Genomic DNA, 288,358 nt, shown 5'->3' on the forward strand with positions numbered 1-288,358 from the left:
GGTTACAGTACAGAACGTACCTGATAATAAATGGCTACTGTCACTCTAAATTGCAAATACAAAGTGTTCACTGCTTGATCTTGAAAGTCCCATTTGTCACGTCAGATGTCTCGAGCTGTAGGTGTCATTTCATCTTCTAAAACATACAGTTTTTAGTTTAGTAGTTTCCATGATAACATTACAATTCAATAAGAAGTGCAAATCTACCTCCCCCTCTTGGTGTTAAATGCTTTCACTATGGAGTAGGGTTGGGTTAAGCTGCAATGTGAGATGATTCAAGCTGTCCTAAATTTCTGCTAATGAAGTTTGGGATCCTCTGTCCCATTTTTCTATTTTAGTGTGGATTCTCATTCATCACAGCTTACTTTTCTTTGCACATAACTACACAGTAGGAGGAATATGCAGATCTTAAAGCTTGTCCCTTGATGCTCAACCTTGGAAAGAACCAACAACTTGAAATAATCATGGAAGGGAAAGGGCAGAGATGTCTTGGAAGGACATACAGACAATTTAGAGATTAAAAGGAACTAAGGAGATCAGAAGATTAGCCCTAAGCATGCAGAAGGGCTACCTGCTATCAACATATCCCATGTCTGGAACAAGTAATTCATTTTAAAAACTCTTCTAATACGAGAGAATGTTTAACAGCGGCTCAAATGAGTGAGGTTTTGCAGAAGGCAGACTGTAAGTGGTTACTTAGAATATCTGAAATGATTAAGGTCTGGTGTGCAGCTGTACTCTGACCGCAGTCAGATAGGTGTTAGAACTGCTTTTGCACCTACATGTTTAGCAAAGGACCATAGCAATACGATGTTAAATAATACAGAAGACTTGGTCGATAACAGATGCCAGAAAACATGAAGCAAATTGGAGGTGACAGAGCATTCAGAGTATTCTTACTACATTGTCAAATATCTTACAGGATGTCAGGGTATCCTAAGTTACTTTCAGTATAACACTCAAAATTGGTGTTTTAATAGGTGAAATTAAGCTTAAGTACTCAAAATTCTCCCTTGCAAATGTAATCTAATGCATGAGCTCTCATGCAAACAGAGTGCATATGTTAATTCAGACTTGTAAATGCAGCCTGCTCAGGGAATAACTTGAAGAAAGAGACCTGAACATGTTCCCTTTAAAAACAATAAAATATTTCTACATCTCAAGAAAGAGAAGAAAATATGCTTTTTAGTAAAGAATATGAGCAAAAAAAAACCACCACCATTTGAATGACTAATAATTTCAGTCTAAATTATAGCATAAAACAAACGCTCACTTGCCATCTATTAAAAGAATAAACATTTTTGTTCTGGAGTTAATCAGACCTTTAATTGCTGGGTCCAAGCTGACAAATTCTCCCCAGTCAGGGTGAATTAGTGTGATCTGGATATAAACTATATGTTATAAATTAAAATTCATGGTCTGAATGGAGATGCTTGGCAAATGATACGTGGGCTTTGTAACTTTACCTATCTGATCAGGTTTGGGGAGGGAGAATGACATCTGACTGTCTTGTCAGCAGCCATAAAGCTGGATACTAATCATTAAATTCAGAAATATCACTTGAATTATCACTGATAATATTTTTCTTACTGCATGACTTGCTAGAAATGGCTGTTGGTTAAAACTATGTATTGTCATACAATTTCAAGTTACCCTTTTAACGAAAGAATTACATTAAATCAATGTCAAGGTTTACACAGCTCCCAAAGGAATTCTATTTCCAGTCTAATTTCCACAGTCTAAGTGAAATTAATGTTGTAGTCCCAGTTTATTATTAGGTCATTTCTAGCACCTCCATCCACTGTAAGTAATACACCACACAAACTTCTGATGAGTTAAAGGTGCTGGATTTAAACTGGAAATGATCAGCAGCTGAGAGAAGTGTAGGATCAGAGACTGTAAAATAAACCCTATGAAAACATCTATTAAAATCCTCTTGTGATGTATTAAAAAAGGAGAGGAGCTGAAAAAAATAAGAAGGAAAAAACCCTTCTGTGGAATATTACAGCTGCAGGACTGAGCAGCAGTACCAGAAGTGCAATCCAGGAAGGGTGGGCCCTCACACATCATGTTTGAAGTACCATACTCTCCTTTGATCTCAAAGACACACACACCCTAATACAAACAAACAAAAACCATCAGACCTAAGACTGTGAAGGGAGGATCTGGGATCCCTGTTTATGCCAGACCACTCTTACCAATGGCATTTACCATTCTTCCATTAAGTGCTTCCAAACCTGTGCCTGGTGCTGCTCACCTGCTCCTGAAGGGGAAATTGAATATTAAAACATGGCACAACTGTCCATCCTGTGAAAAGACAAGTTTTTTTAGCTGCATTTTTCATATAAACATGGTTCCTTTTCAATTTCAACGTACTAAATATCCATATTAACAGCAGGAGACAACCAATCGATTATACATGGTGAGTGGTGAGAACAACTGCACAGTAACCAGTGAATAAAAAGAGAACAAAATAAAACCTACTTGTGCTGTATTATCTTTCAGTTGCAGCAGTTAACCTGTATTTTAGACATAACTGATATTCCCATTACTTATGCAATATTTTTTCCTCACCTCACATACTGTGTTTTTAACTACGCCATTAAAAGGAAAACCAAAGCATCCAAACACCAACCTTGGGTAGACTTTCACAGACAGAATTGTTGTGCTATAAGCTCCTTAAGCACAAAATTATTCTCAAAAAGGAAAAAAAAACCAAAAACAACAGAACTCACGTGTTTGCGTTTTGTCCTCACAAGAGACCAGTTAACTGTTCCTCCAGATCTCACGCTGTCTTCTTTAGCTACATGCAGAGCAGTTCTCGGGTTGCTTCCCTTGTGTCTCAACCATGATTACCTCTGCAGATTCAAGACAGAGCCAGGTCTTGCAGTTTTAGCCTCTCATAAAGCAATGACAATAAGCACCAACCACAAAACACTTACTTAGCAGCACACAGTTTCAAACAAAATATATCTTAAAAACAATAAACCAGTCAACACACTTGCCTTTCCTTCTGTACAACATACCTACCGCTCCAGTGCTGGTGAAAGGAAGGCCCAGCTTCTTCCAGCCTCTTTTGCTAAGTCTTGCTCTGTGTCAAATAATTTCCTTTGCCAGTCCCTGCAAACATCATCCTCCCCTCATTTCTAGTTCCCAGCCCGACAAGCCAGCTGTATCCCCTGGAACTGGAGCCATCATCTAATTACCACCTCGTGGGTTTAGTCACATACAGCTGACACAGGGAACCATTGAATTGCCTTTTATTCCTTCATCAGCTAGCTCCCTATTATGAAACATCCACACAGGATTCATATAGGATCCCTATATTGAAACATCCATACAGGAAAGCAATATAAAGTAGCGTAACCCATTCTATCATATCTTCCTCTCACCAACGTGGGTGCACACAGTGATCAGAAAATTATTACAACTCTATTCTTCAGCCATTACTCAACATTGGCTACAGTGGCAAACAAACAAACAAACAAACAAAAAACAAAAAAACCACAAAACAAACAAACAAAAAAAAACCACACCAACTAATAAATTTCTAGAAAAAAAGATTTTAATAAGTAATAAAACGAACAGGTTGTGTGAGGTGATTCATGAAAGAAGACTTCAGTCTCCAGTTTTTGTTGTACCAAGCATAATGCAAAATAAAGATCAATGTGATGAAAGAAGATCTATCACACGTAAGCCAATCTTCTGTACACTACTAAGCCACACTAAAAAGCCTTTTAATCCCTTCTATCTGATGGTGCCTGCTGTTTCTAACCCCACAGTGTTATTTCATCCAGACTGACAGCAAAATCTTTCCACAGCCAAACCTCATCACCTCATTTTCATGTCTCCTCAGTCTGTACATTAGCTGATAGAGCTGCCCAAGTCCTGCATGTCATTTCTGAACTCAGCAGCAATGAAATCAAGCAGGTATACACAAATCCTTTCAGGAGGAGATGTGCAAAGAACTTAAGAAATACCCGCCCCCACCTAGTAAACTTTTCATCCCGAACAATGCAGATACATCTGCTGGGCCTTTAAGGCATATTGTAGCAGTTCCTCAGTGCTACTCAAATTACCAGACACAAGCAAATCACTCTTCAAGGCTCCCACCTACAGCAAGACTATGCGTTTATGGTCAAATAATGGCCTGCAAATTGCATAAAAGTAACAGAAGGAAATAACTTTTCACTCGAGTGTCACTACATGAGGGGTGGAAGAAGACTGGTTAGTTATAGATACACAGAAAACAAGTGTAAGTGGTTCCTGCCCCTTCTCCCCCCCACCATCCCTAAGAGCACAGAGAGATTTCTTTTCTTGTTCTTAAACCACGTGTAGCTGGTTCTCACAATGCATTTCAGAATCGTCTTCATCCCACTACCCACTCAGGTGCACCAAAAATAGCCAAGGGCTTATTCCAGCAACTAGTGATAACACTGAAAAAGACATAAGGGTGAGTCAAGTCAAATGCATGAGGCCAGGCTCTTTAGTGGTGCCCAGCAATAGGACAAGGGACAATGATGAAATTACAATAAATACCACTCTTGCCCCTTGCTAATACCAAGGCTGGTAAGCAGTACATCAGTCTTTTGGGCAGATTAAAGAAGCTCAAGGAATATTTGCTTTATATTCAAGTGGTTACTAACAGCTCTGGTGGCCCTTTCAGCTGCTAGGAGTTGTCAAGGGTTAAGGCCTCGCTTTGTTTCTGATGTGGGCAGTTGGGATGGAGGCTGTGGAAGAACAGCAGCAGAAACTGTCCAAACCCTGGATGTCTCTTTTGTCCTGGGGGAATGACACAAACCATATGGAGACTCATGGCACCAGCATCTAAAAATGGAGAAGATTATTAGGTCATTTAACACCTCTTCTAGCCAGGCGTGAAACCTGAAGTTTCTAAAATGAAATACTCAAACCCTCATTAAAAGTAGTCACTACTCATTAAAAGGAACTTGATTAATATTCTTATGAAAGGCATTCCTCATGCTACATCATTTCTCACTGCTTCAATTAAGGACATATCTGGAAATATTTTGCAACACAATTCAGCTGGCTTCTGCTACCCGCTGATTTTTATTTGACAGAGTATTCTGAAATCACTCCTATTTATAGCTTTGAAAACGAGCTGCTGGCAGCAAACCAAAATTGTTTAGGCCCAAATTGTGACCTTCCGTTAAACTGCTATAATCTGATTTAGGGAAACAGAATCTCCCTCGTGCTGTTACTGTGAGGAGATGTGGGTGGAGAACTGCCCGTTTACAACACACCCAGAGCTGCATATCTGCCCTTCCATCCATCCTGGCTCTACAGCAAGGGCTCCCCTCCACCCCACAAAGAAGCATGCATCCTGTTAACCCTACCTCCCCCAGAACTGTGTTTCTCCTGCTCAGTGCATGCAGAGAAGGCCAAAAGCTCCTCTAGGCAGTGGGTGAGGAAGTGTACTTAATTGTACTTGTCTGGAGAGCTTAAAGAGTACGCAATTAGGTGGGCTCTGCTCGTGCCACGGTGGATTTGGCCTGCAGGTCTAATTCCATCAACAGCAATGTCACTCCTACCATAGTATTGAGTGTAGCAGGACTTTAAATAAACATTAGCTGGGACAAATAGATTCGGCTGTGTGCTGCCTGCTACATGCATGTAACCAACAGCGTGGAGTTATGAGGCCGAGTTGGAAAGTCTGAATGAAAGGAGCAAAAGAGCATTATTATTATGCAGCTGCAACAAGATGCGTAACAAATGTAAAGTGTGGCTTCAACATGGACTCATTCCTTTGGGTTATTATGATGGACGCGTTGCATGACAGCAGGGAGCCTCATGTGTGCGACATCAGTAATCTCATCACCATCATATACCAAATGATACATCCCCATGGAAGCTAAGCCCATCTTCCTAAAACTCACTCCAGCATAATTAGTAGTTTTCACTTCATTATTTAATGGCATTTACTCGTCTGCCCCGGACTCCCTGAGCCCAGTATCGTCCCATTAACACAGCAGTGAAGCTCTCAATGCCTCCGGAGTGGAAATATGCAGAGAAAGTGCTCCTTTCCAGGGCTTCCCGTGCACAAAGTTGGCATCAGGAAGGTTACATCTCCCCACGCTCCATACTAAGCAATGGCACGAACAGAGACAAAACACACCAAATTCATTTCCGATGGTTAAAAACAAAACATTTTCAAGCCTCGTTTCACTCTGCAAGCAACAAAGGGAAAATATTTACACGCAAACAAAAGCGTAACGATGTTTATACCACCGGTTACAGCAAGCACAACGTAACACCTTAAAGTAAACGAAAGCAAGGTGAGCCCAAACCCGCTGTCCCCCCGCTCCCCCAACACCTGTGAGCCGCAGCCCGAGCTCCGCCGCGGCACGGCGCTGCTGGCCCCTCCGCCGGGGAGGAGCGGGAGGCGGCGGGGGGGAGGGCAGCGTTTAAACGGAGGGCGGTGACACCTCACAAAAGATTGCGATAGGCTCCGGAGAGGTTACGGCGAAGGCAACGGAGCTGGGAGGGGGGGGGGTGGCCTCGGTCAGAGCCGTGCAGCGTCTGGCTGGCAGAGCTGCCACGGCCGCGTCTTCCTAATAGTTTGTCTGAGAGCCCGAGAAGGGAATCGCACAGAACCTCTTTTTTTATTTTTTTAAGCTTTATTTTTTTTCCTTCCCCGGGACTTGGCGATCGGCGGCGGAACATGGCAGGAGGAGCTCGGGGCCGGCCGGGATGCAGCATCCGCGGTTGGAGCGCGGAGCCCCCGCCCTTGTTTGCGGGCAGAGCCTAAGTTGGAGCGGCGGCGGCGGCGGCGCGGCGGGGGCCGGCCGGGGCGGGGCGGCGGCGCCGAGCGGGGCCCAGCACGGCGGGCATGAAGCGGCGACGGGCGGCAGCGTGAATGACCGAGGCAGGAAGGAGTGAAGCAGCGGCAGAAGGAAGGGGAGCGGATCCCGCCCTCCCTCCCCCAGCGCTCGGATCCGGTGGCTCTTTGAATTTTTTTATTTTTATTTTGCGGGTTGCTTTTTATTTTTCCTCCCTCTTTTTTTTTCTTTTTTTCCCCCTCTTTTTTTTTTTTTTCCAACCCCCCTCCCACGGTCCCTTCTCTTTCTTTCTCCCCTCCCGGCCCGGCCGGGCCACACCCTCCGCAGCGCTTCCTGCGAGCCGGCGGCGCGGGGCCGCGGCGGGTGCGCCGGGGGCGGCACATGGTGCGCAGCCGCCGCCCCTCCGGCCCCTACGAGCAGCGCCCGGGCAGCGGGAGGGCGGCCCCCAGGGCTGCGGCCCCGCGATAGCTCCGCTCCTCCGGGCTGTATTCCGTCTCCCGAAGGGAACTTTGCGCAGGATCCCGCAGCCGGAGGAAGGGAGGGAAGTGCAAAGAGGAGGGGGGGAAAATAGAATTAATAATAATAATAATAATAAAAAAAATCGATAAGCCGCACGATGCCGGAGCGCGGCCCGGGGGGCTCCCGGTGAGCGAAGAGCCGCCGCTGGACAGCCGTAAAGCGGAGCCTGGAGTCGGAGCGGTGCGGGAGCCCCGGCGGAGCTCGCCCCCCCCCGCAGCACGGCAGCCCCGGCGCCCAGAGCCTTTTCTTGCCTCCCGGCGATTAATGGAATGATGTTGCGGAAAAGGCAGAGCGATCCTGCCGGGCTCAGTCGGGACTGCTCGGGCGGCGGCAGAGGCGGCGGCAGTGGGGTAACGAGCGGCATGCGAGGCCCCCCCCGGCGCTATGGCTAGCGGCGGCTCTGGCAAGTCCAGCAGCGAGGTGTCCGGCGGCGGCATCCCCAGCGGCAGCTCCCTGCAGAGGAAGAAGCTCATCTCTATCTGCGACCATTGCAAGATCAAGATGCAACTGGTGGCCGATCTGCTTCTGCTGTCGAGCGAGACCAGGCCGGTGAACACCGAGAGCTTGTCTGTCTTCGGCGAGTCTTTCGAGAAGTGCAGGGACACGATTATCGCCAGGACCAAAGGACTTTCCATCCTGACCCACGACGTCCAGAGCCAGCTCAATATGGGACGCTTCGGGGAGGTGGGGGAAAGCCTGATGGAGATGGGGGAGCTGGTGGTCTCCCTGACCGAGTGCTCTGCCCACGCCGCTTACCTGGCAGCAGTGGAGACTCCGGGGGCCCAGCCTGCCATGCCCGGCTTGGTGGATCGCTACAAGGTGACGCGATGTCGGCACGAGGTGGAGCACGGCTGCGGGGTCTTGAAGACCACCCCCTTGGCAGATATGAGCCCTCAGCTCCTGCTGGAGGTTTCCCAGAACATGTCCAAGAACTTGAAATTCCTGACAGACGCCTGCGTGCTGGCCAGTGAGAAATCCAAGGATAAGTTTGCTAAGGAGCAGTTCAAACTCAGTGTCAAATGTATGAGCACCAGCGCCTCTGCCCTCCTGGCGTGTGTCAAGGAGGTCAAGACTTCACCCAGCGAGCTGACCAGGAACCGCTGCGTCTTGTTCAGTGGACCTTTGGTGCAGTCTGTCTATGCTCTGGTGGGCTTTGCCACTGAGCCCCAGTTTTTGGGTAAAGCTGCCACCATCAATCCGGAGGGCAAAGCTGTGCAAACTGCTATCCTAGGAGGAGCCATGAGCGTGGTTTCTGCTTGTGTGCTCCTGACCCAATGCCTCAGGGATATAGCCCAACACCCCGAAAGTAGCACCAAAATGAGCGATTACAGGGAAAGGTTGAGGAACTCGGCTTGCGCCGTCTCCGATGGTTGCAACCTGTTATCTCAGGCACTAAGAGAAAGATCTTCACCCAGGACTTTACCGCCAGTGAACTCCAATTCTGTGAATTAACCCCCCCCCCACACACCTTCTGTTTAGATCTCAGTCGTTGCTAAAGGAAAATAATATCCCACCTCCTCACCCCTGTTTTGTATACCAAAGAATTTGCTTGGATGAGCCCAATCCTTTGATTTCACGTGGTGAATGAAGCAGAACAGCATATTCAAATCATACGTACTAACTAAAGGCAGCCAGTTTTGGGCTTCTTTTCATTTTACTTTAAAATTGATCAAGTACCTGCAGATAAATGTTCCTTTATCCAACCAGATCTTCACACAAAGCGGTAAAAGCGACTGCTTCGAAGTTTTATATCTGGGGAGGTGGGGGGTATCTGAACTGAAAAAAAGAGGAAAAAAAAAAAGGAAAAACAACAAAAAAATAGCTTTAATCGCGCTGGGTGCGGTTTTTAAAGTATGTCTTGTCTTGTCTTCCGAAACTTCCCTTCTAAATTTCACTGTTTGATTGTGCAGGAAAAAGGTTACCTCATTTGAAACCTGAAAAGAAGAAAACGGCACCACGTAGATGATGGATGTAGCTACTGTTTGGTTTGGGTTTGTTCTGTATGACTTCTTTTATTAGTTTCGCATCAAGCGTTAGGTTAGAAGTGCCATTGGGTGTGTAGGAGCGGAAGGACTGGAGGTTGTGATTATGTTTTCCATGTGTTGATTTCCAAAACTGGGGGAAAAGCTACTGTGAGTGTTTAAACAAACAAACAAATTACACTATAACAGAAGTGATTTTTAATTTTTGTTTTTTTTTTCCAATGTCAGTTTTTATCTTGCATGTACTGGAGTATTTATTTCATCTATTAAAACGTTATGTTTCTCAGATGTCTTTTTTTTCCTGTGAATCTCTTAATAGTTGAATAATTGAACAACGAGGCCTGTTTGCGTTCTGTGTCATTTTCCCCAGGGAATGGGTGGTACAAATGTAACTTGTTCTAGACAGCAGCATACAGGCTTCAATTCAACTCTTTTATTTTCCTAACTGCTGTCCGGCCTCCTCAGGACGGATGTCTGAGATAGAGATACTTTGTCATTGTATTTGCAGAGCACCAGGCAGTGCTGTGTGCATTGGGATTAGTCTATCTGCAGGGCACTGGTGGTTGCTGCGGAGTGACATAGGCTGGCTTTGTCTTTATCAGCATTCTGTGTTATCTTGGAGACGATTGTGTGTTTTAACTTCTGCAGATGTTGTTGGGCCACGTGTATGAAACTTGTGAGTTTTCATGAAGGACTTATTGGGATGTGAATAAACCTACCTGCTGGATAGCCCTGCTTATTCAGTGTAGGAGCGTGATGGTTTGGGCTGGGCACTGATGGCTCAGAGGTTGGTGCTGGAGCTGTTCAGTGCAGGTTTCTGTCAAGTATGTGACATTTGGTGCTGCAGATACCATGAAAAGTTACCTGATGTTCAGGTCTAGTCCAACTCCAGTTGGATTCTTTGGGAACTGTGAGCAGGCCTAAGAGAACACTGCAATTAGTCAGTATAACTGCAATGGCCTTTTCAGCCTGATATTTCAGCTTGTGCCATCTGTTGCCCTCTATACGTTCCCTGAAAAGTAAATACAAAAAGCAGGTCTTTGGGTGTGTAGGCCTCATCTGTCTGCCCAGCTCCATTGCATAACTGGGTTTTTTCCTTACAGGTCTGCAAATTGAACAGTGTTGAAACGTATTAGAAAATGTACCTTAAAACTGTTGTTACTGTGGTTTAAACTTGTTCTGTACTGCTGCTGTCCTGTTTGTTTCCTTAAAGAAGCAGATCTTTGGTTGTGGATATAGAACAGTCAGTGAAAGGTCTTTCTGTAATAGCATTTGTATTTGTCTTGTCCTGTATGTGGCGCTTAATTTCAAACATGAGTAAAACCTGTAGTGGACAGATACCTCCTGTCAGAGTAGATGCACCCTAAGCTTATATATCCATATCTTCAGGGTCAGACAAAACAGTTTTCCTTCAGTATAGTGGACCACAGTGCTGGGCCTTGTTTATTTTGAAATGAAGCTTTCTGACTTCAATGAATCACACTTATCTTGGTGGAGAATCCATCCAACCAATGTTCCCATGAGGTGTGACTTTCACAACTGCACTCTCTGCTGCAGCCTAACTCCATCACTGTGTGCAGCAGAGACATGGATGCAGCGGAGTGAGAAAGTTCTCTCACGTACATATGTGTCTGACTACGTATACATGCACATACAGATGGACACATACTGTTCTAACCTTGACTTAGATAATCCTGTTTGCTGGAATATCCAGCGGAGGAGCCCTCCCCAGGTATTTCCTCAGAGAGTCTCGTGTGTGTGCATGCGTGTTTTCCCATCTGGATGGCAGGAACAGCTGTAGGGCTCCCGGGGGACTCAGAGGAAGCCAAGGCCATCTACAGGGAGGTCCTGTGCCTCCTAAGTGTTTGCGGCTGTCTGCTCAGCTATCCTTTGTATCTCCCTCCCTTCCAGCATGTCTGCGTGGAGGCCGAGATAGTGTCCCAGCCTGCCCTTCCTTTTTTTTCTGCAGTTACGCTGAGGGGAAGGAGGAAAAAGGGGCTGCAGCAAACATAATGCTTTCAGGATGTGTTATCTTGTGTGGCTGCAGAAGGGAGGTGAGGAACCGGCTCCACCCTTCCTCTGCATAGATCTGAGATGGGACAGAAGTTCGTGTAGGACCTGTGGGGACGGAGCTAGAGGCCTGCAGGGCCTACGGCTGGGGCAGGGCCTGCTCCATGCACATACCCTTCATCCTGGTCTAGCCTGGTGCTTTCACGTTACTGTGCCTTGCATTTGGGGCTGCTTCCAGATATACCAAGGGATTCTGAAGGGCAGCTCTGCAACATGTCTGACAAGAAAGAAAACGCAAAACAAAACAACAAAATGTCCTACTGGTTCTTTATTGTCTTTCTGCTTAACCATTTTTGGCACCGCTGAACTAATTAGATTCTTTTTGATTCATTGTTACATTATTAATGAGGTTGTGTGGATCACAGCACAGCTTCTTTATCATCTCTGCCAATGAAAGGCAATATATTATTAATGATCATAGTGCCAATTTGCGTTGTTGTGATATTTTAAGTGGTTTAGTACAATTTCTGTTTGTAAGAAGGGTACTGCAAATCCTACCCTGCTCTACCCCAACTTTGGAGTGTATTTTGAAGTACGTATGTATATAAATATGTGTATAACTTCCTCATTTCTTTCCAGAGTAGAACTCCCACTGATGACAGAGGTAGCCGTGCACTGCTCTGGCCTCAGCTCAAGGCAAAATCGGTGCTACGCCTTTTTAACACAGCCAAGATCAAAAAAGGGCTTTTGATAGGAAAGCAAACAACAGTTTTGGTGTATTCTGAGTGAATGGTTAACAGGAAAAAAAGCTTTCATAAAGATGTGGATTGCAATAATTGCTTTGGAGTGTAATTCTATAGAATATTAATTCTGATTTCAGTGGGGATATTCATACTTTACTTTGTATTTTCTGGGACAGAAAAAAAATACACGATGGACTTCTTTTCTCAGGGTGCAATTTCAGGCCACATAGACTCACTGGTGATCACTTGGCCTCATACTTGAGGTCTTTGTTGCCCAGATGCTTACACTGTTTAGGTAGGCAGGTAGCGTCACTAGTTCAACATAGGATTAGACAAGCATTGGATTCTGACTTAGAACCTCGGTGATTCAGGCTGCCTATCTCACATACATCACAGATCTCTTCTAATGGTGTATTTAATAAAAGGGTTAACATATTTCTAAACACATTATGCAATGCATGTTGGTAGCCAAAAATAACACGATCCACACCAAAAGAGAATTAAGCTCATTTCTTAAATGTGAGAATTTTTAACAGGGTAGAAGTTGCTGCTTTTTGTGTTGCATGTGAATGTGATGCTACCTTTTGGTTGCTTCTTCATCTTAATGAAGTTTTTGTGTTGCTTTAATGCAGAAGCTGAATAGCAGAATTTGACATCCGAGGGATGTGTTTTCTGATTCTAAAGTTACAAGCTCCGTGAGACAACCAGTCAACTAGCAGCAAAGTGCTATTGAAAAGCAAGGACGCTATTTAAGGGAACTTGCAAATGTAAATCCTTGTTATTTTTCAAAACTAAGAGGGGAAAAGAAAAAAAAAAAAGACCATGGGTCAGATAATTCCCTTCACTTTTTACCACAGGAAATGATCAAAGTAGCAGAAAATCTGCTCTTTTTGGCCAAACTTCTGTCAGAGACAGAAGGGGTCGAGCCAACACATGGTGTATGCAGCCTTGCAGCAAGAGGGAATGTGGCTGATGGGAAAGGAGGTGGAACCAGAGAAAGTCTGTAGGGTAATATCTCCTATGAAACCCACAGGAATTTTCCTGTTCTAGATACAACAGAGGTTGATCCAATAAAGCAGATCTCAAACAAGGGGTTCTTTTTTTTTCCAGGATGGTTGTGAATGAAGACATGGGGCTAGCAGCGTTTGAGATGCTGTGTCAAACAGCTGTATTGCTGTAGGGAACAGTGGGTCTCCAGGGCTGATGTGAGAAGTACAGGCAAAAGCGTGTACCTGCCAGAACTGTTTGGTGCTGAATTAAGGTTGCTTTCTTGTTCTTCGTTGTTTTTTTTTTCCCCCCCTTTCCCTCCTTACCCCCCTCCCCATCAGGCTCTTTGTGTAGACTTTGCAGCAGAAGCAGATGGTAGGGAGCAGAACATTTTACTCCAATTCTTTGTTCTTGCTAGCCGTGTAAAGTGCCAGATGGGCAATGACAAAGATAGAAATTCTCTTCCTGGAGCCCAGGAGAGCTACAGGAAGAGCAGAGCTCCAATTCTGCCCTATCTTCACAGGATCAGTACAACACGGTTTTCTGGGGCCTGCTGGTGTCACTTGTGGGCTCTCTGCCAAGACACAGAAAATCCAAGCAGCAGCTTGAAAGTGGCATCCAGGCCATTAAAGTATTTTGTGCAATGCACCAAAACACCACCAGGCTTAACTCATTCACAAGCGGGGCAAAAAAGTGTACAGGCTAGGTATGAAATGGAAGGCCAGTTCCTTCCTGGGAATAACTTGGGAAATTAAACGTGGAGAGGTGTTTATTTACGTGGAAATTATGAATTATCAAAATTTTATGTAAAGAGTTATTCAAAGGTATATTTAATTGACATAATTGATAGTATTATGAGCCATTTTCTTAATGAAGAAGGATGTCCATGGACATGAGGGATCTCCATGACTCAGTGAAGTCTGCGTAATTACTTATTAGTATTTTCCGCTATGCTGATACAATAGGGGTCCTCTTGTATTGCAAAGTGAGGAACAATGTACTGATTTTAATGAATCTGAATCTTTTCTTAGGGCTGGTTTTATTATGCTGCAGTTGTTTGAACTGCAGGGTTTTGTTTGTTTTTGTTTGTTCTTTTAAACCACACAGTATATGGCATTATACGCAGACAGAGTCAAAAGCTGCATTTCAAGATTAATGCAGAGATTCCTGGGGTCCTTTGTCAGCTTGCCAGGCTCTTGTTCCCATTCTGACTTAATTTTTTTCAATAATTTCCTTTTATGTTAATAAAGGCTTCTTGTGGCTGTAAGAGTTGAAGTTGTCTGACTCCATAGACGGCCCGGTTCTTATGTAGATGCTATTTAGATTATTTAGAAATCCTGCTGGCTGCCAGATGGAGCTCTTTTGGTTTTTATGTTAAATAGTTAGGAAGCTAAATAGCTTGATTTTTCTCTTCTCCCTCCCTTTGTCCTTCCCTTCCTCCCCCAACAACAACAACAAAATTATAAGTACTTCCAAAGTAATAACTAGCAACCTGCTTAACATTACTTTTAAAATCAAATTAGCTTAGGATGAATTACTGCAGATATCTCCAAGCAGTTTTTGGTGGGTTTGACTTACTTTGTAGTATTTTAAATGCCAGTTTTCTTTTGAGTTTGTTTGAGCAGCAGGGCTCTACTGAAGCCTAAGGACAGAGAATCCCGAAAAGCGCAGAATGCGGCTCTGAATGCTGCGGTAGTATTTCTTATAGGTTCTGAACTTCAGATGGAAACCCCGAGACAGACTACAGTCATGTTAGGATTTCTGGAAATAACTTGAGGGGTGTGGTTCAGTGGTATGCTGGGCTGCTGTGAGCAGCTTGGAGCCCTGAATTTGTTCAGTCAGCCTTTGGTGTGAGCGGCTGTGGGAGCTCTTGTGTCTCTCACCTCTTTGCTCTGAACCTTTCCATGAGGCAGTGAGGAGGAGGAGAGGCTTGACGTCGAGCGTCACCATTGCCACAGATTGCTTTGAGGCTCTCAGTGAATTGTACCATTACCGCTGGGAGCACTTAGGGGTATGAGACTGAACTCATAACAGGGTAGTTTAGAGCTGCTTTTATTCCTCAGCCCTTTAGGATGCTTCACTCTCCAGTCTATTCAGTCAGTTGAGTTTGTCAGGTCTTGGAGCACAGGGCTGGTCTGGTTGGTCTTTGCCTGGACTTCAGGAGCTGTGTCACTTCCTTTGGATGAAACTCAGGTGCACCACTAGGAGTGCTTGAAAAAGCAGTGCCTGTTGTGCACCGCGACTGCGGCACTGATGCATGGAGGGACCTTCTTTCACTTGGTCTATACAAATTGCTCCTCCATCTCTCTCAGAAAGTGCCTAGGAAACACTGGGGGTCAACATTCTGTTGATTATACTTGTGTTGTCATTAACTGCTGGACAGGGTCAAAACAGTAATTTTGGCCTCCAGAGTTACATTTTTAAAGCACAGAGTGAAAAACAGTGCAGTTTTCTGGTCACTTTTTTCAGTATGTATTGCTTCAGTCTGGTTCACATTAAATATAGGAAGTCTCCTGAGTTGGAAGGCATGCTGCTCAGGTGTGCTTTGGCCCCTGTTTGCATTCTAAATGGGCGCCCTATAGGAAAAAAAGTAAAGAAAAGCCAGGGAGGTCTGTATGTGCAGTGTGACAAATTATTATAGGCCCTCTGGCCCTTCTGGATTGCCACGCAGTTAATGTGATGGTCTTATTTAAATGCTTCAAATTTAATCTGTGTTTAAAAATTTACTCTCTGTTTAAAAATTTACTATGGAATCAATCCGTTCTGGCAATGTTAGATCCATAATTCAAAAACTTTTCCCCCTTTTATTACCTTGAAGTAGCCATTAGTCGGAAACTTTTCAATCTCTGGTTCTGGCTTAAAAAAATAAATAGGAAATTGAACCTTATATTTCAGTTTAGATGTTTTTGAAAGTTTCAAGTCAATTGGTTGGCCTGTTGTTGAATTATGGGACATGGAAAAATAGTGGGTGTATTCTTTCTCATGTTGAAGTAAGCTATTGTTTCTCATCTCATAATTAAAAGCTTGCTTCTTGAGAAGCTGAGATTGGTCCTTGGCACTGCGAGAATCTATGAGCAAATGTAGCTGCTTAAAATGCTCTTAGTACTGAGTTTAGGCAGTAACTCATTCAGAAACCATCGTCTTGTCCTGTGACTGTCATAATAGAGAAGATTGTCTCAACAGCCTGTAAGTGGAGTTGGTAGCGTTGGAGCAGCTGAGGTGAGTGGCAGAAGCTGCAGAGATACATCTTTGGAAGTTCAGATAGTGCTGCTGGTGAAGGCTCTGCACGGTGTAGGGCTCACAAAGAGTTGCAGTGAAATTCAAGTCTGAAAATCGTTACGAGAGAAAGAGAGTTGTCTCAAAGTGAGGGCTGTACCTCCTGCTTAAAACAAGGGGGGAAAAGCCCAACTTAAAATATTTGGTCAGGACTGTAAGGGTATATAAAGGCTGAACTCCCAGTGAATGTAATGGGACTTCTAGGCCTGGATGTTTTGTGGGTCTGGTTGGTTGTGATGAAGCGTGACTGCATACCTTTGTAAAATTAATCATAGAATGTTTTGGTAGAGTTTTAGTTGCACTCTCTAAAGTTAGAAGTTTTCAGTTGAAATAGGACAGTGCGCTGTCATTCTGTTCCTACCATCTTGACCTCCCAGTGGGGGTTACCAGCTCTTGTGATCCCTGCATACGCCCTAGCTGGAGGACAGCCAGGGGCCCGGCTCTACCTCATTTGCTCTTATGGTTGCCAGATGCCAGCATCTCGCATCTTTCCTTCCCATCAGAATCACAGATTTCACCTCCCTCCCTCCACCCTCTGCTCCTGGTACAACACCCAGATGTGGAACAGAGATCCCTTTGTGCTGTGTGCATGCTATCCTCATACAGGCCGTGTACTTAAAGATAGTTTGTGCCAATTGAGGTTCAGCTCGCATTACAAATATACCTGCTCTTGCTATTTCTATATGCAACTTCCAGCTACCTCAATACCACATCCATCCTTTCAAAATACATCTTGAAGAGCTGTCTGTAATCCATATTCCTGGGAACTGCGTTTCGCACACAGTTTGTCAGAGAGCTTTGACCCTATTCAGAAGAAAGGGAATTCTGACCTCAGGTATTTATGGGGTGTTCTTTAGTTGGGGTGGTGCTGAGTTAGCTGGAAAATGTGAGATGTAGGTTAGTGGCTAGCAAAGTTCTTGCAGCTCAACAGAGTAGCACCTTGGCTTCGCGTGGTGTTTCCTGGCTCTCTTTGAATTAACTCTGCTGTTCTGTTAATGTTGTGCATTCAGTTAATCGGCAGCGTGAGTTCAGTGAGAGAGAGGCAGCATCTGGATTTGCACTGCACTGTAAAACCTATTTATTGCTGAATCTTTTATGAGTGGGCCTTGAGCCTCCCTTTAAAATCTTGCACATTAATGGTGAATTTTACCTCAAGCTTAGCTTGTGTTACCACAGATTTCTAATCTTTGATTCTAAATTGCCCCAATTTTTTTTTTTTTCTCCAACAAACAAAACCCTGCTTGGTGGATTTGTCCAGTTCTCTCCCTATCTGCCTCATATGGACAGTTTCCATATAATAATGTGAAAATCACTTCCCGAGAAAAACTATTTTCATCCCACATTTCAAAGTCACATTCTGTGGCTAAAAACACACTCCTCATTTGGGTAGACCAGAGGAAAAGTCATTTTAGACTAAAGCTTTTTTGTCTTGGTACATAGGTAAAATGGCAAATGTTCTTTGGTTCTCTTTCATGATGGCTTGTACTGTACTACATACAAATCCCTATTTCCATCAGTATTGCTATTTTGGACACTTGAGCTGATTACAGCCTCAGCGCTTTGCAGTCTCTTGCATTTGAAAAAATAAATTGTTGAATGATTCTGTTGGCATTGCATCCTATATTAATTTCAGTTTTAAGACAAGAAAGCTCAAATCAGAATTGTGTGCCAATTCTTTATGAGGTCCCTCTCATTTGGCTGAGGAACTGCTTTAATTACATCTTGTTTTCTGTGCTTTGTCACTGTAAAGGAGAAAACACATTGCACTCGCAAGGGGATGAAATAATGTACTCACATCTTTGAAGCTTTTGCTGTGTTGTTTTCCCTTTTCCTTTGAGTCTCCCTGGGATGAGAAATGCGCTCCACAAATGTAGAATGGTGCTCAGAAGGTGATGTAAAACAGCCTTTAAAAGTTCCGAATTCTATCTGATAGAAACACGATAAAAAAATCAACAACTGCATTGGCCACAATTCCACGTGTTTGGTTTTGGTTTTTGTTACATTAACCTGATATTACTGTTAGATATTTCCTCTCCTATAGATGATTTTATAAGATGGAGTAGTCTCACCGTACGTAAGGTGTAGTTTGGGATCCTTCTTAGGGCTGTGATCTGTGAGGCGTTGCATTTTCTTCCCTGCGAAGCTGTAATTTGCTGGAGTTCCTATGAATCGCTGATATCCAGGGAATATCAGTCCTGGCCATGGAATAAAGCACAAATAATGTTTAGTGCACATCTGCAGGAAAATCCTTTAAGTTGTACAACTCTCAATAGCTGTCTGAGCTTGTTCCCCTTCCCTTCTCTGTTTTGCTTTCAGAAGCAGACTGGAAAACAATATCCCTTTTGTTCATTAGATGCTGTGTAGTTAATTTATTGCACTTTGAAATACCTCTTTTTTTTTGCACTGACAGTTGATTTGCATTGACATCCTACGGTTTTATTTCAGAAAACCCCTCAGCTGAAGTGCTTTGGTTGTATCGACTGCATATGAATTCTGCCTCAGAACTAAAGAGAACTAAAGAATCCCGGCTAATGACTGAGTGAAATGATACTGAGTTCATTTCTAAGCAGAAAAGCCAAAGCTCTGCCTAAGTTGGTTTGATGACAAATTCAACCTAGTAATTTTAGAGGCTTTTTGTATTTGTAGTAGCATGTCTGAGGATTCTTGCAAAGCCTCAAGCACAGTTTTTAAACTGTTTATCACTATTCTAGAGAGCACGGAGTTGTCTCCTCCAGACCAGATAACAGGGAATTAAAGCCTTCTAGAGCGTACTTAGGAAGAAAGATGCCGATCAGATGTAGTTTGCAGGGCGAGTTCTACTTCTGCCTGCAGGAAGGAAACTGGGACGTGCAGGTTTAGCATGTTGCACTCAGGGCGTTTGTTGTAATGTTACTTTAGAACCTCCGTACTTCTGACTGTGATATCTGAGATTCTTCAAAGAAATCCACCTTACGTTTCTATACGTTACCATTCACATTTATTTTTGTGGGTGATTTCACCGATTTATCTGTTTTTCTGTTTCTCCTCAAATGCTTCTAGTGCTTTTTTTTTTTTTTTTTTTTGCCATCTGAAGACTGTGGCTTGACTTCTCTACGAGACGGTATTTCTTGCCTTCAAAGAGCAGCAGGTGCTGTTGGGAAGACAGTTAATCACAAAGCAGGGGCAATGGATAGGCAGCAAATTACGCAGCAAAATATGCTTAAATAGTAGCTACTTATGGAATGACAGAATTAGCAGCCAAATGAGAACTGCTTAGAGGCAGGAACCTACACAGGGGTATATTTGAGGGTAAGATTAATCCTTTTCATTGTGCCTTGTCAGCGATTCGGAGTCTCTGCATGTTAAGACTAAGGAATCCTGTAGATATTTGTTTGGTCAAAAAGTGTAAGTCATTTCTCAAGGAAGGAGAAGGCCCTTCTAGAGTTAGCTTGGATTTAGATGATGCAGAGGGAGATGCAGCTCTCAGGCCATAAGGGGATTTGCAGAGCAGTGTACTGTGTGTCTTAAGTACCTGTTAAGGGCCATGTCTAGCTCATACAGCAAACCTATTCCTTCAGCAGAATGAAACCTTTTTTTTTTTTTTTACCCCTAGGCTCTTACATATCATCACCTTTCCATATATAAAGGGCTGTGGGCGTTCTAGAATCAGAGATAAAAATAATGCATTTCTTTCCCATGCTGCCTTGGTTCTGAGCATGGTGCTGTGTAATGCTGTCTACTTTGCTTTTATCTTGCATCATCAGACTAGGAGCTATTCCTCACCTCTGTTATTTCTATTTCTCCTATAATGCTTCCAAAAATCTCTCTTACTGAGTTACAAGACCAGCTGGAACTGCAGCATCACTCCATTTTAAGCTCTGAATTGTGTTAGCCATTACATTGGTTCCACATGCTGCTTGGGTGGAGACATCAGCTGAAATTCCCAGCACAGTCAGTCAGGCCAGGAATTGCTGTGCTGTGTAAGCGGTGGTGACTTTCTAATTCTTGATTACATTATGCTAGAAAAGAGGATTGTTCCCAGAGCAATTTACCAAGAGAGGAAAAATGGAAATAGAGTTCAAGGATGACCTTCCACCTCAGTGATCTATTTGGCTGGCGTGTGCTATTGCTCAGCTTCTCTGTCATGGGTTTCGCAGTAGTCCAGTGCTTTGTCATCGCTACTAAGTGGAAAACTCCTGAGCTCACTAAACAGTTTGTGGGGCTCGGGTAATGGGATGGATTTGGGAATGCAACTGCAGAACAAAGTATTCTTGAACATTACCTGGAAGAAACCGTGAGCAGGCATTGAGTGTGTTGAGTCTGAAATCTCGTTCAACCTAAGCCTGACATCCTGAGATAGATGGAGAAAAGGAGGGAAGAAAAAGGGAATTACTTTGCAGCAGTCCGGCATGGGAGCAGGAAAAGTGTTGTTGAGATTGTGTCCAAGGGAGGCAGTGCTGTAATCCTGTTTCGTTTTCGTACACAGAACTTGAAAAGATTTTTCCTAGAAATGTGTAATGGGACTGTCAGAAAACAGACCACTCCCCTTCCCAGTAGTTTCCTGTTGAAGTCATTTAAGGCCTCTCTCAGCTTTCATCTGTGTAGGCACTGAGAACTTGTGGGCCAAGTTTTTTTCTTTCTTTTTTTTTTTTTTCCTTAACGGAATACAAGCAAAAATGAAGAAGTGTTTAAAAAAAAAGCCACAAAAACATTAGGGAAGAAAACAGAGTTTTTCGGCAAGTGAATCTGGCTCAGCACTTCATCAGTTTCTCGTTTCCTTTCTGTTCCTGTCAGTCCCAGTGAAGTGGATGTAGGTGTTATTCTTGTTTCAGGTATTGCTGAAAGCACGTATGTGAGCTGCCCAAAGGGGCGGGAAGAGAAGTTGTTCCTTACTTCACTTCTGGGACTGCCCGTTCAGGGCTTTACTCAGGAGGTGACTTGGAAAGGCTCACGAATTCCAGTTACTGTGCACTCAGACCTGATGATCACAGAAGACTGAACATATAAAATCTGCTCTGCAGGCAACAGCCCCAGCTCAGTAGCTGTTTAAAAAAGAAAAAAAAAATCCCTTTGTAGAGCTGGCAGATAGCCTGCATTCACAGAGATGGGAATTTTTGTTGGTATATATGCCATGTTGAACACAAACGATGAAGGCGATGTGCTTCTAAAAGAAGCCATTACTGTCCTGAATAAATGGATGCTACTCAGCATGCATTTTGCTGTTGGATGGAATTCAAGCCTCCCATTCTGAAACGGATAGCTTTTTTGGATTGCGTTCACTTGTCTCTCAGACAAATCTGTGGAGTAGATTTGTTCCTCAGATGAATGATGCGCGACTCATCTGGTTTCTTTCAAACCAAACTGCCTGGCAAAGGAATGATAAATGCTTTTCTTTTTTTTTCCTCTTTCTCCTTCTGTCTAGAAGACCGTGCTGCACTGCAAAAGACAAACTTAATTCTCAAGGCAGATGAACTACTACATTCGGAGGTGTTACATGTTTGTAATGGTAGGGCAGTGCTGTAGGCACCTCATCAGACTGACGTACGCTGTGATAATACCGAGCCTCAGTCACGTTCCACAGATCAGCCCTTCTGTAGGGCTTTAATTGGAAGCTGTCCTTGAAGCCTCAGAGAAACCCTCTCAATAGGGAGTGATTTTTCCTGTTTTCTTTTGCCATTATTCTTTGGGGATCGTGATGTATATCACATACAAGTCTCTCAGCCTTGAAGCATGAAGAGCTTATAGGAGTTTGCAGGCGATTATGAATTACATATGCATTTCAGAAAAGCAAATGCTGGTCTTTAAGTAGACCTCCAGCATGCTTGAATGCAATCCACTGTATTTACATCACATTTAAAGTATGTATTTGCATTTGCTATGAAACTGTGCATACCTATGTGTAATTTTATGCAGTTTCCTTGATCCAGTGGATAGGGAAGCTTGGTGAGATGAGTATGTCCTACAGAAAAAAAAACTTCACAACTGCTTTGAATTAAATTTCCCATCAGAACCCTGGAGCAAACTTTGGGCTGATGAACAAACTGACGTACTCGGAGAATATTCAACTTTGCTCTGAGCATCTAATCCCTAACACTGCAATGCCTGCAGGCTCTGAGCATTACCTGGCCCCATCACGTCTCTGTGTTCCAGCTGCCCCTGTGCTGAGACCACATGCTTGAAGCCAGGCAGCCGAGATGTCCTGCAGCCTTTGAGACAGAGCCTGATGTGGGGTGATGCAAGGAGACCCGGCACTATTAGACAATCTGTCTGCACTGGCAACCTGGGCAGGAGAAGTTGGATCCAGAACCTGCTTCTGGGAGTGGCCATCTCAGGCACATTTTAACTGCGTGTCCAGTACTACAGCTATGTGCCTGTTTGTGTTGAAGGATTAGCCAGCATTTAAGGCTTTAGGATCCAGAACACTGCCTGTTTGCTAAGGTATTTTCATTGTCTGGTTATTCGCATGCATCTTGTTGCTCAACTACAGTGTGGACAAAAGATCTTGTCATACAGAAAACAAGATTTGAACTGCATCCAAAGAGCATGGAGTCGGTGCAGCTGTGTGATGGGGAGTAGCTGGAACGTGCTTTCAAAGACTTGAAACTATTAAGCACATATTCAAGGAAATGACATCTGAAATGCTTTTATTTCTGGTAGTAACTGATGATTTTCTCCAAGTACAGCTTTGATTACTAATATAACCTCTTGTATCAGAATTCTAAGACTAGCAGACCCTAATTTCATGAGTTGCAGATGGTAATGAGAGATACTCCATCTGCTTTATTGTGATACGTACATACACCAGTATATGTTAATAATAAGGCAGCCTCTCATTCTGAATGCCTTCTGCTAAAATCACTGTGCTGTTTGGCCTGCTATGTAAAGGATGACACGAGTGACTGGCACTGATGTAATGACCTGTCACCATACAGTCTTAAGGCAGAATCATTTTGATACAGAATCCCTTTCTATATGTGTCAGCCCCTCTAAGACTCAACAGCACCCAGGAACAGGCTGAGTATCCACAGCATGTAATGTACAGAGGAAGCAAAAACTTATGGAAGCAGCATAAGCCTTCCTTCCGATCAACAAAAGAGAATTGCTGGCAGAAGGTGATAACGGTGTTAGTGGTTGTTTGAATTAGGGAAGGATTGGATGTGTTCGGTGAGGGGGGTTTTGTTTGTTTAGGTTTTCCCTCCTGGGAGTAGTTTAGTATTTCAAGCACGTTTGGGAACTCTTTTTTTTTCCCCCAGTAGGCTAAGATGTGAGCTGGATATCCTGTATGGACTTAATAGAATAAGCCTTAACAGTGCTTCAGAGCAAGGAGTTTCATATCCTATAATACCAGTTTTGTTTCTGAATGCCTGTATGGGCTCAGTATTGTTCACTGACTTTCCTTTCAGCTTAAAATACACACGAAGATGCCTGTTTCAGCCTGATGGGGCTGACAAAATACTAAAAATAGACAAAACCATAGAATAAAATGCAGCTGAAGCCAGTTCTGTGCGGGGAGTCCCTCTGTGTGCTATATCCAAAGGAACAGCTGGAATCCGCTACTGACAACTCTCCTATAAGTGTGGGGTTTTTTTCTGTCTGACTGTATGCTTCATTGTGTGCCCTGTCCAGCAAAATGGAGAGCTGAGGCTTTTCCCTTTTTCATTCTCTGACTGCAGAAAGGTTATTTACGGCAGCATTGTCTGAATCATTTTGTCACTAGCTGGTTCAAAAGCGTAAGCTCTGTTTAAAACTTGCTCCAAGAACAGCACCCACAAAGGGACTTACTTACATAAATCACCATTCAGAGATGGTGAAACATAAAAACACATCGCTGTGAAAGGAAAGGCTAAGATCCCCAAAATAATTGGCAAGGGCAATGGAAATTATTGAAAGAATGGATGGGAGCAGCTACAATTGTTGCCAAAATCATTATGGTCATCAAGCTGAAGAATGAGCCTGGCAGCAGCCTTAAGGCCAGATGGCCAAATAACACAACTTATCAGTAATCCATCCATTTGTCTGATTAGAATCTCACCCACCCACCAACTCAGGTAGGGACTAGAGAAGGGCTCCTGAGATGAGAGCCACCGAGTTCCTGCAGGTCTCAGAAAGAACCAGCCATGGACAAGGCCACAGGTTTGATGCAGCCCTGTGCACAAATGCTGCATCAAGATGTTAAAACAGATTGGTTTTGAACACTGCAGATCCTGTACTCCATGTGGCTGGGCTGAAATGCTGTCAGTATGGCCACGTGTGTGTCAGCAATTAAGGAGCCTCTGAGAGTTTATGTACAGACTCATGTAGCTCACCTTGCAACATAACTTTTCCCAGCAGAACATGCCTGCTGTAATATGGAAGGGAGTTTCGCACTACATACGCTAAGCACTCTTATCTCTCAAGTGGTCTGAAAAACTTAACTAGATTAAACTAAAAGGAATAAGGCCTATTCTTGTCTCTAGATTGAATTTTGCCATAATATTGTTATCCTCTTCACAACACATCAGTCCTCTTCAAGAGGCAACTTCCTCCAAAGAACATCAGCTTATTTTTTTAGAGCAAGCTATCTAACATCTAGCTCACCTAGCAAGGTAGAACCCATAAACATTGGCAGCAAACCCCACCATCTTTATATGTAGCCTTCTCTTTAATGTTAGTATCTCACTATTACCTCTTATTCTCACTGACAAACATCCTGATAAGCAATGGCAAAGACTTGGCGCAGTAACAATAAACACAGAAACTGTCCTGGATGTCCTTTAGTAAGACGTCAGCACTATGAAGTGAGGTATGTGTCAGCAGTGTTAGCAAAATAAATGTGCCAGGGACTGGTTCTCCTTTCCTCTTATGTTTAAGTAAACCTTGAAAAGACAAACAAAGCTCCCCTTCGGAATGGAACTGAAATGCAATACAGAATGATTCACACCAAATAAATAAATGCTTTTCAGTTGCAATCATTCCCTATTGAGTTGAAGTGGTATAATGCTGTTTCAATCTCATCACTTCCAGAAAGCATGAACAAACAAAAGAGGTGATTTTAACACTAGGAGGAAGAAATGGCAGCTCATGCAGAGCATCCAGCCAAAGTATCACAAATAATTTTATGATGACAAAGCTGAAATCTACGCCAGTTTACAACTTCCTCTACAATTAATTTCATTTCTCTACTTCATTCCCCCCAAAAATGACCCTGAATAATAACTCCCATGCATTTCATCTATTTGCAGTTTCCATGCGATTTGCCACCTAATAACTCAACACTGGTAAGGTTATTCCAGTTTCATCTGATTTCCATCAGGACTCCCACCCACCTTCATGGGAGCATTCAACTCTTACTCCTGTCTGCAACACCAATCCACCTTAAAGAGTATCTGTGAACACATACAACCAAATTCTTAGTGGTCATTTTAGCACAGATGCCTGTGTAGGAATGCTGCCCACCTAATGCCAACACATAACTGCTGTCTGACAATCTGACAGCTACGTAGCAACACTAAATAGTCATTCATCTACTTAGCCGAGAGCAAAAACTGAAGCAATAGGAACATACAACATATGAATCAGCATTTGTTAGCAGAATGTTCACGTTGTGATGTACAGAAATCCTACTGACTGCAAATATTCTTGACTTTGATCATGCTTAAATCTGCTAAGGTCATATATTAAGAAGAGAGCTATTGGATAGCAACAGATGCTCGCTACTGGTCCATGGCAAGATTTCAAATGGTATACATTCTAAGTATGTACTTTCAGTAAGTTTTGAGATAAGAAATCATACCGATGGTAGAAAAATGTCCTTAGGTGACACCAAGAATGAAGGAGATTCGCTTTTGACAGGCCAAAGGCTGATGGCCATTCTTGCCCTTGCAGGTGCGCTCTCACAAGGCTGGGAAAGTCTTTATTTTTGGGGGTTTCCATGGTAATGTTGGCAGTCCTAAATGGAAACAAAAATATTTAAAAGGATATGTTAAAAAAAATGGGATTCAAACATGACTGAGGTTTGTGTTTTTCTAAGGGTAGAAAGCAGAAATATTGTTGTACATGGGTTTTAAAATTCCATCTAAATTAAATCCAAAGTGAAATTCAGGCACATTGTTACAAACTGTTGTGGGTTTGGCATCATAAAAAACACTTTACCAAAAGCCTTTCAAGGGTCAGCAAGCACAGACTGACTCTTTTCATGCTTTGTTTCCTGAAATAGGTGGCTGTTTTCTATAACCTGAATTTCCATACAATCAAAACAATCATTGCAGTAAAATCGGCTGCTGCCAAAAATACGTAACACAAAATTCTAAGCAGGTTTCATATAATTTAGCAGTAGACTTTAAATGTTTTGAAGGCTTAACATCAGGTTGGAGAGCCCATGTGTGTCCTCTGGTGCCTTCAGGAAAGGAGGGCACTGGCCCTGCAATGCAGTATCTGCCGTCACAAGTCTCAAATAATTATATCATCATACAATGGCTTGGGTTGGAAGGGACCTTAAAGATCACCCAGCACCAGTCCCCTCCCATGGGCTGGTTGCATCCACTAATCAGGCTGCCTAGGGCCCATCTAACCTGTCCTTGAGCACCTCCAGGGATGGAGAACCCACAGCTCTCTGGGCAGCTGTGCCAGGGCCTCACCAAACCTGAACACAGATGGGGCCTCACGAGGGCAGATCAGATGGGGACAATCCCCTCCCTGCCCCACTGCTACCTCCCTTTTTAGATAAAGAGTTCTGGAAGCCCCTGATGCTGTAACCAAGTACCAGGCACCAGCCCGATTTGTTTCATGCTGAGGTGGACTGGGGACCTGGTGGCAGTGCTATTTATACACTGGCATTGGAAAACAGCACTTGAAAGTGCCTCTGTTATAAGGTCCTGCTTGAAAATAATCCTGGATCTGTGAAAACTTCCAAAAATTGCCTTCCTCGGGATAGAAGCCGGATATATATTTGTTGAATCAGGCTCTTAATTAGGTTGGATACAAAAGGTTTTTCCCCCCACGGTACTTCCTGGTCAGCAGCAGTGCCTCCTGTTTTCCTCTAACCCTGATGTGACATTCTGTGGGTATTATTTACTTTCACAGACACACCATAGCAATCAACAACTGATCCCCTTTCTTCCCCCCACCCCCACCCTTCTAATTTATTAATTGTATTTTTCAGGCCACATTTCTTCCCATTTACTCGGGATGCTCTTTTCATTAAAACAAGTTCTCCAGCTGCCCCCAATCGTTTGCCCTTCCTGTCCATTCTTAGGCATGCCAGAACTGTTAGTGCACAACAGGAAACCAATAGCTTGTGCTATCGGGAGACATTTCCTTCACAGCACAAAACGTCTGAATAATAATTTCAAGCAAGGCATCACCCATTTCCTGTAAAAGGAGGGAAGTTTGCCTATCCTAGTCCCTCAGAGCTCTTTGTTTCCATCCCTTCATGACGTAATGCTTTCTGCACAGGGAAGATGGATCGTTTTCCCTTAGCAGCACTAAATTCAATATCCCGTGTAAAGATTTGATACCAGTCTTCAGCAAAGAAACACACAACGCATAAAAATAATAAAAAAGATGTGCTATAGTTTATACTTGTGACAGCTCTTTTAAAGAAATAAATCAACTTTTTGGTGCCTGGAAATGAGCTGAAATGAAAGCAGGAATGCTAAAGACAGCTTGTTTTATTAAATGTTTTAATGCAGTATTAGCACTGCAGGTGTCAACTACTGCACGCCCTCCAGCAGATGTGACAGCCCACCTGCATCAGACTGCCCCAATTTGAATTGTCTACTATAAGGCTCTGGATTTTACAGGAATACTGTGGATAAACTGTCTCAGGCACTGAGTCAGTACATCAATTACGCACATGCTTAACTTCATTGTTGGAGTTGGGAGGGACACTTAAAGGCCATCTGGGCCAACTGCCCTACACTGAACAGGGACACCTAGAGCTGATCAGGTGCTCAAGGCTCCGTCTAGCCTGACCTGCAGTGTCTGGTGCCTATATGGCAAATAACATAAAAAACACTTAAATAAATGCTGAAGTGACTTTGTTAGGCATTATGCTACATCAAAGCCTTAATATAATGGCACTGCTTTTGAAATTGTTAAAAAGGGATGTGAGTTTTTTATCACCTGCTGCAGCAATCCAGAAAGCTTAAGAGGAAAATTTGTCAGAGTTTAAGTACCTTAAAATAGCTATTGTCACAATTGTTATTGTAATGCAGCCTTAATTACATTATTTGTCCTCACACAAGCATAATAAATGTCTCTCTCCATTATTCCAAAGACAGTAAAACTTTCATTACATTTGTTTTTTCTGGGTGTTTGTCATGTGAAATGTTCAACCCAATACAAAGTCCTACATCTCTCTCAGTCTAATTCCCTCGCTTCAGTCAAGAGGCTGAGAATTTGTCATTTTCTTCCCTCCTCCTTCAACACACATCATGTGCACTCCCCTGTGTCTGCCTCCACAGCTGGGAAGCCACAGGTAGAAGGCACCTTCCTTCACACAGGCTCCAGATACATCTGTGTGAGCTCAATAAACCATTTCAGCACCTTCCTCCTAGGAAAAGAGCACCAGCTTTGCATTTCAGTTTCTCTTGCTTGAAAAGCAGGAAGGTGTTTCCTTGCTGCAGGCAAGCAGGACCTTTGCATTTCATGGCTTTCAGAGCAATTTGTCACTTTGGGAACAAAACAACAGGGAGTACTTACACTGGGAAGGTTTTATTCACTCCTATAACCTTCAATCATCACTTTCCTCCTTAGTGCCTGTAAGATGTGGGACATCACCACTCTGTTTGTTTCACAGGCCCTGTATGGCTATTGATCCACTTCACTTGGGGCTGAGGGCAATGCTTCCCCCCCTCTCTGTATCTTTCACGGATCACAAAACTACTTTCTAAAGAAAAATAATAATAAAAGTCTGCAAAATATAATTTCTTTTCTTTTTCTAATTTTATGACCTTAAATTGGGCCATCTTGTTGAAAACCTTCTTTGAAGGTGACTCTCTAAAGCTATTTACTGCTATTTGGGTGTGACTAGGTTACATCAAATTAACAAGATCCCAGTGTCAATAGCTCATTCAGTGGTTAGTAAGGTGAACCAGTTCTGGCCAGCTGTCCACAAAGCAGAATACCAGGTGAGCTGGGGGGTGCTCTGAAGAAAACTGCGAACATCTGATGCCCAAAGAACCCAGCTATGAGGAGGGTGAACATTCTGAATACATCCACTTGTGCCTAATGGCAGGAAAAGCTAATGGTAGCGTTACCCTTTTGGCTGTTTCCAGCGTGCAAGCCAATATCTACAAAGTGCTTTGGAAAGGTCTGTGGGGTAACACTATGGACTGAAAAGAATTGATATCTAAGTCCTCTTCTTCCCATTATTAACCTCTAATACTGTGTATACTTCAGCAAACTTCACTAAACGGATTACAGAAGTCTGTCCATCTGTCACAACACACAAGTAAATAACACTTAGGCTGAACTCTCTTCTTGTTCAACAGAGGTTTTGAAAAATTAAGAGACTCGATGAAGGTCAGACTGGAATCAGTGAGAAGGAGGCGGCTGGCAAAGCAGTCTGACAGTCATTACAGAGGCTGTAACTGAGTGCTAGCTCCTGTAATAGAACACACAGTGCCAGGGTGCAGATGGCATTTGCTTTCTCTACTATTCATACCCAGATTGGCAGAGAAGGTCGGGTGTCCTCTGCAGCAGCAGTGATGACATAGCTAATGGGGAAGGGGGGGGGACATGGTACAGACGCTGCCCTAACAGAACAATGTCAGTAGTCAGGAATGATCAGATGTCCCCACTAAGCTCACAGAGCTCCCACTAAAGGAGCTAACAGCTGACATTTTTAACACTGGAATTTTCAGACAAGTCAGATCATAATTTGATCAGAATTATGACATAAACAGCGTATCATATGTAACTCCTGCCTTAGAGTCCTGCTAGGCAAGAAAGCAGCCTCAGAAATGAGATACCTGTATAATCTATGTCCCTTAAGTAGGTCAAATTCCTCTAACACCTTTCATGCCAGCATTTATTCTGCATTGGTGCTCAGGCTCTCATTATGTTTGACATTTTATCTCCGTTATTGAATTGTCTTTTCCTTGTTTTGCTCATTCACAGTGTATACTGGCCAGCCTACAAAAACATAATTTGAGTGTTTTAAATGAGGCTGATATATTTTGACTGCGTCCTTGCTGACACAGAGGACTGTAATGCAGCCAGATGTTCATTGTTACTATATTAAATAAAGTAAAATTCCCTTGTGATATACTATATACTAACAAATGATGTAATGAAGCTCAGGCCATGTGAAAACTCTGTCATGATACCACCCAGCATCCCCATGAGCAGCCAAGAGGCCAAATCACTTGTCTGAGCAGCACCGTTAACACGTCACCCTTACAACCCAGAGCTGTAATTGCTTTAACCTGACATGCTGCTCATTTTCTGTCCTGCATGCTCCGGTATGTGTACACATTTCCTTCCTCTCTGCTGGAGAGAAGGTGTACAAAACAAAGCCAGTTTAACACATTTATCTGCTGCCTTCTTTCCCCCATATGCACCAGGGTGGCAAAAGGTACAATGCAAATGGAACTGGGAACAGTGTGTGGCCTATGAGACCCCACTGCTCCTGGGAAGCAGAAGGGTAGGTAAGAGCAGGCACTACTTTTACCAAGGGAATTTTCAAGCAAGAGAAACCTAATTGAAAATAGGAAACCAGGTTTAATCCTTCAGAATGCACTGATGATGCCCAGTTCAAAGGAAAACTCGGATACATGGGGTGCCTTCCAGCCAGTCACACGCTGTGTGGCGACATGGAGATAGAATCACGTCACCTACATAAGCCATTGGTGGTGGAAATTGCGCACTGCAATACAGCTCTAGATGAATTTGTGGAAGGTTTACACAAAAACTGGCCTTTCGTGAGTTTACGCTTACATCAAATTTGAAACATTTTTCTCTTGCCCTTTTCAGAGCCCATATAACGTAGCAGTTAACAGAAGGTTCATGCTGTCTGGAAATGGTGAAGAACAGGACTGAGGGCACCACAGTGACACAGCTGTACTATGTGCTGAGATAACTCACTTGGAGCCAGAACAGGTATCTCCACTAAGCAATGCAGACATACCCTGAGCACTGAGATGAGCAGAAGCTGTGATTCCACAAACACCAGTCCCACGCATGAGTCGTGTGGTTAAGGATTTCAGACAAGGAATAAACTCCAGCCTTGCTCTGAGGCAGTTTTGTCTAGGTGCTACGTGTTCTCTCCTAGAGGGTTCATTGCAAAAACATCAGTGGCCTTTCACTAGCAAGGAAGGGGAGGAGGAAGAGCACCATATGGCATTTCCCCAGTGGGTGCATACTACATGCCTTTCCCATGTTTACAGTTCTTGGCCATGGTCTGAGCCCAACGTCAGGCTAACCTTGAACCTTGCAAACTAAATACAATCCTGAGAGTGCAGCTGGAACAGGTGGGAGAGGCAGATAAAGAGCTCAGTTTCCAGAAACAAAAGAAAAAGAATTTCCCCCAAATCTGTGCTGTTAGATCTATCCTTGCTGCTCTGACAACATTTCATTCTGGAAATGGTTGTGGAGCATTTTTACCACCACATGTTGTGACTATTTTCATCACCCAAATAGCATGGTAGGATTCCCACACCTTAAGGACACAGACTGCTGACTCACCTGTCCTTGCTTCTGGCCACAGGGAACTGTGCTGCAGAAAAGCCATAATACAGAACTGCTCCTGCTCCAGAGTCTGCCTGGAGATGATAAATAACATTCCATTCCTGTGCCCTGGGTGGTGTCTGCTGCCAGCTCCCACAGAGCCATGCCTGTTCCTGAGCCCCATGGTGGAGCTGATGACCCAATTGCAGCACCTGGGGAACACTGTGTTAAAATTCCCACGGGCAGGTGTGACTGTGGAGCTGCAGGCTGTGATCCAGAATCCAAGCCTTCATGGAGCTGTTTTATTTCTGCAAGATAATTAGTGGTATAAATGAATTGGCAAAAACCATTTTTTTTTTTGCATGAAAGTCCAATAGAAAACATCTTTAATTGTTCTCGTGGCCTCTGAGACTGTCTAATAATGAAATACGTGTTCTATGTAACCTCTATTTTTTAATTCCCTTAATTTTTGAACAAACAGAACTCTCCTCCCCATTCCCTCTGGAAGACTGATAGTATGTTATGAAGTATTTTGGCAGAAGACACCGCTTATTGTATTTATTGGCGACATAATAATACGTTTAAGTAAAAGGGGAAAAATGAAAGCTGTTAGAAAGAGGTCAAATTCCAGCCATTTCTTGGGAGTAAGGTTCAGTTTTGAAGTCGTTTTTCAAAAGAGGTTTTCCATTTGCAAAATCTAATGAGGTTAATTTGAGACTGAAGGAGCTAATCATCAGTTTGGTATTCTGGACACCACAGATTTATCGCTTCCCTCAGTGTGATAATATCATTTGTCATCTTTCTTCTGCTACCCCATCAACAGAATCATTTCTACTTCAGACAGTGGCTCTGACTTCCATGCTCCTGAAAGCCTGTGCTGTTCCATTGTCTTAACTCTGGAGAAAGCATTTCTGGGAGGATCACTGCCCTGATGTGAGCAGCTCTGGGTCTCAGCTGTTAGTGTAGGAGCACTGAGTGACCTTCTGCTGCTCACAGCCATGGGATTTTATTGTTCAGTTCTCCGGTATCGCTTATAGAATAATCCCCAGGAGGTGCTGAGTTTGAGTATTTCCAAAATTTGCAGGCTTCACACTGTGGCTTTGAATATATATAAATTCTACAAGGCAGGAAAGGGGAAAATAATGACTTGCCTTTCGCCTCTGTCACAGAATTATATTGCCATGTAAGAGCTGCTCACTGCTGTACTTGCAAGAGGCTCTTGGTTTCCTCTTATTTCCTGCTGTGCACCTCCCAAGCTCCTCTCCTGCCCTTCACAGCCAAAGCCCATTGTCAGAGCTTCCATGGAGTGAGAGCTGAGAGGGGCCGCAGCCCCATCGCAGATGTTTATTATTTGATTAATTAACTGTAGCTTGGCGTTAATCACTTGCACATTCAGACAGCGGAATCATACAGGAAGAGGACGATATAAAGGAAAATACCCACAGTGATGATTTCCATTTCAATGGGAGGAAAAAAAGAGGGAAAATTTCAGTCTGAAACCAGTGTGCTTTGTCCATGACTCAAACCTGCCAGTAATGCTGGTTTCCATCTTGCCACTGAAAGCCAACACGTACACAGTCATTAATCATGGTGAATACCCACCATGAGCAGTCCTCCTGCCCCCAGTGTATGTTCCTTATCACGAAGATCCTCCATGACACAGTTTTCCCCTTTCCCTATTCCTGTTTCTGCCCACCTCACAGAGCACTCATGAACCAGCCAGCATCCCCTTCCTCCCACCTCTTTTCAGATGCACCTACAGAAGGATCTGCTTTGTTCTTGGGTATTTTGCTGTCTGGGCCACAGAGTGTTGAGCTGCTGCTGCTTAAACTGTGAGAAAATAGCTAATGTAGTACAATGGCTATCTCCACCCTACAGCCTGTGGTTTTCCAAAACCACAATACATGACAACACGGCACCCAACTTCCCTACTCTTATACACATAAACATATATCTTTGTTTGCATTACAGTATATTCACAATTAAATGGACAGTGAACAAATCTACTAAAGACAAGTTTTATGCAGAAGATGTTGGTATAGGCCCCTTTGGACGCAGCCTGCAGAACTCCAGGAACTCTGAGAGGAAAAGCATCAGAAAAGATCTCCGTTACACGGTTAACTGCACTTATGAAACTCCCTGACCAAGTAGCTCTGCACATTGGCTTGAAACTACAGCTGCAAGCTGTACAAAGGAAATGACGACAGGATATAAAGGACTGGGGAATATTCAGTATTTACTAAACAAAGATCTTCATTTGAGCGTGTGTCCAGTCATACCAAAAGTATTTGACAGAAACAGCTCCCTGAGCTTGGACAGGTCACAGAGTCATTGCTGTTATTCTGCTGTGCACATGCAAAAAAATTCACTTTGCATTAATATACTTGCGATAGAAGATTCTTTTTTTCCCCCTTTTGAAAATTGCCATTTTAAGCTAGAAAGGCAAGCCAAAGGGCACTGGCAAATACGGGAACAAGACCTGAATCCCTGAAAACTCCACAGTCATTCTGAGACATACATTTCACACCTTAGCTTTTTAAAGGAACTCTCTTGAGAAAAAACACTTTCAGGCTCAGGCCAAAACTCAGGTTAGAATCACACCAACTTGCTGGAAGGGATTTTACAACTTCATCTGACTTCTGGGGTAACCAGAGAGTAGATTGGGTAATCTTTAATGTTACCAGATCAGAGCTGTTCCTATAACACATTACATTACAGCCTTTTCTTGGGATTTGAAGAAAAGGGCTGTTGTAAAACAATATTATTTATGAACTGTGTTGTGGTGTATGCCAGACGACAGTGTACCAGCAGTACATCTCCAACCAGGCAGCACAAAGACTGGGGCTGCAAGGACAGGCTGCCACCTCTGAGGAGCCTTCAGTCTGAAGAATCAATAGAGGCAAAGGGCCAGAGATGGGTAAAAGTGATTCAATGACTTACCCAGCTTCAGAGCTAAAGTAGACTCCTCTGAAAGGGGGAGTGGTGGCTCCAGGCTGACAATGGACTTGTTTCTGTTTGCAGTTTCTCCTGCTCTCATTTTACAAGGGACTTCTGTCATCATGGCATTCTCTGAACTTTCCCATCCTTGATTTTTGCTCAGATGTGTCTCCACTTCTTTCTTCAGCTGCTGTTTGGAACAAACTGACAAACAAACATTTGCTGCTGGATCGGTGTAAAAAGAATTTGCTCGATTCCAAACCACGAACTAAAGAGACAAAAGAAAATAGTAGTGAGTCACATTTTATGTACATTTTCAATACCTTTTAAATGCAACCAGTCCTACTTTCACCTTCATAGGTCAACTGATATGAAACTCTGGAACAGATCTGTTCTCGTGCAGGTAAAGCTCAGTCCCTCTCTAAGGCCCCAGTGTGCTCCATTTTTCTTGTACCCCTGTGCATAACATTGAGCCCAGAGCAGCTGCGAGCTACAAGGACACAGATGAGGAAGTTGTGTTATTTGTGCCTTTCAGGATTGCTAATTTTCTCGAGTTGACAGCCAAAGATTACGGGAAAATTTGTTGTAAGAGAATCTTGTTTTTCTTTTTTCAAGTAGCACCCATGCACAAGTAGCAACACAAATAGCTGCACAGCACCCAGTTAGCTGTACAGGGACCCCAATCATTATTTGGATGTTAGCTTTGTATTTTATGATCTCATCTTTCCTTGTAAGTGTGGAAATATCAGAGTTTCACTCAGCCCTACCAGTTAGTTCCAAAGTCAGGGGAAATGAAATACAGTATTGAACAACACAACAACATGTCAGGAAAAACATAAATGGAATGGCTTTGTGGTGTCAGCTTGTGAAGAACTGAGATGAAATATTTTTTTCCATGTGCTGAATGAGCCCAGACAAAATCTGTCTCGATGCTGGGCTCACTGTAACCTGCTTGTATCATTTTTGAGACATGAGAAATCTGCTTTATGGCAGGTACTCAACCATGCTATACACTCTGAAAAACACTCCCTTTTCTAAGAATAACAATTTTCACAGTTAGATAAGATAGAGCTGAAGATATTTGCAGGAGTCTTTTGGTACAGCCAAGCACATTGGCTGTGACTTTAGTCACTAGAAACCTTCCTTAAGCTCTGACTCTTCTTGAATCAGAACTCAATGAATAAACCCCAATAAAAGGGGAATTCATAAAACGGAGTGCTCGTTCCAGGTGACATCATATGTTGGAGAATGAGTTCTGGGTGATTGCGGGTTACTGGAAGTCTATGCTGGGTGGATCTAAATGTGATTTTTTTTTTCTTTCAGGCTGAGGATGCCTCCAGCTTCCACTGAGTTGATTTCAGGTGCATACATATTACTTAAGGCTTAGCATTTTAGCTCACAGAAACGTCGGGCCATTACTTTTAGTTAAAACAAACAAGACCCTCTGAAGACTTTATGGTATTCCAAGGAGAACTCTCATCTATGAGTAAAAGGAATTTTTTCCCATCTCTGACCTACCCATGTTCCCTTGAACTTCATTCACTATCAAACCACTCTCAAACGGGAAAGGGCATTTTCTGCAAACATTACACACATTAACACCCCTAAAAATGCTTATTCCACGGTTACATTCCAAGCACTAGCAGGACACTTTATTCACTGCAGTAACTGAGAGCACTGCCTGTTCTCACTGTATCTCCCAGGCCACAATCATGGGTGTCAGATGTGTTTTTGCTAACGGGACTGTGGAACTGGTGAGAAGAGAGCTTTCCCACCCTTCCCTTCTCCCAAGCATCCGTCAAGCCACAGTTTCAGAGTGGCCACACCCTGCTTGTTATTGTTGAAGTCCAATATTAAAGGTGGGTGCTTTTTATATTTTCCTTAGCCTTTCACCTTTATTTAAAGTAGAGTGCATTCAAGGGACATCTGTGTTACTGGCAATAACATCACGTGAGGGAGCTTTCTATAAATACCACCACTATTAAATAAACTGCTGGAGCACGGCATTCACTAGCATGATGAGTTCAGAGTTGTAGTATTTATTCTTGCCAGGACTGACTGTTAGGGAAGCATCCTTTTATTTTCATTTTGGAACAGCACTTCTAAAGTGCAAATGAAACTGAAAGGCGAGATTCTGAAGATGCTCTGCCAAACTTCCTAGGCGACACTGGCAGGATGGCCAACATCCAGAGGCAGTCAGTAACACCTGATGAGTTCACAGAAGTGTCATGATGGTTAAAACATTCATGTGAATAAAGTGCGTTAAGTTTCTCTGGCCGAATGAGTCACTACAATACAGAGATTATTTCGATTTGAGATGTTTGGCATGTGAAGGAGTAAGGTAAATACTAGATCGTGTTCTTCTGTTTTCACAACTGAAGAAATGTGAACTCCATAAAATGGAGTCCAGACTTGCAAAGAGCTACAGAAAATCCATCCAAGTATACATTTATAGCAGCTTTCTTTGAATAACGTAGACATACCCCAAATCAGTTCTAAATTGTCTTGGTCAGGGTTGGCCTAGGTCTAGTCAAAACTGTGATTTACTGAGGAAATTTGGTAAATTATCTTCCCAGGCTCCTCACTCTAAACTGTTATTCTTAAAAAAGATCTCTACGTAAACCCAGCTTGAATGCTCTGAAGAAATGACTACAGTGAAGACAATATAATTTAACCAAACAACATAATAAAAATGAGGTTTGTCTGGGAGAAACAGACACAAGAAAAAAGAGTATAAGATGATGTAGGAAGTGATAATAGACGTGATTTCACCAAGAGGGCCCAGAAGCAGCAAAGAGATTATGGAAGAAAACCTACAGAGTTGATTAGGATAATATATTGTTTTCCTATTCCAAAATATCCTGTGGAATTTAATAGACATGTTGAAAGAAATAAAGAGGTGGTTTGTTTTGTTCATGACATGAGGGAGTTTAAAGAGAGGTACATGAGCCACAGGTTGGCCAATATTAAGCACACAGGTTTCCCAAGTGTAATGCTTACAATCCAAATGATGTTTTCATGTAATGTTAGAAGTTCCTATCATTAATGACATTCCTTTAAGGGATAAACTGATTCATCTGAGAGGCATGAGTGTTTTGTCAAGAGATTTGTACAGACGCTGGAAACGCATATAACTCAGAGATGTCTGTTCAAAAAGGGGACCCATTATTCTTAGTCTATACTACAGAAGGAAAGCTATGTGACTTCTGAAGAACACATGGAATAAGGATATCTTTGTCTTATTGTCTTGAGCCTTTCAAATTAGGTCCAAAATACTCACCACTTTTCTCACTTGATTATTTGGAAAACCCATAACACATCTCTTAGAAAAAAATTACTTTAAAAAGCATAAGGAAGAGGAATCAGGAGTGAACAGAGAACAAAACAGGAAATCTTGTCACCATATAAATCCTCTACTAACCCACATCCTAAGTGATGCGTGCAGTTCTGGTGCCATCATCTTAAGATCTGGCAAATGATCTGAGAAAGGTAACAAGGATGATTAAAGGTTCAGAAGAGCTTTCATACAAAAAAAATCATTAGCTGGGCTTGGAATCTTTATGCTGGATAAAGAGAGGAAGGCTGCAAAATCCTTAATGACATAAAGGGCTTAGACAAAGTCTACTGCTTCTTTCAACACAAGAACCAGGCACGAACAAATGAAGATACAGAGAGCCAGGTTCAAAGAAGAAGGGTAGATTTTCTGCATGCAACAGGTAATAGTGAAACTCAAGAGTGGCTAAAATGGATGCAAGAAATTTATGCATGTTTGGGACAAGTATGAATAAGGAAGGATATGGAAAAGAGATCCTCAGAGGCTGCTATACAGACAAATCTCAACAAATTCAGGAAATTCCATAAACTTGGAACACGGGAGAGTACATGAAAGAAATATCATATATTCTTACTATTCTTACTCTTCCCTGACACTTCTGGTTTATTCCAACAGGTCTGGCATTGGACACATTGATGTTCAGTGTTAGAGCTCCTGAAGCAGTAATATTCTCAACACTCCTAGATTTTCTCTAGTCACTTCAACTCTTCCTGCAATTTATCACCAACTCCACTGGCCATGATCTATAGTTTCTGCCATTCTTGACATCCTTCTACCTGATGAGGCTCAAACAAAGAATCCTGAACTGATGGGAATTCTGCCTATTGGTGAATACACACTCCTCCTTACCTTCCATCAGCATCCTTTCTTTTTGGCATAGTCAGTCTTTGGTCATCCTCAGTACCACGTCTGTCTTAATGCTGGCCCAGAACACTGGATGGCGAATCTGTACAATCACAGAAATGCAGTATTAGCACAAATTCATTTGTCAGTAGATTCCAAATCAAGAATGGAGATCATAGTTGTAGGACATTTTGTAGGACTGATTGACTGTGCTCTTGTATCTCTGTTGAGATGCAGCATTAAAAATACTGAGTGCTGAAAAACAATAATGCTGGAGGAATACAATTGCCAAGTAAAATAAAGCAGAATTAAACGTAAACTTCCACCATAGAGCTCCCATGTGTAGGTATATGAGCCTTAAGAGAGGAGTAGGCAGGGTAGGCCTAACAGAGATTTGTTTTCTTTGGCCAGTAAACACTGAATCATTTTTTAGCTTGGCTCTTGTTTGAGATATCACAATCTATATTGACTACCCCTTTGGTTCCCCCCTCTTTTAAGTCTTTTGAGTTTCTTTAATATATGACAAGGTCTTTTAAATCGTTATCAGTGGGTTTTTTTTGTTGTTTTTTGTTATTCAGAAGGTAAAGTACTGTGCGATATATTAAAGGAAAGCTAAATATTTCTGGTGACAACTCAACACCTACAGAGTCCAAACCCACTCCCTGCTAACACTGGTTATCCTATTCCCCCCTCCCTTAAGCCACACGGATTTTTGATTACAGTATAACCGCAGACTTGCATAATAAATCAGTCACTGCAGTAACACAGCAGTAATGACACATCCAGAAGTGTAACTTGTGGCACTCAGCCACCAACCAGGGGTCTGTGGGGAGCTGCGGTACCCAGGGGAGGTAGGGCTGCAGCAGGCCCCACATCTTCAGCAGCTTCATGGCACTGAGGACAGTGAAGCTTGTACTCTGTGTTTTAAGTTAAGCTGTCAGCTTGTGAACTGATGTGACTGCAAAAACGCACTCAACAGAATGACTGTTCAGGAGCAAACTTTTATGATTTAGCTCAGGTTGCGCTTAAGCTCTGGCTGGGACAGACTCTTGCAAGGTGCTGGGCTGTGGGGGATCCTGGTCCCCTTGCCCTCTCCAGAGATTCATTTTAGAATCATAAAACCATTAAAGCTTGAAAAGACCACAAAGATTATTTAGTCCAACTGTCAGCCCACCCCAACCATGCCCAATGACTATGTCCCTCAGTACCACATCTCCATGGTTCTTGAATACCTTCAAGGACCACCATTTGGGCAGCCTGTGTCAATGCTTCACCAACATGCTGGTCTCCTGAGGGGCTTTGCTGAGATAAGTCTTCATGGACATCTATGAAAAGAAGGTACTGATCATTGACAATTTGCCTTCCAAATGGCAATTACCTTTTGATTCAATTGAGCCCCTGCCCTACGTAAGCATGACTTAGCTGGAAGGTCATTAATTCAGAGCCACTCTGTCATTTTTCCAAATTTCTAAATAAATGTCAATACACCCATACAAAAGCACTCACTTGTGTAATATCATTGCCAGGCTCCATATGGTATTCCAATGACTGGTCTGGATTCATAGGCTCCTACCTTATAGCTTCACACCTACCACACCTATAAAAAGCAGAGTTACAACATCACTATAACCAAGAATGTCATATAAGCGCACTGATTAACTCAGACAAAGCACTGGGGATGTCTAAAACACAACCAAACCATTGTATTTCATCTAAAGCTACATGTTTGTTAAAATGGCAACTGCTGAAATGCCCCAGATGTGTCATTGCTGAATAGGATGATGCTATTGGACTATGGCATTAAAAGATGCCACATTTCTTGAGACACATCATTAAGAGGTAAAGCTTTAGTAAATCATATCGTATGGAAAGGAATATGAGAGTGCAGAACACTTTAAAAGGAATAAGAAACAACAACAAAACCCAGCATTGCAGCTTTAGGACCAATCCACTGTGTTACACATTTTACATTTGGAGAACTGTCAGGATTTAACAAATGCACAGCAGACACCAAGATGTGCAAGAGTTAAAAGAGCAATTCAAACCTCTTCAACTATATTTAGTGTGCGTAAAACTTGCTACGGTTCATGGACCTGTTTCTTCCATCAGTTTAGTCTGTATTTCTTTCAAAGAGCAACTCCCTTTTCATACTTTTAATAACGCTGGTTTTCTGCTAACTGAACTTTCATTGAAACAGAGCAGTCTCTAAAAACTAGACTGGCATAGACACTTATTTGGATTAAAATATGCATTTTCCCACTTCGCTTCTTTACACACAGGCTTCTCTTGATTCATTTTTTATTCCTCCCTTACTTGGCTCTGTCTGTAATTTCATTTACTTTTTTCCCCTCCTTCCTTTTTTGTTTGCCATCTCTCTGGAACATAATGAAAACATGCAGCATTAACGCAGACTTGGAAATAGCATAACAGGATTGCTCATCCCAAATATAAACACATTCCTTTTTCTGCAGTTATCTGACACCTTCCTAAAAAAACCAACAAGTGTACACATGGAAACAGAGAGCGGCTGTCACTGTGGTCCAGTAGTTTCATTGTAAGCTGTAATGTCTGGTAACTTTACTGCAGAATTAACTTTCTATGCCTATACAGAATGTTTACTTATGTGTTTATTAACGTGCACAAAAACACAAATATTTCTAAATTAAATGTTAATCGAATATAGCTGCTGCTACAATCCCATGCCAACAAAAATTGTTGCTAAAAGAAGCTGACATGCTCATAGCATGGGCTTCTTTAACACAATATACAAGTGACTACAACAAGCTCTTCAGAGCGAGTATATCCCGGGGATAGGAATTAACATCTTAAAATCACTGTTTGGAAAGATGACCGCCCAGCTTGCATTCACAGAGCACTGTATTAGGAAGAGCATTTTAATAGCATTTTGAGTGTTTGTTACTTAAAGTGAAAAGAAGAGCGAGAACAAAATATTAAGTTATATGTATACTTTATGTATACTGGATAAAAATAATAATGACAAAGTTTATTAAAATCCAAGTATAATTTTTCTACAGTAGTCACATATCTGAATTCAAGCGAGGATGCTCCATCTCTTCCTCACAAAACTGATTCCATACAGGAAAGACAGATGCCGTAAAAGGCATCAAGTGAGTGCTGTTGACAGGGAGGTAGGCTGGAATACCAGACAGGAGAACTTTGGCTTCAACAGCCATTTCAGATCACTATAGCTGCAAACACACAGACTATAAAAAGGAAAAGCACACCAGTGACAATATTATGCTCTGGGCAAGTTTCCTTAACCTATTTTTACCAGGTTTGAACTTGATGATAAGAGTTCCAAAAGAGCATTTCATTAACCATGTGCATCTACCACTGCTATTGGAGATTCTCAGATGGCACCTATCAACAGAATATAAAGCTCATTTACTTTTTGGCTCACAATAATTTAAAAAGCAGCAAACTGGCTTTGCTGATGTTATACAGCTATTTCTGCACTCTTTTGGACAAAACCCAAAGTCCCAACATGCTTACACGCAAATACTATCTCATCTCATCTTGGAACTACTGAAAAACATTCTTTCAAATAAAAGCACTCAGTGCTCAGATATCTATTGAAAATGATCCAACCACCTTCTGAAGAATGACAAAATATTAATGATAGTCTGTGATCCAAACAATGATTACTGAGCAGCAGCAGTGTGTGTTCTTGCTACACCTACCATGAGAAAAAGCAAAACCACAATCCCATAACTACAGCGACTGTTTTTAATCCCATCTAAATCCAACTCTTGCAGAAGAAGAGTGGGGTTTTTTGAACCATGTCAGAGATGAGTAGGGAGGAAATGAAATAGCCACTCTGGCTCATTCACTGAACTTGCTATGGGAATGGACGAGAGTTACCTTTTCTTAAACAAGGTGATCCCTCACAGATTCTGGCATCTAGTGGCTCATCTGCAAGCAGCCAAGTCAAACACCTGTATGCCAGACAAAACCAGCTGTCTGTGTGGCTCTGCCAACTCATCTGCTCAATATACCTCCTACTAGTGGGCTATGATCTTTCAGTAAATACACAGTTCAAATAGAAGCAGTTTGTTTTTCTTTTTTTTCTCCTGTTCTCTAATCTTATTTAGGACCTCAGTTTTCAAAGAAGCCATTGATAAACTACAATGATACCACTACCTGTATTACCACCACCAACTGGGCATCAGCTCAGTTTAGTTGGCTAACATAGAGATAAGTGACATGCACATAAAATGAGTGTGCATTATAGTGCTGTTGTCTTCTCAGTGTTATTCTTAAGTCCATTTTCTAAAATGAACTTTTCCCAGCTAAGAAGAAGAAATACGTGTATTCATCGCTCACACCAGTGAAAAACCCCAGCAAAGTCCTCAAGAAACAAACTTAGATGAAGGCCTCCTTTACTCAGCCTACCCACCATTTGTTCTAAACACTGCTAACACTTCTGTTCCCCTCATTGCCTAAGGACCTGCCTTCTCCTTAACTCCCAGGTCATTTTACCCATCTGCTCGGGGAAATATGCCAATATTTATCTGGATGAAGGAGAAAAAATATTAAACCTTTCTGTAAGAGTTTTCATCTCTCTTCTCTCTCATTCTTTTCCTGAGCATGGCAGTTTTTGAGGAGGAGAGGTTAAATTTCTACCAGAAGAACATGGATCAATTTGTGTGCACTCACCTTTGAAATACTCCTATCAGCTTTGCTCCTTGTTTGCTGGGCGCAGGGAAGCTTCTCCCTGCAGTGAACTCTTTGTTCCCTCTGTTCAAACAGATATCTGTCTATTTTCAAACTGGTAAAGCTTAACTAGAGCTACGCAGGATGGATCTGACCAGGGAAGCTAACACAAACCAGCAGGACACTTTTGGGGTTGTGTACATTCCCTTTATATGATGTCACTCTTACTTCTGACTAGGGGGAAGTGCATTTATACGATTTACTTTTCTAAAATACACAAGCAAAGTACAGAAAGTATTTGAAAGTTGTTAAATTCAGTATATTTCAACATGATTTATGGCGCAAAATAAATTAAAGGAGGTGAGGTAGATTTTGATCCTCAGTCCTTTCACAGCTAGGAAATGTTTTCTGCAATGTTTATGGCTATCCATAAACTGCAGTGTAAGTATGAAACTCTACCTTTAATGTTTAAAAAGCCATTGCCAGAAAGACTTTGGAAGCACATTGGTGTATTATTCAGTTCTGCGGTACGTTTGTAAGCATGCAGATTTCATTGGGTTTGAGTGTAAGCTCTGGAAGACAGCACTTTTCTTTGGATGAGATATGGTCTGGAATAGTAAGCACATTATCAAGAGTTAGCATAGTCAGCTCTCCTAATGATATGGATTCACATCTTCCATTGTTCCTATAAACTCCTATAAAGAAATGACTGGGTTACTCCGAAAGAAGAATTTATCCATTATTTTGAAGTCTTATGTATGTTATTTCATCATTACATCTTAGCAGAGGATGGGATGCATGTCCTGAGGCTGGCTGTTGTGATTTGGAATGATTAAGAGGAACTGGATCTTTCCAGAGGAAGAGCAGGAAGGACATGACAATTGCTGGTGCAGTTTGTCTTCAGGAATCACTCATGGCAAAGTGAGCAAGGTTTTCCTGGGAAGAGAAGTATCAAGAAGAGTGTGGAGAACTGAGGCTCTTATCCACAGAGCTAGAGTTTCAGCTTGCTTGTTTTGATTGTTATCATCTTCCTCTTAAAGCACTAATCTGGATAGGTTCTCTGTTTCTTCCTCTGGCTTCTCTTCTTTCGAGGTATCCCCTGATACACAGGAGCAGCTCAGGTTCTGGCAGAGAGGATGCTGAACGGCTATTTACAACCAACTGTGCTCAGACTAAATAGCACCAAACTCATATTCAATCAGGCTGTAAATGCTGTTTTGGCAGCTGCTGCATAAGTGGATAAACAGTATATCAATGAAGAAGGGCAGGAGTCATCCCAGTGTGAGCTGGGCCCCTCCCTTACTAAAACGTATGCTGACTTACGTATTCCTTTTATTGATACATTGCCCTGGATGCAGAACTCCTTCCTTCCCTTTCCCTTTCCCTTTCCTTTTCCTTTTCTTTTTCTTTCTTTTTCACTTTGTCATCATTGTTTATAGTTACAAATGTTTGGAATCAAAATATACTAATGCATTTTACAGGAAACTACATTTTTGTTAGTACTGCAATATTTGCTTAAGACTGGATTGGTCCCATTCTACTTAAGCAGGCAGAATTCTTAAGAGAACACTGGGGAAGTTCTGTTTCCTTTAACTACAAACAAAACAGAAAGGCAAGAAAAGAAAACATTAAAAAACCCTAATATGAACTCAACTTAAAAGCAAAACTAAAGCCTTGATTTCAAATCTGTTCCATAATCAAAAATATGGGATGGAATATCTTTGAATAGAAGATACGTCTGTATTAAAGCAATGTTTGACTGCTGCTGTCAGAGTGGCAGGATGTCCAGAAGTGTATCTGCACCGAGATCAGAGTTCACCCCCATTTTAACTACTGATTTGTGTGAGGGAACGTGAAGAATTTAATCCAGCCTGCAAATTATTCCGTTTCCCTTCATTCTTTTCTCTGTGTCGGATACAGTTCTTTGGTGGGTGTTTGTTTTTGCAGCCATAGTGATGAGATATATTTGTTGGCTGCAGTCTAAATAGTTCCCAACAGTTATCTACTGGCATCGACTTTTAATTAAGCAAACCCAGACGTTTTGCCTGCTTTACACCCAAAGGAGGAGAATTTGGAGACTACAGTCCCAGAGCAGCTCTTATGTTATTCTTCTAAATCAGAGCTGTAATTCACCATTTTGAATACCACAAAAAGTCAAGATGGGTACTCACACTAACCCAGAACTGGATCCATTCAAAACTTTCATATTATTTTCAACTGAGGGGAAAAAAAAACCAAAAACAACAGATGACCTCATTTAAATCATAAATATTCTTCAGAGCAACATCCTTTATAACAATAAATCACACATTTTTTTTCCTCACAGCACTGCTCTGCTCCTGTTCTACTTGGGATGAAAAACCATCAGTGTTTGATTTTACAAACTGCTGACAAAACCCACTTGATTTTATGACAATATAGGAATCAGACACATACTGGGCATTGATACGTATCTGGCTGCTGTGCACTGAAAAGCATGAGGATGTGTGTACAAATATGCTTTGGCTAGTTGATTTTGCTGACCTTGTCCTTTAGCAATGATTTTGACAGATCTGTGTGGCTCATGGCTTTGTGGAATAGCTTAACCCCAGTGACCAGCTTGGAGACTCCAGCTGTGACTTTTTGGGGGGCTTCTGAATGATAGAAGGACAGTAACACTGCAAGCTGCTGAAGTTAAAATCCATCAAAGCCCTCAGCCACTGCAGCTCACAGGAAACGGATCTCTCTAGCAGCTCAATCTGTTATAGTAAGCTGTGGCTCTTTGGATGGAGCACCGCCCAGCCAGGCACCCCTCCCACCATCCTGATAGCATCTAGCAGACTGAGAGCTGGAAGCAAGAACTTCCTTAGGCATGCCGGCATGAATTGGCAGAGCTTGGGATTCAGGACACGTACCCACACGAGCTGTCCTTATTCTCAGGGCTGGAATAGCCCCATTGATTCAGTGCATCCAAAGTAATTGGATTATGAAACAAAAGCAAGTTCTTTGCTTGTGCTTTCTCTCCACAGCTTCCTATGGATACGGGGTACTTTTAGTTCTATTTTCAAAAAGAGGAGGCTCTACTGCAACAGGATTTGTTCAAGCAGTTAGCAGTTCTGGGAAGCTGTGCATTGGGAAGGGCTGGGTGTGCGGGTACAAAATTCTGGGTCTGGGGGGGCCAGAGGTTGTTAATGTTGTTTCAAGTAACTCTGGGCAAATTCCCAGGCACTCTGACCTCCAGCACTGACACAGAACAAGCACTTGGTTTGCTAACACTCGCTTGCCACCCTCAAGAGCCACTCTAAGCCTCTATGGGAAGTAGCAGAGCGCCATGGACTGGATTTTTTCAGTCAAATCACAAAATGAGGTTTGCTGTTGAAAGGGAATTAAGGTACAATCCTGCTGACATAAAGCAGAATCAGTGGAAAAGTTTTTGTCTCAGGCACAGATTGAATCCAGTCTGAGGACAGGGACGATTTCAGGGGCTTCACTCTGTTCCCCAGATTGACTGCATTACAACACATTCACTTTCCATCCTGCGGGACCCATTGTCACAGTGACTGTAAGGAGCCTTTTGTGAGGGGCAGAGCTTCACAATGCCGCACTGTAGGGGCAATTTGTTTCCCTTTCACTAATTAAGATGTATAGGACATGTAGTGCTAGTCACTGCCTTTTCCCTATTCTGCTGGAAGAGATGGCACTGCTGTTCTCAGTGCAAGCAGGAGCAGGGCCGGTGTTCAGAGCAGCCCACGTCCTGCAGGATGGGTGTTGCTAGTGAGTATCATTGTTTGAAAGTAAAAATAGTTTCTAAACAGAATGCTGTGGGAGGATAGAAGCTGAGTTAAAAGTTGGGCAGAGGCCAGCCTGGCTTTCACGGAGTAATTGCTAATTGTGTAAGCTCTGCCCAACGCTCTGTTTACCAAGGATGTTTTGCCCATTTTAGCTGAGGTGGGGCTCGTTTCCTTAACAGACACAGAACAGCGCTGCAGTCTGCTCTGTATCCTGCTTCCACAGAGCATGCTCAGATCCTGAGGCATTCACAAAAAGTAAAAGTAACCCCCCCATCTCCCTACTCTACAGTGGGCTCAGATAAAAGGATCAGGATGCCCTTCATGTTGAGCGTTTACCTTCCGTTATAGTGTATTTCAGACACATTCAAGGCCAAGGTCAGTGCAACGCTTGCCCCAGTTAATCCTCCCTGTCGGATTCAGCTTCAGTGCAGCACTGCCCGTGTTCCAGTTTGATCAGCAGCGCATGTGAGCAGGACATGAAACCGAACCTGTGTTCCCTGTGACTGTTGTTGGGTTGCTCCCGCTCTCGATTACGAATGGCAGCAATAACACACGTGGTGTGTGTTGATATCAGCAAATCTCTGTCCTGTCTGCAGGAAGATGAAAGCTGACATTTATTTACTGGGAAAAAAAAAGGCACTGTGGGCTGCAAGCTGTACAGTGTGCATTAATACACTCATGTAAGTGATTTAAATCTCGTAACAGCACTGGATGGGAAACCACAGACTTTTCCTTTGTCTGCTAATTAGCATTTCTCTCCTTCATTAATAAAATCAACCCAAGACTGAATCAAAGTTTTTTCAGAAAACCTAAAGCTTAAGGCATGTGTTAAGGGATTGAAAGAACAGTTTAAACTCCACAGAACTCTTTGCCAAGAATTCAGAACCAACAGCCAGAGAACTTCTGCAAATCACTGCCAGATCAGAGGATTAGAATTTTACTATGATTATTCCTGTGCCACATTACACAGCATTAGATTAGCTCCCAGTTAGTTAGCTCCCACTTCTGATTTGCTATCGTGTAATAAGCCACATTCTTAGAAGTCTTTTTGGACGGTTTGAGGTATTTGTGCAGTCCCAGGCTAAATCAGAATGCTTGAACTGGTGTTTTAACCCAGCACACGTAACTGGATAGGCACTGGATGGCCCATATGGAACAGTGTAGCTATATTACACATAGTGGCACTGGAGTTAATTACATCTGCACCAGCAGTCTTAACTCTGCATTCCTCAGCCTTTGCCAAGTTACATCTAGAACATGGAAAACCTTGTATGACTGTGTTTGTTTAATGGGAGTGTGATCCACATACCTCACCCTTAAAAACAAGGAGAAAAGGAACGAGGACATCGGTCTGCCACTTTTAACAATGACACTGCAATTGAGGAGGCCATCACTACCAAATAAAGCACTTGCTTGTACCCTGTCCCAAATCTGAGTTATAGCCCCAGGGACCTCAAGACCTCACAATTATACTTCCTTTGCCTCTTGTCTTCAGCTTGTTAGCACACCCATCTGACTGAAGCAGACTGACGCTGATTATGTACCACGTCCCACAAAGAGACAGAGTGGACCTGAGTGGAAGGATGTGTGATGTGTTATGGAACAAGAATTCTGTGCAGAAAAACCTTTAAGCAGTGATGTCCCTCCGAGTTTGTGCTCAGTGAACCAGTCCTTGAGAATGCATTGAATTTTGAAAGGTTTCATGGACAGTGAGGATGACAAGTTTATTACCAGATTCTTAGGCCCACTGCTTCTGGATCATGTTGGAATACCAAGAATATCCGTATTAGCTCCACAATATGATTCTGTGTTGAAGTCCCTGAAACATTTCAGTTACTTCAAATGTATTATGCCTTTGTTGCTAACACATAATGTGAACATATCTGGAAACTCCAGACTGTGCAGTATCTCTGCTTAATCTGCTGGCCATCCATCAGTCCTGGATGGATGCAGACAAGACTCAAATTCCTCCTGCAACCAAACTTCCAGATGGAAAAAGATGACGCAGAGAGGGAAATCAGACCAGCCAGACCCTGGCTCAGAGATTGCTTGCAATCCCCGTGCACTCCCTTGTCAGGAAGGATGTGGGCACACTCTTTCCCCATTTCCTATACCAGACTTCTGGTCCTGTGATATGGAAAGTGGTGATAGGAAAGCCAGATCTGCTTACCTTGTGTCTTGAAGAACTGCATGCTGAGTAGACGTTTGACTCCAAGCTCTTGTAGCCAGACAGACCACTAAACCCTTGTAGCATCTCCACGAGGATGGGTGGAAAGAAAACTTGTGGCAGTGGGACTGGGCAAGTGTGTTGATGCAGCAAACTGGCTAATGATTCAGGCCTCCCTTCTCAGCCACTGATGAATGCTGTCTTGATAGCACCTCTTGTCCCAGTCTCAAGTCATGGCTGCATTTACATCCCAGACATCACGGGGTCTGCTCCTTTGGCAGCTGGCTAAAAGGAGGAGGAGAAAAAGATAAACAAAATGAGAAATTAAGCTCACATACTGCTCTCTGCTTTCTCTTTCTGTTCAACTTTAACTCCTCAGAACTGTAAGTAGTAACAGTGAGGTGAATATAAGTAAATTGCAAAGGGATTATTTCTGAGTTTCACTTTTCAATAGCAAGAACAAGTCACAAAATAGCCCTGTAAAGTAAAACAGGGGCAGCTTAGAGTAGAGTATCACTGAGCAAACACTCTCTGGCTCTTATGCCACTTTTGTTCAGCTGCTTCTCCCCAAAACTGCAAACATCTGAAATGCATAGAGGTGGCCAAGAGGAGCTGTTGCTCTTTAACCATTTCTGGAAGTGAATGACAGCTGAAATAAATAGTAAGAATAGTAATAATGAAATAGATGTTGCCCTAAAATCTAAGCAAATCAGTGCCTGCCCTAGAGAACCACAGCACATAAGTGCCATCCCATGCAGCCTGTCTTTCCCATCTGTCTCTACCTACGGCAATCATAAGGCATCCAACCAATAGTATTTCCAGTGAGCCATTTTCAGATAAGTCACATTAATGCATAGTGTATAATGTTACATAAGGCCTTATTTACAAGCAGACTGTGCCCTTTAAAATAATTGAAGGAGCACAGCTTCCCAGAAAAGAGAGTAATGCCTTTTGCATGCTAACAATTTTTTTATTGTTGTTTTTTTTTCTTCCCTTTTGGACACAGCCTCGCCTTTATCTCAGGAAATCCTTCCAGATGCCAGAAATTCATCTATTTCAGAGAAGTAGAAAGCAAAGCTGACTCCTAGAACCTTACTGAAATCAAAATATATATAAAGAGAAGATTGCTTTTCAGTAGAATTCTGGGGGAAATTCTGTTCTTGGCTGTAACCACATAATATATCAGCATGAAGTAAAAGTATATTATGAGATGCTGAAGGTCTTTACTTTTCTAATATTACTTCTGCTACCTGTGGCTTATACAGAATAAGCCCAGTAAACATTGCTATCCATCTTATTCTTAAAGCTTATGTTTTCTAAAATTATGTTCCATAATCAAACAAAACAATAGTATAATATAAAAGCATTAGTTTTAATGAAAGCCAGTTCTGTATCAGTCTTTGGCTCAATTTGCTCTTCACAGACCCCTGCAATAAAAGGATTAACTATTGCAAATCCTCCTGGTACTTTACATTTAATCACAAGCAATTTATGGTAATATATTCCACATGTCTGATACCACTGGGAAAAAAAGTTGCAAATAAAGCTTGCTGATGCCTCCAGGAAGAAAGCTGCTCATTCTATTCTAATATTTGATGCAGACTCCAGCAACACAATGTATAGCATTGGCTCTGTATCTCCAAATGCTGGGAGCCGTTGTTTGATGCTCATACAGAGCCAATATGAGTGTTGGGCACTGGATGGGCTGAGTATCTGTCACATGAATCCTGGATGACTTATAAATATAAAAAAATTGAAAAAGAAACTGTGCTGATGTTTCAATGCAACTATAGAAGAGCATCAGTATTAATGTTCTTTCTTTTCATAATTGAATGATGTCTCAGAGTGAGAAAGTATTTTTGAATACAGCATACATTCTCCCTTCTTGATATTACACCCCCTCACAGATGGTTTTTAAATCAGCCAGATTTTAGAAAAGCAAAATCTTCTTTTTAAACCAAGCTACTGCAATAGAAGTTTGACTCTGGAACGCTCTCACCAAAGATGGGCTGATAGATGCTTTGTAGGAACTTGATGGCACTGAGATACTCACTGATTAGCTCTCTCTCGATCCCGGATGAAGCTGGGGCACCTGGCTCTCCCTCAATTTACAGTTCAGAATCAACCAGGAAACCTGGAACACTCAACTTTTAATTTGGGAAAGGGAAACACAGTTTGGCAAGCTTGCAAGGCTGCTGACCCTGCTCTGCTGGAACCACGCAAATCATTCTGCTCTGCACCGCATCCTGAGCTACTCAGTCAGTCCTTGCATGAGTCCTTTGAATCTGATCTGTGTGAACAGGAACCTACAGAGCAGAGCCACAGGGTCTTCTGATCATTCCATGCCCAGCCGCAGGTGTAGGAGCTGGGCAGAGCTATGATATGATTTTATCTGTTTATTTTGCTCACCTGTGGAAGCGTATCATGGAAGTGAGGGTAGCATTTTGGTAGCTTTCATGCTCTGTTAAGCTAATGAGCATTCACTAAGAAGTAGTGCACAGCCATGAGAATGTGTGCCAAGCAGCTGCCTCAACAGCTTCCAGTTTGTGTCAGCAGGCAAAAACAGTAAAGTCAGTTTTTAGACTGCGGATAGAGGACAGGTTGGCATTTATATTTAGATATTAATTAAGCTGATAAATTAATGGCTATTTTTCCCATGTTCATAATTTTCAGTTTCAAGGTTGGCTTTTTTTTCCCCCTCCTCCTTCTCAATTTTCTTACCACAGCTCTTCCCTGAAGGCTGCAAACCTAATTATGAGAGGAGTAAAAGAGCTAATTATTTTCCCAGTAACATCATGTCATCACTCACGATGTTAATATCGTTAAGTAATGGTTAGGTGTCTTCGATTTCTGCCTTTTTAAACATGCATTCTGGCTTGATGGGTCCAGCAGCATCAAGCAGCAACAGAATCTAGGCACAAAGCACGCTCTTAACCTTGAAACTGGTCACTTCCATTATCTATATGTTACAAAAGTTTGCTATGTGGGATGTTAGGGACCAAACTGGCAAAACTCAAACAAACTCTTCTTTATGAATATCTGATTGAACAATCAATACGTTTCTTATTGAAACTAACTCAAAACCACAATGAGGAGAGCTTTAAAGGAGAGAAGTGCTTGTGCCACTGGGTAACAAAACATGAATTCTGAAAGATTAAAAAGGTAGGTTTACTTTTAGGGTTTTTCTTTGGTTAAACAGAAGAACATAGACAGTTTTGGGGACCATTTGTTTTCCACAGCAACCCTCATTAACATAGGTTTCTTACAATACAATTTTTCTAAAGAGATCTGCCAAGTAAAATCCAACCTCACCTGAGCTGGACAGCTTTGGCTGCCTGTGGTGTCATTTGGGACGATCTATTGTTTTCCCCATTTCAGGATGTTCACTTCAGATGTTCCCTTTTCTTCATGTTTCTGCTGTCTGTCACCCAGAAAGGTCTGGCCAGGGAAAAAAAAAAAAGGCAGAATGGTAATAAATATAAAGCATTGCTAGGGAATGGCTGTCAATTGTGAATTCAAGGCTATAGCAGAAGACAACTGCAAGATTTCAGATGAATGGTTTTAAGGAAAACAGATCAGATATCCTGAAGTATTTCAATTCATAGCCACAGACAGAAGGAAATAAAATGTGAGTTAGAACTGCTCACACCAGCTCTGTTCTGAGACAAACAGATCACACACCCATCTCTTTGTGATTTATTTGGCCTTGGAAACCAGAGGCATTGTTATTTGTCTGACTGGGAAATGCTACATTTAATGGAGCTGAATGAAGTGCATAGAATTAGAAGCTGTCCACGCAATTGGATTAAGTGTCACTTTATCTGATTTTTAAAAATAGAATTCCAGTTATTTTTGATGCTGGGGAAAGTTCTCAGACATGCAAATCAGTAGAATGTATGCCATAATAACAAGCAAATATAACATAAGGAAATTCTTCCCAGATACACAGCTCTGTCTATTGCTTTTGCCAGATTTAAGCTTCACTTCCTGGTATATACCAGAGTTTTAGATGTTCAAATGATCGTGTGGTGATCGTTTCAGTAATTTTAACTGTAACAGCAGCTCCTGTATTCTCTGAACTCTGAAACATCTGAGAGAAATCACGTGTGCACACGTACCATTCTGTCATATGAACAACAACCTCTGAACACATTACAGGAAAATGTTATTCCAAATACAGCTTTAAAAACAGCTTCTGTGCAGACAGATTGATTTCTACCTACTGGTATTTCGTTCTCCTCTGTCTCTACATTAATATCCTTTGCACTATAGAACGTGAGGGAAAAATGGAAGGATGAGCGTGAGAATGAATTAGAAGTGTTGGAAACCTGACACAATGTCCTCACAGTGTTAATCTTTCCAAAGACAAAACTTCAAAACACTTAAGTCCGGGAATTTAGGGGTGGTTTGGTGTGTCCCTTCCTGAATGCATGGCTGGGTGGGAAACTCAGAAATCTTTCTGCAGAGACTTCCTGCTAAAGAGAAAGTGCACAGCTAATCTGGTTTGCAGAAACAGATGTAGCTGTTGTTTTACTACCAGAAAACACTAAAGAAGAGGTTTGGATTAATTCTAAGAATAAAAGACAAAAATAGAATTGAAAAACTGCCAGTATGTCAGCATATGTTATATCCACAAGTAATGAAGGCACAATAGAAACAGACCAGAAGAGCAAAACAATTTATTCTCAGCCTTTATGCCTACACAATCTAGTTTTTTAGGGTTTCACTTCAGATTACATTTATTCTGACCCACAGATTATAAATATCCTCCACACACTTGGCTTTACATCAGCCAAAGGACCAGTCATTGGTAGAGACTACAACATCCCCATCACAGTGTGTAGCAAATGAGGTACAAACTTAAAGTGAAGATTCTTGTTTAGTTTTCTCCAAGAACTGTCTAGCTCACACATGCCAATTCAATTCAGTACCCTGGGATTTTCTTCAAAATCATGTTATTTCTTCAAGCCAAAGTGCTAATGCAGATAACTGTCTTCTCAGACCCCTCTGTTCTCAGACACTATATGATCCCTTAATAGTAATTTCCAGATATTTGATTCCCATTCCAAAATCTGTACTAATTTGTCTCTTCCTCTCCACAAGGATCACTCACACAGCTGGCACCTCCAACCTCCCCTGTGTCCCTTTTCCTGGGCAGTAGGAAGCCCCAGGAATGGAGGGCCTTGCTTGACAGGTCTCTTGTTATAACTTTATAGACCTTGCCAACCCTTTTAAGGGGCTTCCATCAAGGGTTCCACATCAAGGAATGAGTAGTTGCTGATAATTTTTCAACCTAAACTATAATTCACTTGATTTTTTTCTTTATTATGGTTGTTCAGCTTTTTTAAATCTCCATACTTAAAGTATGACGAAAGATTTAAGGTAAGCAGTTATTTCTTCAAATTGCTGTATTCAGTCTGTGCTTTCACATTTCCAAATGAATTAACAGCTACTGTAAGCTCATGGCACAATAACCTCAGAAACCAAGTATTTTTGTTACAAAAGCAGAAAAGGCATCAAAGTTTCTTCCATAGTATTCTTCCATAATGCTCCAAGTCCTGTCCTGATGGAATTTTACCTCCCAATCCATTCTCTCCCTATTTATTGAGATTATCATCAAGAATGCAGAAACTCTACTTAAAAATCGATTTAACATAACATATGAATCCAGGGTAAGTGGACACAAAGATACATGACTGAACTGATCAGAACACACAGAAATTGCATGAACTACCTCAGTTCTGCTTTTTGAAGGCTTGAAAAAAACGTTTGTTCTATACACTTGTACCAAAAAAAAGCTTGAAAGTTACTCATGTTTGCTTCTTATTTGGCTAGGATAACTTCATTGCATGAAGTCAATACAATCTAAGACTCTAGATGCTTTCACAAACCACAATGTCACATTTAAATCAATACACTCAATAGAGAATGTGTAATGCATTGATGCACGTTGCCACAATTTCTAAGAATCATTGACTGCGATGAATGAGTTTTCATTTTTGAGGGAGAAAAAGCTGGAGGGGTGTAGGATTAATAAACAGCCTCGCTTTTTTATTCTAAAGATGATGTTACCACATCAGACTGATCTGAAATACGAAACAAAAATCTTCCACATACCGCAGCTCTTTCTCATTACCCATCTTGGCAATCTCCACAAAGCCAAATCTTGTACAAACCAATGTAGGAATGCAACTGCACATGCTTCACTAGCTTACAGTGCATCTCAAAGACAAAGTAAGCATATGCACAGCCGGAGAAGGTTTATCTACAGTGGAGCTCCTGCCATGAGCTGCCCTGGTATTAACCATGATGGGAAATGTTTGCACGCAACCACTGCCACACATAACACCCAGCTGAAGACAGCAGCACACTGAATACCTGCACTGCTCACTGCTCAGCAGAACTTGCTTTACTTTTTGGTCATGCAACAAACAACTAAATCCACTGCAGATGGCTTTCTCCTCTTTTGTTTTTGTTTTCCTTAGAGTTTATTATATACCACATTCTCTTCGTAGCAATATTGAAGAAGTTATTGTTAACATAATTTAACCACTCTCCTCAGTAAAAATGAACCTAATTAGGGTGAAATGGTATTTTATTCACTGAGAAAGCAGGCATCTATTCTAAATCCTTTTCAGTGAGTAAAGCATGATGACACATTTGGCATTAATTACTTAAGTACTACAACACTTATTTGCGGAACTTACTGGCACTAAAAAATAACATCCCTTCTCCCACCCTGCACATCTCTAGGAATAATCAGCATAACCTGCAGCACAAATTAATTTCCAAGGGCCAGGATGCTTCAAAATATACACTGTTATAAAAACATCATTTTCTCTTCACATTGAAAAAACTCATTCCATCTCACTGCCTCCTCTTCCTTCCTGAAATTGCCTTGTTCTCCAGTGTATCCACAAGGCTGCTGGAATTATCATTTACTTTGCCTGACACTCATCATATTTCATCTCCTCTTTGAATCTCACTCACAAGTTTCATCTTCCCTTCCCAAATTTCCCTTCACGTCCATGAAACCTCCAGTGGCCATTTCATCTTTAGACCTTGGTGCTGTTCAGGCAGTTGAGGTAAATGATGTACCTCAGCACTTTTTACAGAAAATATAGAAAAATACTATTTAGGACAATTATTCAGGATACTGCTGAAGATTAGGACAACACAGGAAGACATGAGAATAACATTTGGAAAAGCATATTAAGACCACTGCAAGATTCCATCTGTTACCAACAAGCTGCTTCTAGCCACAAGCAAGAGAACACTATGGTTAATAGATGATAACAAACACAGCTCTAATGCTGAGGTGTTGTTTTTTTCATTCCTGTGCTTTTAGTTGCCTGTTTTCCATTTTTTGCACCACTGACAACATATAGATGTAGAAATACTGGTTACAGAAGAAAAGCTCTGTACAGTTCCAGATGCCACCTAGCCATCCTATGCTGAAATGCATATCTTAAACCACCAAGTGATTACAAACTATACTGAAAGAAAACTGTCCTTGAAATAACTGCTCTCACAAGTTTGCTTCTTTTTCCCAGCCTGCAAGTAATTCAAAGAATGAAGGTGGTACTGCACAGATATTGTTAACTTCAAGTATTATGCTTGATCCAAAAAATAAATGCAAAATTTATCAAAATGATTCAATAATCATTGCAATAATTGCCAACAAAATCAGCAAAGCTCATGCTTTCACGTGCCTTTTCAGGGCTAGTGTGTATTACCCAGCACACCCAAAAGCCTAAGTGAATCCTCGTGGATTCAGCACAGACACTGCTTTTGCAATACGCTACTTCTCTTTTCTGCTATGTTGGTCTCAGATGCAAGGAAGGCTGAAGCTCCAGCTGGAAGTTTTCCAGCTGTAGGAGTGGAGCTGGTGCTACAAAGGCAGTAATGCTGAGCTGGTCCTCTATTCTGCCCAACCCATCTGAAAACAGAAAATGGATGAACGCAGAGGGAACACTCACTGGAGATTCATAGCTGTGATCCCCAAAGTTCTGGATTTTCAATACATGCAACACTTCCTCTCTATTTCCAATTTGATAATTTTGTGCAACGAAATCTATTTCCCACTCTGAAATGTTACACGTCATAGAAATTCAACATGCGTGATCAAAATAGATATGGTAGCTGCTAAACCTGTCTCTGTTTCTCTACCTTTAAAGCACAAAGAGCTGCCTTCTGACTGACATTCCTCTCAATAAATTTGAACATAATTTGAATTAAGCACAGCAAGGCTTAATTAATTTACAGCAATTTCTATAAGCAAATTATTATTAGATTTACTGCTATTTAAGTGAGAAATATATCAAAATGTAGTTCTTCTTTACAACTTTATGAAGACAAACATGGCTTGTTGGTTTGTGTTGGTTTTTTTTTTTTTTTTTCTTTTCTTTTTTTTTTTTTTTTTCTTTTAATAAGCTATTTAAAAAACCCCCAACATTTCATAGCCTTTACTAGGATTACCAGTTCACGAGCTGGATATAGAGCAACAGACTAATACATGAGACAAGTGACTGGTTCCTGTGCCAGGATATGTGAAACAATGAGAACAGTGAATCTTAGTAGTAAATCAAGCATGCTAAGCTGGCTTGCAAATATAAACCATTTACAGGAGCCACATAAATTATTAAAGCAACAGCGGCATTCCCCATCTTTCCAAGTTTAACTACAAGTGTGCAGGATTCCTAACAGCACAACATGACTTGCAAAAACATTTAAAAACTTACAGATGCTGCCAGGCTTCCATAATACTTTCCTGCTGATGGGAACAGAATCATCCCTCCTGATTTTAACAGACCGAGGCTCATTACTTTGATCAGTTCATGCCGGAGGTTTGCAGTCACCAGGGCTATTCCTAGCAACTTCTTTTTCAGGACCAAGTTTGGCGTTTCCTAAGTACACACAGAAAGAAGAATCAGATACATTCTGTGTTGCAGTCTTTCAATCTTTTTTTCCTTGGCAAGACTCGGAAAATATTTTTGGGGAAGAAAATCAGGCTTTAAAAACACAATTATAAGTCGGATTAGGTTGTGTATTAAAAATAGTATAAAAAATAACTTAATCAAACCTAGAACTTGCAAAATATTGTACCTAAATTGCACATTTCATTGCTTCTGGTCACTTTTAGATTTCACAATAGTTATGATGCAGACAGGAGATGACACATGTAGAAATAATGCTATAGATGCCAAAATGGGACGCACTTACAAAATGTATGTGAAGAACCATAGCTTTTTCAATGCACCTTTCAGTACAGATTAAGGCACTCCCTAAATATTATTATGGTCTAAACCTTAGACATGGTATAACAAGTACAAGAAGAGAATAAAGAAGGAGCTGTTACAGAACACAATGGATAAAATAACACAGAGTATTTATCACTCCCAGTAAGTACCTGGAAGAACTCCTATCAGCAAAAATACACATACAGGGTAGAGGCTCATCCGAGGTGCCTATCAAGTCTCTAGGAACTAAGAACTCTTGATAGGTTTTATGTGATACAGAATTAGGAAAAGGAAAGTAAATGAATGAAGAGAACACTTCAGAGGTAGTGAAAAAAAATAAAATGACATTTCAGAGTAACAGAACAGTAGAAGAAAAGGGAAAGGGAAGAAAAGGAATGATTATTCTAAAGCTTCCTTTTCTGTCGTGATAACACTATTGCATTCCTTATCAACCAGAACCACATGGTCAGATTTGACTCCTTCTTCATGCAAAACTGAAAGAATCAGAAGAATGCCACTTATTCCTCTCAGCTCACCACCACTGCTCAGATCCAGCTGGCCTCCCAAGGCCACAGCACCTTTCTCCTTCTGTAGTTTATTTGCTGTTTTCCAAAGCTGTATCAAACAGAAGAGGACAAGACCAACACTTAGGATTTCTTTGTTGACTTTAACAGTTCTTTGATGTTTCTTGTTTTGTCTGTTCACTAATATTTTAACATAAAAGCCTGCAGTTTTGTCCTAATTGCACATGTGTACACTTAAACCCTGGAATTTGCATTCCTGAGTGACCATTTGTATTCAGAAATACTTTATCTCAGTAATTCACACCAAGATGAAAGAACAAATTTTCTCAGGGGCCACACTGAAGTGAATCTTAGTTTCTTATATCCAACAGAACAGAAGAGCAAGACAATGGTGTTTTCAGGGCTCTCTTTATTAACAAGGGCCCTCCTTCCACTCTCCTTGAGGAAGGTGTCCAGTTTTCTATGAGAATACATACACCATATACCACAGCACAAAGTTCTTTTCCTGCTGACAGATACCTTGCCTCCTTCCCAGGGAGCCCCAGCTCTTACTGATATTCTATCTCCATTTTTCCCAGGTGTAAATCTTGGAGAAAAACAGCCAATTCTGTATTATTGTGTTGCACTGAAAAAACAGAGGACACTTATTAACACTTAGAAGTTATTTCAGTGAGAAAACTATTCCTCCTTAGAAGAGGCATTCAAAGAATGAGTGATCTAGCTTTCATTTTGGAGTAGCAAATGCATTACACATTGTGACAACCATTTTAGCAACTGTGTAGCTCATCTATTACATTGCTTATGTGTTGTTTTCATCCCTATACATACATATTATCTCTCCCACAGCTCAAAGAGGCACTAATTTACTGACCAATAGCAACTGAGCAACACCAAAATGTTCAGTCTCTCTAATGAGAACAGTTGCCAGAGTCTTCAGACATATGAAATACTTTCTGTAGGCTGTGATGTCTGACATAAATACAATGTCAAAGCAAGGTCATCCAAATCAAAACCAGAAATAGAGGAATGGTGGCAAAAAAATGTTAAAAACAATTACAATGCACATGTTCTTTTCCCCTTAGGACAAAAAGATTCTCATTGTGTTCCTTTTTGTTATGCCAGAAATATTTAACTGATTCATGATTCGTGGTGTAAATACATAGGTCAGTTTCTGTTCCTGTTTTTTAATAGTTCATTTAATGTAACATATAGACTCATTTGAACCAAGGCAGAAGTATTCTGATCACCAGTGTTTCTTCATCTCTAAACCTGGACTACAATAAACTCATGTGAGAGTTGTGGGATGCAGTTTCTGGAAAATACGTTTAGGAAAGTTTCAGGATGGACAGACATGAACCCCTGGTGTTGTTTATAAATGTCATTGCTTCACTTTGAGAGACTAAAGCAGATATTTCCACTAAAGAAAACTAAGGGAACAGACTGTCTTCTGCCTTTATGTCATCACCAGAGGGAAGTGAAATCTGAAAGGAGACAAGTAAAATTGAGGCAGTGCTTGATGCACAGAGGTGATCCACTGTAGAAGATAAAGATCATGGTGCTCACAGTGCTAAACAGGGAAGCAGAGGCAGCCCTTAGTGCTATCTATATTCAACCCTAAAGTGGGAAGAGACAGAAACAGCTGGGTTCACAAGAGGTCACACAAAAATGTCGCTTCTCAGTTTCAATAGCAGTAGGTTCGCAGTGGCAGGACTGCATGCTTGGACAATCCCCAAAGTCAAAGTCAGCTGAAGTTATGGAGTTTGGAGCTTCTTTTTTTTCTTTTTCCTTTTCTTTTTCCTATGGAGTTACTTTTTAGATGGGAAAAAAAAAAAAAAAAAAAAAAAAAAAAAAAAAAAAAGAAGAAGAAGAAAAAAGAAGCCAAACAAAAAGCAAATCTCAAGCATGGGTACTCATGGAAACCAAAGTTTAAACAGATCAGTAAACAAGAGAGACAATGACCCGATTTCCACCCTTTATAAACAGGGCCACACCTCACCACAATGATTTTGTGTCAGTAACTGGGGGTGATGACAGAACTTCAGTTCAGTAAGTGCTGTGCACTCAATACATTGGAAGTAGGGTGGAACATCACTTAACAAAATTCTCTTCAAGCAGATCTGTAGTAAACAGTACTTAAAAGCAGCCAGCTGGGAGCTTATCATGCATATTAAGGCTGCAAATTAAATACAAACCTTCCACAGAATCACAGGGGTTGGAAGGGAACTCAATATTGAGTCCAAGTCCCAGCCTGGCCAATGGCATGGCCACTCTCATTGTTCTGCTCATGTTACCTTGGACTAAAAGTTCATAACAAGAAAAATGGGAACTATTAAATTGCCTGAGGTAGACATGCCTAATGCATGGCTGTGTGTATAAACATAAGAAGGAACACAGCTTTGTTAAGGGTGTTTCTGCAGGGGCTGATAAACAGTAGTCACTGATGGAAGTATTCTTGCTCCTCCAGAATTAATATGGAATTCTTTGCAAAATAATTATTGTTCCTGGAAGGCAGACTTTAATACTTCTATATTCTATAATTTACTACTCCTGAGAATACAACATTTTTTCATCCTGATGAAACAGCTCAATTGGAAGAGAGAAAACATTCATTTTTACAACAATTTCTCAACAGGACATGCTCTGAAAAGGTCTAAATTGAAGACATAATAGAATAAATCTACCACAGAGATGTGGATAACAATCCAAACTTTAACTGGCAAGTGTTTGACTGTGTTGGGCACATTTCTCTCTCTCCTGTAGGATCTTTTGGTTATAAAGCACCATAGCAGTTAAGGACTTTTTCAGCCAGCTCTGATATTGGGAAAGTTTCCATATCAGCATACTTGTTGCCAGTAAAACACATAAACATGTACCCCTTTTTTGTTGGAAGTTAACCAAGAAGTCTGCTTAATACACAACTACATTTCATTAATTACAAATTAGGAAATATAGGAAAACTTAGTGTGGAAATTCACAGCCAGAATGGGAGACAGCAGAACACACATCTGGCAGAACAACAGTCCTTCAATCTTTGCACATAAACTACTTAATGCTTTTTGTGCTTTGAATGGATGAGTGTTTGGGGAATAGATGAGAATAAGGAACTGGAGTTACATTAATAACAAACTGATTAATCATCTTAACAGCCAAAAAACTCATAAGAACAAGTAGAAGTGATATCTATGCTCTGATTTTTAGCATGGGCCAGAATAATGCTGGTGTGAAGTAACAAAATGAAAGGAGACATTGCCCTGACAAACATATTTTACTCCCGTATAGTACTATTTATTCTGTATCATTAATCAACTTAGACACCTTCTTGAGTTTCAAAAGAAAAAAAAAAAAAGGCAGCAAAACAAGATAAAACAGAGATATTCTCCCAAGGCTGAAAAGGACGGGATTACAAATATTCTCATCCAACCTACACATGATTAAACATTCCTTGAATGTTTGTCAGTATGAGCAGAATTTCAGAAATTGCCCAACAGCTGTAATGCAAATAAAAAATCATGTTTTCCATCCTGAAACAAGGAGGTACATGTGTTGCAAGAGCTCACAGACCTACTTATTGTTCTGTCTATTCTTCTAAATATAGATGGCTGGCCTTGTTCTCATACTTATTTAACGTTCATGTCTATGCATTCCTTGTTCTTGCTATCAGATTTGACTAACCCATTTTAATTTGTATTATTGACAAATACCAATGCATGCACATATCAAAGTACTTATAAAATGCTCTGTCCCACATTACTGACAGTTTTGAGGCAATTAAAAGTTGAAACAGTTCATACTTCTATGTAAACTCATGGTCTAGATAGGTGTTTTTTAGGCCTTCTCAACCATTAATTTCTCTTCCACGAAGGGAAAGAGGAGAGGAGATTTTATTGCACTGAAACAATCTAAGAAGGACTCAAAGGGAAAAAAAAGGGGAAAGTATGTTTTCAATAATTAACACATGCCCTTAAGTCTGGTCAGTTGGTACACTGGCATAAGTTAACAAAGAAAACACGAAACGATTCCACTTAATAAAGCTAATAATTGTTAGGAGCAAATGTAGTTTCTATCTGATGAAAAAGAAATTGACCAAAGTTGAATAGACCTGTAAGCTTCCCTGTAAAAGAGATATTTTACTTACTTACATACATGTGTAAGGAAACCTCCTTTTGTTTCTTCTCACAGAATGCTATTCAATGAGAAATGAAACCATTTTCGGTGACAAGGGTGGTGGTGCATCATCATACAAACAGATGCATGAAGAAATTTCTGTGAATGATTATATTTTGAGTACATATACTTCGGCAATATTTGCATACAGATCTAAGTAAGTAAGTACATACAGAGTGATCCACAGGACAGCACATAAGGCTCAGTCTATGGAAGCTAAAAACCTTCCAAAACTATGGGAGCTGGCTGTGCAGACTAAATATTAGCTACATGCTAAGAAACAGAGCACATGTTCTTAATAACATGGCTCAGTATAGGACACAGCTCTATAATTATGCTTTTTATTGAATATTGATTTAAAAGAGGCCTAGTTTTGAAACACATGAACAAACAAAAAATAGAAGCAAAAAGAAGATAAGCTCTTTAAACACTGAGATAAGCAAGGTAAAGTGTTTAGATTAAAATATTTTGGGGGCAACCTGATCAGAGAATGATATCCCTGCCCATGTCAGTAGGGTTGAAGTAGATCACCATAAAAGGTCCCTTCCAATCCAAACCATTCTCTGATTCTAGGATTTTGCTACTTTGAACTAAACTTTGACAGGCCCATATTTCTATTAGCATACCAGGATACCAAACTCCAATCAGAACCACCTGTCTGTGAAAAGCATGAAAGTAAGTTTGAGTGCTAAGCAGAAACTACTGGTAACATAGGAAATTAATTACACCTTTCTCCACCTTGTTGGCTTTTCATATTTGGCTGGATTGAAGAAAGTTCCTTATTCCATCTGAGCAGCTTCCAAACGAAGAACAGCAAAACCTCACTTACCAGAGCTGACCACAGAGTGGTGCTATGGGAACGAATATGGATTTATTTGTTCCTTGATGGCTCTGGGATATGCTGAAAAGCTTTTGTGATGAGAAGAAAACAAACAGAAAAAAGGAAAATGAAAGAAGAAGAAGAAAAAAATTAATTAAAAAAAGAAACAAAGAAAAGTCAACCTGCTTTCATGCACACTGATGGCAGAACTGGCAGCACGGCTTCTTATGAAAAATATGTTTTGTCTTGAGCTTTTTAAATTGACCAGCTTTGAAATTAGCTGATGACAGTAAGATGCAAGAACAGCATTTAGAGGACAAAGTGTCCTCAGCAAGGATCTGCACCATCACTGAAAATCATTGTGGTTAAGCTGTCTGAAAATTAAACCCGTACTATATTCACATAGAAGCACAGAATCATAGAATATCCCAGGTTGGAAGGGACCCATTAAGATCATAGAGTACAACCCCTGGTTCCACAAAGGATCACTCCAAATCAGACCACACAAAACCGAAGTTCATTCAATGCATTCACCACATTCACCAGTGCTATAGCATTGGCTGTGTGCTTGCGTTAACCTAATGCACCTGCTCGACCAGTACAGACTGCAGAAGACCATGTGGTTATAAATAAAGCTTGCTGTGAGACTGCATGCCAGCCTTATCACTCATTCACCAAAAAAATTAAGGGAATCAAAGTGTGTATACATACGAGTATACGGTAATGCTTCCTGGTTTGTGGCGCTGGCCTACAATGCCAGAGGCAGACGTCAGTGGGACTGCAGCAGAGGTAGAACCTTCTCACCAACATCCCATTCCACATAGTTGCTGTGGGACAGACAGCAGCAGAGGGGCAGTGTGATGATATGGAGATATTGCATCTGACATGGAAGTGTGTATGGAGCAAAGGGGTGGCACCGAATTCCTCCATGCAGAACTAATTGCAACCACTGACCTTCACTGATGCTTGCTGACTGTTTGTAGAGCCCAGCCCAGTGTCGTGAGCGCAGTGAGGTGGTGCATTTCAGCACTGGTGTCATTGACAGCGGGTCACCTCCACTGGGGCAGATTTGTTACAAGCAGAGCATCCAGGTTTATTGCTGGTGAAAATGCATAGCCAATGGTGGTACCTATGTGAAAAAGCAATGCTTTGTAGCTGAGAATTTTCTCTATCAAACAATGTTATTGTGCTCTTTGTATCTGTTGTAGTTTCTAGGGAAATATATAGGAAACACTGCTTTCATTGCAACCCACGTTTATGATTTCCAGTTCATCTCCGCTCACTTTAGCTCTAATTACAATTCTTGTGCCCCGCCTCCTCCTTACGTTCTCTCCGCTGATTGGCTGCCTCTGCCTTCCATCACGCAACTGCTGGAGTGGTTGCCATGGCGATAGAGGACGCAGTGCGGCCTAGCTGCGCCCACCATGTCTGGCTACCGGCCTGGGGTGCTCATGGGCAACTGGAAGGAGGACGCGTGCCTGGAGGAGGTGGGTGAGCAGCGAGGCCTCCACTCCAACCTCTGGCCCCCGGGAGCCTCTCCTGCTATTTCCCCTTGCGGTGCTTCCTCCAGTTGTGTTCAAAGCCGATGTTGCAGCACTGGGTAATGCTTTGCTCGCTCTTCTCAAGCAGGAACGCCTGAGGGACTTCATACAGAAAAGAGATCGAGGAGAACTTCTATCGCAGAAAATCAACAGATTTAACGATAATCTTTTAAAGAAGGTAATTTTTGAAGGTTTTGTCAGTCCTCTGTGATCCTGCATGGAACAACACAGCTGTTTGTTAGCACTCGTAACACACAGAATGCTACACATTAGCATTTGATATCTAAAGTACTCCTGATGCCAAATTCAGATAATTCAGTATAAAACCCGGTGTGTTTTGGCTTAGGTGAAACTGTCGGTGTCTACGGATGGATTTGTTTGCTTTGGAGACACGGTGATGCTCCTGAGCCCCAGCAAGGAGCCCTCAACGCGGCATGAAGTTGAGATGTGTGGTGAGATGACACTGGCGCTGAACCTGGAGGAAGTGTCCATATATTCACCTGTGTCACTACACGCACCCTGTGCAGTGAGCGCCATCACCACCACGGGCGCTGTAGGACGGAATACGTTCTGTATTTTAAGGTTTGGTACTTTATTCTTTACTATGAGAGTGGTGAGGGGCTGGAATGGGCTGCCCAGGGAGGTTGTGGATGCCCCATCCCTGGAGGTGTTCAAGGCCAGGTTGGATGGTGCCCTGGACAGCCTGGTCTAGTATTAGAATGGCATAGGTTGATGGTCCTGCTTGCAGTGGGAGGGTTGAAGCTTGATGATCCTTTGAACCCCAAACATCCCATAATTCTGAGTTTTCAGCAACGTTAGCATTTGGTGTTTTATTCTGAGAGATGTGCAATGAATTTTGCTAAAATACAAACAAATTTGAGTAAGATTAAATTATTTAAGAAAGAGTCTAAGTTAAGCCTGATTCTGCTATGCATATTACTGTGAATAATTCCAAGGAAGTTTTAATCAGCACAGAACTAGTGTGAAAACAGAATCCAGTTCAGTGGATCATTTGGTAAACTTTGCATTAAACCCTCTGTTTTTAATGTGGTCTTATTTCATCTGTATTCAAATACATCCAAATATCAGTAATACTATTTGCTATTGTGCAAACAATGTCTCTGAATCAGAAATTTGAGTCAAAGGGGACAGTGCCTTAGTTGCCCTAAAAAAGACCCCTCCATCAAACTGAGTGTTTCCTCTCAGAGACACATTTAACTCCAGCTGTTTGTGGGAGAAGAAACAGAATAAATCCCTACTCAACAGTGGAAGGCTCTGCCTCAGTGCATGTATTTAAGTATAATAACAGTGCGTAAGTGTACAAACTGACCCTGACTGAGCAAAATGTTTTGGATTAGACATAGTAAAGAATTTTGAAGCCAGTTTAGGTCTTCTAGAAATGCAACTGGAATATTTTTGCTCAGCTTCTGTCTGATCCTTGAGTCACTGACACCAAACGCTTTCAGGTCCCTCATTAACTGACCACAGGCTTTATCAGATACATAAGTTACTCTGAATGTACTTACAGCAGCCTGGCACGATCCTTTAATTTAAAATACAGAAATCATTCTGAAAATAAAGATATATCAGCATGTACATTGAGGTAATAAACCTGATTACTAAGTATCAAAATGTAATTAACACCATATAATGTTAAGTTACAGGCAAATACTGTTCTCCTTCTAGTCCCCAATTTTTAGGTGCTTATAATTAAGTGTATTCACAAAAGTAATTTGTGAAACATCATCTCAGTAAACATGAATTTTAAAAAGTCAAGAAAATCTGATATAACTGAATTTCTTGTTGTTCTCTTTACAATTTTAACAGTGTTGATGGAGCACCAGTGGGTGAACCTGTCAAATTTGGGCAAAAGTTTGGTCTTGGAACAACAGGAGGGTTTTCTGCTCCAATGGTAAGGGAAGAAAGTTGCAAATGGTAATTGATAGCATATCCTGATAGCGTGCATTTAGGTACTATACATATCAAACTGCACAGTGGTTCAGTGTCTTAGCTTTACAGAACAGATTCAGAATCATCTGTGAATCAAAATAAACAATACATATTTAGAAAGTTTATGGGACTTGTCTGATATCAGTTGTGCAGTCCAAGGGGACAGTGTCCCAGAATAATGGGTAATGCAGATGTCAAACAAGGAAAAGGAAAAAAGAAAAAGGAAAAAAAAATATCCTACAAGGTAATTTTGTTTCTTGAGAAGAAAAAATAGTCTGTGTATGAAGTAACAAAACCAGAGGGAGATTTCTATTAAATGTGAACGTTGCTTCCCTTTACAAATCAGAAGCAAAGCAGACATTTGATGGTCAGAATAAATCACATCAACTATGATAGAAGTTTCCCTCTCAGCTGTCGCTTGGATCTGAAGGAGTCTTTGGAATGTAAAATCAAATTTCAATTAATATTCACCAGTCTACTTCATGAGTTTATCAACATTATAGAATCTATTTTACTGTTTCAAAATGCACAGTTTTAGCTTGGCAGACTGTTCAGAAGCAAAGAGAATTCTTTGTGCTGGTCCTTCTTTTTTAAATTACATGTCTTTTCCTTCTGTATTTATGTGGTCCTTAATGTATATTTTCATCTACAGTTCTATCTAGCAAGTGACCATAGAACACTTATGAGGTCTGCCAAAAAGTCTCACCTTCAGCAAGTATTTTTGACAGATGAGCCTTCCTATTTGACGTGCTGGCAAGCAAACTTCTTGGATCCACAAATGCGTCTCGAATATGAAGGACTTCCCGTTCCTGTAAGTCATTAAAATGGGGAAAAAAAAAGAAGCATTGAGTATTTGTCACAGTAGATTGGAACAGAAGAACCATTTATCAGGCTTTATCTTTTATATTTGAAGATTGTGTTGTGTTCACATTTCTTCTTCTATCATTTATTTCCATCATAAACATCATATGTGTGCTGCAGACAGTGGTTAAATTCATTCTTTTTTTTCCATTAGACATCTTTTACATCCATTTACCTGCAGTATTTCTGCTGAGAGAAGTAGGCAGGAATATGCTGCTTAATATATCAGTACCTGGGAATAACTTGGTTTCACAGAGGGAGCTGATCATCTAATGTACCTGTAACCTACTGCAGGGAACCTGCTTTATCAGGAGGGTTGAACTGGATGATTTCCAGGGGCCCCTTCCAACCCTATTGATTCTGTGAATCAAGGCACTGGAAAAAGTGGGTCCAAATATGTGTCTTCAAGTTTTTGCAAGTACACAAAGCAGCTGCAGTTATTTTCCTATCCCATATAACAACTGGGCTTCCTGAAGTGCTGGGCATAAAACAAAATATCATGGATATAACCGTTCTGAGACCTGACAGTACAAAATATCTCAGTGTCAATCTACAGCACTGAGAGTAATATACAGGCATGTATACTTCTATTAAGTAGTAATTAAAGCATTCACTTTGAATAATTATTATTAAAATTAGTTTAAAATATCTATTAAGTGTATTTTGTGTGTGTGTGTGTGTGTGTATTTTGTTTTGTTTATGTTTCCTTTTCTTTTTGCCAGGCAAACTGCAAACTGATTATTACTCATTGCCATACTAATAGAGGCTTGGCTGTTCCAAGGAACGTTTGGGGAAGGTGAGGATAATTTATATCTATCAGTGATATGCTTAATGAGACATCAGCTCAGTGCATCCAGAATCACTGAAAAAAGTAAAATGCTTGCTTCAGGAACACACTGAGGAAATGGAAAAGAATGCAGGATGCACATTCTTCTTTCCCCTGTTTTAATCCATGTATTCTGTTGTGATGCTGCAAGCAGACAGCTCTTTCTTACTTACATTTTCCTTTCATTATCACATCATGCTCTCAGCCTTCAGTTAGGTCTTGATAGTTCTCCTTCTGAATATCCTGAGCCATTTTCTATATGTATATATATATATATATATATATATATATATATATATATTTATTTATATAGGAAAATAAATATATATATAAGAAAAAACTGGGATGCTAAGAACTCAAAACACAGCACACAAAACTATGTTTCTTATATCTATATGAATCTCATAACAAATTAATGTTAATTTAATAATTTGGCTTAACATGAATGTATTGAAATAATGTTAGGTATTATTAAGGAATATACCAATTGTTTCTTGTTACATTTCTGGCTAAATTGTACCGTGACTTTGTATCAGTTTTTTGGGGGATGAAAAAGTTCTGTAAGGCTGAAAGGTTGCAACTGTTTTTAAGCAGCCAGAGTCTTCATGAGAAAACCTTCAACACCTTACAGCTTATGCAGACTTGTTGAATGCATATATACTCATTCTACATTGTGTCTCCCCGCCCTTTTATTTGACTTTACAGGTCTTTCTTTGGAAGGGAATATGAAGTAGTTTGTCACACTTACCTGGACTCCCATCGAGCTGAAGAAGACAAGAATTACTGGGTAATAGTTACAGGAAATCCCGGTGCTGGGGGTGGTGCTATGCACAATAGACCAGAGCCTCAGCCAGGAGGAACAGAAAGGAATGAGTTGATGAGATGAAGAATATAAAAATCCCAGATTACAACTGATAGAGATTGCTTAGATTCGGATCCTTATTTTTTCTGTTCAGCTTTTAGTGTTAGAAATGTTTATTTTAAAAAGACATATGTAAAATTACCACTAATAATTTTATATAATCTCATTAATTCATCAGTGGATTGGCAAAAAGATGACTAATACACACTGAAGGACAATGCACAACAGCAAAAAGCTCATGAATCAAGAAAAGCTCATTTTCCTTCTTTCACATTCTCTGGTGGCAAAAGAAGTCGGAATGTAGTAGTATGAATTGCACTCAATTACTGGCCATCTGGGTGTATTTAACCAATGTTTCCTAACCCAAATCAGTGTCACTGCTTTGAAAAGAGTGAGCATACATTTTCCAAAACAGTAAAGACCAAACTGTAGTGGGATGCTTTGACATCTAAGGATCAGTAGAGAGAAATTAGGTGGTTGAGCTTCTTCTACCCTCTATCATGAGAAAGGGGAAAGGACTACCTGTGCTGCTGGAAAACAAACAGGCCTGAATCAACAACTCCTGATTATCAGCTTTTGCTCTAATATAATTTTAAGACCAGGGATTTTTCAGAGCTTATATCACTTCTATTTTTCTTTCTCAACTTCTTAATATAGTCCACACGATGGCACCACATTCTTTTAAACACTATGATTATTGCCAGCCAGACTATTGCTACATGCTAAAACAACCCAAATCATTTGCATTTCATTGAGTCCCTGATACAGTGCCTCTAAAGAACCAGACTGAATCAAGCTCAAATTCAGGGCTATGAGAGGTGAGCGATGTTTTGTCATCTTTTTAGAAACTCAAGTCAGTTTAAGCAGTAAACTAGAAAAACTCAGGCTGCACTGAACTGAACACTGCACTGCAGTGTTTCTAATTTGACCATTTGGGGACATTTATTGCTAACCACAGGTTTTAATAAAAAGGACTGAATATTAACACAGAATTTAAACACTCAAGTGACTGCCACTTAGAGTCACAATAGGGTTTAATTGATAAGTTAACAGTGATCTGAACCATGTCATTATACAAACTAAGGGCGCGTGACATATTTTGATAGTTTTGCAACTCAAAAACTATGGATAGTGATGCTCACCTCATTTGTAAAGCACTCTCACATATACCAACAGAAAGCAAAATCATGCATTAGGGAAGCTTTTAATGCTTCTTCCAAATTAGGAGGATATAAGGATATCCTCCTAATAATAATAAGGATAGATCTACAGAGCACATTGTGGGCAGATAAAACTCACTTTAAGGCAGCTCAAAAGCTGTTAGCATGAAGTTGATCTCGAGCTCTTAGTCCGTGCTGAGAGGCAAGGTGCATTATTTCAGATTTAGTGCTGTGCGGATGCAGCATTCTGGAGGTACAGGGAGAATTCATATCTCTGTGTTTTGCTGTATGGATGCATGCTGGTATCCATAATACTGAAATAAAGCAGAAGTAGAGAACTCAGTGAGTCAACAAAGACAGACCTCATCCTCATAGTTAACTGATGCAGAGGTACCATTGGAAAATAAAAATCCAATTTCCATCTGCCTTTTCACTTTCCCCACTGTTCTGCACACTCGCTCAACTCGCATTTCTCATCACATCACCTCTGCCATGTCATCCAGCAAAACCTTACTGATTTGAGATGGCAATGATGGTATCTTCTAGCACCCAGACCAAGACCCCACTCTCACTCTACACCCATCAGTACCTTCAGAGGCTGCTTTTCCATTCAGTGAGGTACTATTTTGGCTCAGCCGGCTCATCAGAGGAGGAAGCCACATGCAGGCTTTGTAACTGGATAAGACATCTGAAAGGGTGGGGGGGGGAAAAGACTATTTAAATGAGAAATTCCACACAGCAGTGGAAGAAAATATCCAAGCACTGGAAACTTGGGTGGAGATGGCAGGTGAGAGGTTGATTTTGATAACATCTGTGCCCATTCACCCTAAATTAATATTGCACAACCACTGAATATGGGGCAGTGGAAAGAGTCCTTCTAAAGTCCTCTTTAGAAACACTTAGATATATGAAAACTCAACTAAGTAGGCGGCAGAAGAAAAATACATAAGGCACAAAATACAAAAGACATGAAATACAATTGGAACTTAAGAAATCTTTGCGTCATTTTGTCAGCTCTGCTTCTCAAATGTTACAGGCTTTGTCCCAGCTGTTGCCCTCCCCCTCACCTTCTGCTTTTCCATCAGCCTTGTTTATGGAGGGTCTGTGATGAATTACACCCTTCTTTTTTTATTTCTTTTGGTTGGTAGGCTGGCACAAGGCAGCACCTTTAATACAAGAGAACAAAACATCAATACTGTGCTAGAAAGCATTGCCAGATAGATATCCGATTAGATTAGGTATCTCTTCCATGTTTTTGTCCAGGAGGACTCAAAGTGCAACAGAATAAGCACAAACATTAGAAAATGCCTGATGACATTAATACCCACATTTGCTGATGAAATTATTTCATACCCTTACATCTCTGCTGTATGTTTATATGAAAAACTCGGAGAGCTCATTTCCCAACATCTGCTAAACGCTGCCTTGTGCGGTACGTCAAAACAAAATGAAACAGACCATCCCGTTACAGGCCAGCTAGTATATATGTTTCTATAATGCTGGTCTTGTTTCAATTATAGGTTCCTTGGGGCAGGGACCGTATCTTCATCTTTTTTCCAAATACGAACAACTAAGGCAGAGACATTCAGTATGCGATAGCCTAAAGCTGTTATTAAAAGTGGTTGAACGATGACAGGAAATTGAAGTAGACCTGGTGCAAATAACCAGAGATACAGGCACATGAAATCTACACATAAAACAGTGCCAAGTAGTAAACTCTCGGTGTGGGGTACAAAGATGCAGCTGCCCATGTGAGTCTGAAGTTAATAGGAGTTGCTAGGAGAAGAGCCCACAAACCACAGCGCTGTCCCTTGTGGGTCTGACAAAACCCACGTTGGGAAATAAGAATTATATGTACCAGTATTTATTTTTCTATATATATTTAGTTATTTAATTATATGGCGTACCAGTTAAAAATACCTAACCAGCTTTTAGCCTAAGCCCAGAGGTGGCACCAGTCCCAAGAAGCTGAAGTGTTGTTTCTGTGTCTTGTTTGTGTTAAAACTGTTAGCACTTAGGTACTGCATGCCTGCAAAGATCTCCATCTGACTATGAAAATCCCTTTCAATAATGGCACGTAGCTGTTTCTGAGAATGTTTCAAGTAGAACATATAAAACCATTATATCCCAAGCAGAATGAAAGCAAGAAACCAGTGAATAAGTAAAGATCTGAAAAAAAGCTGGAGTTATCTTTCCTCCATAGGCAACACTTAATAAAGCTTAAAACTCCTAAAACGCTATTTAGCGTGGATTATTGTTATAGGGTCTCTAAAAAATGAAACACAGCAGTTTGTGAAATCCATATTGGACAGCAATTTCTACCCTTCCTCCCTGGTTTTCAACCATTCCTCTCTCGCCTGGGCTTTCTGTCTCTAATGTATCCTGAAGAAACAACCGAGCAGTTGTTTGGGGAAAAGTTTAAGGTTCATCAGACTTTCCGGTCTTTTTGCTGACAGTTTTGGCAGCACCAGTTCAGCCAGAACACCCAAGATGTATGATAGCCTTGCAAGCAGCCAATGAATTTAACTGAGTGTGAAAAGAATCATATTTTGCCATATAAATATATATATACATGTATATACGTACATAGATATATAAAAACAGAAATGAATTAGCATTATACACACAAACCCATACTGAATACTTTAAAGCTGACACAGCAATAGCATGTAGCTCAGTGCATGAAAGTGACTTATCTCTCCTCAGCTAAAAATATTAACTGGTTTCTTTTGGAACTACCTGAAATAATGGGTTCTTTCAGCACAATTTTGAGTGATCCTGGATATGTTAATATTCAAGCCTGCTTATAGATGACTTCACATCATCTCTTAATACAGAATAACGTTCTTGCTTTACTTCATGCTTTCACCTCGTTCCCCCCTTTTTTCCATTACTTTCCCCTTTCTGCTTAGTACACAAGTCCAGTTCACCTCAGGCTCTACCTGTGGCTGAGAAGTGCTCAGAGATAAGCCAACACAGGAGACTTAGCTCTTTGCTCCTCCTAAACCAGTCTCTTGAAAACACGCTGACATATTGAGTAGACAATCTGTGCGGTCAATATTTCATAATTACAACAAAAGTGACCTTTAATCTTAGTGGCTTAACTTCTGTGATAAAGCCCTCACATATTTGTTGTATTTTCTGAATTTGCTGCCAAATCATACTAAAAACGGTTATGGACTAGTATTCCACGTGCACGGTAGGTTGATAGATCTCAGGCAACACACTGTAAGTGCCTTTTACTTTTGTTGCACCATCTTGGACTGTCCATCATAGTAGATGTAGAATAAAGAGACTATCAATGGCCAAGAATCCTCTACATTTGATCACTGAATCTACCATCACTCTTTCAGACAAAGTGAAGTTCCTTCCAGTTCCCCAGCTAATACAGGTGATGCTATTCTATTCCACACTTGGTCATACCTATGTAATGCACATTTTCACCTCTCATTTACCATATCTGTTCATCAGTGTCCTTGCCTGATACAATGGCATAACTCTTCCCTAAAGAAGATACTGAAAACTGAACACTGCAGAAATACTGCTATCTTCCATCCTGACAAGAGTTCTCTCTATCATTTCTCTTTTCCCCACACTCCTTTTTCAGACACAAACAACTACTTGTTTAAAAGCAATTCACAGAGCTATTTCAATAATTGCAGTACATGACCTCCCGTAGAGCATAGCTTATTGTTCTCACTGCTCATTGAGAATTTTGATGCTTCCAGAAGTTCTTGTATTTCAATGTTTTCCTCTGTCCCATGGCTAATTAATATCTAACTCTACATATCAACTGGTAATGCCATGTTAGGCGGTTATGGAATTTTGTCCTGAAGTGCTAAGTGATTTTAAACAGTATTACACTTTGGGACTCGTGAATGGTTTCTACTGAACACCAGACTTAACACAGAATTCAGAAACACCAACACAAATTCCTGCTTCCTATGAAATTAGCTTAACAAGGATTTGGGGAATAACCATTTCATCTAAGCAGCCACGTCTGAAAACAGAACGTTCATTCATCACAGAAAGAAAAAAGGCAATGTTGATTTCTACCAGCCATCGGCCCTGTTACACAGCACAGCTGTAAGCTGTTTGGTTTTAGAAGTGCTACATTCAAGTGGTGAAGGTTTCTTGGTCAGCTCACATAGCATACAGCAACTATAGGTTTTCTATAATAATGCAAAGCCTGTGTTGTAAAGAAAGACATCAGAATTGCTATAAATGCAGAATAATGATTTATGCTTCAAGTTATTCTACAACACAGAATATACAAATGTGCTGAGGTAGGACAATGTTTCTAAAGGGACGCTGTAATTAACTGAGGACAATTCTCCTGCATAAACGCCATGAAAGGAGCATTCATTAGGTGGAGTTCTCCTGCCTGCAATGAACAGCACCATTGACCAAGACATGCTTCCTAAGGGTGGGACAGTGAAGGTGAAACTGAACTGGTAGTGAAAGAGTTCTTAAAGAATATAGAAAACTTATCCATGAACCCAAAACTACAGAAAACAAGAACAAACTAAAGTGGTTCGGAATGGTTGTTAAACTGGTAGGGGAGAATCTAACATAACATTAAACTTCTGCAGGTGAACAGATATTACTTTCTCCACAGAAATAAACAATAAAGAATCATATTTCCAATTTAGTGCTCAGATATGGCTGTAGTTATATTCTTCAGTGACCAACTGTGAAGTTTTGTGTTGATAATTTTCTCCCTTGTTGATCAAAGTTAAAAGTGTTCACTTGAGTGTTTTTAAGGTTAGTAAATAAATAAATCTTTGAAACGGTTAAATACAGTTTGAACATACAGTTCCCATTCCTGCAAACAGATCCTGCTACGAGAAAGCCACTGATCATGGAATACAAAGTGTTGGGTTTACAGCTGTGAATTCATTGCCTATGTCACATTCACACTTTGAGAGCAATCAGGGCATCACCTGGAGAGTCACCATCAATAGCTTCACCTGGGGGAAAGAAACCAAACCACTGAGGTGGTGAGTGGATTTTATCCAGTTATACCAGTTGTTACATTACATTCTTCCAATCCAGAAAAACGTCAGTGTAACATACCAATGAATGGAGAAAAAACAACTGAATAGAAACATATCTCCTTGAACTGGTTACAAGAGTATTATCTGCTGAAATAAAGCCAGCTGCCATACCCCAAACAGCTCATTGCTGCCTTGGTAAATTGCACAGAGCAGAATAAACATCTCAATGCTCTAATGAGCTTAACCATGAACAGCTTTTTGAAAACTGCATTTCTGATTCAACTGGATGCAGAGCAGCTCTACTAAAGGTTTATTCAGCAGTTCAGCTGTTCACTCTTGGTGCTTTTTAGCACACACATCCTCTTCCCAGATTGCATCCACAGCAAGGGCAGATGGCCTGGTGCATGCTAAGGTCTGCATCCTCCATGCCCTCTCCTATTCTCATTTCCACTTGCTAGAGCAGCCTGAAACCTACACAAGCTCTTCCCTTAGTGTCATAGAAGCAAGAAAAAGCAATGCTTAAAAAATAATAATAAAAAAATAAGGGCCTGGGCAATGAGATGGCAGCAGAAATTTTGTGTAGGTAATCGTGAAGTAATGTGTAATGAAAGGAACAACTTGAACTACTCATATACACTGATGGTTTGCAAAATCACTCAAGAAAAGATCGAGGCGTTACTGTGGACAGCTTAATGGAAACTTCTGCTCAGTGCACAGCAGTGGTCAAAAAAGCAAACAAGACGTCAGGCTGTATTAAAGATGAATTGAAGAATAATGCTGGGAATAATAACAATACCATCAAATACACTAATAATGTGTTCTCCGTTTGAAGAGTAGCTTATTTTGCTTTCGCTCTATGAAAAGAAATATCTGTCACAGGAAAAAGGGAATTAAAAGGGATTTAAAGGCACAGATAAACCTCTACAACATGAAAGATTTTTAATGGTGTCAGAACTGTGACATCATTCAAACCATCCTTATCTAAACAACTTACCTGCTTCTCAGTTCACTGGTTTGTAAATACAGACAGAGGGAAGCACTTACCTTTGTCATATCTATTGAGATGAATGAATTAAAAGTGATGCACAGAAAGGCCTCTTTTGGGCACAGAGATGTCATTTTTCCTCTTATTCTCAACAAAAAAGGGTCAGTAACTCTCCACTCACTCCTGAAATCAATACAAGGCTCTACTGTTGGTATGATCAGCACTGCTGGTCGTCCATCATCAACCTCCTCTGCAGTTTGTATGCAGCTGCCCCATGCTCTGCAGACCACTGACAGGCAGGCATGATGTGGTTAACATCGTTGCTTACTATTGACAGTAAACTAGAAAAAATAAAGCCAGAGGTTAACTTACAACAGAAGAACCCTCCCACACACACACCATCCATTCTCAATGCATATCTTGTTTAGGTGTTAATTAAAGCAGAAGTATCTCCCCTAATGACCTGATGTGACAGGTTGAAAGCTGTCCTGTGAATTATGGACATGATATACCTCAACCTCTGTGGTTGTTTGGGTAGAGTGCTTGCTGAACATAGATGTCAGCCTTAGTACATTTAACATTGTTTAGTCTGAGGATAAGCGAGGAAAACTCATCTGCCCAGCAGCAGGAGGGTGTGGAGTCAGGCAGTGTTTTCTGCAGAGGATTTTTATGTCTGGGCTCTTGAGAGCCTAAGATGTCACCAGGTCCTTGGGCTGTGAAACCAGCAAGGGAAAATATGAAGCGATGCAGTTTTATATAACTTACAAATGCGTTTAGCATTTTCTGTGACAGAGAGACGGCAGTCAGAAAATTTAACTGTTTCCTTTGTGAACTTTATTTTGTTTATCTGGAAGCTCACTCTGTGTCAGCAGAATTGGCAGTGGCCTCATGCAGAGCAGGAGCAGGGCATTTTCCCACATATAAAAATAAATTATAATTTCAAGAAAAAGGGGAGAGAGAAGAAAAGAAAGAAAAAAGAAAGTTATGCCGTGAAATGGCATTATTACCTCTAACAAAAAGCATATGGAATAGTAGCTTGCACATAGGTCTGGGAGCCAGGAATAAATCAGTGCTAGTCTAGACACGCTGATTCCAGCTGTGGTTCTGAAACAAGCTGTTAGTGCTAGAATCTGATTAAGTCTAATGCCCATCTGGATGATGAATGAAGGCAGAATAGCACTGTCCCATCAGAGCTGTGCTAGAGGTACTCATGGCTGGGACACAGGCAGGGAAAAAAGGGTTACCCATTGTATTTTGATTTCTCCCAGTAACTGACTGAGTCCACAGCCAATATTAGAAGTCAGCATGGTACAGCCTATGGAATGTTGGCTTATCACATGGTTCTCCCCAGTACAGGTAACAGAGCAGAGATGTCTTTACTCTGTCTTGATCCCCACTTGTAATTTAGTACAGCCCCCAGTCACGATCTCCCTTGTGCTTTCTCCACAGTGACTATAACATTTAATTAACTCATATTTATATGCACTCAGAAGATGGAAAACACAATATATTATCTATTTAAGGTAATTGCCTCACAAAAAGACATAAATTAACACTGACCAGTGATGCAATTTCAGAGCACGGAGCACTGGCAGGGACTCAGGAACCCCTACAAACACACCTACTCCCTCCTGCCCTTCTCCTTCTGCCTCCTCCCCTTCCCCAGAAGAGCAAACCCCTCTCCAAATCCATCTGATACAAAAAACACATCCTTTCCTATTATCTTCTTTTCAAGAAGAGAAAGTGTCCCGATTTACCTTTCCTTTAGCTTAATTTCTGTCATCCTCAGACAAAACCATTTGCTCCACTACACAGACTTTATTCACCCAAGACCAAGTTCCCCAAGCCCTTGCAGAGCTTATGAAAGGCGTTTTCACTCACTTGGGTTAAATGAACACTGTGTATTTTCTTTCTTCTTCCCCCCCCAGCCCCCCTTTCTTTTTGGGCTAAGAGTAATAAATGAATCATTTCTACTTTGGGCAAGGAGTTTAGGTGTTGTATTTGTACCATGCAACTACATAAACACAGAACGAGCCAGTTAACCAATGAATGGCAGGAATTAGAGGTATTGAGATGATCTAAAACATTTTAACACATTTTTCCATATATTAGCCTTTGGAGTAGTTGTGTTTTGCTTTCTTACAACAGACACAAGTCAGTGGAGTCCAAAAGGAAAGTCTGAGGTTTTACATTTCTGCTTGTGGTACAGGAAAAGGGTTACGATCTCAGTGGTTGATTCAGTGAAATAACATCTCTTTTATACACATCTGCCTCGCAAGTAGGGCGGTAGTTGGAAATACCCAATCTAAAGCATTAAAGATTTGCTGGCAAATAGCAAGGCATTTTCTGCTAAGGAAAAATTGTTATATTGAGTAGTCACTTTGAGTGCTCAGGAGCTACAGTCAAATATCCAAACACTGTGGAGTTGCACTGCATTTATTATTTTGTCAAGTGTTTAACACGCTGGGAGCTGACTCTGCTGTGTATTCCATGCCTAAGAGGGGGTGATAATAACGAACCTAAGTAAGAAGATACTTGGCAATGGTAAGTAATATTTTCTTATCAGATTCTTTGGGCATCGCACACTCAACTGTTTAAAAATGTCAGTATGTATCACTTTCAACTCTTTTTATTTGGGAATTTAAACGGGGGGAGTAATCAGATGAGACATAAAAGCAGAGTTGTTTCACGAACTATATTTTTGCCTTTCTATATGTTGTCATGGCTGTTTTGTTTTTAAGTTATGTGAGAAATGCGAAGGAAGTTTGAAATGTGAAGGAAAAGAAGTTTGAGTGATCAGCCTTACTATTTAAGAGAGAGATGCTGTGCATGGACGTACCTCAGTTAAGGACACATTTTCTTTGCTGTGTAATATTTCTCCTGACACACATAAAATCAGCAGACTGTACCAGGGAATTTTGTGAGCTTGCAGCTTCCTGCAGTTCCAAAGGCCTCACTAAACTTGCTGTATTTGAGGCAGACAAAAAACAAAAGCATAAATCAAGCGATTCATTACTCAAATGCATTTAAATCTCCAATTCTCTCTCAATAGCAATTAATCTCTATTAAAAAACAAGAGAAAGAAAGGAATTAATTTTGAAGCAGGATGTAAAGAAGAGGATATGTGACTTTTTTTTTTTTTTTTTTTTTGCTTTGGGTAAAGTTCATTATTTTTCAGAAGTGTTTCTAACCTTTCTGCTCATTTCAAGAGCTGTGCAGCTGCAGGCAGCACTCTTCAAACCTTTTCCTTAAAGAAGCAATGCAGAAAAAACACATTTCCATGAGAACTGGACAGGAGCACTACGTAATCCTATGAAAACACATACAGATTTCCAATCCATTTTGGAATTCAATATTAATATGATTAGTGTTTCAAAACATACGTCCAAACAAGACATCCAAACACACTATTTACTTGAATCTCTGTATGAACCAGCCTGTGCAGGAAATCAGTAAATTAGCCCAGAGTCTCAGCCTCAAAGGAGATGCATATTTGTTTAGTCATATGCTATAAATAACGTCTGTAGTCTCAGGACTTTGCCAACATTATTAATGCAGTGTTCACTTAATAGTCTCCTTTATTATGGACCTTGTTAGTAGCTGATTCATGCAGCAGAGCCTACAGAAAAAAACACACAGGCTGGTGTAACACACGGACATTGTTGATATATGTCTGCACTGCCACTGTAACCTCATTTCTGTGCAGCTGGTATGCTCAGAACCAAGCGCACACCTCCTGGCCTGCAGCCCCTGGGAAGATGCAGTCAGCTGTTACGCTTCCAGAATTATCATATAGAATGAACTTTGTAGGCAATGTATTCTGCATAATGAGATGGATTGGTGTAGGATATCATTACTTGACAGGAACAAATACCTGTTTCCTAAGACAAGTTGTTTTATTGTCTGTCTAATTAAAATAGTACAATTTAATTATAGTAATTTTTATCATCTCCCATTCAAGACAGAAGGTCGTAGCCACAACTCATTTCCATGGATAAGGACAGGGATTGAGAAGAGGAGGGAAGGTAAACTTATTTAGTGTCAAATATTCAGGTCACTATCAGAGCTGGAAGGAGATGTCCACTACAGTGCTCTGCCAAAAACTGGGCTGGGGCAGAGTGCGACTGCCTTATGGAGAGAGTGCTGTGTATTTGACATGGTTGATGAGTTTCAATTATACATACTTTAAGCAACTACCAAAGATTAATGGAGAGCTCAAACTGATATTGACAAAACCTTAACAACATTTTGTCTATTTTATATATAAATATGTTTTGGCCATTAACAGTAGTCCTTCCCCTCCTTCAAAATAAAAAAAAACCAAAACAAAACAAAGCAACCCCACAAACCACCAACCAAAATCATGCAAGCAAAAAAACCCAAACCTTTGAAACCCCTCTTCTTTTATAAGTAATTCCCCCAAACCTGGGTATTCTTACCCCTCAAATTCTTGAGTCACATCTTTGTAGGTTCACATCTCAAACCCTGTAGCATCCCAAACTGAACAAAGATGCTGAAGAAAAAGGAAAGGGAATCAGACCAGAAATCGGGTTCCAGTGGTGGTTGCATGGTTGACTTAGAACATAATGGTGGACAATTACTTGGGACTCAAATACCAGATAAGACTGCTTCTTATGGGAAATTCAAGCTTAGACAAAGGATTTCATATTATTTCTTACAGAGAGATTATTTGATGTTCTCTGGATTCCTACTAAAAAGTGAGCACACATGAAGAAAAGACACCTACATCAGCTGCAAAACAAACACGGTAGCAGGGAACTGAGTTATAATGGCTTCTCATGGAGTAAGGAATCTTTTCCTATTGCTATGGAGCTTGCTTACCCACTCTCTGGTAGCCCTAGACTACAGACACTGTGAAACCAACAGTTGCTTTTTAATGTTAAAACAGAGAACATCACAAAAGTACAAAAATAATCAAATGTTAAGAAACGCAATAAAGTTTCATGATACCTGAACTCCCTCCTCCTCACTGATTTAAAAGGAAAATGCTGGGGAAGTGATGAAGGCCTTTAACGTGCCAAACATTAATTTTCAAGCTCTTACGGACAAACGTCAAAATAAGAGTCAATGAGTATGTGGATATAGAGACATTTAAAAGAAACAGTAACTAAAAGTCTATCTGTGTAGAGAGTGAGTTCTCAAGACTGGTGAGATAATGTCTTCACAGCCAGATTTGTTGCCTATCCTAAAATAGATGCTGTACCTGAAGCAGAAATTATTGCCATTGATACAGGAATTACAGGTTAAAGTCATCTTTGTCGGATTCATGAGACCAACTCATTGTAACAGCATCTCCTGAGCATTAAATCTGTGATCCTGTAGGAAAAAAAATATAGAAATAAGTAAAACCAATGTCAGGAATCCTCAGGAAATCTCTTGGTTGCTGCTATTGAACATCAGGCACCACTCTAAAGGTGTAGGCTTATCTAAAAACATGGGAGAAAAGCTGTCTCCCCAAAACATGAGATTCCTCAGTGCTTAGGATGCTAAATCTGGCTCTTGCATCATCTATCACACCTACAGGCAGGGTGTCATCAGAACATATGAAGCACCAGAGTCATTCTTCTTTGTGTCTTACAAGGGAGCTATTTTTTGCGACAGATTATACAGTTTCAACCACAAGAAACCCGTGAGATAATTTAGTCTCATCTTGCTGTCAACAATAATGCTTGTGCTCACTATGACTCACATCACTGTTAGAAGCTACAGAACAGCAGTGAAGAGCAAGACAGCTGCCACTGGAGCTTTATGCTGGTATCCTCAATGCCACAAATAAAAACCATCAGCTCAGCCTCATTCTAATTGTCACAGCCTTAGCGATAAAGTAAAGCAGCAGAAATGTGAAGGGTCTTGAAGACTGTGCAAAAAATTGGTGGCGTTAAGTAGCTTTACCACTACCAGGCATCAGGAATGACAAATATTCAAAAGTGGCTTCTGCTAAAGCCTTGCAACAGAAGTGACAGTCTATAAATGCAATAAAGTCATCTTATTTAGGTACAGATATCTGAGAGGAAGAGATTACATAATTCCTCATCAACCACTGAAAAAGCTAAATTGAAACAAAAAATCCCCACCAAGATCCATCAAAGCCAGCAACCAAGACAGGACCACACATACTACCTATGGTATACTAAGGGATGGCAAAGTACAATCCTTCAGCGAGACTGAGATCAGGCTTTGAAAGTGGTAAAGAAGCAAATTCTGCCAGTAGTCCTCAGAGAGATGAAATATATCCACCTTTTCTGTACTTCCTTTCATTCATATCTGGTTGCTCAAGGCATAAAACAAAATGCAGTAGCAACAAATATGACACAACCCAACAAAGACTCGCAATAAAATGGAAGACCAGACAGATCTTAATATACCTTCTAACACTGAATTTATGAAACATCCAGTGAAATTCTTCATATAATTTTTTGTATGTACACTAAGTTCAGTTTTCTTCCACCCTTTACTTTTTTGCTCGATGAATCATAGTTTTGGCAATTGATAATTCCCCTTTCATTCAACCTAAAGGGCCCCTTATTTCAGCTTACAGTTCAGGGACTATAAATCAGAAGGAATGCAAAATCAGATGAAAAAGGAACATTATGTGATTGGAAATGTGGAATGAAGAAGTAAAGTCACAACCTTTGAAAATATTTGCTTTAAATTAGAATGACAACATACAGACAAGCTCACAATGTTTTTACTGCTCTTGTGAACACTGTACTGGTCAATGGCTTTGCAAAAAAAATTGACATGCCTGGTCTTCAGTACCTGATATTTAGCAGTTTCACAGTTCAGGCACAAATATTCTGTACTATTTCTCTAAGATCAACATAATCACGCATAGTCTACAGACCCAATACAAAAATATTAAAGTAAATAAGCACAACTCAAAACACTTTGTTCATAGGGTACCATTCTTGCTAGGCCTTGTCTACCATACCTTGGCTACAGTCCATGTTCTTCACACCGACACTGCTGCTCAGTCAGATATGCTCTTAACATGGTATTTCTTTAGATCACGTGGGATACTTTCCTGTAAACAAAGCACTGTATGTACAGAATAACATATTCTGCATAGAAAATGAGTGAGAGAGTGTGTCATGCAGTGCACATGTAACTGCGAATACAAGGTCTAGGAACCTTGATTAACTCACAGGGAGACATTTCACTGGAAAACAGAAGCTGGATACCATCATGAAAGAGTCAGGTAACAAAGCTTGAAAAAGGAAATGGACTTTAAAAAGAAAAAAGGATCTGAAAAAAAAGGAGGAGATCCAAATGTATGAAAGCAGCGTGATGCTGAGGAAAAGGAGGGGCAGCAGAGGGAAAGACAGAAATATGTGGAAGATAAAGGATGACATCAGTGAAGAGATCAATGAGAAAAGGATTCTACAAAGGCTTGATGAGCAGGGCATTTTTCCTAGAATAATCCTAGAGGCAGCAAATCTGAAGCAAGTATAAGGAAGTATATTTTTATGTAACACATGAAACTCATTGCCTCTGGATAATCAAAACTTAATGGGAGACAGAAGTGGATAAATTACAGTTACTTAACACAAGATTCATTTCATCACCAGAAGAAAATTCTTTGTGCTTCCTGGCAAAAGCAGGTACTTAGTGATGAAAGGAATTAGAGATTTACCTAATTTGACATACTGCACTACTTATCCTAGTGTAGCCGCCGCTAAAACAATGCTATCCAATCATAATGTAAAAAGCTCCAGCAATTCTGGAATACATACAAAACCTCAGGGTGTCTTCTTATCAACAAGGTACTCAGAAGAAACTCTTCCTGAAAATTGATTACTTTTTTTCCAAGCTAATTCTATTGAAGCAACTGCCATTAGTCTTTGCTGAAAAGAGATATCAGATGAACTGTACTTATAGGATGATTAAATATATTAGTTTCTACATTGCTATGTTAGAGCAATATAAGGACAGGACAAAAGCTAGAACACCTCAAAGTATCAGCTTCTTCTCCTATCATCACAAGTATAGGGTTGGGTAGAAATCAGGTCTCAGGCTACATCCCATCATTAGTTAGATTTACTTTGCCCAGAGAAAAAGTTCTGCTTAGATTTTTTAAGTTCCTTTTTGGAAAAGGTTATCACCAGTAGCAACAGGCAAAATATTTAGCACTGAATAGTCTGCAAATTTGTCCTCTAGAATCCAAATCTCTGGATTTGAAAAATAATTTGAGGGGAAGAGGGATCAGCTCCCGTATCTGCTCTGGTTCCAGACACATCTGGATTCTAGGAAGAAGAGGAGAATTCACAAGAAACACATTCAGTGGCTTCTCTATTTCCTCCTCCCACTTCCATCAGAGACTGACACCAGATGTCAGACAAGTGTCTCCTAACCCAGGGCAGAAGCATCACTCTACCTGGGAATGGTACCATTGGACATTTATTCTGCAGTAAAAGTTGTTGCTCCTTCTGCATGTTCTCTTCCTTTGGCTGAAGATACTATTTTCATTTATTCATCTCTTGGGATGAAATCTCTGTCCTGCTGAAATCAAAGGCAAAATAGCAAACTTCAAAGGACTAATTTCTGCTAGCTTCTTGTTCCACATATTAACTACGCTTTAGATTTCAAATATTTCCTTTTATTTATTTGAACTCCTCACTTTATTGCATTTTTCCTTTCTTGTCCCTTACATGAGAAGACAGTAAAGAAACCCAGCTGACTCTCCTTATAACAACTATTATTTCATAAACCTTTAACAATTCGGCCCCTTTCAGTAGAAAGAGTCCACATCATTTCAACCCTTTCATAAAAACCTCGAGCATCTGATCAGTGTTTATTACCCCTTTCCTGGTATGATTCCTTTTAGCTATGTAATGAAGATTGACCACAGGATCCAGTATTAAAGCATACCATTAGCACAACACAGCAGGCGCAGGAGGGGCTCTGTCTCTTTTTCCTTACGGCTTCTAAAAATGCGCTTTTCAGTTCACTGCTGGGCGCTGAACAATTACTGTACAGAGAAGATGGAAAAAAACTGCAAAAGGTTACAGTGAAACATCACGAAAATACAGCCCCTCCTTGTGATATTTCTGCTTTTGCTGCTGGCTCTGGCAGACGTCCAGATACAGAGTGAACAAAACTCCCGGTGGCTTAAGGACTACAGAACTCAGCCCATAGTCAGGAAATGCAATAGTATATGACAATGGGAAGAAAATAAATAAGTAAATAAAAGCTTCCCAATCCTTTTGAGCTTCCAGCTTCATCAGCCTGGACCAAAACAGGGACTGCTAAGAATCTGTGTGAATGAGTGCTCTGTTGCTAAACAAAAACGTGTGTGTTACAGTGCAAGGCACTTCAATGGTAAACAGTATGTAGCTCTGCTTCCAGATTGATATTTCGATTTTGTGGTACTGACAGTATAAAAGTTCATTTTACACACAAGGCCAATATTCTCTCTATTTAAGCCTAGCGAGGAACTGTTTGCTAAAGCACAAAATCAAATCTGTGATATCCCTATTTTTCTGTCTTTCCAGGAAAGTTACTTGATATCCATTGTTTGCTACTCGGCATCAAAATCGTTGCTCTTCTATAGGATTAGTATTCAAAAAACAGCACTAACATTACATATTTACAGTCACCCAGGTCAAAAACTCATACCCTGAAGACCTATTTTTTGGAAAAATAATGTCAAATTCTTTTCATTTTGTAAGCATTTTAAGTATAAATCAGCCACAATCGTATTACCAGGGACAGAGAGTTTCAGGGCGACAGAAGGTGATGCAGAAAGCAGAGATTTCAGCTTCGCTTGTTGTCCTGATACGTCATTCTCACAGAACGGATGCTTGTCTTCACTGCCCACATTGTATCTACAACTCACAGGAGACCCCTAAAGACGACACAAAGCAAGCAAAATTTTATAACCCATTTTAAACTCTCTCCTTTGTGACTTTAGTGATGACCTATAAAACCAGAATCTTCAGGCTACGTACATAACACAAAGAGTAGCAGGTGTCTAAACACTTCCACTGGCCATTTCCATAAGCAGGCTGGGCCACATGTAAAATTCAGGTTTTTCTGCACATTTTCCTGGAAAGTACAGAATCATTAAGGGTGGAAAAGACCACTAAGATCACCCAGTCCAACCACCAGCACACCCCACCATGCCCACTGACCATGTCTCTCAGTGCCACATCCCCACGGTTCTTAAGCACCTCCAGGGATGGTGACCCCACCATTCCCTGTGCAGCTGTGCCACTGCAGCACTGCTCTTTAGGAGAAGAATTTTTTCCTAATATCCAACCTCACAGGCAGCTTGTGAGGCTGCTTTCAATGGAAGGCAGGAACAAGTCACAACAGGGAGTCTGTAAATTTTCAGAAAATTCCCTGAGATTTCTAATGCTAATTGACTGAAACAGGGACACCTCATGGGAACGCTCTCATAAACTATCAATTCTACACAACTCCCTGGAAGGAGACAGTAGCAAAGTGGGGCTCAGCCTCTTCTCCCTGGTAACAATGGTAAGATAGCAGACAATGGCCTTAAGTCACTCCAGCAGAGGCTCAGGTTGGATATTAGGATTCTATGATTGAGAGAAAGTACACTTCAGTTGTTACTGTGTGAGAAGAGCTGGTAATTAACAGGTGGGGAAGAGCAGACTCTAACTGATGAGACAGGACTGATCATAGCCAAGGATGTGGCAGAAAGGTAGCATTGACAGCATGTACAATTCAGTCATTTGTTGGGGGGGGGGGGGGAGCTGTCACAATAACAGAATGGACTGCAAGCTGCAGTAAATTAAAGGTGTAATTGAGGCAATTGACAACCTGCAGCACAGCTCTCATTTCCCAGATGCTCCGTGGAAAGAGCAACAGTTTTCTGAGTCCTTGATAAAATTGGATCACAAAATTGCAGTTTAGCACATCAAGGGGGAGAATACCTAAGAATTGGTAGCTTAAAGAGACCGTGTCACTTCACGGTGAGAAATACAAAGGATTGGCATTCAGAAGTAGCTCCTGGAACAGAAACTGCTTATGAAATTCTTACTGGTATCATGTTTAAAATATCTGCTAAAAATTACAAGAAACATGCTTGCCTTCTCAGCATCCAGCAGGAAATCCTGCACTTGATTAGCACAGATTCCCCCCCACTCCCCAGTAGGTTCAGCATGCTGGGACCCCATCAATCCTAGGACCAGAAAGCGATGGGTAAAAACAAATTACACAAACTCCTTAAATAGTCTTGTCATCTACGAGTAGCTGGGAGCCCACTGGAAAGTTTCCCCCAATACTGCATCCCGTTGCTTTTGTTTATCTATCCTTGCTGACATTTTCTTCAATTAGGAAACAATAGCTCCGTTCCAATGTACTGAGCAGAATTACTGAAACCAAACCACGTGACACCATCAGAGTGTGTTTTCAATTATTCACTCTGTCTTTTTTTGCCAGGCCTATGAAGAGGAACAGCCTTCTGCAGGAGTCAGGTTTGTCTGCCTCGCTGTTGTAAGTTCCTCCTTTTGCATTTTTATTTAAGAATTAGAGGGTTGTTTGTTTTTTTTTTTAAACTGTAAATTCAACTCTCAAGAGTTTCTAACTTTTATTAGAGTGCTTCCAAATCTCTTACACTTCCTACTGCCTGGAAATCCTTGGCTTCTGCAACAATTCGGTTCTAATAGTACTGCTCAGTAATGAATCTGATGGAGATCACAAGATCTAGATTAAAATGGGATGCAAGATATCACGCTGTTCGCACTTGGTAACGTAAAACTTGTCTTCCTAGTAAAGAAAAGTTCTAACTTTCCTACTGTATGGTTAACAGCAGTGCATTCCCATTCAGTCTGGGAGCTACATCAAATTATTTACATCTTGTAAATGCTTGGTATAATATCCAACCAAAAATTTGAACCAAATGGGCACCGCTCAAATCATTTACTTTGTTTGCAGAAGACAGACTGAGTTAAGGCTTTTTAGACTTAAAGCTGGAAAAATAAAGCTTGGGTGAAAAGAAAAAAAAAAAGTAAAAGAGAAAGAACATTTGGTTTGCATTACAAACCACAGACAACTTCCATCAGGCATGCTGAAGGTATAAGAATGGAAAGAGAAAATGACAAGCAGTGAGTGCACAGGAGGAAGAGATGAATGGTCTGGAGAACCGGCTTTGAAGTAATTGTCTGTGCCCATGATACCTTGAGATAAATTTGGTGGAATATGGCAATGAATCATAAAGCTTCTCTAGGACTTGTGATATTGTTTTCTGTGTAAAATAATATTTTTGGATATTTTTATTGAAAAATGTACAGACTCTGTTTTTGGTGCCTCCTGTTTTACTGTCACTTATGAACCAGCAGCCCTGGAAAGGATACTGTTTTAGTTAGAACTTAGGCTGTGAGCTACAGCAAAAGCAAGTATTTAACTGGAAATCTCCAGGTCTACTGGGTTTATTTTTACTGCAGTTGCTGGCTTTCCTTGAGATACCTGGTAAGTCACTCAGGGTTAAGTATTTTATTTGAGCTAACAGCATTCTGATGGGGGTGAAGGAGAGGGTAGGGGAAATGACTGATGCCACATGGCAAAAGAGACGTTTTCTCTGCTGAAGGTACCATTTTGCAGGAGGGTGGGAAAGAAGAGTGCACTTAGAACAATGTTTCCTTCCCTGTTTCAACAGGTGCTTCTACGTGCCCTGCATCCCAGGTGCTTAGAAGCAGTCAGAGACAGCTTCTTAAGCACTTCATGGCAGTGCTTGATACTGATGCTCTTAAGCTCAGCAGCCTTAGGCAGAGTGAGGAAGGGCTCCCGCATCTCTCCCCATCCTTCATTCTAGCATACTAGCCTCCAGAGAGCAGTATTTTGACCATTAAGCTATTAAGCCCCCTGCTTACCCATTGCTTAATGGCTCTTTAAAAATTCTCTCTCTTCAGGGAAGCAAGAGTGCAGTTAATGTTTGTACAACACAGAAATCCTTGAATGAAAAATGCTATTTCTTCTAATTTTTCCCCAAAGGCAGGATTGTTTAGGTCTGAATGCACAATTCAGGCTCATTTCTGACACTGTTATTGCTCGCATCTAATAGTGATTGCCAGAACCACAGGAGGATCAAGAGTCTCTTCTGCAGACTTTCAAGTGCTGCATGTTCCATGGCCAGTTAGCTCTGTTGCTTTCTACCTAGATGCTGAGGAGAAGTACTTGCAAAAGTTACCCCAGTATTACAGCAAGGCGTGAAGCTCCCCTCATCCTAACCATCCTATTGTGTACATATACATACATACATATATATATATATATATATATATATATATATATATATATATATATAAAGTCTACACTGGTTTAATGGGCCAGATTTCATTTTCCTCTTCCTCTAAGATGCCTTCAGACATCATGCAGGAAACACAACATGAACTTTATAAGATAAACAGGTTTTGTAACTCACATGTTGAAATGAGATACATATAAGTTACGGTATACTGAAGTTTTGAGCTAGCCAAAATGCTAAAAACACAATCAATAAAAATCAGCAAACCTTGAAGGTCTTCATGTATTAGAAGCAATAAATGTCAGGCAGCTTGTAAGTAACGTAATCAATGAAAAACGTACAAAAATTGCAAGCTTGTGATATTGAATTACGTCAACGATTTCTTACTTCAGTTCACAAAATTACTGTTCTATTGTAATTCATTGCACTTTTCATCGCTGCATTTCAAACTAAGTTTCATCATAGAGACTCTAAAAACAAACTTCTCTCAATAGAGCAGAAGGGGAGATTAATCCTAGAGAAATAATAACGCAAGCCAACCAAAAAGACCATGTGTTAAAGCTGAGCTCCATGTTAACCTCTTCCCCATCCTCTTCGCTCTCTGCATACTCACAGAGCTCACGCTGAATAGGACATCTGAGCATACATCCCACAAAGGGAGCATTGGGCAGTCCCCCATCCACACTTGTGTCTGCAATTGGCCAGGGATGCAAATTATGTTATTCATAAAAAGAGAAGGTAATCTCTAAAAACCAGTAGAAGATTCCATGTGCTGAATCCATGTGCTTGATGTGCTCTCTAGAAACTTAAAGTTTGCCATGGGACAATGTCTTGCTTGCTCAGAAGTTTCTGAAGTGTTAGCATGAGTTTTTAAAGCCTTAGGGATTTTGTTTGGGAAGAGACACCAGGGAGTAGAGCAATATTAGGTCTTTTGTGACAGAAGTAAATTACACTTCAAAGTTATGGGAGCATCATCTATCAAGTACACCAGAAAGGACTGTAGGCCTTGGTGGAAAAAGGGGCCTCTACCCTCCTGAAAAACCTACATGCAATTTTTAACTTTTATAAATCCAAACAAACTGTGATTCACACTGAACTGTATATTTCTCCAGCAATGCCATATAGCTCCTTGCGATGGGTACTCAACTGCATATTGTTTATCATTTATGTATATATTTTTCTTTGTAGTTATTTCTATGAGAAGATAGAAAGTAAAAAATATAATCCTTATGATTTATTACATAGGTCTGGCTTGGTTAGAATGTGCAGGCCTATGTTTCTTGTCATGGCTGTATGGAGCCTTTAGAAAGACTGCCTTCTGTTTCTGCACCACCACTGACGTTCTGGGTACAAAATGCAGATGCCCCTTCTTAATTCTGCACAGAACCAAAACCAAGCAGCCAATCACTTTGTAAAGCATTGTGCAAACTCTTCTCATTTAGAATGCCATTTTAAATTACAACCATTTTTAGTTTTCAGTATAATATTCTTTCATTTACACAAATCCTTTCATTTCAACACATATCAATCATTTACTGAGAATAGGAAAGCTCTTGCGACAAACAGGGATCAAAATCAAGCAAGTAAGTCAAAGTGACTGGTTTAGATTTGCTTGTGTTGAAATTTTCTTCTAATGCTGACATATACCTAACAAAATATTTCTGCAAAACTTTTGAGAGAAAAAGGAAGCCCTTTTAACAAAGCTCCCTTTTGTTATCTTAACATGCTCATTACTCTTTTCATTCTACAAAAGCTCCAACCTCTGCCACATTTTGATCGTGGAGCATTTCTACCACTTTCTCCTAATTTGCTCTGCAGCATCACACACTGAAACAAACCATTCCTGTAATGGAACCACTTCTGATTGATGTATTGGAGCCATATTCCTTTATAGAGTTCAATCCCTAATCAGATATTCACATCTAAAGTGCTTCACTGGATCTCTGTATTACTGGTAAATGTGAGTCTTAAGTGAGTTCTGGTCTGCAAAGTTAGGAGCTTTGCAGCTCCCGACATTCCTTACCTTCTCATGGCTAAGATCTACTTCTGCTAAGCCGCTTACAAATCAGATGTGCCAGGCAGAGAACTTAACGTTGACAATTTGATTAATCTTCTTTGAATTATAGTGGTTTCATAAATTAAACTTCAAAAGGAGCTTCCTCTTTTCAGATAATGTTAGCTGGATAGAATAATGCTTTTAAAGTATCTTCCTTTTCAATCTGGGATTTCAACATGCAAATTCAGCAGAAGCCAAGAGGAAGCAGCACAATGGAAGCATCAAAAACATTTATTAAAAGCACTCCATTGTGCTTGGGGAGCATGTGAAGAGAATGAAAAGGTGAAGGCGAATTTAGTAGAGCACTGCACAGAAACAGAATTAGCAAGTCATGAGCTGTCACGTGGCTGTTAGCAGACTGAAAGGCTCTGTTGATTCGATTTATTCATTAGGGCTTTTCAGTAGTGTAGGTTATTAAGTGGGGGATATATTACAACTTACTTTTTGTATTTCCTTTCCTGGAGGATATTTTGCGACAGAGAAGCAGAGAAAGTTATTGAAGGTATCATGCCACATAAATGGGAGAATGATAGGAAAAAGAGCAGCACCACCAGCTCTCTGAAGATGGATCGAAAGAGCAATGCTGGCAACAGGAAGTCAAGAAAGTTTCGCTCCATTTCAAGATCACTTATACTGTGCAATGCCAGAAACAGTGATGATGGGTCAAGTCCCGATGAGAAATGTCCCGATCCCTTTGAGATCTCTACCAGCTGGGGTCAAGAGGAATTTGATTGCTGCCCTAGAGCACAACTGCCAAGCACATCAGAGACAGAAGACAGCTCACCTGATCCTCCATGTGTCATCAGCAGCACAGCCCAGTCCAAGGCAGCCGCAAATTCTAACTGCAACAACATGAGAAGAAAGTTACTTATCAAGGTAGGCACTGTGGTGTATTATATTGTAAGATTTTTCGTTGCAGTAGTTACTGGATGGGTTAATTCATATTTCTCAGGAACACAGGAATCCACCTGGCATTGTTAGAGCTATGAGCTTGCAATGTATCTCTATGTATAAACTGCATGAAAAAGGACTGGCTTCCTGACCACCCTGTAGCACCCTGCTGATGAGCGCTGCACAGAAATCAGTGGCTGCTAGGCCATTCACTGATGCAGACTAGCACAGCTGGTGCTTTCTACTTGCAGTATGTATCATGCTTGACATACAGAGCTGTCACTATAGAAAAATGTATGTGTAAAGTATGATACAATGAGACCTCACAAGCTACGCAAGTATAAATCATATTAATACTATGAAAGACACAGGAGATTGTGCAGGCAGATGTTCCTTCTCTCTGATTCAGGAAGGAGGGAGTGATGGCACTAAACCAGAGATGTCCCTTTCTCTAGAGATGTAAATATTAGATTTTTCCTTAATCCAGAAGCAACTATTTTAACCCCAGATCTCTGGCCATTTCTCAGTCTAGGCAATATATTTTAGAAGCCTTCAGAAATGCTTCCTTCTCTTTGACACATTCTAATTGCTCACTTTCTCTCTCCCTGTTGGTGTGTCACTGCAACAGTGACATAACTTTTAATAGTCTGTATCTTTCTTCATGGCAACTAATACCATTCTAATACCCCCTATCATTTGCTTTTTACATGTGCAAACAGTGGCTTATATTTCTTATGTAGTAGTGCTTACGTTTCTTTCCCCTACGCTATTTTTCTTACATATTCTATTTTATTTTACTTACCTTCAGTAAAAAGTGATAAAACCAGACCTCTACATCTAAAGACAGATTGAACTGAAAATCTGAATCTCCCCTTATGTTTTGAGTTTCTTACTAATGATCACAGTATATAGTCCCACACTGCAAAGTCTGCAGCAGGACAGAAATTGGGTGATGATGTATTTCAGCCCCTAGGCAAAACCACAGAACAAAGACAAAAAGCAAGCCAAGTTTCTATTGCATTCTGACAGAAAACCTAAGGAGGTGGAAATGACTGAAATACAAAAATACACCTGCAAAACCATAGCACCTCCTCTCATTTGGAAACAGCCTGTATACACTTTGCTGACGTCCATCTGGGAGTAACGAAGGAGCTGGCCTCTGTCACTCTCCCCTTTTCTCTTTTTAGCACAGCTGAAATGTTTTCTTGGGTGCATGTCAGTTATCACAGCCTGCTTTCTTTCATACCTCCAAAACAAGTCAGGCTCCAATAACATCGTGATCCATACCCTTGTGAAACTATTCAGTATCTTACTGCAGACTGTAAGTTATTTGGTATTCTACCAGGCAAACAGCTTGAACAGGGATCTGGGGAACAGAGTAATTCTCATATCTAATGCCGTTGTATACATAAGTATCACTGGTAAGGGAATCAGCCCCTCTTAGGTTGGTGCACCTTTACCAGTGCAGTCAGGGTCTCACTGACGCTACAGGTAACAGACACACTAAATTCCCTTTTCAGAGCTCTCATAACCATACAAACTTCTTCAGATGCCACTTGTTAATGCTCCTGCCTTTCAGAGTCACAGATCAGTGGTTGTGAGAAGTCTCATCTCAGCATGCTAAGTGGAATGAGCATCAGTAACAGCTACACCGACCTTATCTGTACCACTCATACTGAGGCTTTGCCCTATATTACGAAAGCAGTGATTTCTATTTTCCATATGGCACAAGCCTGTCATCATCTTTCTATACCATGTGTCTTATCTTAAACGTGAAGATTCTCTGTTTAAGAAAGAAGTCAGCAAGAGTTTTTCAAGTCTTAAAGTACAACACTCTCTTCATCTCCACGTGACACTTCAGAAATTCACAATGTGTGATTCAGAGCTGAAGGATCCTTGCCTTTGTTCAAGAAAATTGATTCCATTCTTTCTGTGGTGTTGTTGAGGTTATCCCACTGCTCTTTTGCTTTCCATTCCCAACAGTCTTAAGTATGTCTTTGAAAGTGCTGGTAACTCTCATGCAACTGAACAACTTCATTTTTTTTCTGTCATACATAGAAGGAGAGAGGAATGTTTAAAAGTGCAGCGTGATTTAATGTTCCCTATGCCTCCCTTCTTCAGAACTAGGGGAGAACCAAGAACATCAGCCTTCCAAACATTAGTTTCACTTTTCTGCTCAAAAAGTAAAGTATCTCATAGAATCATAAAATGGCTTGGATTGGAAGAGACCTTAAAAATCATTTAGTTCCACCCTCTCTGCTTTGGCCAGGGCTGCCACCCACTAGATCTCTGTGAACCGTACCCACTCAATTGCATGAGACTCACTGTTACACAAGCCATAAGCAAAACATTTGGGGACTTCTGCATATGGGTTAGAGGCACATATTTTTCTTCTTCTGCCCCCCTACAGCTCTTTCTACCACACCAGAAAGCTATTATTTCATGGACTTTCCAACCATTTCTTTCTTTCAGTCTGGTTATTTGTACTAAAAGCAAAAGTAGTAAATAACACATCACCACGCACAGCCAGACAAAGAAACACTGGATCAAAATCTCACAGTATGTAATGTATGCAATATAAGATGTTACCTGGGAAATAATTTCTCAGTCTGATCCATTAATCTCTCACATTAAAGACTCCAGTGTATGTCTTCTACTTTCATTATATATTCTAAATAGCCAGGATTTTTTTCCTCCTCTAAATGGACTGCTAGCAGTAATGAGAATGGTTTTTTAATTCATTTGGTTTCCATGTTCCAAGATTCACTCATATTGACTATAGCTCATTGAGCCTCCAGCACATGATGTTACTTGGGCATCATCCATCCAACAGCTCATGGACCACTTAGCTTCTAAGATGAGGCTCACTTACTCTAGCACTGACATAGCTGGGAAACCAGCTTCTCAATTTATAAATAAAAAGATCTCCTTTGTAGCTTGCTTCTCACAAAATTAGTAGTTTTCTGGTTGCCTGAAAAGAAACAACAACAAAAAAAAAGGCAAACAGTATCTGATATCCAATGCATTTAACAAAGCAAACTGCTGAAGACAGCCTTGCCTTCTGGTGTCATTACAAAATCCGAAGCTTTGTAGTTTGTCAGATGGACAAGAAAGGAGAATATTGACTCATTCTTTGGAAAGCAGCTGTCTCACGGGGTTTGAGAGATGCTTCCAGAAGCATTCCTTCTCAGTCAAGGGCTCTCCTCCCTGCACCAAGGACAGCCTGGGAAGCACCGATAGTTACCAGTGAGTCTGGCAGAAGTGGGTGAAAAACCATCTAGAATAAACTTCAAAAGGGAAGGACTGGTTCTTTATATGAACACTCAATTCAAACTGATCTGCACTGCTCCACTCAGTTCCAGAACCTTCTCTGTCCTTGCTTCCTTTGGTTCCTGACTCTCTGCTTCAAGGGGAAAAAAACGCAGAAGGTCATTTTCTCCCTTGTTTGTCACAAGAATTATTTTTATTAACTTGCCTTTGTGCAGAAGCCAATTAGCTGGTTCCTTGGTACCAGGACAAGTGTTATGGCAACAGACTGTAATGTCTTGAACATGAGCCTATGTCAAGGATGGAAAAACAAAGCAAGTAGAGGAGACTGCATTTATTTGGACGTTTCTGTTTCCTCCTCCCTTTTTCTGTTTGCTCTGTCCATCTTCCCAGTCTCCTTGCTTTTGTGACATCAGGGCCATGATATCCCCAGAGCAAGTTGGGAAAGAGGCAGTAATGCTAAGGCAGTGCATGCAGCAAAATGTTGGCCAGGGTACTGGCTGCCCAAAAAAACAAATCAGAGCCCAGATGACGGGTGGAAAGGTCTATCTGAAATATCTGATATGCTGCTGTGTATCTAGGGCAGAATCTGAATCCCATGCCCTGATTCTTGCATTATCCTAAGGCTTCCTGGCTTTTACCATTTTATTAATTGCAAAGGGAATATACTGCTGGGAAAATGAATTACATCTACTATAAATATTTTGGAAGGACCAAGGCTTTGGCTGAGGGATGTCAGAATCAGTGGAGTCATGTCAGTTTATGCCAAAGAGACTCTCTGTTAGAAATGATGCAGTAAAATAGGTTTCTTGAAGAAAACCCCAAAAGGCTGTGATCTCTTCATCTTCCACTTGGAAATCCCAGCCATTTCACAGCTGGGAAGGCAGAAAAGCCAAATATTTAAATTCACTATTGTACTGTTGTTAGATTTTTTATTTTATTTTATTTTTTTTTTTTTGCTTTTTATGTGTTTTTGGTCTTTTTTTAAACCAGCAGTCAATCAGCTCATTGTCATATGCTTAGTTAACAGAGTCAAAGACCTTACGTGAACCAGCCTTGTATAACACTTCACTTCAGACAATCTAACTACTGTGTCTTACGTTGAGAGTACACAAAAGTGTTTTAGTTTTTCACAGATGCCATGGTTACCCTTACTTCAAAACAACATCTGGAATGAGACATTTAGAGACGGGATTTGGGGTTAGAAATGTCTAATGAGAACATGAAGGGAAAAAAAATTTCTTAAGTGGCAGATAGAAAAACATCCTCTGAAATTTTTCATTGAGCGCTGCAAAAGAAGGGGAGCAGGAGGAGAGAATTTGCCTGGACTTGCAAATTACTTTTCCAGAGCAAAGCACATGAAACATTAATTTACTCTCACCTGCAACATAAATTCATTTAAGAAGACTCTTGAACTCCCCCTTTGATTTCAATGTTTCAGCCAAACAGATTCAGCTTAAAGACTAATTTTGTTTATAATGCACTCCTGCAGACCATCTTCATTTTGGTTTCATGGTAATGGGCAATGCAAACACAAGTTTCCCCTGAGTCCTGAAGCACTGGGTTGCAAAGCCCTTTAGAAGCAGATAGATTTTATTCACTGGCAGCAAATATGCGCTTAAAAATATGCACTAATTCCGAGTAGGCAAAGTTGACCTAGAATCCACCTGCCTATTCCCTCCCTCCCCAACCTCCCAATCTCACTTTAGCAAATTTTCAGCATTTGCTACAGAGCTATAAATCACTATGCAAAAACAGCAGGGCACATTAAAAGGGAGGAGAATGAAAACAAATACTGCCTTTACTCTTGAAACCATCAGCAATATTTCTATGCATATAATAATAAGTGAGACAGGAAATAAAAGACATTAAAGAGCAAAACCCAAAGCAAATTGACTGCTGGCATGTGAAGTGGTCAAATGTTTACTTTTCTAGAGAACAGCTTTTATTAATTTTTTGTCATGTTGCAATAACTTGGATGTGAATACAAGGATCTATATCCAGGGCCCAAAAGAAGTGCAAATGCTGACAACATACAGATACCGCCACGTGTCCCGCCTGTCCAATAAACTTGTTTTTTAAGTAATTCACATAAATGCATTTAAAAAACTGTTGACACACACAGAGCCTATTTGAAATGCTGCCCAACTTGGTAAGATGACCGCAGTGTTAAAGAAAAATTGTTCCCAAAACTTCTCTACAATGCACAATTAATTTTGCTTCTTTCCTTCTAAGAGCACGCAACTGATTGCTCTTGGAAAGAAAATATTCTATTAAGTTCTCATTGGTGTTATTTCACATGCATGTCCTAATACAAGCCAGAATTTCCAGCCTTGCATTTATCCCATTGAACAAAACACCTTCCCCAAAGGGCTGACAGGGCGCTGCAATAAGCAAACTCAGAGCCAAACACACTGCACCTCTGTGATGTCCTGGGAAACTGACAATAGCCAAATGCTTTTCTGACAAATAATTATAAAGAGTATTATAAATACTATGTGTGCAGCAGCTGTGCACTAAGAACAAGTTCTTGGAAGGGAATGAGCATGAGAGACATTGGGGGCGGCCTGAAGAGGCCCACCATTAAGTAGAAATTAAGACTGAAATGGACAAGGAGAGCAGCTACACGAAGCTGTGTGTGTCTGCCTGATCAGCAGCAGTGACAAAACATCTGTATATTTCAAGGGAGTAGAACACAGTCATAAGGGCTCCTACCTTTAATATCTATCTTACATCTCTTCTGATTTAGAATTAGCACACTGCTCTTTTGAGAACCCTGTTGATTTAATGGATGCTTCATGTATATAGAATCTGGTCTGTAATTTCTCACCAATGTATAAAATGAGTATTTTTTTCTACTCACGATCTGACATTTCAAGACATCAGAATTTATTTTGTTACCATACTGCAGACTTTAAAGCAGTGCCATGAGATGGAAAAGAACCTAACAATCCTGGTTTCAAGCATATATTTCCCCAAAATATTTTACCTTGTGAAAAAAGTAAATGCAGAAATTATAAAACCAATACTATAGTTCAAACAAACTGGTTTAAAACGGAATCCTGTCCATACTCATACACTTACCTATTACTCACTGGAAGCACTCTTCAAACACAAAAGATGCTCCTCATTAAGTGCAGACAATCTAGAATGCAAGCAAACACACAGAGTTAACAAGTCAGTCAAAACAAGCATGGCCCTTATCTGTTACCTACTAAATTCAGTCTGTAGTGAGTCCAGGGCACAAACTCAAATACCCCATTCATTCACAGTCTTGGATTTACTCTGTCTGGTTTCAGAATGGGAACCAAGCTCTGACATCTGGGATGATAATGATCTTTATTGAAATTGCTGTAAATTCGAAGTTTGCCTTTGCTGACATGCAGGTATAATGTTATCCCTATTGATTTGTGGAGAAAGAGCACAATAACCCTCAGGGCTGGATGAACTCTGCTTAGGGGAGGAAGCAGCTCCAGAGATGCTAAAGAAGGTGGTTATATAGCTTTCCTTGTGCTGTCAAAGAACTACAAATCACTGGAAATAGTCCATGACACTTGGAGAAGTGGACCCTGGAGTAATACAGACAGCTGACCGCTGCTGTACCTTGTGAACAAGACAGTGCTGCTGACAACGGCCTGCCTTGATGTATGGAGTGCACATCCCTGTCTGAAATCTGTCTCAGACATAGAGCCCTGCTGGGAACAAATCTGTATCCAAAACAAGCTGAGAACCCTGTTCAGTTTGTGTTGTCTGGGGAGGCTGGTGCAGGCAAGGAAAGTGGATTTAGCTCAGAGAGAATGAATACTTTAATTAGGAAGTGTACTGAGAAGATGGATGAAAAATACTGTTCTAACATTCCAACTTTCTTCATCTTTTCAGACTGTTTAAGTGTTAAAGTGTCTGTGCTGGAGGATTGTATTTCCTAGACAAAAGCGCTGTCCTTTGTATGCTCACTCAATCCATTCTTTGCTTTATTTACTCACATGACTTAAGACTATTTCTGTATGCCCATATGCTAATGATTCATAACTGTGTTACAAATGTGCTTACAATTAGCCCTCCAGATGCAGCACACAGACTACAGTAACCTCAATCAGACTGGAGAGGACAAAACCTTCCAGCGTTGCAGTCATCTTCGCTCCCCTGCCCACTACTTAACAAGTCAGCAGCCAGGGTGGAGCTCCTCATGTTTTGCATGCACTTATTTTTCATTCAGAGCTACCATGTATTTTGGAGTATTTCCTTTTCTGCTGTATGTTTACTTTTTCTCCCTGACTTTTTCTTATAATTGTCAGCAGGAGCAAAAGTTAGCCAGCTGCTATTACAAATGTATTATCAGTTCTCTTCCCCTATATGCAGCATTCTTCTTCTTCCTTTTTTTAGCCAGAAGCTAAGGAAAACAATTTCTTTAAACACTGACTTACTGCATACCATTAAAAGCCAATTCTTCTTGGAGGCAACATGGTTCTAAGATCACTTTCAGCATTTCTTCACAAGATGCACTATCAATGTATGCAACTTTTAGCATCCATTGTACTTTTTCTTTAATGCAATCTTTCATCTTTCTGAATCAGGACAACTGCATCTGCAGATTGTGTGCAACCAGAGGAAACAGCAGCTCAGGAATCAAGCTTTCCAGGAGTCCAAACTGCGCCTCTCTCTGGAAAGGGTTCTCAGGCTGCCAGGTACCTGCTGGAGGCACAACAAACAGGTACAGCACACACAAGCTTGTAAGTGAACTATTTGTCTGCACAGATTTTGCACAACCAGCATTCAGTGATGAGTTTGGGCTATTCTATACTGTCATAATAGCCTGGGCAGAAGCCTGTACTCCTTGAGCGTCTACATATAACAAGCTGGCCAGCATGGGAGCTTCCAGACAGGGAAACAAAGAAACTGGGAGGGAACGTCTCACACCTGAGCTCTGTCCCCATAGACAGCACATGTATCAGTAGCTTGAACCCTTCGGTGCTGAAGACTTAAGGCAAAACAAGAGCCTCAATACCAAAGGCATAGTCTAGGAATGGAGTACTACATTCCTTGAGATGGAGCATATAATACATCAAAACATGCCAGAAAGAGCTCTCTTCAAGACAAAGGGAAGATTGCAGTTCACTCCTGAAGTGAGGCACTTAGCACAATAGTGCCATATTTTTCTTTGTCTGTAAAATGATACGTATTCATTTTCCTCTACTCTTTCTTTCTTTTTAAGGGATGGACGTCTGAGTCCAAGGAATGAAATGTTAACACTAAATGGGCAATCACTTAAAGATCTGTCCAGCAAGGAGGCTGAATCTCTCATTCAATCAACAACACAGCTGGTGAGCATGGTGATGGCTAGCAAAGTAAGCATGGAAGTTGTGTTTCCCCCCTCAGTTGTGGGGTGATTTGACAACATTTACTTGAGAGAAAGGGAATTCTTGCATCAGACACTTGAAGGACGTGGTTTTGCTCTTTATGACTAAACCCCAAACCTCTTGTGGTCAGACTGTTAGCTTCAGCACAGTTTTTTTTTTCCCCAGATAAACAGAAGCCAAGGCCCTGGGAAATTCTAGCAAAATCTGTACAATACTTGCTTTTAGAAATGCATGGCTAGCTAGTGCTCGTTTTCCCTTTGGAAGCTGAGAAAAAGAAGAGGTGGATTAAGAATTGGTGAATCCAGAAGCCAGAAAGCAGCTCCTGCTGGTTTTTTGGGTTTTTTCGGTTGGGTTTTTTTTCTTCTTCTTTTTAATTCTAGGATTTGTAACTAGAAAGTTCTTGTGATAAAAGTTAAGGGAGCCTACAATAGAAAGAGGGAAACAGGAGGCATCTGCAGGTCAGCATCCCTGGGTTATCACTAAATATTTCTGGGAGAAACCCTTTAGATCTGTTTCTTTGGATTAGACCCTTTGCACCACCCAAAACCAGAAGGCATTAAGAGTTTTTCACTTGCAAATACAATGGGGTTGGTTCCCCATGACACATTTGCCACTTGGAAGACAATAGAGTTTAGCCAGAGGTTTATTGCAGGCTTAAGGTCGTGATGTTCAAGGAAAAAAAAAAAGTTACCATCTGATTGTAGGTTTTTCTTCTTTTTGTTTAATTATTATTATCTACAGTAAGGTCACATAGAAAACTGTGGCATGATCCTAGACTGAGGAAGTACTTCTGTCTGGACCTGCTATCGGGCCTGGATAGAGAGCACTCCCTTCCATGAACTGTCTCACCCAGATGTCTACAGGGTTCTGCCAAGTTTCTTGCTTTTTTCCCCTCTTCCTTAAGCAGCTGAGTGGCCAGAGATATCCCAAAACTACTGTAGCACATTACCACTCAAGGCTCAGGCAGGTGACCTGTGCAGTTAAAGACAGATTTGCATCAAAATACTTAAGGGTTAAGAGTAAAGGCTTTTCAAGCAAGCTAGCTTGTAAAAGAAACCCTGCAAAATCAGTTCCACAACGCCTCTTTGAGGACATTCTCTGCATTTTTTAATCTCAAGAGCTCGTAGGAGAAAGGGAACTGAAAGCCCCAGCATGATTTAGCTACGTGATAAATGCCTCCACCTGCTGTCAAAGAGGAAAATTGCCATTTGTCAGTTCTTAGATGTTATCACTTATTTATTATCATTTATCATAAGTTTATCATTTAGTTTTTGAAAAATGCTCAACCCTTGTCCTCAGTGATGCTAAATACACATATTTGGGCATTATTCAAAGATGTGTGGGAGTCAGACACCAAATCACTGCTGTAAAGCTGAGCTCAAACATTTTTGTTTTGAAAATTATTAATTCTCTTCTAAGAAAAAAAGTGCTTGAAAGCCTCAGTCATCCTCAAAAATTGGAGTAGGATGGCTACACTTTATCCATGCATCAAAGCGTTACTCTGAATCGACTGGTGATGTCCACTAATTTTATGCCCATTCTCTTTAAAGACCAGAACCTATTTCTACCTTATTGCTTTGGCAAGTTTAATAATATTTCTTTGACAAAGCACTGAGCTATCTACTACATTATCATCTTATACATTTTAAGTAATTAATTTTGCTCAATGTTTTTGCTTCAAGCTACAAGCCAAATCAGGAGAAAATTTGCTTTTAAATTGAGATCACTTTCAAGAATTTATTGCATAGTAATTGTCTTACTAGAAAAAAGTCAACAGATGGAGGTATTTCTCCTTAATACATTCTCTGGTCTCTTGTTTTTTTCACCTCGAAGGAAATGCCAACCAGTAAGGAAAGGCCTTTGGAAATACAAAATGGTTGTTTTCTGCAAAGTAAAGCCTTGTGTCAGCGGACACGCAGTAACTCAACCAGTAAGTTGCCAAGAAATCACTTTTTTCTCTTGCAGTATTATGGGAGTGCACAGCACATTACTCTGTTTGCAGTGTTGGAAGATAGCACAGCTGGTGTCCAGACACTCTGAGATCCCCAGCTAAGAAACTGCTGCCACATAAGGGCATTGATATTCATATTATCCAACCCTACAATCAGGGGTTTTGCATGGAAACTTACTGTATGTTTATCAAAGTATACTCTAAATAAGCCGATACTCTTCTTGTTGGGAATGTTTGTTTTTAATATAATTAACGCTAATTGCTATTCCCACGGTTAGAATTAAAAAGATGGCACCCTTCGGAGAGATTTACAGCTAGGAAAACAAAACAAAACAAAACCTTTTCTAAGGGAAATTTACCTGATCAGATGAATGTGCAGAGATTTCCAAAGCTAAGAGTAGTAACTTGGCCACTCTCCCCATGTCCCACAGGTGTAAACCCATACTGGATAGGGGACATGGACTGCACAGCACCCCGGAAAGCTGTGCCCTTCAGAGAGCGGCAGCCTCATGCCCTCCATTCCAATCGGAAATCACTTTCCCAACAGCTGGACTGCTCTGGAGGGAGAACCCCAGTAAGTGCTATGGGAAATCACCTGAAAAACAGAAAAAAATACACTGAGAATCTCTGATTGATGGTGGCAGCCAGCTTTCCCATCCAGACATCTTCCTCTCAGGCCCAATCAGGGAAAACAGCACCAGAGGCACCACCAGTCTCTGGCACATCTGTTACCTCTCCCCCATGAAGAGTAGGAAAGGCACTATGTCAATGAAATCCCTTTTCTTCAGTACCTTCTCCTTTCCCTTGCCCTGGCAGGCTTTACAGAGTGTGCAAATTCCCCCCACGTGGTTTGTACCACCTTGATAGCCACCCAGAGCTCGCTGCTGAAGTGGCCCCTACCCCAGCACCTCCCCACTGCTGGCCATGGAGGTGTGCTGTGCACATGGTCTGAACTTCAGGCCCTGCTGCCATGAGTCTCCTGGCTTCCCTCCATTGGCCCAGTTATGACCACATGCAGGTATGGAGTCACCTCATAGCTGGTAGTCACTGTATGCCCCTTTGCTATCTAAGCAATCCACCACAGCTCAGAGGAGCAGTGACAAATAGGGGGCATGAGGGTATTTGAGGTCCCATGTGGTGGGTGCTGCCCATGGCTCTTTGGTGGCATCCCAGTTCTGGGTGCTGCAACCCACAACAAAAACAAACAGACAGCACAGAAAGCACAGTTCACACAGCCAGAAACACAGGAAATTTGAAAAGTTCCACTTACAGGAGGCCTGTAACAGGGGAATAAGCAATGACAGAGATGTGGCACAGGTATACTCACCAAAGAGTACATTCTTGGTCTTGCACAGGCATCTTCCTCCTCCTTGGATTTCTTCATGTTCTCAACATGATGTTGAATGAATAAGTTTGTTTGCATGTTAACATCATGACTCACATTATAGCATTTGTGGAAGTTGTATTTTTGACTGATGTTCCATGCACTTTCATCCCTGTTAGTTTTACTCTGCTGCTAAAAAAAAGCATTCAAGTTGCTGGGATTTGTAATGAGTTCTATTGACTCTGGCTCTGCTAAACTGTGCATGGTTAGCTTCAGGTAATGACTTTTGTTGATGCTTAAATTAGTTTGTAATACCCAATTCTGTGTTCAGTTAGGAGGTTTCCCTTAAATATTTCATTAAAGGTTCATTAAAATGGGTCAAATCTCAGGGGATGGAATGAAGAAACCCACTCACTGTGGCAGGGAGGGGGGGGAAAAGCACTGAGAAATTGCTTGCCTTGGTTATCAAGCAAAAAAGGTGTGCTTCATCTGTTTCAGCTGTAGAGAAAATCCTGTGTGTTTGCTTAATGAAGACAGTGCAGAGTAGTTTACAGCCTGAAGAAATACTGTAAGCACTAATTCATATTTTTGGGGAAATGCAGAAAGCAAGTTATATATGCCTTGTTGTAAATTATTCAGTAGCAAGATGAGGAAAGGGGTTAGAATTTCTTGTTTCTGAGTTCAGTTCACAGGGACAAATGCAGCAATTCTTTTTCAGTAATAGCCACAAATGGGATTTGGGCATGGGGAATCGAGTGAGAGCACAAATGTATCTTTCTACACCACCACATAACTTCAACTTCATTCCGGTTTTGGACAATTTCAGTAAGCAGGACCTCTGGGTTCAATTCACATGCATTTAAAGAAAGCATAACACAGACCACCACCAACTGAATGTATCACAGAGATCTGTTTTAACATAAAAAGCCCCAAACTCCATAATGTGGTCCATGCAAATTGATTAGCTGAATAACAACTGGCTTCTCAAAATGAGAAGGATTTTTTAAGCCTTTGGTAACATTGGTTGTAAATAAGAAAATTTAAAATAAACGAGTTACCTTAATTTGCATCAAAGAATGGCTGGTTCTGCATGAAAATTGTACTTTTTGTGTTCACAGGCAATTTCAAGGCCATCTAGATCACTAAGTACAGCACAGCTGGTGCATACATCTTGTGGCTCACAGGCTTCGGTAATCTCTAATATCGTGTTGATGAAAGGACAAGGGAAGGTGAGGCTGGCTCTGTTGACTTACATGGTGTACTTACTTATCGCGTTATGCTTCATTCCTCAACTGCAAACTGATAACGACTTCAGGTACTCAGGTTGCTTGTAGTCTGCCAGTTCATAGCTGAATACAAAGAATACAGGATACGAAATTTATGTACTTATACATATACCTCTTGAACTTGTTGAGTAAGTTATTAAAACTTTCTTGTTTCATATTTTGTCTGTAACTATTTAAGCTGTGAGATACCTCTCAGAAGTTGTTATATGAAGTACGATAAGTATCATTTACAAAATCATTTACCGTGTGTATTTTGTGAGCACTGAAAGACATCATCAGCACAATACTTCCATTTCTCATTTAAGGGATGTTAAATAGCCCCCGAGGTATGAATTAGTCTCACAACATCCTTCTGAGAGTAGATAGTTTCACCTCTTATATAAGGAGGAAAGGCAAAAAAAATAATCAAGGAGAAGCATTTACTTACAAGGATCTATAGTCATTGCTTAAATTTACAACACACATTAATCTGTTTGATAGAGGATAAGAGAAATATATCACCACAAGATGTGAGTGTCTGAAGTTAGTTGTAAGATCAAGATCTTCTCTGGTTCTTTTATCAGTTTGATTTATGGGAAAGGAAATTAAGAATGTGGATGAATGGATCTCTCAAGGTCACATACTGGTCCAGGGGCAAAATGAAATGTAGAATCTTTCTTATGTGTTCATAATGGGGAATTAATTGATTTCAAGTGAATCGTGAGAGTATTCAGCTGAAATTTTCATTTGCTTTTCCTACTGGCATGTGGTTGACTGTCTTTCACAGATTATACTATTTTGTTTACTAGTATTGTCCATGTAGCTAATGCCACTGATGCTGCAAATAGGACATGAAAACTAAACCTAGGCTCTCACACACCATTTTTCTTCTATAAATTAGGGTTTGGGCTTCAGCATTGTTGGAGGGAAAGACAGCATTTATGGGCCAATAGGAATCTATGTCAAAACCATCTTTCCTGGTGGAGCTGCTGCAGCTGATGGAAGGCTACAAGAAGGTGAGAAATCCATTTTTTCTCCTTTTTCCCACTCCAGATTCCCAAAGAATATCTAAAGGAAGATTAAGTGAAGATGAAGGTTAACTGAAATGAGCCATACGTGACTTTTACATCTACATCCATTATTACGTCTGCGAAACTCCGTTTTAGTACATGCATGTATCATACAACTTATTCACAATATAGTAATAGTAACATTTTTTTTTATTATTATTTTGAAAAACAGGTGATGAAATCCTAGAACTGAATGGAGAATCAATGCATGGATTAACACATTATGATGCTTTACAAAAATTCAAGGTTATGTACTCTCCTTCCAGTTTCAGTCTTCACACACAACATGCATGTGAACTCGACCCATTCATTCATTATCTTCTCTTTCCAACAGGCCAAAAAGGGTCTTCTGACACTCACAGTCAGGACAAGCTTCAGCACACCTCATTCTGCTTCCAGCTATTTGTCACCCCACTTGTGTCAGTCACTGAGCTCTAGTATATGCATAACCAAAGAAAACAGCTCTTTCAGTTCCGAAAGTCCAGTGTTCTTACTAAACGCTGCAAAGCCCAATGACAGGGTCATAATGGAAGTTAGCCTAAACAAAGGTAAGTGCTAAAATTAATTTAGCACTGGCAAACAAGGCATTGATTCACAAAACATCACTCATGCTATCTGTGTGTCTTTCCTCACTAACCTGATTATTTTCCTGAACTAAGTTTTTTTTTTAATATACTAAAGTAGACCGTGGTGCCTCCAGCACTAACAACCATCTATCAGCAGTGGCTTTTGAATACCATCTGTCCTCAAGAGTCAATTATACCATTTCTTCACTCAAGTGTTGTCATATTCATATCCTTCAGATGAAAAAGCAAATCTCTTAGCAACAACTAATTCCTATGCAGTTCTTATCCTTAATTATTCAAGTATGCTTCATTCTTAAGATGGCCCTAAAAAGAAAGAAAATACATACTTATGTCTTCCTGTATTTCTGCCATTTTTGCTCCAACTGTTACCTTTTCCTATATATGAGCAATAACTGAGTGAAAAACATTTTTAAACACAGGATCGACAAAACAATGAACAAAGTAAAGTCTCTATGAGGGGACTTACCAAACAGAATGGGATCTGACATCAGATCATGCAGGGCAAAGAAGTCTACTTGCAGAAATCTTGAGCTGTATTGGAGAAAACAGAAAGAGGATTGAGACTATATATCAAAAAACGACCTCCTTAATTTTTGGTCTTTTTGTTTCATTCGTGTCATTTGAATTCCGCTGTCAGAAAAAAAATATGTTTTGCAAAATAAACTTCCATTGCATCCTATGTGTAATATGTGCAATTCATGAACACAAGAGTAGGTTCCTGGTTTGTACAGAATAAGTTAAGTAAATTGAAAATAGCGTTTTATAAAAGTATTCTCTCCAATTGTTTGTTTTGACCATATATTATGCTTTTATTTTCTTACTATTATCACTGATTTTTCAGAGCCAGGGGTTGGCCTTGGAATTGGGTTATGCAGCATCCCTTACTTCCAGTGTATTTCAGGGATTTTCATTCACACCCTCTCACCAGGTTCAGTGGCACATATGGATGGGAGACTCAGGTAGGATGAGAAAGTTTGTCTTATGATAAAATTTTTCCATTGTTCTGATATATTTTATGGCTTTAGATTTGATCTCATAAGGCAGGAGCCTTATGGAGGTTTTGGGTTAACAGTACATGTGCTATTCTGAGGGTCTGAGAATGTAAACGTTTACGATAGCCAGAAACATCACAGCCCAGTTGGATTGTTGTCACCTGTCTCATCTTCCCCAATGGAAATGCAGTTTTACTGAAATGAACCCTAGTGGAAGTATAGATATTTACCTCACAAAATTTATGCTCAAGTAGTCATGTTGAACACATTTATAATTGAACAGAACACAGCTTTTTCAGTGATGCTTTAACTTAGTTTCTCTCTCTGCATGCCTAGGTGCCTAGCTGAAAGAACAAAGTGGTTGCACACTATTGGAAAGTCTGATATGAATCAGTACCTTGAGAAGGCTTCTTAATATATATGACTATTAGTAGTGAAAAGAAAGAGAGTGGACAGATTGGAAAGATTCAGTTCATGCATCACCAGGATTACAATAGTTTGTCACTAGAATTGTGTTAGCAAGTTATTCATACGTAGCAGAAATACAAACATCCTTTCTCAACCAAAATAACACTTGCAGACCATAACAACATGAAAAGTGTTAACTTGGTAGGACGGAAGGAAGCTGTAGGTGGAAACAGAAGCTGAGCTGCATACAGCAGAAAGATCAAAGACACAAAGTAGGAGTAGCTAAGCATGAGGTTCATAAGCTTCATGCAGCAATGCAGTAGATCAAAGAAAACATGACATTCAACTCCGTATTCTGTGAAGAGAACAATGAGACAATGCAGTTCAAATCTGTGATCAAATTAGAGGTCAACCACATGAATCTGCTTTTTGAACATTTCTGCATGGGTGAAACAAAGATGGGAGAAAAAATGTTTTATTCACACTTTCTTTTAAATATCACCGCAGGTGTGGAGATGAAATTATTGAAATTAATGAAGCATCAGTGCAAAATATGACTCTGAATGAAGTTTATGCTGTGCTAAGCCATTGTGATCCTGGTGCGGTGCAGATAATTATCAGCAGACACCCTGAGCCACAGGTAGCACTCTGTATTCTCATTTTCAGTTAAACACATAATGATAAACTAAGATTAAGAAAGAGAGGAAGTGTTAATCTCCAAGCAGCTTTAAAAAAATGTTGCTAATGAAGATGCTGATCTCCTTATAAGCATCACTGCAAGTATATGAGACTGATTAAGGTACAAACCTAGGATATGTTCTTGCATGTAGTCACGTACGATTTGAAGATTGCTTCAACAGTTTATGTGCTGTGAATAATGAAATTACAGGAATAATGTTTGAGGTATCAATAAAATTATATACATCAGAAAAATAAACTCAAGAAATAATTCTTAGTAAGAAGACATAAATGTGAAAGAGGGAATATATATTCCTTCTCTCTCTCCTGCATTCCCCTCCCCCCAAAAAAAGTTTATAGAACCATTTTCTATATGGTAATTAAAATTCCTCAGCTGTTTGCTATCCAAGTAAAAATTTTGTAAAATCAGATATATCTCCAGAATGCTTCTTAAAACCAACTACAGCGTAAATGATTAATTTGTTACATTAAATTATCATAAAAAATCAGCATTAAACTACCTTACACTGATAAAATCCAGTATTAAAGTACTAGAGAAACATGCAGAAGTACATTTATCAGTAGATCCTATTTTACCAAAACAACCAATATAAATAGTACACACATAGAGAAATTTCAGCTCTGTTAGTATAGATGCCCCTATAAAGGTGTGCAATTGTTTATCTTTAACAATGATACATGATATAAATAGGTCTTTTCTTTTCAATTAGAAGACTTAGAGGGGTTGGGAAGCTTTGTGAAAGGAGTAAAGGTTTAAATGTTACTCACTACACTTGTAAGAGTGTAATGGTGTGGTATTTCCTAGGTGTCCGAGCAGCAACTAAAAGAAGCTGTTGCACAAGCTGTGGAAAACAACAAATTTGGAAGGGAGAGACATCAATGGAATAGTGAAGGTAAGGGGATGGGTGCATTCATTGACATGCAGTAGTTTTGATTTTTGAAGAAATAATGACCAAAGAAATAAGCAGTAAACCATACAACTGATACTGATTATAATATAGGGAAAATTATGCTATTTTGCTGTCCAAAAATCTAACCACTGACCATTCTCTCACAAGCCTTTAACTCTTTATATTGTATGATGTATAACTTTGTGCAGGATGATGGTGGGAGATAGCTACAAATTAAACCAGCTGGATCTTAGAAGTAAGCCCTTGTCACATATCTAACCAGACATTTTGATTGTGTTTCTTATACAGGTGCTAAAAGACTAGACACAAGCTGGCACGGAAGACACCCATGTGAAAAGCATATTGAAAGGAACACTGCTTATTGCAATCGTAAAGCCCAGAAACTGATGACTCGCTCCAGCAGTGACAGCAGCTACAACCCCAGGTCCCTGTGTAGTAATGGTACTGCATATCAACTGAGTGACTTGAAAGAAAGGGTACACAGCATTGATGTACCAATTACCAGACAGCCTGGCCTGCTGTACTCATTGTCTGGAAACAATTTTGAGAGAAATTCCCCTCTTACGTGTAGTGAAGGAGGTCAACCCTTGCAAAATGCTAAGAAATCAACAGAGATTCTTGTTAGAAAACCTAAATCATCAAAGCCCAAACCTCCACCAAGGAAATATTTTAAGCAGGACTGCACAGGAAACGATCAGAGCATTGCAGATGGAAAAGAAAAGCTTGTATCTGATGCATCTGAATCACCTTCTGCAAATGTGCAGGTAAAGCAAAACGTGTGTGTGCATTTGTGAGCCAGGCAGGGGAAGGAGTAGGGCAAAGAGAAGGGCTGTGCGTGATAACAGGAAGTAAGCCAGGGGAAAAAAGAGAAGCGTGAGAGTTTGTGAGGCCTGGGGGGAGGGTTTGAAGGCCTTCAGTTTTGAGAATATAGGAGTAAGACAGTTGAGCGTGTATTTGTACGTTACTCGGTTCCTTTTCTTAGCTAAGACAGAAGGTGTTTCCCACTTGCAAGAGCGTGAGGGACTGCGAGATCTGCGTGTTGAAACAAAGTTATGGCTTGTTTAAAAATGGAGCCTCTTTCACTGGGGTTTAGCAATATGCCAGCAAAAAGGAACGGAACTCAACGCAATACATTTCCCAAACTGCTGAGGTCAAAATAAACCAATGCAGCTTAGAATGAACTTTGACTATAATGTTAACAACCTAGAAAGTTTCAGTTTTCATCAACAGCTACTAGAAAATTACCTACCAGAAGTTAAATTTGAAGCAGTCAAGTGGCAGTTAGATTTACCACTGCTTACAGCTCACTAACCTTCACCTGTCAGTTATTCCAAGTAGAGGAGAAAAATAATCAATCTTAAGATCAATAAAGTCAAAAGCTTCTCTATTAATGAAGAAAACTTCCTCTGGGAAGAGGATCTGTATATCTCAGGGCAATATTTCTTTAAGTCCCATGAAGAAAGGGTTTCTTGTCAAAATGCATTTTAGATCATGAAGAGAGGGTTTCACTGCTGCTGTAAATGTGGAGAAAGGTTTTCCTGGAATAAGTAAGTTGCATAACAACCACCACCACATTACAGAAACCTAAAGGAATTCTTCAATTACTGTTTTTTGTTTGTTTGTTTTTTTCAGGACGTATGCAGTCCTGATTGGTTTTGCTTCCTACTAGTAATTCTGTAGTTTAACAGCATAGCAGACAGCTCTACCAGCACCATAGGGTGGCAGCTTGGTGTCACTGGTTACAATAGAATCAAGTAACTCAAGAACATCTGCTTATGGTGTTGAGTAGCATTCATTGTAACCACAAGGTAATCCTCTCACTCTATTTTTCGAGTGAAAAACAAACCAAAAAAAAAAAATGACAATAAAAGGAGAGTTCTGAAGGTAATGATTTAGCTTATCCAGCTTGTCCCTGGGGCAAAAGATGCTCATCCAAAGAAATTGGTTTATGGTGTTATTGCCACTAACTACATTTTAAAGATGTCAGCTGCATTTTTTCAATCTTTTTGCAAGAGTACCATAAAATACCATGCTGGCTTTCTTGAAACAGAGAAAAAATTACGTTGCATAAGGATTACATCTCAAGCAGAAGTAAAAACCTGATTCTTATTCAGATATCTTCTACCAGATCGCAAACAGGTGAAAATGCATTTTTCTTCAGAGTCATGTAGCGTGGTTTTCATAATTACATTCTGACACACTTCTATTTCCTGTTTGCTCAGCAGGAAGTTAGAGAACCAATGCTAGAGGGACAGCAAACAGACGTAACTCACAGTGTCTTCACCACTTCTCCTACAGCTTCTGAACACATAACTGCTGTTCCAGCGGGCAGAGATCAAGAAAGAAAACCCAACTTAGGTATGTTTAATATGATTCTTGCAGCTAGAAGTAGCATTCTTTACATGCAGACTTTGCTCATAGTTGTAATTTTTGAGGTGAAGAGAAGAAATTTCAATCCATTGATCAGCAGTCTTTGACAAAACAGGATCTACATTAAAAGCAGCATACTAAACTATACAGCTTGTTGTAAAATGTGAAAATGGACAAGAATACTATTACTGTATTTTTTCAATATAGATAAGCCTATCCTTACTTGTAACGAAAAAATAACATTCAAGTTTTACTTCAGCATGTCTAGAATACATTGTTATGTTTAACCTCAAGGCAAGTACCGTAATGGTACATATCACTGGTAATAAATTACTATCTTCTTGTGCTTGACAGAATGAAAGAAGCAGTATTAGTGGAGACCTCAGTGCTGCCTCTCAGTATTTACAGGGGAGCTGTAAGAAAGAAGGGGACTGACTCTTTATTAGGGTCTGTAGTGATAGTGATAGGACAAGGGAAAATGGTTTCAGACTAAAAGAGGGGAGATTTAGATTGGATATAAGGAAGAATATATATTTTTTTCACTGGCACAGGCTTCCCAGAGAGGCTGTAGGTCCCCCATCCCTGCAGACACCCAAGGTCAGGCTGGACGGGGCTCTGTGTACCTGATCAGCTGTAGGTGTCCCTGTTCAGTGCAGGGAATTTGGACCATATGGCCTTTAAGGATAATTTCAGCATCAGGAAACAGAACTTGTAGATCAAGAGTTGTGAATTTAAATAAGGCTTAAATTTTCTAGAAACAAAATGCTTATTGCATACTTCTCAGAGACAAGTGCAATTCAAATTTAATGAAGTACTAACAACACACAGGTAAAGGATGACAAGAAGAAGTATGAGGCAGCTTGATAATAATGTTTCTCTAATACAGGAACTCCAGTTTCATCGATACGGAGGCCTGTCCTTAAGAGGCAAGCACGGGTAGATTATACTCTTGATACTACAACAGAAGATCCTTGGGTTAAGATTTCTGACTGCATAAAAAGCTTATTTAATCCCACCATGAGTGAAGACAACAGCCACTTAGAACTGCAACCTGGCATCAACACAAATGAAGAACACGAAAATCGAAGCAGCTCAGAGGAAGTTCTGCAGAAATCAGCATCAGAAATAGTCAGTTCCAAAGCATTAAAATCAGATGAAAGTGACGCTGTGAAAAAGGGCCCTCCTGTTGCACCTAAGCCAGCCTGGTTTCGCCAAAGTCTGAAAGGACTGAGGAAAGTGAATTCAGACCTCAAACCACAGGCAGATCAAAGTCCTTCCGACCTTCAGAGTGTTTCCACCAAAGAACTGCAATCCAGTTTATCCCGTCTGACTTCCAGGGGATCATCAATCAAACAGAGAATAAGCTCGTTTGAATCTTTGAGTGCTCCGCAGTCACCTGAAAAAGTACACCGAAGGCTGAGCCCAAAACCATCAGTCCAGAAGGAAAACTCTCCCTCTGCAAAATGGTCAGAAGGGGCTCCAAACCATTTCAGCCAAACCTTTCACCAGCGCTCTGAAAATAGCCAACAACAGTCAAAGTCATCTGCGGTTACGGGTACAAAGAGCCTAGATAGATTTTCCTGTCCCAAGGACATCCTTGCAGCCAACTTGGAGAAAAGCAATGATGCCAACACCAAAAATCCTCCAGGCCTTCTCACTGCAGAAGCCATTGCAACTTCCCATGTAGCACCAGTAGCAAAAGTACACAACCTGAGATCGCGAAGCTTTCCACTTACCGCCACCCAGTCTTGTGAGATGATGAAGACATTTGATGAAAAATATAGCAAAATCTATTCCATCAGTAACCAGGTGTCATCTGCTTTAATGAAGTCTTTGCTTTGCCTTCCTCAGTCTCCAATCCCTTCTGGAAACAGTGCATGGGAAGCTCTGGACACATTGTCTCAGACCTCTGCAGAAGAGGATGGGTCTTCTCTCCCACCTGCAAGTGAGAACCATCACCCAGACACCGGATTTTCTCTAAAGTAAGATACTGTATTTGAAATCAGATTTGCAGATCAGTATTGGTGAGTTTGTGTGCTGATTAGCTGATAATATTCTCAGGCAGGAGCACACAATAGTAAAAAACAAATAGAGATTGGCAGGATGACCCACACAGCTTGTAAATTTGTTTTTTTAATAAGCACAGACATATTTCAAGCTTCCACCTTGTTCATGAGCATTTCTAGTGACTCAGTGGTAGAAACAGAAAGTGAAACAGACATCATTACTGCATGTACCAGTGAGGAAACAGAGGAATTTTAGTATGTTCCTTCCAGAAGATGTGAAAACCTTATGGCTTCCCAAAATTAAACTAGCTGTAGCTGGTCATTGTGATGAGACTGTGCAAACATCCTGATGCTCCTCACATTTGCCCTTGGTTTTGCTGCATATCACTGAAATAATATTACATCAGGTCTAAAAAGAAGCAGGTCTGGCTCAAATACATGAAGGTGATGTAGCCAGAGCAGGGCACAGGTATCCCCCAGGACAAAAGGCACCAACAATACTAAGCTTGCCTCCCATAATGTTTTGTATGCATTTTCAGTTAGTCAAAGATTGGGGGAAACAACAAAAATCAATAGAGGTACTCTTAGCAAAATACTTCAAAAGCACATACAAGCCTTCTTTCAAAACTCTACTGTAAAGATTACAAGAAATAATAACAAAAATCTACTGTTTGCATTCTCAGAGAAGATCATTACAATCACATGAAAATGAGAAACTGAATAACAAAAGCAGCAACAAAAACCACAGAATGTTTATTTCGATCCGTGTTAGCCTAGAGCCAAGAGATGATTATTCTATATGACTGATCCTACTTCTGCTAGGCTAATACAATATACGAATGTATTCGTAACACTTATGAGAGGAACTCATGGGGGAATCTAAAGATGACTGCTCCAGAAGTGTCTGCTCTGTGCTTTTGTATGTCCTTTCATAACTCATTGTTTCTTTTTCATTCCTTTCACAATGGGACAGCCTCTCTGAGCTGAGAGAATACACTGTGAGCTTAGCAGATAGCGAGAAAGAAGAAGAGAAACAGGAACAAGGCTCACCTCAAGCATCCGGTGTGTCAGGGCAGTCTGTCATCTCTCTTCTTTCCCCTGAAGAGTTAGCAAAGCTCATAGAGGAAGTCAAATCACTAGATGAAGCAACCTTAAAGGTAAATGAGCCTTTATTCAGTGTGATTTTCGATGTGATTTTTAGTACATGGATTGGACATGCCTGGTTCGGCTTTGCAACTTCATGTTATCACAGATAAAACTTGGAAGAAATGTTTAAGCTGTGGAACTAATATCCATGAGCTGCAAGCCAGATTATTTTTTCCTCTTTTTCTGCACTTACATCATTAAGCATTTTCTTACTCTATCATACTCTTAAATTTGATTAAAATTATAGTCAGATCTAATTGACTCACTTTTACAGAAATGTTACAGTTTTGGACATAACATTTCATAATAGAGGTAATTGATAAGGAAATGTGATCAAAACAAAACATTTAAGATGTCTCAGCATTATGCTTAAATCCTCATTACTAAGTGCTCAGTGGGCAAATAGAAAATGCATGGATTTTCCAGTCAACTCAATGTATGTATTAGGATGTTCTTGACACAATTTATTTTTCTGCCTAGGAATTAGATGATATTCACGTTACAATTCTGCATAAAGAAGAAAACACTGGGCTTGGATTCAGCCTGGCAGGGGGTGTAGATCTAGAAAACAAAGTGATAACAGTAAGTAGCATCTTTCTCAAAAAATACTCTGAAACAACTACTCTCTCTAAAAATACATATAACTTGCTGGTTTTCTACTACCAAGGTTGGCTTTTGGCATAATTAAAGTAGGCAGCTGTTCACACAGGGTCAGAAAAATCTTGGCTGTGAGAATGCACAGAGGTTTCTTCTCCAGGTAATTATTAGCAGGAGCACCCCATTTCCTTGGGTACCACCCTCCCACACAACAGTTCTTAAAGCCAACAACAGGAAGCAACCACCTGGCAAAGAATGGAAAATACACAAGTGAAAACTAATAACTGAGTAATTTCTTTCCTTTTTTTTTTTTTTTTTTTTCCCCTCTTTTCTTGCATGCCTGTGTGGTAATGGGGCTTTTCAAAAGGTTCACAAGGTGTTTCCCAATGGACTAGCATCTCAGGAAGGAACTATTCAGAAAGGAGATGAAGTACTTTCCATTAATGGAAAGTCTTTTAAAGGGGCGACTCACAACGATGCCTCAGTGATCATGCGACAAGCTCGACAACCCAGACAAGCAGTTGTTGTCACTAGAAAAGCAAAAGATGGAGACAAAAGTCACAACGTTTCAATTGGCTCTAGCACATCTTCAGTTGCAAGCGAGGCCTCACAAGAATCAGGTAAGTTCAGCAGTATTAGCTTGCAGCCACTACCTGCTCAGTGTTTAATCAGCGTTTGACAGGATGAGAGGTAATGGCTTTAAGTCAAGGAAGGTTCAGGTTGGATATTAGGAACCATTTCTTCTCACAAAGAGTGGTGAGGTATTGAAACAGGCTGCCCAGGCAGGTGGTGGAATAATGATCTCAGGAGGTTTTCAAGAATAGGGCAGACACTGTGCTGAGCAACATGGTCTGGAGCGGTCACAGACACGGGCTGATGGTTGGACTTGATGATCTTACTGGTCTTTCTAACCCTGATGATCCTGTGATTCTAATATCATCACCTGAAATCATGGGTACTCATGGAGCTGCTCAGCACTGGCTGGGTAAATCTGAGAATCGCAATCAGGGACAACACGGTTTGTGAGACATTCCTGAAAGAGATATTTAAGATAACTTGGGAAAGAATTAATGGATTTCTAAAGTAAATGAACACTGAAAAAAATCAGACCAAACCAGAAAACCAACCAACAACCAACTGTGAGATCCTCCATATTAATTTCTGAACACATGTAAATACTGTTATTCTAGTAACAGGCTTAACTGCAGTTAAAGTAAATAGTCATTGATTCTGAATTCTAATATGATGGTTTCTAATTTGAAGTTTTCACTTTATAAGACTATTTTCCTTTGTGAAAGAGTTACTGGTTTAAACAACGTGCTGGTGATTGATGTAGCAGGTGGCGACATCCACAACTACATGGGCAGATTAAGTTGCAGCTTTCTGGTGAATAAGAATTTCAAAACTAATGTGAAATCAAATTAAAGCTCATTTATTTTTTTAACAGATCTTATAGTTTTCCAGATATTTTTGTGCCCACCTTGTAACTTTGCATTTATTTCCAGCAACCGAAGACACAAACTACACTATAACTCTAGAAAAAACAGCTGCTGGTTTGGGATTCAGTCTGGAAGGTGGAAAGGGCTCCATTCATGGAGATAAACCCATCATCATCAACAGGATATTTAAAGGTAAACACACTTCAGCATGTAGCTGGCAGGTTCTTTGTTGATAGAGTAGCATAGTTCATAACTGACTGCTGATTTATACTCGTTAAAAAGGGATATTTTGTAAATGCAGCATTATCCCATCCAATACAAGTAGTTTTTGCCTCCTGGAACAGGCGATTTATACCAAACATGATGATGAACCCTAATGAGTGAAAGATTAATTAAAAACTCCCCCATACAGAGAGAATTCTTACTATTTTTTCTTCCTCCCCCTGCAGGGACCTCATTGGAGCAAAGCAGCCCAGTTCAGCCTGGTGATGAGCTATTACAAGTGCACACTACAGCCTTGCAAGGACTCACTCGTTTTGAAGCATGGAATATAATCAAGGCATTGCCTGATGGGCCCATCACAGCTATCATCAAAAGAAAGAATCCAAGCACTGTTACCAAGAAGGCATCTGAAACTTTGTAAGAGGAGTAATTAGACTACTGCCAATATTACAAGCAAAAAGAGATGGTGTGGTTTATCACTTACAGACATCTGGCTACTACGGCGAGATACTCAAACTGTATATGAAAGATACATACAATTCTACTGCCTGTTAGAGAAAGCTGTTTGGGATGAAAGGAGATGTGAACAAAACGTACATGATTACTATTTCTGAAAACTGTTTCAGTGTCAAATGATAACAAAAAATGACTTTATAAATAATATACTGGTTGTACTAAGATGTGAAAGCGCTACAGTACTCTTATTTTAAGCCATTCTACAGACTGAGAGCACGTTCTGCAACAAAGTGTTCAATTCTGCTTTACTAGTTTTGCATCTCATGGTATTTTTCAAGGGTGAGGCAGGAAGCTGAGGGTAATAGAGTGAAGGTTTTCCAACCTTCCTTTGATCACAGATCTCACAGGACCAGAGCAGAACAGCAAGGCCATCTAGAAACAAGAGGGCATGTTATTTTTAAATATCTTCGTATCATTTTGTAAGGAAAAGTGTCATTATTTAGAAATTCAACCTTCTGAATTCAAACTTTTACTCTGGAAACAGTAATTCAGACACAAAACTATGCTGCAAATGCTGCTGCCCGTATTCTGGTACCACTCTCCCATATGCTGTATAGAATTCCACGAGCACAGAATACATCAGATTACCTCAGTGTTATTTGCCAAAGGCGTCCTCACCCAAAACAATATAAAAACTGACACAGAACCACCAAGGTTAGTTGGATCTCTTTTTTCCCCCCCTCTTCCAATGGTGCTCATCTTACCTCACTTTCAATGTTTTCTCTGTTGCCTTTATTTCCTGTTATCTGTCAGGATCAAAAGAAGCGCAAACACACTGTCAGAAGCAGCACATCTCACTGGGAGGCACTCCAAGATGTTACAGGATAATCTTTGCTTTGACATTTGCATCTCTGATTTGGCATGGCAGAAGGATGAATGTCAAGTGCTCTTAATTGCTTCTGGATAGAACATGCTGAGCACTCAGAAAAAGAAGCCTGAAGTTATTTTAATGAAAAACCTCAACCACCACCTTTGTTGTTCAGAGTGGTATAAAAATATAATAAAAATAATAAAGAACTAATAAAAAAATCCCACTATCTGCAAAAGGATTACTTGCAGGAACAGCAAGTGGTGACTTGAGCTCCCCTCACTGAACTTTCTGCTAATTAAATTAACCATAATCTTGCAAAGACTTGCCCAGGTACTTAACCTGAGGCCTGACTAAAATCTGTAGCATGTTTAGTATGTATGAGCTTCTGTAACATCAGGGCCAACATCTCTCCTCATTGAATTTGTTGCCCTTCTTTAAGCACAGAAAACAGCAATAGGGAATAAGGACCGACCACGGACAAAGGAGTCAAGAATGAGAGCCCTCACCAAAACAGTATATCCCCACTTAATGGAGAGTGCAAAATAAAGGGAAAGGCTACTTGCTGCCTTGCTGCACTGAGTTCTGAGAGATGCTGGAGGTCCAAGCAGCGCTTCAAGGTTCCCTGTGCAGGGGTAGGAGAACAATTTGAAAGAAAAACAGGAAGATGCAGCAGGAAAGACACCAAGATATAGCAGAAAAATATTTATTTCATCACCCTCGTAGAAGTTTTTACATCTTTGTACATAAAACGGATGGAATTAAAAACCACTTCCTTTAAAAAACTCTATTCCACAGGGTGAGAATGACGGTGGAGAACTTTGTATGCAAACCTACACCCCACAGTAACATAAAACAAGCACATGGCTGAAAAGCAAAGCATAATAACTTTGTTAAATAACCAAGTTACAGCATTAAAATCACAACCCACGTGTAAATGGCTAACACAGTAATTAATTTCCCTTTTGTAATTCTATGCAACCCATAGCAATGTCTGACATTCCTGCGGTAACCAGCACCGTACTTATTTTTGAAGGCTGCACACATCACAACACACTTGATCAGGAGCTGATTTCCCAAGATGGTGCTGTGAGGTAAGGCAGTATTAAAGAGAGATGTCCTTATGGCCTGCCAAGTCATGACTGAGCTACGAAAATGATTATTTACCCGTTAAGACCTCTCACAACAAGAAACTGGAAAGTGTTTGGAATACCCATTTCAAGTGCAGTGAAAAAAAAAAGGCAAGTAAAGTGCTTAATCCTCTTAATTTATTGCCACTCTATCAGCACAGTTTGGTTTAACATTTTGGAAATGACTGGTTCTGGTACAGAGGAGAAGAAAGAAAAGTGTCTACAGGCCAACCCGCAGACCTAGGAATTGATTTGCGTTGCTAGACTTTGATTTAGGAAAAGCAACACTTAAGACGTATTTTTACCACATCTGTGGGAACAAACAAGTGGGATCCTACACACAATCCAATTCATTCCAACTTTTCTGAAACATCTTAGCAGCTCTGCAAGGGCTGGCACCAAAAGAGCCACCTATTTGTCTGTTAAGGAACACTGTTCCATGGGAGTCTATAGAGCTTCTGCAATGAAACAGAGCTCACTTGCACCTGACTGATGCTGGTAGAGTGGATTTTAGCAATGCTATAATCATAAACTCTGATGAAGAACAGATCTAGTATATTCATCTCCCAGTCAGCCAGAAGTGCTGCCTGCAGGATTCTTCTTGCCTCAGGTATGACATTCTTCTAATTATAGAAGTGAAGGATATCCTATTAGAAAAGTATGCATTACTTTGAACAATTTCACGTTTACCGAGGATCTTTGCCAGTAGAAAAGCGTTACAGGCCAACTTCCTACTTCCCATGATTGCTACCCTCAAACTGCCAGCTCATTTCCTACCCTCAACTGATGATGTCAGCAATTGGTCCCATCATGCTTTTAATGCCTTAACAGCTTTGGTCAGATTGCTGTAAAACCCAGCTATGTTAGCTGGAAAGAAGGAATCCACGACTGTCTGGGGAAGATAGCCACCAAGATCGGTCTGAAAGAAACTGAGGAGTTGAGTCCGGTCTGGTTCCCTGAAAGACAATTCAAGTGATTTTATATGCAGAGCTTTGGAAGCATTAGGGACTTTACAATGACTGTCATATATGAGCTATGTGATGATAGATACTTCTGAGTTATTTTTATTAACAAACAACAGACATTAATTCTATATTTCTATAAATGCATGTGTCAAATTACAGTTAAGCTAGGCCCTAATTGAGTGCATGGTTCTGCTTATGAATTATGACAATGTAATGAACATTTAGCAATACACATTTAGCAAATACCAAGACCATAACCTATGCTCTGCTGAACCTCCATTTAAGAGGTCAGCAGGAATCGTGAGGACTGTTCCTGTAACATTCAAGACTTCTCTCAAGGAGAGACTAACAGCATAAAAGAGAACAGAAAAGGCACTCAGTCATAATGACTACAATGTCACAGGAAGACAGAAACACATCACTGCCAAGAAACTACAGATCACATACAGCCACACACACACAAATCACTGCACAATGGATAAGGAAGGGTTCCAAATACAGTGGTCAGATAGATCTCTTCTTACCCTGGAAGGGGTATGCAGAAGCAGCCACAGGGATAGTTATACCCTCTCACAAAATTTGCTTGAGGGGGACACAGTGGGTGTTCCACGTTGGTAGCTATAAGAAAGAGCAGTCAAGAATTATGTCATTTTCACAGGAGATGGGAAAGAGTCCTTAGAAGTCCTTTGTACTCAAAGCAGCAGCTGAGGAGCACATTCACTCTAAGAAAACATATTTGAAAAGAATAAGCAGCATAATGCTCCTATTGTTGGGCTGTATCATACAAGCACAGAAACAACCATTAAAGAAGAAACTACGACGGAGGCAACGACCACATGACTGTTAAGAAGCAGCACTCCAGCAAGTATTAAAATCCCTGGTAAACCACTCCTGAATAGCAGGGGAAAATTGGGCAGCTGAACAGAGGAGCAAACAATCAAGCAACCACAAAAGAACATGACTTGTACCTAAGACCAATGCAAAGAGACCACAAATCTTTTAATCAAGGTTACAGCACAAGCATAAGCATCTTACCAGCAGATAGCATCGTCCCATCCTCATATTGCCTCATTAAGATCACATCCACAAATTCTCTTGGTGAAATAATCTTCATGAAAGCCGAAGGGGTTGTGGTTCTGCATACAGAGACAGCCTAGAAATTACAAAGGACTTTACATCAACACAGGCAATAGGTAGCAAGGTACACTGACAAAACACAATTTAATGAAGGAAAACACACCCATGTTACACTGATCCCAAGTTGCTTAAGGAAAGATGCCACAAAAGATGCTGAAAAGCAAATCTGGCACACATGTGCTCAACAAACAATTAAAACACTTTGCTTTTTCCAGGAGTTTCATGTATATATCTTCTCTGTAACACACTGCTTAAGAAGGCAACTCGATACCCAGATTCTGCACTGCAGAAACTTTAATGCTACCAAACAACTAAAAGAGGGGAAATTTAGGTTAGTTGTTAGGAGGAAATTGTTTACTCAGAGAGCAGTGATGGCCGGGCTGCCCAGAGCTGTGGGTACCCCATTCCTGGAGGTGCCCACCGCCAGGTTGGATGGGGTCCTCTAAGACAACAGCTGTACGGAGAGGCACCGATTCCCCATCCCAGCACAGCGGGCGGCTCCGGCAGCGCAGCTCTTCCAGCCCATTCCCCGCTCGTGACGTCGGCTGTTTCATAAGCGGCACAAACAGGAACGCCGAGTCCCCAAACCCACGCTCAGCGTCCGCTCTGCACTCACATCGCTGACGGTCTCCACCACCTCGAAATCTTTCACGTTCTGGTCCCACTTGGTCCTGAGCCCTCCGGCCACCGGCTTGATGCACTCCCACACCTGCTGCGGACGGGCGGACACGATGCCCTCGGCGCGGTACCTGGGGTAGGGCAAAACGAAACCGAACGCGCTGCCGCTCCCGTCTCGCCCCAACCCCGGTTCCTTCCGCTAAGCTCACTTACACGTTGCCGGCGAACTCGGCGGACGGCCTCCAGGACACCTCGACCTCGTTCTGCGGGCAGGGAGAGCCGTCAGCCGCCCCGCCGGTCTACCCGCAGCACGGCCCCGGTCGCCCCGCAACCCCCCGGCTCTCACCGTGCGGCGGCAGCTCCGCCAGCCGTCCGCATCCCGCCGGTACATCCCCATCTTGTCGGCCGCCGACTCGGCGAGCCCCGCGTAGTCCATGGCCGGGCAGGGCGGAGCAGCAGCTCGTACACCGCCTATGAGACGTCCGCACCGCACCGCCCCCGTTGGCCGATGGCAGCACCTCCCCCTCACCTGAGGGTGGTGGCATCCCAGCGTGGCGGAGGGTTAAATGTATGGACATTCAGCCTCCGTAGAGAAGGCGACCTGGGATAGAAAGGATGGGAGTATAGCCCTGCCGAAAAAGGCTTGGCGGTACTGGTGCATGGCAGCTGGGCACGAGTCGGCAATGTGCCCTCGCAGCCCAAAAAGCCAAGCGTGTCCTGGGCTGAATCCAAAGCAGCGTGGGAGAGGATTTGCCCTTCCTTTCTGCACTGTGAGACCTCACCTGGAGTACTGCATCCAGATGTGGAGTCCTCAGTACTGGAGTGATGCGAACCTGTCAGAGCACATCCAGAGGAGGGCCATAAAAAAGACCCAAGGGATGAAACGCCTATAAAAGGACAGGCTGAGAGCTGGGGCTGTGCAGTCTGGAGGAGAGAAGGCTCTGGGGAGACCTGAGAGCAGCCTCTCAGCACCTAAAGGGGCTGTAAGAAAAAGGGGACACACTCTTTAGCAGGGTCTGTTGTGATAGGACAAGCAAAATGGTTTTAAACTAAAAGAGGGGAGATGTAGACTGGATGTAAGGTAGGTTTTTTACAACCAGGGCAGTGAAGCACTGGCACAGGTTGCTCGGAGAGGTGGTGGGTGCCCCATCCCTACAGACACTGCAGGTCAGGGTGGATGGAGCTCTGAGCACCTGATCGGCTGTAGGTGTCCCTGTTCAGTACAGGGAAGTTGGACCAGATGGCCTTGAAGGGTCCCTTCCAACTCAATTTGATTCTATACTGCAGGGAAAAGTAGGATCCTTGTAGGATAGTGGTTACCTTCTGCATGGCTTCAGTGGGAGCATCTCTCTGCAGCCGCATCAAAAAGAGCCTTGTCTGACATACTTGTATACAGGTTTAATTTAAGTGCCCCAAATACATTGCTTTTGATTTTCCAACAGGTTTTTTGTTGTTGTTGTTGTTTCATTTTTAAACAGCATAACATGTAATAAATGGGAATGATATCAAAGCAGGGTACAGTTAACAGTAAAACACAGGACTAACTATGCTTTTCCCACCTTGAATGGCTGACTGCGGTAGTTATTCTAATAGACTTCAAACAGCAAGTACAATGACTGCATGAACACACGTTCTAAACACAAAAAGGTTGGGGCACTATCTCAGACATTTGAGCATACCAGCTCATTAGGCTCAGACATGTTCAGTTCAGTACTGTTTTTTGGTTTCTTTTTGGGGAGTTTTGTCCCAGGTTTCAGGTACTTTTCCTTGCTGTGAATGACCTGGATGTATTGGTCATTGCTGCTGTTCTGTGGATCACTGCTCGATTCAATGGAAACGGAATCAGATTCTGTTAGAGACTGCTCCAGCACATGCTTCGTTTTAGGTTTCACATGTGGCTCAAGATAGTGCTGATCAACTTCAACATTTTTCAAGTGCACTTTCTTGTAGGCATATGGAGGCCTGTCCAGGTCTAGCTCAAAATCATCATCCCAAGATTTGTAATGCCCTTTGGCTACATCTTTGTTCATAAGCACATGGCCATCCGCACGCTCCCCTATGTAAAATCGTGGTGCTGGGCGAAGGTCAGACAGTGACCGAGGACGATGGGATCTTTTCATATAGCGTCTCCCAAGTTCCTCTTCGTCTTCCTCATCCTCACTGGGATGAGGAGAATACACGCGTTGTGGTGTTTGAACCACGTATCTTCTGACATTGCACGGATACAACTCAACAATATCTTCTGGCTCTTCTATTCGGAATTGCCTTTGGAGTCTGGATGTAGCACGGGCTGATTTTTTGCGGGGTTCATTTTCATTAACAACAAAATACCTGGTAGCATGTGGTCTGCGTCCCACAAAAACAGGAGCCCCTGCTCCAAAAGCATCTGGATTTACCTGCCGAATGCTTTTTCTAAAGAGGGGCTCAGAGTGAACGTCTTCAATACGCTTCTTGAAAGTCACTGGTGTGTAGGGCTTTGTTTTACAGAGCTCACTTGCACTCCCATGCACAACACCTGGGTACCTTTAGGGGAAAAAAAAAGGAAGGTAATATTGGGAGATATGCTTACCAACATAATTAAAACAGAAGATATTCAGATTGTTACCAGCATTCTGAATAGTACCCACAAATGACTCTGCTTGTAAAAACTTCCCCAAGCTGTTGTACAAAACCAAACCAGCCTTGCCTGTTTGTGCTATGGTCGTTTCTTGGTTTCTGTACGCTTGATACTGAGGGAGCTGGCACTAAAGAAGCTGAAGATGTGGGAGTTGTGTTGACAGGTCTTGCTACATCAGTCGAGGGCATGGTGTGGGGCACAGACTGGGAGATGGTTTGTATTCTGGTGCCTTTGCTCACAGGAGATTCAAAGTTCAGGACACTGCCATTCTTCCGTGGGGTTGAGGCCCGAACAGAAGACTCCTGGCTAATAAGACCACCGTCTTGGTCTGATCTTTTGTCACTCCCATCCAGACTCTGGAATCTGGCTAGAAAACAGAATTTATCACAGGAAATCTCCAGGGCTCTAAATTTAGAAGTTGTGTAAATGCACTGGTTCAAATTTACCCACAGGTCAGAGAATCTAATACTAATGTGGTTTCTCATTGCTAAAATGGAAGAGGTAAAAGGTGTAGACACAAATCCCCTCAAGGCACAGTAGATGATTAAGTATGAAATCTCTTCATTGCAGATGAGAGGTTAAATGTAAAGAGGTCAAAGAAAAGAGGCCATTCCCTCTCCCCTCTTCTGCTTACTACCCTCTGAATTTCGAGTAAAATCTGACATGATTTAATCATCAGGAATGCCTGCTAGGTTCTGTCCTATGAATGGTAAAAGCAAGAAAATACCCAGCACAGAGATCTCAGCAGGCTGTAGGTGTAACTTACATGCCTTGGCTTTCAGTGCTGCCAAGATTAAGTCAAGCTGACCCCAAAACCATCTAAAAATCATGACTACACAGGAAACAGGTTTTTGGTTGTTTTTTGTTTGTTTGTTTTAATACAGTTGAAACTCCCTATGTGTATGAGAAATCAAAATACCTTCATGTTCAAATCCCTTATTAATAGTGGAATTTCCTAAGCTCAACAACTTACCTACTGCCATCTGAACCACCTTTTTCTTATCTTCAGTTCTTTCCTAAAACACATTCAGGAGAGTGAGAAGATTATTAAGGATTAGAAAGTAAATCCAATACTGCATACAGACGACAAAGAGGTTGGATTTACATTGTGAAATACTGAACGTGACATTAATTACACTAACACTTTCCCGAAAGTCCACCAATTTGTACGTGAAAGTACTTTGAGCTGTACTTACTGCTTGGATCTTCATTCTCAGCTGATTGTTGGTGAATTTCAGCGATCTTGCAATACTTTGTAGGTAATAGATCAGCATGCTAGAAGTGAAAGAGGTGATTATGAGTCACATTAAATATTCTTGACTGTTTTCTCTTTGAGTCATCAAAACGGTGAAGAGTCAGTCCTTGAGTTCCAGCATTTCCTTTGTACTGTGATCATGGATCATACCTTTCTTTCAGGCAATCATATATGGAAGCGTAACGAATAAGTGATACTGAAAGCAGATTTAACTGCAGGTCAAATTGCGCCTGTGCTTTTTACAAGTGTTTTTATTGTGCATGTAGCCCTGTGTACATTTCTAACTTATTCTGGTTCATTTCTGGACACACTCAAAATGGAGATTTTGATAGATGCTTTCTTCTTTTATTTTTCCTTCACCCACCCCCCCACCAGCCCCAAGGTTAATGAACTACAGCTGAGTTGCAAGCTCATTCCACTGTTATTTTATTGGCTAGCCTTGTTATAATAACACTGGCACAGCTGACATCAGATCTGGCCTGACAATGGCTTTCAAATGAAGCAAACTTATAGCTGGACTAGATAGCATAAACGTATACGTAGATACTTAGTCATCAATTTGAAGCAGTCAATAGACTTGCTTGAATTCATAAATACGACCTTAAAGGAAAAAGCTACAAATAGTAAATAACGCTTTGGGTCTTTTCAATTTATCTGAAAACCAAGATGGTGGGACAAACTGCGCTCATTTGTTTATGGGGAAAAAATGATAGAAAGGTACCTGCAAAGCAAATGATACTTCACAGAAACAAAGTGAATTTCCAACAGCTCAAAGTAAATATTAATTCCCAGCTGTGAACGATTATTTAGAGACTGGCGTAAGAAGGGACTTCCACTGGATGGTCTGCAGGAAGCTCTATTACATTAACACTTAAGAGCAGACCTTCGTAATTGATTTATCTTGTCAGGAATCAGCGTGACTGGGTAGCTTCTTTCAGTGATAAGCCTGTGAACAGAGTTCAGTCTAAGCTGAACTAATCACCCCGAGGAAATGGAAAATTAACTTCTGAGGCACTCTTGAGAGGGAATAGGGATCTTAAGACTTCCTGGAGCCTAGAGAACTGTAGGCCTTGACACAATAGAATGAACTTCCTTTGACACAGTGTCCCAGAAGAAGCAGCCTTTTGAAAATAGGGTGACAGTATTTTTAACATCTTCTCATTCCCATCTGATGCTTATAGCATACATTCAGCAAAGGCTGGGTTTTTTCTTCATATATGTTTAATAAAGTTACGGTGATGTACTGCTTGTTCCTTAGTATTAACACTTGACTGTCCAGAGATGACATTCATTCACTACGAGAAACAAAGTACTTACAATAAAAGTAAGAGTGCAGGGAGGACCACCACAGGACTGCTGATATAAGTAATCACTGAGTTGAACCAAACAGGAAAATCATTTTGAATTGTATCAGAAACAATATCATATATTTTTTCTTGTCCACTGCAGGGGAAAGAACAAATAAATTAAAATTAAATTGTAAGAAATCCTTGCTATGTGCATGTTTTAAGCAGTGCTGCAACTGAATGCATGGCACATTGCATCATTTAAATGTGAACAAGTGGAGCCATGTATATAAAGCAAAACACACAGGCTCACTTAGGATGATGACATATTCAACTAATTAATTCTTAAACTGGAAAATAATGACAGCATGAAAGCATTGCCCCCATACAAAAACTACTATTTATTGATAATCTGGGTGTTATTAAACCTGATTAATTTACTGAGAGTGAAATAAAACAGTTGGAATTTTCATTAGTCCTTTATAACTTACCTGAAGGGCCCACAGTTTAGAGATGGCTTGTATCGAGCAATAGCAAAAATTGTTGGTAACATGCATAAAAACAACATAAACAGCAACATGGCCAAGTAGAAATTATTGGATCTGCAAGAAGGCATAAATGTTTCAGATTACCCTAATCAGAGAGAAAAACAGAAGCAACATGAAAGACGCAAGTCTTCATCTACCTAACAAGTTCAAGACCTACGTTTCTGAAAGATCAAAATCATTCTGTTCTGATTAAAAAGTCTGAACAGATCCACTTTAAACAGACCCTTAATGGTCAAAATTATATTTGTACTGCTTTCCAGATAGCACTGCTACAGCCAGAGAACCGTTTATAGCTCTGTTCTATAAAAACTCACCTGACTGTCCAGGTTTGTTGGGGAAAATAGGAAAAAAGAAGCAGAATTTGATTCAACTTCAGAACACAAAAGGAAAAAAAGAATTGATTCTTAAGATGTGAAAATGCCCTACATTATTTGAGTTCAGAAAAACAATTCTGATACTCATCCTGATACCACAAACAGGGGAAGTTCTACCGTGTTGTGCGGCACATAAAACAGGATACTTAGTAGTTTTCATAAAGAGAAACATCAAGCTATAGGACTTGCACTGATTTACACACAGAGCTTATTGCACTTAATCAGATTTCTGTATAAATAAATCATCTGTGTCAGGCCTCGTTTCCTGGTCTGGGTATATTCTGTGACATATTATTTAGTTTCATTTATATTTACCCCCAAACTTTCACAATAAAATTACTTTTGATGCTATTGCTTGATTTCCTTTGTGAAATGCCAGGGTTGCAGATGAGTCCTTCTGCCCCAGATACTGCCTATTGAAACTCACACCCTGCCTTTTTGGAGGGAATATCTGAAGTTTTCCATACAATACCAAACCAGCCCCAAGCAATTCAATCCCAGTTGAGTCTCTTTTGTGTATATCTAACTACCCTGCTTAACTCCAAACTCTTCAATTTCTTGATAACTACTTTCTTTTTCTTCACAGACCTTTGATGTATCTCCATTTTGATTGTAAGTCTTATGAACTAAAATCTCCTTTTGTTTTCTATCTGCATACAGAAGACATCTCCATTGACTGCGTTTCATTTATTCTTTATCTTACATTCGTATTTGGACTAACCGAGAGGCTCTGAAAACCTGCTGATGTGGTACGTTACACGTTAACACAGCCCAGCTCCTCAGGTACATGAGACCAATCAGCTTGAGGACATTGAATGCCGGTAAACAAGGTGAAAAGAAGGCTCCCATCCTGGAAGAACAATGTCATGTCAGTGCTCAGTGCTGCCGCAGCAATTTTAACAGCAAAGTGTTGTATGAAAAGAATAAGTAAGAAACAGGTCGCTACCAACAGTCTCTTACTACAGTGAAGTATAAGGAAATGCATTGCTATTACTCTGCTCGAATACATCTCAGTGAGAATTGTCATACCTCATAATCAATCAGATTGCTTATGGATTACATACCAGATCATTCCTTGATTGTAGACCAAATGCAGTACATTCTCTGCAATTTTGAATTCACCATATTCTGGCTACAAGAAACAGAGTGTAGGATAAATACATCTTATTTATTTTATTTCCTGGATCACTTATTAGAATCATTTGGCTGACTCCATTTTCAGACAGCACATGGCCTGAAATGTCTGGATCAAATACCACCTTCTGGCAGACAGTGAGAACCCAGTAAAACCTACTCAGTATCAGGGGATTAGATAAACTAATTCATCTCTAGTTTACTTTGTTTACTTAAGGACAAGGAACAGACTTGAGCCTTTTATGCCTACAGCTGCTTGCTAACCAAACACTACAGTAATTTCCTTAAAGACTTATATGCCTTTTCTTATTGCTTCTTGGATCACTGTGTCTATTATGGACAGTTGTTAGAGCTACAGAAAGGAAGATGTGGGATGCAACCCATTCCCTCTGTTTTCTAAAGGCCAACAAATGACTCATCACCTTCTGTGGGATTGTTCTATGATCTCATTTTGGGAAAGACAGAAGTTTGTGCACCACAGCCATGGGAGAAGGCCTGAGAAAAATACCCAATCTCAGCATTTATCCTGTACTCAGTGCGAGTTGTGCCTTTACAGATTGTGCTATGTAGAAATTATGTACCTATCAAAAGGCTTTCAGAACATCCGGTACTATGGGAAGGAGCCCACCCATCTCTAGCATCTTAGTTTCATAAAATAAAAGCTTATACTTACAAACTTGCTTTCTAAGTCCCAGCACCAACAATCACTTAAATATCGGACACACAGTCCACGGAAAAAATCAATTAGCAGGATGCTCGCGACTGTGAATATCATGTCGATGATGGACAGCTTTAGCATCTCCTGTAATACATATTTGTTCCAACATACTGAGTCAGTCTGGAAACAAACTGCATTGCACACAGCTCTTTTGCATATGTACTTGCATTTCATATTTTGGATCATGCATAGTACCCTGATGAAGCATGATTTTACACGTAGTTTCTTATAAGCATTTCCTGTTTGACTTTTCCCTTACTTGTCTTTGCTCTAACATAAAGAACAAACATCATCAGACTTCCAGTGTGCCCTCTACAGTTTGCAGCAATAAAACTCTGGGCACGGTGGTTTGAACCTTTCTTACTAATGAGCCTACTGAAAATTTATCTAGACAAGATGAAGCTATTTACTCTGATTCACCCAATCCTTTGTTGTACTGGCTCTTGAAATACACACTTAATAAGTGCTTCTGATGGAGAAATGCTTATTGTTCACAGAAAACCACAGCCCAATGACAATAGAAATCTGGTTAGTGCTTACAGATTAATGAAGTTACTCAATTAATTGAACCTTGAAAACATACAATTAAGTAGAAAAGATTAACTTTATATATATATATATAACTTTATATATAACCCATTCTGTAAAGGAAGAAAAAAAAGAACAATTCAAACTAATGCCCAATGCCTGTGGAATAGGGATGGCAGCAGGCAGAATAGAAGCCAGCCTAATAAACCTAGGAGGAAATTTGGCTCCTGATGATCAAACAAGACCTTTAATATTGCTCACCCTGGATCAAGTAGCTAAGCAAGCCAGAAGTGTGCTAGCATCATTTTTCCTTTAGTGGCCTGGGTACCAGACGAGTACAGCACTGACAGTGACCAAAGTACATCAGGATCAAATGACACCCTTTGTACTATGCATCCCATTAAAATGCAATCTATCTGCGTCATGCATCAGTATAGATCTGCCTGTGCAGAGCTGAAGACAGACTGAAGGCTGGCTAAGGACACTTGTACAACACTAAGCACATTGTATATACTGAACAATAAACAAAGCTCTTACGTGTGGCCATATCAATTTGCGCAATCTCTTTCTATACAGCCCTTAGCTAAATTACTGGAATTTACAGAAAACCTCTAAAATTGAACACACTGTAACATGGTTTTAACTTAAATAATATAACAGCAACATACTTGACCAACGTAGGTCTCCCAGCACTGATTCTGGGCAGTGTTAGAGGAAGCTGTGTTGTTAACCAGCGAATCAGGGGTTGGCAAGCTATGAGTGTGAGATTTGTTGCTATTCATTTGCACATCAGAAATAGTTGCAGATAAATTGTCTTCTTTAGGAGGAGTTCCAGTTGCAAAAGAGGGGGCAGAATTACTTGAATTGCTGTCAACCTGAAAAAAGAAAGGTCTTGAAAGCTGCATTTTCAGCTGTTCTTTTTCTCTTTATTGGCTCCTGATGATCAAACAAGACCTTTAATATTGCTCACCCTGGAATTATACCTGCATGCATGCAAAAGCCTCATGCCTTAACAAGGCATAGGTACACCTGAAAACACTTTAAGTGTTTTCAAGCAGCAATTAGGTGACTTTCAAGTAGCTGCCAAAGTAAAGATGCAGGTGGAAATTTTTTAGGACATTGATATAAGCTGACCATAGGTCCAATACCTCCAACTACCTAAAATGCTGACACTTAAGTAGTTGAGGAATGCACATAAATATATTATTTATTTTACTACAAGTCAGTAATCAAATGGACCCAGTTACCCAAAAGACTGCAAGTATTTGTAAGTGAACATTACAAAGTCAACTCGCTTTGCACATTAGCAAACATTAAACTTACAGTGACACTCATACTGTTCACTTTATCCAGGAGAGCAATGATCAAACTGTAGAGATTTCCCAGATAGAGAACAAGAACTCTGAAAACAATAATACAAAAGTTATCAACATCCCATGGACTTGTGATATATTCTCCTGTCTGGTGGAAATAAATCACGATCAGAACTTTCTTCTTCCTCCCTCATTCTTCATATTCTTTCTACACTGCATACCTTGCAAGCTGAAAGCGAAGTGTGGTCCTCGGATGGTACATCTCCAGAGCTGCCACGAGTTCAAAAGCAGAGGGTGCAATCATGGTAATCAGTGACACAACTACGCTCACCTACAGAACAGAAAGGCACAGTGATGTTGTAGCTTTGCATGCTGATATCCTATGGTGCCTTGACTGCTGAGTGAAGCATTGCTTATGCAAATGTTTTTGTGAGTGCTTTGCTTGGAGAATATACTTTGAAAAATTATCACTGACATTAGCAATAATTGCAGTTGGGATCCAAATTTGAAGACCTGAAATATCACTCAGGAATCTTCGCTGTAAATAATTATATTCTACCTTTCAAGTTATTAGCTTATTAATATCAAAATTCATCATGTTGGAAATAGAAAGAAAACATTTTCCTCTGAAATGGATGAGTCATTCTCTGCACCCATTTACTTCCTATTCTCAGTATCCACTCCTTCCTCTGAACAAAAATATCCACAGAACATGCAGTATTCTTCAGCTGACATCAATAGCCATTGTCACAGCTGATTCCTTTCTAACAGCTCTCCATAGCTCTTTGGCTCAGTGTTCACTCTGCTCAATCGTGGGCATGAGAGATAATTCAAACTTAGTCTTCATGAAATAAGAGCCAGCTAGAACTGCGGTCTCAGTGAAATGAGGACTTGCAGCACCTCATTGCCCATGCCAGCTCTGCTGACACCTTGATGCAGACATAAGGAGCAGGCATGCAGTGCTCCAGGTAAGCACATCTCAGCACTCCCGCTGCTCATTTCTCCTGGCTCATCGCTTGCACTTTACACCTCAGTGCACACCATCACTACATAGAGCCCTGACACAACAACCCTGCTTCTAACACAGCAGTGACAAATACAGCGTACCTCATTTTTTTCCCACAGAGTCAATTCCCTCTTCTTGCTTTCTAACTTTTGGGATCGATCCACGACAAAGTAAATGATGTAAATACTTCCAGTGAGTGAGAGAAGCACGAGGATGTTTGCAATAATCCTTAAGCTGATTGTCACTGCCCTGAAAAACAAAAATCACCCAGCCAATATAGCAGGCTGCCTTGATACACCAGGGCATTTTCTAACATGGCTTCTATAGGCATGAAACAGTCACAGTAGCCCTGCTGCCTGCATTGAAGCAGTGCTTTGGAAAGTGCCTCCAGTCTTACATACATACAGGTTTTTGCTTTTCTTCTTTTCCTGCTCTTCCAGTATAGCTTCCTTGAAAGAAAAACATATATATATTAAATAGAACTCTGTCAAAATCAATACTCATCTTTCATAGAAGGCATCGAGTATATTAATAAAAACCTTTTCAATATTGATGCAGCTGTCAGGTACCCCCTGGATCATTTATTACAGAGAGACGAAATACATCCCTATTTTTACATTGTTAACATAACTTTTATTCTACTGTTCAATGAAATTGCATCACGAGCAAATTTGTTTCTATTTTTCTAGCTTCTCGTCACACATATGGTAGCAATAAACAGAACACAACGGCCACATAGAAACAGAAGAGACATACGAAACGGAGTGGCAGCGTCAGCAAGTGCAATGTGACTGCAGTACCACATGGAGGTGCGATATCCTCCTCCAGGCAAATGCATCCATGGGTGAATACCAGGAAACAATAAGGAGCACAAAGAAATGAGAGGAAAGGTGTACTTAAATTCCAAATAACTACAAAAATAATCTGTAGGGGGGGTTTATTACCCGAATGCTGTTAACTATGGCAGCCGCTTTGCTCTCTGCAGCCTCAGGGTTTCCTATTAAATAATCCCAGGCACAGAACAGCCTCCAACAGAAAGTGTAGTTTTCATCAGAAGCACTTGCTAAACTCATTCTTGAGTTCTTCGCCATTCTGCGAATAGAATAATAAAAGAAGGAAAAAAAATTGAAGCTAATGTGTGAAGACGTATCTCAAATCATTGATATGGTTCATAGTTTTCAGTTTATTTCTATATGCACAAAAAGTTTGTGGCACTCAGTGTAATTGCTGGCAATTCTAGGAGGAAAATAAAGTGGGGTGAGGTTCTGAGAATGAACCTGATGTTTGCTCTTGTGCAGAAGAGACACTGATTGCATTTTTTATACCTGCCAAATAAAGCAAGTATGTCTCACTACAACTGTGAACTTAAACCTTTTTAAGATCACCAGATAGGGTACAGCTAGAAGAGACTACAACACAAAATCACTATTACTGTGAGTAGGAGCTGATCTGGAAAAACTAGTGATCATGCAAAAGGCGTGTTTCGTTTTCTGTTTATTTTCATCCTCAAAAATTATGTTATTGTTAAATACAAAACCAGTGATGTTTTACAGACCCTGGGAAAAAGGAAAAAAAACCACCTACTTGGCTCAGGCAAAAGGGCAGAATGTTGCAAAGTCTAAGAAATGAAATGAAGATTAATAGCTTATGAAAGGAAGGGCAGCCAAATGGACAATGTTATATGGGGAACAATAATCAAGCAGGCAAGAAGTCGGTGAGCTAAATCAGAAAGAGAAAAGCTAATCATATCCTGAAACTGCAGATGTGTAAATCAGCATCAAGAACACCAGTGACCCTCAGATCAGACTAGAAGGTAGAATAAAAATAAATGGAAAAGGATTGGTTTTGAAACGGAGCTGTTACAGACAACACTAAAAATTGCCCTAGACTGTACTATGCCAAACAGGCATCCAGAAGGGAAGGGAAAGTGAACCAACCAAGAGGACAGCACGACCTCACCCCCTCTAGACACTTCACATTCCTCAATTTTATGGACATCTCTTGCAGTCTTGCTCTCTCCTACCTCCTAATATTCAAAGAGCACAGGAATTAAGCTTAATGCAAATGGGATGTTACCTATCAGCTGAAATGAAGCAAAGGCTATTGCACCCATGACACAATTTTCGTATTAGTATTTCAGTAGGTGAGAATAGTCATGCCTAAAAGCATTATATCTATCTATCTATCTATCTATCTATCTATCTATCTATCTATCTATCTATCTATCTATCTATCTATATGTACTTAAAATCTAAGTTTCTGTCAGAACAATATTTATACTAGAAAAAAAGCAGAAGAAACTACTACCTCACACTATACAAACATAAAAGCCACACAAATCTCTGCTGCTCTCCTTTTATGGAGTGGGAAACTGGAGGGAGAACCGAGATAAATATCAGCCAGACAAAGAGCAAGCTAGAATTAAGCTCCATCTGCATCCTTGCCATTAGCAGATGCGAACAGGTTAATAGAACTGCACAGAATAAATGCAGAGGAAATGGGATAAACATGCCATTAATGTCTGCCTGAACATGCAAGCCGTAAACGGGAAATCTTACTTTTTTAAGAGGATGATGAAGCTGTAAGCAAACACTGCCATGCCAACCAGGAAGTAGGCAAGAGGCAGCCGGTATCCTGCTTTCCCAATCTTCCTATCACTGCCATAGTAGCCATAAAACAAAACAGAGTACTGGAGGTAGCCCTGCAGAGACCAGAGTCTGTAAATAAGAGCAGTAATGAACAGGTACAACCAAACAGCAGTAATAGAACATTAAAGAGTGGTTTTAGCCTTGCCCCGAGTGACCAGATGGTATCCAGGTCCTGTGCAGTTTTCAGGTCCTCCTGACGAATGGTTTTGCTGACAGTGCTGCCAAATGGGGCGCCGGCCAGTAGCTGGGAAGAGGAGAAAAAAGGGCTCAGACATTACACCTACCCATCTGACCCACAGAGGCTCATTCCTTCTCCTAAGCTAGAAACGATTTGAGAAACTATGCATGCATTTTACACCAATAGCTGGTTTATTCCCCCCCCCCCCTTTTATTTTTTGCCATCTGTGGTTGCTCATGAGTAACGCGCTCTATGGACTTCTTCTAAATGGCTGAAAAATGAAAAGTGGTCAAAGCAAAACCATTAACTAAACACTTTAAAGCTGCCTGTCTCTTCTAAATGTTTTTAAATTTCATACGACAATGTTTCATTTCCAAATGTTTTAAAATTAAGTCTACTTTACAGAGGTAAAAAAAAGAAACTGAATACCTTCATTGCTTTGATTTACGCACTTTTTGATTTGGGGGCTTTTTGTATTTTGGCTTAGCCAACGAGAAGAAAAATCAGATATTTACACGTTCTGATAACTTCACTGAAGCACAGGTTGGGTGAGGTAAAATCCTACCTATTAATTATTTCACAGAGTTAATAAATAGCCTTATTTGCATGCAAGATCTAAACAAAATTATGTTGTTCAATGATTTCTAATGGACAATGATTTGCCTGGAGGGAGGTGTTTGTTAGCTTTTTTTCTACCTATAAATCACATTTGCAAGACCTGAGCGTATTCACTACCAACTGCAGCTTTTAGGACTTGGTTCTCCATTTTAGTAATCGGATACAAACATATTCTGTAAAAGCATTAGTACTATGTTGACAAAACATAATCTCTGGCACTAATAGCAAAATTATCCTTTGGCAGAAAAATGTACAACCCTCTTAATAATGGTGTTTATTTTAATAATTCATTTGAAACTGTGCATTTCAAATTGATGTACGCCTTTAAGTGTGGCATTTGTTTAATTCAGAAAGGAATGCACAATGGGTAAGCATGTTTCTGTAAATATTAGCAACGTGTTCTTACCTCTGGTAAGACTACGAATGCTCCTGTCATTATGGTAAGTACAATATTGATTCCGAATAGCCATCTCAAGAAGATGAAGTAAGAGGCAACTCCAGACCCAAAATGACCTTAAACCATAGAAAATAGTTATCTGAGTGGCACCAGTCTATAAAAGCTCCCATCATTTATTCATTAAGGACTACCTGAAGACTAAAGCAAAAGAAAAACCTGCCTCATCAATGCAGTGTGAACAGCAAGGCAGAGAAAACATTGATGTGTCAATGAGGAAAATACAATTAGGCCACAAGCTCTGTTGAACGAATCTGTAATTACCAGCAGTATTTACTCAAGAAGATGCTACACTGGGGTGATGTAATGCAGCAATTCCATTTGCTGCAGAAGCACAGCAGCACAACCTGACTGCTGACGTGATGTTCAGGGCTGCCCTGATTTAATCTAGGACTGCTGAGGTGCCTTCACACCTCTTGGTCCTGGGCTTGCCCCGAGGATGCTGCCCCACGGACTGTGATGAACTATAACCAAATCCACAATGGACCACAATTTGATTTTTTACTTCTGTATTTACTAATTCTTTGGTTACTCCACACACAAATCAATGAGATCTGTGCAGTGCCTAAGGCATCAGGTAAAGTAGAAAAAGAAAGCAAGGTTCTACATCAAAGTCATGCTGCTGGTGGAAGCTCATGTTTAACACTTCCTCCCAAATGCTATTTGATTCAGTAAATTCAAACATCAACCTTAAGACCCAGCATTTCATCAAACACTTCATGGTTCCACCCAATGAAATCCTTATACTTACTCTCAATTTTTTTAATTCGCATTTCCCAAGGAATAAAGAGCACCACAAAATTATATGCCAATCGAAGAAACTTCCTCCAAAGCTGATGGAGAAAAAAGTAGAGAAGCAAAGAGAGGTGACAACTTTGCACGGAGAGGAAAAAAAGAGGAAAATAAAGAAATGCATCAGTGTCTCTCATCTGGCAAGAAGTACTAGAAATGTTCTTTACCATCATCTCAGACCACGTCTGTAGTGTGGAGATGGGCATGGTGGGACTTAGAAACACACAAAACGTGGGAGGGCTCCATAGCTTCTGTTTTTATCAGTAATATTATGAAGGGGTTTTCCAGTTATACTCTTTAATTTGTTCTAAAAGAAATAATACAGTTACCCTGCACATAATGAGTGGTGCTGATTAACTTCTGAATTATATCCCTGTGCAGAATATCTTGAAGCAAAAACATGCGGTAGAGACAATTAGATTAGATACAGACAATCATTTTGAACTTTAAGATGAAAGCCTCGATTTTGTCATAGGAAGAGGAATAGGAACAAGAATGAAACCCAATGTCTGATTTGCCAACAGATATTGCAGCCCCTTAGCACTCCTCTTTCTGGTTGACATCCTAGTTCCACTAAAGTCAGAGACATAAAACAGTATTTATTTTTACAGCATCCTACTTCCACTGCTTTTGCTACACACAAAGGCAGAACAAGGAAAGATGACAGTGATGCATGTGGCATTTTCACTTGTTCAAACGAATAAAATGCATGGTATTCTATAGTACCATTACAACCCTGACTTCTAGAATTGAAATAAATTGTGCTGTGAAAAGTCTACTCATTGAGATAACACAAATGTTATTGACTGCTTAGATGACCAAAGACCTCTTCTCCGTTGGTTGCATATTAGGAACAGTTGCCCGCATGTTATTCGTTTCCAGTAATTAGGGCCAGAGTCTATTTTCAATAGCATAAATAGATTTGCTAAGATTAGATTCAAATTCTTTGAATGTGATGCAAGCAAAATCCTTCTTTATCAATGTATTTACAACAAGCTATTGCAGTCTTCCAAACTAAAAGCTAGACACATTTTTCATGCTCAGCTATTGAGCTGTGGCCCCACAGTCTGCTGAAATTGCTCTTCAGAGAATACTAACATTGTATTGTTAGCATCCCATTCCCATCACCCTCTCTGGCAGACATCAATATTCGTATGATTTGAGAAGGAAGCTAATACTGTGTTAACACAAGGAGATTCATCCCTCACACATCAAATTAGTCTGCAAAATTGCGATGACTAAACTCACAGTTGAGAAAAAATAAAAGCCAAAAAACAAGCTTTTATCTGCTTTTTCCTCGGTAGGGCTCTCAATTTGGAAATCAGGATGACATAGAAAACATACGTGTCTGTGAATAAAAACTTCAGATGACTGCTATAAAGAAGAGATATCATTTATGGAAAAGCAGACATACCTCCGCACCAGCAGCCTGGTAACCTCTGGTTCTAGTGAGCCTCCCTTCGTACTTCAGCACAATCTCCTTTGCCTGTCTGCACAAGAAAGTGGAATTTTGCTTAACACTGGGTCCAGCGCTCTGAGCCTCTATTCAGTACAAGCAGCAAACAGCTGCAGCAGAACGCTCTGAAACACTGCCGTGGATTAGGTTTCCCCATGAAATTCTTAAACAGACAAAGCTTTTCTCCTGATGAAGATTTACTGTTACATTAAAAACACTGAGAACTCTGCCCGAGAAAACTTAACGTTCAAAACTTTTATTGCAAGAAGGTTTGTCTGTTCATTTATTTTTTTTCCCTCTGTCCTTTTAACCCAAAATAATTAAGATAAGATTGCTGTAGAAGTGTGGTTTATCCTATGTGGATGCAAAAGAATTGCTCTTGCAAGATTCCAAGGGGTGCACATTCATCTGATCCTACTTTGACTCATACAGTCTTTGACCTTAGCAGCATTTGGATGGGGACCACTGGAAACTCATAGACACTGAAGTCATGGGGCAGCAGGAAGGCAGAGGGTCACAGACTGTGTAACAGAGGAAAATCATAGAATGGTTTGGTTTGCAAGGGACCTCAAATGTTATTGAGCTCCAACCTCCTGCCACGGGCTGGGTGCCCCCACCAGCTCAGGCTGCCTGATGTCCCATCTAACTTGGCCTTGGGCACCTCCAGGGTGGGGCACTCACAGCTCTTGGGCAGCTGTGCCAGTACCCCACCACCCTCAAAATCTCTTTGCATCCAAGATTAAACATGGGCTCTGTTGGGATTTCTTCAGGACTGTAATACTATCCTAGCATCAGACAGGGCTTTTAAGACAAAGGTGCCAGATGAAGAGGAAGAAAATAATGCAATCCCAAACATACAATGCTATGAAAGACATGACAGAACTCAGTCCAAATGTTGGGCACCCACTGTATGTCTGGTGCTGTTACCTGAGCGCCCGCAGCTTCTGCCTCATCGGCCACGGCCTGCAGCGGATGTTGGACATGACCTCCTTCTGATACTGGATGTTCTGGAAGACCTGCTCTGGGTCATGGCTGTCAGCCTTCTCTTCACTGATATCCTCATCTGAGTTGCTGAACACCCCACAAGAGGAAAAACAAGACAAATTATTCCTATCCAGATCCCCATCATCAGTTGATTTGTGCAGTATCCAGTTCACAAGAGCAACCTAACAGCAGTAAGTGAGGGAACTCACACAACCCTACTGTTTCAAAGTTGATGAATAATCTGGATGACTTCCCCATTGATAGGATGTGTCTCTTCCTCCCCACTGCTTGCTTTTCACTAACTCATCCATGCTCCCCAGCTGAATTCCAGTCTTTCCTCTGAGTGTTTCCAGCTTGTACATCATGCTAACAAGATCTTCTACATATTTTTCTGGAACAAAGTGCTGTCTAAACTTTTCCATCAAAAGCACTTAAAATCTGTTTACTTCCCATGCCGTCTCAGCCTTTAACTTTGATTTTAATAGTGATAAAATATTTCCTTGTAAAAACAGAGAGGGAACAAAGGCTTTGCACATTCTGCCCCTTTGCTCCTGTTCCCTACTGATGGGGACAGGAGCACAGGACCAAAATGCACCAGGAATTGCACTGTAAAAATTTCATGTGCTCTGATGCAGATTTCTATGGATGATTATTAAACCTTCTCTTCTACTGCTGGCACCACGTTCACGATGCTGCAGCTCTCTCGTTCCATTTGAAACAGGGAATTTCATGTGAGCCAGAAGCAATACTCCTGTGTGAACAGAACCGAACTCCTCCAGCAACAACCAGCTGGTAAGTTTTCCAATGGCATCTTTAAGTCTTCGTTGGGAAAATTCTCTGTACTTTCGGGGAAAAAGCAGCACCTTTGAATCACTTGGAAATAAGTCAAAACCTCACCTCTGCCCTGTAAAAACATTAGGAGGATGCACTTGGCCACACTGCAGATCCATCAGCCCACACTCCCGGCTCTGACCTTTGGTCACTCAAAGACATTTGGATGTTCAAAGAAAATGCATAACACAAAGGAAAAGTATAGAGATTTCCTACTATGCTATTACTTTGGAATTACAGTGAAGGTGTTTATGGTGCAGCAGGCAGTATGACTGCTAGAAAAAGGAAAACAGCTTTAAAATACATCTAAATATAAAGAGAAAAGTGATTCTTCTCATGTTTTCATGTTACTGCACACAAAATAAAAGACAGACGAGATCTCCCTTTCCTGCTTGATAAAGTAGATTTACACTTCAGGAGAGAGGAGGATCCCTACCTGTGGGGTGGCTCCTGGTAGGTGTAGATGTTGGCGTGTCGCTTCACCATCCGATACTTCTTGCAGGACTTTGCAGGTTTTGCTGCAGCAGCAGCAGTGCCCGGTGCTGCTTCCATGGTGGCAGCTGCCCCAGCACCAGGTGGGACTCTGCCACGCTGGGAGGAAGCCTTGAGCCCCTGGCCAGGCGTCTCAGAAGCAGCCAAGCGTTACAGAGCAGAGAGCAGTCCGGAGCCCTGAAGCAGAAGATCTCGCCCTGAGCTGCAGCAGTGGCAGGACCTGAGCCTGGAAGTGCATGCATGCCTTAAAGTGGCAGTGCACAGCAGCTCCCACCAGGCTGCTTCAAAGGGAGCTTCCCAGGAGCAAGGCAGGAACAGAATCCAAGGGCAGGCCAGCTGCAGTCCCTAACACAGAGCCAAGTTTCCCTTGTAATGTGATGGGATCCCTCCAAGTGCCATCCCACAACACCGGGCTGGCCCACTCTGGGTGATGTTTTCACTGACATCATTGCTTCACATGTTTGAGCAAGCGTTCCTGCTGCTGTGAAGCAAGAATTGTTTGTATTTTGGTCTTTGATAACAGAGAAAATGTTTCCAGCAGGACTTCTGGCTCTTTTCTGAAGGACAGACCCCACACAACATGCAGGGCCACCTCTCAACATGACCTGGATTTAAGACTTCTCTTTTGAAGGGGTCAAAATACCAGCCTTACAGACAAGCTCACATGACCAAGAAATTCACTTCTCAACACCTGTGCACCTCAAGTATGCTCAATTTCATTACTTACTGAATAATTTCCAACATTTACTTTAAGCTTGAGTTTACAGAGCGTTCATTTGTTCCTAACTTGCCATTTGCTCCCCTTAATAGCTCTGTGCACAATGCAGCAAGATTTTCAGTTACATAAATCAGCGGTGAGTTGTAGCTTGCTTTTATTTGCAGCCTCTTACAAGAAAGAACATTAAGTTCCCTCTGCTAAATTGCACAGGCTGCTTTTTTTCCTCTGCCTTGAGATAATCACAAATACTGCCACTTGCTGAGAAGTCTTACTTTTCCATTGTTATGGTTCTGTCTGTTGTATTCAATGTATTTAGTTCAATATCTCAGCAGTGACTCAGTAGTCACAAGCCTTATTACCGTGCAGGTAACTCAGACCATAAAGAATGAGGCTTGTAATGACCAGAGTCCAGGTGTATCTTGTCTGAAGCCTCACCAGAAATCTGGGACAAAGCAGAACAGCTTCAGAACAGTAAGGAAATGCCCTGTCCAGAATTCAGTGAAAGCAGGCAGCTGTACTCTGCACCACTCCTTTCATTCCTTCTTTTTGTTATATGCACATGGCACATAACATAGTAAAAGCCACTGGTGGAAACACCACTTAGCCATTTTCTATTTACTATATAGCATTTTCCATGATTTGACCTTGTTGATCCCAACCGTGTTCTGAACATCTTCTGTACAAACTGCCCTTAGACACAACAGAGACTCCAGTACTCAGCTTCCCGAGAAAGACAGACCATAATAATTTTACGTTTTCTGTGCTGCACTTTCTTATTTTTCATAGTGAACCTGTAGAACAAAGGCCGTTAACCTGATGAGCTACAGCTCTATCTGCATATACTTAAATTCTCCACCTTTTGGAATGGACTTTGCTGTTTGGTTTTAAATCCCCGGGACAGAAGAAACACCTTAATGTTCTTCCTCCATGTCAGAACATCCATCAAGTGAAAGCAAGCAGCCAAAAGGGGCGTGTACCAGCCCCGATTCGCATCTCCATTAAAGGGCTAATCACTTCTTTCCATCTGGAAAAACAAATAGGGGAACAATGCCAGAATTTTCTCAATCTGAAAAGCCCTGTAAAGCTCTGATATTCAGACAGTGCTGCGAACACACCCACTTCACCACTGTTTTGACCTGCTGAAAGATAAGCTTTCAGGCTTATAATTTAAAAGCAATAAAATGTTAGTCCAAATTATTTCCTTGTTTGTAGTTAGTTATTTGCATTGTGGCCAGCGGCACCAACCTGGGGGCATGATTCTGCTGCTGTGCTCAAGAGAATAAATACCTCTCTATTCAGGCCAGCCTGCTCAAGTCCATTAGTTTGCTGCTTATTCCAGTTACATCTACTCACTGCTCTCATTTAGAAAATTGATTTTTTTCCTATAGATGCATCACTTTCAAGCAATGAGAAGTGGCAACCTGTCATCTAGATGGCTCTTTGTCACCCTATATCATACAGAAATACTACTCCGGGCCAGATGAGCAGAGCATCTAACAAATCTGTCCCATCAGGGCTAACTGACTGTGTTACACCCAACATTTTCTCTCTCTGCCTCACTGTTCCTAATTCCCAGCAGACCCTGGGCTTCCAAATGCACTAGTTTTCATCCGAAGGTACCATATCAGAGAGCAAAATATAACATCATTGGTAGGTCCCTGTGATTACACAGGTCACAGAGAAAGTAGTGGTTTTTTCTGTGATGATGGTATAGCACCAAAAACATTAAAATGCCAACATTCACGATTTAGCTGACATATCTTAACACACCAACAGGAAATATATTAATTTACTTTCCCTTTATTAGAAGAAAGCCTAAAATCTTAAAACAGTGCAACAATTTAAGCTTGACATTTATATGGCTCTAATAGTCCCAGTGCTAGAATCTCATATGTCATGTGAAGTTACTACCAAACACTAAAAGCACAATGAGCAACCAGAGACTCATGAATTCAGAGCTCATCCGATGGGAGGATGCACAGTGCTTATTTAGAGAAAATAGAAAGCAGGCTCCAGGACCTTATCTCTGAAGCTGCTGGCATCCTCCATGGCCCATGACCCTTGCAATGGCTGTTCTCTAAAGAAGTAAGGATTCACTCAGAGCAGGAGCAGGGCTTTAGGTTGGCTTCTCAACTCAGCAGACAGTCCAGCAGCCACAACATACAGCTGCCTGTACCAATATGCTCTGCTGAATCCTTAAACATACTGGGGTTTGTTTACTCTGAATGAATATTACAGTAGTTATAGATTAGACTTCAACTGTCATTAAGTGGATGTAAAACAGGATGACAACCTTTTACTGCAAGATGTATAGTGGCAGCTTTGTTTAATAGGAAGTCTCCCATTTGATACATAGGACCATTTTGCATTATCAAGCAGTTAGCCACAACAAACAAAAACAAAGAAACAAACAAACACCCCCCCCCCCCCCCCCCACAAACACACACAAAACCCACAACCCAAGCTGGTAATCTATACTCATTGAAAATTCAAGCAAGTAAGTTTATTGTGCTTGTTCATTCTTTTAGAGATTCAATGTAAACTTCCCATCTTTCCACCACTATAATTTACCTTGGACCTTTTCAACATTTCCCTGTTTGGGAAGTTCCAACTCCTAATACTAAAGGGAAAATCCAGAAGTTACAAATGTTTTCAATTATCTCTGTAAAAAGAAAGTACCAGCCACTGAACAGGACAAGAGATAGTGGCTTCATGTTGGGTCAGAAAAGGTTTAGGCTGGATATTAGGAAAAAATTATTCTCAGAAATAGTGGTGCTGCAGTGGCACAGCTGCCAAGGGAGTGGTGTAGTCACCGTCCCTGGAGGTGTCCAAGAACAGGGGATGTAGCACCGAGGGATGTGGTCAGAGGGCATGATAAGGTTGCGTTGGGCTTGGGCTGGGTGATCTTAATGGTCTCTTCCAACCTTAGCAATTCCATGACTCTAGATCCTTAAGTACATTAATCAGTCTGGACTTCAAAGAAATAAGTGCCATTCTCAAATTATAAGCTCAGTTCACATGTTTAGCCCCTGAAGATATTCTAGTTAAGCAGATGGATTAGAACAATTATGCAATTTCAAGGGTAACGATGCCAAATATTCTTCTCTTACAGGAAGAAAATAGTTCTACTGGACTGTATCAAATCACTGCCTCCCCATGAGTTTGTTTGCACAGCTTTATTTCATTCAGTAGGTTTATTCTTCAGTTCCTGCACACTTGTAGCCCTGGCTGACATATGTCAGCCTTGGATCAAGGGGAATACTCTGACTGTGGTTCAATTTTCTTGTGAATGCACATCCCACATAAAAAAAATCATTTTAAAAGCTCCTTTTGTAGTTAACTGCTCTTACATCATCATAATAGGACTATTTTTATTCATTAGGTGATTGGGCATGACTTCTAAAATATACATTTTAGAATTCGGTGACAATACAAACCAGAATAGAATAAATCAAATTCAAGAAGCTATCAAGAATAAAATCAGGCAAATGCTTACATTTGTATTTTACAGCCTAACACTAAGAATGGCTGAGGATAAAAGGATCAGCCACACTCAGAGCCAAGCACCCACGACAGGGTAGAGCAGAATCCATCAACTTTTACAGCCAATGCAAGTGATGCACATGGCCTGCAGCACAGCCCCTCTTTGCCTGGCCCTGCACCTATAACTTGCAGCTTTCTACTTTCAACTGGCAAGAAAGTAAGTCATCAGGAACCTAAGAAAGCTTACTTTTCAGGTGCGGTAGAATGCAGCTATTCCTTCTATGAGGGAATCTGTGTTTTCTGCAGCTTTGTCTAACCAGGAGCATGATGTGCATCCTACAGACATATTCATTTCACCAGAGACTTCTGAAAGCACTGTAACTAAATTATTTCCCAGGCTTACGTGAGTCATTACAAGCCAGACCTGGGGAGTCACTGAAAATACAGAAGACATTTTTAGAACATTTCAAATAATAATTAAAAGAAATCATATTTCAGGAGAAAAGAGAGGAAAAGTAGTTCAAAAGTAACTGAATATTCAGGTTGGGTTTTTTTTGTTTGTTTGAAAGCCTTGAATTTGCCCAATTGCTTCTAAGGCTTTGGGAAACATATTTTTCCATTAGATTATCTCATTTTGCCCAAGACGAAGACATGAAGAACTGCCAATATTTGACATGCAGAAATTTTGCTTCCATTCCATCTGGTTTTCATTGTCCTCTAAACATTAGGATACGGTTTTGCACCATCTCTAATATTCAGTAAAAACACACATTCAGTTTTTCATCCCTTTGCAATAGGATGAAGCTCTTCAGCTATGGGAGACCTGAAACAGCAGCTTTTCAGCAAAGACAAGGGCTAGAAGGTCATTTTAGAAACTCTGCAGGTACTGGCAAATGATAGTCATCTTTTGTCCAAGGAATAATCCCAAATTCAGCACCTCTTCATAATTCTTCTGAGAACCCCCTCTCAGCCCCCACCTCTCAGATTAGCTTTCAGCAGATCAGTTCTTTGATTCAGCCACCATTCAGCAGCATAATTCCTACTGCGGGTGCAGGAGGGTTGGTGAGAATGAACCAGAAGGATTCACAGAGTCGGGAGAGCTCATCCCTCTCTACAGTACGGTGGGTTTATGTCAAAGGAATGATGAGCAAAATAAGCAAATCACAGCTTTCCACGGCTAACATTCTCATTGGCAACGGCCTTGTGGCCCATTTCTGTTTCTTAGCAAACAAAGCATATGGAGTAAGTACAAGTAAAGGCAGCCAGCATATACTGAGTTTGTGACATTACACCAGGATTCAGAAGTTCTACCAAGACCAAGACCACAAACCATCTCAACAGTACATAATGAAGACATAAAATATCCTTTGCCTAAAAAACAAGTCTAGCTGATTATCTCTAGGTGTAATTTAGACCAAGCTGATGATGAGAGGAACTGGTGGCATAATGATTTATTTAGAAAGGTTTCCTAAGAAACATAAATAAATAAATAATCACAAAATCTGGCTTTAAGAAACATATTACTTAAAAAAAAAAAAAAAAAAAACACCCCACATATACATATACCTTTTACTGCTGCCAAAAAGGAAACTTGGAAAGCATAATCAAACAATACTAAAGCTTTGAAGACTTCAGAACATTATGCACTGGCACTAAACCATTCTCAGTATCTTTACACAAAGGCAGCAATGCTACAGGCTGAATGCCACAGTAACCCACTCAGATTCATCGTTCCTCCTTACTCAACCCATAAGACACACCTCAGTTTATAGGAATAATGATGTTAAGATTGATTAAATGTAGCAAAACATCTTTTGTTTTATACAGTCTCCAAAGTGCTATGCTGCTTGAGCTCACCTTGTGTTGGTTGACCTTGGAAGTGCTTGAGTCACAGGCAGTTCTAGCTGTAATCTAAACAACCATCTTAAATCATATACGTTGTCATGTTCTCATTATCTGGACTTTGTACTTTTCTACCATGGAAAGGTTTTCACATAAATTATACAGGAAACGAAGCAAAATGTAATTACAGTGTCCAACAGCTCCAAGGCAGATAGATAGCGTGAAGCATAGAACGGAGTTTAACAGTCAGCTTTCAATAACTGTCACCAGGTAGGAAGGATCTGAGTGCAGCATACATCACTAAGCCACCTGCTTCAGAATTATATCATTATCTCATCACAGGAGTAAGGGGCTACAAGGTTATGGCAATTTCAAACAATCATTTAAGCAGATTTCTCAAAGGGGCTTCCATTCTTTACTTTTACACATCTGCATTTGGACTTTAATATATACTATAAAATTGTATTATGTCATATTAAATTGAGTTATCTCAATGAAAACATTTCTACTAAGGTTAACCTGAACATTTAATTCCATTAGCACCCTCAGTTTTTCAACATAACAAGCTTTCTCATAATAGCTTTCTATTCTCAACAGGAAAAGACAGCTATAGAGCTTTTGAGTATTCTGATGTGATTGAGCCGGACAGATGAAAGTTATAATAAAGAACAAAATTGTATCTTCAGCAGATGATAAATCATAGCCTTTGCATTAAATGTTTGTAACCTCCTTTCTAGACAGGAGCACAGAACACCATCACATTTTCAAGGGGAGATGTTTTAATTCATTTTTTTATAGGACAAAAGTCTTGGGATTTCGGCTTGTTTGGATATGGGGGAATCTTCACTGCAAAAGAATGATAAAAACAATGCAAAAAAAAAAAAGTTATAATATATTTGGAATCTCTGTTTTAAATAATCTCAAATAATCCTTTCCTCCAAGAACCTCATGATGAAAACAGTTGTGCCTTACGTTGCTACTGAATTAAATATTAACGTCCATGTTATGGAGGAGAAGTGAGTATAAAGATTCTCATACTGGTTGTGACTTTTTCTCCCTGCCAGCACACATTAAAAGTGCTGTTTTTCTTAAGTTTATCTACTGCATTCACTGGTCTCGTGGTATTTTTATATGTTTAGTAGGGGGAATGTTTTGAGAAAGCCCCTCAATAGACAGCATAGGCTTAGCAAAATTATATACTATGTGATACGTGCTCTACAGATGCACATAGGCAGACTCTAAGGCTTAGCTCGTGCAATGCAATTTAAGCCTTGATAAAAGGACTGTGGATCACAATCTATTATTAATATTTAGCTTTCCATTCATGTTGCACAGCAGAAGTATAGTGGCCAACTTTGTGTTTTGCTCTCCTTCCCCACTTCCTGATGATGGGGGGGAACACAACGTCCTCGTGGGCTCACAAAAATTCAATTTCACATATTATTTTAAAAAGCCTATGTTCTTAAAGTCTTAAGATACTCAGTTCTCTTTATAATTCAAGAATAAATCCAAGAGGAAAACATAGAAAATGTATAAAAGGAACTGAAACTTTTTTTTTTCTTTTTTTTTTTTTTTTTCCAGTTTCAATTACAAAAGTGCTGTTTCTTTATATATTCCTAAATCGTCTTAGCTGTAGCACTGAGTTTGTTCTGGTAACTGGTTTAAATACCTAAAGAATTAAACTAAACCAACTCCAGGTTAGGGAGTTATTTACCACAGCCTATGCAATCTGTACATACAGATAGACCTTGAAATTTCCATTCCAATTCAAAGCACATGAAAGAGAAAGTGAGATAATATAAATAACAAAGGCAAACTTAAAAAAGAAAAAGGTAAAAGACAGAACATGAACCAGAGTTAGTTCTTTAAAAGTATCTAAAAGTAATAAAACAAAAGAAGTCTTACTTTTTATCAGCAAAAGGATTTTCCTTTGAGGCTTCACTTCCATTATCACACAGTGAATCTTCTGACATCAGAAACACAGATGTTCACTTAAGTCTGCTCAAATGCCAAAAGCTCTTTGTCTTAATATCCACTCTGGAAGGACGTCTTTGTTAATGAGGACAGATTAGCAATTGATTAAGTAATGTTCCTGCATCTGCTGCTGCTCCTGAGCCTTGCCCTTCAATGTGGTCCAAGTCAAGTGCTATACAAAATGAGCCTGGAAGAAAGCAAAGTATATAATGAGCTTCGTACACACAGAAACCCAGTGAAGAAACAGGTTGAGAATGGCGTGCTGCTATGGTTTGTAAATGTAACAGTATGTATCTGAAGTTGATGTGTCTGGCTATGAAAAGCAGACCCAGGACCCCCACATCTGCATGCAGCAGTAAGGTCATGCTGGAATTTGTCAGTCTGAATTAAGTGCATTGGTAACTTCAAATTAAATGTCGTTTCCAGAGATGAAAAACCAGCCTGTGGATACACTTCTCGATACACAGATGGAGACAAAACCCCACGTAAAGAACCGTGTTTCGGAGGGGAACTTAAAGGACTTGCTATCTCCCTATCTCCTTCTTGGCCGAAGGAATCCAGCAATCAATTCCCTGAATACACGTTTCTTCCTGCAGAGTGGGCACAAGGCTCCACCGTGTGGTCAACTTCGTTCCTTGTCATTATCAGGCACTGACAATCACCGCTATTAACTAGAATATCTAGTTAACTAGAAATCGGAATAATGTGGGACTCTGGATGTTTGGTCCATTCCTATAGCAGTGGCTTTGGCTCACAAAGACTTTACTGATGTTATTCCTTCTCCTGCTTTTCCTGTAACTTACTTGTACTACACTTGTGATGCTTCTAGCTGATAAACAACTACATTACTTTAACTGCAAACTGAGATGCAGCACTGGGAAGCTAAGAGAATACCAGGAATACTAAATTCAGATTAAGTTAGTGTGGAAGTCAGAAAACAATTAAACCCCTATGAGAAATCCAGATCAACGTTTAAACCTTGGACTCATTAATAAGAAATGGTGAGTAATTAATTAGGGAAGAAAAAAAACCCCTGAATTTTGTAACATACAAGATGCTTTTCTTTTTTGAATACTATGTATTTACTTCATATTCTTTCTTCCTCAGCATAAATATTCTACACCCTGCTAAGAACTGAGTATCTGCAGGCATATAGAGAGATTAATATGATTTTTATTCACACAAATCAATGGGAAAGCTAAGTGATTGGATACTTAGACTCTGATTCAAAGTATGTTGAAGGTTTTTGGTTGTTTTTTTTTCAGTGCTCTCTTTAAATGGAGGATGATGGGGGATGGAGGAGATCCATTGTAAAGAACTTGAGAATATTATCACCATTTCTATAGAATGAGAACTCCACTTCCTCTTGAATTCCCAACCTGGAGTAGCAGAAAAGGTGGGGATAGGGAGCAGCTTTCTTCAAAGTCTTCACACAGTCCAACCTGGAGAAAATTCATACATTTATCAAAAAATAAAAACATCCTCTGTGGAAAGGTAAAGTTCTCATAATAAATGAGATGTTTTGGGAACAAAAAAAGGTGTCTGATTCTGATGAGTAATGCGTTTCCTAGAAATATGTGATGTGACTCTGTTGTCTGACTGTCACAGAAAACAGTTCTTCTTGTAATGATGACTAATACAATGAACGTACTGTAAATGCCAGAACACAGAATCAGCCAGGAATGCAGACCACATTATATGCCACATTCACAGAAGATTTTGAGGAAGGTAAATTGAACATTTTGGGGGAATAAAATGTCATTTCAACAGGCAGATCACCTTCCTGAAATCTCCTTTCTTGCCTGTTAGTTTAATTCACTATTTACGTACTACGGAAAAACTTCTTGAAAGAAAGTGATGGATCAAATATCAAGTGGACATTGGAATAGATAAATACTGTAAAATATATGTTTCCAAGTACAAGGTCCAGGCATTTAAGCTGCTCTGTTTAAGAGGAAGAAGCTAATCCGATTTTGTTTTAATCTGATTCAGAATTTGTAACATGACCTAATATGAAGAAACCAGATCAATGAGATTAGGAACCTACACCTCTCTTAAGGAAAAAGAGCCAATAGAATAATCCACAGAATACACAGAGACAAAACAATTGGAATCTGAGATGAATGCAGCAAATCAAGATTCGATATCATTTGAGATGACAAGCAATCGTTTCCTGGAACATTTTGCATTAATATGATTTACTGTAGATCAATCAGGAATCAAGAATACCTGAAAGGGTATGGCTGATGTCACTGGATGACAAATCCGCATGTTAGAAGAAGACTTTCTCACACCTGTTACTGGCAATTCTCACCGTGGCCAGTGCAGAACCTAGTAAGAATTTCAGGAAAGGAAAGAAATGGCATAAAGACAATTCCTGAAGTATTTGTCTCCTGATTGGGGGAAGCACCTGCCAGGTAAAATGTTAAAAAAATTGGGAAATGTAGCAGTTAATCACCTACCAGGCAGCAGCAGGAGGAACTGGTGTGACATACAACATGTAAGACCTGATGCTGGAGCTCAGTTTTGGAAATAAGGAAGAAGTTTCTTACAATAAAGATAGCAAGGCACTGGCATGGGTTGCTCAGAGAGGCGGTGGGTGCCCCGTCCCTGCACACACTCCAGGTCAGGCTGGAGGGGGCTTTGAGCACCTGATCAGCTGTAGGTGTTCCTGTTCAGTGCAGGGGAATTGGGCCAGAGGGCCTGTAAGGGTCCCTTCCAACTCAAACGGTCCTGTTATTCTATGATTCTCAGTTATTCAAGATATTACAACACAAAATGATATACCCAAACCGATCTAAAAGCAATTCCTTTGTGAGACCATTATGATAAACAGCATGTTATCATCTCTAAGCATGCCAGAAAGTCCAGATATCAGAATATCTAAATGCCCAATTAGCTGTGTGTTTCACTGGTAGCTCATGAGCCATCAATCTTTCAGCAAACACAAAGATGAATTCTCAATTAAGACAAATTATTTTGAGAGGTTCCCAGGAACAGAAGTTACAGGGAACCATGGAAGTGCCTGAAGATTTTATTTCAGTAATAAACATCTGTCAAAACCCAAATAACCATGTCAATAATTATTACATTCTTGGTAATTAAACTTTGGTTCAGCTCTCAAATCATATCCCACATCTCAGATCTGCTTGACAACTGCTTAAATCAATTTATGTTGCCTTTTTCCCCAAAGGTAGATGGTTTGGCTGTTTAATCTTTTTCATTGCAAGATCATCTGTTGGGAGTAATTGTGACTGAGCATTTAAATGAGCGCAACAATAAAGTGCAATTTCCTGTTCAAATAGCATAACAATTTCTTTTGTTTTAATTCTTCTTTTTTTATATATGCATTTCTGAATCATAGCCAACAGAGCTACCCTCAGTAGTGGACCAAAGCCAGGATGAACCCAAGGAGGAAGCAAAGGTCAGAGCCTCTCCAACTACCCATCTTCTCCATGATTTTCTGGTCAGGAGATACTTGTGGCAGTCTTGCCATAGTCTCCCAAATCTGTGTACAGATAGTCTTGATTTCCCATGCATAAATCTCCCAGTGATAAACCAGGGGTATATTTAGAATAAAGTCACGAGCCGTCACCAAGAAACCATTTCCACTCTCTCCATCATAGAAGGAAATAATGAGGATGGAAATGAACAACACCAGCACAGATTATAGAATCATTGTGGTTAGAAGAGACATCTAAGATCAACTCCAACCTTCTGCCTACCACTAACATTGCCCACTAAACCATGGCCCTCAGTGTCACATACACTCTCACAAAAGGCAATCTTGAACACCTCCAGGGACAGTGACCCCACTACCTTCTTGGGCAGCCTGTGCCAATGCACCACAACTCTATGAATTAATTCTTCCTAATATCCAACCCGAACCTCCCCTGGTGCAACTTACAGTCCATTACCGCTCACCCTATCACTGTTAACCAGGACAAGAGGTCAAGAAGGAGAATAGCAGTAGGTCAGCTTGCTAGCAATGTTCAAGAGATTCCCTAAAGGAACTTGAAGAATAACGATATTCCTTGTATGATAGCTCTTTGACAAGAATTCATTAACTGAATAACCTGCACCTACATGCCTTGATACTGTTGATCAATGCAAATCTGTTTTCAAAGTAAACTTGCTTGGTTTGCCAAGCTGAATACACAAAACCCTCAGGGAAATGAAGGCTGTTACCTCTAAGGAGTATCCTTTGTTTTATTGGTTTGCACAACAAAGTGCCAAGAAAGATCGGAGGGGAGGAAAGAAAATCATCTATGAAAAGAAAGGGAATACTATCCCCAAGTTGAATTTAGCTGGTTGAGTTGGCATGACAGGAAGAGTAAGGGTATAATCAGAGAGAATGGGAAAATAGAAGGCATGTAGTTGATGGAAACATAAGACGGACAGGGCCTGTTCAGCCTTTCAGCCTGTCTGTGATGCTGTTAAAGCTGTTAAATAGTTGTCTTTCCAAAGCTCCTTAAGGAAGCAAGCAGTGACTCTGACACTGAGCAGCATTACATCCCTGCTAGCAAGTCCGTGGCGATCAGGGAGAAAAATGATATGGCACAAGACTGTTCATTCTGACCCAGCCACAATTTGCTGAGGCGACGAAGTAAAGCTTGCAAGCTGGCTGTTAGCAGCAAGTCAAAGCGCAGTGAACATGCCCAGAATCCCCGCGAGATGGAGGCAGAGACTGCAGCATTGCAGCTGGAGCGGTGCAGTCCAAATCCCAGGGCTCGGAATTTGAAACACCCGGATCTCACCGAGATTTTTTCAAAATCCTATGAGAAAAGGGTGAAAAACGTAAATGAAACAACTCTTCTTCTTCTTTCTTTCTTTTTTTTTTTTTTTTTTTTTTTTAAGTACTCTGTTTTCCTTTAGCTCCTCATTCCATTTTTGGTTATCATATACACTGCGTAAGCATGTTTCAAGTTATCAATGTCATGTTGCTTTTCTTTCTACTTTGTTAGAAGGAAATGTTTGCTTAGAAGACCTGAAACCATTACACTTTGTTCCTCTGCAAATAAGCTTTTTCTGTTGATTGTACTGATCACCAAATCTGTCTTCTATCTTGTATTTGGCTGTCATTTAGCTGTTCTTGTTTGCCATCCATGCTCAGTACAGATGAGCTATTTCTTTGTATTTTCTGGTAGTTGGCCCTTGCACACCCTAGCTCTACATTGGCTGTGAGTTTTAATCACAAGTTCAGCCAAGCACACAAGGACAAATCCAGATATAAGCTTGGGTATGAAAAGCCTGGCCAGTCACCTTGCCCTGAGGGGGAAGATCAACACAACCTAAACAGAAACCTAAGCTGAGAATATTTACTCAATCTGTCTTAATGTGAACAGCTGCAATCCACATCCCACCTCATCCTACCTCAGACTGTTTTAGTTGCAGTGCAACAACTTCAGCGCAGGAAGATCTGCATGTACTTACATAACTCTATGTTTTTGAGGTCTGAAGGACATAACATTGATTCTAGCCTGGGAACATCTTCTGAAACAGATATTAAATGTCATCACAATCCAGGATCTTGTTACAGCCCATCACTAATTGCAGCCTTAGTTTATAAAGTCCCACAATGAAAGGCTACACAAGAGTCTCCCAAATATGTCTCTGTCCTGCCCTTGGCTGAAATCTCTCACATACTAAGTTTCTCTGCTTTCACAGTTCTTGTACATATTTAAAGCTATTTCACTTCTCTATTGGAGGAAGCTTTTGTGTAATCATTAAAGCAGAGAGTACTGGGCTGTAGACATGATTACTTATAGGTTCACATGGCCTTATAATATACCCATTTTTCAGTTTGGTCCATGTAAGCTTAGTCAAAGTGCAGACGTCAACCTCAGCAATAGCCTCATCAGGAGTCAGTTACTATTCCTGGCCTTGATTTCCATCCAGGTCTAACGAATAACACTAATGCTATCCTTCAAATGTGACCAACCATCAACCATAATCCCTACCCTCATACCAATACTTATTACCTTTGGGTTTTATACTCCTCTTCCTGCCCCAGCAGCAAACAGAATTATCCAGCATTAGACCTCCATTGACCTAGTTCATCAGAAAAAAACAACACCACCAAATACATACAACTTTTCAACAGAAATCAAACTTCATGGTTTCATCTTAACCCAGGGCCTTAATTTTCATGATTATAGGGTATGCAAAGTAATGTGAGTCACACAGATATCCGTTTGGATATGACCATAAGACTTTGTTCTCTGAACCCTGAATGTGCACATTTAACCTTCTGAAATCAATTTATATAGTCATTACTAGCTGTTGTTTCATGCTTGCGGATCTGAGGCTTGGCTCTTATTGAAGAGTTGATTGATTAATTTCAACATTGTGGAAACCTCATTTAGCTAGCGGGACATTTCTGTAGTTTAATTTCCTAACTGAGAAACAACCACAAGAATACATATAAATGATCTCATTTTGAAGCTCAGAAGCTTTTCATGAGAATTTGCATTTGGACATATGTTACTTGTTTTTTTCTGAATACACTTTCAGTCATTGCATCACTGAAATTAGACATGTGTATGTACCCCTATTACCTACCAGGGAGTTTGAAGGAACCCTTCCTATATAGCCTGGCTACATTTTAAAACACATAAAAAGAGCAAGAATTATATATCCCAAAACAAGGCCCATCATACACCATGTAGAGGTCAAGGTGCTGGATCTGTATGAAAGGAGAAAGAAATGCTGCACCAGGAAAAACTATTTGTTTTAGAACTATCTCATTACTAAAGCAGAAAGGACAGTTAATTGCTTTGTTTCTGTTACCTTGGGAAGCTACTCCATTGAAGTGATTTCTCACTAAGAGAGAATACTGCATTAATATTTGATTTGAAATTAAGTGGAATTATGATAATTTGAGGGGGAAAAAAAGGAAACAATTGAAAATTAATTTCTTTCTCCATTTTCCCTTCTCATTTAATTCAATATGTGATAAAGAATCTGTGTAAATGAGAGGGAACAGCTCTTTAAAGCCGCATTTCACAGCTGGGAGAAAGTAATAGTTAATATACAACACTCGGGGAAACTTGAAATCTTCAAAAACAATGTGAAAACATGGAACACTTTCATTCACAAACCATAAATCATAGTCTTTGAGGTATAAACAAAGCACACTGAAATAGAACTGGTAAGTTTTATCCAGGCTTAGGAACAAAGGAAGTTGTAAAAGGAGGATTCTTCAGTGAACACATGAAGTTCAAGAACGTGTATCATCAGATGAACTGTGAAAAGAGAATTACTTTCCCTGCTCAAGAAGTTACTCTTTTCTGTCTTTCACAGGAATACTTGTACTGGCTCATCACACTGCAGATGATTAAGAAAGCCCACAACAGCACAGCAAAAAAAAAAAAAAAAAAAAAGGTAAGAAACACTTCTAAAACTGATATAAATTAATGCATAACTGTATGGGATGTAATGTAAAACATTCAAGAAATTAGAGTATGTGATGAAGAAGAACTAAAATTTATGCATTGCCAGATGTAAAAAGATAGTATTAAATTAGCTTTAGTATTCTAATATAAATACTGCCTTTATATCCATTCGTTTTAAACCACAATCTCTCCTGAATGTGTCTAGTTTTCCTGTAAATGTGAGATACAGATTAACATAAATATATCATGATGAATTATGGAAACAAATTTAAGGTATTAAGAAATTGAATGTGTTCAGATGATTTACGTGTGCTATCCAAAAAGGCCATGTCAGATATAAAGGATGGACTAATCAAGTGTTATAAGCTAATTAGGTGACAAAACAAGTGACACTAAGAACAAGTATACTTAAAATGGCCTTATGGTATTTAATATCGATGGTTCTGCTGTTCCCATCTACTGCTCTCCAGAACTGGTTTGCTTATTTCATTCTCTTTATTTTCTTTACTTCTAACGCCCTTCCATATGGTCCAGTGATTTTGCACATTTAAACAGCCTGCACTGATAGCTGACTTATTCATACCTTTCAGGAGGCACGGAAAAGTTGAAGAGCGTTACAGATGCCCATTGGAAACAGACCTTACAGAAAGATAATTTCATGCACGAGAGACGTATTTATTAGTCCACCCCTATCCCTGAGACAAATTATTAAGTAATCTGGGGAGGAGGGAAGCCTAATTGCTTAAAGGAGAGCTAAGTGGCAATCAAAAGAGACTCTTTAGTTTCACTAAATCTAGTATAGTCACCACGGACAATCATTTCTTTCCAGACTCCTAAAAAAACTTCCAGACAAAGCTGTCTTAAAAATCCTTATCTTGAGGAAATTCTGGCAGGGTAGCTGCCATGTGGGTGTGAGGAGTGCTTTACAGCAATTATCTCCCATTAGCGGTGTTTAAGTAAGAAATCAACATTCAGCTCTTCCCATACATAGACAATAACGTCCCGGAGGCAGCAAACTCTTAAGATCAAAGAAGTATCTGTATGTGAAATAGTGAAGCACAGTCCATCCCTTCTTCGGCTAATTAAGCACAAACCAGCATTAACAGCTTTGGGAAAATCCAAGAGAAATTTAAGCATCTGCTATTTTCCACTCATCTCTTAGACTGGGTTTTCTTGGCATATGAGCTGTCTTTTGGCTGTTTTCCACTACAAGAAGAGAGCTTGTATGATAGGAAAAGTCAAGAAGAGTCCTCACTTTCCCACCATCCATCCTCACTCCTCTCCAAAAAAAGTGATAAGACCAATGCAATCTCTTCGGGCATAGAACGCATCACTAAATTATGTATATATATATATGTATATATATATATAGTCATATATATAGCTGAAATATTTTTGACCCATTTTCCCTAGACATGAAAGGAGTTGGGAATTTTTGATGACCCTTTTGGTGACTTCCTTTCTTGTCACCCCATCTGCTACGGACGACTGCCTTCCTGGCTGCTGCTAGCTGAGTTTGTGAAAAAGCAGGAAAAAGCCAACAAATCAGCCAAATAAGAAAAAGCTTGTAACTCTCCTCCTCCTCAAATACTTTCACGTATCTACATTCTGTAAAAACTCTGTGTTCCCACATTTACCAGGAGCTGCAAACATTACTGAAGAAGGAAAAATGCACATAACTAATCTTCAAAATGATACCGCATGAAAAGCAATCAATCTTCTCCACAGAGTTTGACCTCTTTTATCAGGAGTTTACAGCAGCTGATGCCCAAAATAATTAAAATGCATTCTCTCTAAACTGTTCCAGTTTTGGTTGAAGCAAGGCTGAAACGTACTTTGGGGTCTGGTACATGATACTAGAAATCACAGCAGTATAAATTACATTTTGATCTCTAACATAGACAGTTTAATAGGCCAGATTCAGCAAAGCATTTAAGCAAATGTTTAAATCCCATTGATTTAAGTGGGATTTAAGCACATATTAAGTACTTAGTTGAATTGCGGCCATACTGTGAAGGGACTCTTAGAGCAAGGAAAGCACAGTAGGCTTCAAGGATCTTTATTTACAGCTCAGATGTTAACTTAGCAAATTTGGCTTAGGAACTTGTATAATGCAAAAGGAGCCAAGGACAGACTGCAAGAACATTTGGCTGCCACGGGTCACTCCAGGATAACACAATGTATCAATATGGGGTGGACTTAATTTCTAAAATACTTTTATCTTGCAACTTAATGTATTTAAGTTACAGTTAAGGTGCACCGCCTCAATGCATCATTCAGCGGTTTATTGTATATACGGACTGCAGATGCTGCCAAATTTCTAGTGCTCTCTGTTATTCATCTCTTGTTCTTCCCTCCCACTTTTAACCCCAACCTTCTGGTTACAGGGTGAGGAGGAGGCAGATGACATTTGCTGTTTATCAGTCAGCTCTCAGTGTGCAACTTAGAGGGAAAAAAAAAAGAAGTTAACAGCACCAATCCGTCATCCTGGAATATGAAGACGTGAGGGATCAAACCAGACATTTCATCTCAGAGGAGTCATGCATAAATTGTGTAATTTCTCTTGTAGGTATCAAAACTATGTTTAGTCTACATGTAATTTCTGAAATATTGTACATGCCACAAAGAATTATATTGCCTATAGGATGACTTATCATTTATTCGTCTTCTCTTCTTGGCTCTAGGCATTATATAAGTTTGCTAACTCTACTGACACTACTGCAGATGGTTGAACTATTTCTATTTATCTTGCAGAGTAGGAGTTAGCTTTTTGGGACATTAATATTCCTCGTTGTCAGCTCTTCTTTTTGGGAAGAAGCCTATTTCTGGGGAAGTCTGGGAAACTTGGTTCCCTCGCTCTAAGAATAGCCCAACAGGAAACAGAGCATTATTTCAAGTCCAAGCACTAACGTTTGTAGTGAAATTAGGACTCGGGGTTTCACGAAGTCACCTCATAGTTTTTGAAAATGGATGAGTTTTGAAATCATTTTTTATTTAGCAGAATGCTCTGAGGCTGGAGAGAATTTTTTCTCAGAGCTATCATCATGGTAGGACCCAGTTAAAACATGATCAAATATTAGTGAGCTTAAAAAAATAACAGAGGCTTATTTCTAAAAACATTTTGCTCTATAGATAACGTTGTCAAAGCTGATAATAGCTGCAACTCCCATAAATAGTAATGAGGATTATTTAATGCTAAATAAAAGATGAGCAATGTTTTTCAGGCATTTAACTGGGGTGGGGGGAGGGATCCTAGAGTAATCCCAGATTTACAGATAAAAATCTGCAGATTTCTGCTGAACAAATCTGTGATAGGATAGAAACTACAGCTCACCTTCACCCTCACGTCCGCTTCCTTCCAGATGGAACGTTTTCAGAAGACGTTATCTCATTCCAGGGAAGGTGCACGAATCCACTTACAGTAGAGACACTGCAAAGACAGCATGGAGAATTATTCAACCAGCTCACCAAAAAATCTCTCTAAAACACCACAAGATAAATACAACTGTGTGATAACCTGACTTCTCTGTCACTGCATAAGTCAAACTTCTCATAATTAAACTCTGATGAGGAAGTTGCAGTAACTAGTTCAAATATTGGCCTTTGTGAGTGTGAGTACAGATAGTGCTGAGTGTACAAAGGACAGGTCCCGGTTCATCTCACCTGAGTGTGTGCAAAACACTCCCATTTCACCACTGAATCGCTCTGGATTTCTTAGCTCTGTACTAAGCCCAGCTTGAAATTTAAGACACAACAGTCTCTGAACTGAGGCCAAGTGTGTTTCTAGTGATTAGCAGATAAATTAGGAAAATACTCTGCCTATTAGAATGAGTACACTCAAAAATACGATGGGATGAAATCATTTGTTTAACACTGATTAAAACCGCAAAGGGGCACAAAGCTTTGTTGTACTCTGAAGCACATTACCTGGCAGCTCATACTGTCTGTCAGAGAGTGAAGAGTAACTCAGTCTTAGCAACAGCACTCCTAATGTTATGACTACTAAAAAAATGGCCACTGTAGATGCTTACCACAAGGAAAGTTTTTGCATTATTAGACAGACATTTACAATGGAAAGAGGTTTAATTTTTCTTCATTCTCAACTGTGACAAAACACATCAGTCTCATTTACCTTCATGGCTGAACCAAGTCTGTTCCTCTGAAGAGTATAAAATGGCTATGAAAGTCTGCTATAGGAAAAATAATTAAGTGAACAACTTTATAAGAGTGAGTTTTTTTGCCTCTTAAGATACAGTAGAAGTTTAACTTTGTGTTATCACTTATCAAAGAGCCTAAACTCCCCAGAAATAAGCCACATAGCTTATGTGGCACAGCAGTACAATACGTTCAGGTTGAACAGGGAAAAATCAAAGATTTTTCAGTAAACTTTCTGCACATTACTACATTAAACTGATGTCAAGTTCATTCAGAATTTAATCTTAATATATTCCATTCCAAAATGAAAACTGAATAGGTGCTGTTCTCATTCAAGAAATACGAATCCATATCTCATTCAAGTATTTATTAAATAGGAAATTCAGGAGTCACTGAGAATCTCATGCCTTTGGAGTTAATTAAAATTCCCATTTTAATTCATATGAGTACAATAAAGATGAGACTAAAAGGGAAGTAACATGATGTTATTTGATTAGCTAAACCATCAAACTGACACCAGTAATCCCCCAAAATATGTAAAAAAACAAAGCTCACAAAAACTGAATTTATTAAAAAAAGAAGTTGAAACTTGGGATAGATTTTGCAATTAATTGTGACCCTGCTGTTACTCTCATTGCTTTATATGCACAAGAGCAGTAATGCACACTGACCTTTATGTAGTTAGTTAAAGTCACATCAATAGGACAATACCCAAGGGGGATAGTGGGGGTTGGGAGGAAAGGGGAGAGTGAGCCTGGATTTTTCAAAGGGAGAAAAACTGCTGAAACTTGTGGGCCAGGGTTGGGATTCGTTAAAGGAAAGGGAAAGCAAAGCACAGTAGCCTCACTCCAGCTTATTCATTGTTGCTTAGCTTTGTATTATTATTATTATTTTATTAACATGAACACGCTTTATGGTTTAGGATGACTGTCAGCATCTATGCTCAGAAGAGGAAAAAGTCTAGGACTGCTGAGCTATAAAACCCAAGGTCTGCAACTATGTTCTGTCCTATGCCTCATTAATGAGTGCCACAAATGAAGGGCTAAAATGGCATTTGTAGGCTATGTCTTTTTTCAGACTGCGGGACTCCCAAAATACATGAGCTAATGCTACACAGACCTGCTTGAGCCTTGTTAACCAGCCAGCAGTTGCAATGGAATGATCAGGAGATTAGTTTCACCTGCTGCTTGGGCAAAATATCCTGCTTTAGAGTCAAATGGCACATTTTGACCTCAGTTTGGTAAGAGTAGGCTGTTTGTGGTACCAGAATGATGGTGACTGCACAAGGCATGAGCAATCACCTTAGGCAAACCACTCTCAGTGGTACAACACGAACAAACAGATCAGTGTTTGCCAGGCGAGCAAGGATGTGCATGTTGTCACCAACATAACACTTCAATACAATAATACAAATAGAGGTACTCAGTCAGTGATGAGACTTTTAAGGAATGTGGTGAAAACTTAACATGGCCTGAAGAATTTATTGTGGAGTCATTGCGAATGAGAAGGGAATTTACTGAAGGGATCATCCAAATGGGGCTGGAAGACTCTAAACAATGTAATTGGTCTTGTTAGCATCTAGAGGATAAATTATCCCTCAGATGGAAACTAAACTCAGAAGAGGGGAAAGTTGTTTGATGAACTCACCACAATAAACCACAAAGACTCATCTCAAAAGCAAAGCTGTTTGCAGGCCAGCAAAGAGACACAGATTTTGAATCCACAGATATAAATATTCAAGATCTTCTAAGAAGCCTTTCTAGATCTCAGTAAACATACCCAAACCCATAGATTTTCCAGCTATTACTTCAGTCTCTGTAAAGTGAGGTTTTTTTTTGTTTGTTTATCATTTCCCACAGAATTCTTTGCCCTGTCCTCTTTGTCCTGTAATTCACAGCACATGACCCTGTAAAGCTGCTGAGGAGCAATGCTATATTTCCCCATAGCTTTCTTCTGTTTTTACAGGTCCTCCTTTGTACCCATTATGCTGTAGAGCACTGATCGTGAGGTCTAAAAATTTCAAAGATGTCCTTTCATTGGTCTTTAATAAGCTGCCTCTGTATCTTACCTCAGTTATATCCCCTACACCAGTCTGTGACATACAGAAGCTGGTTGCACCAGCTTGGCATGCACTGCAGAAACTCCTGTATCTACTAGAAATGAGGGAGGACCAATATTTGCTGTACTGTAGCAGCAACACAAAGCTGAGTGGCAAAACCAGCTCAGTCTGTTTTCATTGGATTTCAATTTAACCCCATGCTAGCAAAACTTAAGCTGCATTGGTGTCAGCTACATCTATGACTCTTCTTAGAAAAGAGTGTAACTGAGACCTTAAAACAGTATCTTCTGTTTGAGAGAGGAAAGAATTTGGGGTTTGTAAGAGTATGCCCAAATATATTCAGATTGTTTGAGGACATTTTAAGCCTTTGAATAGTAGGTTTTATTAGAATAAAAAAATAGGAACTTATGTTTAGTACACCTCAAGCACTAGGCAGAGGGGAAGAGATCCCCTGATAACCATTCAGTAGATGGATTTTATAAGAAAACCTTCTTCCCCAAAAGATTGGTCAGGGTGCTCAGGGAAGTGGTGGATGAGTCACCATCCCTGGAGGTGTTCAAGAAACATGGAGATGTGGCTCTGAGGGATGTGGTCAGTGGGCAATATTGGTGGTGGGTGGATGGTTGGACCAGACAATCTTAAGAGATCTTTTACAACCTTAATGGTTTGGTGATTGGATTAGTAACAGTGATCTCACAATCCTGCTGGCCAAGAGTGTGATTACTCACAAAACACCAAGTTGTGAATATTGACTAAAAACAACCACAAAAAAGCTATTAACCTATGAAAACAAGTCAATGTGATCAAAGAAAATGCAGAAGCTTTTGGAGAAAGGCCTATGTGGGAAGGCCTCAACATTCTACTTTTTAGACCATCTTTCCCAAGAGACTTTGAAAAGCACTGACTTTCCTTCGCGTATACTTTGGATAATGGGAACCACAGTGTACAGACCTGTCCCATGCTACTTATTTTCAGAGGAAGGTGAAAACTTTGTAGATGGCAGTTATGGAACAAAGATTATGGAATCAAAACAACAACATAAGAGATGAAGTAGTGCTCGTTATATTTCCATGTCCCCTTGCAAATGTACTCTAAAATCTCATTAGCTCCCCTGACAATCGCTGCCAGTGGTGGCTGCGCAATGCATCCACACATCTCACACCAGGCTCCTTTCCATCAACCTTAATTCTGCTGCCATTTACACCAAGTTTCAGTTAGCATCAAGATATCCCAGCATTCTGCCTTCAGCTCTCTCTGGAGTTTGTTGTAATGGGTACAAAACTCAAATTAAAAAGAAAAACAAAAACAACTAAAACCTTTGTTTCTCTTACATGAGATGACTTCCACGTGATGAATGGAGAGGGCTCCAGTCAGCAGAGCCGCCCATCTGTTTTCCTTTTGTCTCTGTACGTGCTACGCCCAACTTGGATTTTCTCCTGCAAACAAGATACTCAAGGTGGCAATAGAGAGCTGAAAAAGGCGAATTTCAAGAAAGTACTATAAATATCCCTTTTGTTGCTTAATGTGTTGATAAACCTTTTTCTAGAGTGGCCCCTGGTGTTAATCTGCCCATCAGTCTCTCAGCAATTCCCATCTAAAATTATCAACAAATAGTTTTGTCAGTAGAGACCGTTTATTTGAAGTTGCACAACTCCCAGTTGGCCGAATATTAACTGCTTTAAACATAAGCACACAGCAACAGGCTAGAAAAGCCATTGCTGGGAAAGCTTACTTCAAAATACAGTTATGAATTAATTTAACATTATAAATTTAGCAGCATTAAACATACCTTGGACACATTAGGTGCCTTAGGGACAAACAATTTAAATGGCATTAACAATATATATGATTTTAAGTTTATTTTAGAAAACAAACATACTATTTTCCTTCAGTAAGTAAAAGAATCCTATGTCTACTTGCACTGCATCACCCTGCAATGCTAACTGGATGCAGAGTTGCTGCTGTGTGCTGCTTGACAGCCGCTGCCTCCCATCCCAGAGGTGACAGCCTATTAATGAATTTGATCATGTGTAAGTATCTAGTATACATAGCGTACATCTGTCTAGATGTATGTACACAAACTGACTTTTGTTTAGTAGCATTGGAAAGCCTCCCCAAAGTTGGTAATTTTAGAATTATCGCTTACCAATATGTCCCAAGATAAATATGTCCAAAAAAGAGGTAATATTTTCTACAAGATTATCCTTAATTAGTATTTGTCCCTTGAAAATCTTGTAATACTATGCTTCCTCCAGCCCAAGTGGTTCTGTGGGCCAAGGAACTCACTGTGTTAAGGACTGGGCCAGAGCTGATAAGGGTTTATCTTTACTTCAGTGGACTTAGATCAAGCCTATGGTTCCTGCCAGGGGAGGAAAATGCTTTTTATAAGTAGGAAAGACGAATTTCTGCCTAAGCTCCTGTTTCTGATCAGAGCAAGTGCTGAAGGCTTTAAAGCTTTAAAGCTGATTACAAATTAAAATATCTCTGTCCCCAGATGCTTGTCTAACTTCAAACAATTGGCTGCTGTGCTGCAGCTGCAGGGACAGGTGTGCTGAGAGCTGACACCTACTTCAAGATCAGAAGAGGGCACTCGGGTTTAAGATACACTCAGAAGAAGCCAAGACAAAGAAAGGAAAAAAAAAAACAAAACACCAAACCTGAAGCACATTAAGAAATAGTCTATTGTTATTCTGACAGTAGAGATGACACAAAGACCTAGAAGACAATATAATGAGTTAAGTTTCCTGACATTCATTTATGTTGTCACCAACAATCAGCCTCGAGATTCATTCTCACCCCACACAGAAGTCAGTTCTACATAAGGCCACAGGCAGAATACTATAAGCTGCAACTGGCTCAGAGGCAGCAGCTCAGCATTGTCTGTAACACCTCTCCATGCGTTATGTTCATTCTATACCATTGAATAGGAAACATGGAGTAATAGAATCATAGCATCAGCTGAGCTGAAAGGGACCACTAATGTCCATCTAGTCCAGCTCCCCTACAATGAACAGGGGCAGCTACAGCCAGATCAAGCTGCTCAGAGCTCTGTTCAGTCTGGTCTTGCATATAAATACACCTCCTGAAAGTCTTACATTCATCCAAACCAGCCCCATAGGCGCATGTAGCTTAATGTATTCATGACTTGGGGAAACACAAGGCCAGAAAACCCTCTGAGAAGGGGAAGCTCTTTAAAAGAAGCTTAAGAAGACATTTACACCTTAGGGTCTAAAATGGAAGAATCAGGGAGAGCAGGATTTTTAAATCTTATTCTGCATCTTTTAGATCATCTCTTCCAAAGGAATTGCTACCAAAACAGATATCTCTTCTAGTCCTGTGAAAAGATGCTCGTATTAATCATCTAAAACCTTAGAAAAGCATACATTATTGCCACAAATGTCAGAACACAAAGAATCCGTATCATCCCAAGAGGAAAGAAACAAAAATGCTAAATTTCAGTTTTACTGTGAGGCAAAGCTTCTGTACGTACTGTACAAACGGGGTTTGCCAAGACACCTAAACAACCTACGTTATTCAGCAGATGAACATGTGTGTATAAATGCAATGCCAAGTACAAATCCACAGCCTGTACAGAACTCCAAAAATATACATTTGATTTACAGGGGGCATCTTGTCAGAATTTATCTTAGCTCCCATCTTCACGTTTTCTCCTTACAGCTGACCCACATCTCTACTGGGATTTTCTTGACCAGTGCCAGAGATGATTTCTTCTCTGCAAATCTTTTTTCCCCATTCTTTTTCCTTTTGTTTTTTGCTTTTTTTTTTTTTTCCTTTGCTTTTCTAATTCAAGCAGTTGACTACTAAATAAGCTAGAAATGCAGATTCACACACAAACACAATATTGTTTTTCATAGGGCCCACCACATCCTTACAGCAGGCATGACACTTTACCCAAGGGCCAAAATAAGAACCTGAAGCTTGCCAGACTCTTCTTGGAGCCACCCAGTCATCACATCCCCAAATGAGTGAAGTCATAATTATGGTATCACTGAAATGGATTCTGTTACTGGACAGCTATTCTTTTCATGCATATTCCCAGCCATGAGAACAGAAGAGAGTCTGATTTCATAGATTAAATGTATGATCTGCTACAAAGAACTAAGAAGGTAGTAACACCCACAAAAATTCACTACAATTATGAGTCAGGATTGTGATACCACTATCATGGAATGTCTGAATATCTTACCACAGACTGTGCAGGGGGCATACATTATCAGAAATATCCATAAGTTTTCCATTAGCCAAGACAGAGCAAGAAAATACTTCTGACCATAAGCAACAACATCATACTGAGGCGCAGATATTAAAGTGCTGAGATTTGGTTCTCTTCTCCTCTGGTGCATGGCAGAAGGATTCTTGATTGTACCCCAGGAGAATGGGGAGTTGAATTTGAACATAAGCAGTTAATTTATGGTTAACAATAGCAGCAAAAATGCAGACTTATCACAAGAATTAAAAACTTCAAGGGCAAATGTTCACAAAGGTGAGCGCCAATACAGCCTTAATGAAGCCTGAAAGGAAAGGGATATAAAGGATTATTATTATTGTTTGTTGTTTTGTTTTTAAAAAGGAGAAGACCAAAGTTATATTAATGTATATGCAGAATATGAAACACAGTAAATGGAGAAATAATTAGGATAAAAAGAGCAGCAGTTTAACGTGATTGATTTGCTATCTGAAAGTTAATGATGAAAGACGCTGCCTTGGAAAGGAAAAACAGGTCTGCTTAAAGGCAGACGCTCCTCACTTTATTCACAAAGAAAAAACCCACCCATAAATTAATGAAAAAACTTGAAAGCTAGGGTTGTGTTTTAGTGAAATACAGCATATCCTAGATAAATAAATAGGAATAAAAACCAAAGAGTAGCAAAAAAGAGATTTCAAACTCAGACTTTCAGAGGGAGAAGATACATATTGTAAGGGAACCGCCCCTTTTCCTCTTGGAAAGAAGAGAATGACTTAACAGATCTTTAAATAAGACGTTTGGTATTTTCAAGTACCCAATATAGCATCAGGAAGGGTTAGGAGCAATATTTCCAGCTTCTCTGATCTCATCCATACTGATCAAGCCAGTAACAGACTGGACACAGAGGGGTCAGCTCTATATGAAAGAAAGTGCTGCATGAAGTTTAGTTCCCCGGTGTCATGATAAAATGCTGAAAACAGCACAGAGAAGCCAAGAAATACCTTGAACCTGTTAGTAAATGAAAAGATTTCTAAAGGACAAGATAAAATCGTGCAGGAATTGCTCAACTCATTTAGCATTTGAGCCGCTACATCCCTTAGCGGGAGCACACTTTGCACTGATTTCCATAGGATAACTAAAGATGCAAGTATTGTTATTCTACATCAAATCTGCTCTTGTTAAGGCAAGGGAGATACAAGGCCATGCCGTGCTCCTTTTCTTATCCTCCTCCTCTCAGAGCACAGTGGGGATTTGCATTGAAGGTTTAGTTTAGTTCCAGCTTGTGCACAGCTCTCCCTGATAAAGAATACAAGTGATGAAAGCATCCCAGGGCTGTGCCTGTTTCATTATAAAATTCTGAGCCCCCGCTCCTCAACACCAAACAAAGCCCCGGAGAATTTTGCATTCAAAAATTAAAATACAGATGATTTCTAACAGATCAGTGACTGTCCTTCCAAGTTTTGTCTAGGAACACATCACTTGTCCATCACTGTTAGCACTGCTGTCATCACTGCTCTGAAAAAGGATCACAAAAGGATTAGACGGGTGCCCATTACTGTGGTCCTTCACGTAACATCTTGACAAGTGCTTACTGATGTGATTAGAGTGACTGACTAATTTGCATGCAAGGTATTAAAATATTCTGCAATTTATAATCTCACGTTTTCGTTGTATTTATAATGAGCATTAGGAAAGAATGATTCATTTCAGCGCCTTCACTTTTATTTATTTACTTTTTTTTGGGGGGGGGACATTATTTTTTTATAATCTCAGCTGAGAATATCTGAAGATTCCTCATCATACAGCTGTATCACATCTATATTTCAGGTAGCTGTAAATAAATGCTAGAAATGTTAAAAAATACTTCAGGAAACGAAGTGGGTATGTACCACATCTTGCATCTACCATGCATAAGGTCCCCATGCTTATCTGAATATGCAAAGTGCCAAAATGCTGATGCCCAGTGACCCCCTGGGAGCTACTCATATCTGTTCTGCTTTTCTCTTCTTAGAGAATAAACTCAACTGCTGCTTCTCTGTAGTAGATGTTGAGAAATACAATATTTACACCTCAACAGTCACAAGCGTGCAGGCCTGTTCCACACGGATGGCCTATAAAGCACTTGGCACAACTGAGCTCAGGAGTGCACAGGCTTTTACTCAATATGCTCTTCCCTTAGCCATGGAATTTACTGCATGTTACAACAGATAACAAAATTTAAATTTGTGATTTTGCTGAAATGTACAGCTTAACTAGCAACTCTCCTTTAAGAAAAACTGATTACACAAAGCCATAAAGCGCATTTAAGACTTAAACATGTTGAGAAAAACAACTGACTGGGGAATCTCAGCGAGGCCTTGGTGGAACTGAGACAGTGTTTATGAAGTGATGATCCAAGGCTGAATCTGGAACGGAGCTTGTCTGCAAGGAGGGCAGTCAGTAGGACTGAGGGACATGGTTAGCAGACAAGGTGGCAATGGGTTGATGGTTGGACTAGATGATCTTGGTAGTCTTTTCCAACAGCAATAATTTTATGACTCCACACGGCTTAAAAAAACCCATAGATCACACTGTTAAATAACTGCTTTTCCATCCCATAAATTCTTGCAGCAATCTCCATGGCTCTGAACGCACCACAGGAGGAAAGGAGTAACATCATGGGCTAAATTAATGTCACATGAATAATAAGAACTTACTCATTAACTAAATGCTAACATTACCCTGCATCTCCATGAGATGCTGGCAACACCTGTGTGAGTTAAACATCTAAACGGAGATAAAGTCACCATATGCCTATTCCCTAGAAGGGTCGCCTTTAAAAAACACATGTAACCTGCTGTTTCTTTACTGTGGTATATTTCAATGATGCTGGTAAATAACACAAAAATACTCCAGCAACATGGATCTCCTGCAGTCAAAACCACTGCTCCACCAGCCCTCATGCTGTACACATGGCACTTTATGTTTGCAATGTGATACTCCAAAAATGTGAGTGAACTTGACCTCACCCTCGGCTCTGGACTTTGCAAAATGATCCCTGCTTGAAACTTCCTCACATTTCCTTTCATGTGCCAGATCAAGTTTGAGACCAATCAGATAAAGCAGCGTGGCTTGAAGGCTTGACTCACAGCTGTCCAGACAGTTAACCTTTGCCATGGAGAGAAAAAAAAAAAGAAGAAAGAAAACAATCAGTTTTCTTTGCAGACTTAAAATGGCTGTATCACATGATGTGACATTAATTTCCCAACAGTGTACACTTTGAAGCTGACAAGTGTTAATTAATGATTAAAAATTCCAAATTAATCTAAGTGCTTGTCACTAAGATGGGTCTCTTGGTAGCATTGGTGACCACAGAAAAACAACTGGGGCTCCATCTGTCCATGTAAGCAGGAGGAAGAGACGTAATTATAGGGAGGATCAGTCAGCTTTTGCAGCAGTTGGGGATCAGACAGAGAGCTGACTCTAAAACAGCCTGAATTAAAGTGGTTTGCTTGCAGTTTAACATTAGGATAAAGGATAGGATAGTGTACTTAAAACAACAACAAAAACAACTTAAGGGGACAGGGGGGAAAAAATCATGGGAAATCATGGAATCAAGCTTAAGGTTGGAAAAGACCTTTAAGATCATGTTTTACCCATTAAACATATATCCATGAAACACAAACCAAGAATACATAAGTTGCAGTAGATATGTAAAAAGTATAACAGGGAAACAACAATTAACTGCCTGGTCTAGTATTAAATGGGGAGGTTGGTGGCCCTGCCTGCAGGATGGGGTTGGACCTTCATGATCCTTGAGGTCCCTTCCAACCCAAGCCATTCTATAATTCTATGATACAATTCACATAATTACATTTAATTACATTTCATTTGGTCAGAGATGTCAAGGAGTTTGCTAAGCAATCAAGAAGCTTGGAAATAGTTGTGAACTGCAAAGCACTTTTTGTTTTATTTTTTAAAATTTTAGATGAATCATCCCAAAAGTAGAGAAACATCTCTGATGCAGTAAGAATCTACAAGTGGGGAGTGCCTGCTTTTACCCCCAGTGCAAAGCAGTTCTCCAAGAGAACTAAGAGGGGTGACACTCAGAACAGTGTTACAGAGCAGACCCCTCTCTTGTTTCAGCTTACAGGTGCTATTGAAATTATGATGAAAACAGGAGCTAAATATTATAGCATTTGGCCATTAAATCTGTGGGAAAATAACAGCTCTTTTCGCTGCCATGATTTTCTCAGTTCTCTCTAAAAGTTCACAATGGACTCAGGGATATCTGAGGGATTACTTTGATAGAGGTATCTGTATTTGCACATCCATCTGCAGTAACTTCTCATGCTTTTCAGTATCTTTTTCTCTGCTGAAAGTGCTATTTTCATCTATCTTGAGTGCAATGGACATTAAGGTACAGTTCTAACAATGCAAAAATTGCTCACAAGAAGAAATTAGTAAGTTGTTAGAAATGCGACACTCAAATGATGGCACTATGACCACTGAAAGACATAAGCAAACACGATTACTGTAATTTATATCTTGTGTAATTACAGCTATTTTAAACTATTCATTAATACACATATAAAATGTGTTACCTTATTAACTTTTTAAACAAAATGACACTCTTCAACTTAAAGTAAAATTCACCCAAACTACGTCTAACAGTCTTTAAATCAACCAAGGCTAGAAGATGATGATGATTATCTTTAAATAAGGAAATAACCAAGAAACGTGCGAGTCTTAAGAAGGCAACAACAAAAAACACTGTAAAAAGGATGAAACGTATACCAGAAAAGAATGAGTGCAAGCAGAGATTTTCAGCTAGCAAAGTGAAATGCACAGCAGAAATCTCTTCCTTATTCTCCCAAGCCTCCCTGGGACACAAGGGCTCTCCAAGCTCTCTCCTACCCATATTCAAGAAAGCAGAGAGAAGATGACAGCGATCAGCTATTCAGTCCACTTGCTTCTAACCTAGCTGAAGTTTAGCACTTAACGCTGGACAAGCTTTTCTCCTGGATTCTGATTCTTATTTCTCTCTTAGGAAAATGAGGTGTAAGTGGTGAAAAGCACTCAGGTTGGATGAGGGGTAAGGAAGGAAAATAACAAACCATAGAAGGATGTTAGATAAAAAGATCACAAACAAAACAAAGTAAAGTGAATTTGGTAGCTAAGAAAAGAGAAGAGGGTGGGGGTGGCAGAATGCAGTTCCAAAACCAAATTACCAGTGATTAGCAATGCCTGTTTGATTGCACACAATCAAATGCTATTGATCTTCCCTAACCTAAGCAGACCCCGAGGCAGCGGAGAATCGAGTTTAAAGTGTTTTTTTCCCTGTTAGGTCCTTGAATTTCCTGTGCAGGATTGAATTCCATCCATTTCCCATTACTGACCATTTTAATAAGTTGTATTTCAATAAATGTCTTTTTTTTTTTTTTTTTTTTTTTTTTTTAAGTCTCCTCCAATCAGAAATTTATATGCCTTTCTTCATGCAGATCCCATAAACAACACGTATGATTTAAGTGGGCTCATATGATACCTTTTGGAAGTTTTCAAGAATTTCCAAAAGTCCTTTTAACAGATTGTTGAAGAAGGGAGTTCTCCCTTTTGTAAGAAGGAGTGGGTAAAATACTTACTCATGAGCTACTAAGCAGTGCCTAACGCTTCCTGACCTCCTTCCTGCAAAACAAGGCCTTGTTATTTAGCTGTGCTCCCAGCCGCCCAACTTCCCATAACACATCCTAGAATTTCTCGGTGCCTCCACCTCCGTTATTTATGAGGGTAATACCTTCCCTGGAGCAGAGACTTTGATTACTTGTAGATGTTCACAATAACTAGAACAAAGGGGACCTAAACTAATAACAGAAGATTTAATCACAGTAAATCAAATAAATATTATGGAACACATTTTACAACTAGGTAAACAGAATGGAATTGACCAAGGTGATGGAACAAAGTAACAGCAGACTTGGAAATCAAAGCAAGAAATCTTATCTAGTTGCTTACTTTAACTAAGCTCAGTGGACATAAGCAGCAGCACATATGTCACACTTCCCACTGCAGGCCTTCCCCTTTTATTGAAGGGAGACTGGTTGCTGTCCAGAGCGTTACTTGGTGCTTAATGTTATCTGCCAACATAAAAGTCATCTCCCTTGCTGGAAATGATAAATGGGCAACAGAAGAGGGGCCATATAAACTTCAGATATTAGTTTTTTAATATTATTTCTTTTAAGAGAAAAGCTGAATTTCCTTTGAAATTTAGATGCAAATATATGTCTGTACACTGGGAGACAATCATACCAAAGAAGTTGCTCTGTTTTTCTATTTTGTCATCCATTCAGCTATTAGAAGGCCTTGCAGCATGACTCAGTCCTGAAAACAGTAAACTACACACAGCCTCTAAAATCAGGGTAAAGCTTTTTGTGCTACTGATTATATTGCTATTGCAATTCACTCTCAAATATTGTTCTAGGACTACTGGCTTTGCAGAGTCTGCTAAGCAACTCTTGAAATGCCAGTACATACCGTACAACAAGAAATAATCTCTACCTCCATATTTCAAGGCAATGTCTCCATCTCCCTGCTCCCTCAACTCATCTGTGCTGCATCACTTACAAACTCCTTATGAAGGTGATGATACTGAGACTGTCTTCTTCTCCCACAATCCTCCTTAGAGCAATCAGTGCCAATGGAGTCATCATGTAACAACTGTAAAAGGTTCGCAGTCAAGAACCTAAGAAAATAATTGAATAATTAACAAGAATGTCTTCCAGTGTTGTGTTAAAATTACCTGTGTTAAAACAGAATGTCTTTGACTTTCTCTTGCTTGTTCAGGAAACATTATTATTTGTAAATACAATATACAGTATGTTATATAATATACTAATAAAATTACATAATATACAGTAAAGTCATTATTCAGAGGAGGCAAGTAAAAGCCAACTAATGTTTCTCACTGTCACAGCAGTGAGAATTTGAAATATATTTGAAATATATATTTGAAATATTTGAAAAATAGCAAATAAGATCAGAGTTGTGTCTTTAGGTAGATGAAACAACCAAAACAAACATATGAAAATTCTGAAGGCACAGAATTGCCAAATAGAGAAAAATAAATGGCAGGACAACTACATGGCTGCATCTAATATATACTGAGGAAGTTAAATGACTTGGGAAATTCTTGGCACTGTGATAATTTGCAACCAACATCACACATTCTCCACTGCAAAAAAAACAAAAACAAAAACAAAAAAAAACCCAAACAAAACAAAAACAAACTGTTATTAGAGTTCTCTTATTTTCTACCTTCAAACTAATGGTTATAATATATAACACACTAAAATATCTACATTTTATACTCTACCAAAAAATATTTTGTTGGTGGGGGCTGAAAAAAAAAAGAAGAATAAAAAAGGACTGGAAACATATTCCATATTTGCTCCAAGCAAACTGTTACCAAACTGGCTTTCTGTGCCAAGTACATCATTCATGGGGAGTCAGACCACGCTTCCTGTCTAAAGCCTTGAATGTTTGGTGGTGATTTAAATCTCCTAGCCTCATCAGAGCTAGCCTAGCTCAGCAATGTGTTTCTTGAAAAGAAAACCACAGACCAGATTGAAGAGGCTTCATGAAAATCTAATGAAACCCACAGGACAGCAAAGACTCCAGGAAGACTTCCTTTACTGCTGTCCTCATGGGACTGCTCACTTGGGTCTGGGATAGATGGGGTCACTCTTTCTTAACCACGACAATCTGGAAATTAGGGGAAAAAAAGGAAGATATTCTAAACATTAAGGCTTACATGTACTACAAAAGAGGCAGGAAACCAAACAAGTGATCAAGTCATTGTTCCTCAAACATTTGCATGAAATGCTTGACTTCAGGTGTGAAACTTAATTGCACTGAACTGAGACAGAAAAAGCACAGAGCTGCAATTAAAGCTGATAATAGTAATCTAAGAACCATCATTGTCATTTCAGATGATGTAAGCTGTTAGCCACACGCATTTTCTTTCCCCAGCCATGCTTTGTAACGTTGCTACATGTTCCATTAGGCATCCTTTCCAATATGTAAGAAAAGAACTCAGAATATTTTTGTATCAAATACCCTGAAATCAACAATCAACTGAAGTGCTAGAAGAAACATCTATTTGAAACAACCTGCTGGATGAAGACTAGTACTCTAACATAAATGAAAAGACTTTGATTTATTACTATTTTAACAATAAAAAAGGGCACCAGGGCCTTTTCACCAGAGCAAACAATAATAATAATAAATCAGCAACAAGGAGTATTTGAACATTAAAACACAAAAGCCTACAAAGTTAATGAACACCCTTACTCCTGTACCCCCTGCTAACGGTCACTCCAGACATCTGCCACTCATAGAGGAAAAACCCTCTTCTGGCGGGTTGCTGCTCACTGCTGCTTTCCACATCCCTTCCCAGATTCTCTCTCCAGATTTTAATATTTGCCTTTACTGACTTGAAAAGCACAGTCTCAGTCTACCCTGAGAGATGAAGAAAACAAAGGGACACTGTTCACCGAAAGTTCTTCGCATCTCAGAAACTCCCATGGCTGTTATGGTTTGAATTTCCATGGTGAAACCAGGAACATTGTGTGTGCAAGGTTTGCTTTCATTGTTTGTGCACTGAAAATAATTGCTCTTCTTTGCAACGGTGATCAGAACCGGTACATTTTTAATGCAACCAAACAGCTTCACACAACCTGTTTAGGCCAGCAACTTTTTGTTAGAATTATCTAAATATCATAAAATGCTTTACCGTCCAAGAAGAATTAGTTAAACTTCAGTTCAATTAAACTTCTCATTACTGATGCACTTAATTACAATGCAATCCTCGGATTTTCATGGCTTATATTAAAAAAAAAAAAAAAAAAAAAAAAAGAGTAAAATTATGTAGCAAGGTCATAAAACAAGTTTATTTTACAGAAAATGAGAGATTCACATGTTTAATCTTATTATTTCCTCCTTGGAAATGATTGTCCCCTGTCTTTTTAATAGAAAACAGAAATGTTATAACAAGGATATGAAAAAAAAATCATCACTGCCAGATGAAAAGGATTGCGGATAAGTAGCACTTCCATTTTTGCAATTTATAAAAGCACGGAGTTGTTTGAAGTTGGAGAACCATGCAGATGACGAACTGCTTTCAAATACAAGCATTAGCTTGCCTTCTCACTCCCCAGCTGCCCTTTTTGGGACTCCTATAAATGTGACAAGATGTTAGATTGCCAGCATCACTGATTAGAAAATTTCAAACCCTGCCATCTACTAAGATAATCATTTGGTCACAAACTCTTGGTATTTCAGATGTTTTGATGATTAACACACAGGTAGCATCACTTTGAGTGCCCCACTTATAGCACGTCTGCTTCACTGTAAGGTCTCAAATTAAAGGTAAAAGTTGCCTTCAGTTCTTTTACGTACAAATGAAAACCTGGTGAAATAAAGTCAGTTCAGTTGACTATTCAGAGCAGAAGGAAATCAGTATTCACGGTGCTGCCTTTGAACAGTGAAAGAAGCTTTTTTTCATTTTTATTTTTTAAATAAATATCATATTTTATACAAGTTTTATAAATATACTTGGCAAAAAAAGTTTCCCCTGAATGTTAGCAATTTCATATCTTTCACTTACAGGATATTGACCCAGTTGATTTGTAATTAATAGCAGAGCTTTTTCTCGTTAGCTTATCGATTGAGGAGCCTGCAATGCATTCCTGACCATATTATAAATTACAGCTTTGGTTCCAGGCTACATTGGGTAGCAGTTAATTCTGGTTGTCTACATTTTTTCACATTGTAAGAGTTACCTGCTGTACATCTTGCCAGACTGTATCCTTTACAGTGGAGAACTACAACTCCTTTGTTACTGTAGATCCACTCATGTGATTTATAAGTCCAAATTTCTGCTTATTCTGATTTAAGAACACAGCAGTGGGAAACGAAAAAGCCTCCATTTTCCTGCCCTCAAATAGACCTCATAATAAAAATATCCTTTATTGGAAGCTCTGTAAGATCTACAAACATTGTCAACATAAGCAAAAATCTCATAAATAAAAGCCAGAAAAGTCCAGGGCTGGTTAGAAAGGGAGTAAACTCCAGATTCATTCGGAGAGACACAGGTATTAGGTAATAGTGTTCATAGACACTTGCTATTGAAGGTAAGTGCTCTTATAAAAACCAACAAACCCAGTGCTTAAAGAGCACTTACCTGATTTCACAGCAGTGAAGTCAGTAATAAACATGAAAGTTAGCATGGAATCAATGTTCTGTTGCCTAAAATTCCAACTAATTGGAAGACACTAAGGCTTTGCTTTTCCATCCAGTTTTTCCATCAAATGAGATACAATTAAGCTGTAGACCATAAACTCATTCCAGCTGAAAAAAAAAAAAAAAGCAAAACAACTTGCATCAGCATGAATCTCTGTGCCAGTATAGGCTGAACTAATTGCTAAAACAGAAGATAGTCCAACACCAGAGCAGTATTTTAGCACATTTGTCCTCCAAAGTTTTTGCCAATAGACCTATATTAATTCCCGGCCCAGTTGCTTTGCCTCCTGTGCAGCAAAGCTACTTTGGCAACAACTTCTGAGCACGTGTAAAGATTGTGTCAGCAACAGCACTGCAGGCAGGTGGATGCTGCTGCTGCATGAGGGTCTGGGGCTCCTGCACACACAGCAGACCCATAAAAAACAGTATCTGCTCCCGAGGCTTCTTTTAGCACAGATCTGCCCAACAGGGACCAAACTTTGTATCAAAGCTGTCTTGACATGACTCTATCCAACAATATCTGTAGCATAGACATGGCATAAACCCACTGCTCTGTAGGGAAAGGCCACCAGCTGAGTTGCTCTCTCTCTTTGATCTTTCTAAATGCTTTTATCAAAGCGATGCACAAGGTTTCTGCTGAAGGGATTCTGTTTCTGAACTGAGAAGGAAAAAGCTGAGACATTAGAGGGGAAGAAGGGAGGGGGGGGGGGGGGGGGGGGAAGAGGGGAAAGAAAAGAACAAAGGTCTTCAAAATGGTGTCTTGACAATAATAACTTTATTGTAGAGGCCTGCAACTGGATATCTAAAGATCTACTTTGCTGCTTGTATAAAAATGTCTGCCTGCATCTGGCCAGGGATTACAGGTCCATCTGTGCAACCAAATAATTAATGAAATAACTGATTCCTCTTCCACCACTCATCAAATTATTTCAGTTATAATGTTTGCACAGATGGAGCTTTCCAAGGACTAAATACCATACACTCAAAGCAAGCAACATGTAGCTATCATGGAAGTGCATTATTTTAGATCCATGCACCTAATTGTTTCAAGCTCTTGAAAAAGCATATTGTTTTAACCATACTTTATGAATAGATTCAGAGTAACCAATGACTGCAGCCAGCACAAAATCACTGCTCAGCCTGAACCCATTTGCCTGGTTTTGACGGAGGCTGTCGTGCTGCCTGATGGGCTGTGTGCAGCATCTCCCTTCCCCACCTGGAATTTCCAGACCTGCTCAAGTGTCTGCTTGTTTTGCAATGCGCTGGCTGAGATTGGACAAAGATATGTTGAGATGCATGCTCACACAGCCTTAAGCAACTTGAAATAAGGGTTCTTAATATGTGTGAATGTCAGCTCACTATCACGCAGGGATTTTTGTTTATCTAGAGAGCCTTGCTCATTTCTCCAAGGCATACCAGCCAGCTAGCTCAAGGGATGGTGACTGTAGGCCACATTAATCTGACAGAACTACTGCTGTTCCCTGGAGGAGCCTAATAACACTGACCACAGTTCCATGGGGGATGTGCTGAATGTCTTAGTAATGCCCTTGGAAAGCACAAAATTGCTACAGCCAAAGTCTTGAAAAGAGATCTTTCAGAAGCAGAAAGAGCAGACTGACTGGGTTATTTTTCTTCCCCCCACTCTTCCACAGTAAGAAAAAGGACCAGGCAAACCCCAACTGTATCACATGCATCATCTATTAAAGAAAATAGTCAGAAAATTATAAAGCCCCAGAGGAGTTCCCTTGTATGCATTTATTAACAAACCTAATCCCAGCCTCTTAACTTCCCAATGATGCTTTCAAATACTAAAAAGAGAGGGTTTTGCTTTCCCCTGGCAGCTCCACAGAAAACTACCAAGAGAAGGAACAACTGAGGAAGGCCATGTTAATACCTGAAGCAGCTAATTCTCCATTCAAGGCTTTCAGAAAGTAAGACAGAGATGGCCTGAAATTCAATGTGCTATACAGAGTGAATTCCCCAAGTAAGCTAGCTTTGAGCCATTTTGATTCTGCCTTTCATCTTTGTTCCTCACAAATCTACTCTGCTTGCCTCTGTCCCTGCTCCTGGCCATTCCCACTTAGCCACACCTGTATCCATACATACACACAACCCTCTGAAAACAGAGCTGCAGGTCTCCTCTGCATTGCCAACCACCCATCTTGCTTTGGTCTATTGACTCTTGCTTGCCTCCAAAACCTCTTTCAAAAAGACTCACGTAGGTTTACGCAGACATCCTAGACATCCTAGCTGTGATGTAAACAGCACTTACTAAAGGCTAACAACTCATGCTTGAGAATGGAATGTTCTGAAACCATATAACTGGTTATTTTTGCAACGAGCTTTTATTTACAGTGTCCTTATTGCATTCCTACGCACAAATGGTGAATGATTTTCTTCACTTACAGTTCCTATACAGACAAGCTGGCTACTTGATGAGTGATGTTAGGCCAGGCCTCCTGGTTGTGTAACAGGATGAAATCACTGTTGCTTGGGTTTCGGTTAACAATTACCCCATATTGACTGAAGGAAAGGTGGAATTAGAGAAACTTACTTTCAAGAGACATCATTCTAAATGGTTGCAAACATAGTGCACTAGGCCAGCCACACCATTACTAACTAAAAAGCAACTGCTTATACTTTATTTATGCTCACAAAAGTCAGTCTGATGGGTAGTTTTATTAGCAACAGTCTTATTTATGTACAGAGAGCATCACAAAAGATGCTGCTGTATTGCCTAGTTTTGGTGGAAGAGACATTCTCTTATAGAGAATGGAGAATAATTAATGATTTAGATTTATAATTCTAGACATAGGGCTAAGCCACACTCACTTGAACTGGAAAGTCAACACACAGCACATATCACCAGTGATATGAGCCTCACTTCTCCAACAGAATTTGAGTGTAAATATCTACTGGGCAGTTCTTCATTGTGATGTTTAGGCCTGTCACGGACGCAGGTAGATTTTCATTTAAACTGTGACACCGCCATGACTTTATTCAGAATAGGGAGTACCAACTATCAGGAAATGTGCCACTTTCTAACACAAAGGTATCAAAAGACTGCTGCATTTCAGATAGAGCAAGAATTTTGGTAATGTTTGAGCATGTAGCTTGCACAGGATTTTCTCTGCTAGCCCCATATCATCAGAGAACAGTGTCAAAGTTGAACACACCACGAAACAGAATCACTCTGCAGATTGATTTGTGCCTTTCCTACAAGGTCAACCATCTGCAAATTCAACGAGAAGAAAATGTAAGTGGCAGAACATGGCCAGATCCTTTTCACTGTGGAAGGAAAAATGAGTCTTACCAAGACAAAACTGAAGCCGAGGGACTTAATTTCCTCAGTTTTGAATCATTATATTCTCAAACAATTCCCATAAACCAGAGTAAAATGAAGACACACAAACCCTGACTGCCACGTACAAAAAGTAAGAGCCAGTTTAGTTGACTTGAATGTATTCACCACCATTTTTTTAGTGACAACAGGTATAAGTCACCTTAATGCTAGGACTGGGTGTTTATCAGATGCGTGGATTAATTACTTGAATCAGATGAGGCTTCTGCTAGGAATCCTGGGGTCTATAAGATGATTAATGTGACTAATGTCAACCAACTTGAGAGTGTGTGTTTCAAGGGCAAACTGATCAGACTGTCCTTTGTCCCATAATGTGTATTTATGGTCTTGTATAGAGGAGGAAGTTGTTCAGTAAAGGAGAAAATTATAAATACTAATAGGCAAGACATCACAGCAATTTCTTTACTACTGGCCAAAGAAAACCAAGAGTTTAGTAGTCGATAGCACAACTGGTCCACATGCTTTAAAGGGAAAAACTATTTCTTAACCTTCATGTTATCACAAGCAAGACCAACTACTGTGGAGAAAGTGCTGGTTCTTGTGTAGGGGACCATTTTATCAGACCATTAACATTGGTGATTTTATATGGCAATCTAAAAGGATTTAAAAACAAAATCCTGCTGTTCCACCATAATGGCCAGATATTTTTTAAATTACTTTCCTCATTAGAAGGTTTTGCTGATGAATGGTGTAAAAACAATCACGATTTGCTGTGCCACCAGTTTCAGTCTTAGTAGGAACAGACTGCATCTCACTTTGCAAGCAAATATCTGCAGCAATATAATCTAACAGAGTAAAACCGATACCTCCAGCACATTGACTCAGTCTCCTCGCAGAGCAAAATGATCTCATTTCTTAAGAACAGATCTTTGCCAAACTCCTGTAAGAGCACAGAGCACGGCAAGAACTTGACCCCACAGTGCTTAGATATTTAAAGGATTAGAGCTCAATGGTGGTAGTGTAGCAGTAACCAGTCAGTCATGTAATGCTCTCTACACAGTCCCTGCCTTGAGATATTGTACATATTTGAAAGAAAAGAACATAAAAAGTTGGAAGCCTAGAATGCAAAACACTGCAGCCAAACCTTTACACACTGTTTGTTGCTAACAGTCTAAACAAGGTGCCATCTAGGTTGCAGCTGAAAGGCTAAGCAAAGCATCTGGGGCACTAACCAAGGTTAAAAGTTCTTAATAGCATCTACTTCAAGCAGAATTTTTCCACAAATCAACTGAAAATACCATCCAAGAGGCTTTACTGTTGGAGTCCCAACATCTCAGATATCTCACAACTACCTGAGGACAATTTGTAATTTAGAAGAAGCTGTTAAAATAGATGACACTGAACTGGGCTTTGCTGAAACTCAAGTAAATTTGATAACCAATTTAAAAGCATATCCAACATTTGCCATTTGATATTTACATAAAACCATTCACCAATTCAGAATTAATCCTACAACAGAACAAAGCTTTTATAACAGCATCTCAGAAGCATACGACATGTTCTCATCGTACACACAAACAGGAAAGAACGGATTTATTGTGAACTGGGATTTTTGCTATAAATTAAAAGGCCATTCCCTTTTATATGTCATGTGTATTTAATTTCACTCCATAGGGTAATCCTCTGAGAATTAAGAGAGTGCCAAGATCTACTTTCCCCATTCCTTTTATTTCCTTAGGCAAATATCTAGAATTAGTGACAGAAAAAGATGAAAAAAGGAAAGGCCAAGGGAAATACAGAGCTCCAAGAAAGAAAGTAAGAGCAGCCTAAACAAGGATTTTTTCTGGTCTATGCAAGCAGCAATGATTATTTATAACAGGGAAAGGCATCTGTCTTTGATTATGATTTCATGTATACTGCGGATTGTGGTGAGCTTACTGTGTGCCAGGGAAGACTGTCATCCTGCAGTACGAAATTCCAATGAGACAAACTAATCTCTCTCTCAGGGAGCAACTCCTACCTTTGACTAACTGAAGGACAGACGGAAAGAGATTTTCTGCCAGGAAAAATAAAACAGAGAGCTATTGTAGAACGCGGGGAAATCAGATTTAATTTACAAACAAAAGATAAAGTCAAAGTGCATGACTGTTAAGTAAATATGCTTAAACGTGTAACCGTTCAAGAGTTTCAGTCTATATTTTGCTACATAATTTGGGAATGCAAAGGTTAAAGATCAACTTTCCTTTCCACGAGCCTCTATACAATAGCCTTCAGTTTTGTGTTATTTGAGAAGCACATGCATGCTGCCCTCAGGGAATAAAAGCAGCTTATGGGCCCAAGAAGGCACTGGATAAATGCAGTACATGAATGTACAGAAGACATTTGTGCACAAGTAAATCCACAGAGTTAATGGAGAAAGACTCTCTACCATCTTTCAACTCATGACAAGATGCTTCAGTCTAACAGTTACATTGGGAGGTAAAATATTGAATCTGTGTATTATGCTCCCTTCCTGTGCAAACTAGAAACAGCTGGACTTCCCCAGCCAAGGCAATTCAGAAGATGTGGAGATAACAGCAACCAGAAAGCAGAGGATTTTCTCAGAATGGAAAATAGGTGCTATTTCAATGCAGTCCCTCTCTAGGGCTGAGAGAGGCAGCTTCCAGTTGTACACTTTTGTCTCTGAGGACAATGCCCTATTTGATACCAAACAAGCAAAGAATGAAAGTCTGTAGGACTTTCTTTCCTCTCACTGCCGGGTTCCACTGACAGTTGGACTTATAGGTCTTTTCCAAACCTTAATGATTCCGTGTTTCACTAGAAAAACTTTTCTTGCTCTTCTCTACTACATCAAGACTGTACCTCAGGCCTCTGTTACAATCACATTCTCTTCCTGATTTTATAGATAAGCCACCAAACAATCTAGCTGCACTACCAGCACTGCCAGAAAGGACATCTGCTGCTTTGATGGGCAAGATACAGTTCAGAGTGGTATGAAATCTGTACAGCTTGTCAGGAGGCAAGGAGCTGACTGCATTTTGTTGACACATTCCCTCAAATCAGCTCACAGACTTATAGATTTGATTTTAAAATACTCTGCATTTGGATGTTGCCAAGCGATAACAACGTGTCACAGGCGCTGAAATTCCATCTTATCTGCTTCTCATCTGCTTGAGCAAACGAGGAGTCTAGTTTAGGTTTTATTTTATTTTTTTTAAATTGTGATGGCTGGGTAATTACTGAAGTTTATCCACTGGAGCAGGATGCTGTCCAAGTAAAGCTGTTTTACTGATTGAGTGGCTACATCTGGCAACACATTAGATTAAAACCCTAAAATCACATTAAATTAAACTATTTTTCTCTACTATTTTACAGCTCCTCATTTAACACACTACATTAAAAAACAGATCATGTGTCTTAGGTACAATAAGAAAGCTATTGTCACCAATCATCTCTGAATTTCTCTAATAGATCCTCAAGCCTGAGCCTACAATTTTGATGTGACTGGGATTTTTGCCATTTCTGTGCCACTGGAGTAGGAACAGACTTGGACTTGGTTGGCTACAATGAAAATTATAATGAATGATAATTTCTAGCAGGCAGCCTAGGTGAGCAGGGAAGGCCGTCACCGTTCTGTATGTACTTGACACTCTTTCTATTACTATTGCTGCATGAGCTGACTGAAAGCAAGCTTGATAAAAGGAAATATCAAACTAAATCCAAACTCTGAATATTCTCCCACTTCTCCTCCCTCTTTAACAGCTTTCTTAACCCCCCTGACTCAGCTTGTAGACCACAGCCTTTCCCAGCCACAACACTCCAGCAAATTTTCCAAACCATTCCCACTGTTTGTCTTTGATTCTGAAAATGGAGTATGAAACTATTTAGAGGATTCATAAGGGACAGGACATAAATACTGGAGCCAAGATCTATCCTAATTAGGAGCACTTTCTGTGAAAGTTGTTATGCACCCAGAAATCCCAGCTCTTCAAGAATTGTTGGTCAGTATTTCAAGACTGTTGGGCCCCTCCATGTTCCCTATTTGGGACCGTTACAGTTTAAGGCCACAAAATCTCTATTGCCTTTAAGTATTTTAAAGGAAACAAACATAAGCACATCACTTTTACTTCGCACATTTTCCAAATCTTGACTTTATACTACCTCCATTGATTTTTTGACTGAGAGGAGAAACCAAGTGAAGGATTTGATTCCTTCCTCATCACAAAGTCCCAGCAGGAGAAATACAGCATTCATTTTTAGGAAGGCTTTTGCTGAAAGGCTTTTATCCTTCTGTGTATATAAAAAGATTGCTTCTCAGAGGACACAGAGAATTTCAAAAGCAGCAGCATTGGTTTTTCAGACAATAATGGGCACCCCATCAGATGCCCCAGGAATTCATAGCCTGCTACAGACTTGTGGCATGTGGCAAAGCTGAGTACAAACACAGCTTTCAGATCAAAAACCTGTTGCTGAACAACTTAGACTTAAATGGCAGTGTCCTGAGAAAGCAAAAAGCTTTTTAGTGCTGGAGATCGTCCCTTGCTGCCAAAGCACAACAATGAGGTTGTTGAAAAAAGGAGATACAAATCAACACAAACAAGCATTTAACAAACAGAAGGCAAAGAAAGTTTCTCCTGTTTGTACTTTTACCTTAATAATTCCTTTATTCATTTATCCCAGTTGCTCTGTAATGTGGCAAGGCATGAGTGACAAAAATCACAAAGTTAGAACTTGGTATTAAGAGGACATGTTAAATGCTCCAGCCTTTGCTCAAAGGTCGGGCTTAGGTCACTAGGGAAGATGAAATTCTGATTTCTCTGGATGTGTACCTACAAGCACCACACAATGCAGCAGGATCAATCTTGAGATTAAAAGAGTATCATTGGCCAAGATGGTGTCAAGAGCAAGTACAAGGTGCTAAGAGTTGTAGAGGATATCCCCAGCTCAGCAAACTGCTGCTGCCCAGGCACCAGGCCCCAGAGCATGTTCAGACTCTCTCTCTCTGCTTTAAGATCACAGAATCATCAAGGATGGAAAGAACAGTAAGATCATCTAGTCCAACCACCAACTCATCACTACCATACAAGCCTTCTGCCTGCCCAGAACTCAGCGATTTCAGTGATGTACCAAGTGATTTTTACCTGCTGTAGATACTACTGGAGCCCTGGATAAGTTCACTTCTTCATCATGTCATGTCTGCATCATGTTCATCATGTCTGGTCAGCATCCAGGATCCCAAGTTTGGTTCCCATCCACTTCTTCTGACTGGTGATGCTGCTCATGATGATTTGCTGTGGGTGAGAGAGGTATGATTGATGTCCAACATTCTAGGTGCCTTTTTATCCCTCCTCATTTTTATTTGTACATAACCTTCAAGATTCCCTCAGTGAAATGTGATGCATTTTCTTGAATGCAGAAGCATGGAGATATTTCACAAGTAAATGTGAAATAAATGTGAATTCCAATTCAAAACTAATACTCATTCTTGCTCATAAGACCCTCTATCATTATGTGATCCTCTATATAACTACATGAGTAGGGATAGAATATTTAAAGTTAAACGGAAGACCTGAAGTCATCTGCTTGATCACTGCAGCTCTAAGGACTACTGCAATGCTACTTGACTGAGCACTTAAAATAGTTAAAATTTCCAGAAGTGTTGTTTGTTATACTGGTTTCACTGGAATGGGAGATATGGTGATAAAACTTCCATTGTGCTTAAAGGCATCAGTAATCAGTAAACAGAACAGAAGAACAAGAAATTGCATTTTAAAGCAAAATTTCTTAGTTACCGTTCATCATTTTTAATGCAAACTTTGTTCAAGAAATGTAAGAAAGGGCATGCTGTTTTAGTATCACAAACTATCATGGAATTGCAGAAGTACAAATAAATGCCTGGTAACTCAATTAATTTTAAGTTAAATAACTCTACGTCCTTAAAAAATACTAACTGCATTCAGTAAAAATATCATTCAAAGTCTGACTGTGCCATAGTGCTCAGAATTGGGTGAATTGTTTCAAAACTGGGTGAATTTTTATGCGTGAGTCATAGAATCCCTGCAAATCAAAACTAGCTATGGAAATGGTGACACAGCTACAGTAGCATTTCTGTTTCATCGCTGCCATAACGAGCTTTAATTATTTCACACTTCAACTGATTTGCACATGATGTTCATGATCCTAGCAGCCATAAAAAGTACCATATGAGGAATGATGAAACTCCATCCTCATAACTGGATGGCTTTAAGCCAGAGGAACAACCAAAAACCTTTAGAATCTCTTCAGTCTTAACACTGTTTTCCTGCTCAATCTTAACAATTCTTACCAGGTTCAATCTCATGATTTCTAGATATTCTTTTCTAACAGGATGTACCTGTGCTGAGACTTGAGCTCAATCTAGATTTACTGAACTCTCAGAATTAAGACCGGTGTTACTGAAAGTGGAAGCATGCAGACAGTGGGACACCAGTTTTAAGCTGAACAGAAAACAGAAAGAGAAGATGCTTCCCATTGCATTAGGCATATTGGAAACAAAAGAATTACTACACACACACACAGACACTATAGAAATGATCAGTTATTCTACTTAGTTTTAAAAAACTGTCTTTGTAAAACAAATCATTATATTTGCATAGAATCACACTGCCACATGAAAATAAATTATATTTTCTGCTTGCGTTTCTGTTGCAGATTTAATTGATGTAACAGTGCAGAAAACTGAGACAAAATTTTATTTCTTCTGCCTTTTAATTACCATCTGCTAACATAAGATTACATTTCTTAAAGTGACTGGGTCTACCTGCCAGATGAATTTTTCGCCTGATTTCCTCAGGCTCTGGCAGCTGCCTTCATTATTGGTGAAAATGGCATGGCAAAGCTAGCATGAAAAATGAGGCTAAGCACCTGTCACTTCATTTATTTATTTTTTTGCAAAGAAATAAAGAAAATACATGTAACTCAACGCTCCGCACCATCTATACTCAGCAGCAACTTGCTGCAAAAAGAATCAAGCATCAGTTTGTTCTTGCGTACATTAAGAATCACGACAAGTAAAGGAGTTCCAGAAAGCTGCACGTTTAAGATAATCAGAAAAGATCAAACTCCAGACAAAAAGCTACAGGGAAATAAAGACAAGGATACATAAGAGTCGTCGTTGTCATCGTTCCCCCCTCACCCCCCCATAATTGGGGGTTGGAACTACATGATCCTTGAGGTCCCTTCCAACCCGGGTCATTCTGTGATTCTGTAATTGGGGAATTTCTTCTGTGAATGTAACACCCTCTACACATGGGCTGTCTGGATCTAAGAACTTGATCAGGGGGAACCTAACAAGTGACACATTTGAGACTCATTACTTTTCTTTACAGTAAAAAGAGCCTCTCAGTAGACGTGAATCAGCCAAGTGCTAAACCACACTAATCACACCCTGGTTACAAGTGTTTGGATGCCTTCACATCTTCTAGAATTTGCCCTCCTGGAAGATGACCAATATTTGGTGTACCTGAAGCCAGTGCATGCCAGGAAAGGTCGACCTTCTCATCAGACCCTGCTATTCCAGTATCCTTTGAAACCTGTCAGCATGAGCACAGTAGAACACACCTAATGAGAACCCAAGGAAGGAAACTATGAAGGAGAGCAAAGAAAAAGGCATAAAAAAAGCATTACAATAGCTTGTTTATATCAATTTTTCTGCTTCATCACAAAGAAAGAATGGTTATGTCAGCTGTTCTTTTCCAACAGGAGATTAATGAGTTCAGTAGGCCTTAAGCAGTGCCATTGCAATTAAGCTATATTGGGGCTCAATGAGAAGACGCACCCCAAGTTTTCCAGGACCACAGAGTTCAGGATGAGCACTTAGCATTGTGTTATATTCCAGTCCATTCTCATTGTACAGATCTACAGCAGCAGCTCTAATTGCCAGGGAGGGAACGAATTCTTCAAGGTGAGCAAAGAAATAAAATGAAATACAGGTAGATTCTGTAATGGCTGAGTTATAACCTGCTTTGTCGAGTGTGTGGAATATCTAGAACCACCTGCCACCTGGAAGAGCTTGTACCTCTACTTCAAATATAGCAATTGTATGCTGGAAGGACTTTAGAAAATACACTATATAATATAAAGGAATGTACAACCATTAAAATTCAACCATTAAAGACCAGAATGTATCTTCTTCCCATTCAGAAAGTCTCATTGCTCCTATTTTAATCAGTATTGCAGTATCTCAGTTTTCAGCAGAGGCATTAAAACACCAGGCTTCATATTCTGGAGATATTTGGGCTGGTTTCACACTGTTACCATACTCATCCTTTAATCCAAATGATCCATGGGAATGTAAATTACCAACCTGGAACAAAAAGTTTGAAGTTTTACCTGAAGTTTTTCCAAAACGGTCATTCTCTGAGATTCGCTTTTGCTACATAACTGAATTCTTCCCATTTTGATTTGGAGATGTGCAAGTTCATTTCCAAAGATGGATTTTTCCCCTTTGCTTTGCCAAAAGAAAGATTTAGTGGGAAAAAAAAAGCCATAGGAAGATCTGCAATTGAAGTCATACTGGAATAAAGAATTTATGGTATAAATATATACATTATTCGACCCATATTTATAGAAGCATAATTGAATTTCTTTGCATGAGTGAGTTTGATAAAATGCATTTTAGTATCTAGGAGGAAGCATGAAAAGCTTTATTGTTTTAATTCTTTTTAAAGACATTTCTAATTTTTATGAGACTAAGACTGAACTAATGCATTAATTATTAGTGTATTTTCAAAGAAATCATTAGCACTAGATTTTAGCTTTTATAGCAGTGGAGAGTTCAAATCAGGGTCAGATAACAGTAACATTATGTTGGTTGTTACTATCTTCGTTTATATTGCAGTCTTTTATAATTACTGTGTTAAAATCTGTGTTCAAATGTCCACAAAGGAGGAAAGGATTATGTTCCAAGTGCCACAGCACAATAATCTCATCCACACTGGGAACATTACATTTGGATATGTCATGTCAAGGCCTTAGTATTGCATATCTTACACAAGACTGGATTTGGTCACTATTTTGGGTGAAAAACTGGTAGATATGTATGTCACAAAATAGAGAACTGGTATTTCAGTAGGTGGCACTCTTCCCTTGGAGTTGGTCCCGTACCAAAGCACCAGCATGTTATTGGCACCAGAGACATTAAATAATGTAGATACTTTAGTTGCACAAGGTTGAAGATCCCAAAGAGTATTTTCTAGAATATCTACACTAAGTTTTGGGTTTGATCATCACAGCCCACGTTTCCTCCTGACATTTCTACAAGGTAAGAAATTCTGTAGTTTGTGTGGTCTGGTGTTGCAGGCAACAAAAGGTTTGAGTTCCCAGAGAGAGTGACATCTGCAGTTCAAGTTGTTCAAATCAGGACGGTACTATCACACATCTCCCAGAGTATGCAACCACTTCCAAAGCTTCACCAACTCGATCATCTAGAAAGAACTGAAAAGAGAATTTTGTCACAGTTTTTTCTTAGAAGTAAATACTTCTGTACTGTGTAAAACAACAAATTTAAAGGACAATCACTTTGTAAGGAAAAGTAGCTTAAAAAAACATGTTTATTTCATTTGGAAGAAACAATCATGTTCAGCAGAGCTCTGATAAATATAAGTATTATTTGGAGGCTCTTCTACATCTGTGTTTGGGCAGGAGAAACTGTACAACACTTATCTGCAACACACAGTCTGATAAATATGCACCAAATACAAGTATGCTGAAAAATTAGATAAAAGTTATTACTAGAATATCCAGAATAATTTTCTGGAATAAATACAGTGTCAATTTATATATATTTATTCATTTATTTTTATTATTATTTTGTCTCCCAGTCATAAAAGTAAAACAAACCACAATTGTTAAGGCCTAGAATTTTGGTTTGTTCCTTTTTGTGTTTTGAAAATTCTTTCTTCATGTCTTCATGTTTTAAAGATTTAGCTCTCGAAGCAGACTCCAGTGCCAACATTTATCCCAGTCTTAACTACAGCTATCCCTATTCCACACACCATGGAGCAAATCTCCAATTTCTCACGCTTCCATCCTGTTCACTCTGCTTGGCTTTCATTATCCTTTGGTAAACCATTTATTTTATATGATTGCTTTACCCTACTATTGGCCAAGGCTCACTGCAAGACTACAAGGTTTCTGAAATAAGATAAATTATGCCTTCCACATTTCTATGATAATACAGCTTGGATCTTGGACTAGAAACACAAGGGAACAGGTAAACAAGGTTCTGCTTTTCCCAGAGATGGGCAAGACATTCTTAAACTTTTTTTTCTGGATGACAATAAACTCAAGACTGTTATGTTGAGTGACATTAGAGGACATTCTTACTTGAGCATCAGATTCTGTGTCACCACTTGCTCTAACCAAGTTCCTAAATTGCAAAATCTGACAAAATATTTCCAAGAGATACCAAGAAAAAATCTGACCAATTTTGTGATATGCTTCAGGTGCAGATCCCTTGGGTTGTATAGGGAATATACAGATATATTTGCAGAATGTGCTGACAGTACACTATGAATATCAAAAAGCTGAGGTCTTTTAAGTCATTTGCTGTCCATGTGAAACATCATTAGCTAATATCAACCCAGTCTATCCAGGATAAATCAATATTAGACTATGTGCTAAGTTCATATTTTATTAACTACCCTGTAGAGCAGAAACTATGTGTATTCATCTAAGATCAACTATTTAGAGTCATTTAAAGGTGATGAAATCATTTACGTATAAAACCTCTCTCAGAACAGAATCGTAGGGAAAAGACCTCTAATATCATCTAGCCCAATTATCAGTCCAATCCCTCCATGTCTACTGACCACACTCCTCAGTGCCACATCTCCTCAATTCTCGAACACCTCTGGGGACAGTGAGCCCATCAGCTCCCTGGGCAGCTGTGCCACTGCATCACTGCTCTTTCATATAAGATTTTCCTAATATCCTACCTGAGACAGAACGCAAGCCTGCCCAATTAATCTGAGAGGACTGCGTTTCAAACACATTTTCTACTTTTGTAGCGTATGTAACAATGAAAAGCAGAAAACAATGCTTATTTATACCCTGTTACAGTGGAAATTTGCATCACAGCTCAGTACTATGTATAAAAGAATAGCCCCTCTCAAGCAGCACAGCTACGAAACTTCAAGTAGCAAACTGCATTTAGCAGACTGCTGGGAGGTCTGTGCAAACAATTCTAATTTATGTCAGGATTTATCTTAAGGGTCGTTATGTTTTTGTAGTATAATGATGTTCAACAGTTTAACTTTTTATTACAAGGTAATATATTAGCAATACTTAAAAACTATATATATATATATATATATATATGTATATATATATATATATATTAGTTCTGTATTGTATTGTACTGTGACAAATTCATCTCTGGAAAAAACAACAACATAATGATGTAAGATTTCCTGTCAGTTCATTTATATAAAGGTGCTTTAAGAGTACAACAACTTCTATAATTCAGACTTACAGCATTCTACACTGCATATTAAGGTGCATATCAAAATTTTGCAGAAAACTATATGCGGATGTTACATATCTCATCAAATCAGAGTGAAGTTACCTTCTAAGACAAATCTTTTCAGAGCTGAGCACAGGTCAGCAAAGACCAACCAAACCGGCTGGCAATTTCTGTAGCAGGGCTTCTCCTCTCCATCAGAGAGATTTGTTTAGTCATGGCTTACAATGGATTGATTGTATCTCATCAGACATCTTGGTTTACTTCTAAAAATGCTGTTGATCTGGGTGAGAGAACTTCAGGATTTCTTTCAGAATTAACATAACTGTGCCTAAAGAAACAAAGCAGAGATGCAATTAAATTAATATAATTACAATCATAGCATAAGTACTCAGGTTACAAAAGGAAGCAATGAGTCTTTTAAAATCTCTTTTCCATTATGCCATCCTGCTCAATTTTCTCCATCCCTAATTTCTCTCACCATTTCCTTCACTTGCTCTTTCTCCTCACAACCTTAACATGTCCTTAACTACCCAAATCACCACTTCATTTCTCACCGACTACCTCTAAACATCAATGGAAATAATATCCTTTTTCCAAATGTTGTTCCCCTCACCTCCAGTCACTTGTATAGTATAAAAACAAACAATAAAAAAAGAACATGGATTAATCTCTTTTCTAAGGCAGCACTAATTGTTTAGTCTGTCCTTCCCAAACCTTTCCAGCGATCTGCTTTTGATGCTGTCCTCAAAGAGCAAAATGCATTTGAAGCTTTTTTCTATTTCCTAGCTTTGTATCTTCATTTTTCACTGCTTAAGGCTTCGCACATTCAACTATATGTTTCCCCCCAGTCTAAGCTTGCTTCAGCCAATTTCATGCAATTAATGTATTGTAATCCTCGACTTAGGTTTGGTCTACAATAGAAGTTTTGTGCATTCAGCTAAGGTAGGTCAGGAACGTGATGCTGAAGTGTATTGACTTTTCTTAGAGTATTTCAAAGGTAAAATATTCTTCCAGGTTCTGCTGCTACCACCTTCATATTAAGAACTCAGTTCTACTTCTTGACTACAGTTCATCAGGCTCACACCTTATCAAAATCCATTAAATCCCATGACAGGAAACTCTTGCTTTGTTTTTGCAGTGGTAGATAATGCAGATTAAGAGAAATGGAGAAAGTACCATGTCCTGGATGAAAGTGAAACAATCCGAGAGTAAACACTGTCATCTTACCACACTCATATTCTCATTTTTCTCCTCACTTCCCTGCCAGAGGGCTTGTGATCATTTCAAAGGATCACAGAATGGCTTAGGTTGGAAGGGATCGCCCAGTCCCAACCCCCTGCCATGGGTTGGTTGTGGCCCAACAGCTCAGACTGCCCATGGCCACATCCAATCCAGCCTTGAGCACCTCTAGGGATGAGGAATCCCCTTATCTACACAACCTGTGGCAGTGCGTATTTCCATATTGTCACTATGAGTATTGCTCAGACTAGGATTAATTTTGTCTAAAATGAACATTAAAAGCTTCCTTTCTCATTTTTCCTTCATTCATACAGCTTAATCATGCACTCCCTTCAAAGTTCCTCAGCAGGAACACTCAGTTCGTCATCAGGCAGAGACTACCATACTGTTTTTACCCTTACATCCTCACATTATTCCTCTTATAACAAATCTAGAATCATGCTGTTCAATTCTGATAGTACAAATTCCTATAATTCAAAATATTGTTTAGCACAAAGTAGCACCACAGTACACATAGAAAGCTTTATTCTTCTACTGCTGCCTTTTAATAAAAGCTAACATTAATACAAACCTTTTCCATATGCCCTTCAAATCAGAATTGCTGTTTATTTATACTACTACTGCTTTTAATTTGCAGTTCTGTCTTCTCTCACTCAAACCCAACCTCTGCCTTGCTAGTTGTCTACATGCAAGTCACTTTACACAGTTCTGTAAAGCATTATCTCATTATTCTGTCTCTCACTATTGAGCATTTTCAGACCCTCCATGTGAAAGATGAGATATAAAAATAAATTGAATTGGAATACACGATGCTATGTCCTGAACTTAAACAGACTACACTCACAGTGAATATGTAATTTGACAGCTACAGGCTATGCTTTCATGATATAATCCAAAAGGATTAATGCAAGTGATTTAAAGTCATAACCATTCTGGATAGTCTGACCTAGCCATTAAACTCATGGTCATGTAATCCCAAGTTGTTGGTAACAAAGTTGACAAAGAAAAACAAATAATTATTGCGTTGATTACTACTTACCTGAGTCAACGTTCAAAGTCCAACGCTTCTGTAAATCTTCTTCCTCTATCTATGATACCTTGGAAGCAGATCTGGCAGCTGCCTTCATCAATACAACATGAGAAAGCATTGCTAAAACATATAGATTTCTGCCAGACAAAATCAACACCAAGATGCTTTGGAGCATTTCTAAACAGGAAAGCTGTGTAGTATGGAGCTCTGGCTGTTGACTTTGATCAGATTGGGCTAAGTAAGGGAGGAAATATTAGTTACTATTTCCATTTTCAAAAGCAGCAAAGAGGGAAGAACTGGAAATGAAACTCGACATAAGGAAAAGGCAAAGCGCCATCTGACAGCCTCAAAACATCCACAAAATTCCCTTTTTTTTTCCAATTAGCATTTCAACTTGTTTAAAATAAGGGCATGAGGATAAAAGAAACTTTATGCATCTGATCCTTTCAAAGTGATTATTTGAATATCCTAAGAACAGAAAGTATTACATCCTACATGACTATTTAAAAATTTAAGATATATAGTTTCTCTTTGAGGAAAGGCAATAAAAGAACACATCATTAGAAGTCATTCCAATTGCTCTAAATTTAGCCCTCTCTGTGCAAAAGCTGTGGTTTTGCAATTACATCTCTCCATGTGTTTTTTTTAACACAAGTAAAGTCATGAAGAAAAATAATGAGTATGTCCCACCTTATTTACTCCTTGAGTTAAGAATTAAAGAAACCATTACGATCTGAATCCATCTGATCAGAATTAAATCAGAGATGGCTAATAAAGATTTTATTTTTTTAATTAAATAACAAACATTGAAGTGGGTAAGATCATAAACCACGTCCAAATAAGACTCAGAACCCAACTAAACCTTTTGTGAATGCTCAGTCCCGCAGCATACCTTTTCCCATAGTGGCCATAATAATGGTTTAATTACAAATCTGCTTATTAGCCTGCAAAAAATTCAAGCCCTGAGATCCACATTAGTTCTTGAGTATAGTGATCATTATTTTGACTGCAGTGTAGCTCAGACACCTGGCCACACAAGGATTTTTTAAACACTTCAATGAAACAATATTCAGAAAGCCTATGTATGTTCCTTAGTAGAGCTACAGCTGTACTGTACTTCCCAAAGCCAATCAGCCTCATGAGTCTAATGATGTGCTGTGCATGATCTGCTGCGCTGTTTCATGTACAGTGAGAAACATGACTGGGAGTTCTTCTACTTGAAGGTTTAGATTGTAATATAAGGGATATTTTCACACAGGAAAAACCACTTGTTTCCACCTTCTTACTCAGTACAGCATCAGAAAATTGTGTTTTGTTTTCATTCTTTTCCCCTCCAGCCTTCAGTAACATAATATTGGCAAAGCTGTCCAATAACATAGGAAGAATTTAGCTATGAGCAAAAGCCATTTTGAACTGGATTCGATCCTTTCTTGAAACCTCCAGCAAAAATAATTTAACTGGGGCAAAACTTCACATTTTACCTCAAGCCTTCATTTAAATGTTATTTACCCACAAGCGCAGATCTGAACCTTCTTGTAGTATAAATTGAACTATCCCAAACCAAATATTTTTCCAAAAAGAAACAGATTGTGTATAAGCTGGAGAGTAGAAATATTCTAGGAATATTTATTGTAATTATCGGCCAATTTTATATTTCAATGATCTAGCTTTAAATTAAGGAGACGCGTAAAACATGCTATAAAAAAGCAATTCCATTTATTCCACTAATAAGTTGCAACCTGTTTCTGTTTTACAAGAGTGCACATAAATGGATTCAGTTAGCGTAAATTATGTATGCATGCCTGAATGTTCATGAACCATTCCTAATGGCTTTAGGTTATTGAAAATCTGATACTCCAAAAGTATATCCATAAGTGTATATGTATGGAAGCACAGTGCCTTGTCTGTTTCTGCTTAAGAGTGCATAGAAAAAAAAAACCAACAAGAAAAAATAAAACAATTTAAAACTTCAGTTCTGGCCCAGCAAATGGGTGGTCTTTTAGTTTGCCCCAGGGCTGCTTTGAGCAAGATGGGATTCTCCTTCAGAGCCATGAGCACCACTGAGACTCATCCTGCCTGCTGGATTTCCATAACCATCTGACAGTTTCCCAGGGAGATGAAAGGCTTTGAGGACATTTAGATAAGGAGGAAAGATGGTCTGGGGAAGGAACATGATAAAAGAGCACTGTGCTACTTGGACGAGTTATATTAAAATACACTTGAGAGTTGTAAATAATAAAGCACAACCTGAACTGTTTGATTTCTAGACACAATATATTAGTATCATCATCTCCTTTTAAAAAGTTTCAGGCCATTTATTTGGTAGCCTGCGTGCTGAAAACAGAATGCTCAAGAAAATATATACATATTCCTAGTGTTTCCAATGCATTGGCAGGTAGCTGCAGCTTCAGAGTTTTACTCTATGCTGCACGCACCTTTCTCACAGCTCGGCCATAGGTAAAATCAGAGCTGCTCTGCTCCCCAAGGAGCAGATTGACAAAGTCTTCACAACTGGGGAACCTGGGGAATACTTGACCTAGAGTCATAGCCTCCTCTATTCCTTTTGACAGCAGTTGGGATGAACAGCAGCGTTTTCTCTAAGTTAAAAATCAACCACAATCTCAAACGATGACAAATACAGACAGACTCAACAACTGCCAAGCAAGCAATTCCCATTAGAATCCTCCCTGTACTCTCAAAGAACTTGACCATGGGCAGCGTCCCGCTTCTAGAATGCTTCCCATGCAGATGTTTTCTTAGCGTTTGTCCACATCCTAGCAAACAATTATCACTGTTTGAGAAAAGGAATACCAATGCAGAACAGACTACTGTAAGCAATACACTTCCTTTAAAACACAATAGTTGCATTCCTTCCTTTGAAACAAAACCAACCAACAAAAAAAACCCCCACCCTTGATTCTAACACACATCTTGTCACAGGCTGAAGCAGAAATATGAAAGACCAGAGAGGAATTTGAATTATGCAAAGATGATTTGTTTGACTGGTGTGTGGGTGTGACAAAGAGGACAGCAGAAACACCACAGATGAGCAGATTTTTAAGAAAGAAAATCCAGATGCACACTGGGCAAATGTGGGATGCGGCACTGAGAGAAGCACAGACAGTGCTGTCGGGTCTGAGTACCAGCTGAAAACAATCTCCTGTCGTTTGATCCTCCTGTGCTCAAAGAAAAGGTGCTTGGCACATCTCTATAAGTAAACAGGATTACACCAAAGACATTTGTCTCCAACATTGAATTCTCCTAACTGGAATGAACTGATCAGACTAAACTCCTGAGTACCAAAACCCAGTTGCAATAGTTTTTGGTAAAGTCTTAGAGAGTTCTCATTAACAACATATGCATCCAGGCAATTCAATGGTCACTGTGTTTTAGTAGTTCAAAAATAAAATTTCAAATTATACTTTTTTCTTTTTTTTAACCAGGAAACATTAAAAATACACATTCCAAAAGTAACCATAAAGTTTGATAACCCATTACACTAAAATAATCAGGTGGCTATGTATGTTTAACATATTTCTACCAGTCTAAAGCAAGGGGATGGAACCTGATGGAACCTTGAGGACCCTCCTAACCCAAGCAATTCCATGATTCTAAGATCTCATTTATTTGAGAAACTTGGATGAAGGACAGATCAGAGCTATTTTCTAAGACACAACCTGATGGATTATACAGCTGAAATGCCAGCTCCATCAGGTTATGAGCAGGACAAGACAGGCAATGCCCAACTGTATGATACCTAAGGTGTGTCTAACTCATTTTCAGTCCCCAATTGAACTCACGCTCAGGTGCTCAAAAGGACAGAAAAGTATCTTAGCTAATTTGCTTACGTGTTTAAATCTCGTGTGTGTCGAGCAATGAAAAGCAGCAGTGCCCACACTGTGTCTACTTTACCTGATGGGCAGGCAGGTTCTGAGCTGGGCTCTATGCCATGCAGCTGCACACATTCCCTTCTATTTTTTCTCAGCTTCATATTTCCATTTGGCTTTGTTGGCTTTGTGGATATGGAACCAACCCTTCCACCAGTTTTAATGGTTTTCACCCCAGAATCAATAGAAAAATGCTCATCTATAATAGCTACTAATTTAGTTCTTAATCTGTATTATTCCAGATGGGAAGTTTCCTTGGCTGTCTTTGAGGGAAACAGTAAGAAACACAGAAATGAAAACGGGTAAGATTTATCTAGGAGGTGGCAGCAGCTAAACTGCTTCGACTAATGCAGCTGCTGACATTTCCAGCCATTCAGTGCATTCCTCCCTAGGGAGAATAAAGCTGAAAAAAACTACTTAATATGAAACTACTGGTTGTCCATTAAAAATCATTCTAGTGGTAAAGATGAAGAGGCTCATTGGCAAAATACCCCATGTATAAATCTAAAAACAACATTAAAAGCCATCCAAAAAAACAGCATTTAAATAGATTCTTTCACACTGAGAACCAGCAGTACAGGAGCCTAAAATGGATTCTGTAGGAAAAAAAAATTACTTTTCACTTAAAGCACTGATAAAGAGATTTTCCAGTCAACGGACGTGTAATGCTAAAGAAAATGATTTTTTTATTTTTTATTTTTTATTTTTTTCACTAAACCCTAAGAGATGTTAGAAATATGATTCAAAGTACGGCTTTAGAAGCAGAATTCAAAGAATCTGGGGGGATGGTAGATCGCTTTCTTATATTACCACCTGTTATGAAGGATAACAAAGAAAAAAGAGCTTTACTCTAATGAAGGATGGGATTTAAATGTTCTATCTACTCAAGCAATGTTGAAATTCTGGGGGGTAACAATACCTGATGCAAGGGAAGCTCATTAAGGAATTAATGGAGCCATGGTGATTTATACTGAGAAAAAAGTTTCCTTTAACTAAACTATGAAAGACGATAGGTAGTCTTAAGAAAGGAACCTTTGTGAGGTAGAAGCCAATGGTTCTTTCTGATTCTAAGGAATGGGAACACAGCAGATGCCTCCCTAGATATGACACTATTTAATGATTTTGGCTGGGATTAAGTTAATTTTCGTCATAGTCACTTGTATGGTGCAATGAATGGGAATTAGTAGACCTTAATGAATGTGATACTTCTGTACAGTAATGTCTCAGGATACAAATCAAGTCCAGTGCTTCAGAGCTCCAGGCTGTGAACAAAACTAGCAAATCCTATTGCCATAGCTCCAGCTCTGCAAGCATACCTATGATCTGGTTCTTTCATGGAGTTTAGCACTGGGAATGTGGAAACATTTCATGGAATAAATATGAATGGGAAAGTGCTGCCTAAAAGTCCCGTTTTGCCTTCACAGCAGATACATCAATCAAATTCCTAATTAATATATTATCTCCCATCTAGACAACACAAACTCAAGCGAAGTTTCCAATTTAAATGAATTTTCAAAGTGTACGTTGCCTGCTGACCTCCATTTAAGTCTTCTGCATATACAGTCAGATTATTAGATCTAGTGCTTCTATTTCATATTCATTTCTTCCGCTCACCACCTCTGTGCTTGGATAGAAAATCAAATCATTTTAAAAGCTGGAAAGACAAGTCTTTTACCTCGTTATATAAGCCTAAAATGAAAAGCTGAAAGACAAAAAAATAAAAAATAAAAAAATTAAGTGAGGATCTCTGTCAAATTCTGTGAATGCCATTTAAGAAAACTGAACAGAAAATAGATATACATGGAGAAAAAAGGATAAGGAAAACATTTCAATTCATTTTCAGCAAAATCTGGTTTTCAACTTTTCTGTTGAAATGAAAGCACAAGTGGCAACAACTCCATGCCTACGCTTGTTATTGCCTACTCAAGAATCAAGTGCTCTTTCAGTCAAGACTTGATTGTTGGAAAGAAAATAAACTGTCAACTGGTGAGGCTTATTATCAAGCTGGAAAGTGAGAAAGATTTGCTTGCTGCTGCTAGTTCATGGATTTCATCAAAATGGCTTTTAGGAGCACATTCCTTTTTTTGTTTTTGCTGTAAGGCTTTAAGTAGTACTCTTACAGGAAAAGCATGAAACCAGCACAACCAGGTTAGAGTCCAAGAGCACCCCAGGTTGGTTTTGGTTTTTTTTTCCCTCTTTTTTTTAAGAGTTCTCACCTTTGTAACTGAGATGGCACAGTTCAACAGAGGAAAAAAAAAAAAAAGAGAGACTCGAGAAACTTCTTCTTTCAGCTCCGTCCGTGGCCTGTTTTTACATCATAGGAAATTTGCTTGAGTTTTCCATTCTTCAGCTTTCCCATATGTAAGACATGGCCGATATTTCCATTCTAATGACACATCAGGAGATCTTAGATGCTGTCTATTTACACAAGACAACTTGCAATAAATCAGTTTGGCATTTGATCAACTTCAAGTTCTCAATTCCCTGCCAACTGCCTCTGAGCTGTAGCCCCTTTCCATCCTCTGGGCAGTAGTTGCTCTTTTCTTGCTTTTCACAGCACATAGAATGGGACAAATGAAGAATTTTTTTCCCCTTCATGGCTTTTCACATATCACCACACTTGCAGCACTTGAAAAAACACACTATGAGAGTCCCTGATTTTCCTGCCATTTTCTAGCTCTAAAGACTCTGCAAGGTTTCCCTACACATTCAGAAAAGACTGCACAAGAAGTGCTTACTTTGGTTGGGCAGCTTTTAAAGATTTTCAAAAGGGAATGCTAAATGCGAGCGTTAAATAATCTCCAGGTGTGACCCTTCCAGAGTTGGCAAAAGTTTGGGAGTGAACACACACCCAAAACCAAAATGTATAAAACAGTAATAGCTTAAATAAACAATTTTTAAAAATAATTAAAAAAAATAAGTTTCCATAGAAAATGCAGTCCTGTTCCTGCACAGCGAGCCTGTACAAGTGGCTGTCTCCATGTTAACAAAATGAAAGGAATGAGAGAAGAGACAAGTACAGGTGGTGCCTAAAGTCATTTGTGAAACTACGTGATTAGTTGGTCTTAGTAATCACCTGTTACCTTTTAAAAATAAAAGCCTCCAATCGCTGATATTTATCCTGCATCAACACAGATCAAAGAGGTATGCAGAAGACAGCAGAACCAGCATCCTCTTGCAGTGTCAACTCCAAGCACCTAGTTTCAGAGGAAGTAAGCTGAAGAGGAAAGTGGAAAAAGAAGAAGGGAAAGGGTATAATCCCAGAACGAGGAAATTTCTGAATCAGAGCTGGTCAGGGAATTCCAGCATGTTTTTTTCATTGAATGAAGAGCAAATCATAGCAGCATTCCTACTTCAAGGAACTTCTACTCAGCAAAAATACAGATGCAGATAGAAGAGGGTACCTCTCTACAGTGCTGTACAATCTTGGGCTTCCACAGCCACAAACTCTAGGATTGCTCTATTCTACAAATAGCACTTCCCTTTCAGATCCTATAGGTCTCAGGTCAAACACCAGGAGGCTGGCAGGGTGCTCAGTGCTTCCTGTTGATGTAAGATTCACTCATGCCAAGTAACAATAGACTATTACATCAATTCCTCAAGGATTCTCACTTTTTCCAGACCCCTGGGATACACAGCTGGCATCAGTGGGAAGTCTGACAGAGTCAGAAGAGCTAATCGTTACTTTGAAAAAATGTAAAATATTTTGACTTTTATTACTTACATTTTTAAGACACTGAAATCCCCTTCCACCTCAACAGGAATGTCAAATTTTGCATATTTTTCTAAGTTACTTGTAAACAACCCCTTAAAGGCACCAGTAAATAAACCTATATGAGTCCAGGTTTGCATGAGCAATTCTCCAGAAGGATTCATAAGGTCTGCTAGAGATAAAACTTTATTGACAGAACTCTTAATTTGCACCAGTAAGAATACTAACCCATATGTATTAAACACACACAGGGAAGAGCAGATATTCCCCAACAAATTACATTCAGAGTAAATGCCATCCAAACTTTAAGGTGAAGATCAGTTTGCATGCTGAAGGTTAAACAAAAGCTTCTTGGCCTGCTAGCAACTGTCACACAAAAATGAAATTCTTTGTAGGGTAAGCCCTAGAGGAACTACAGAATGCTTACAGCATCCCACTGTGTTTACTGCTTGGTTCAGCACTACTTCAGCAGGAGACTACAAATACTGCTATTCTAAAGAAGTCAGAGCAATGGCGGCTGAAGCAAAAACTATTTTGAGTGATGTGACTAATAACTCCAAAAAGATAGTGGCAATTCTATTATATTAATTGCTAGCAGAACAGCCTTCAATGAGAACTATACACAAGGGTCTACATATTAGTTAATAATTTTCCAAGGTTATACTAACACTTAAAAGAAAACTTCTAGATAATTAAAGGTAATTGACCTAGGGTCAGTATTCTTATTAAACAGCTACAGAAAAAGAAGTGCAGAAAAATTATTTGCATAGATCAGCTTAATACACATATAATATGAGCCAGTAGCAACATAAGATGACACACTGAACACAATTCAGGAGAGCACACTGGGAAATAAGACACAAAGTTGTACCAGTTGATTGCTTTTTATGCAAGAGATTAAATAACATTACAAGCCAAAGAATAACATCATAAGTAGAAATTAGAATTTTTAGAGCTAAACTGCATCTAGTCTGCAGACCTTCATTGGATGATTCAGCAAAAAACAAGCCATACAGTGGGTTGCACCAAAGATTCATTTATCCTGGTATCTTGTATCTGATAACAGCCAGAATGGATACTTCAGGGAAGGACATGAACACAAGCAAGTACATGGTATGCCCTACAAATTCTAAGGAGACCTGCAGTTTAGATACTTCCTCTGAACTGCAGGCTGGCCCCACCATCAGTATCTTTAATGGGTCTTTATGAACTATTCTTCTCTGAGTTCATCTGATCACTTTAAGAAACCATTTATATTTTGGCATCTGCAACATCCTGTAGCAATGGCTTCCATAATTTAATTAAGTGCAGCCTGGTCACTTCACTTGGTCTCTTGTCTAGAGAGAAATAATAAATAATCACTATATTTTCACTTTCTGCACATCACTCATGACTTCACATGACTCCAATATACCCTGCTTCCTCTCATTAGTCACTTTTTCTCAAAGCTGGAAAGACCTGGCTTTCTGACACTCTCACACTGAAGCCACCCCATCCCTGATCAAGTCACCTTTTTTGCATCTCAACATCTCATGGTTTTTGAGATGGGACAGCTGGAATTGCACAAAGTATTCAAAATGGGGCTGTACCATTTATTTTATTCCAAAGAGAACACTAAGAGCATCCTGCATAACCTCTAATGTATTTTACAACATGCCCCTATTGCCTCTATTCACCTGGCACAGCATCTCTCTGATCTTCACAAGTTCTGCCCTCAGCACAGCTCTGTGCTTTCCATCATCCCTTCATCTGATGGCAGCACATCTTTCTCTGTCTCCCCAATTTCTTTTGGCTTCTGATACCAGACATCAAGCATCTCACTCCACCTCCCTACAGAATCAGAGGACTTAATGGTACATTTCCCAATATCCAATACTTCATTTATTTCCTACATTTATCCACTGCATAACATCTACTGTTTCTCTCCTTTAACCTGCCCTTCTCTCCTTATTTAGCAGCTAAAGCCAGAGTTTCAGCTTCTGAAACAGCATCTGCACACCTTTCAGGCCTTTTAAGTCATGTTTTTGTACATCTGAAACCAGAAGGCATTTTGCCTAAAGAAGAAATGTTTACTAAGACATGTTGGGGCACAATTCTCACACATACAACTATGTAAGTTAGACACCCAAATTGTGAGTTTAGCCATAACTACTTCTCACAACCACACAAGCAAAGTCACCCTCAGGAGCAGATCCATCTATTACAAGGGTCACATTACCTTTGGAGATACTTGTATCTCATTGACTATATTGAGAATCCAGGACACTTAACGATCCTAAATTTAACATCTCAGTTAAGTGAGACGATGCTGGGAATTTGCATTTCTAGGACAAAACAGTCTGGGGTTAGATGAAAACAGAACAGCAGCTAAATATCCAAGCCTGACTGCCTCCACCCCAATACCCTTGACTCTCTAAGCCAATATCTGAAGTTTTAAAACCACCTTTTCCTAAGTAGATTTTACATAGCTGAAGTCAGGCCATGGAAAAAGTGCAATACGTTGTGCCAAGCAAAATTCCCAGGGTGTTGTTTTCTGCTGGGAATGACTGCCAAATGGGACAATCCATTGAAACTTCAGCTATCATGTTTCCCTGTCATTCCTATAAACTTCAGCAAGATGGGCATTTCAAAACAACCTAGTTCATATCCAAAACACTTCCTCATGACTTGTATTTTCAACAGCACACACGTGGAGCTCCAAGAATAAGCAACAAAGCCACCAGAATCTACAAGCTCTCCTCTTTTTTCTTTTTTTTTTTCCCCCCCCTAAACATTGCACAGTTCTTACATTTGAATTCTATTTCTTTTCTTGGTTTCTCAGTCCTGCAGCGTTACCTCAGTGCAATTGCCTAGCTGTTAGCAGAATGCTTATTGCCAGCTGTTTCCTTGAACCAGCCTCGTGCTTCAGAGCGACACAATAAAACTAAACCTCAATGCTCTCTCTCTCAGAAAAAGACGCAGAGACTGATTGGCTCCAATTAGCTTTTGTTTCATTTTTCTTTTCATTTTGGCTTTTTTTTTTTTTTTTCTCCCATCATGACTGTAAACCAAAATAAACCAAGCAAAGGGAGAGAAACCACAAACAGCCACATTCATGTAAAGCTTCAGAGGAAGCATCCAAGATGCAGAACTCAGTTTCTAAGCAAGGGAGCCTAATCTTTCAACCATGTCTTTTGATACCTGAGAATGTATGACTGCAAAATTTTATCCGTGGATCTAGAGTATCTGTTGTTACAGATAGCAGCACTCCATAGAAAAATACGAACAGGGAAAGGATGAAAAGAAGCCTATGCTGGTCAGAACAGGAGTTGGGGGGCTCAACACTACAGTACAACAGTAGTCAGCAAAACTTAAAATCCTTCAAACTAGATTGATCATCCAAAAGGCTTCCAGGCAAATACTCCAGGAAAATGCTTACTTTTACTGTATTTTGGATATGAGTGTGAACAGACATTTTGCCTAGGTATTCTAGGACTACCCTTATCTATCTGGTAGTTGTTTACATTGCAGATCTTGCCATTATCGTGAGATACACTGGATTCACTCAAAGATAATTATCATACATCCCAAAACATAATTAAAAAACAAACAAAAAAAACCTCAATGTTTATCTATGTTCTTTTCCCAAAGTGATTTAGTTAATTTTTTATTCTACTATTGCCTTTTGCCAAAGGGAATTTGTACTAGAAATGTGCTAGAAACAGGGCTGAATAATTCAGTTTATCTACAGAGAAGCAATTGCAGCACAAGCTTCCCCAGTACACCAATCCCACAAAGGCCCCTCTTGGTGCCCCTTTAGCTGCCCTGTTCGCAGTAACAACAAATGGAAGTTCTTGTGAGAAGCGCAAATATTTACTAGAATTTATTTCAGACAGATCACATCATGCTGTGCATTGAAAGAAAGGCAACACTGCTGGAAAGCTCTATTTTGTAAGCACTACCAAGCCAATTATTTATTAATGTTGTTGTGTCATCAGGCATAAAGGAAGAAAAGTTTTTCACTCACTCATAAAGACGTTGTTTGCTTTGCTAACTAACCCATTGCTGCACTGGCATTTATTTTAGAATAGCAAGAATGGATAGAAGAGAAACATGGAAGTGTGACTCCAGAGTTTCCCTGTCAGGATGCTGAACACTGAGACTAAATGCTGGAATATTAAGACAGTGCAGGCTCACAGTACAAGCCATTACTAGGAAACCTCTGAACTGGTGGTCAATGCTTTGTTATAGATCTTGTAAACAAGGTAATCAAATCAAACCTTTGTTCACATGGCCACGTGTATAAGAGGATCCTTTCTTTATTTATGGATTTCCCCTGGACGCAACATATCTGGCTATATAGATTTGAGCATGGCTTGACAGGTCTCCTCCAAATCAGCTCTACTCAAAGTCTCATTCCTCCCAGAACCAGCCCAGCTCATTTCTCAGTACTCTGAGCCCTTCTGGGAGATGTCTGGAGGTCTGACCACGATGTGCTGCCCTCACCAATTCAGTCCTCTCCCATCAGCACACATCACTAGACAAAAGCTGAACTCCTGGCTGAAAACAGAAATCTGTTTTTAACTCCCTTCCCATATCTACCCCATCAAGACACTGACTCAAGTATATTTGGATTAAACATAGATTTGAAAAAGCAGCTCAAAAAGTTCTAATGAAAAATGTGACTTCTTACACAATCTGATAATTTTTTGCTGTCTTTATGTTAAAAGGCTTTTCACAAATGGCTGAACTCCAAGAAGTACAAAAATCCAACACTAGAAGGTATGTAGGGAGAGCACAAGAGATTATAAAAAGATTTATAATTGAGAAGGTAAATGTGTCCATTCACCAGACAGACTAGGCTTGCAGATGAAAGAGCCTTACTAAAATAATTGAAAAATGTAAGCAGCACGATTGAGTTTGGAGCAGATCTTTGGACACACTCTGCAATGATTACAGCCATGGAACTGTGCCAGCCATAACAATAACTGAATTCAGATGAGGGATGCATGCAGACAGCCCTGCTCGTACAGTCTGGCTCTTGCACACCGCACTGATATTCGTTCTGATCTCAGCAGGAAAGCATGTGTTTGCAGAGCTGGCTCAGGCTGCTCTAAGTTAAACTCTTTATTAAATCTTCTAGTTGGCAGTAGTCAGCAACAACTTTCAAGCATGCTAAAAAAGTTTATTTTTGAAATCCAGATTTATACAGTGGAGCGCAGCACATGTTTTCTGAATCAACGTTTCCCCCTCCTCCTTCCCTGTGGAGAACAGAGCTGCAATTTTTCCAGAGCTGGTTGAGATTAAGACTCCAACCCCCCTTTCAAAAATTCTAATTTTCAGCTGGCTCTGATTCCTGCAGCGTAACCATTTACTACTACTGGCACTGCTCTTCATCTAAGTTTTCATTTCAGATCAGTCCATGGTCAAGTGATACATCTCATTCTGGATAAAGAAAAAGAAAAGGTGCAACCAAAGAGCTGCGGCTAAAGCTACCCAAGTAAGACTGCCATGGATGATTACCATCTACAGAAGTGCTAATTGCTTCACATCCTGAGTTGGCTTACATTGGATAGAAATATCCAACTGAATTTCATAAGGGGACATTCATGTATTATTATTATTATTTTTAAAGAGTTGCAATGCTTGGCCCAAAGCCTTTTGAAACTGCCATGCTAAGGAAGAGAGTGCCTCTACTCTGTGCAGCCCGTGGCTCTCAATCTGACAATGATTTTATACCATTTCGGTAACAATGCAATACAGCTGAGAGAAGATCTGCCTGGTCACAGTACTGCAGCAATTCCCTTTACCAATATCGTGCTTGAAAACAGTTTTCTCTCTGTGCAGCAGAAGGCAGTGGTAGCCCTACAAGAGCAGCCTGCAAGGGCTGCGTCCAGGAGAGCTGCTCCTTCACTCACCTTCCCCAAGCACCTGTATGCAAATCATACAGTGGAGTTGGAAAGGACTGTTAAATGTCATTTAGTCCAACTCCTCTGTAGTAATCAGGGACAAAGCCATGCTGGTTGTGATCCACATGGGCTGAAAACACTTGAGATAATCACAGCACTTACAGGTTACCTCTGCCTCTAATTGCAACAAATTTCTTCTGTAAATTGCTCCAAACTATATGAATTTCATCTTCTTTAGAAATAAGCAAAACTTCCATAATCATTTTTGCCAACTCTGAAAAATCTCTTTCAAATACCTGGAAAATGAATCTTTTTATTCTCATTGAATAACACGTCTCAGTGGGAGTTCATTCACAACAGCAAAAAAAGAAATATCTAAAAAAGTTGCATTACTGACTGGGTTAATTAGTAGAAGCATCAACTAGTTCTTATGACACACCAAAACCACAGAATGCATAACTTTCCAACAAATGGAGGTGATGACTGAACTTCTGGAAGCTCAGGTTTAACCAGCTATTGTCTAACTAATGCGCTATACGTCAACGAAGCCAGTTTCTGTCATAAGAAGCAATGGCACACACACAAAGTTTAACATGAAAACTTTTGGCAATTGTGTATTTAAAAAAAAACAAAACATACTGCCATGCAATTTTTAAACAAGCTGAATTAAAAATAAATCTGAGACAACTTGTCAGCACCTATAAACATAGACAAACTGACCTCTCCTCCACCACCCGCACACGTTCTTGCCAAAAGAAAATTACATACAAAAATGAAACAACTTTCAACCCTATCTGCCAAACCCACAAGGGGAATTCAGATCACTATTTCTATCTATAAATGTCAATAGGCAGGAGCTTAAAATATAGCGTATTTAATGCTAGTGTTAACTGTTAAAATCAACTCCATAATTTCAAAACTCTCTCACTCTGCTGCTCAATTATATATTGCAACCAAATTCATTCTGAGCTGAATTCTTGTGCATTGTTCTGACTCTGTTTTTGAAGTGTTTGTTACTAAGACATTTCCAGTAAAATTGAAGAGAGGAATATGGCTGGGGTAGAACATGGTGCTGGGGCTTAGAGGGCATGGTGGGCATGGGATAATGGCTGAATTCAAGGATCTTTGAGGTCTTTTCTGACCTTAATGACATGACTCTGCCCCAAGTAATGGATTTTAGTTTCCATGCTGTTATTTTGTAAAACAAAAGTATTGTCTTAAAATGCACAGCTTATGCTCGCAGTTCAGTCAATCAAGGAATGACAAAATATATTGACAAGATTTTCAAGAAATCCTTTGCCATAGTTGCGCCCTACTGGGTTCTTTAACACAGCGACACAGTGCAAAGAGCTGTAAAGTTTACAGCTTTTTAGGCTGAGTGTTTTCTGCCAAGCACAACAGCAGTCACACCAATATATCAGAGAACAGAAAGAATTATCCCTGCTGCTTGTCCGGTGTCAGCATCTCTCTCTGGGATAGTGTATTTCCTCCCTTTCTCCTATTTTTTTTCCATCTCAAAGCTTGTGATTAGATTAGTATTATGTGCAATCATGTACCTGACAACTTAAAGTCTTGCATTCATTGTTCTCCATGCCCCTTAGGGTGAGTTTACAGCTAACCCAGCTAAGAAAATGCTCTTCTCTCATGTGAAAATTACTTTATGCAATACACAGACTTCGGTGATGCACTGAAAAGCAACCTAAGAGTTAGTGACACCCCTGAGAGAGCAATTCATCGCTCTCCCAGACACCACAGAAAGAGCAATTTACTGGGTTCTTGGACAGCACTGACATATTTCCTCTGCAGAATAAAACAAGCCAAGGGCCCAGCCTCCAACTTGCAGTCAGGATGTCCTTTAGTCTGCATTAAGAAAAAGGTCATGTATAAATGATAAGCTCTATGAAATCTGTTCATAGATGAAGTTTTCTTATAGTTACATAATAAGTGTGAATGGGGAAAACACTACCAAGCTATGAAGAAATAATTCAGTGACCTTCGTTTGAAGGAAAAATTGCCAATTTGGAAACCTCCCTGCAATTATGTCAATTTTAACACATTTTAACACTTCACTTGAGAAAAGATACTGGAAAAAAAAATTCCAAAGGGATTCTTCTAAGAAGAGGAAAATAAGAAATAAAGTACAAGTAGATCTCTGCTAACCGACTATGACTGTAGCAATACATCACGAGAAAGAGGGGCAGCAGGTTTTACACCACTAAACCTGTTTGATTTAAAATAATGTAACACTCATGTAGCGACACTGGAATGCTACTCCCACTGGATTTACACTGCACTTCTGCAAACTCATATGAGAAGATATACAAAATAGGAAATGTTCTTGGACAGAAAGTTCAGCTTTTCACTTAAAAAAAATAAAAAATAAAAAAATAAATCCCAAAAACCAGTGTTTTTTTCCCCACAAAAATCAAGATCTTAAACACAGAAATGATTATGCAGCATAAAACCACGTATCTGAACTTACCATGCTCTGAGGACACACATAAATTTCAATTTCAAACAAAAAATAAAGAATCAAGTCATCTATGGGCAGCTGCATAAAAAGAGAAGTATTCTAGCCTCGGTAACCCAATTTACCATTTAGAATTATCTTAAATTTGACAAGATGTCAATCAAAAGGCAAACAGTTTGACCAAATTTTCTTTTGCTTCTGAAGGTTTATAATGGGCTCCATATAATATTTCTAATATTTCACTGGTAAATGGAGGTGATTTGGAGGTACACTGTTCTGTCAACTTATGAAAATAGTCCTTGACAGGTCAAACATTCAAACAGTCTGTTCCTTTTGTGTTATTACAGCTTCCAGAAACTAAACAGAGAACATATACATTGTATTTGGAAAAGTTTGAAGAACATAATATAACTGATGCATGGAATGGGATCCCTACTATTCTAACAATGATTGCAGTGTTTTTATGTACAATACATCCTTAAAATAGATGAAGGAAGACATAGGATTTTTTTATATAGGTGTATTTTATACGCCTTGTGGCACAAAGGTACAACTTCACTAGAAAGACGCTGGATTCACCACTAACCTCTGCATGGCTATAGATATCTCAACATTCTTGCTTGCTGCAGCCAGGTCCTTACAGGTCTTGGACAACAGCTACCACCTTTGAACAAACTCAGATCCTCCTCCATGTTCCTCTGCTCCTCAAGAGAAGGCTGAACCTGCAGACATCCAAATGTCAAGAAAGCCAAGAAGGGTTACCAAATGTTTAGTACATTTAGTGGTCATTGCTAAGTTTAGACCGTGTGACTGATGTTGAAAGAAAGATTCACGTCCACAAAAGGATCACCTTGAAACCAGCAGGGAGAATTATCTAGCAAATAACCGTGCACTGAAAGGACAAGAAGAACAAAATAGAAACAGAGAAGTTTTCTAAGTTCTATTTTCTTAAAAGCTTCTTTGACATGTAGGAGATGACTATGGACTGAACCTTGAGATACACCCTAGGATTCACGGCTTGTTTGTCTTTTGTTCTACATCACACTAAAGAACCAGGAATGCCAAATGTCTTCTCTTGACTTCTTCTGTCTGCATGCACTCCTGAGGCACAGCCATTGCCAGGAGTTGCCAGTATTGTCTAGAGCCAACTCTTTTCATCTCCTCCTTATAAACAATTTACAATATTTTTATTTTTTTAAATGCACACGCCTCACACTATGCAGACGGATGGCATTTAAGCCAGTGGGTGCATATCAGGGCAAAAAGTAACTAACGGTAGAAAGCATTCATTAACCAGGTTCAGTACTTTCCCTAGAAAGAAGGAAGGGAAATGTTACAAAGGAAACACATATAATCCATTATTCAAATACAAATTATGTCTACTCAATTACCCTAACGTGAATAATTGTTCAAAGAGATACAAATACTGTAGTATTTAGGCACATTTGCTTCCTTGGCACAGGTGGCTTCTGGAAATTAATCAAGTAAAGAAATGTTCCAAGTTCTGCTGTCATTCTGATGGTTTCATTTCTTCATTTTGCCGTTAATATATGCTTCAAGAAACAAAACTTAAAAAGCCCACCACCTTAATCCAGCAATTTTGTGCTAGTACAGATCTAAAAAATAAACTCACTGGCTCATAAGTAGATCATTTCACTTATCCTCTGTGAAATAAACCGTTGAGTTTCTCTTGTCATCTTGGGAAAACAATACGAGGGCTGCTCCAACAGTATTTTTCTGTAAAAAAAACCAGAACACGTTTCCCCTACTTTCAAAAAACAGAGGAAGGCAGTTGGTGGAAATTGTTCTTTGTTGGTTATACAACATGGGCAGATCCAACAGAAGCCAAAGAGACTCCTAAGTATGGCAATCTATCATCTTCTTACAGATCAACTTTTGGGATAAGGACAAACAGTTTGAAAGACAGATGGCAGAAGTTTAGCAGCATCAGCAGAGATACAGCTAATGAGTGGCATATATCTTATCAGTGACATAACAAACTATCAGACTGTCCACCTTGTCACAAATAAACCAGTATGACCAAAACATTTCCAGACTCAAAGTAGGATGAGAGTGTTCCAGAAGATCACCACCACTTCTGAGAAGGGAAACACAGAACCCAGGTCCAGGCCCTTGAATTAAACCATTCAAGTTTCTTCAGGTTGCCAAATTCAACTTGAACTTTTACAAAGGAAGGCTCTCCCGCAATGCCCTTGCCTCGAGGGACCATCTTCTTTAATGCTGAAATAGGGTGGTGAAGAGTTGGCTATAAAAGCTGAGACAGGGTTAGATAGGCCAGTCTGGCATAATAAAAGGTTTTTTCTCTACCAGGAACAACAGAATCTGAGGACCAACGCAATCACAAATATCACAAGAAACAGCATTTCCAGAAGGATAATAGATCTACTTCTCATTAAAAACTAACACATACAAAGTATTGCATATTATATCCTTTAAGATCACCAAACACCACAGATCTCCATTTGCTTTAAAATGGTGCTTTCTAGTTTATTTCCTTGATCCTGCAGGACTTACAGACATATTGATAAACAAAAGTGGATGAACTACTCTGGCATCTTGGCATGTAGTCATTTAATACAGAGACACTTCCTAACTTGTGCAAAATTGAAACATTTGTTTGAGAATAATTAGTGCCTTAGCCCAAAAACGTTTGGCAGACTTTTCTAATTAGTTGAGAAAAATGATTGAGGCAGGCAGGCAAGTAAGCAGACTTTTTCAGGCATTCTGTGAAAATAATTTGGACCACACACTTGGCTGCAGAGCCAGATAACGTATGTCATTCTTTGCTATCTTAACAGGTAGGATAAAAGGAAAAACAACAACAACAACAAAAAACCAACCCACCACCACCAAAACAGAAGAACAAGAGCCAGCCATCTGGCATATGAAATCTGAGTTGAAAGGACTTTTCACTTCTGCTAATGTAGCTCTTCTGTTCTCTGAAGCACAATGATCAAGTCACACTGTGTTAGGCCCCAGCAAATTACTTATTTTCCTTTGTATTTCCTATTGTACTGTAAGAACCAGAGCTGAAAATATTCATTGTGAGTCACAGGCTGTGCGGGCCCCAGAACAATATTTGCAAAGTGTTCATGCTGGGATAGCCAACTGTGTTTTCCTTCTCCAGGGATGTTTTAACGTGCAAAGCATGTTTGAGACAAACTGGGATCAGGACAATATCAAATCACCACATGCTTTAGTAGGCTGTGCAGCTTCCAGACACGTTTCCTTTCTGAGAGCCTTCCAGAAATTAGCCTGCTAGCAAATGAAAACTCAAGTTGCCATGTCACTTAACTATACCTAATCAAATTTCATGGAATTAGTTCAATATACGGCAATCAAACTGCTACCTCAAGCACTTACTACTTCATATACTAATGCAACTAACTTCAGTCACGTGGCATAGTTAAAACTTTTTAACATCCAGGCATATCAAGAACTTTTCACCTCTGCATTTTACATTATTTTAGTTTAGGGAGTAATCAAGGGAAAGAAAGTTTCAGGTTTTACAAAAAAATAGAATTAAATTAAATGAATCTATAAAATGAACAAGCTGGTCAAACCATTAGATGTAAATCAATATATTGTGATTTAAATGCAGATTTATGGAATAATTACATTTGCCAGTAGTATTTGCATATTTCCCATGTCTGCAGACTGAGTGGTAGCCATTTGGCTTATTACAGTTAGATAACCACCTGGAACTCCTTCCTGGGAAAGTTCCCAAGTCTAGACACTGAAAATCACATATGTTTTCAATTATAAGAAACTATTACTGTAAGGCCAACATAAATCTCCTACATCAACAATCAGTTGCCAATTATATCACATTCCACAATAATCCTTCTATTAGAACTAATTTATGGAATGTTTGGCTTAGAAAAAAATCAATAAAATTAAGAGAAAGGGAGAAGAAGTAAAAATATCAGGTCCTGACATTAGAGTGAACATTTGAACCCAAATATTAGTTTAGTAAGGGAAAAGTACATGCAGTGAACTGGATGAGCAGCACAATAACTTAGAAACTAAAACACTCCATTCTGCAAACAAGAACAGTTGTGTTTACCTGCAGGATTCATCACATCCACTCCTGCACTGTGCACAACACATTCTGTGAAAAAATTTCAACAAAGATATCAGTGATTGGATTTTTCTTCTCATTACACTACACATCTGCTATAGAGGAGGCCAAAACTGCAGTTGGGCTCTTTGAGCGATGTACTAAAACCCAGCGGGATGTGTTTGAATTCCCATCAATAACCTGTAGTCCTATGGCATTAACACTTAGAACATCAACTACCTAAAAGTCAGCTGATTTTTTTGGAAACTACAGAAAACAGAGATGATTCAAAATGAGACAACTAAGAAAACAGCGTTCACAGAACAAATTTGTGTATAGGAAATAACAGACATTTCACACTTAAAGAAAGATCACACAAAAGGACAAGTAAACACACCTGAAATCACCCAAACCAAGAGAATATTCTCCCTTTTCATTTCCCACTGACTTCATTGATTGAATTCATCTGCTTTCTGTAGCCAAGAAATATTAGCTTAGTTTTTTTGGATAGCGCCATTTTAATTTAAGCACAGAAGGGTTCTCTATGGCAACCCATTAAATGTTTAAGTAGAAATACTATAACTTGCCATTTTACTATAATTTGCAGTCTTAAATTTTGATTTAATTCTGAAAATGATCATTTCTCTCCATTTACAGATGGAAAGAAATGTCCAACAAGATAAGGATTAAAATCTTTGGTTACAGAGCTAGGGACTTCTGAATGCTACAGTCCCTTCCCAGGCAATTCACTCAATCTTTTTATTGGTTTTCAAACAGGATGTGATGCAGATATATCAGGGGCCATGAAATTGTTTTTGCCTGTGGTATAATATCTGAATGCATGACTGACAAAATAAGGCAAAGCAATAACCTGCATTACTATCTTCATCTGTTTTGTTCACAGTATCTCATAAAAAAGTATTAACTGCAAGCAATGTACAACACTGCTTTTTTTTCTTCTTCTTCTCAATCAATATTATGTTTTGACTAGTAAGTAAACTTGATCAAGAATTTGTGTTGTTTATCAGTTCTGAAAGGAAATTCTCAGATGCAGCTCACTTTCTCATAGAAACTGCTCATATCAGCAGAGATCATTTGGTCTCAGTGGGAGCAAAAGGTTCAAGTTCCTCCTTTAGCAGATTCAGGCTCTTTTGGATTAAACCATTGCAACAATATGTTGTGGAAGGTCCCCCTTCATGCACAGTCAGTGTTCAATATCCAGCAAGGGGAGAGAGCTCAGAGTCACAGGGAAGCTCTGAACAGCAGGCCACTACCTAACCAAAATACATCTTTCCATTTTTCAAGCAAACCACTTTTCTGAGACCGAATTCTACCCAAATTTGGAACAAATTCATTTCTCCTATTTAGAAACCTGGAACACACAGACGGTTGTCTGCAAGGGTTTTCCTTAGTGCTAGAGATGTATCTATTTTGGCACAAGCTGAGTTCAGTCATTGTAGCTTATCATACTGGAAGACACAAATGGCAGTATGGAAACCACGTTTGAAGGAAAAGCATGACATTGGTTAAAGACATGAACAGTCATTTGAGATCTAAATGAGACTAATCTTGCATGTTTCTCTAGACTCTTGCTGTTGGAGTACATCAGCTGGATATCTCCACTGTTGTCACTCTTCATATAAAAATGAAAGAATGAGGAAAAGCAAAACTTAATGAAGTTGTCTCCTGAAAAAAAAGCTAGAACATTCAATACATTATTTTAAGTCCAACAAATGCCCTGCATTACTATGACTGCATACCAGACTAGGAAAAATGAATGCTTGCTTAATTGTTTGAAGTAGTCTCTCCTAAATACCATGAACTGAAATCAAATTTAGTCAGAATTTTATTTTCTACATCATCTGAGAATCAAAGGTGCTTTTGATCAGTGGAAAACATGGCACTATGAGTGAAACTGTTCACCCTCTCACCCTCTAGAAGTTTGTTCCTTGAAAGAAAGGAGTTGATCATAATAGGATCAGCTAGGATTTGCCTGGCCAGAAATAAAGTCGTAATATTCCTCCTGTTACTACCTTTGTGGCTACTACATGTAGCAAAAAACACTAGTGAAAGATAAAAGGAATTTTGGCACGGGACACTGAAAGTCAGTCTCTATCATGAGGTCTCTAACCTTCAAAGCAATGATGTATCAGCACATTTAACTTGAAACATCCATCAGTAGTAATAGAGAGAGTCATTATCTCCTTCTGTAATGTAAAAGTGATCTATAATCCAGAGAATTCTGAATAGCCCAAATGTTGTTAAAAATACAAAACAATGCAGTTAGAAGCATTGTACAACCATTAACTTTGCAACAGCCAATGTTCAGTGTGGTCCTGCTTTCTTCCTTTTAAATAAATGACAGCATGTTATCTTCCATGTTAACATATCTATTTGCATAAGTCAGTGGTTCATTCCAAGCTAAGCCAAAAAAACAAACCCAAAAATAAAACAACAAAACCCTTAGAAAAGCACAGACACCAGTGAGTCATGTCAGACAAATTAGAGTTTCTCCCAAAACAAAGGTCATTTTCAAAAGCCACAACTTCTTAGTATTATCATCATATTAAACCAGGCATAATTGCAAACCAAGTAGCTATCAGAAAGATACATTCATGGATAGCACACTAATTCATCGCTCTTTGCATTTGTTAATTAACCACCCCGTGGCACAAAGTCATATCATTATTTAGCTTTACCTTTAAGCAATTCCTGAAAATCATACAGTGTGAGTCAGGGAGACTTTGAGGTGGTTTTAATGACATCTTCAAAGAGTAAAGACTTGGCTCAGGACTGAAAAATGAAAGAAACTCACGCTTAGCCTAAAAAAAAATAATAATAATACTTTTGGATTTAGATTAGTCATTCAAAAGCAAAGAGCACCTGTTTCTTCTAAAGAACTTTATACGGCTGGTAATTTTGCACTCGTCTCACTTCTGTGAAGGACTTAAAATTTATGTGCTTTGAGATGCTCCTACTACCTTTTTTCAGGTTTAGATTCTGGAGAAAATCCCTTAAACTTCTAAATAAAACCCATGTTTCTGACAAGCTGTGTAGCACTGCAGAATGATTTTGGTATACCTGTTGTGCTCAGTACTGGTAGAAAGCCACTGAAGGTTAACTCCAACTAAAACACCCTGGACTGTTACTTTCAAAATTATAAAGATACGCAAAATGTGGAGCAGTGCTTGGCTGCTTTTTTCCAGGAGTTCATAATGGGTTTTGATACCTTTCAAAAAATCCCTGACAATGTGTGTTTATATGCAGCAATTTTAACCCTGATGCTTTGTAATTGTTGAGTGACTTTAGAGTCAGAGAACCATAAAGACTGGAAAAGACCTTTAAGATCATCTATTCCAACCATTAATTCACCACCACCATGCCCACTAAACTTATGTGCAATAGGCCTTTTGAGCACCTTCGTTCCTGAGCATTCAAATTTATAAGGCTCCCATACAGGAGTTTATAGGTACTGTACAACTGCTCTTTTTAAAGTGTATTTGAAGAATAAGGTGATGACATACAAATAAAGAACCTAAAGGAGATAAACCTCAAGAGCTTTGTTGAACTCATGGAAATAGCTGTTGAATGTAATCAGCCCAAAAATCCTTCAATTAAAATTCACAAATAGGCCATGACATATGAAATGGCATCCATCAAGGCAATTCATTCAGTTGTTCCAAGTACTCTATGGCTTGAAAAACTCTAGAACACTGTATAACAAAATGCAGAAAACATGTGGAACAGCTATCACTGCAACACTTTCCTAACACATAAGGATGTCCAACTGGCCATGACTACAGAGCACTTTTTCTTCCCCTAGGATGCGAGAGACAGGTTTAATTATAAAGCTGCAATGAAACCACTAAAAATGAAGATAAATAGAACACACCATCTAGAAATAATGTGGGCGTGCTTGCTAGGAACTGATGTCTGTGGTTTGTACTGCAGTTAGTAATCTAATTGGGATCAGATTGTCTGATACATTGCAGAATTATAAGCAACTCCATGATTTAGTCTTTGAGATGCTAGCGTGACAAATATTTGTGTTACAGCTCAGATACAGATCTCAAAATGAAGAGAGCTCATGACCTGAGCACGTTACATCAACAAACATACCACAGGTTCTCATTTGCTGTTGCAAGATGAAAGAAAATCTGGGAGTAAAACTGGTAATCTGTTCACTGGTCACAACCTTTAACATGTTACTTGGGGGACAGTTTTTTCCTGATTACATACTTGTGAAATACTTGCTGTGGGATAGTTTATTTTTATGTTGCACCTTATTACAGCTGTTACAAAACATTTTTATTACTTCCTTAGCTTTCATGACTACAGACTACCTTATTGAAGCATGAACACAATTGAAATAAAAGATTAAAAATGGTAAAACAATGAATGGCAAACATTTTACCTTTGTGGCTTTCAGAGCAGTAAGGGAAAAACAGTGATCTCAGCAAACTGGCAAACGCATTTTGAACTAACATTGAAAGTTCAAAAAAAAAAACAGTGTTAAGTAACAGAGAGCAGCTAAGGCAGGGCATATAAATGTAGTGACACAGTAAAGTTCTCATACTCCCACTGTTTCACGGTCATTGAAATGGTACAGCTCTGCCACAAAAAGCTTTTCCAGATGGCTTTGAATGACAACAATAATCCTTTATCCTCTGCTTCAGGTCAAAGCTGAGAAAATGGAGGAGGTACTTGAAACCTCTTCTCTCAAGCATTTGGGGGATGGAGGGCCACACACACCTAAGTGATCACATGGGAGTAGGATGCCTATCTGTGAGCCGTACTGTAGGGTACCTGCTTTAGCAGAAGGGTTGCTCCCTATAACTTCTTGAGGTCCCACTCCCAAGCCCTGTGATTCTGTTAGTCTCTGGCCATCTACTTCTTTTAAGCTTTTCATAATACTCAGAACCTGCAGGCTGCTGCCAACCACCTCAAGTTTGGGATTATAAGGCTATTCAAGCTATCCTATCCTATGTCTTATTGGTCTCCCCTATCTTATGTCATCTTTGGCCTTGAACTATTCCCAGGGTTCCTAATCTCTCTCCCCTGTAGTCATCCATCAGCAACTGTGATGATGTCAAAATAATAGCCATCTCTACCCCATGGGAATGCACAGTAGGAATAGCAGCATGGTTTTGTGCAGCTGGTCAGACTGGGAAGCAAATGAGGTAGGGAAGGGGGAAACACAGCGAAGGAAGCAGGAGAAGAACAGCATTCATCCTTAAATATCTCCCTTTCATTTAGGGGGTTATTTTGCTCATGGCATCTCTAGAACTTAAGGTATAAACCTATAAAGCAAAGAAACAGGTGGAAAGGAAGTTGTTTGAATTTAGTAGACCATTCCTCCTTCCCTTTGCAGACAATTCTCAGTTACCGGCAGCTCCAAACTGAGAACTAAAAGCAAGTCAGCATTAAATATTACTCTTCAGAATCAACTGGACGTAAATCCAAGACATAAACCCAAGTATTTTGATAGGCATATTTGGTGATTCTCACCATATACAAACTCAAAACATACCTTAATAACCTGAAGCAGAGCTTTTTTTTTTTTTTTCCTTGTATCAAATTTAGGCTGTGAAATAAGTAGAAATTGGAAAACCATTTGAGATGTTTAAAGCTGGAGTTGAGATGAAGGAATTGTTTGAGTTGGAAGAGACCTTAAAGGTTATCTAGTCCAAAGTTAAAGAAGGCAGCCAAGCAGATTTGACAAAAGGATAATTAAAACCTACATGAAAAAGTCAGCGAACATGATAAATACATTGTGGAACTGCAGATTTGGACTTTTGCTCCCATTGTATTTTCACATGCCTTAAAAAGGAGGTATTGATATCATTTCTATATTAACTCATGTTGTGAGGCTGGGAAAAGTTATTCTGCTTTTCTGAACCCAAAGAAACACAATATTTAGTCACAGCTTGTGATGATTGCCTTGGCAGCAGTTCCAGAAACTGCAAGTATGCCCATACCCTACTTCTTGTGCTGTACAATGTACACAGTGCTCCAGCCCAAGTCAGGAAATAGAACTTCAGACAGAGAGGACTGATCCTATGCTCAGTGGAGGCAGGGAGGATTACACCACTGAATAACAGAACCTTTGAATGGGTTACCTGCAAGAAAGAGGGTAAGAGCTGTTAAAAAAGGAGGGATAGAAATAAACAACAACAAAAAACTAGCACTGATGCAACAGCAGCCATAATATAATCAGGGATAATTAGTGATCTAAATGAGGAATCACATGTAGGAACATACATTTCCAAAGTGCTGTATGATACATTAAATGTGCACCTTGTTATAGACAATGGCATTTGCAACTCTAATTTGGCCTGAAGTGCAGAAAGCAACCTATCCCTACCTATTTATGAAAGTATGTTTTTCAAGTCCTCAGCAAGAGAAGAAGAGTACTCATTACGTGGCCTGGGGTGAAATGAGCCATACATCAATAAATAAAGCAGCAGGCAAAGGGAGAAGAGGCAGTCAGAGCAGGGCATAACTAGCAGGTAAATAGATAGAAAAGGCAGAAGAGGTGACAGTAAGGACTACAGAGTTAATCTGAGACAATTCAAACGATAAATAGAGGGGAGGCACAGACTGTGAAAAAGGAAAATTTCATCAACAGCAGTGACACACTGACACACATTTCCAGGATGGATAGACTCAGGGATTAGATGAGGCTCAAGGAACAGCTGCATGAGTATTTTACTGACAAAACACACAGACCTTACAGACATGATAAATGAATATTATGCTCCAGTATCAACAGGGATGTGCAGCCAACTGATTCCCAAAATTGGACCATATCTTCCAGAAGAAATAAAAATGCTATGGGAGCTTCAACTTACATTCTTGTTTTACTCTAAGAAACAATATGTTGCTCTAAATTCTCAATAAGAAAAACTGCCTTACAAATGTTTCAGAAATTAGACTGGAGCAGCAAATAGACATTTACACTCCTAGTTAGATAGTACGATGAGAGTAGGAGTGGAAGTATGTAAGAGCCATATCCCAGCTGAGGACAGACACATTATACACTCATTCCAGAGAGCAAAATAAGCTTTGGCTAAGTATTAATAATAATAAGCCTCAAAACAAAAAATCCTTTGGAAGAATGACTCAGGAAATATAAAAATAAAGGCTAGTAGCATAAGCACAGAGGCACCAAGCAAAGTAACTTCCCCAGGGGAATACAGTAGGCTTCACCTCTCCTGTTCCAGAGATGGAAGCTAAGCAGTCCTGGTCCAACTGCCCTACACTGAACAGGGACACCTACAGCTGATCAGGTGCATGCATGTTAGGCAGGCAGCGCGCATCTACTGCAGGAGTTTGGGAATATTTTGGGGCTCAGGATAAGCCCCAAAAGAATTCCAAGAATTTGGACATATCTGTACATCCTAACAGCACTGAGGTCTCAGCCACTGGGATTTTCACAAGGCAGCTGCAAAACTGTGTCTGGCTGCCCTCAGGCTGCTAAGGCTCAGAGGACCACATCTGGCAGCACAGAAAATACGAGTCTTCACAAAGACGTGGTGAGAAATCACTCACAAGGTAACAGCATCAGAGAAGCAGGGAGGGACATTCAGAATGGGAGTGAGCTTCAGGGCCGTCTGATGGAAGATGTTCAATCATCATAAGGAATGGGCTTCAGAGTGAGTAGTCCAAATACACCAGATGATAGCAGGAAGAGTCATTTCAGCTGCTACAATGAACTGTGTAACAGCACTCAGCTTACGGTCATGGAAAAGGGGTCAGCAGGATTTGACATCAGCCATCTCATCTCTGATCTGACATATTGCCGTTTTAGAGAAACGTGCCAATAATTTGTGGCCAACTTCTCTATAATCCATTTTTCTTTTGAAGCACACCTGGAAGTTCAGTGGAGTTAAAATTATCAAAGAATATTGAATCAGCCATTCTAACTTTAAATTTCACCTGCCAAACCTGTATCTGAACCTGAGTGCCCACCAACACCCTTTCAATCTTTGGTGTTAAAAATGCTTCTGCCATTTTAATTACTAACATTTGAAAAATCAGCATCAGGGAATCAGACCCATGAATACATGTAATGAGTAACACAATATGAAGTAATTTATTTCAAGTTTTATCCTTCGGGAAAGAGTTACATGCAAAAGAACAAAACCCATAAATCTTAAATAACTGGTATTTACCAGTGAGGAAATACAACTTTAAAATGGTTAAAAATAGACTGAAAAAACATTGTGACTACTATGAGAAAATCAAAACTTTTTTTTTTCCAGAGATACACAAATTAAATTATAACTTGCAATAAAGAAAAAATTGGCTGAACAACTACAGAAGTAAAAAATGCATGAAAGATAAATCACCTTGTCAGCCACGCTTTAAAATTAAAGCCCAAAGGTAGCTCCAGGACTGGAAAATTGCTGCCTACGTGGCCTGCCCCCAAGCAGGAGGGGAAGGCTGGATGCCCATGGCTCAAGCATCATGGGATGGGGAAGCTCCACCTGCGCCAAGCTGTGAAAGACCGTTGCTTCTAGTTTCAATGCTATTCACCACATGGTTTGGCAGTTAAATAAAATGAATCTTCCCTATCAGAGAATGACACAGTCCCTTCCCTAATGCTTGGCTTGTGCTGTTAAGGCCTTTCTCAGGGCCTCTCTGCATCGCCTAATCTGCTGCTCCCTGAGCAGACTTCCCTGCAAGTGATGGGAAGAATGAGAAAACCAAGGTGGTGAAGAGAAACAGCACCATTTGCACCCGAAGTAACAACAAAACTTCTTGACAAGATGAACCGATCCCTTTTGTTCTGGGGGAAAATGTTCCTACTACACAAGCAAGCCAATTTCTGCTTAAATGGGCCTTGGCAAATGTCTGACATGAGATATGTTTTAGAAACACAGACCATCAAAAAGAGAAGCATTTAAATCACCAGGTTGTATTGATTTCTTGCGAGAGACTCAGTGCTATAGATGTAATGGAAATGTAGCAACATTTTTTCCTCAAAAAAAAAAAAAAAAGATACTGAAAACTTTTTCTTTCTTTCTTTCTTTTCTTTTTTTTTTTTTTTTTAAATGAAGGATCTAGAGTTGGCCAACTTTTGCAACACATGGCATGGCTGATATACCTCATTTTAGTTGGCTGGATTTTGACAATAGGATGCAATGCAAGCATTTCTAAGGTACACTGTTTCTAAGAGATTCCCTGTGCCAGAAAGGTTCAGTGCAGATAGAACTCACTCTATTAATCACACAGCACTATGGTAGTCTAATCACGTTGTAGGATGCAGACGAGAAATGTCATAACAATCCTTGGAGTCCGTTTATCAAAGTACGATTTCATCTGTCATACATTAAACATCAGCTACTAAACAGAGGTTCATGCTAATTTCAACTTAATTGGAATCTCAATGCAAATGCCAGCTTCTTCACCTTGCTACGGGCCTTCTAGCTTCAAAATGAAAGCTGCTGATAAGCATGTTTGGTTAAACAAATACACCAGAGAAGAAAAAATATGGATGGGTCCTACTCTGCCCATGGCTCTACTACATATGTACTCCCAGCTGAAGATTACGAGGGCTGTAATTACCTGGCAGATGATGAAATTTGGCTCAATAATTCTCACTCCAGATTTTCACCTACAGCTGGATAAACAGAAAAAAAGCAGAAAATATTGATCATAGCATGAAAGCAACAGGTTGGAAGTGCCTGAAAAACGATTATCAAATATTAATTTTAGTGTCACATAGTACTGTCAAATTTCATTCATCTTTTATGTAAATAAACCTAAAGGAAGAGAGAATAAGACTGTAACACTGAACATGATCTAGATATATTGCTCAAGTGAGAGCAGGCCAGGAAATCAGACTTATTTTGAATATGCACAACTACTAATAATGGCACAGGAAGTGATCCATAGGGGTTCAACTTAGAAAAGTTCACATTAACCTCAAAGTTTATCCTCAGTTCCTTTACCTCTAAATCTGTGAAAAGCTTAGAGTTACACTGGGTGCTACCTGAAAGAGCAGGAATACAGACAAAGGACTGTCAGTCGGACTACATTTTTATCCATATGATTCAGAGGTCAGTCCCTTATAGTAGTTGTATGCACTAGCCACTGTCATCTGGTATACTTAAAAGAGAAACTCAGTGTTAAAGGTAGGCCAGTCCACTATTGCCTCTGGTTTAAACTACTGCTGCGAGGCAAAAGGCAGCTTTTTTCCCCCTCCATGAATTATAAAATCTGCAAATTATTAGAGTGCAAATTCACAAGTTTCTACTGTGTTTGCTTTATGTACATTTAAACCCGACTTTATTGGCTCCTAATTAAATACATCTTAGGAGCATCAGGCTGAAGCACTACCACACTCTCCTAATCCCTTTGTTATTTCCTCTTCACAATTATTTTCTGACTTGTCATTTCAAATTGTTGCCTTTGTAAGTAATTTAAAACTAGCTTTCACTATTTCTGCCTAACACCAATGAATGATTTTTCCTACTGAAAGCACCATAAGATATTAATTAATCCTGACAGAGCCCCTTTTCCAAAGAACAGTTTTAAAGTATGTGAGAACTGAAATGAGAGTCATATAGGGTGTGTTACAAACCATAAAAGTTTGAATCAGAAGCAGAAAAGAGCTCAGATGGGAATGGAGTTGAAGGACGTTTTTTGGTTTGGAAAAGGAAATGAACTTCCCAGCTATAAAAATCATTTTCAAGTCAGCCAAAAATCTATGTATATAATTTGGTTCAAATTCAATAAATACCTCTAGCTGAGGAGAACATTGAAGAGAAATGCTCCAAAATGTCATAGCTATAACTTCTGAAGGATAGGTATTCTTTCAGCCTGGATTTGCAAGTAGATGTTGGTCTTTCCTGTGTAGCAGAAGGCCTTCTCTGGCCTGATTGCCTGGAGGCTCAAAGAGGATCTCCATGCTTTGGGATGCACATATCCCTCCCTTTTCTCTTATAGAGGATTTACTTGGTGTGACAAAACTTACTCACTGGGGCAGAGACAGTGACATGTACACAACCTCCAACAGCAATTTAAATAGCATTTTCCCAGCTCTAAAATGGGAATAATGCCCCAGTAGAAGACGGAACAAACAGCTAGAAGCAATCACCTTCCCAACCAGCCCTGCTGCAGATGCAGGAGGGTGCTCAGGAGTGTTTGTTCACCTGCAACATGGGTATATGGCACAGAGTAGCAGCTTCGGCAGCACCCTCAGAGATGCACATTCTTTTTGCAGCCCTGCTCCTAATGAATGCACATTTTATTTTCTGATATAGCAATGCTGAGTTTGGCAAGTGCGTACGTCACAGCTATTTCTTCTTATTATTCATTTTATTTCATGAAATTATTTTTGAAGCTGGAGATGGTAAATTATTTGGTGAATAAAAGACTTCTTCTATTCCTACATTATCTATAAACAGACTGCTTTTTTTTAATAAACTCATGGATTATTCATGCATAAAAATACTGTATTCAAATGTATTATTGCCTACAGTCTGTTTGTTTACTACTTGCTGCTCTTACAGCTTCAACTCTTTATGTCATACACAATTGTAAATCACATGGCATTGTTTCCCATCCTGGGCTGGGTGAATGAAAAATCTTATAAAAGGAGGAGAAAAACGAGACCTTACAATAAAGATGAAGCATTTTCAGAATGCATCTTCCAGAGTAAGTTTCCACTTATAATCCTATACACACAAATATAATTCATGAGAAAGACTAAGGCAGGTCAAGAGATCCTTAATCATTCTGACATTATAGTATTTAAATCTTTGCAGTATTCGTTTAATTTTGACTAGTTCAATTCCTCTTAGCAGGGAGCACGTGTTGAAACAAGCATAGTAAAACCAAGGTCCTTAGAGCTTGAAGTTAAACCTTTCAAAAAGCAAAAATAAAATGGAGAGAGAAATGGGAGAACTGTAGTCTGTTCTTGGTTTGCTTTGCAGAAGTTTCTGTTCAGTTCATTCACTGAACTGTGAATCTTCAGCATGGCAGTATTAATGAGAACAGATACAAAAAGCTTTCAAACTTAAACAAAGAAATGGCTGCTACTTTAGGGTATTTTCAAGCATTTTCTGGAGATTAATGTATGAAGCAGATGCTAGAATACCGGCACACAATACTTTAATTTAGCTCAGCATCTCTTCAGGCAGTGGCTTCTCTATTACAGCTGGTTCCCAGAACACAACAAAATGTTATTGCAGGGCGCCCTTAGATTAAAATCCCCAAATAAGCTGTTAGAATTTACACACATCAATCTTTTGTAAGTACAATAAGGCAGATTTAATTGGTTTTTACTTTCATTTTAACGACAAATGTTATCATCTATTATCTGTTATATAAGAAAGCTATTTAAAAAAAGACCCATGAAATGGATTAGAAAGCAATTCCATAAACGATAAAATAGGGAGTGTTATTACAGAGGAATGTGAGCAAATGTATTGCCAAAGTTGTTTACTCAGTGCTGAATAATCATTGTAGTAAGTTGAAATAATTAACCTTGTTTCAAACTAAGGCCAGCAAGAAATTCAGGAGTTATTAAAAAGGTAAAAGAAATTAAAAAACAAAACAAAACAAAAAACAACGCCATAAGACAAATACACATAATAAATATTAATATGATAACAGTCAATGTTTCAGCTAAGCTAATGAGTATGAATAGTGCTTGGCCACTAACATGGTCTGATCTGCAGTGCCCTGAGTGGAAACCACAATATGGGAACACACAGCACCAGATTGAAACCCAGTCAAGCCTCAACAAACGTTTAACCAGCTGTTGGTTTTCTGTGATCACCAGCTTCAGGTGTTGTGAATTTCCACAGCTGGAAAAGACACTTGACAAGGTGGGGGAATGAACACGGACTCCATTTTCAAAGTTATTTACAATACATAATTACTCCAGTGTTTTAAACAGAGCTTTATCCTGTTTCCTGCTAGTGCTCAGTGCCATGGAAAAGACCATCCAGTCCAAACATCTACTCACTAGACCATGTGCTTAAGTACCACATCTACATGTTTGTTCAGCACCTCCAGGGACAGTGAATACAGCACTTCCCTGGGCAGCCCGTTCCAACATAATAACATTATGCATTTCCACATCTTATTACCAGAAGATTCCCAAGCTCTCTGTCAGGGCTGCTGGTCAGATCTGGAAGGATCAGGCAAATGACAAGATCTGAAAAATCTGAGTGTTACTTCAGAAGAGAACTTTCCATAAAGTTCTGTTTCACCTCATTGTAGGCTTTAAGCCCAATGTGGAATAAATTAACATAGCTCAGTGACTTATTGGACAGATGACCTCCCAGTGACCTACCGGCGTGTTATAGCTTCAAGACTGAAATTTTCTGCACTCACCAATCCATAAAAATAAAAGTCAGAATTTTTCATTCACTCAAGTTCATTTTTGCATCTGAAATTGACAACATTTTTATATTTTTCACTTTTCTGAGGGCTAACATATCTTTTGCTCTAACTTCTGTCTCTCTGCTATGTTCCTCTCCCCAGCCAAAGGGACTGCCTCCTCCTTTAGCAGAGCTTACAGAGATGTCTGTGCACACTCTTCCTCCCTTTTTGGCAGTAGTTCTGGCTCTAATTTCCGTAGCAGGAAACTCACCTCACTAATAAATCAAAGAGCTCTGGAAGGGGTGACTCATCACCTTCCTGTGAGCGGTTAAAATAAAAATGGACTACAGCCATTTCTGTGGCCTCCACTGCTTTCTTCCTAAGCTCTATTTCTCCCCACATACCCCACGCCGTAGAGGCTCTCATCTCCCTGAGTTATTTTCAGCCCATAATACGACATACTAAATCTTTTCAGGTTGCATATTGCCATGCCATTTTTTTTTCTCTCCCTCTACCTGCTATACTTAATGGTCTTCTGTGACAATGGAGGTTTCCTTGTTCTGAGATTTCACCAATGGTCAGATGGAAACGTAACATGGCACCATCCTTTTTATCCAAATGCAATAAAGAACATCCCCAAAGTTCAGTGAGATTTCTTCCAGTCTTAAAAACACATACACTTCTGGATGTGAACCTATCACCTCAAGAGTGCATTCTGATTGCATGAAAGGAATGAACCCACAGAGCCAGCCCTGTGCCACTTGCACGTGTATGTTCATGTGACAAACCATTTGTCATGCAGTATGGGAATGGAACTGCTCCTATAGACGCATTATAGGCATGGGGCTGTAGCATCTGGCTCCTAAGGACTTCCAAAAAAGGTTATATGGAGGTTGGCAAGAAGGCAGAACCACTGCTTGACAAAACAGCTCTGCAAACCCAATCATATTTACAATAAAATGGTTTCCAGATTTAAATCAGAAAGGAATTCTCTTTTACGCAACAATCAGCACATTTAGCAAACCATCATGACTACTTATGGACAATATAGACCCGAGCTGCCTCACTGACTACTTCATGGCTCCAAATTCTCTCAGAGTAAAACTCCACTACTACAACACCATCTACTAGAGCAGGTCCACCATGCAGATTCCCAAGGAAATGAGCAGAGCTTCATCCAAGCCCTGCACCGACAGATGCCTGCCTCTGTTAGCACTGAGCTCTGCACAGGATCATTAACGAACTTTCTCATGGTCGGTCCCAGTAGAGGAACACCATTAGCTCATTTCCAGAATCTATAGTCTGTATTAAGGCATAACCATGCAAAACTCCAGCAGATAAAGGGGAAGTTTATGACAGTACAGCCTGTTTTTACTAAACTGAGATCACTATTTTCAAGTTGAAAGATTACTTTTCAGTGAACAAAAGCCAAGCCAGGCAGAAGAGATGTTCTTAATAATAACAGTTTACAGGCCAAATCTGTAATTCTTTCTGGCTCCAGTTTCCAGGAAAGTGAAACATACCCATCCATCCAAGGCTGCAGCCCCACCTCACACAGTGCAGCCAGCACATCACTACCCTTCACTGTACTGGTCTGCAAATGATGTGCCTGCAATGTGCACAGTGGTCCCATAAGATGTGCTGCTGTCCGTGGCCTCTGCAAGGGTCAACATGCAGCCGCACCGTGAACTTGCACGTGTTGCTCGTGGACCCAAACACACATAGACAAACAACACAAAGGCATGTCCACACCCCCCACCATGTACCACCTGCCTTTGCAACCCATCAGCTCTCTCTTGGCCCCCACCCCCCTCAGCACAGCACTGTTTGGGTTATCTCTTCTATGGGGACTTCATCAGTCCTCTAACTGTGCTTTGTTTTGGGGTCTTAAAGCAATCCCTTAGCATTCATCTGTATCTCTCTCCACATTTGTAGGGTTTATATTATTTATATTCTCCATTTGATTAACAAGCTGCAAAATCAATAGCAGCATATTCTGTAGCAGTTCCAGAAGAGTGCTCTGTTGTATTGTGCTGCTATTTTGGGAGCCAGAGGAAAGTTTGCAAATCTATATAAGCAGTTTGGCAACCTGCTTTTTCTCCCTTCGCCTTCTCTGTTATTTAGGACAACACAGAAATCTTTCTGAGCCTCAGCATGGTGAAAAATGATATAAAACAGCTTTGGTCCATTTTTTTTTTTTTTTTTTTCTTTTTCTGAGGGTTTTTTTTTTTTTTTTTCTCCCCTGTTAAGAAAGTTAATACCATGGAAAAATCTGGTCAGGAGGATCAAATGTTTATGCAGGACGTCATGCTGCTTTGGTGTGCCAGCTCTCCAAGAGTCCATAAGGAAGCCAGCCAGACAGGCTCTGAAGCCTGCGCCCTGACCTCAGCGACCTCTTAATTTTTCAGAGTTTATCTAGCCCCATCCCAGCAGTACTTGCATTGAAATCAATCCCCCTGCTCCTGGATATTTGGCACAAGGGGACTTCCTTCATATGGAAAACTGTTTAATACCAATTTAATGGGCTGTCTAGCCACTGTAAACCCCCCAGTCCCCTCCCCAAGTCTCCCACTGGCAAGTAAGAGTGAAATAATATGCTTGAAATAGCCCTAATTCTTTCTCCTTAGTGTGGTGGTTGTTTTTCTAATAAGCAGTTGTTTTTTAAAAAGTCATTAAACTAGAAAAAAAACTAGCAGCTATATCTGAATGACATCTAATAGGTTTCCTTAACAGTCCCCCTAACCCATTTCCCCCACTTTTTTGATGTGTGTATTATTTCCTCATATGTACATTTGCACCATCAGGAATGGATAGCAGCAGAAACAAGAAAAAGTTTCCATTTTAAGTCAGAAAGCTTGCTAGCAAATCATGTCTATGCCAAACTACTTTTATACAAAGAAAAAAGACATTAACAAGTTGATCTTTGGTTGTAAAGGACAGGGCTTGGCACCAGGGCTACAATTCCTCGCTACAAAGAAGCTCAAAAGAAGGAAATCAGTAGATGCTGTGGTTTTCCCAGGACAGACAAGGTGGGTTTGAGTTCATTTTATTATTATTAGTTTGTCTTTTTTTATTGTTGTTTTTGAATGTCAGAATTTTGACTCTGGAGCAAAACGGCAGAATAAAGGCACAAGTCTCTGCACTCACAATGGGAAGAGTTCCCATCACTCTGTAATGACTGTCAGGACACTAGGCAGTCTTTCTACACTAGAGCAACTTAAGCACTTCGTGGCTGCAACAGTAATATGATTTGTTTTCTATACTAAAAACAAATTTAGAAACATCCATCTATCAATTCTACAGTCTTATCACCACCTTCCTCTGGCTTACGGTAAAGAGACAGGCAGGTCCAACTGAGAGACAGAAAGGACCCTTACAGTCTGCATAAACTCCCATTGATGCTGAAGCCACTTCATTTTCCAGGAGGAGGGAGACACATATAGAAAGGGGCAATGAACAAGAACAGTGTAATGGCAACAACCCACATTATCGTACTGTAATTCCACAAGGCAACATTTTGCATAGAGCTATGAAGGACTCAGGGCTTTTCATTCCTGTGACAGGTAAACTCCTTTATTCTATAGCAGCAACGTATAAACAACAGAAGAAAGAATGAAAACTTTCATGGATGTCATCATCATAGCCAGATGAAAGGCTAATTTTAGAGACAAAGCCTGTCTCACTGCTCCCAGCCTCCTCCTGATTCCCCATCTTTGCAGAAGTCACACAAGAGACTGCTGCTTCCTCCTTTTTCTCTCACATAAGAGGGGCTTGGGTCTGAAGGCTGCCCAGGCTGCCTTGGCCTGCCAAGGATGGTGTAGAGCAATAGGGGGAGGGAAGAGGCAGCCTCCTTTCCAGCTCCTTGGCATTGCATGCGTGCAGCAGATCACAGTCTCAGCCCAAAGCCAGCAATCAAAATAAATGTTACACTCCTCACATGGCTGCCAGAGAGAACTCTCAGAAGGGGAGAAATGAGATGAGGAAAAGGGAGGAAAGTATGAAGGAAAAATGTTCAGATGAAGCCTTCCTGTTTAATTTTTCTGATGCTTCACCATAAGGCTCACTTCTGCATCCCATGGTTTAGTGCTCTCAGGAAGTGCCTACATGAAAGCTACAGCTTTCAGGAAGGAGCTCAGACTTACTTTCCTTGGCAACAAACAACATGCTCATCCTTCGCTCCTTTTCTACATCATACATTGTGGCACAGCCCTGGCATTACAGCAGTCTCAACATACCATATGTGCTGTTATACACGACACAGCTCACACGCTGCAACCACAAATATTCTAAAAGATATGAAAGAGGGACCTCTTCTGAAAAATTGCTATAAATGACACACACGCACAAAATCTATCTTTGGAAAAAACAAATTACGATACATTGCGAGGTAAGTTATCCAAGACCACAAATATACCCAATCAGCTCCAGTTGTGCAACAGTTCAGTTGGAATTTTTCTAAATGCAATCATTGGTAACTAATGAAACAGTAGGAAAGTGAAATATTGTGCATAAATGTAGTTTATAGAAAAAAAATATGCAATCAGTTGTTACACACTTGTTCAATACTTTTGTAATGTGATCCTGGTACTATGTAACCATGACTACTGAGGCCTGCAGTTTATCTTACAAATATTTCACTGGGACAGCTTTCCCCACTGCCAGTCTTTCACTGTAAGTGCTCTTTGCTTACCCCCAGAGATCAAAGAGATGTTTCTGCGGTTTGCTGTTATATTCACATTCCTGCTCCCTCCCCTCTTCCTTCCTTCCTCATGCTCTCCTTGCTGAAGGAATCACACGGCAGCCTCAGGCATGAATCACATGCACACACAGGGGCATCAAACAGAAAAAAAGTCTCAAAAAACACACAAAAAATAGTGGTGTATCCTCCCATTAGGCCAGCCTGGGGGAAAGTTTTACCGAACGCCTTGAGAGAAATGAGTTACAGCTCTTTTCCTGGCACGTAATTAGATAACGGTCAACTTAGATCTTGGCTCAAGACCAGATAGAGCCAATCATGAAAGACCTCATCTACTGCTTGTTTTCTTTTCATCCTACCACAGAAAACAGACTTGCACACTTAGATATTTCCACACAAGCATTTGTTCTCCATGCATTAACACAGGCGTATTCTGATCTGTCTTACCCAGGAGGTTAGCCAGTCAAAAGTTGACTTACGTTAGCAAAACCTGAATCGATATTTAACTTTCTTCTCAAATAGGTTGAATGACTCCTTGAAAGGCACGATTAAATATTACTCCTGAACAAGTCCATAAATAACTCTTGCAAACAGTGCGTTGCAGTACTGAATACCCCAACTCTCAGCTATTCCAGTGGGACTCAGCTACATGAGACATTCAGGTGTTCTCCAAAGGACAAACATCATCTCTTCTGTGAATATTCACAACTACACATTCCTAATTCACTGCCATAAACAAATCCATTATATAACACTTGAATTTGTTGTCAAAGTAAACAGCCCTGTCAAGACCTTTCCATGTCAAAATATTTATGCAAAAATAATTTTGAGGGAGAAAACAAGGGAACAGAGTTCAGAGGGAATGGTTAAAAATATACTTCCCTATATTTTTTTTTTTAATTATTCTTTCAGTTTTGTATAAAAATACCAGAAAGCTGCACTCTATATGAAGGCAAGGACAAATGACTCAACGCACTATGAATAAATCAGTGCTTGAGTGCATATAAACATCACCTCTCAGTCTGAGTACAAAATACTTGACGTGAAAAGACGTGGTGAGAAAACACTGTCACTTCCACAGGAAGCCCCCCAATTCCTCCTGCAGGATCTTTCATTACAAAGCACACGTGGATGGCATTGTCCTGCTTTTCAGCTTGCAAAAAACCATTTACAGTTGGTGAGTGCTTCACTGTTAATAGAGTACACAGTACAAGAGCACTGCCAAAACAGTAATTTTGGTGGGACAGAAAATATCTTGATTACAAACACATGAATTCAAGAAAAATGCCATGATGGGACAGGTCTATTTTCCTAAAGGAACATCTGTTACTAACACTTCCCATGAAAATAAAAACAATAAATCCTAAGTCCAAACCAGAACCTGTCTTCAAACACTGCTCAATAAAAGCCTACGATCCCTGGAACAAGATTCTCTTTAAAACCTCCAGCAACCCATAGGCTTGAAGAGAGTCATTTCCTCTGCATACACTGCAGCTCTTCAGAACTGCAGCCATTTGGCAGCGTGCTTGCACAGCCACAAAAGGATGGGAATTAGCCATGTCAGCATCTTCTGCGGCTGCAAAACACAGCTCAGTCCCTCACCCTGCCAAAAATCAGTTGTTAAAGGCAGCGTGATAGCCTGGAGGAAGGCAATCCTCGCCAGCTGATGCTGGCTGAAGCCAATCCTACCGGCAGCACAGTGAGCACCAGCACGCACCAGCTGAGGAGCTACCTGTGAAGGGGATGGGTGAAGCTTGATTCCAGGATCAATAAAAACACCCCCAGGATGCTGAGAACATCAGGTTCAGTTCAGCTAGCTGAGTCAGTAGGTGTGGCTGCAATGTTCTGGCCATACAAGATGGCAACAGGTGAATGAGGACTCAAATACCAAGAATGGGAAATCTCATCACCTTTGGAGAGTGAAGAAAAAGCCTACGTGTGCTCACACAAAACCAACAATCAGAGTAGCAAAGTATAAACAGACTTCAAACCTTGATTGATGATGGGAGGCAGAAGAAAGGCAAAAAGAGATTTTTTTCCTTCTCTACAGTGCATCCCAACTACCACTGCTGCACACAGACCACTTGATGCTACGTGGCATGTGCAGCTTGTGTTGAGGCACAAAATCCATTCATCAATAATTCACACAGTGTTCTGTCAAACACTGGGGGTCAGGAGCAGTGGCTTGCCTTGGCTTTCCAGTGCTTGTGCTGGTAATAACTTGAAGGATGTCAGATCTGTTCATACTTGTTCTTCTCAACTTCTTCCTTCACACATACCAAAACGACAAAAGAGTTCTGTAACATATGTGTAGAAATGATGAAGGCTTACAGCTGTCATCTAAATATTTTTACTGAAACTATAATTAACTGTTTCTAAGAGCTTGGCTTTACTACAAAGTTGGTCAGAGAAGAAGAATATTAAATTTCCTCTGTTATCAATCAACAATTTCTATTCAAACTCTGCTAAGTGTACCTTTGAGGCATCCTCTCTTCTTAGTGCTGTTTTGCTCAAGGGAAAAAAATTGAAGGATTTTTTTCTATGTTACACGCCATTACACAACACAGATTAAGCTGCATGCTTATGCTGTACTAAATGCACCATTCTACTAATCTACACAGATAACTAAGCTTAATTACATTAATAATTGTTGTGGTTTAGTATGGTGCCAGAATTTACCTCTCAGCTTGTTAGAGCGACAATTTAATTGTAGCAGTGAATACAATCTCAAATGAGAGATTATCTACAGAGTTATTTAAGGAGTTTTGCTGTTGTTTTTGTACCATCTAAACAAACTGAGATGCTTCCACCTCACTGTTGCTTTGTGCATTGATGGAGATGTGGCATAAGGAAGGAATAGATATGAAATACAGGAATTTAAGTGCCAGCATTCAAGAGATCTGGGAGAAATTTATTTTTATCTCATTTTGCTCTGAAACTACATTAGCCCTTACACCTCCAATAGGCTCAGCTCACAGCCTTCCATTTACCCACACACTCTCACCTCTGTCTTTGTTTCCAACACAGGACAGGTGGATATCCATCATGTTCTTTCCTCTCTAACAAAACCAAACGTCTCTGATTCATCTGAACTCAGCTAAATCCTTTCTCTCGGAAACAAATGTAACACTGCACATGTGTTTTCCTCTTGCAATCAACACTACCTTAAGCCTGAGCAAGCCCTGTTTTGAGCCAAGTGGTAATAACTTAACTCCTCTATGTTTATTTTAACTATATTAGTCATATTCCATTAATGTGGAATACAGCCAAGGAAACAGTGAGGTTCTTTAATCTCCTTAGCCACCCCGTGTTTTAGCTTTATCCCTAATGTAACTTTCAGGCCTATGAACAGCTTATAAATCTTCCAAGTTAAAAGGTATCTGTTCAAAAATGTTTACCAAACATCCTCATGGTACTACATCATGCGAACAACTGTTCACAGTTTTGCAGAGTGAATAGTCTGAAGAATCAATAAAGTATTCCACCATGAAGCTTAATTAACTCTCTCTCAGAGCTGCGCTTAACAACATCCATGCATCAGAAGCATGAGTTACTGAACTGAAAACCAGCTTTAAGTGCTCACATCGAAGTGTATCAGAATGGTGAATTACAGTAGAGCACACAAATTGTATTCTGGGTATAAAAGAAAATAGATTAGGAAGCGTTTGCTATGCCTAGGCATGTTTAAAAAGAAAACGTATTGGAAACCAAATGTTACACACAGCACAGGAAGCTCTTCAGTCATGTAAGTGACACATCCCAGACCCAGATCCTCAGTGTCTCTCCTGTAAGCATGCTTCTTTCTCATAGTGATACCTCAGTTTATTTCTTAAAGTGAATGAGACTTAAGAAATAAAGTGAAGCAAGAGAAAGGTTCCTTGCCAGCAGAACAGTTGTGATGCCCATCTACACCAGCATCACGTTAACATTACTCCAAGCGGCTATTCAGTTCTTCATTGGCATTACTATATGTCTGACAACAGAAAATTAACAGAAAACAGCCTGGAGCACACACATGGCAAGAAGTCATCTTAAGCAGAGGCATGCTGAGCAAACTGGCATCTTGCTCTGCCTCAGCTGCAGTTTCTGGGAATGCTTTAAAGACAGCATGAAACTTGCACAATGATCCTTGGGGAACAGAGCTCCTGCACTTTCTGCATTAATTCTCACACGACCTGTGCAACAGAGCTGTCTGGATTGCTAAATACAATCACAACCACAACATGGAACAGCTGGAATGCTGTAGACCTGGCTTAATATTTTACATTTCAAGATAGTGACCCATGGCTTTATATGCTAATGGACATTTCCTCATTGCCAAAGGCACAAATAGGGCATCACTCAACAACCTCAACAGATGCAATTACAGGAAGATTTCTCAAAAGAAATTTCTTAACATCAAGAAAGTGTTTTCTTGGACAGTTAGTACAAAAAATCACCTCCTTCTTTTGATTGAACAACATATTATTTTCTAGTAGTGAACTTTTAATTCTAATATTTGAGGTTCCAGATAATTCCCATTTTCAGAAATACAGCTTAGTTTGCTCTGAAATGATCTTCTAATATATTACCGAAGCTGGAAAAAAAGGTAACTCATGAATCAATAAATTTCACATTGGTATCTATTCCATGCAATTTCCCCAGTGCCAACAGTGATTTTTGAAAAGGAAGGTGGTGATGTTCAAGCACAGTCACCATCCACTCTCTCAGAGCCTTATATAAAGGATATGCTCTGAGTAGGTCAGGGCCACTGGGCAATAAACACCCAGTTATGGGTGTTGAACCAGACCTTCAGTAACAAAAGCTCACCTCAACCAAAATAGATTCCAGTTAAAAAGAGACAAAAATTCAAACCTAGATGTATATCCACAGTTGATTCTGCTTCACTTTCCTAATTTATTTAAAAGCCACATGTTGGATATTCTTGAACTCCAGAGTAACAAAAAAAAACTCCTTTTCATAGTAAATCTAGATTTTGCATCACTATAGACTTAAAATGTATTTACCAACATACAAAATTACAGAGGTTTCTCTGCATGACTCTGTACAACATCACCTCCTAAAATGATTAGGAAAAAGACAGTATAAAATTCAGGTTAAGCAGATACAACTCCCATTTAATGAAATGGATTTCTTCTCTTGCACAAACTAAAGTTTATCTGTGTTGTTTAGGAAGGTTTTCCACAACCTATAGTGTTGTGTTAGAATAGCTCTATTAAGCATGTCGTTAAGGACACCAGGTTGAATAAATCCTACAAAACACTAATTAACATGTTTTATTTACTTGTGTCTTGACTAAATTGAAAACAAAAACAGCATAATGAGTATGAGCCACTGCTTACTGCACTTTGTAGATTTCATAGACACCATCACTTTTACACTCATCCCTTCATCCCATTATAACTCAGCAGGGCTCATGTATACACAGGTAGCATACAGCTGTGGGTATCGAATCATTAATGCATTGACAAAAGCTATATTCAAGTGCTTCTCAATAAAGGCAGGACAAAGAGATGATTTGGACTGTGCGCTGCTTAATTAGAATTGGCTCTCCCAAGGGAAAGTACAATCCCTGACATTTCACCTGAAGGCAAATTCCAGAATCCTTCTCAAAAACTCATCAGGGGAAATGAGGCACATCCTGTTTACTTTTCAGCTCATTAACAGCTCCACACAGACACCTCACCAAGTTTGGAGGACTTACCCATTTATGCAATGGAGGTTTTGTTAAGAACAGAAGTTTTTGTGTGCATACCGTTTAATGCCTCTGCTTTTTCAAACGTATCTTTCTATCCAGGTAATATTCTGACTGTCATACATAAAGGCTTTAACCAAAGACAGAAGGAGGAATCTAAAACGAACAGGTGGACACAATATCTGATGTCATTCTTGGATACCACTGACAACAAATAATGAGCTTGTAACAAGAATTCCAGTGTTTTAGTTTCTTTTTAAACAAGGATCACAATATTTAAAGCCTCTCCTGAAAAGGTGTCTAAGAGATCAGGGTCCTTTTAACATGACTTCTTTTAGTACCATATAATTTTAGTTGATTCGATGGCTGCATTCTGTTTCAAACTGAACGGTTAGCCCAAACTCAAAAAGTCTAAGAGAAGGGTGATTTTCTGCAATTACAGAATTCAACGTATTCACTATTTCCTTTAAACTGGCAGAAATAAACTACACCTGGAAGCACACCCTGTTTCTCAGCAATAGGAGCACACTGCTGCAGTCCCACCAGCTCATGTATGGGAGCCCTGGGGACAGCTCTGCATCACGGTCACTGAGACAGCTGTGCTCATGTGCAGCACAGCACTGTGAATAACAGCTTTTGTAAACTGCTGAATGAATCCCTTTGCTAATCTGCAACCGTGTAAATTTTTCTCAAAGCTGCAGAGATGCTTCGCTTTCCCTTCCCATCAAGTTTTATTTTGCTGAGGCCCGTCGCATAGTCACGAGTCTCATCAACAGCTGTTTTTTCTTTTAAGCTTGCTCTGTCATTCTGGGAGCTGAATTTTTGCTGATAAAGTGTAATAGGAGCCGCTTCCTGCTACACCACAGCGCAGCAGATGTTGCAGTTGTGGCAGCCCTAAAGCTGAGCTCCCTAGCAAACTTCCCTTCACTTACACAAGTGCACATCATCTTTGTTTTCCTACCAGCTGGTGGAAGCAGGCATCAAATAAACATCTTTCATTTTACCTGAGATCGCTTGGGTGAACGGGGCAGTGGGGTGAGTAAGACAGTACAAACATCATCTTACAGGAATGGGGACAGGAAGGCGCTGCTCCACCCCCAACTCAGGGGACACTCGGGGCAATGCTTGTGGAACCAGTTCCTACAGAGAGGCGGTGATTCCTCTGTAGCCCTAAGCAGTCTATTCTAATGACTAATTATCCCTACAACTGAAAAGTTTCCCCCCCCATATCTAACTTCTAATCTCCTCTTGCTTTCATGTAAGCTCATCATTTCTTGCACTGTCCCTGGCGGACATGAAAAAACAGATTATTCTTTTTCTCCAAACAGCAGCTTTTTGCTTACATTTTCTCAATCATCTTTGCTTAACCTCTAGACTAAACAAATCAAATTCTTTCGGTCTGCCTTTGTAGCTTGTGTTTTCTTTTACCATCCTTCTTGCTCACCTCTGGGTCCCTCTCCACCCATCACACAGCTTTTGGGCTGAGCAGTGTCCAGGGCTGGATACACAGCGTAGCTGACATATGAACTGTTGAGTAAAGAAAAAGCCTCTCCTCATGTATTTAACAGGCAATATTTCAATTCACTTTTATATACTCTGCACTGGTGTATATTGATTCTGACACTGGAAATGGTTTGGCTTAAGTGAAAAATAAAAGACCTCAAAGCAATAGCTTCCCATATAGAAAGAAAATAGCTGCTGGACCCACAGCAGCTGGCTAGTCAGAGTGGACACACATCTACACAAACAAGCAGAGAAACAGCAAATGCCACCAGAATGGCTGAATCCCATTTGGGAACACTGTAGCAGCCAGCAGGAGGTGGAGACGTGAATCACTAAAATAGAAGTACATATTGAACAGTATGGTACAGTTCATTCAGCCAGAGCCCTTAACTTGAGAGACAAATTCTCAAAATGAAATCTCTAGGCCAGAATATGCAGATACCTCAATCTGAACACCATGGGAGAAACTCCGCTTTCAACTGCTCGATGCTATTTTAGTCACTCCAGGGAGAAGCCCCTCAGCTCAGCTTGTACTGACATACAGGGTCAGAGGGGACTAAGCAGGTACACGACATGCTTGTTGTTTTAATGTCATTTGCATCAGCATTGATGCCCCTTGAGGAAAAAAATGCATAGCCATATGTTTTTAGTGTATTCCAAGTCATGAACTAGAGGAAGGAAAGGACTGTGTAATTCCATCCTGAGACAGAAAAGGAAACCAGACCAGGCGATGAGAAGAAATTCCTGTAGTGTATTTCAGAGTCTGAAATGACACCTTCATGTCTGATTATTGTAATAAAAAAGAGTAGAAAATTGGACCTTACCCTACAGCTTAGAGGGGCAAAGAAGGCAGATATCTTCAGCAGAGCCTTTGGAATTATTTGTGCTTCTATTTATGCATCATCCATTTCCCCAGCTCTCTTTTTTTGTTCATCGCTCCATTATTACAGAGACTCTTTCAGGTGAACCCCTTACCTGGGGACTTAAAGCAAGGCTGCGGTTCTGTCACCAGTACATTTTCCACATACTTGCTCTCAAACCATGGCATGAGTAAGCTTCTTGCAATCGTTTACTGTTAAGAGAAATCATTTCCCTTTATAGTCAAGGAAACAAAGCAAGAATTATTCATCTGCTCTCACATGCCAGAAGAGCGTTTCAGTGAGATTTCCATCTACATGAATCAGAAATGGAGATTCTTTGAAGATTTACTATCAAAATCCCCATCCTATCACACTAAAGCTAAGCAAACATCCTACAAGGCATTGTTACTGATTTTGAAAAAAATGTATATTTCACAAAAAGAAATCAGATACATAACACAGTATCCCATACGCTTCTATTGAAGCGTCTTCTCTTATAAAAAATAAACAATTGCATAAATGTGAGGATAAAACTAAGTCATTAATCGGATGGTTCACCCACTAACAAAGACAACAGACAGTGAGCACTCAGTGGGGCATTCCCAGCTGTCCTTGTAAGTGATATCTTTTCAATATCTAAAGGACGGAGGGGCTATAAGAAAGAAGGGAATAGACTATTAGGATCTTCTTGGACAGGACAAGGTGAAATGGATTCAGACTAAAAGAGTAGAGATTTAGACACAATATAAGGGAGAAGTTTTTTGTAGTAAGGATGGTGAGGCACTGGCACAGGTTGCCCAGAGAGGTGGTGGGTGCTCCATCCCTGCAGACACTCCAGGTCAGGCTGGATGGGGCTCTGAGCACCTGATCAGCTGTAGGTGTCCCTGTTCAGTGCAGGGCAGTTGGATCAGATGGCCTTTAGGGTCCCTTCCAACTCAAATAATTCTGTGATAATATGATGATTCAAAGATCTTTCATTAAGTCACTGCAGCAAAAACCACCTTCTCCTGCTAGAATAGGCTGCTGCTACAGTAATTCCCAAGTAAGATAATGAACACTAAATCACTTATCACTGACATTAAAACCCATGTCTAATTAGAGCAGACAGATTAGCACAGATCTGCAAAATTGGATGAAAGCGATCCCTCAAAAGCAAGGCCTTTCTGAAGTGACTTGCGCTCTGCTTCCAGGGAACAGCAAGGAGATGGGGGCTGCACACCAACTGCTATGCTTTGCAATGCCAACAGTGTTCTGTGCTGAACACACCACAGTTTTGGTGTGCACAGGAGTTAAAAACAACAACAAGCCTGCTTTGGTTTGTGCGTGGCCTCAGGTTCTTTGTTATCTTAAATAAACACTGAAAGTTTCAGGAAAGTTCCAGAAGGGCCTTTTTTCTTTTATTTCTTCCCTTTTTTTGAAATGGATAGTGCTTTTTCTATTTTTACAAACACTTTAAAAACCACAATGAAGAAAATAAGATGAAGAATATCAAATTGTTTTGGTCAGACTTTTCAAGGGTAGATTTGCAGAGGGATACAAAATCGCCAACAAAGCATTAAAGGGCTGCAACAGATCCTACACACAGGTTAGGAAAGGAATTTAGCTGGGACAGTAATCAGTGCCAGCTGCAGGCTTCTCCATTTCCAAGATACCCTACACTTGTTTAAAGTAATTCCGTAGAACAGAGCTTGATACTTTTGCCAGCAAATGAGTTACTGTTGGTGCGGCAAGAGGAATCCCTGCCAGCTGCTCTGGTTCTCCAACAGGTAAAAGCAGCAGTGAGCCCAAGCCAAGAGGGAGAGCCTAAGTGTAAGAGGATCTCAGATCATCCTGACCTACATTCCAATTTATTTTATTTTTAATCAATGAACCACATTTATTCCTGGCATTACATAATTCACTTGAAATTCACTGGGATCACCTCCAGACATTGACTTGAACAAACAGAAGTAAATAGGCTGGTTAGCAACCACATCAATTTAATCTTTTAAACAGTAAGGATAAAAGAGTTAAATTCTGAGATCACACCCACATGGAGGCCTGTCAACCCTGAGTTTGCACAGCAGGGAAGAGGAACAAGCGCTCATGGAGGCACTGCAAACTGCATGGCTGTGACCCAAGAAATGACAAGTTTCTGAACATGGATTCTGCTCAGCTCTGCTGTGCTCCTCAGTCTTCTCCCTCACTTTCAACAGCACTTAACATTTTATATTAGGCTAAGCAACAATAATAAGAAAACCACACCTGCTCTAACTCTTATTTAGGGTCTGCAGTTTTGGTCATTATAAATGCAAGAATCCAAGCAGAGGTGATGGCAGCCAGCACAATGAGGCAGGTGCTGAGCAAGTTTTCTGTCATAGGCAGCTCTGCCAGCATATATCTGGCCTGCAGCACCCTTGCTATTTCTGTCCTGGATATCTCTGGAGGAATGACTGCCAAGTGAAAAGCACTGTACCAATTTGTGGGCTGGTTTTGTGATGCGCATAAATGAGTTCTTGGATAGTTCACATTCATATTGACTCGTGATTTAAGTGCGAATTTAAATTCTGGTATGTCTAAAGGGGAAAGGTTTGCACATTGCTATGCAAGTCTGCCAGCTGGCTTCCGCTGTGACTTTGTTCCTTTGCTTTTAGAACTAAAACATAAGGCTTAAAACAGTTGTTTTAATATTTAGCACTGTAGAAGGTCATGTTCATACCAGAGCCCTGGAGAAAAGAGCTCTTGGGTAACAAGGGGAATGTCAGTACACATAGGACACATCAGCTGCATTATTTTTATAACTCACCTCTAATGACAATCCACTGTAACTGTAAGGTTTTGTCAAGGACTGATAGAGAACAACAAACTGGAAATGAGAATAAATATCAGATTGAGTATACATGTATTCTTTGATAAAGCAAAGACGTGGGCTAGGCTGTAGTGATCTCTTCTGGCTTTAAAAAACAAAGGTGATATTAAGGTGCAAATTTCAGTTCCACATGCCAAACACATGACACTTGTGTACAGTTTCAAGGCACTAGCTGAGCCCCTAGATACTAGGCAACACTTATCTTACACTTGATATATTGGATACTTGTCTCCTAAATCTACTCTTATTTTCCTTCCTTAATAGCCTGCCTTTCACTGCTCAAAATTGTGCATTCTTCTTTCTCTGGCAGCCTCAGACCCCAGTCACTACATTTATTTTGATGATCACAAAGCTACATTAAAAGTAGGTGGATAATTCCTCAATGCTGACATGAACACATATCACACTGCCTACCATGTTACTATAGAGCCCCTAGATTATCCAACAAATAATCCAAAATAGCCTCACTTTTCCTATGAAACTGAATTAACAGATACGTATCATAGAATCATTAAGACTGGAGAAGACCACTAAGATCATCAGCCATCACCCCATCACCACCCAGGATGCAAAGAAGCAGACACAGCAGGATAAAATAGCAGCCAGGTGAACAAAAGATACTCAAAGGTTTTAAAACTAGGGGCGCTCATTTCAAAGTGCATTTAATTATTTACCGTGACTCCTCAACCTGCTACCTGGCATGCAGTTCCAATATTCTTGGTAACCCATCTGCCAGAGTCCTGTCCTCCTCTTATTTGAGACAAGGAGAAGCTGGTATGAAAAGACTCCGCTTGGGCCATGTTCTGAGTCATCCAGCGGGTGTTTTGCTACCTCAAACTTCTGCTAATTACCAGAAACAAGAAGTCAAACTATTCACCACTATAATAAAACTTGGTTCTGGTTTATTGAAAGAAAGAGTCTACTAAATCAGGTGGAATCTTTTTTCCCCTCAAACTTCTACTTGCACACAGTGCACCACAAGATGAGAGCCACCTTGTTTTGGGTCATGTTGATATAAGTATCTACACACTTTCTTAGTAGAGAAAACCTTGCACTTACTGTTGTCCTAAACATTATAAATGGCATATTTTCCTCTAACCAGCTGTTAAGTTTCTTCTTTCTCTCCAATAAACAAAATATTTGCTATGCTTTCATATTATACTTTTACAGTCATGTCAAACAAAGCTCACATCACAAAGGCATTGCAATTCAAATGCACCACGTAAGGCACAGCAAGGTAATAAAACAAGCATAGGAGGAGGGCATGATGGAATATGATAATGCAACAAGAGTGGTCTAAGAAAGGTTTGGAAAAGGGTTGGAAAGAAATACTACACTCAAGTCTCTGTTGCTTTCAGCTGCAGTGGCTATTTCCGATTTGTTCCACTGTGCAAACAAATGATGAAAAAAAGCCATGTTATTAAAACACAGATGTGTGGAAGGGACTTAATTCCTTCCAAATATGTCAGCATAGTCTCAGCTATGCCATCTTTCTCACAGCCACCAAGAAGGCTGTCTGCCCAGCTTACATACAGCATCAGGTTGCAAGAGCTGCATCAGCCTGTTAAAGACAGGCCTGATTTAAAAACCCTGTCTGGTGCTGAGGAGCTGAACCTCCAGTTACCAGCTGAATGCAAGAGGTGTAATGGCATCCAATGAAACCTAACACAAGTAGGAAGAACTACTTCAGTACAGTTTGGTGCTTTTCTCTTCCTTTTGCAAATAGCTAGTGAGTCAAAGGAGCCAACACACCCAGCCAGGGAATGACCTAAAGCCCAAACACAACCAGAGTCACTAAAAATTACTAATAGGAAAAACCCTCAAGTCCTTAAAAGGCGAGAGTGGTTTTTAACATCCCTGTTAAAATATACATCTGCCTCCATTACTTGTGAATCAAAAACTTTTCTCTTTCCTTTTTTTTCCCCTCATCTGATACATACTTTCTTCCACTGCCATTCACAAACATAACCACAACAGCACCCAGTGCGACACACTCCACTCTCTCCTCCTTCAAAGCATAGCAAAAATCAGATTTATCGAATACCAAACACAGCAGCATTTCAGATGTCAAATATCCTCATGCTAAAATACATATATCCTTGACTGACTAATTGTTTTTCTGTGGCAATGTGACCTAGACAAAGCCTGGACCTCCTCTGAAGCCCTGATCAGGGGTCTGACAGCAGGAAGAGTGATGGATGGCAAAGGCAGCCGCATGCTCTGGCTGAGCAGGCTCCATGTACCGCCCATCCATCACTCTGACAGCTTCAGAAGTTCTGTACAAATTTATCTACAGGGCGCTAAGAATCATGGAAGGCAGAATCATGAAGGCAGAAGGCACAGCATATATCCCTCCAGCTGAAGGGTAGATAACCAGAAAGGAATGTTAGGCCATTGAGTTTTCCAGAAGTAAATTGGTAAATCCCACTTGGCTCCACTGGTAATGCAAGAGAGAATACACTAGTAAGAAAAGCCATAGCGTTATAATTGTGCAAATGATAATGATGTAATAAAGTAATTTAAAGAAAAATTCAAACAGTTGTTAGAAAAAGGTTTTTTCCCCCTCCCTATTTTTATTTAAAGAAAAGAGGTCAAGGGAAGTGTAACAATTAAGAGGAGCCTGGGCACTGCATGTGCCATAAAAAGGAAAAAGATGAAAGGTCATAAAGTAATTGAGTTCCTCAGTACCGACTGCTGGAGCTTTAAATCAGGACTTCACTGACACAATAATTTAACTGCCTCAGTCAGTTTTTCAAGCCATAAGTAAAGGGATACTTCACATTATTTTTCTGAGAGTGATGACAATATTCTCTTCTGCCTATACACTCTTTCCCAAGCTGACACAGCATGTGCTTGTATCGTATCTGTCACACTGCTCTCGTTAATGCAATCCGCCAGAATAAACCTTGCTTCATCTAGTAGTGATGCATCATTACATTCACTATCTCAGGATCTAACAGAACTGACACTTCTCTTTTATACACTGGGAGGGAAAGCAGTTTGGCTGCAGCAGCAAAAAATGCATTTTAGTAATAAGATGTAGTCAAGACAGAGTTAAGCAGAAATTCATACCCCTCAAATAGATCTTTTTATTGGTTCTGTCTTTCACTTTTTCTGTCTGGAAGGAAACAACCCAACTGCACAAGATGTGCCATTGAGTATTTAGACTGAGAACTTCCTGCAGGTGATACAGTGCTTTTCTATAGCTTTGAAGATTAGAGAATTGAATACGCACAGTAAGCAAACAACTGCCTGTCAAACATTCAAATGTTCCCCTGCAATAAGAAGGAGAACCATAATTGCTAGAACTGCTTCATGTGCTTTGTTTTGTAAATGAACATCCTGCTTTAATCAATCAACGCTCCTCTTTAATTAGTAAATTTATGATCTGAACAACATCTCTTGCTTTATTTTAATAAACTCCTGTGGTGTCTGGTACCACATTCGTGTGCTCTGCTACATAAATAAGGGTGTTCTCAGAACTACCAGATCATTTTATTGTTATACAAACATCGACTTTCAAGTTAACTCCTCTAGATACAGTGTTACGTTACCCCTAAGCATTTGCTTTTAATCAGCCATATCAAGGAAAAAAAATAATAATATTGCTGCCCCTCCTTCAGTTCTGCAGTGTATAAGTTGTGTGCTTTTACATGTGTTCATTCCCTCCACCGTGCAAGAATACAGGCCGTGCTTAGTGTATGCTCATACAGCCACAGCTCACACCCAAAACAGCCAAATTCTCACTGGCTCTGGGGTCAGCGCTGTCAGGAGTGGAAACAGTGATCACTGCAGCACTGCAGCTGTAACAATGGCGTGCACACCTAGAACCAAGGAGCTGGTTTTACAAGTGAGTACTTAGTAGCTCCCAAGCTCATAACTTAAAGACTACAATGTGAGTGAAAACCTGTCACCTGGCTAATTGCTGGCTCCTCAGAGCCACTGGTTGTTTTTCAGATAAGTTAACCCAAGAAATTAAAACAAAACTATACACGATTTAACTTACCCATAGAAGTTCAGGTGCTCTTTAAAAGCACAATTAGCATTTCCACCCCATGCTCCCTAACAGCTCCAACCTTACTGTGATTTTACTTTTGTAATTTCGCCTGGATAAGAAAGTAGTAAATCAAAATGTTATTAAGGCAACCTTATTAAAATTCTCTAAGCTTTTCTGGGTCAAACTTCATTTAGTTGGACTATTTCATTTCCATTCCTAAGTTCAGTGTTATTATTCAAAATAATCCTTGCTATTATATTAATAACACCAAAGAAGTCACGCCATGCAAGAAGCATTTGGTTTAAGAAGAGGTTTTGACAATGAAGAAGGGCAATCAAAGAAGTGCAGGGGCGTTCAAGAGACAGCATAAAGAATAGACGTCTCTTTGATAATGGTTAAAACTGTCTACTCCAGATCACAATGCTGGTGTTGTTTGTGCTTGGCTGACCATATGGAAATTAAGCTTTTCCCCTGTTCTTCACTGCTGTTTTCCCAATGTTGCCTTCTGAGCCATTTAATTACACTCTGTCATAAAATGGGGCGCCTGGTCCAACAGGAACAAGGATCACCTAAGTGCTATTGTAATCACCGGCATGCTTGTATAGGCAATGGAGGTGAAAACCTTTACACTTCAGAAAGAGAAGAAAATGCGTTTCATCAGTCACAACACAATGCCCCTCCTAAGCCTAAACAATTGCAAATGTACAGGCACTGGGACACTGCCATAGCCACAATAAGGCCATTCATGTAGACTTTGCTGAGGCAAGTTAGGGCAAAAGGGTCAGAGGGCTATGAACTTTGATCTGTGGTTTCAGATTTGGCAGGCCTTAAAAAACCTCCTGCTTCAGTAAGTTTCTTGATTAAGCTAATAAGAATTACACAAGAAGTGCTGTGATCTTAGCACTGCATCGGATTAGCTGCCTAGACGGTGTTCTCTGAAGCCTAAAAATCTCATCAAGAAGCATAATGAGAAATAGACGATGGAAACGTTGAGAAAAAGGTCTCGAGTTTGCGTTTTAATTATGCAGGCAAGGGTTTGAAATGAAAGTTACCTGAGAGCAACGGCTTCTGAAGAAGCAGAGGACAATTTGTCTGTGGAAAAAGACTTCTTAACTGAGCAAAATGCTATTTGCAAATAAAAAGCTCAGAAATGTTTTCAAGATGAACCTTCAGTAATACAGAAACAGTTTTGCTTTTTTTTCATCTTCCATATAATAGCATGTGGTATTTATCTTCGTGTAAGCCCAACAAATTAGTTCAACAAAAGAATGCCATCATAAGCATTAGGAATATCCACAGTTACCTTATTAAAACCACGTCAAAGAAGAAGTGAAAAATTTTTCTTGTTGCAAAAGCTTGCCAATTAATTCCTGAATTGGGCCATCAGTGCATTAAGAATTTTGTCTATTTAATTAGCTATCACTGTGCTAGACCTTTTTAGATCATATTACTGTATAATTTATCAAATTAATCAAATACGAATCGTCCTTGAATTGTCAGGATTATTCTTTTACCAGGGATATGTTTTGAAAAGTAGCACTGGTAATGAAATCTGAGGACCCTCAGCAAGCATACATTCAGGAACATCAAACATTCCATGAAAAGAACGAGGTGGTTTTTTATAATCATAGAACTCATTCTTCAGCATGTTTAGCCCCTTGCTATAATGTTTTCTAGTCTGCAGCTGGCTCAGATGACCAAATCTTGGTGTACTGGTTTACAGTTCCTTACACATCACAGAGATGTAAGCCAAGAGCCAGGCTTAGAAGCTGGCGAGTAAAATCTTGATCAGCATGCTTGCCTCTGGTCAAGTAAAGGTAGCCATATTCATGCCTCTATATGGAATGGAAGAAGGAAGAGACTTCAATCAATTTTAGTCAGTAATGATTGATTAAAAACAACAACAACAAGCCAACAAAACCACAAACCAAAAAGCAGAAAATATCCAGATGACATCTTTGGGCATCACCCAGCTCCACAGACAGCTCACAAGGACACAAAGCAATCCTACAAAGATAAGGTGTACCATGAGCTGACTGCAGAGCAGTACTAGGCAGCTGCCTTCATCATTATGCTAATCCTCAGCCACAAGTTTTGATACGTCTCTTTAGCATCTTGCACTGTATGCTCACACATCAACAGCAAAACATTCCCCAGGAAATATTCCAAAATTGTTTCTTTGAAAAGTAAAGTTCATTTGTGGGTCAATGGGGTAATTATGGCAGAATGAGCCTGCCTAGCTCTAACAACACTTTCATATTTCAACAGCACTCCTTCCCATGATTCCCAAACTACTGATTTCTCCTGTTTGGTATGCTTCTCCTCTCAGGAAAATAATAATAAAGGAAAGCTAATCACTGCTATCAATTAGGCATCATCTCATAGAACAGGATTACATTCTGAAATTAAAAAAGAAAAAACACTAAATCTGCACCGTGCTTGCTAACATTCATATTTGTATTGCTGACATGTCTCACTGCCTGATATCACTTTATCAGCTGCAAAGGATGCTGCAAAAATAATACTACAAAGTGCATTTTCCAGCACGCTTATAATTCCCCACCATCACTGTGTTCTGCAGAGGAGTTTGAAAGAGCATGATATCATATCTTGTCCATACATCAGGCTGCCAGGAGAACCAGGAGGAAAACTCTTCCAAGAAGCTTTTGAAGTTACAATGAAATAAAACCTGGTGCCAAATTCAACACAGCACGTTGAGTCAAGTTGTTGAATTTGCTAGGAAGCCATTTACATATACAAGCCGCACTAATTGCACGATAATAAATTTGTTTATCTTCAATTAGCCAAAACGCACAGCATAAGCTTACATGTCATTTGTGCCGTCTTGCACACATTTTTGTTATTACTGTTACAAGAACATTTTTCCAAGCATGTTAAGAGCAAAATTAAAATCTAACATGGGTAAACTGCCCTTTAAAGCCAATAGAGAAGAAAGGAAGCATCAGTAGTAAACAAAACAGCAGCACGCTGAAACAGAAATGAATGGTCGGTGCAAACAGCTACAGACACAGGAGCAGAGCGGTGGCCCTGCATTACAGTATTCTTCTGTCACTTGTAACAAATGCATAGATTGCATGTGCATTTTAAAATTCAAAGCCTCCTTCTTGAAAAGCTTAGGCTATTTCCTTGCTATCACCCATCTGTGAATATGTTTGCTTACACTCCCTACCACATAGCAGTAAAAGCCACTCGTGAAGGTTTAACATGATTTAGCTGTAAAAAAAGACACTCTCACGAATATGTTCAACTAGAAATGCAGATCAGAATCCTTCCCTTCTATCTTACTGCAGGTATAAGAGAAACATCCATTTATAAAGAGAGGAAGCCTATATTCACTGGTCCTGCTTCTGTTATGACAGTACTCCCAGATTTATAATTGCTGAACTGTTGACTAAACTGCTTTTGCTTCCGCCTTCACTAAATATTTCAACCTAATCTTATAGTGCCTTTATAGAACTGACATGCTGCCAAGCAGCCACGTACAACATCTCACAGAGAGAGACTGAGTCTTGAATAAGTGAGAATATGGAACAAATGTGCCCAAAGCATCTCAGTGTCCTTATAAGATCAGCAGACATACATTTCACACACTGGGTTAAACTCTTGGCTGTGGGCTGTGCCACAACCCCAAGGCAGATGTGTCAGTCATGAGAACTGGTATGCAGCACCTGTTTACCTAAGAAACACTTTAAGACAGGGATTTTGCATGGATTAAAAAGTCATCTAACTTATGAGGACTGCACAATGCAACAAGACTTTGATTTATTGTGTTATCACCAAACTTTGTTCCTTAGAAGTGTAACTAAATAAAGATGGATCTCAGTTTGGGCCTGACAAGCAGATCTCAGGTAGAAAAGCATGCATTTATCAACAACATATCTGAAAATAGGGCACTGTTGGAAAAAAAATTGTGTCAATAGTAAACAATGCATAATGCGATTCTCAACCACATCAGTTTCCTACTCCTTTCATAATTATTGTGTTATCTCAACCTGGAGATCCAACCCATGAGCTAAAAATATAAAATGCGTGGATCCAGATTAAAAAAAAATATACAGTATCACTGCTACAACCAAGAGGCAACAGACCATAGAGACAAAGCAACAAGAGCAATGGTCGCAATAAGACCAGCCATCAGCAACAAGACCATGGCCCATTTTTGTCAGCATTCAAGCAAAGGATAGTTCCCTTTGGAAATTTCCATCTAATCTATAAAAATATTGCCCGTGTCCATTAAAGTTTATATATATAAACTAAATAATATTTGTTTTATATCAAGTACTGGAAAAGGCTGTCTAAAGAGGTGGTGGAGTCTCCTTCTCTGGAGATATTCAAGACTTGCCTGAATGCCTACCTGTGTAAACTCCTGTAGGAAATCTGCTTTAGGAGAGAAATTAGACTAGGTGATCTCTACAGGCTCCTTCCAAGCCCTATAATAATATGATTTATTAGTATTTTCACAAATTCCTTAGCGTTATCACAAAATGTGCTTTAGGCAAAGCAGAAAAATATCCAAAAATAAGCACATAGGCAAGCTCAAAGAAACTTTCTTTTCTGCTGAATTTATATCAAAGCCAAAGAGGTTCCACCTGGTGCTGTGCTGGCCATAGAGACTTTCTAACAGCTGGATTCAAAAGGAGGTTACAATACAGAAGCTTTAGATTAATTTTACTCAGCATTAAGAGGTGAAATAAAACAATTCACAAATGCAAAAAGACCAAGATGGGAGAAAGATCAGTACAGAAAGAATTAGCACATAAGTTTTCAGATACATGTGCAAGTATGTTGCTTGGATTTACAGTTATAAAGCAATTATTACTCAGCTCAATAATAATTTATTTAGCTACCATGGCAACTACTGAAATATAAGGCATTCTATTAAAGGCAAGAAGATGGCCTGCAGGAGACAAAGGGAGAAAGCAGCTCACGCACTGGGCTCTCTCCCCATGGATTCCATGTGGGCATGGCAGGGATTGGTTGACAATTGGACTAGGTGATCTTATTGGCCCTTTCCATCTTTAATGATTCCATGATTCTATAAATACTTGCTATCGCACACCATTTAAGGATGGCTCAATGTAAAACTGCAGGATGCCAGACCCACGCATAGAGTCAGTTGTCAGGGTACATAGATAGTTACATTCTATTAAGATAATTTGGTTATAGCATCAGATATTTTTTCTGCTGCAATCCTAGGAATATCCCACAACTATTCCTACCTCAACAACTGCACAGAGCAATGACTAGCACTTATCTCTGAGAAGCAGGGAACGGGTAAGGCCACCAAAAACCAGAAAAGGACAGAGTTAATGCCTAGCATCAAAAAGGATAAACTGAGGAGAAGAAAATTATAGACTAGGCAGCTTAGCTGCAGTTTCCTGGAAAAATTCTGGAACAAACAAAGCGTTTGTAGCCACCTGGAATATAACAAGGAGATTACAAGCAGCCAACATGGATTTGTCTACAGCAAATTGCACCAAACCAGTCTATTTCTTTCTAAAACAAGAGAAAAAGCTCTGAGTTAAGGCATTTAATGCTGCCCCTATGTTCTCATATGCTAGCAGGGAAGTTTAGTCTATCAAATTCCTGTACAACAGAGGCAAAATGGCAAGTACATTAGTGACCCACAAAAAGGCAAACAAGATACCTGAAGCATAAACAGGTTTCAAGACACAAAAGCAGCACAAAGAGATACAAAGCAAGAGTTTGGGGTTCACTTTGCCCATTTTTTTTTCTGCTCAACACAGATCTGGACCAAATACATGGAAAGCTATTACGATAATCAAGTGTTGGAAAACGAGATCTATGAAAACAGGTTAAAAGATGTCTTCAAATTTAGTCTACAGGAAAATCTTTCTAAATTAAGGACAGTGAAACATGGGGATAAACTGCCTAGGGAAGCTCTTGAGAAACTTTTCCTGGAGGTCTTTCAAAGCAGGTTAGAGACATTAATTAGGAAAGTCATAGGTGTAGCTGATGTTATTTTCCATCAAGGAGGTATAACAGGTAACTCGTGCAGGTCTCCTGCAGTCTTTTCTTCTAGGGAGAGGGAGTTACAATTTTCTTCCCCGTTTTTAATCTCATCTGGATGATTTGTAAGGAATTTGTCTGGGCTTTCCAGACATGAGGTAGCCTTTTCCTGGCAAAAGCCCTAGACTTACTACAGACACGTTATACCCTCACAGGGCACATATGCAATATATTGAATGTTTTTGCCAAGCCCTGCTCTATATCCAGAAATCAACAGCACATGCATAATAATCCAGCACTCTGAGGAAGAACCAGCCTCCACTAAACAGACGCTAGAGCAGCAGTTCTATATTCATGAAAACTGGCACAGGATTACTGGAGTCCCCTGAATCCTGCTCCTTGAATACAACAAGAATGAAGCAAACTAAGAAATACTCTTTGGCCTCCTCTCCAGGTCATCTCTCCATCAAACACAAGCACTCTCTCAGATATGTATTCCTTTTAGTTTCACTAGTAGAGTAGCAAGTCGACTGCATCTATGATTCCTTTACTTCTATAAAAGAATGAAATTCCAACAACATATATCCAATGTCCCAGCTCCTCTGTTTAATGGGTCAGCCTTTAAAATAAATTCTTCCATTAACATCTGAACCCTAACTCATAGTTATTAGCATTCCTAACAGCATATGGATGTAAGGAGTTGGGGTCCAATTTATTTATCCAGTTTACCTTAGACAAGGGAGAGCGGTTATATTCTTCAGTCTCAGAAATATTTTAGCTGAATAACAGGTGCTTTTTTTTTCTTTAATGCCTATGTAATTTGAAAAAGCAATGATCTGTATCAAAAAGAGCTGTTCAGGAAACTATCATAAATAAAAAGAGATTAAGCAAAGTTAGTGGAGCTGATTGTGACAGGACAGGAACTGTGAAAACAGCTATAAGAATAAAGAAGGAAATCAAGGATAGCAAACTCACTATGAACACTCAACCCGAACCATCCTAGAATTATTTGTCTGTGAGCAGATAATCAAATCAGTGTATTTATTCAAATTACAGCCCTGTACTAGTAATGAATGCATTAGGTGACTATTCACATTCAGACAGCAGGTAGCAGTTATATCATTGCTTTTGCCATCTTAAGCAAAACCATGGGAAATATCTGTAACTAATTCCAGTATATATGGTATCTTAAAATTAATGTAAATGCTCCCACTAGCAACATAATACAAAAGATTTGATAATAGAAGACTCTGAAAGAAGTTTCCAATTATACTAATCCCAAGCCTATCAGCACAAAACTGTAGGATTTTAAAGATTAAAATATATATTTTTTACATATATACACACACACATATATATACATATGCTTCCCATCAAGATTTCTTGCCAATAGTGGAAACAGTCCCTTCTAGGACTGAAACAAGCAGCACTCCAATATATTTGCTGAAGATTTCATCAAGCTCTCATAGTCAAACCTATGTTTGTTTACATAAGGTTTTGGTTTTTTTTTCCCCTCTTTCTATGCTTTCCAGCTGAGTTTGAAAACAAAAAAAAATAAAACAAAACTTAAAAGCATCTCACCCGAGTGCTTTTCACCTTTAATTTTCTCCAAAATGACCTAAAAACTTGTATAATTGCACTTGAGAGAGCAAGGAAGGAAATAGAAGTTGATGTGGAAGATAGATATACACTTAATCAATTAAAGCTAAAACATACAATCTGAGTTTTTAGGGCACTAAATGACAAAGATCCAATCCCATGCAAGGAAAGCACTGACTGGATGAGCTGTTATTTGCCCTCAAGGACTTGCTCAGTGAGGAAAAGCTTTAAGTTGCTACTCAGGATTCATAGCAACCTTGCTGAAATGCACTGCCCAGGGAGAGGCACTGGATTAGCACTATATCAGGGTGCTTGGCTTAGTCCTGAGCCTGGCTGGTTCCAGAATGCAGCGTTGTCATGTAGCAGCAAGCAGGAGTCCAGACAGAGTCCAGGGATGGGCAGACAAAGGTTGGCAACCCCATTCCCAACCACAGAATAAAAATCCATCACCGCACACGCAGCTACCATATGGTACAAGATATCTTCCAACATTAAAAAAGTATGAGAAAAGACAGGCAGGCAGAAGGGAGATCCTTGTTTTTCATAAGTTCCTTTCTTCCCCTGCTATTAAATCAAATCTGACCATCTTCTAAATTCATTTTATCATCTTTTATTGAATTTTTATATAACATTTTCCATGGCCATATTACTTCAATTTTTTTCATTATTGCTGCCCTATTTTTAACCTCAGTCTTCCCAGAATTTGGCTCACAGATTTTCTGCATAAATCACAAGGCTACTCTGGCTAATCTTATAACAGAAATGTCATTTATATTACTTTGCATAGAAAACAACAGCATTATTCAGAAGTGCCTCAGCACTGAAGTTTGAACAAATTTGTGGAAAAAGTACATATCTTATCCTGATAGTTTGCCATTGTGATTTTGGAAAGACCACAGCTTCCCCCAGTTTCCAGTCTCTGCAGGGATGAAAAGCATTTATTCACCTTAAGGGGAGCACAGTGCTGCTTGACTCATTAACTTTTCTAATGAAGGTACAACACATGCATGCTAGGATGCAGATGTATGGTAGACAAATCTTAATTTAAAAGTTCAGTGTTTATTTGTTAAGTTATAGCAGATGACAGTTCTTATAACTCAAACAAAACCCAAACAAGAGACAAGAAGATAGCTCAAAAACTCAGCCTCACAATGTTTTTTCCTGAACACTGTTTCACATTCAATTCAGAAGACTATCAGTCTAACACAACCCAATCGCACAGCATTCCAAGTTCAAGCCAGAAAAAGGATGCCAGACATCTCCAAGACTGCTGACATAATAAACAAGAGAGAAGGTGCTGAGCTCTTCACCAGATCCAAATGTTAGGGGCTGCCTTTCAGCTCTTACAGACACCAATTGACAAAAACATTCCTTTTATCTGAAAGCATGAAAAGGAGGCAAGGGGAAGAATATAGCTTGAGTTGCTAAGCTAAGTAATGCTTTGTGTCTCCAGAAGAGAAATGATATATTTAGACAATTCTGAGAACATTCTATCCTACCATCATGAGGCAGAGCTAATGCAGGCAACTAATTAGCAACATCACATTTACATCGTTGTTCCACAATTGCTTTATCTCAACAGCAGTAAAAACAAACCCACCCACAGCTTTCTTAAGCCATATTTCATAAACCTGTATTTTGCTGATGAGCATTTGCTAATATTTGTAATACATTCCTGATAGGAAAGCTTCTGAGCATTATGATTTGCTGCCCTGCTGCTGTCTGTCTAATATCTTAGCCATTATTTGTGCCTTATGTTTAGCCTCATTCTAGATGTAGCTACTGTTACTTATTATTATTATTTACAAATTCCAAGCCAAGGGGAGTGTGTAAGAAAATACTAGGATGAATAGGAAGCAAAGGGATCACTCCTTTGAGGTTAAAAAGCCCTTGGGTATAATTGCACCCAGTCCCTTCACACAGAGCACTGGTGGCAGTAGCATGGATCCTCTGAGAGGTACTCAACAGATTTGCATATATTAAAGTACAGAGAGCCTTTAATGAAGCACACAAAGTGGATGCCAAACGGTTTTGAACTCCATGTTGCTGTTTTTCCTCACAGATCCATGCCTACCCAGTGCCCTATTGGGCAGACTTCCAACAGCTGCAGCACACAGGAGAAATTGTCTTAAGGTTTGCTCAGCACTGAAATCTTCACTGTCATTAAGCTACAATACCTGCACTTTAAATAATGCTAAGGACCTCACGAGTATGTTTCTAAATATGCTTGTCTCATTATTTTTGCACAGTGCACATTGCATTTAACCTCTGCACAAGATGGCAGTAAAACAACTTAACCAGGTAACTGGGGTCAAATAAGTTCTGACTATGAAACAGATACGTTACATACCCTTTAAAGCAGCAATTCATCCCCACATTAAAGCGAGACTTTAATAACAATTTCATTATGCCTCATTGTACCTCTGAGATTAATACATCTAAAAAAGCTTAGAAGAGTGCAGGAATGTTATTTTCACTTATTTAGCACATGCCTCAAATGAGATATAGCAAATCTCCATGAAGTCACTTAATAATGAGACAAGGAAAACAGGCCACAAGGAAGCAAACGCAGAAAGCTCAAAGGATTGAGCCAATGCCCAAGAAGTCAAGGAGAATCTTTTGTCTACCATAATGGGCTTCAAAACTCTGGAGAGAGCTCCCTGCAGCCAAATGTGAGCTCAGGGTTCACAAAACTCAAATACCTCTACTACAAACTAGTGTAGCTTTGTTTGACCTTCACCTGAATGCCACAGAGTATCAAGCAGCTCCTTGATGCCTATCACGGGTGCCATGATAATAAACAAATGGGGTGCCAACAAGGTGAAATAAAATGGAAACTTCTTTGTAGCACGTCCCCAGGTAAGTTTCTTTGCTCAGGGACAAGATAATGCTTAGAACTGGGCTGAAATGCGTGAATCTTTGGGTCTAAGGGCTGAAAATACCACTTTATAAGCACCTGAAAAAGATTTTGACATTTGGCAAACGTTTTTTCCTACCAGCAGGATGCTTAGCATTTCAAATTCAGTTCTGGAGGTAATCACACATACAATTTCAGAATTTGCTTTCCATTAACATTAATGCCATTTCAAATGCATAAATGTTTATAGAGGGAAAACAGACACAACCAAAACAAGTCACTTGAAAGGCAAGAATATATGTATTCAACTGATTTTTAATCTTGTCTCTATTCTTTTAAACCAATCCACTTCACAGGAGCCATCCTTTATCTGTTGCTACAGGTCTGTGTATTTTATTTTTCTATTACTATTAGCATTCTCACTAAGAATTAACAGTTTTAAAGGCTCCATAATGAAATTCTCATCTCGAGCATGTTAAACCACAGCTGTGAAAGTCAGCAAGACTAATTCCAACATAGTGGGTTTTCAGTCACAGCCAAGAAGCTTTAGACAGTATGAAAGACAGAAGCTTAGAGATCCAAAGCCAGCTGTAAAAATTCTTATTTGACTTCTCAATATAAAGTTAAACAGACTTACTATAAAGAAGCAGGCTGCTGCCTCAGATTTCAAGTAGCCTTCTAATTTCCATAGTGAATTCTCACTTTCTCCAAAACTCCAGTCCCACAAGGTCTTTCCATTACCAACTTTTTTCAGTAATCCCATACTTGAAGAACAGATGATGTTGGTGCAGGCAGACAGAAGGAGCTGTGCAGATGTGTTTGTTGTGGTCTCCATGCATTGAACTATAAATATAGGAATCCAAAGCTTTGAGGTAATCTCTGTAAAAGCATACACAGTTTTGCAAGGAAAGCTTATCTGGGAACAGATGCACAGATAGCAGATACTATGATTACCCCAATAAGATCTTTGAGAAAAAACCTAGATAATTATAACAAATTCTGCCTGGTGATTGGCCTGAACAAAAATATTTAGTTCATCATTCATCCTTTTCACCAAAGAGATGTTAATCCATTGCACAGTAAACATTATCACTGAAATGAGTCTCAGCAAGATTCGAGGTCTCTGAGCCACAAAGGCCATCAAGGTTGAAGCCTCTCTGTTTTCCCTTCTTATTTGCACCCCAAATTCTATGCCTATGTCTGATTTGTGACACAACATCACAGAAGCAATCTATAGGAAGATTTTTAATGTTAAGAAAGACTCCCTGCTGTTATTCTGAACATTTGACTGCAGAAAACCATGGGAAGTTCTCTTTTCAAATCTGTCTTAAGTTCTAGGCAAGCTCAGTAATCCAAGCAAGCAAAAGCCTTGGAAATAATCCCTTGTACATTCAGAACGGTACATGATCTTTTCATGCATGTTTATTCATTTGCTCCTAGTTTTGCAATGGTAATGAAAGCCAAACTCAGGCAAGCTTTATTAGATTTTCATTGCAAATATTTGAAACGGAGATATGGTTAGTTAAAATTAAAAAAATATATGTATGCCTTGAAGAGTATGTTCAGTGTGGAAAATTATTTGTGCACACTTGATGTCTTCAGAAAAGTCTGCATTAAATCAAGGCCTCAAAAGCAGGAACTGAAATTACTGAGGACAAATGGAAAACTCGCTTGAAATTTTCATCATATTGTGGATAAGAAAAAGATCAATTCTAAATGAAATTTGAATGAAAATTGAAAGATGTTGATTTATTGGCCCAACACAGAATCTACCTTAGTTGACGTGCATGAAACTTGAATAAAATGTTCCTTACCAGGAACCAACAGCAGACACCACCATGTCACTTCCACAAGAATGTTGTTTATTCCTACAGAGAGAGTACTCTTCCATAGCTGATGGAAACACTGACATTTAATACAGAAAAAAAATCACATCCTATCTTAAGGCGTGAGTTTTTATATTGGCATCAATGAGAACACAGTTTGGCTGGGTATTTAGATGAAGGGAAAAAAGTTTGCAAGAAAGCTTATTTCAATAAAATCGCCTTTTCATATTTGTTATCCACTTATTTCTTTATCTCAAAATCACAGAATCATTAAGGTTGGAAAATACCACTGAGATCACCCACTCCAACCCCCCCCCATGCCCACTGACCACATCCCTCAGTGCTACATCCCCACAACTCCAGCAACAGTGACCCCACAACCTTCCTGTGCAGCTGTGCACTTCTTTTAAGAAGAGCTTCCAAAGATCAGTGTCCAACTAGACCAGCTTACAACAGAAACATGCCATTGTCCCTTTACAGTTTGCCTGCATACACCACAGCTATTGGTTTCTTTCACCCATTCTTATCCCATGGAGAACAAGGAGGTGAAGATGCTGCCAACTGTCTGCTTGGTAAAGCTGACAGCAGCTTCAAATGCACAGACAATCCATTTGTGCAACCTTGCTCAGTCCCTCCAACTCACTTGGGTTTTAGGATGTTGAAAAGTGACACCAAAGATCTATTTAAATGAGCTTTCTGCTTGCTTTCTCTGTTCAGGGAATCTATGCAAGCCAGTCTCAGTTTAGACCACAAGATTTTCCCATGTCTGTTTTTCTGGGAAGACAACTGTTATCATATGTCTCTAGGTTTAATGATGACCATTTTCCACTGACAATCTCTCAAATTTGATTTAAAGCAATTTCAGTTATTTCCCGTTTTTCTAACTTCAGATCCATAGGGACTGATGCACTCGTACTGACACAAATAGCCCTCCGCAGCCAGGGATCTCTTTAGCAGGTTTAATATTTCTTCTGTCACTCATGAAGCACCTTTAACACAGGTTTTTTTGTGTGTGCGTGAAGTAGTTAGAAAACAGACAGAAATTCATGAGCCCTCCAAAGCAGCACATTAACCATTGTATTTTCTACAGGCTATTTAAGACAAGCACAAGTCACATGCCAAGCTCAAACAAAAAAGACTGGTTTAAAGCTCTTTTGTTTTAATATCAAACTTAAATCATTTCTCAAAAACCTGGTTATCTTTTTAAAGCAATTCACAAAATATGAAACTTCACGGTACTGTCATAAAGTGATCCTAGAGGTGAGACCAGCTAACAAGAAATGCTGATATCTGTTGAACACCTTCCCAAATCAAAAGAAAACTTGAGCTTACTGTACTTCAGGTAACGTATTTGTTCTTTTACACAGATGTAAAGTTCAGTGGACCTAATTATAACATCCTAGGAATTAATATGGGCTTTATTAATGGGTGATCTTCGCCTATTTAAAGATGAATAGCATTATAATTCCAAGTAAAAGGGCAGTTTGTCTGAAGCTCCATACTGTAGTGGTAGTTTCAGTCATTTTGAACTGTTTGGTCAGGGCTGACCCTTGGCAAGTCCTAGGATGTAACTGTGCCGCAGAAAGAGCACAGCGATCTGGTCAGCTTAGCTAACATCATTGCTACCACTGCTGCTGTGCAATGCACCTGGTGCAGGCTTTACCCTGTGCTGAGATAAGTCTGAAGCTGATCCATCTAGAGATAAACACCAGAGCGTTTAAGCTAGAAGAAGGGATTAGAAAGAATTTATTGGTTCATCTAAAAATCCTCAGGCCTTTAGCTGAAAAAGAGATATGGCTCTTCAAGCAACTTCCCAATTCTGCAGTCAGTAACTGGGATATTCTACAAGAACTTCAGTGCTCCCCAGTTACAGGAGATTGCTGCTGGTCAAATCATTGGCAATGATCCCAGAACAGGAGCACTCCTTGGCCTGCCTACCAGCACCTAGCAAAGTCTCTGGGCTGTCATTATGGGATGTGTAGTTCCTCTCATCTGCACACATACAGGGAAGGTTGGTGTTAAGTTCCCCTCCTGAACAACCTACAGTCACATCAGGAGAACTGTGGTCTGGCAGAAAAAAAACAACATGAAAACTAACAGGATTGGTTCTCCCCAGTTAGAAATTTCCCTTCATTATGGGTTACAAATCTTTCTGCTAAGGTGTTTGCCTGTGGTCCACCTGAATGATAGCTCAACATTCCCATCCTGCACCTGCACTGCCCACAGCTGGGAGCAACCCATGTCTTCCTGCAGGGTTAAACCTCACTGCACGAGTCATGGGAAGGAGCATCACCTGGTAAGGATGGAGTAAAAGCCAAAAGGACATACTGCACAGTTTGTGATCACCTTATTTTGCCAGCTATTAAAGCAGCAAAACATCACCACCATCTCAATACATGTTTTCTCTGTTCTCCTATCTGGCAGGAGAGCCAAACACTGAGCTACTTCCCAAAGTATTTTCAGATGTGTTTACTGTTGGCTCCTGGGTTTTTGCTTTTCCCATGAGCCTCAACTCCAAAGGCTGAGGGAAATGCTTCGGGTGACTCACACCTGCACTTCACTAACAGCACGCTGCTCCTGCAGCTCAAGCCACACTTTATTTGAAACAGGCTTTTCCTTGCAAGTTCCCAGAAAAACATTAAAACAGAAAACAGTGCGAGAAGCACAGAAAATGTGCTTTCTGTTTTTTTGTTTTTTTTCCTTATTTCCTTTCACTCCTCCGGACTTCACAACACATCCCTGTGCTATCTTCTGTCTCTCAGTGCTGGAAACACCCTGCTTGCAGCTTTGCACTGGGACCAAGACGTAAAGCTGGAGGGGAACTGCCAAGTACCTGCAGTGTGTTTGGGCATATTTTTAGTGCACATCTACCATTTCATTCTTTTATTTTTATTGCATAATTTGTTCATATTGTACAGCTTCACATCTACCACTGCTATTGAGATCACAGTTCATAATGAACAGATGCATACTTTCTAAGAAAGATGAGTAAAATATCGAAGTACTTTGGAAACTTTGGTGCGATTCTCTTGCAGGTTAGTCACGCTAAAGAAGTATATTTCTCTAAATATTGCCATGAAGTTTCAATGAGTCACTGTCCGATGGGTGCCTGGGAGGCAAAAACCAGCAGAAATAACTGGTTTTACAGCAAACATAAAAAATGCACAAAGTTTCTGAAGTAAATATTAGCTAAAATGTTGAATTATGTACCTCAAGCTGAAGTTCTCACAATGGCATTATCCCCAGAGAGTTTACCTGAAGTTACAGCTTGGATGGGAAACCACATACAAAAGAACTCAGCACTGCAGAAATAAGGTGTAAATTGAGGCGCACTTCTGCAACTTAAACAACATTTAGCAGTCAAAAGAATAAACATTATTCATTGCAACTGGTACAGAAGCAGCCTCTCAGCAGGGGATGTTGGCTTATGAACAAGTAACAAGGCTCTACCAGAGAAAGTTATTAAGGGATTATGCTGGAGACTTTATCTGAATAACAACATATTGCACAACACCATATTCATCATCCTTTGCTGTTAGGCTCATCAGCAGCTCAGCTATTGGAGCAGACTTATAACGTCTTTTCTGAAAGCTCCATTTAGATCTCTTGTGGACTGTTCTGCAGACCACACCAAACACTGCTCCAACACAGAGGGACAGGACAGGGTCCCTTCAGTTTAGGGTTGTGTGACTGTAGGAACAACTGTATTTTTCCAATGAACATGAATAAACTTAAAGTATTCATAAAAAAGAAAAACAGACCCAAACCATTAGCTCCTACCTTGATTTGTGTCTTTCATTGTAATGGAGACTCATAAGAACAAAATTAGCAGGCTTCAGCAAGGTACCTCATATTATTTCCTTCTGCTCCTCTGTCAGCTTGCAGAACTCCTTTGTAGCTTATTCATAACCTGCTCTTGAATCACTGACTTGCTACTGGCTTTGGATACCTGTCATGAAAAACTATTCACATTCTCACAAGCAAGAAGGTCTCTCTGAGGCAGACCACTCAACTCAATTAGAGAAAGCTTCCCTTCAAAAAATCATCATCACCCAGATTTCCTCCCTTACTGAAGTTTCTAATTTACACAATGTATGTTTTAAGCCATCCCAGCGTTCCCAAGATAGCCAGCATTTTAACCTTGCTTTAAAGACACAAGGCCTGGCCTGTACGATGGCCAACAGGAACCAACACTACACATGTGCAACCGAGCTGCAATTGTCTGCAGCACAACTTTCACAGAACTAGAGACTACTTTTCAACATTTGCTGAAATTCATGTAAAATGCGGGTTTTTGGCTGATCACCAACCAGGAACTGCGTTGGCAGAGTATGTGAGGCAAAAGAAACTCAAAGACTGAATGTTACCATAAATAATAAATTTAGACTAAGTGCACAACCCTGGAACCCCATTGTTTTAGAAATTGTTAACTGCTGGTAAGCTCTATTAAATAATCACCACACAAGTATTTCTAAGGTTAAGGAAACAATAAGAATGCTGCTTATTGCTAGGATCTCCATGCAGTAGAGAAAAAAATGCATATAGCATTAAAAAAAATGCTGCATGATTCAAATTACACCATACATAAACAATTCTTACAAAAACAAAACAAAACACAAAAACAAACACCAAAACAAACACAAACACTTATTTTCCCTGTAAGAATGACTTGCAAACCTAATAACCAAAACCTAAATTGTAAAGCCGGATTTTATCATGAACCCTCTTCACTGTAGATATGACTGCCTGTTTATACCCTCTACTCCAAAGCTAGAGTAAGTAAACAAACTACTCAAGAGATTACACTCCTGACAAATGTATTGACTGTGATTTACAGGGATCAAAGCCTAATACATTTACCAGAAATGAAACAATTTTTGTTTTGGCAGTAGTTAAGCATTTATAGATATTAAGACAGCTGTGTTGAGTCAGTCAGAGGTGTCTATAAGTCTTCATCATAAAGGGACAAAAAGAAAAAGAGAAAAGTATGCACATAACAGTTCAGGTCACAATCCTGCTTCCATCTTCCTCCTTGCTGGTGAGTTTTCCATCTTTCTGCTACTTAGTCATAAATAGACTGATCCAAAGCATCATTCCGTATGAGACATACCCAGCAAGAGTGCTCAATATGCTCATGTTGTGCTCAAGATGTGGCCTAGATCTGCTTACAATCCAGTGGCAACATCAGGTAAGGAGATATACCAAATGGGAAATTACACCACGCAAGAGTGAGGTGTATTGACAGAGACAAGGCTTTCCTTGAATATGTTGCACTGAGAGCTGGTTGGCCCTGGAAGGTTTTACAGTAATGGGAGCTCTAGCATGTAATATTACACAAGGGAAGATGCTAGACAGCAAGCAACTAAAAGAGGACTCAGTGAATACCTCAAGCTTCAGTGTTTTTTCTTAACATGGATTCAGTATCATTAAAGACTAAAAAATGCATGATTTATCCCTGCATTTCAGTACATGGGTCACAACTTGTGCTGCTTATTCTCATTTCTGCAGTGCCTAAGCACATCTGCCAAACTTATTAATGCACACAAGAACTCACCTGCTGCACTGATGTAAAACTGGGAGACATCCAGGACAGCAATTCACAGGTGGAGGAGGGATCATCATCCTGGTGTTTTGCCAGGAGCTACACCTTCCTGCTCACTTACTACAGCCTCAATAAGTCAGCCAGTACAGTATTACCTTCTCTATACAACAGCACTTCTCTCAGAAAGTCACAGTTGTAGCATTATAGACTTGAACCTAATGCATCCAGCAACAACTGCCTGGGTGAACAGGGGCAGATCCAGAAGCAGACCAAATGCAATTCCTTTTTGATAGCTTTAAAAGTCTTACCCTTTCCTTCCTCTTAGACCGTAAGAAATACAACAGAATCCTTCTTCAATATCTGTGTAGAATTGCTTTACTCATTCAAGAGTTTTATGAATGAAATCTTTTATGAAATCATTACACTTTGCCTTTGGGTAAATAGAGTAGCAAGCTTGAACGAATGCAATTACTTGCTTGTTAATTATTATTCAAGATGAATAAAGGTTTCTGGAAAATCATCTCTCTTCTCGTTGTTCTCCCACACAATGTCATCTACGCATCACCTCTTACATGATTTCCTATGAAATATTCCCCCTATTACTTCAACCCCAGGAAAACCAGTTTTCTTTCTCCAGCATACAAGAGGAGCAACACTAAGCCCAGCAAGGCTAGCACAGGCACAGCAGTCACTTCCATAACTCCAGTGTCAAGAGCCGCTCATACTTGATACTTGATGGCAGTCACCAGCAAACTGGTTCTGAGCCATCTCACTCCAATTGCAGAAGCAGAGCAGCCACATTAGGCCAGCAGTTGAGCATGGCTTCCCCAGAGGGATGGAACTCAAGATATAGTTTTTAATTGCAAGAATATAAAATCAAAGCTGGAAGGAGCTTTAATTGGCCTTTTTTTTTTTTCCCCTGCCCCAATAACAAAAACATTTTTGTCTGTTTGAGCAGTTTATAAACATTCCTTTATATCTGCTACTGAAGTCAGTAGATTTATTTCTAAAAACAATTAAGCTCTTTAGATGAATTAAAGTACTGGAGTTGTAAAATCTATTGTAAAAATCTTTGCAGAATTTCTGCTTGCATAAATTAGCATTTGCATTGGAAAAATGTTGCTGTAGCTTCTTTAAAAATAAAAGCAATAAAACAAGATAAAAGCTATTGTAGTGTTCTAGAAGTCAAATTAATTGGTTTGCTTAGTTTATTGAAAACCAGACAGCCCCTAATAGCGAGCTATTTTTTGACAGTTAAATCAGTACACTTAGGGAAAATGAAGTTATGGTTTTCTTTAAAAATTTTGTGCAACGCCATTTGGAACTGGGTAAATGCTAACTTAATACTGCAAACACTTGAGCATATATTTAAATTTCACCACATGAGCTCAGTAAGACAAATTGTAAAAACAAAGCAAATCTCACTAGTGTTTGCAGTACTGTAGCTTTGGGCCCATAACCACAAAACACGTTTGCACAATGAAGGGACTAGTCTGGATGCAAAAGTACAGAAAAGACCAATGAAGCTAGATCTAATCTCACATTCAATTAGTAGTCTTCTGTTAACACTTAACAATTACGTCTGAACTCACAAGCCAGGTTTTCTACTAACGTGCCATTTGATATGCCCAACTGGATTTGAGGCGAGACAATGCAATGGGAAGCACATGCGTGTAATGACTTTATTTCATGTCCTGAACATCCACTGCTGCTTACAGGATATCAAGTCATAGGCTAAACATCAACAGCTCTTGCTTCAGCACATGCCATCATTCACCTCTACAAAGGGAGAGGTCATACTCAGATCATGGAATCATTAAGGTTGGAAAAAACTGCTAAAATCATCTAGTCCAAACCCAACCAACCCCAACCATGCCCACTGAGCACGTCACTCAGTGCCACATCCCCACAGTTCTTGAACACCTTTATGGATGGTAACCCCAACACCTCTCCCTGGGCAGACAGTACCAGTCAGATGACCCTCGCTGCTCACTCACTGGCATAACTGCATCATTTGACAAAATTAAGGCAGCAGTGAATTTACTTTAAGTTCTCCCTTCCAGTCTTGGTTAGGCTTAAAATTTCTTTTGAAAACGAAAGATGCAGAGGTATAATTAATGAATTAAATTAAGTCTACCAGTCTTTAAACTAAGTAACATTCTTTCTTGCATGATTATTTTCTTTGTAAACAGTTCACTAAAGACAAATCCATTTAAATACATGCAAGGTCCTAAAGTTGTTTGGAAACTGCACTACTAAGGTGAAATCACCATCAGCAATGAGTTCAGTCAATGGATATTTTTTTTATGGTGCCCTTTTTTTCTGGACTCTGGCCACATTTCTGTCATCAAAAGTGATAGCTTTGAAGATGAACCACAACAATAAGAGCTTTTCTGTCTGTTTAACATACTTAGTTTTACTGCCTGCAGTAACTGAATCTGTTGCTGGTTGGTCAAGTTCAATAAGGAGAACAGCGCAAGAAAATGGGCTAATTTACAATCTTTTGCTGGGATTTCCTTCTTCAACCCTTCAGAATGATCATAATAGCGCTATCCTGCTCCTCAATTAGCATAAAATCACTTAGAGATATCAGCTGTAAATAGCAAGCTGCTGTTTATAAATTAAGCATTGGTATAGGCAGTAAAATGAATTATGTGAGAAACTCAGAGAAAAAAATGTGTTTTGGTTACATACTAAATTGGTCATAAATTTGCAAGCATTGGGCTTCTAGGATTATGTTTTAGAAGTGCTAATGCTGTAGCTTGATGTAGCTCAAAATATCTGCTTCCCAACCGGCATCTCAGAAGGCTCACAGATACTCTGTATTAAAGCTAACCAAACTGAAGAATATTTGTCTCCTGCAGATGCCCTGAAAGAAATAAGCTAAATCCATTCTTTGGCCTGGAAACATGATAATACACACAAGACAGTTTCCAGAAAGTGTTCTTTCAACTTCCCAGGGTCTAAAAGCTCTTTTTAATCCTACTATCTCTCCAGTGCAACAAGAGCTGGGAGCAGACCAGCCTTCTGGCTAGAACAACAATTATTCCTATTTATGGAACACCAACAGCATGCATAGCACTTAATGATGCCATGGCAATAACTTTGAAAATAGGAAATAAATAGATCAAGATCTGGCTCATAAAAGGTTTCTTGGAAGACAGATTGCCCCAGCTTAATCAGGTTTTATGCCATGATGTTACTTATTCTTTGCTTAAGACTACAAGACAGGCTGCAGAGCACAAAGATTCTCCTTGTTTCCATTTTTTCCTCATTTCTAACTTCAAAAAATAAAAAAACAAACTGGCTTTTCTTCTAAGACTCCCAGCAACATAACTTTTGCCTCCTCCTTTTAGATCAACTTTAGAAAGTAGATCAGCAGATGACCTCCAGCTGCAGGCAGTGACTTCTAAACCTTCTCCAACCTGATAAACCTCCACGAAACCTGAAAGGTTCCTCTCTTACATGAAACTGTTGCATTGCATCTTCAGTGCACACTACTGACCCAATCAAATGGCTGAGCAACAGTCTTCATATTTCACAGTGCCAGGGTGTTCAAAAAGTCAGCAGCTGTGCACCCTCATTCGTGTTGAATTCCTAAACTGACCTTGCACCAAAATATCCCTGGTGGCCCACCACGGTCCAAGCTTGTCAGCATCTGATGCTCCATCACTCACAAACTACACAAGAGACTTGAAAAGCTGAACGCTTCTAAGTCGTCTTGTAGCTGCAACCAGGTCTGCAATGATCAACTTCCACAGCTTCAATTTTTATTTATTTTTGTCTTGTAACACAATTCCTTAAGAACAGAAAACAAAGCTTGTTTTATACTACCTTCTCTGTAGTATTTCTCTTGGCTTTCAGAATACTGAGACCCTTAGTCCACAGTGAGCACCTGTGTGCACATGTAGCACCAAACATGAAAATAAGTTATGTACCTATCCAGTCACAGGACCATAGCTTAAGTAGGTAAGGAACTCTCACATCACTGTATTGATGTAGGTTGCCCATCACAGCACAATAGCCACAGGCAGTCACGACAGCAAAGATCATCCTCTCATCCTACTCCTTGCATCTGCCACTGGCCTATATTGGTTTTGTATTCAGCATTTAGCAATAAAGTGCTTGAAAGCAAGTATGCATGCATTTGTAAGTGCATTCTTACAGTACTAAATTTCAGCTTGCAAGAAAGCTGCAATCAAATTTGGAGCAAGAATACGAGAACAAGCTGAGGTTTAGACACCACATCAGTCTGCACTTTAGAAATGCTATTAGGGATAGGAAGTAATTGCTGGTACTTGCAGAGAATGTCACACTGTTGGAGACAGAAATAATGGCCATGATTCTGTGTTTCTCTGCTATATCTGTGAGTGACCTTTGAAGTATTTTGTATTCCTCATACACAAGAGGTCATATAGAGAGCTCTCTGTTGCCTGCATGAATCTAGGGCAGACGTGTCTCTTCCTGTCACAGACTTGTTTAAAAAACCTTCTCCTAAACCTGGCTCCCTCCAATGTCCTTAGGTGCTGGTTCCATGTATGCAGCAAGCTCCTACAAGCAGAAATAAAGTCATTACATTGCTCACGCTCTCCACAACTTCCTACATCAACACACAATACTGAGATTCACCTATTTACAGTGCACCACAAATTTCACCCATCCCAATGCTATGCCCAGCTGACCACAACACTTACAGAAGCGATTTCCCCATAAAAAGTCCCCAGTTTGGGCTCCAAAACACCTGGGGAGGTTCTCCCACAGGATGCACTCTCAGGGAGTTTTCTGTTCCTTTTATGACCACTTGTTGTTGTTATAGAGTAAAAATAAATCAATTTTCAACATACCTGAAAAACAGAGCCATTACACTGAGCACTTTTAATATTCACCCACAGATGTGAAAGCAAACAAAACAAGACCAAAAGCATGTGCTGCGAGGCAAGCGATTTTCCTTCTCAGAACATTTTTTTTTCTCCCCCAAACAATTTGTGGCAATTCACTGGAGCCGTAAAAGGGCCATAAATCAAACATATGCAAAATGCTAAACTCAACACTATGAAAACTAAATGCCCAGCAGGAACTGCTACGCTGGAAAGAGATGCAGTTGTTTCAAAGACCTTATGCACTAATGAGAGTTCCCCAAATGAGGAGACTGCCTGTAGTTAAAGGCGTTGGCTGGGTTTACAGCACTAACCATCATACCTGATTAACACCTTTATGCCACTGCAATTAAAGTAGTGTCAGTGCTCCCACCCTATGCTTTAATATCCAGATTTTATAACTATTAAAATGCTTCCCTTCAGGACAGACCCAGGCAAACAAGTTTTTGCGATTTTCTTTAATGCTTTATTTTAAAAAAATTGAACACTGCTTTGGCTGCCCATATTTCACAGCAGTGTATAATAATTTACTGCCACTGAGTTTTTCCTTCTTTCCAACTGAGTTTTTTCTTCTTTCCATTTCAATATTCATTCAAACACCTCTAAATTTAATTTGAGCATTTATAGTCCTCACCTTTCTCTTACTTAAAAAGGGTAAATTGCTATTAGCATGCATTGCCATATGATTTCAGCCTTTAAAATAGCTCATAGTCTGATCCTCTCCGACAACATGCTCTACTGTTAATTTCTAAGTCTAGGAATCCAGGACAAAAGCTATCGCACTTCTCCATCCCTGTAATTGCTCAGCACCTTTGAAAATCAGGGCACTTTCACTGAGATGTCTAAATATAGTTTTAGATGCTTAACTTTAGGAACTATCATTTGAATAAAAAAAAAAAAAGGTCAAAATGATTTTATATATATATATATATCCAAACGGCATTCAGAACTAAATAAATATTAAAACAGAAGAAGGTGCTTAAGATTATTTTCATTTCTTTCCAGAAATATCGAGTTCTCAGTATTTTCTTATTTGCTATATTTTATGGTTTTACTACCTAGGCAGCTTGCCCTCAGTGTCTGAAATACAGTGGTACATCCCAGCAGGGTTGCAAGCTAAAAGCCCCATTCTGCCACCTTTCTGACACAAATGACTGCATTATGAGTGCTTGAAATGGCTCAGCAGGAGCTGCAGAGGCAATATTCCAGCAGGTGCACTAATCTGCTGAAATGCAAGGCAAATTGCCCCCATACCACAACAGGAAATGATAGGAACTGGGAAGCCTCAGCAATGAAAAGCTATAGATTGGCAGCATCTTGATTCTTTGCAAAGCAGAAATCCCTTTTCCTACTCTGCTTTTCACTCTGCAGGAGCCAGATGCACTACCCAGGTGCCATGTTCCCTGCCAGCTGATGAAGTGATCTCAGATCCAGAAATCCTGAGAAATTTGGAGGTATAGTTCCTCTGCCCCTACATTAAACCATAGCTCACACCTTTCACAGATGAAGTGACCCAGTCATAATCCAGCTAAAACCAAATGTCTTGTTCAACCACACCAGAACAAAAAAATTATCATACCTACAGCTCAATAGCTGGGCAGCAACAGAATGATGGTTCATGATCATGGAATCCACTGAGCATGATAACAAAAGCACAGCCTTTTTATGCCTATATAGTATTAAATCCCATAACAATTCTGTGCAGTTACTCCTGTCATCAGAATGATTCCACGAATACCACTCGGTATATAAATACTGGCAAAGAACAATACAATGCCATCTGTAAAATGCAATCCATAATATATAGCAGATGAAGGAAAAATTGCATTTTTCCCCCTCTGCTTTAGATCCACTTGCGGTTAGTCTGGAAGTCTCAACCCAATTTTCCTAACTGACATTACATTACTTTGCAGTTATGCATTTGCACTTTAATGTTTATCTCATAAATCTTGAGCCATACACTTTGGTCATGTCTGAGGAATATGTGATGTAATCTCACTAGATGCATGCAATTAGAAAGATATAATCAAAACCCATAACCCTAAGGAGGATATTTTTCTTTTTCAGACTTCGCATTCATAAGCAATGTTGAAAATAGTTTGTAACTTAATCCCTCATATGTAGAACAAGGAAGCACACATTGCACAAACTGAGAAAAAAGAAGAAAAATAGAAAAATGGTTCACAATACTATTCATCATCTACAGCATAAAGAGAAATACAACACATGAGCAGGTTCTACAGAAGTAGAGTGCTGTCCCCTTCTACATCTATAAGAGATGCACATTCCTGCAGGTCCTATTACTGTTACTCAAGAACAAAGGACTTAAATTCACTTTCATCCCCAGTTCAACACAGCAATGCATAACTAGGGGTGAAAACTTCGTTCCTGTTGAGATTAGAAGACTAAAACACTATTAAAATAAGCAGCATCTCAGTGGCTGATGTTTATGTAACTTTAGGAAAGGGATTAAATGAAGGGTGAAAAAAGCTGAGTCTGGGTATGAGGGAGGAATTCCCAGGTGTAAGATGCTCAGTGCACTACCTGAGCATCCCTGGAGGCTGCACTGGCACCTCGCTGGGGCTGGGCTTTATTTGCATAGAAATTTACAGCAAGTGTTCATCAGAAATAAATGGGCAAGGCAATTATTTACTCAACATACTCAACACACTGCTCAACATACACAACACTCTTCAAAAATACAGAGGGAGACAAAACAGCTCAAGAGTTTCAAAGGAAAGCTCTATCAGCAGAAAGGCAGGCACAGCTCTCTGTACCCAGTGCCATCTGCAAGGCACTGTCCCACAGACCACACAAAGAGTCAACAGGCATGGGCATCACTAGGTTTTACCTGTATTTATTTGATTTTCATGAAAAATACCCTATCTTCTTATGGAGTCATTCCAGGAAACTATTCTCATCAAAAATAGAAAGAGGGGGTTCACTGTGAGAACAGCAGAAATAACACTAATGGAAATATATTGCAATTCTAAAATTGTTATAAGTTCCATGATCTCACACCTTTTTAAGTGTGGGTTACCTTGAGCCTTCCAGGGAGCAGCTTTCAGCCCCGTGCTAGATGCTGAATCTGGGCACTTGTTCCACCAGCAGACAGCTCCATCCCCTAAAATTGCAGCTCCCATTTTTTTACAGACCAGCAGTATCAAAATCTAACTCATCCTGTTCTTTCCTAACAGTGGGAATCCACATTCCATGTGACACATGGCAAACACGAGCAAAAACTTTGAAACATTTCTGCATATGAGAGCTGTACCCCTTACTGTAATGTTCTCAGCAACTGCCTTGGTTAACTCTGCTTTGACTATGAATTGCATCATCCTATTTTATGAGTGACATGGTCACTTAATAAAAGAAAACATGTCATATGAGATGTTTTACAACACATTAATATCTGCTCCTCAACTACCAGTCATCTTATTAAATTCTCAGTATGTTCTCACTTTGGAGCCATCCAGATAATGCAGACAGCAACATTAACAGCAGTAAAGACGTTGCTGTTGTAATGGAGTATCTAATTAACAGTGATCTCAGTGGGGCAAGGCCAGGAAAGGACAAATGAATAAAAATAATCTGCATTAAAGTTATTGCAATATACAACCGATGGTAGCAGCACCAGTTTTAATTAAAACATTGAGGTGGTGATCCAAATAGGCTAAAATTTGACATAGAAATAATGGCTCTCATCAGTTTATTCATCATTCTCTTGTCTTTTCCACTTATTAGGGGCTTGATTGACATTAAGTCCTCTCTCCCTAGCTGAAGCTCATACTCTTTGTAAAATCACAGCCAGCCACCCCAGCTCCAGTGTAAGAGCACAGCCCCGAAGGCTTCTGCTAGCTTTCACACCCACTCATTTGGGTCTTATACTGAAGAGCACTCCCTAAATACTATCATCGTTTCTTTCATCATTTTTGCAACATGCAGCAGTAGAGAAAATGGCTTTTGTGTGTTTGTAAGGGACAACTTCAGCAAACTCATGAAAGTTCCCTTGGTTGTAGACACTGATACACTGCCACTTAAGTCCCCTCATACAATTCAATACATAACCTGTTCTCTAGCTGGGATTCAGTTCATAGGATCATTAAGGTCAGAAAGGCCACCAAGACCATGTAGTCCAACAATCAGTCCATGCCTGTGACCACTCTAGATCACGTCACATAATGCAACATCCATCCTTCTCATAGAAACATCTAGCAGTAGTGACTACCACCACCCTGGTCAGCCTGTTCTATCATCAGAGATACAAATATTTTTACTCCATTCTAAAATGACTTTTCTCCCTCTTTCCAGGCATAGCAGTTGCCCTTCAACTTATGAATCCCCTGTTTCTCTCCCGTCTCTCAGCCAAATCCAGCACAGTTTCAGACAAAGACTTGGTGAGTCTATGTTTTTTTTTCCACCTGTACTTTTCAATACTATTTGAGTTCTTACACAGCATGACACATCCCCTCCCAGCCCACATAAAGAAAATGCCTCAGCCAGGTTGGAAGCCTTTCTCCTCACAAACACAGGCAACCACTCCCAAGGAGTAATACCAAGTTTCCTCAATTTCCTTTTTCAGTTTTCCTTTTTCCCATTCATTCTTCCAAGCAGGTACTGAGAGGTTTCATGACTTCTATTAGGTTTAACAAAGAGTAGATCTTTCCCTCAGCATTGTTAAGGTATTTTCTTACCTCTCACAACTTTAAATTGCAGTATAAGCTCTTCAGTGAATTCATGGAATGGTCTGGGCTGGAAGGGACTTAAAGATCACCCAGCTCCAACTCGCTGCTGTGGGCTGATTGCCCCCCACCAACTCAGGCTGACAAGGGCTCATCCAGCCTGGCCATGAGCACCTTCCAGGGCTGATGCACCCACAGCTCTCAGGGCTGCCTGCACTTCTCTGCCCTCTGAGTAAAGAATTTCTAAATTGAAAGCATTCTCCTGGTGAAACTCTTTCCAAAACATCCTTCCAAAACCTTTTGCACCCATCTCCACTCCTCACATTTATGAGATCAATAAACAAACACAACTGTTCACTAATTCATTTGTTATTTCTTAACTCCCCAAGTACTGTACATCACTTCTCTTTCAACCACACACAAACAGAGCGATACTCTCCCAGCTGGCTCCACTGAAGCTGTGCCAAGCTTTTAACTGATGTGCACTGAGACAAAGGATGCAGCATCCACCCGGTATGCATTAACACTTAACAGGGTGTTCTGAATCACTGACTTCACTTGCGATAACAATCTTCAAGTTAGAAGCCTTGCTTGCTCTTCACATGTGTTTTTCAGTCATATTCCAAACTGAAGTTTATTTCATATTGATTACATTAGTAATTTTTTAAATTATTATTATTAAAATCTTTGTTGTTTTAATGCTCACAACAGTTAAAAAGAGACCAAACAGTTGAAGAGGCCACAGCTTCAGGTAGCATCAAGGCTCAGCTTCTGATGAAGCCTCAGGGTCTAAAACCCAGTGCCAAACTTTGTGCTCCCAAGGCTCCATCTTTCACTAAGATACATTAATCCAGTATCAGCTTTGACTCGTACATACCAAAAAGTTGTGTAAAGGATGAAACGTGAGGAAGTGATCTCATTCTCAACCCAGCAGATCTTTTACTGCTTAATCACGGACGTGGGGATTTCCTGCTGCTTCCGTAGTGCAGTTTTCTGGGGCTCTCTTAAGGCTGCGTTACTGAATGGATGACCAAGTTCAGAACTGTAAATCCATAGCAGAAAGGCGTGCCAGAGTTCACAGATGTCTGCTAAATAATTTTCTTAAGAAACACTTCACCATGTGTAGGACAATGCCCAAAACATTCTAGAAAATCTGATGCTTATAGCAGCCCCAGATTCATACCTTATCATCACGCTGTTACACTACAGGCTGATGTCCCATGTTCAGACCCCAACCAGGGCACAGCAGCCAGTGGATTGCCTTCTAGACTGGACAGGAAACATCCCGTGTGGAATTGATAGCAAGTCCCTCCAACCATCTCTAAGAACACCATCTCCAAGCAGTACATTATTTCTTCAATTACTTGTGTCAAAACCCGCTGCTACTAAATTAAACTACCTGCATCCCGCATATGGAATGAAAACTCATAACATCAATTTCTGTCTCATAATCCACTGAGATATTCATAACAATAAACAAGAAACCATTTGAAAACAGGTTTAATTTTCCAGCCCTGTATGGTATTTAGAATGGTTGCTAAAAATCAAACTAAAAAGCAGCATTTTGTCTCCCTTGCTGGTTTTTGTTTTTAAAAGAGAAATCCTGGACCAAAACTTATATCTAAAGTTCAATTTAAACCTCTCTAGTTCTGATAGGTGTATATAGAAAACCCTTCATACCCTGCTGACCTGTTTGCCATCACCCTGTCACTCGGCAGCATACAGCCACCCTTGCTCAGAAAATACAGCACAAACTACTTGCATAACCCTTCCTGCATCCAGGAAGCTGAATAGCAGCTTACCAATGAACCTGGAGGTGAGCAAAAAAGCTATAAAACAAACAGGAGAAGGAAAAAGAGGAGCCGCAGAGTTAGCAAGCAGTACAATCAAGCATTCTGTGTTTTCCTAGCCTCTTGTTACGCAAGGGCAGTTTTCCCTATGCCTAAAAGCAGTTACACTCTTGGATGAAAAAAATACCATGATTTACATTTGCTCATTCTTTCCTGCAAGATGAATACAATACTCTGCATTGTACTAAAAATGGCTTTATGCACTGCTTTGTTAGTAAAATGAAATCACAGTAAATGAATAAGAATTCCATTCTGAACTGACATGCTGAGAATATAAATTATGTTTTATAAAACCATTGTAATCTGGATGGGTGCTGCTCACATGAGCTATTAGACAGCGCTTTAAAAGCTGCAGTCTAGTTTAGTGGAGATAATTTTAATTGACTCAAGGGTGTATCTCAAGGGTCCTGAAATTGTTAGAAAAATGTATTGCAGAGAAAGAGCATTCCCTCAGCTGTGGGGAGCAGAGTCAATGCAATCTAATAAAGCTCTGGGTTTCCAACTGCTAGATGCATTTTGCGATTGGAAGTGATTGCATCGAGGATGTAGATGGGGCACATAAATGGAAGCTTTTATCACTGGTTAGCATAATTACTGCGACTGTCTGCACTCTGTTTGCATCTGCTGGAGCTTGGTTAAGACTTTTTGTAGAGTCACATAATGGGAGAACATTTGCTTTCACAATGAGCTGTTTTGGAGGCTATTTACATAAAATGCTGACTTTCACCTTCTTGGGGGTTTCTGCTTGTTTTCTGAAGGAAAAAACTATTGGCACGGGCAGTGTTCTAACACCCCCACTATGTCCCACATAGAACTACATTAAATTGTTATAAATCACTGTTGAACAATGAGCTCAAATCTCTTATAACAAGGCATCTCCAGGTATACATGAGGATTACCTGGAAATCTAATTAAACAAGCAATAAGGTATTGAAAAAAACCAAAATCTTCCTACTGACTCCATGTCTTGAGGCTGGTTAGCATCTTTAAAAATGACTCTAGTCTGGACATCCCCCAGACTTGAAACTGCATTTACAAATCAATCATCCCATTTCCTCTCTCTTTTAAATAATAATAATAATAATACAAAAAGCAACCATATAACTATTACTCTTGGACTTCCTCCTTGGGTCACTTTTGAGGTAATAATTGGCTTCTTGATTTTAAACCAACTTAATTCAGTGCAGCGTTCCATACCTGATTTTTCTGTTGAACATTACAAAGCTTTGTTAATCCTGCAGTGTACTAATGGTCATATCACACTGTAGATTCTCACCCCTGTCAGAACAAAAAGAGGACTCACAACTTTGCTTAGTTTTTTCTCACCAATTTCTTGAAATAGGTTGATAAGAGCAAGGAGAGAAAGAATTAGAAACAGATTGAAGTGACTAATTTAGAAGATGTTTCACACACTTTGAACCACCATCAGTGCTACCAAGAGCCTGGTCTCAGCACAAAGCATCTCATTGCATATATTGAATATCCCTTTCCTGTAAGGGATGTGTTCATAACAATTCATTTTACCTTTAATTCTGTCTGATAACCAGAGAGCACAGGCAGCTAGTGAAAAGACCTCTGACAGGCTGTTCGCCAGGTCTCTGCAATGCAGGTCAGTGTGACTGCGACCAGGCCAGACAGCATCACATCCCTGTGAATACCTCAGGGCTGTGAAATAGTAGATCCACTCACTGAGCTAAATCAGACATTTCAACTTACTTCAAGCCACACCAGTGCTGGAACCTGAATAGTGCTAAGCTAAAGCTACTTATCCCCTTTATTTGTAACAAAATGTTTTTAAGATCACCTAGTTCACCATTGCCATAGCTGTTGAATTGGTCTTGAAACATCAAGTTTACAGCAAACCAGGATCAAACAATATCACATTAGCTCCAAGAGACGCAACACCTCCTTTCACTACACTAAGTGAAGGGGATTTGAAAGCCTCAGATTAAATTAATACAAATCATTTCAAGCAAACCATATATTGCACTATTGGAGATCGAGACACTTTTACAGCAGGTGCACTGCAGCTGGGGTGCTGCGGTTACCTTTGTCACTACAGATTAAGCCACACAGATCTAGCTTTCCAGTCTATGGGTCTTAGTGTACTAAAAGGTTTATTTTTCAATACCAAGTTCATTGGAAAAACTAAAGCAAGTATCCCAACTTGTAACAATTTAATTGTGTTTTTTATCATATTGAAAGAACAAAAAGGCAGCATGCATTTCATTGCTGATTTATTTTTGTTTTAATTCACTTGCAGCAGCATGAGAGAAACAGCCACCAAAATCCAGGAGAATTTCTTTTGGATTTGTCCTTCCTCTATTAAACACTCTTGAGAAATTCTGACATTATTGTTTTTCCATCCACTCAGTCATAAAACGGCCTACATTACACTGCACTGCTAAACATTAGGTTTGGGATGCTATAAGCCGAGTGCCCCCTGATACGTAGGCTACCAACATAACAAGGAAAGCTTTTATGCAAGAGCATGTAACATTAGGCTTTAACTTGACACAGTAAATGCTCTCTGAAAAGCTGAAGTTAAAAGAGAACATCTCTTGGGTACTAATTGCTCAGCTTTCCACAGAGCTAGAAACACATTTTGCAGACAGTAATATACTTTTCAAGAATGTTTGGTGCATTAACCACAGAATTACATATAAATGGTTCTGACTAAAGCTCACTTTTAGGTACCAGTACAAACTGTGCCAGGAAGAGACAAAAAAGTACTTAAAGCACTATTCAAATTTCATTTGAAGAATAAAAATGAGCTTCATTTAAGACTTGTTTCATTGCTACATCAATGCCAAATTCTTATTTGCAATATAGAGAGCTAAAGCGAACAGAGATCTATCAGTTCAAATCCTGATCCTTGGATACTGTATTATTATTAACTACAATCATTTAACTGAATATAAAATTAGTGTCACTCAAGGTAATAAGTTCCAACTGTGTAACTTGATAAATCTATCATTATTACATTGCATTTTCCCTTCTTCTAATGCAATTGTACAACACTAGCTGCCATAAATTAATTGTTCTTTTAATAGAGAAAGACCAATTTAATGAATTCAAATATGAAAAGGTCTAAATTGATTTTTTTTCTCCCCTCTTATCAACCTGGACCACAATCCTTGTCATAAAAGTACAGGCTCTTCAAAAAATAATTGTTCAGAACCCAATTTAAAGGCTTCAGTGAGAGCTTAATTTGATTTTCTATATAGCCCCCAATTAAAAGGAATACACTACAAAAATAAGTTTGTTGCTAGACAGTAATGACAGCACCAAATTTAATATATTTAAAACCTTATAAAAGTAAGTTGAAAGCAACATCTCCGAATCAAAGAACAAATGCATGATTTTATGCAGAACACTCTTCCCATGTTTTCGAAGGAAGAGGAAGCATCATGCTGTGCTGATCTATAATTACAGGTTAACATTTGGTTCATCTACGAAGTAATCACCTTTACGAAAGCAATGCAGTAGTCACTATTTTTTGTTCTTGGAAGAGTGCAAATATAAATCCAAGATCATCTATTTCTAGCCTCTCTGTGCATGTCTATTCATGGACTACCAGTGTTATATATAGGCATGCATTAAGGTATGAGAAAGCTCCAAGAGCTGAGTGTAACCATTCACCCAACAACCGGCCTATGGTTAAAATTGAGGGCACCTGCAGCTAAATACCACCTTGAGTACTTTCTCTTCCAAAAAAGAGCATCTTTGCATAAGACAAATTGTTGACAAAAAAAGTAAAACATTTTTCATTCAAGAGATCAATATTTCATTCAGGATGCACATAATGCACCACTGAAAAAGGCCTTAATAGCTGAAAATGAATCACATCCAGAAAATCTAAAACCAAATCCTGTAATAAATATTAGCTCGCTTGTCAGGCAATCAACCCGATTATTTCTGATGAATCTTTTGATCATGCATTTGGAGCCAGAGCTGTGCCCAGTCACTTCAAGGTATATCGAGCAAGGTCTGAAGCCTGGGATATCTCAGAGGCTTCTGGCATCACTGTCTCAGAATATTATTACACATAAATACCCCACTGATAAATTCTGTTTACTGTATCTTTTGCAGGCTGTACACAGGACAAAAGCATGTCAAACACTGGAGGTTTGGACGTCCCCCGTAACACACCTTCAGGCTGTAGTTACGGTTAAATGCCAGCTCTGGAAAGGCTTGTCTGGATGATCTGATTATTGGATTTATGTTTTCTAGTTCCCCGCTTCTCTCTAAAGCTATTCTTCCATTTTCTTGCTTAGCATTTATAATCTGGATTATTTGATAGACTAATCTCTGCTCCTATACTCAGTTCTGTGTTTGCTACCAGCAGAGTATTCCAGCAGCTTCACTAAAGGTCATCTTTGGAAACCAAATTTATATCCCCATATTTCATTCCAGCTCAGAAAGAATGACCAGTTCACAGCAATCAGTAAATACAGCTGACTGCTCTTTTAGCTGCATGGTTATTCAAGCGCATTTTGTTAATTTGCAGAGTGAGGAAAACATTAAAACTACAGTCGTGGTGATGGCAGGGTTTGCACTTGATTTAAGTAAGTAGTGAAGATTTATCACTCCCTTTTGGCTTAAATTATTAAGTCTTAACACTATCCAGTGATCAGAGGAACCACCCAATAGAACTGGTCTGACATCAACATGATTGCATCACATTAGACACTACAGTGAAATATAGTATTAACTTCTGGCTGATGTTCTTGCAGCTCAATCAATCTCATCACAGCAAACAGAAGAAAAAAAAAAATCACAGAATTCTAGATGATTATGCTCTATTTAAGCCTGTGTTGAGGCTGGCTATGTGTGGAGATGAACAGAAGAGGATCACTGCTTTTCCACATTACACAGACAGCTTTCTCACAAAATCTTGGGCAGCCAAGCAGCTTTGTTGATGATGGTGCATTTCTGCATCTAAACAAATTATAGCCACTGCATTGGGCAGCTCAGGTAACCTAACAGAAAGCACTCAGTGACAAAAGAAAGAATTGATCATAGTAGATCATTCTAAATAAATCGTACAACTGGCATTTATCACACAGGGAAGTCATCCATTGACCTCTTAAAATGTATTCACATCACTCCCTGTGGCCTTCAGGAATGTCATAAAGGAACTTAGCTAGAATTGTCCAAATAACAAAACTTCCATCTCTCTTATAGTTTAAGGTGGAAATTCAACTACAAAGTTGGGTAACACAGCATAAGAAGGAAGGGGACCAAAATTTTTTCTGGGCAATAAAATTTAGCTAGGAATCCAATTCTTCAGTAATGTTTCCAGAGATTAAGAAAGTGTGAAATCTTTGCATTCAGAAAACTTGTTTGTGGTAGGGGGTAATCTAAAGATTGGGCTATCTAGAGCCTCCAACCACATGGTACCTACTTACAGTCCTGCTGCTGTGTTGGAGGGGCTGGTATGGACAACTATTGACAGCTAGCTTTTCACTGAGCAAGCTGCAGTACAATATTAGAAACAGGCATACTTTCTTTTTTTCCCCCCAAACCACACCACAGAGCAATCTGGGAGCAGCACTTTTGTTATGAAAGTATTCCATGCATGACCTCAAGTACAGCGTTCCCATCAACTCCAGCCCAGGGCAGCCAAAGGAGAAAAACTAAAACCAAGCAATTCAGCTGGATGATGCAATAGGAAACACTGCGAAACGTTGCCCAAAAATAAATAATGAAATAAATCCTAGAAACCTCCTCCTACATGGCCCAGACTGTGACTTAATCACACCAGCCTTTCTGAAAACCTCAGAACACAATGAGGTTTTTGCAAAAGTCTTCAGAGCTGATAAATCTCGTGAAGACACATTCGTCTCTTCAACTACAGCTAGTTCTATTTCCTGTATTTTGATATGAAATAAGCCCATTCTAATCAAGAGTATACAGCTGCTTTTTATTTTAACCCAATGTAAGAGATACTCCGATATTTCACAGCATCTCAAAGTCACCGCTGGCTCATTGCAAAGCAGTGAAATCAGAGAACTGCCTCAGCCAGCTCTGAGATAACTCGCAGGATCTTGGCTCAAGTCATTTGCAAAAGATTCCCGTTAACTTTTCCTGAGAGTGGCTGTTTGATTACTGCATCTGTTAAACTCCACACTGCAGGAAAAGGATGACCTGTGGGTGGCCCACTTATCGATTTTACATTCTGAAGCAAGAGCCTCACAATCTGATTCCTGGTATGATTCACAGCATATTATACAATGTGTTTCACCAGCACACCTCCACCCACTGCTGAGTTCCTAAAGCTCATGAGGTAACCACAACGATTACTTAGGAAAAAAAAAAAAAGACACTGCATTATAGAAAGTACACATTATGTTTTAGCAACATCTACAAAGAGGAGGAGTCAGCATGTGCAAGCAGTCACGTCTCTGTGGACCACCAGTAATTCACTTTTTTTCCTCCCCTCTCTAATAGAGAAAGGGAATTAATCTCTCCTGGTTTTCAATTGAAGTGAGGACACTTTCCATGAGTGACATCCACTGTACTGATGCAGGGAAGTATGAAACACTGACACTCAGGAAGATCTCACAGTTCACTCTCCCAGTGAATGAAGATGCTAGCAGCCTGCTATAAACTTGATGTACCAGCATCCCAGCTGAAGAAAAGAGAAAAGAATCTGAAAAAAAATAATAATCTGTTTGGAAGAACTAACTGAGAAAGGAGAGGAGAGCAGGGGAAGTTACCTAGTGCAATATCAGTACTTTAACACAGCCCTGTGTTACTTCCTCAAGAGAAATGTTTGGGAATCTCAGGAAGGTCAGAGCATCCCATGTCAGCCCCACCAGGCTACAGCCACAGCACAGGTCCAGGTTCATCAGTGCAAGGCAAGAGAGACAGCAAATGGGAAGACAGGAGTGCTTATTGGGTTAATTAGCATCCTTCTCCTTCCATGTAATGCAAAGCCCTAAGCAAACATCTTTTCCTCCTGAATGAAGCTCTACAAAACAATAGGTTTGACATTTATGGTGTTCTTTTTTTCTTTTTTTTTTTTTCTTTTTTTGCCACTGTGACAGGCTATCACTTTAGGAGAAAAGAATTACTAAAGACTCAGAAGCAAATGCATTCTCCCAGCACACACTAGCATTCCATGCTACCTACAGAACTTCTGGGATAGTACATAGCATCCTCAAGAGAAACCTCCAGAAGGAATCCTACTCTTCAGTAAATTCCTTAAGTTGAACCCATAATCCCTCCCCAAAATTCTTTCTAGGTGTTTTCAAACCCACAGTTAGAATCAACACAAAAACAAAGACTCCCGTCAGCAGCTTCAGTTTGCCTAGGCCCTCTGAGCCTTTCAACATCAGAAGCGACTTTCAGTGTCTGACTCTTTTCATCACTATTGCCAATCAACTGAGGGAGAAAAGTGATCTCATCTGATTGTCACTGCTCACAGCTAAAATCCTTTTCTCAAAGGAAGCAGCAAACTTGTCATCACACAGCTCTATATTTTCCTTACAGTACTGTACACTTAGTGAAAAAGAGACATTCGACACTCTCAGAATTTTTTCCAGAGGAAGAATATATATTTTACCTTTGTGTACCCTCCACATGTCAAAACCAGAAAATGCATTAACTCCTTCATCCTGTTCTTCTCCAGTATTATAGAACAGTCCTTACACTGCATCAAGCTCCTAAATGAAAGACTTTGGATCAAATAATTTATTTCTTAACAGACTTTAGTCTGTTGAAACATAGAGGGAAATATAATTAATCCCAAAACAACCTGTGTAAAAACGTTTCACATACTTTCAGCTTAATGGAAAACATCAGTAAATGCAAAACTTTAAGGAGGTTTAAAAACAAAGGCTTTGTTTCTTTTATATATACTTGGTTGTTTCACCCTTAAAAGGAAATTACGGTTTATTATTCCTACTTTCTAGATGGTTAAACACCCACATACAGTACCTCAGTTTCCCCAAGAGAAAATGGTGATTCTTGAGAACAAAGGAGCAGTTGTTTCCATCATGCTAAGGAAGGGGCGTTGTTTGCTGTTTGTTTTCAAGTCATCCTAAATTTTCATCATCTTTTCCTGCATGGAAGCTTTGAGACTTTTGGTCATGTAATACAATGAGCTGCTCTTGTAACAGACAAAAGCATGAAGGAAAAGCAACTGCGTTTGGAGCAGCAAGCTCATGTCATTGACCATCAGCAAGCAGTGTCCAAGCACACACACTCTGATGAGAACTTGGCCTTACTAACACCATCCATCCCAGAAGTCCAGGAAATGCACTGATCATTTGGGATGGAGAAGAGATTTGTTTCTTCTTCTGACCAGTGCTCTGCATTGAGCAGATGTTTTCAATGATGTATTTGTAATGACGCCAAGATGGAGTTTTCTTGAGTAGTTAATTTCATATCCAACAACTTGTGCAAGTAATTTAAAGCTGCTCCTTCCGATGCGAGATACCTCACACTTGCTTATATTACCTTTCAATTACTGGCAAGCCATTGAAACCAGGTACAGCATCAAGTGCAAAGCTGGGAACGGAACAGTGAGGCAGAATGTCCTATAAAGTGTGAGTCAGACACACACTGGCACCCAGAGGTGCTAGAGGAGAAAGCTGAACTTTCATTACCATTCCCTTCTGTATTAGATGTACTCTCAGTCCTGCTGTGTGGTTTGCTTAGGTTCTTCTTTTCTCCTAGTCTACAGTAACACTGCTTAAGCCAAATACTTGTTGTCCAGGTGTTCTTACAAAACTTACAGTCTAATTTATTAGCGAGCATTTTAAAAGCACTGCCTTTATATAGAAGCTTCAAAAAAATATATTGTTGAAAGCAGGTTGACTCCTGTTATAATGTAAAAGCCCATCTACAGAAATGCAATCTAGAAATAGCACAATTATGTTCACTCTTAAGCAATGGCGTAATTTCAGAATTCAAGCGTTCTGTTCTGATTTTTTTCTAACAACTTCAAACACAGAAGAATACAACAGAAACTCATGGCAGCGGCTTCCCAGGTTAAGTTTTAACAATGCAGTTCAAGCAGTTGGACCCTGGCAGCTTGGGCTACCAGAACTGCTCCTGTGCTGCTGCTTCCCGGAGCAAATTAACACTAATTACAACATCTTTGGGCTATACTGCAGAAACATGATTCCTGTGTAGCCCTGCCCTCTCACAGATACAACCTGTAGGAGCAATCAAAGGTTT

At 39.9% G+C, this 288,358-nt stretch overlaps 6 protein-coding genes and 3 long non-coding RNA genes across 24 annotated transcripts; 3 read left to right on the forward strand and 6 right to left on the reverse strand.

Moving 5' to 3' along the window:
• Positions 1 to 6,454: 6,454 nt before the first annotated feature.
• Positions 6,455 to 9,589, forward strand: TLNRD1 (talin rod domain containing 1). The gene has a single exon (XM_015873041.3). It carries the CDS (start codon positions 7,704 to 7,706, stop codon positions 8,769 to 8,771), a length of 1,068 nt encoding a protein of 355 aa, XP_015728527.1. The 5' UTR covers positions 6,455 to 7,703; the 3' UTR covers positions 8,772 to 9,589.
• Positions 6,619 to 61,224, reverse strand: LOC107318798 (uncharacterized). Its single transcript, XM_085515413.1, has 12 exons — positions 59,445 to 61,224; positions 58,411 to 58,575; positions 52,982 to 53,107; positions 49,673 to 49,954; positions 44,192 to 44,340; positions 42,351 to 42,439; positions 40,565 to 40,655; positions 40,267 to 40,383; positions 39,065 to 39,161; positions 34,885 to 35,085; positions 31,963 to 32,252; positions 6,619 to 26,224 (listed from the first exon to the last, which is right to left on the reverse strand). The coding sequence occupies exons 9-12, from the start codon at positions 39,075 to 39,077 to the stop codon at positions 26,189 to 26,191; spliced, it is 540 nt and encodes a 179-aa protein (XP_085371539.1). The 5' UTR covers positions 39,078 to 39,161; positions 40,267 to 40,383; positions 40,565 to 40,655; positions 42,351 to 42,439; positions 44,192 to 44,340; positions 49,673 to 49,954; positions 52,982 to 53,107; positions 58,411 to 58,575; positions 59,445 to 61,224; the 3' UTR covers positions 6,619 to 26,188.
• Positions 61,225 to 65,800: 4,576 nt separating this feature from the next.
• CFAP161 (cilia and flagella associated protein 161) lies at positions 65,801 to 72,317 on the forward strand. The gene is made up of 7 exons (XM_015873100.3): positions 65,801 to 65,903; positions 66,046 to 66,135; positions 66,304 to 66,539; positions 67,785 to 67,869; positions 68,560 to 68,718; positions 69,491 to 69,564; positions 70,300 to 72,317. Exons 1-7 carry the CDS (start codon positions 65,841 to 65,843, stop codon positions 70,478 to 70,480), a joined length of 888 nt encoding a protein of 295 aa, XP_015728586.1. The 5' UTR covers positions 65,801 to 65,840; the 3' UTR covers positions 70,481 to 72,317.
• LOC146758447 (uncharacterized) lies at positions 71,802 to 73,180 on the reverse strand. The gene is made up of 3 exons (XR_014934330.1): positions 72,684 to 73,180; positions 72,206 to 72,304; positions 71,802 to 71,930 (listed from the first exon to the last, which is right to left on the reverse strand). It is a non-coding gene; the product is annotated as an uncharacterized LOC146758447 (long non-coding RNA).
• A 6,679-nt stretch (positions 73,181 to 79,859) lies between these two features.
• Positions 79,860 to 120,553, forward strand: IL16 (interleukin 16). Of its 11 annotated transcripts, none has more exons than XM_085515414.1 (22): positions 79,860 to 80,142; positions 89,023 to 89,076; positions 93,347 to 93,758; positions 101,615 to 101,751; positions 102,253 to 102,385; positions 104,231 to 104,327; positions 104,780 to 104,922; positions 106,791 to 106,901; positions 107,839 to 107,953; positions 108,180 to 108,253; positions 108,342 to 108,555; positions 109,436 to 109,553; positions 110,502 to 110,634; positions 111,499 to 111,586; positions 111,893 to 112,368; positions 113,827 to 113,962; positions 114,861 to 115,956; positions 116,954 to 117,137; positions 117,607 to 117,708; positions 118,091 to 118,343; positions 119,229 to 119,354; positions 119,612 to 120,553. In XM_085515414.1, exons 2-22 carry the CDS (start codon positions 89,027 to 89,029, stop codon positions 119,803 to 119,805), a joined length of 4,392 nt encoding a protein of 1,463 aa, XP_085371540.1. In that variant the 5' UTR covers positions 79,860 to 80,142; positions 89,023 to 89,026; the 3' UTR covers positions 119,806 to 120,553. The 11 variants fall into 11 exon arrangements, with proteins under 11 accessions (XP_085371540.1, XP_085371542.1, XP_032302716.2 ...); XM_085515416.1 differs by having other exon boundaries at positions 113,830 to 113,962; XM_032446825.2 differs by having other exon boundaries at positions 102,253 to 102,361.
• Positions 120,554 to 121,398: 845 nt separating this feature from the next.
• Positions 121,399 to 125,991, reverse strand: STARD5 (StAR related lipid transfer domain containing 5). 2 transcript variants are annotated; one of them, XM_015872990.3, is made up of 6 exons: positions 124,905 to 125,012; positions 124,772 to 124,821; positions 124,557 to 124,689; positions 123,839 to 123,956; positions 123,328 to 123,421; positions 121,399 to 122,794 (listed from the first exon to the last, which is right to left on the reverse strand). In XM_015872990.3, exons 1-6 carry the CDS (start codon positions 124,992 to 124,994, stop codon positions 122,647 to 122,649), a joined length of 633 nt encoding a protein of 210 aa, XP_015728476.1. In that variant the 5' UTR covers positions 124,995 to 125,012; the 3' UTR covers positions 121,399 to 122,646. The 2 variants fall into 2 exon arrangements, with proteins under 2 accessions (XP_015728476.1, XP_085371553.1); XM_085515427.1 differs by lacking the exon at positions 124,557 to 124,689 and having other exon boundaries at positions 124,905 to 125,991.
• TMC3 (transmembrane channel like 3) lies at positions 125,937 to 166,871 on the reverse strand. Of its 4 annotated transcripts, none has more exons than XM_085515423.1 (26): positions 166,747 to 166,871; positions 162,536 to 162,631; positions 154,037 to 154,138; positions 153,143 to 153,249; positions 151,739 to 151,994; positions 142,411 to 142,554; positions 141,442 to 141,517; positions 139,987 to 140,068; positions 139,188 to 139,294; positions 138,131 to 138,229; positions 137,896 to 138,038; positions 136,282 to 136,429; positions 135,743 to 135,786; positions 135,439 to 135,586; positions 134,553 to 134,662; positions 134,342 to 134,420; positions 133,687 to 133,893; positions 132,446 to 132,574; positions 131,703 to 131,770; positions 131,360 to 131,488; positions 130,208 to 130,318; positions 129,748 to 129,873; positions 128,372 to 128,450; positions 128,149 to 128,191; positions 127,245 to 127,542; positions 125,937 to 127,081 (listed from the first exon to the last, which is right to left on the reverse strand). In XM_085515423.1, the coding sequence occupies exons 5-26, from the start codon at positions 151,804 to 151,806 to the stop codon at positions 126,220 to 126,222; spliced, it is 3,300 nt and encodes a 1,099-aa protein (XP_085371549.1). In that variant the 5' UTR covers positions 151,807 to 151,994; positions 153,143 to 153,249; positions 154,037 to 154,138; positions 162,536 to 162,631; positions 166,747 to 166,871; the 3' UTR covers positions 125,937 to 126,219. The 4 variants fall into 4 exon arrangements, with proteins under 4 accessions (XP_085371549.1, XP_085371550.1, XP_015728475.2 ...); XM_085515424.1 differs by lacking the exon at positions 166,747 to 166,871 and adding an exon at positions 163,334 to 163,357; XM_015872989.3 differs by lacking the exons at positions 151,739 to 151,994; positions 153,143 to 153,249; positions 154,037 to 154,138; positions 162,536 to 162,631; positions 166,747 to 166,871 and adding an exon at positions 143,735 to 144,197.
• A 5,759-nt stretch (positions 166,872 to 172,630) lies between these two features.
• Positions 172,631 to 188,489, reverse strand: LOC146758448 (uncharacterized). The gene is made up of 4 exons (XR_014934329.1): positions 188,340 to 188,489; positions 179,839 to 180,005; positions 176,157 to 176,340; positions 172,631 to 172,769 (listed from the first exon to the last, which is right to left on the reverse strand). It is a non-coding gene; the product is annotated as an uncharacterized LOC146758448 (long non-coding RNA).
• A 6,314-nt stretch (positions 188,490 to 194,803) lies between these two features.
• Positions 194,804 to 226,636, reverse strand: LOC107318789 (uncharacterized). Of its 2 annotated transcripts, XR_004308568.2 has the most exons (6): positions 226,579 to 226,636; positions 219,708 to 219,801; positions 217,015 to 217,059; positions 214,561 to 214,664; positions 213,514 to 213,649; positions 194,804 to 195,029 (listed from the first exon to the last, which is right to left on the reverse strand). It is a non-coding gene; the product is annotated as an uncharacterized LOC107318789 (long non-coding RNA). The 2 variants fall into 2 exon arrangements; XR_014934331.1 differs by lacking the exon at positions 226,579 to 226,636 and having other exon boundaries at positions 219,708 to 220,482.
• Between the last annotated feature and the right edge of the window lie 61,722 nt (positions 226,637 to 288,358).

The sequence above is a fragment of the Coturnix japonica genome, chromosome 14, assembly GCF_054131305.1.
Source record: "Coturnix japonica strain WE chromosome 14, WE-NBRP24, whole genome shotgun sequence".
In the NCBI taxonomy this organism is placed as follows: domain Eukaryota; kingdom Metazoa; phylum Chordata; class Aves; order Galliformes; family Phasianidae; genus Coturnix; species Coturnix japonica.

Excerpts from the sequence above, each read along its gene's own strand:
- TLNRD1 (XM_015873041.3), top strand. The coding sequence starts at position 7,704 with ATGGCTAGCGGCGGCTCTGGCAAGTCCAGCAGCGAGGTGTCCGGCGGC.
- LOC107318798 (XM_085515413.1), bottom strand. Across the intron at positions 32,253-34,884 it reads TACTTTAGCTCTGAAGCTGG|AAATAAAACAGCTCCATGAA; the intron begins GTAAGTCATTGA and ends ATTATCTTGCAG. Across the intron at positions 26,225-31,962 it reads GTGGCCAGAAGCAAGGACAG|GACTGCCAACATTACCATGG; the intron begins GTGAGTCAGCAG and ends GTTTCCATTTAG.
- STARD5 (XM_085515427.1), bottom strand. The coding sequence starts at position 125,136 with ATGTCCATACATTTAACCCTCCGCCACGCTGGGATGCCACCACCCTCA. Across the intron at positions 124,822-124,904 it reads GGCGGAGCTGCCGCCGCACG|AACGAGGTCGAGGTGTCCTG; the intron begins GTGAGAGCCGGG and ends CCCTGCCCGCAG. Across the intron at positions 123,957-124,771 it reads GCCGAGTTCGCCGGCAACGT|GCTGTCTCTGTATGCAGAAC; the intron begins GTAAGTGAGCTT and ends TGTAATTTCTAG.
- IL16 (XM_085515414.1), top strand. The coding sequence starts at position 89,027 with ATGAAGAGGAACAGCCTTCTGCAGGAGTCAGGTTTGTCTGCCTCGCTG. Across the intron at positions 93,759-101,614 it reads GAAGAAAGTTACTTATCAAG|GACAACTGCATCTGCAGATT; the intron begins GTAGGCACTGTG and ends TTTCTGAATCAG. Across the intron at positions 112,369-113,826 it reads CACCTTCTGCAAATGTGCAG|CAGGAAGTTAGAGAACCAAT; the intron begins GTAAAGCAAAAC and ends CTGTTTGCTCAG.
- CFAP161 (XM_015873100.3), top strand. The coding sequence starts at position 65,841 with ATGTCTGGCTACCGGCCTGGGGTGCTCATGGGCAACTGGAAGGAGGAC. Across the intron at positions 65,904-66,045 it reads AGGACGCGTGCCTGGAGGAG|GAACGCCTGAGGGACTTCAT; the intron begins GTGGGTGAGCAG and ends CTTCTCAAGCAG. Across the intron at positions 68,719-69,490 it reads ATGAAGGACTTCCCGTTCCT|GCAAACTGCAAACTGATTAT; the intron begins GTAAGTCATTAA and ends TCTTTTTGCCAG.
- TMC3 (XM_015872989.3), bottom strand. The coding sequence starts at position 143,850 with ATGGAAGCAGCACCGGGCACTGCTGCTGCTGCAGCAAAACCTGCAAAG. Across the intron at positions 142,555-143,734 it reads TACCAGGAGCCACCCCACAG|CAACTCAGATGAGGATATCA; the intron begins GTAGGGATCCTC and ends TGGGGTGTTCAG. Across the intron at positions 128,192-128,371 it reads TGAGAATGAAGATCCAAGCA|GAAAGAACTGAAGATAAGAA; the intron begins GTAAGTACAGCT and ends AATGTGTTTTAG.